Below are 256,768 nucleotides of genomic sequence, written 5' to 3'. Positions count from 1 at the left end.
ACAAACTCAACAAGGAAGTGCAATCCAGCTGGAACCGAAGGAAACACAAGGACAACAATCCTGGATGTGCCCATGCACAAAACACCTGGGAGAAGTGGGGGCTGGGGGAGGGCGAAGCCGGTGAGTTGGTGGTGGTGGTGCCCCTGTGTGCACCAGAGCTGGGGAGGAAAAATCCAAGGGTGCACGAAGGAAAAGCACTGTGGCCTGCCTTGTTTTCCCCTCGAGTTTGCTTTTGTTTCTCCCGGGGCTGTGTTTGGGGCCGTGGTGGGGAGGGAGAGGGATGGGTGTGGGCTGGCAAGGATGACAGGCAGCACTGGTGGCCCCTGGGCTCATCTGGGTGGGCAGGATTCCTGACTCAGATGGCTTTAGGGACTCTGGGGTCATGTGCAGGGAGGGAGATGTTGGAGTGAGCCCCCAGAGGGAGGGTGATTTCAGCTTCTCCCAATTTCAGAGGGCTTAGGCTTAGGCTTCAGCTCAAAGAGGGCTTAGGTTTGGAGATGGGTGTCTTTTCGTGCCCTTGTTACTTTATTTTATGGTGGTTTGGCTCAAAGATGTTTACAAGAAACACACACACAACTAGAGAAAAGTACAGATTTCCCGTGGGTATCTCAAGCACAGTCCTGCTGCTGTGGCTTCAGCCTTCAAAGCTGTCAATCCAGGAGTGACTTTCCCGACTACCCAACCCTGCCCGTGGCCAGGACACGCTCAATGTCATGCCTTCTCCTGCTTTGGCGCATGCAGAGACCCAGGGTCCCCCAAGGGCAGAGCACTTCCCACCCAGGGTCTCCCAGGATAGCTGCTGCAGCAGATGGGAGGAAGTTGGCAGGACGTGCCCCCAAGGAGTGGAGTGGAGACCAATCTAAGTATTCCTTGCAACTCGGGACCCTCCCCCGAGGGCAGTCATCTCTCAGTGCTACAAACTCCCTGGTCCCTCCCATGCAGCTAGGCAGGGTGCAGGGACCCTGGCAGGGAGCACTACCCTTGAGCCCACCTGCTGGCTCCTGGGACCTTGCCAGGAAGACCACAGTGGGGTGGTCACCTGCAGAGTTTCTCATTGTCAATGCACAATGGCTGCGCCATCCATGGGTATTAAAGGGACACTGTCAAGTACTTTTTTAAACTAGTTTTTAGGGTTTTTTAAAACTCTCTGTTGTTTGTATTATTCTCTTAAAAGCTTGAAAATAAAATTTCTTTCCCTATCATTAGTGTCCTTTTCCATATGGGAGTTTTTCCTTCCTCCCTCCAGCTGACCCTCTGTGGCATCATCTTGACTCCCCTATCTTCATCAGCTCCACCCCGAGTGTCTTCTTCCTTGCAAGAAATCAGTTCTCTCTCAGGGCCCAGAGGGGGCAGGTGTGTGTGTGTGAACCAGTGACCCTGACCTCTCGCTGGCCTCCCAGCAGATGGATTCATTCAAGTCAAAAAAGAGAACCAACTCCCAAACTCTCTTTAAGTTTCTGCCTAGGACTCCTAGAAGCAAAGACCATTAGTGCTCCAGGAAATCTGGAGAGATTTTTACCCCATCAGGTCATTTCAGAGAAGCTGAGAGAACCACAGGAAAGAGGTGTGTTAGGACCTCATTCCCCTGACAGTTTTCCACTGAAGATCAGAAAAAAGCCCCTGGCCAGGGCTCTGCAACAGGGCTTGCTTGCACATCTCACCAGGCAGCAGCCCTTCCTCCCTTCAACTTGCCTGGGTCCGCTCTGCCTCAGGCCAGCAGTCGGTCAGGCAATGTCCTCAGCGGGATGTGCACGGGCTTAGGAAGGTTCCTCCCTTAATGAAGCTCACGATCCAACAGGTCAGACAAGAAATAATAATTGGCAAGAGACCAAAGAACAGTAAAAGGAAAACATACAAGCAAGAGAAAACCATCAAAATGGTACAAGTAACTCATGTAGTGTGTGTCTACTTCTCCATGTGTTCTAGGAATGGGCCAGTTTAATTCAATATTTATGGAAAATGTCGATGTGTTAGATAGACTATCTATTTCCAAAAAAATATCAAAACGCAACAGAATATGCTTGTCACCAAAACTATAGTGGTCATCATGTCATCTTTTTTTGGTGATTCACAGGACACTTCAGAATCTTATGGCCATTTGGGGTCATTCAGAAGATGCTGTACTGAATAAGAGGTGATTGATGAGACGTTCTAATAGCATTCTGGAGTTTGTTGGGTCTTGTTTACTGCCAGGACCTACAGTAGTACCTGGCACACAGTAGGTGCTTAATAAATATTCTGAATGAGGGGCACCTGGGTGGCTCAGTCAGTTAAGCGTCCGACTCTTGATTTCAACTCAGGACATGATCTCGGGGTGGTGAGATTGAGCCCCACATTAGGCTCTATGTTCAGCAGGGAGTCTGCTTGAGCTTCTCTCTCTCTCTCCTTCTCCCTTTACCCATCCCCCCCGTTCTCTCTCTCTCAAATAAATAAATCTTAAAACATTTTTTTCTTAAAAAATTTTTAAAAAATATTCTGAATGAGTAAAACACTCCTGGAAGGATACAGGAGTACCTTCAGCATGCTGGAAACATGTCGCCTCCTTTGTCAACTCACACTCTAGCTCTCAAGATCAATCACAGAGTAGAAAAGAAATGTCATCTTTTGACTTCTCTACCCAATAGGATGGTAAATTCCCTGTGCCTTGGGAAATGGAATTTATGGGTACACAAATGAATGGATTGGGTTTTTATATTTTACATGCATCTCTGGGGAGCGAGTAGAAGTGCACCCTGACAACCAGAGACCATTGCCCCCTGCCAAATGTGCAAATCACCCTTCACGCCACCAGACAAATGTCTAGACTTCAGAGAATTCACTGCGTGTCATCCGCAAGTATGGCCCCATGCATGGGACAAGATACTAGCTAATACCTAATGCTCTCAGTATGTGCCAGGCACCAAATTAACTACTGTATATGTATCAACACGTTTCATACTCCAACAACTGATGAAGCAGATACCATTATTATCTTCATTTTACAGATGTGGATGCTGAGGCAAAGAGGTGAAGTAACTAGGCCATAATCAGATAGAATTCAATCCCAGGCAATCCACTCCACTCCACTCCTGCAGGACAACTGCCCAGCTGAGGTCATGTAGCCATACACAGCCATGCTGGGATTTATACCTCAGCAGCCTGGTGCAGTGTGTTGGGCTGTTAACCACTATGTTATACTGCCTCTCAGGAAAGTGGGAACGTGCGTGAAAGGTTTATCCTGATTTGAGGGGCATGGGAGGAAAATGAATGAGCCCAGATGCCATCTCTGGACCTGTCCCTCAAAGTCAGCGAACGTCAGCTGGAACATCCCCATCCCCCATCCTACAAGAAGGTTGATGCCCTCAGCTGGACTCTTAGTAATTTGGATCTTAAAATTTGTTGCAGTTGCTTCCTACTCCAATTTCCAGAATCTCCTGAATTCAGGGTTTCTGTTCCGTCTTACAGTGATTCCTCCACTGTAACTCTAGGTTCAACCCAGCCCAAATGGCGGGCAGGATTCCCCCTCCTTGGCTCTTCCTCCCACCCAAAATTTTACTACTTGCAGTCATGTATATGATAGCTTTACTGGGAATTTGAAGGTAACTTGAAGATTATTCATATAAAAAACCAGTAGTGAGAAACTGCTACGTGGAAGGTTCTTACGAGGTAGACATCTCCAATAGCAATCAGATACAACTATCTTCAAGGGTCTCACTGCCTAGTTACTAGACTCTAGTAAGAGGCTCCGCATTTCTAAACAAAAAAGCTTTGCTCATGAAAGAACCTGACAAGCTCACTCTTACTAACTGTAAATAAGTAACAATATTCCCTCTCCTGAGGAATTAGCATTTTTAAGAGAAGATCGTTTTTAAGCAAAAACTCTGTAAGTGGTGGGATTTCAATCCTCATCAAGCAGGTGGAGGGTTGTGTTGTGTTCTTTTAGCCAGACGGATCACAGCCACATATGTGCATTTGACACAAACACACATACAGAAGGACAGAAACACAGAAAGTGTACGACAAAGGCATTCCCTAGAAAGTGACCCTGAGTCGAGGCCTGTTGACTGAGCTAGTCTTTGGATTTCCTCAGGAGGACCGACACCCTGTTACAGGTGGAGAGGAGCAGAAGAGGAAGGTCTCTCTCAAGCCCCCTGAGATCTGGAATGTCACTTGTTTTGAGCAGCCTTTGTGTAAAGGCTGGATTTGGGATATCACCACTCTGTTCCAGCCAGTGGCCATTCCAAGGGGTGACTTGTTGAGAGGGAGGCCCTCCACACCCTCCAAGACAGGCTACTATATCCTTTCAAAAAAGAGATATAGAGGGGCGCCTGGATGGGTCAATGGGTAAAGCATCTGACTCTTGATTTCAGCTCACGTCATGATCTCAGGGTCGTGAGATCGAGTCCCATATCGGGCTCCATGCTCAGTGGGGAGTCTGCTTGAGATTCTCTCTCTCCCTCTCCCTTTGCCCCTCCCCCAGCTCTCTAAATCCATACATACATACCTACCTACCTACAATCTTTTAAAAAAAGAGAGAGATGTAGAAATTCTGGAGTTGCCACTTTCCTGAACATGCTGAGAGCCTACACCTGCCTGGTAAATCATGCTGACATTATTGTAAGACCTAGCCCCCCTTCAAAGCCTCAAGGCTGAAGTATTATCTCATGCCGTCCATCAGTCCTCAAGTCATTTTGGTGGACACCTGTTGCTTTTGTCCATCCAGTGCACAGAAATCCTCTTTCCCCCATAACATGTGGTTTTGGTAGGGCTGAACCCATAAACCCACTCCAGCCATAGCAGTGGGACTGTGACTCAGGCTTAGATACCGAAGTATCTTATTTCTTGGTCCACAGGAATTGGTTCAGAAATGGGCGCATGCCCAAAGCCAATCCAAGTCTTCCAAGGGATTTTTCCATCAGAGCTGGTGGGAGACAAGGTTTCCCTCCACTATGGTTGTTAGGAACCTGGGAGTCTGGGAAAATGAAAGACCCCACTTTCTGCCACGGGGGAAGCACATGTCTTCAGAGCAAGGTCAAGCAGAGATGCACAACACAAAAAGCAGGAGAGAGACCATCCTGACTCTCCTGGATCCATGACTGAGCCCATTCCTTCACTAGATTTCCCAGGACATTTGCCAATAAATTGGATTTTTGTTTACATTAGTCTAAGCTACATTTATGTCATTTGCAACTAAAAAAAATCGCTGAATACAAAGATTTCCATATATCCCAAGACAAAGCTTTGGCTTAAATCCATGGCACGTTGGTTGAGGGGCCAAAGGAATTGGAATGGGTTGCTTCTCTCTCCTATTGATTAGGGTCCCAAATCTTCATTATGACAGTGATTGCAACTATTATTCTCCCCTAATTGTCTTTAGGAACCTGTTCAGGGGTATCCAATGATTAAGTAAGAAGATAATATGCACAGACATGCATGCAGAGAGTGCTCTTTTAAACAGAATCTTTTAAAAATTTTGTTAAGATTGCTTTGGGGGAGACAATGAAAGGACCTAAAGAGAAAAGAAAGCAGGCCTTAATCAGAACTCTGACTTAAGGGCTTAGTAATGGGAAAGACCCAGGTATGAGGCTATAGGACAGAGCCAGGGTGCCAGGATACATAGCAGGAAGTGGGAGGCAAACCTGGGAGCAAGATCTTGACCCATTGGCCAAAGCCAAAGGGGCTCTCGTTATCCTTGGTATTTGGCCATATAGGTAGTACGGCCCCCCATTGTGCCTCCTTATTGCTAGTGCTATTATTCTTCCTGGATTAAGAACACCCTGGTTCTGCACTTTATGAATGGGAACCTACAGAAGCAGCCAGAACCAGACCAGAATCCCTTGCCTTGTGGGCAAGTAACTTAGCTTTTCCAGTCTCTGGTTCCTTATTAAAATAGAGATAATTTGTCTCTCGGGATCTTTGTAATATCGAAGATAACACATATAAAATCGGCAGTGAATAAGTTATTGCTATCATCATTTTATTGTTCAACAGAGTAATAGGAAAGTTGTACCATTACCATAATGTATAAAAAGCAAGGTTAAATCAAAGCAAATATGGGTATCTGTCACCCACACCGTGTCTCATTTCGATTTTCATTCAACTACAGGTAACAGATACCCAACTGGTGGGAGCTTAAACAATTAAAGGTTTGTTTGGTTTTTTTTTCTGTAATGAGATATGCAGAGTAGGTGGTTGCTGGCGTCGGTCCACAAGTGACCCAGGCTCGCTCTTTTTGCTCCGGCATCATTAGCATGTTTGTTTGTCACCCGTGGCTGTAACCTCACCATCCCAAGTGGGCACCTATAGCTCAAAGCAAGAAAGAAAGGAGAAGGGTGGCCCTGGTCACATCCTTCCTTCACATTGGGAAAGCAAAAGCTTTCCCAGAACCATGTTTCTACTCCTGGATGCTTCTGTGTTCGTGTGTGCACGCATGTGTGTGCGTGCGTGTGTGAGCACGCGTGTGTGCGTGTGTGTGAGCACGCGTGTGTGCGTGTGTGTGTGAGCGCGCGCGCGTGTGTGTGAGCACGTGTGTGCGTGTGTGTGTGTGTGAGCACGTGTGTGTACCGGCCAGAAATGTATCACATAGTTCCTCTTAATTGCAGGAGAAGCTGGGAAAGTGTCTTTTTCAGCTCCTGCTGTGGATTGCACCAAGGGAAAAGGGGAGGAGAAAGGATGGTGCGGAGGCTGGCCAGTGAATCTGCCCCACCCTGTGGGTAAGCAGATGAATTAGTGCGCTGCTTTGGAGGGCCATTTGGTAATATTCTATTGAATTTAAAATGCACATACCCTTCAAACCCAGGGATTCTATTTCTTTGGAATTCTCCTAGAGAGAGAGTAGCAGATGCTGCCTTCTCAAGGAGCTTGGGAAATGAGGATCAGAGTGGTATCATTGTAATAATGAAACAAATTGGAAAAAAACTAAGTGTCTATCAACACAGGAGTGATGAAGTGTGAGATACTGAAACCATGGGATACCATCCACATCAGAGAGAATGTATCCACATCAGAGAGAATGTATCCACATCAGGGAGAATGTCATAGACCTTGAAGGACTGACAGGGACAGAGCTCAAAGTCATGCTGTCAACCAGAAAATATAATCTGCAAAGTGACAGGCACAATGACCACATATGTATAGAAGAACCGAAGAAGAACTCCACCCTCATTTCAATTTAAAAATGCCGTATTCCAAAGGACTATGGAAGGGATACCACCAAGCTTATCGGAGTTATTTATTTCTGGGAGAGGATGAGGTTGGGAATGTGAAGAGCAAACTTTCCCTCTGTGTTGTTTGCATTTTAATAATAAGGATGACTTTGTGTAATACTTGTGTCATTTTTAAAACTATGGTACATATTATACAGAGTGAAATTTCGAGTAACCACTGAAAACAAAGATGAGAAGCTTTCTAGAAAACAGGTGCCCTGTCATTGGAGCAAATCCTTGCTCATCTTTCCTGAGAACTTCGCTTTGGAAGAGGAGATGCCCTGCAGGGGGGTGAGGCAGAGGATCCCAAAGGGCTTCCCAGTTTCCGTGTTTCTATGGTTCTCTGACAAGGAAAGTCTCAGAGTAAGGACGTTTGTGGTGGAGAGTTTATCTGCCAATCCAATGGAGGGCAAGGGCCGGGAGGAGGATCTCAAGTTGGATTCAGGAGGGGCCTCCCCCACCTTCGCTTTGGCAGTGGGCCTCCAGAGCAGAGGTTTTCTGGAGAAGCCTGTGCAGCAACCAGAGATGAGCTTTTGCTGCCAGAACACATTTGAGAGAAGAGCCTGCCTGGCTGAGAGCACGGAGCGCATCTAGCCAGGCGTCTGTGAGGGGGGCCTCCTGCTGGCCCAGCCCTGGCTGAACGGAGCTGTGGGCAAAGCCAGCCAGCAGGAGCAGCGGCGTTCAGGTGGCTGCTGGTGGGTTCTTTCCCTTTCTCTCCCCTGCTTCTCTTTTCCCACCTTCCAAATCTTCCCCAGGCAAGAGTTCTCAGGAAGCAGCCAGACTGCGCCTTCTAAAAACAGATGATGGTGGACAGGGCGTATGATGTCAGCACCCCGCTCCCCAGGCCCACTCCAGGCTCCAGCCCTCGGGAGCCGTGAGGCTCTGTTTGTAGGGGTCCGCCAGTCCTCTGCCCCGGAGTTGTGTCAGCTGGGCATGGTCCCTGAAGGCTGCCACTTGGCCATCCTCCCAGGCGCCAGTCCTGGCCTCAGAGCCTGCCAGATGTGACTCGGGAAAGTCACTCGAGGAGACTGACGATGTGGAGAAACTGGCGACAAAGCCGGGGAGGGCTGTTTTCTGGGCTCTAGGCAGGTGGAGGCCCCAGGGAATCAGGCAGAGAAAACCAACGCACATCAAACAAAGAGTTCTCCAGCAGCGACAACACCGAGAAGGGAAGGCACGAGTGAGGCAGGTTCTCTTTGTGGGTATTTCAACGTTTTCTTAATAAAAGTGGGAAATTCTCACAATCAAATTAACAAAATAGCCCCCCATCATAGCACCCTTCTGTGCCCGTATGCATGCAGTCTCTCTGGCTTGGAAGGCCCTTCCCCTCATACTCTTCATGCATAAATCCCGCAGGTGGCACGTGGCCCACTCGGAACGCTACTTTCTCTCGCAAGCCCTCCCTGCTGCCTCCTCCTTCTCCCCCACCCGTAAGAATCCATCGGGGGCTTCCCTGGGTTCTTATCTCATTTTGCTTGTGCCATTCTGATAACAGCAATTCCATTCTCATTTATAAAACAGTGATCTGCATGCTGATCCCATCAGCCACCCTGAGAGTGCCTTTGAAGGCAGGGATTGTGATTCATTAATCTCTCTACCTTACACACGGTCTAGGACAATGGGAACTGATCATTGAATAAAGAGATCAATCATTTATTCATTTCATAAACCTTCATGGGGCATCTGAATATAACAGGCATTGTACTAGGTGGTAATTTTAACAAGATAAATAAGACCGTGAACTCATTGGCCTCCTGGAGTCTACGGCCTGGGAGGAGAAGACAGCCATATAAACAGATCATTCGAGTGAAGGGTTATCGGTGCAATCACGAAAAGTATGCACGAGGTAGAGGCGAGGGTGTGAAGGAGAGAAGGTTCAATTCTACCCGAGCAAGGTTAGGAAAGTCTTCAAGAAAGAGGGGATGCTAACTTGGTACCTTAGTTCAGGTCCATGCAGAGAGAGCATTCGACAGTCACGGGATTCACTGGTGCAGGGAGCCGGAGAAGGTGTGAGGAAGAGCCCTCAGACCACAGTGCAGGCCTGACCCTAGCGAGAAAAGATGGATGGGGTCGAAGAGTCTCAGACTTCTGGACAGTCCCAAGAAAGGTGTGGCCAGACCAATGAGGAGTCCTTGAGCCAAAGCTGCTCGCTGGAGGAATTTCCTATCTTGTTGGATGGGGCTGCCTTCATGACCCACTGTGCCCAGCTGTTGGCTGGGAGCAGCCCATGGGACTCATGGCCTTGGCATGAACGTGGTGGCCGATCCAGCGGGGCAGCTGTGGGGGCCGCATCAGTGATGCCCCCCCCCCCCGCAGGAGATATGACTGACACATCCTCCTTTATATGTAAGTATCAGCAGGCATATAGGTGTGGATATGTGGGAGAAGACAAAAGGGAAAATGCTCCAGGATGATGGAGCCACATGAGCAAAGACCCCAAAGCATGGAACAGTGTGGCTCATTAGTGGCCTGTAAGAGTTGGGCACAAATGCGGTGTCAGCGGGCCGGGTGGCAGCAGCTCCTGCATGGGGGGTACTGCACGGGAGCAGTGGGGAGTCACTGAAGATCGGGGGTACTAGAGCAGATCGGGGCTTGCAAGGAGGCTATGGTGGCCACGTGGAGGAGAGCTCAGAGGACGCAGGCTGGATAGGAGGTGCTGGCACACCTTTGGGAGTGACATACTAAGGAGGTGGATGGGGAGAAGGAGAGGGAGAGAGGGATGAATGAACGGCAGGATGGATGAGCGAATGCAGGCAGGCAGGTGCGAGCCCTCGCTCGGTGCCTCCCCCGCGGACAGCTCCACTGTATTCGAATCCCTGCGTCCTGCTCTGTGTCGAGATGGGAACGAAGCAGCTACTAGAACTCCTTGCCACCGAATAGTTTCCATTAGGTGAAACTATGCCCTGATGTATTACCAAGGAGAAAAAGTCTCTCCCCAACATCCTGCTCTGCAGAAACACAGGAACACTTGTCCCCCCAACGCCGGCCGGTCTACGCAGGAACGAATGCGACTAGGCTCCCAGTTGGAGCGCGAACCCCCAGGAGGAGAGGCCATCCTTTCTCGCTCCGTTCATTTTCAGGGCCAGATGGTGTTTGCCTCATTGACTTTCACTGCTGATGTAGTCTTGTTTGATGGGTTTTCACAGGTTGCTACATTTCGTTTATTGCAATCCATTCTTCCACTTGCCCCACTTCTGCTCCCTGTGTCACGTTCATCATGATGGCAGGGAGACAAGAGGAGCTCTCGGCAGGTAGACACCTTTGGGGAGCGGGCCAAATCTAGTTCCCACAGCTCAGCGCCCCAGCCCCCACTCCACCCGACCCCACCTCCTGGCTCTGGCAAAACACGCTGGTGGGAGCCCTGACAATGGTAAACTCAGGTTTTTGTTTTTGTGTTTTTTTTTTTTTTAAACACTGCTGATTAAGCAATGTGGCCAGGCCACCAGTAACAGCCATGACCAGAAGGATGGTTTCCGGTCTAATCTCCTTCCTCTGACCAAGCTCTCTATTACCATCTTGTATAAAACCAAGTCTCAAAAGCAACGTCAAGGATGTTCCCCACCCAGGTGCTCCATTTGGTCCCCAGCAAGGACAGTCAACATATCCACCTGTTCACACAGGGCCCCCCTCTGGCCTCAAGTGCCTACCCCCAAATCAAGAGGCTCCATCCTCTTTCTAGTCAAACAACATCCTCTCCCACCTTTAAAATTCAGTTCCACCTTCTTCTAGAAGCCATGTTTTCAGCAGTCCCTGTTACTTACGTCCACCCTCTGTCCATTTGTGGCTAGTTGTTAACTTGATTGGATCTGAGTTCCCTTGAATATTAGGTGTTTCTGTTTATCTTTTTCACCACTCTCAGATCCTCAAGACTGGGAATGAAGGCTCCTTCCTCCTTTTGTGTCTCCAAGTGTCTGGGGAATGGCAGGTCGTCAGCACGCGATCACACGTGACTTGCAAGGCCTGGCTTCTATTTCTCCTCTAGGTCTGCTCTGAGTTCTCAGGCCAGCCCTTGACCCTGTCCCTCCATGGAAAGGCCAGCTTCTGCTCACCCACATGCCTTCTCAGGGCTGGGCTCCAATGTGTGTGACCTGTGAAGTGCTCTGAGATCTTAAGAAAAAATAGGACAGTCGGATGCCTGGGTGACTCAGTTGGCTGGGCGACTGCCTTCGGCTCAGGTCATGATCCTGGAGTCCCAGGATCGAGTCCCGCATCGGGCTCCCTGCTCAGCAGGGAGTCTGCTTCTCCCTCTGACCCTCCCCACTCTCATGCTCTCTCTCTCTCTCTCAAATAAATAAATAAATAAAATCTTAAAAAAAAAAAGAAAGAAAGAAATAGGACAGAGAGACTCATGGCCATTTTCAGAAAGTGATCAACATTGGAAAAAAAAATCTTGTCTTACATTTTTCTTCTATTTTCAGCATTCTTGTATACCCTGGTCCTTCTTATTTGGCTCTGCCACTTGCCTTTCTCAGCCCTCCTCCCTGCAAGTATTTGTGACATTATGTAAGCATATTGTTCAAAATCTCTGACTGACTAGCACATGGCTCCCTGCGCCCTGACTCTGCACTTTGGTGGCGGTGGCGGTGGTGTGTGTGCGTATGTTAGTGGAACTGAGAGAAAGAAACAATCCAGCAAATGCCAACTGGCAGCCTCTCTGGATCAATAATATTAACGATTTCAGAGACTCCCAAAGAGCTATTGCCAACTCTTTTGGCTTTTTTCAATACCATTATCACTATCACAAGGACACCCCAAGGCCCTTTTACTTGAAGACATGACAAAATGCCCCCAGTGAGAGTACTGTTGATTTTTGTCTGTAAAGGTTGCAACCTCAACACTTCTTAGAGGGGTGAGGGGTGGAAGCCAGGCTTGACCTTAATCTGGGGTCGAGGTTTCAGAGGGAGGGATGGCACGGTCTTCTGAGAGCTCCTTTTTTGGATAGCACTCATGTGACCACTTGCTCTGCCTCACCCTGAGAATTTCCACTTGCCTTTATGAACATGTGCTTAAAAAGACCTAGGGTTTCCCTGGCAAAAATGAGGTAGTGTTTAAAAGCCGAGGCTCTGGCACAGACATTCTGGTCCCAAACTCTGCTCTGCCCTTTATTGGGTGTGTGTTCTTTTCAAGGGCCTTCATTCCTTGGGGCCTTGTCCCCTGTTCCATGGGGTGTGGGAGTGGGAGGGCCTAATGATGAATGACCGCTGAGAATCCCGGCTGGTCATTCACTGTAGGGGCAGAGGGGAGCCAGAGGCAGGGCATATGGCTCAAGTGAGAAGATAAAGGCCTGAGAAATCTATGGAAGTCATTTTTTCATTCATCCATTTGGGCACACATTTCTTGAGGGCCTACTCTGGGTCAGGCCCTAGGTTCTGACTCTAGGTTCCAGACCCATGCTATCCAACAGATATTTCATGTGAGCGACATAGGAAATTCTAAACTTTCTAGTAGCCACATGAGAAAAGTAAGAGGAAACAGGTGAAATTAATTTTGACGATATGTTTTAGTTGACCCACGATATCCAAGGTATTATCATTTCAACATGTAATCAATATATAAAGTCTGAATGAGATATTCTACGTTCTCATTTTCATCCCGACCTTTGGAAATCCTGCGTGTGTCTTACTCTTATGGCACATCTCGGATGATGGCTACACAGGCTTTGACATCTGAAGACTTGCACTTGGACCCAGTGATGGCCAACATTCATTGAGTTCTCATTAGGGGAGAGACATCGGGCTAAGCACTTCCCATACATTAAATAATTGCATCCTACAACACAGCTAATAGATACTGTCTCACTGAGAATGACAAAAAAATGGAGGCCCAGAAACTAGAAGTTACTCCAAACCATATGGCTCCTGAGTGCTGAACCAAGGAACCCAGTCCATCCGAGTCCATGTACTTGGGCATCTATTTACTATCCCATTTACCGTGTCCCTTTGGGCCAGTTAGCCCATGTGAATCTGTTAACAGCATGCGGTTGCTTCTAGCTCTCAGGGCTGTTGTGAGGGATAAAAGAAGACTATTGAAGGTGGTATGCATCGCTTGCTCTCCCTCACTCAGGACACCAAGAACAGCCAAAGCCCTTTGATTCCTCCAATTTAGATTAAAACCATCCATACACTAATAGGCAGAAATCCAGCCTTTTGGGGTCCTCTTGGTCCCTGGGACTTACGGAGTTTTAAAGGACATCTTCCTGGGCCCACAGCCACCTGCCGCTATCCCTGTGTGTCCTGCAGGGCTGTGTGGAGTGCTGGGCTTTCCCCAGCAGTTGGCTCACCCTGAAGTTGGCCCGAGCTAACACCATAGGACACCACCCTCCACAGTGGGGTTTTCAAGCCACAGCTCAGAGGCAGCATGGGAACTTAAAATTTTGAACTTTTGAGCCCACATTTTAAAAATCACATTAAAAATCTTTTCACAAAAGGATCTGTACTCAGAAAACTATAGAATACTCATGAAAGAAATTGAGGAAGACACAAAGAAATGGAAAACGTTCCATGCTCATGGATTGGAAGAACAAATACTGTGAAAATGTCAATGCTACCTAGAGCAATCTACACATTTAATGCAATCCCTATCAAAATACCATCCACTTTTTTCAAAGAAATGGAACAAATAATCCTAAAATTTGTATGGAACCAGAAAAGACCTCGAATAGTCAGAGGAATGCTGAAAAAGAAAAGCAAAGCTGGTGGCATCACAATTCTAGACTTCAAGCTCTGTTACAAAGCTGTCATCATCAAGACAGTATGGTACTGGCACAAAAACAGACACATACATCAATGGAACAGAATAGAGAGCCCAGAAATGGACCCTCAACTCTATGGTCAACTGATCTTCGACAAAGCAGGAAAGAATGTCCAATGGAAAAAAGACAGTCTCTTCAACAAATGGTGCTGGGAAAATTGGACAGCCACATGCAGAAGAATGAAACTGGACCATTTCCTTATACCACACACAAAAATAGACTCAAAATGGATGAAAGACCTAAATGTGAGACAGGAGTCCATCAAAATCCTAAAGGAGAACACAGGCAGCAACCTCTTCGACCTCAGCCACAGCAACTTCTTCCTAGAAATATCACCAAAGGCAAGGGAAGCAAGGGCAAAAATGAACTACTGGGACTTCATCAAGATAAAAAGCTTTTGCACAGCAAAGGAAATAGTCAACAAAACCAAAAGACAACTGACAGAATGGGAGAAGATATTTGCAAATGACATATCAGATAAAGGGCTAGTATCCAAAATCTATAAAGAACTTATCAAACTCAACACCCAAAGAACAAATAATCCAGTCAAGAAATGGGCAGAAGACATGAACAGACATTTTTCCAAAGAAGACAACCAAATGGCCAACAGACACATGAAAAAGTGCTCAACATCACTCAGCATCAGGGAAATCCAAATCAAAACCTCAATGAGATACCACCACACACCAGTCAGAATGGCTAAAATTAACAAGTCAGGAAACAACAGATGTTGGCGGGGATGCGGAGAAAGGGGAACCCTCCTACACTGTTGGTGGGAATGCAAGCTGCTGCAGCCACTCTGGAAAACAGTATGGAAGTTCCTCAAAAAGTTGAAAATAGAGGGACGCCTGGGTGGCTCAGTCATTAAGCGTCTGCCTTCAGCTCGGGTCATGATCCCAAGGTCCTGGGATTGAGCCTCGCATCAGGCTCCCTGCTCAGCGGGAAGCTTGCTTCTCCCTCTCCCACTCCCCCTGCTTGTGTTCCCTATGACCCAGCAATTGCGTTATTGGCTATTTACCCCAAAGATACAAATGTAGTGATCCAAGGAGGTACATACACCCCAATGTTTATAGCAGCAGTGTCCACAATAGCCAAACTATGGAAAGAGCCAAGATGTCCATCAACAGATGAATGGATAAAGAAGATGTGGTGTGTATATATATATACACACACATACACACACACGTGCGCACACACAGTGGAATATTATGCAGCCATCAAAAAAGTTAAATCTTGCCATTTGCAACGACGTGGATGGAACTGGAGGGTATTATGCTAAGCAAAATAAGTCAGTCAGAGAAAGACATGTATCATATGATCTCACTGATATGAGGAATTCTTAATCTCAGGAAACAAACTGAGGGTTGCTGGAGTGGTGGGGGGATGGGAGGGATGCGGTGGCTGGGTGATGGACATTGGGGAAGGTATGTGCTATGGTGAGCACTGTGAATTGTGTAAGACTGATGAATCACAGACCTGTACCTCTGAAACAAATAATACATTACATGTTAAAAAAAAAAAAAGAAGATAGTAGGAAGGGAAAAATGAAGGGGGGGGGGAATCGGAGGGAGAGATGAACCATGAGACTATGGACTCTGAGAAACAAACTGAGGGTTCTAGAGGGGAGGGGGGTGGGGGGAGGGGTCAGCCTGGTGATGGGTATTAAGGAAGGCATGTATTGAATGGAGCACTGGGGTGTTATACGCAAACAACAAATCATGGAACACTACACCAGAAACTAATGATGTAATGTATGGTGATTAACATAATGTAATAAAATAAAATTTAAAAAAATCTTTTCACATAAAAATCTAGATTTATAGTTTCTCTCTCAAAAAAAAAAAAAAATGAGGACACTCAGTCCCTAGTCCCACTTGACTACCACTGAGTAGCAGCTGTCCCTTTTAGAAAGGGCATGTGCCACCCAGGCCACTGTCCTCACCACTCCCTACTGATTCCTGGCACGAAAGAAGATTAGAGTTTTCATTTATCATCACACGTTTGCCATTGCTTTAACTGTGGAGACCCAGCTGTCTCTGTCCATGTCTCTGCAAGCTGTGAGCTCCCTGAGGCCCGCGGCTTTACCCTCCCCCCGTTCCCCCTGCATGCCGGCACCTGCGTGGTCCCAGGGCCCCGTCCTTCAGCTGCACACACAGCCCCTCTCCTCCCCAAAGGTGCTGTGCCAGGGTAGACTCAGCCATACATCCCTGCAGAACCTGCAAAATCGAAGCTTCCTTCCAGTTCTGAAGAGCCTTTGAAATACTGAGCATTTGCTCTGTTCTCCAAAGATACCGTTTGAGTATGTGAACACCCCTCTCGGGAGGCTGACGCCAAAAGCCCAGGTGGTCCATTTCTCCTCTGCTGGGAGTTGGGAGCATCCGCGGTACCTCACTGCGTTGTCCTCCGAAGGAGATCATCCAGGGAATGTGGTGAAGGGCACAGATTTGGAAGCCGGGCCACCTAAACCTAAACTTGACTTCCAGCACTCCCTATGTGGGTGAACTTGGGACAGTGACTGGGCGTCCGTGGGCCTCACTCTCCCATAGGGGAATAGTGAAGTAGAAGGTGCTTCCATCAGTCCATCCGAGGAAGGGAGCGCTCTAGTCCTTACAACAATGCAGACCAGGTTTCTGGCAGGTCGCCCCGCTGTACCATTTTATGTGACCGGCACATGGGAGGCATAGAAAAATTGTGACTGTCGTCTCTTAGTACCATTGCCACGGAGTGCCAGCTCTGGGAAAGAGTTGCAGACGGGGTTCAGGAAGCCTGGAGGCTTGGGTCTGAGGCGCCCCAGTGCCACCGACTAGCTGAGTGACCTTAGTTAGGCGAACCCTCCGCTCTGCTCAGCCTCCTCAGCCAGGAGCGGGCGTCCTCTGCTGTCCCTGCTGGCTGTGACACTCTGTGCCCCTTCCCGGGCATCTCATACTCGAGTGGCCATGCTTGTTGTGTGTTCTGTCTGCCTTGGTCCTGTCAGAGGTGCACGGTCTTCTCCCCAAGCTAGAATTATGTCTGTAAGATTCAGGCTCTAAGTCAGGTGCTCCTTCGAATCTCAGACCTAAAATGCGCTCAGTAGGGGCGCCTGGGTGGCTCAGTTGTTAAGCGTCTGCCTTTGGCTCAGGTCATGATCCCAGGGTCCTGGGATCGAGCCCCGCATCGGGCTCTCTGCTCGGCGGGAAGCCTGCTTCTCCCTCTCCCACTCCCCCTGCTTGTGTTCCCTCCCTCGCTGTGTCTCTCTCTGTCAAATAAATAAATAAAATCTTTAAAAAAAAAAAATGCACTCAGTAGAAGCTTCTTTTTTTTTTCCCATAGTGGCAGCTTCCAGGCTGGGCACTCCACACTTCTGTATTTGTTCATTAATCCATCCTTCCATTACCTCAATAACATTAAATACTTGTCACACATAACATGGTATGGGCACTAGGGAGAATGAATAAGACAACCCAGGACATAAAACCCAGCAACTCGCCCACAGGACGTGACCCCCGAGCTCTGAGAACTGGCCCGTCAGAGCATCCTGTCACAGCCCTGCTTAGGAATACATGTCGTGGCTACCCCGTGCCACCCTAACTTCATGAGGCAGGTGGGTGCTGGGGGTATCGGAGGACCAGGCCAGCCTAGCACCATCGAAAGCACCATGCTCTCCAGATCGCTTCCTCCAGCCGGAGCCACCATCCTTGTCTGTGTTACTCTTCCTCCCTTCTTATGGGCCAGTGGATGGTCACCCAAGCATTTCCAGAGACTCTCCCTCAGCTGCCTGTGTTGTGGGCTCTGGCGTCAGGAGCCTTCTCTTCTTTTCCCAGAAGCCTGCATGGCCTCCCACTGACGGAGGCTGATAATGAATGAGTTCATTACCCCGGCTGCTGGGGCCCATGACAGCCCATCTGCTGGCATGATTAATTAAAACTCTGGCGAAGGAGGTGCCATCTCAGGGCCAGAAAGTCATTAATTGGAGCATCTTCCAGCCCGTTGTTTCTGATCGATGCCTGAAAGAGAGCAGGGTCTTCGTGGGTCAGTCCCATTGCCTTCTTCTTCTCCTTTCTGTTCCTTGCAGGGTCTCCTTCTCCAGGAGCCCACTCGAATTAAGCAGAGGCTGAGTGGTGAGGCAGATCCTCAGATTTTCCAAGTGGGGCAGGGAGGCCATTTCCTGAGAAGTGGATTTTCTCACTCCTCCCAGGAGCGGAGAGTATTGGGGTTTGAAAGAGGGTTTCACCCTCTCTTCTCTTGACCCCTGTGCTCAGGGACGTTCTCATCTCTGTCTCTCTCTGTCCCGCCAGCTACGCGGGAAGCAAGGCTGCAAGGAAAAGCCTCAGACCCAAGCAGAGCTCTTCGGCCCACAGCACCAAAAGCCTGCATTTGTGGGGATGTTGGTGCCTTCCTGGTCATAAATAACGCTGCCCCTTTGGTCCCCAACTATCTGCAATTATGGTCTGCTTCCCTCTACATCAGGATCTAGAGAAGAAGGTCAGTCTCAGACTCTGAAAAGGAACCCCACTGCCTCTGGGACAGAGGGACCATACTTCTGTTTTTTTTGTGTAGCCCACAGGTCCTGGAATATCGGATTAAGATCCAACTTGGGCTTCTGACTTGAATGAAGCCGTAGTAGGTACCAATTTGTGCCCTCACAACCTAGAGCAACCTGTTGCCTTTGGTTTATAAAAATTCTGTGTCTGTTTCTCTACCACTTCTTCCCCCACATCTGAGGCCCCAGTGCTCTCCCACTACCCTTGAAACAAAATTTATTTGGGACCTATCATTCACACCAGCGTAGAAATAGGTGATAATAGTTTATTTTTATTTTTTTACAAAGATTTTATTTATTTATTTGACAGAAAAATAGAGAGAGAGCACAAGTAGGCAAAGCAGCAGGCAGAGGGAGAGGGAGAAGCAGGCTCCCTGCTCAGCAGGGAGCCTGATGTGGGGCTCGATCCCAGGACCCTGGGATCATGACCTGAGCGGAAGGCAGATGCTTAACCGACTGAGCCACCCAGGTGCCCCTGAAAACAGCTTAAACTAGTATTTTTATTAGAAGCATCTCCATTTTAACAAGGACCAAAGCCTTGAGCTATGGGAATGAGACAGGTGTACTTTCAGAATAGGAACCAGGGAATGGAGGGAGAGAGCTTTGGACTGTTTTGAACCCCCTAGTAATGAACTTTCATTCTAGAAAACACATTAAACCAGCCCCTCTGTTTTTCTGTATTCTCAACAGTGTCCTCCCGGGGGTGAGCATTATTTCACCATAATATTACCAGGAAGAAAGGGGGGTTGCTGGGTCCCTCCTCTGGATGGCCTGTCATGTAAGCCTCACCTACTCTCAGGAACAAAGATGGCGATGTCCTAGAAATGACCTTGAATTATATACTCAGCTGCTTCCAGGAGGTGTTTGTGCTTTTTGCTACTACGAAGTGAAAAGGACGTGGCTGAGGGACAGGGGGTGGGTCGGGCTGAGAAATGAACCGCGAGTATGGTGAGGAGAGGGTGGGCAGGAAGGCAGTGTTATCCTTGTGGGACACTTGGACCCACACCAAGAGATGGCTTCAGAGCTCCAGTTTTGTCTTCCCTACAGAGTCACTGTGGGATTGTAAGGAAAAGTCCTGATCTCTCTGCATCTGGATCTTTTATGTGTCCGTTTGACTCCTTATTGAACGGAAATGGGGTGACAATCAGGGAAATGGCATGCGGTCCAAGTGCTGAATTTTAACAGGGGAGACTTGTTACTTTGTTTCAAAGCCCCAGTGGCTCCCTGAGAATGGTAGATGTGCTCAGTCTTGGATATTTGTCAGCTTTATTTACTGATATGCCTAGAACAGTGCCGGGCACACAGTAAGGACTCCATAAATATTTGTGGAAGAAATGAATAACAATCAACTAGGAAGTACCCTTCAAGCCTTCAAGTAGTCCAATGTTTTGAACTTTGTAAAGTCATGGAGTCCTATGAGCAAGCAATATCTTGCACGTCCTCCCAGTAAAGAAAGCGAAGGAGCTACTCTGGGTCAAGTGTGTGTGGGAGGAGGGGGTTCCCTCTCTCGCCTCCCATTCTGAGTTTACAGATAAGAAAGCAACAGATGGTGCGACTTGTGGAGCTAGCCCCAGACCCAGGGGCCCCTCCCCTCCTCCGGTGACCTCCCCACTACTCTGAGGCTGCCAGGCTTCCCGGGGGACGGGCCTGAGGTACCTGCCTGGCCAACACCCCTTCCCCGACTCAACTGGAACAGCCCCACCGCTATCCGTCATATATGTTAAGCTTCTGCACAGGCTTTCATTTGAGGGGAAGGATTACAATGCTTAAAAAAGAAAACCATTGCTGGGGCACCAGACGGGGAAAGAGAGTATTGAAACAGAGGTTAGTTTGGTGGGGGGGACCTCAACTTCCCTTTATTATAATAGGACCCTAAAGAAGTCAGAGCAGACATGTCCAAGGCAGGGACTACACAGGCACTCTCCCTTCTGCTTTCTTTAGGGGTTGTTGTTTTATTCTGTGCGGGGAGGAGAGTACTCTTGCCTCACTGGCCAGGATTTAATTTGGTAGGAGAAAGGGAAGAGAAAAGGAGAGGCGAGGAGGGAAGGAGACGGAGGAAGAATCCCGACCTTGTGCCCTCCAGCTCCGAGATACACAAGACCAGGGCCTCCAAGCTCCCTAGGAAGGAGCAACCAGCCAGCCTTGCAGCCAGTGTCCTTCAGGCAGGCATCTAGAGGCAAATACTGCCAAGAGTAGGAGGGAGACAGCGGGAGATGGTGCCCAAACTCGACCACGTGTGGAATCAGTTGGCGATCTTTATGCACGAGGATGCCTGGCTCCTGAATTCGGATTCAGTCAGCAGACCCACGACCTGGGCCATGGGGGTTCTAAAAGCTCCTTGGGTGGTTCTAATGTAGAGCAAAGTGTGGGACCCACCGCAGGAGGAGCAGGGATGGGCAGCCCTGCCCGCAGCTTCCCCAGTGAGCAGCCCCTGTGACTCTTAGCCCACTTCTCACGAAGTGGTGGCCATCACGCACCTCACCCTCCAGCCAAACCAAACCTGCCCGAACCTGGCCTGACCCCTGCCCCGCTCCTCCCTCTTACTAGATTCTGTTTTATTCGTGGTCCGGCTGACACGCCACCAACTCCGGAAAGTGTCCCCGCTTACCAAGACCGTCAGCACCCTTACAGCTCTTCTTGGGCCCCTCTGGCAGCCTTTCTCAGCGGCAGTTTCTGGCTCTTTGTGAACTTCTTCAGGACTTGCAATGCGCTGTCCCATTCTAACCTTCTGGAGTGCTCAGTGGTGTTTTGGAGACAGCGGGTGCTCAGTGCACAGTCACTAAACTGAATTTCAGAGACAAGGATCCTAGGACACAGGTCAGGGAGCGGGTGTGCCTGTGGACCTGCTTGTAGGGCAGCTGGAATATCAATACAGGCACCCCCTCTTGCCAGACGCAGTCCTGGGTAAGATCCCTGTGTTGCACATGATGCCCAGCAGAGCAAATGCGAAAGGACAGGGCCACAGGGCTGGGACTAGATACTGACTCCATGGTCTCCCGCACATAAGAATTCACGAGTAACAGGACCCAAAGACACATAGGCAGCAATAACGGCCAACACTTGTAGAACACTTCGGTTCACGTTCACATTTTCAATGAACACTTCACAGCTGCAGACACCTGACAGTTCAGAAGTCTGACCCCTTCCACTCACACAAGACGTACAAACATTACCTCCCCGTTGGGCGAGAACGTCAAACGCGAGTGTGCACACACACATTTTTTTTTAACATACATTGAGTGCCTTCTGTATTTCAGGTGCTGTCTAGATAGATGACAGACACAAAACACACTCCCCAAAGGCCCACTCACACATGCCTGTGTGTGTCTCACTCAACCCACCTCCTCTCTGTACCACACCACTCTCCTATAAGACATGTTTGTCCCCTGCAGACGTCATTCCCAACCTTAGTGGCTCTTATGGGTTCAATCGTGTCCCCCAGAAAAGCTAGATTGAAGTCTAACTCCCAGTACTTCAAAATGTTACCTTATTTGGAAATAGGGTTGTTGCTGGTGAAATTAAGATGAAGTCCTACTGAAGAACAGTGGGCTCCTAATCCAAGGACCGGTTCCTTATAAAAAGACGCTCTCAGAGATGAATACGGTGGCCCAGCAAGGGAATGTGTGCAAGTATGTGTGCCTGCCGGGCACAGGAATATACCTGCAGGGGTAGTGAGTGCACGTGTGTGTGGTCCCTATAAAGTCAGAACTGTTGTTGTCCCTCTTCCTTCACACACACACACACACACACACACACACACACAAACCTTTCAGCCCTGAAACTTTTGAGTGTCTTCTTGGCCTAAACTATTAATAAAAGTCATGTACTCCCCTGCCTCCCTTTGCCAGTGGGCCCATGGCAGCTTGAGAGTGGTGATTAAATCCCTATTAGGACACTAATCAAAATAGCCCATAAAAGGCATCTAACCCTGAAGCCCACAGGGTCCACAGAGCTGGAAATAGGGGAGGAAAATCTTTAAACCAAGGAGCCAAGTGACACACTGCGATGTGACCAATCTGCTGAGGTTCCAAGACTTGAAGCACGTAACACACACACACAAGCACACACATGTGCACACATCTCTGCCCATCTAGAATTCAAGCTGCCCTTTCTCTTAGGGAGCTTCCAATTCCTCGTCTTCTGCTCCAACACTGCTTGAGAGGCAGCTATTTTGTAGGAGAAAGCAGAAGGCGTGCTGGGTGATGCCCCCTGGAGCACAGAGCAAGGTAAGGACAGAGATGGAGTTGTTTCTTCGAATGTTGTCACTGATCCACGCAGGGCTGGGGTGCCCAGTAGTACAAGATCAGGGCATTTTAAAGCTAGACAGATGCTGGTGTAGAGGAGGAATATAAAATTGGAGAGGCTGGTAATGGGGAATATTTACTGTGCACTTATGTGCCAAGCGTTCGTGTGGGTCATCCTCCTTCATCCTGGCAATGCTGGAAGCTATGTGCTATTAACATAGACCCTGCCTGACGGTTGCAGAAACCAGGGCTAAGAATGGGTGAGTAACTTGGCCACAGTCTTAAGACCAGGCAATGGTCGTGGCAAGATCTGAAATATAGTCAGTCTGATGCTGGGCTCGGCTCTTATTCGTGACGTTCAGTGGAAATTAAATTCTAGGGGGAGGAGGGATGGAAAAGCAGTTGGAAACCACCGAAGGTCCAGACTCTGCAGATGCACAAAGCCCTGGATGACAAAAATGGAATTCCAGGTCTGTACGCTTTCCTGCCTCTCCAGCTCCCACGAGCGTCTGCCTCGGGCCAGTGGTCGACACGGGCAGGACAGCAGCACCCTTTCAGGGCACTCACTCACCCATGTCCAGGTGCAGGGATGGCGCAGGGCGGCGAGGGGCATGGTGGGCCTCCCCAGGAGGTCCTGGGAATGGAGATCCAGGAGAGGCCTGGTGTCACGGTGGACAGCTGCAGCTCTATCCAGAGCCCTCTGCAGAATTTCTCTCTGGCTGTGACACAGGATGTAGGGGGGTGGGTGACCAGGAGGCTGGGGAGCCTGAAAGTGACCGACACTGGCTTACTCTGTAGGGAGTGTTACTTCAATGAATGGACTTTAAATCTCAAAGCCACCAACTGCCATACATCCAGCAAAATGGAAGTCTAAAAGGGTGCGACAACTCTTAGAGCTAGTAAGTGAAGGAGCTGGGTGACAAACTTCTGGTTGGTTCACCGTTCTCTTCCCACCTTCTTTCCCGCTTTGAATAGGAACAAGAGGAGGGAAAGGCATCAAGAACTGCGGCCTTCCCGGAGATGTTCCTGAGCCACAGAATCACCCGCGGCGGCCGGTGCAAGACTTCTCGTAAGTGGAGAAAAGAAAGCCTGATTTTAAGCCGGTGTTAGCTGGTATTCCCGTTACTTCTAGCCCAAGGTTCTCCAGGCTGCTCTGTGAAGCTCACACCCACACTACGACGTCAGTGAGGGAGCAAGGGACGGGTCCTTATTCATCACTCCCAGGAAAAGATTTTGTAACATTTTAATATTGTAAAAATTGGGATACAGACTAAAATGGCCACTGTTTTTGTTTTCCCCTTTCTTTACATAATTAATGGTATTTTGGGTTTGAAGAAATATTATGGTTGAAAAGATCCCATGCAATGGACTGCTGGACCCATCAGGTTTCTGGGTCCCCAAAGATCTTGTCGCTCCCATTGCCTCTTATTTGTCCAAACTGAACGGAGAGTGGGATGGGAGGGTGAGTCTTTATTTCTGGGACGAGAGTCCATACATCTGTTTAAACAATCACAGGCCCTAGCAACCCTCCCGCTGCTTTGAGAACAAGGTCCTTTTGAAATGAAAACTTAAGCCATTTATGCCAAAATATTTATGCTGCTAGTGATAAAACTTTTTCTCCAATTGTCTTTGAGCCCATGATACATCCTTCTGGATACCTGCAGCGGTCTCCCAACTTTTGAGAGTATATTTGATGTTTGAAAACAGTGAAAGGTCACCTTTGGCCAAACCCTGTGAGTAAGGATCCAAATAATGCAGATGGTTTGCTCTAAGGGGGTGACTAAAAGGAGCACGTTGCCTCCTGAGATTACTTTGAAGAACACCAGAAGTCTAGCCCTTCTCTTCTTTCTTGAGTCCGCTATCCACTGGACAACCTGCAAGCAGTGTTCCGAGTGACAGGGATCTCCTTCCTCCCACTGCCCATGACCCGCCGTCCTCGGGCAGAGGCAGGCAGAGCTTGCTCCTAAGTGTCTCCTCTCTGTCCACTTGCGAGACCTGGAACCACAGCTATCTTGGTTTGGAATTATTATTATTTTTTAATTTTTTATTTAAATTCAATTTAGTTAACATACAGTGTATTAGTTTCAGGGGTAGAATTTAGAGATTCATCAGTGCATATAACACCCAGTCTCGTGACATCACATGCCCTCTTTAATGCCCATCACCCAGTTACCCCATCCCCCCACCCACCTCCCCTCCAGCGACCCTCAGTTTGTTCCCTTGGTTTGAGTCTCTTATAGTTTGCCTCCTTCTGTTTTTATCTTGTTTTTCCTTCCCTGCCCCTATGTTCATGTTGTTTCTTAAATCCGAATTGAGTGAAATCATATGGTATTTGTCTTTCACTGACTGATTTATATCGCTTAGCATAATACCCTCCAGTTCCATCCAAGTCATTGCAAGTGGCAAGATTTTTCTGATGGCTGAGTAATATTCCATTGTATATATAAACCACATCTTTATCCATTCAACTGTCGATGGGCATCTGGGCTCTTTCCATAGTTTAGCTATTGTGGACGTTGCTGCTATAAACATTGGGGTGCAGATGCCCCTTTTAATCACTATGTTTGTATCCTTCGGGTAAATACCTAGTAGTGCAATTGCTGAGTCGTAGAGTAGCTCTATTTTTAACTTTTTAAGGAACCTCCATACCGTTTTCCAGAATGGCTACACTGGTTTGCATTCCCACCAAGTGTAAGAGGGTTCCCCTTTCTCCGCATCTTCGCCAACATCTGTTGTTTCCTGACTTGTTAATGGTTTGAAATTATTTTTCCTCTTTTAGTAAAAAAATTTTTTTTAAAAGCCAGAAGTAGACTGGTATTTCTATGTTACTTCTCATAGATCTCATTCCGCAGCTTTCTGTCTGGTCCAAGATAGACTCTCATCCTCTCAGAAGTGAGCACATTCTGTTCCACTCATCTCATGTGGCAAACATTGTGACACAGGCCACGCGAAGTCAGAGTTGACAAAGATGGTTCTTGGGTGCTGCTGAAGCTGCAGAAATGATGGGTCACACACAGGGCAACTTCTGGTTTTTTCCAACCCCCATCAGACATTCCCACCTGGCAGCTGAAATGCCTGTGACTCCCTTTTACCCTCACCCTCTGACAATTGCCGTCAATGCAAACGGATAAGAAATGAAATATACTTTCCAACCTTGGGAAAAGTCACATATATATTCCATAAGATGGTCTAGATTTGCCAGGAATTTACCATGCTCTTCCCTCTGCCTCTGAGCAAGACTGTTTCTAATCCAAGCAGGCAGACAGCAGAGAAGGGAAGGAATCTCCTTCCTGGTTTCAGAATCCCTGGAGATCCCTCCACAGGGCATAAAAAGAGTCTTCGCACTAGAACAGACACAGCATCCTGTGAAATACACAAAAGCCACGTGGCCACATGGAATAGGTGTATGCATCTTTGATGAGGTGTAGGATCCTGCCCCTATTTCCCCCAGTTAAATAAATTCACACCGAACAGCTTGGAATGCAACTTTATGAGCAACAACAAATGTGTCACACACGCTACCCTTTTGTGCTTTCCGTGCCAAGCTGTTATGTACAGTTACTTTTAAGAACAGAGTTCATTTGTGTTCTCACTTCTGAAAGGGAGTTACAGATATTTGATTCTGGCCATAGAATCAAGGCATGAAGGCTGTATTGTTACCTGAGGAGGAGCCGGCTTCGCAGTCACCCACGTGACTGATTTCAGGTTTAAACCTTAAGGAATCCGTGTCATCCAGAGATGACTGGAACCCCCATGGTCAGCCTGTTTCACCCCTGCTTTCCCCGAAGCAGGTCAGAGTTCACAGCACATGTGCACCCCTGAAATAACCAACTCCAAACACATTAGTGAGGAGTGAGTATTTCACTGAATGGAGCGGGGAGATGGAAGATTCACTCACACCCCACACAGGACAGAACTAAGAATACAATACAAAGCACATCTGTGCTTCCTTCATCCCTGAAGTACCCCCCTTCCATGCCAGCTGGCCAATCTTCTTTCTCTTTACCCACCTCTCCCTCTAAAGCTCCCCCCTCCTTTATAACGTAATGTTCATCAAAAGAAAGGGTGGCAATTAGCCAGAACACGACCACTGCCATATCTGTGGTTCCTCAAGCTTCCCCCATGGTGTCATCCTCCTCCTATAGGTGTCTTCCCACCCTGCTGTCCCACTGTGTGCTCATGGATCCTCACACTAGCCCTGCAAGGGCTCCCGTCATTCCCAGCATGCTGAAATGGTAAGAGGGCAGAGAGAAAACCAGAGACTCACCCAAGCTAAGACAGGATACAAGACACATCCTCCAGGGCTTGTTAGAGCCCTTACCCACCTATGATGCTGCAGAGCAAAAGCAGGTGGCCTGGGAAATGTAAACTGTAAGGCTGGGAATGAGGCATGTGTCTTGGTTGCCTCTTCTCTACCCTAGGCAGCACCTGTTCCATTCCCATTACTCAAGCAGCCCCTGCAAAGTCATACATGTGAACCGCCCCCCCCTCGACTGAGAAGGTCCTGTCTTCTCCCAAGCCATCCTGCCCACAGATGAAACACAGTGACTCCGTTATTCTGTTGCTTACAGAGGTTAAGGGACTTGCTAAAGCCACAGAGCTGTCCAGTGTTACTGACATTAGGATTTAACAAACCCAGGAGTATCAAACATCCAGCACTATCGAAGCACTAGGGCAATAGGTCTCTCTAAAGAACAGAAGGAAATCGAGTCCAGAGTTAGGTTCAGATGGAAGAAAAGAGGCGTTTCCTTCCTTTCCAAGGTGACCACAGGAAGCCAACACTACCTAAACAGGGATTATAACTGCTGATCGGGTGGACTGACCTACATGGAGGTGTCAGTGTAGGCTGGAGGAAACCCCTGTCCCCACCACCCTCCTGGTACTCTCCCGCTAGAGGGAGGGCGACTTACAAATGTGACTGGCGACTGGGTCGTGTTTATTATGGGTCATTAAGTCCCTAATGGGTTATACGTACACTAACCTCCATAGGCATTTCTACCTCTGCTCCATGCTGCCAGCCAGACAAGAAAGCCGAGGCCTACTCTTTCTGAGTAGGCCCCACACAATGTTCTTGCTCTGTCCCAGGCTTGGCAGCCAGCTGGGGGCAAGACCTGGATGTAGGAAGCAGACTATAAACCGAAGCCCCAAGCAGACTATAAACCGAAGCCCCGAGCTGTTCTCCTGTGCTGTCTGCTCCTTGTACTGAATTCCAGCAGGGCATTAACAGGAAAGGAGTGTTTGGCAAGGCAGGAGGATATGGCCATTCCTTGGGCCCTGGTTTTGATACTAACTTAATATGGTCAAAATCTAGGGGGACAATATAATCTATAATCCCTATTAGGAGGCCACTTTTGAGAGTGAAAGAGGGCATTATTAATCATGCCAGGACAATAATGCCCAAGTAAACTGGACACATGGTCACCTTATCAAAACCATCAACACTTACCCTGGGTCCTAACCCCCTACCTTGATCACATAGAGACCGTAATTTTTATGTAATAACTAGAAAGAAAGCCTAAGTCCAATAGCAATAAATAATCATGAAACTTAGCACTGGTATATTCAAGGTTCTAAAAGGACTAAGACAGAAATAAAGACAGGAAGGCGGACCTACTCAAAAGTTCTGCCCATATCCCCTATTTTGTTTTCGTAATACCATAAGGCTTTATTTGTATAAAGCATTTTGCAGTTTACAAAGTACGCTCACAGGCATGTTCTTCCTTAACAAACCTGGAAGGTAGGTAATAGGTTGGGCACATTGACAAAGGCCACACAGCAGAGGCAGAACCTATTTCAGGATCTGGGCTAGCCTAGTGTCCTTCCCTACCCATGCTGTGTCCCCTCCGGGCAGCTACTCTGAATGAGCTACCAGATTGTGCTCTGGATCTAGAATACTGGGAGCAAAGGGGCCAAGGGGAGACAGTGGACCAAAGAGATAATCTGTTGCTAGAATCAAATCAGCTGCAAAGACGGTCATCACCACCGTACATATTTCAACCAGAAATATGTTTGTGTGCATTTATTTTCAAAACCATCAGGGACTACGTAAAAAAACTGCCTATTCTCAATGTGGTTTTCTAAACAATTTTCCAAGATTCTAATTTTATATGTAAATTAATTGGCAAAGAATCAAACACTAACATTTAAAAGTGGTTCTCAACGGGGGCAGCACGTACCCTTGCGGGGGCATTGGGGTTGTGACTGAGGGGCAGTGGGGAGTCCCCTCCTTTATCTCCACTTCCTCTAGAAGTCATACATGTTAGTGGCACACAAGACCAAAGGTGAGAGGGAGGACAGTCCGTGACTTCTGACTCCCATACAAACCTATCATCTGCGGGACTAACAGGCTTCTGAGGCCCAGCCGCGGCCGGCGGATGATCATGTATTACTGCTCGCTGCTCTCCCAGGTCACAGTTGGCAGAACTCCTGGGAGTTCTACAGATCTGCAAAACTCATTTCAGGGAAATGGGACCTTGGTGTATTCATCAAAAACATCATGCATGCCTTACGCACAAGAGTATGCTCTGACTGAGTCCACATAGCCCGTATACTGTGCCTACGGGACATGGATTCAGAAACTGTGTGGCTAATTTAGTCCTTTCTCTCCCTAGCATGTTGAACTCATTTCTTTCTTCAGTATTCAGACACTTTAGATAAAAGTGGGGTTAGAGAAGCACAAATAATCCCACTATGCACAACACAAATCAGAAAGTATCAGAAGATCTAAAGGACTAACTTGATTCAAAGTTTTCCCGGTTTGACAGAAGGACTGTCTCCGAGAGAGAACTTTGCAAACTGCCAAAGACGAGGGATGTGATCTTATCAGGCCATGCCCACTGAACGCATTCATACTGCTAGGATGATCTGATGAGCATAATGTAGAATTTAAAGTACAAAGCTTTCCCTCTTGATATGAAATGGTTCAGTTCTGTCCAAGTCACAAACATCCCCTGGGCTCCAACCATCCAACTAGACAGTAAGATACAGATCGCATCCTTCATGGGGGCTGCTTCAAATGGGCACCTGGATATCAAGACTAAGGTGGGGGTGCCTGGGTGGCTCAGTCAGGTAAGCAGCTCCCTTCGGCTCAGTCATGATCCCAGGATCCTGGGATTGAGCCCCGCATTGGGCTCCTTGCTCAGTAGGGAGCCTGCTTCTCCCTCTCCCTTTGCCGCTCCCCCTGCTTGTGCTGTCAAATAAATAAAATCTTTAAAAAAAAAAAAAAGATTGACTAAGGTGTGCACAGTATTGAGAGGGATGTCCTAAAGGCCCATAGTAAGCCACTCCTCTCTCAAATCAGCTGACTGAACAATGTTCTGTTGTGGAGGGCCGTCTTCAAGAAATGCATAGAGGGTCTCTAATCCCCAGCACAGCACTGAAAAATTCTTTTGCAGACAATTCATAATGGGTGGCAATCCACAGGAAGAGAGAGTCATTTATACCTTTAATATTACCTTTGCAAAATGAAGGGAAGCAGTGACTGTTTACGGGGGTGCAGAGGATATGGGAGACTGGGCACCACAGAGTTGGGGACACCAAGGAAGGAGTTAGAACTCGGGGAAAGAATGAGGTCTGGAAAAAAAAAGGGTTTTGCTGTTTTCTTATTTTAAGAAAGGAAACCTCACCCAGACAGAGAGGAAAGGAGACTAAGGTAGAAATGGAAAAGAATGGGAAATTAAGGAAGAAGTGCTTGAACACAATCACACTTTCTCTCCGTGAGACCGCTAAGTAGGCAGTAATGAAATGATAAAATCCTAACTCCTGGGGGTGAATCTCTCCATTTTGTTTTGTCTTCTTGTTTAGGGTTCGCTGATATGTCAGAGGCTGGGCCAAAAGGGCATCTTGTCTTCATGAGCGCACCAGCACTGCTCAGTACATGGGGAAGCGATGCTCCCCTCCCACCCTGCTTAAGGAAAACCACCTATACACACAGCTGACGTAATGTGGGGACTAAAAGGCTTAAGTAAAAAGACCAAGAGTCAGCCCTTAGCCATGATTTCCCAAACCCACCTTTCTGCTGGTAAGAAACTAATGCCACAGTTTGATCAGCATAGTTGTGCTTGCGTTTGGTTGCGGACTCCACCTCTGGGGGAGGACTGAGAAACTCACCAATGACATGCCATAGTTCTGCACGAGACAGCTTCATGAGGGCCACAATCCTCACCAACATACCAGCGCAGGAGGAAATCCGTTTTGCAGAAACTTCAAAGCACGTGCATAATATACTGAGATCAATGAAGACCACAAAAGAAATAATACACCAATGAGAAAATAACAGGGATTCTTTATAAACGTGTATGGGATCGAAATTATCCCTTCCACATGTATATATTCATTCCAGAGAATTAGGAGATTTACTTCCACATAGCCTACGGGGACCATCTCCAGAGCTTCCCGTTCCCCTTGAATGGCCTCCTCTGGACAGAAGTCCCAGCATGACAGAAGTGGTAACTCTCGATTCCCCACACGGCCATGACCTAGATCAAGTCCAGCTGTGAACAAGAAGGACATTTTTAGAAAGGAACCAACTCCAGACCACTGCTTCTGTGGTGGGAGCCAGTTTAACAACATGGCTCTCTTCACTTCTGGTATAGCTGGACTTGGGCACCGACTCACTGCCAACTATCGGAGGTGTTAAATACCAAGTGTCTCATTACAGCACTAAGAACTCCACAAAAAGACTGAAAGTGTTTACTGGAATCAGCTGTCACGTGTGGCTTCTAGGCAGGAAGTCTCCACACATGAAAGAGGGATACAAAGCCAAACTTACACCACGCCTCCCAGGCATCCAGACGTGGTACGAGGAGGTCCAGAAACACCCAAATGCCTATCAGCCGATTTTGTTTACATTAAGTTAATCGAGAACATTCAAGAATTAGGCTTCTGAAAGGCTGTTTTTATTTGTCAACCCACACAAATTGCATGTTGTATTGCCTATTTGGGTTGAGAGCAATTTCAGTAAATTATGACATTCTGCTACTAAAGGAATGGCCTCGCCAGCTCTTTTCAGTCCTTCACAGGAGAGGATTAAACTGAATGAACAATATAACTGAAACCTGAGAGCACAGGAATTTCCATTATGAAATTACCTATCTGATTAAATTTATAATGGCAATAAATAATAGTGGAGGGAGCTTCTGGCATATCAGCAATTAAAACTCAAATAAGAAACAAGTCTACGATCAGCAGCGTTGTGGCTGTGTTTACAGCTTGGCGATTTCAATATGGAGAACACCTGGTATATATTAAAAGCACTTACTAAATCATCCACGTCACCACCTTCTGCAAATATGGCTGCTGTGTCTTCATTTGGATTTTCTTTAGGGGCCAGAAACTGTGAACAGAAAGTCAGGGACACCACGATGACATTTTTGCCTCTTTGGATGAAAGGCACGGTCTACTAGCAGCGCCACAGGCAGATCTAAGAAGGCTTGCTTCGCAAAGTCTCACTGCAACAGCCTCAAAGAAACATCATCTGGATGCACACTCCTTCCTCTGGCCCCAGGTGAGAGGACTGATTTTGAAGTTGAAGAGCCCACATTCCCTAGTCACCATGAGAAAGTTCTTGTGAAGAGGGAGGAAACGACACGGCTCGCCAAGGCAGTGACCCCATGGATGGGCCCATGTCAGGTGCAGAGGTCAACTGATATTCCCATTTCTGCTTCCACAGGGGATATGTGTGCTCATTAGGGTTAAGAAAAGAACCAGACTCCCCAAACCGATATGTCTTCTCTCCTGAAAGGAGCATAAGAATCAAGTGTTTGAACTCAACAATTAGAATCTCATTTCTCAACTCTGCAGAGGACAAAAGGAAGACTTCCTGTAAATGACATGAAACACAAAAACGGGTGAGCTTGGGAGGCTGGGCAATTCCTTTTCTGGAAATCCTTCAGTAGTGTTAGGAAATGTCTGAAAAAGGAAGGTGGATGAGAAAGCTTCTAGTGCATGATTCTGCTCAGCATTAGTACTCTAGACCTGGAGCTTCTAAAAGATGCGCAGAAAAGCAAGGGCCTTGAGTTGAAGTCTGCAAGGATCTAGGGATGAAATTCAGACTTTAAAAGGGTACTGGGTGCCCTTGAAAATCATATGAACACTCCTGCTCTCTGTCCTGTCCCTCTACGAAATAGCAGTGGGGACTCCTTTCCTCAAGGCTCACGGTAACTGCATCTAAGAGTTAGGTTTTGTCCACCACTTATCTAACACGCGAAGGTGATCCATCTTCTGGTATCGTAACTACTTGAAATGGCAGCAGAGCCAAACCTGGAGGAATGTTTTTAAAGGGGAAGCTGGAAGGTGGGGCATCCCTCTCCCTGTCAGTATTCCTCAGGGTCCGTGTGCGCAGAGCACGCACACGCTGAGTGAGCCTTCCAGCGCCCTTCTGCTCTCCCGCGGCTGCCTCCACCCAGGATGGAAAGGTGTACTTTTCTCACTGCCTCAACATGAAAACAAGGCAAGAACTGCTTTCCCTATACATTCCTGTTATGGTACAATGGAAACCACTGAGGCCTCTGAAACCTAGGATTTACAAATAGGCTAATATATATCTCTTTGACAAACCATGAACTAAATTCACTCTCAAACATCAGGCTGTGTGCAGCAAGTTTCAGGAAGCCAGGGCTGCAGGTCCTTCCATGCCTCATGTCCAGAAACTCACGCACACAGGTTAACAAGAGGAGACAGTGGAGGCTGCATCTGCAGAACTGGAACGGTGGACGTGGCCATGACAGTTTGCTTTTGACTCAACTTCCCTCCTGGACTTTGTTTTCCCTCAGTCAAAACCACCTCACCATTCATTAACTTCAGTTTTGACTGAGAGAGTAAGGAATTTATCTTCTTCTATGGACATTTACGGATCTCTCCATAGCCCCTTGCTGACCTTAAATTGGACCATGCCCAACGCTGGGAATCAATGGTATGAGAGACAGGAAATGCTAGCGAGGGGGGGAGGGGGTATAGTCTGCAAAAGAACTGTAATGGAGCTTCTGTATCATGAATTCTATTTATTTACTTTGGCTGATTATTAATAAAGATATCTGAGGGCCAAGTATAGGTAAATTATTCACACATGTATTTGCATGTGGTGTATGGCTAAAGACTAAACTCTGCTCTAGCCCAGACTCCAAGATATCTAGGATACCCTAGATTATGATTCTAATTATTACTAAAAGTGGTTTTTACTTTGGTCTTCTCCTCTTCTACTCATTCCATGAACCCGCATGATTTTCCCTATACTAGAAATGCGCTTGGCTAAAAGGTAAGACTTACCCAGTTTGGGTGAAGAGAATTAAAAGTAGAGCCGTGTCTTCCCATAAGCCTCTGCGGGGCCACAAATGACGAGCCCCTCCGAAGACCGACAGACTCCCTGGGCTCAGCAGTTCTGCCGGCCACCACACCCTTTATCACCCTTGGTAAGAGGATGCGTGGTAGGCGCTTCCAGATCTAGGAAACCCCTACCGTTTCCTGGCACCCAGCCTCTACGAGCCCCCAGCTCCAACCCCTCTCAGCCGCACAGCCCCTTTCACAGCGTGATGGCCGGATCGGTGAGGGCAGGGCTGTGTGCACAGTGTGGCCACGCCACGTACAGTTAAGCACAAACGGCGCACCCTGGCGACCAGGCTGAGTCCTAGGAAGACAGGAGCAGCAGCAAGCACACTTGCACTGCCATCAAGGGCTACACTCGTGCAAGTGATTTTCCTGACAGATCTGCTGCATACTTGCGCGTCAGCAATGACGGCTGAGAGCTGGGCTGCCGTCCATTACCTCCCCAAAGCCCTTACACATATCACTCGTCTTCATCAGAGTTTTTAACTGCAAGTAATTTGCAGGCTGTGCAGAGTGATGGGAAGCCAGAGATACAGCAGAGAATTCAATGACTGGCCTCCTTCCTCAATGAAAGCAACAGATTCTCTGAACCCAACAGGAAGGGGCAGGCGCCAACTCTCATCTTTTCTTGTGTTCTTTCCCCTCTGCAATGCTCAGAAGTCGAGAACAAACAGGAAGGACACTGTGTGACATACTCCTCCTTCCTCAAACCACCAGGATTTACTTGGGGTTACCAAGAAAGAGTGTCCTTCCTTGGAGAGCTTTATGACATGGATGAACTATTACTTTGCAAGCACGCTGAAATACAATCCTGGCCACAAGCAGAGAAATGGAGTCAATAACGCCTGTATAGAAACTTCCAGTCTAATCCCTCCAGAAGACTAAAAACTAACAATCAGCTTGTGCTCAGACCCTTACCAATCCCCAAATTAAAATCACATGGCTTCCACTGGGCTGACTCCAACACCATCAGGTGATTCCAAAGACTCACCCATAATTCAGATGCATAAAAGCATCAGGAAGAACAAGTCTGTTTGCATGCATTTTGTCTAGAAGGACATACGTCTGAATTCAATGCCCCCGTATCTTAGATCACGCTATAAAGGCAGTATCGCACAGCAGAGAAATCCTACAACCTAACGTGGGAGAACAAAACCCTAACCTTAGCTCTGTTAGTTCCTCAGTAACCCTGGGCAAGCTGCTGGACCCTTCTATAATTAACAAAATGAGACTACTACTACTACTCACCCTATTTCATGGCGTTGTAGCGAGTCTCACACGAAATAGGGCATGCAAACTTGCTTTGTCATACTGTAAGTTGTACGTTCCAATTCCTAGGAAAATACCCAATACATGTCCACCAAGTGATACGTACAAGAATATCCATAGCATTTTTAGGGGCGCCTGGGTGGCTAAGTCAGTTAGCCATCTCACTCTTGATTTCGGCTCAGGTCATGATCTCAGGGTCATGGGATTGAGCCCTGTGTCAGGCTCTGCACTCAGCAGGGAGTCTGCTTGAGATTCTCTCTCTCTCTCTCTCCCTCTGCCCCTCCCCCTGCTCTCTTTCTTCCTCTCTCTAAAACAGATAAATAAATCTTAAAAAAAAAAAAAAGTATCCACAGCATTTTTATTCGTAATTGCTAAAGTGTGGAAAGAATCAAATGCCCATTGTCAGGAGAATGGATAAATATATTGGGGTATAATCATAAAAGAGAGCACTACATAGGTATACTAAAGAAAGAACAACTCTTAACATCATGGATGAATCAAAAGGTTAAGGACAGGCAAAAGTACTGTCCAGTGACTGGTATCAGAAGAGCAGAAACCTCAGGGGTCAGGGGTTTCTGACAGGGAAGGGCACAGGGAGGCTTCTGGACTGATGTAAATGTTCTTTAGATCTGAGTGCTGGTGCCCAGAGGTGTGAACATGTAAGACTTTATCAGGTTGCACATTTCACATCTGTGCATTTATCGTATGTATGTTTCACCTCAACAGAAATTTTAAAATTGTATATTAAAAGTATCAAGCTCTAAACAAATATGAGGTAAAATTGTGGTACTTTCCTTATTGCTTTTCTTTGAATTAGCACAGAGAACAACTCCACCAGAGATTTAAGGTGGAGAAGGAAAGTGGAAAAGAGCAAAGGAAAGTATCATGGGGTCAACGGGGAACAGTAATTAAAGAAAACTATTCTCAAGAAATGATTCTTAAACTTTATCTTGTAAGTCCTCACAAGACTTTGGAGATCTCTTTAAAGCTCACACGCAGAAAACTGGGTGCACTCTTGCAAGAGGGACCTCGAGCATCTTTCCCATATGTAGATGTGGCTGGTGGCATTCTAAGGTGGAGGCGTGGTGCCATGGTGTGACGGGGGGACTGACCTAGGTCTGCAGGGGTCTTGATTCTAGTCAGTTCTGCTAGCCATGAATTTGCCAGGAGACAGTGAGTAAGTCAACGTCACCTCTCTAGACCGAGTCTGTAAAATGACCAGACTGCTAAACTCCTATCGCCTATGAGGCTAAGGTGGAAAATCAATGTCAACAATAAAGGCCAGATTAGGCAGCTACCAGAAAAACTAGTGCTGAAAAGATACCAACCCCCACCCTCCTGAGTTCGTATCAAATGCTTAGATATAGCTCGGCCCCTTGGAATCCTGTTAGGTACAACGCTGCAAAGCCACGGGGATAAGTCCTCTTTCCCCTCTGTGCTCTTACTACAGAGTAAAAAGAATGGAGGACTGGAGATCAGTCCTAGAACAGGACTCCTGGCCAGGGACTTACTAAGAGATCTCAGCCATGTTATTTTACTTCCCGGGACCCTAAAATTCTTCATCTATAAAATAAGAGTTTGGACTAGATCAGTGTTTTTCAGGTTCTGTTCCTTAAGGTCCTGAAGGTTCTTCCGAGTCCCCTGTGCATGGGCAATCCCGACCTGCCGCACCCACTGCCTACCGACTGAGGAGCACCTCCTTTCTCTGTTTCATAGATCAGGCCTCCCTGTAAGCTTTAGTTTTAAAAATAAAAACTCCATTAGAAGATCATTAGGGGGCGCCTGGCTGGCTCAGTTGTTGAGCGTCTGCCTTCGGCTCAGGTCATGGTCCCGGGGTCCTGGGATCGAGCCCCGCATCGGGCTCCCTGCTCAGCGGGAAGCCTACTTCTCCCTCTCCCACTCCCCCTGCTTGTGTCCCCTCCCTCGCTGTGTCTCTCTCTGTTGAATAAATGAATAAAATCTTTAAAAAAAAAAAAAAAAAAGAAGATCATTAGAATTCTTTCCAGCTGAATAAAATGATATACAACTTAAGCCAATTTCCTCTGCCTTAGTTAAGGATCTGGCTTGTTTTAATTCTTCTAACCCAGGGCTTCCCAACATCATTATCAACATTTTGGGCCAGATAATTCTTGACATGGGGGCTGTCCTGTTTCCCAGCATCCCTGGCCTCTGGTTGCTAGGAGTCAGTAGCAGCCCCTCCCCCTGCAGTAAGCACCCAAATGACTCCAGACCATGGCCAAATGTCTCCTGGGGAGCAAAATCATTCCTGGTTGAGAATCACTGTTCTAACCCTAATACAGGTTAGCAAGAAGAAACGTATTTAAAAAAGAAAAAAAAAGTCTTTGATAAAGAAGATAAACTTCAAATGAAGAATCAGCCTCTCCTAACCTTCCACAAGTCCAGGTGTTTTACTGATGGTGGCCTGAGGCAAACAACCTCCCAGATGCTCCTGGAACATGCCAGGATTAGCAGCACGCCACCGGCCCACTGCAGAGCCATGTCCTGAGAAGAGTTCGAGAGACTCTACCAAACATCAAGTGCTAATGATATGTCTAACAGTAACAAACAGGAACAGAAAAAGTGAAGTCAAAGAACTGACAGGTTATAGTGACAAAAATAAATGTGAAAGAGGGATCATGTTTATGTCTAGGCTTCAAAATGAAAGGGGAGCTGTCAGTGAATTTAAAAGAAAGTGGCTATTTAAACTCACGTCGTGGAAGAACTTTCTATTTCTGTAGCAGGACTGACTTACCTAGATTTCTCAGGGTCATAAAATCTACACTTTTCAAGAATACACCAGAGAGAAATGGCTCTCCTTAAGAGATGCAAGTGTAAAGTTATGATTTAATTTTCATTTAAAATGGACATCCCTGGATAATTATTTCCTTTCAAATCATCAACATTTAATAAAAATAATTCAACAGCTTGCTAACTTTAAATAACTTACGTAAGTGCCTTAGAAGACTTGAAATGGGCTGTGAGTACTGCTCTTCAACCTCTGATTATAGTCAGGTTTCCTTAATTGATTATACGGCGAGTGACCAAACTCAACACTTCCTTTGAAGGCGATATACATACTGCAGTGCACTGTTGTCAGAAGAGACTACTATCCCTGACCGGGCTGAGGCGTGTCTCTCTCCTGGGAGCCACAAGGAGCCAGCTTCTCTGAGCCAGACTCACCCCCAGTGATTCTCCCCGTCATCCCCCACGCTCTCTTTCACACTTCTCTCCAAAAACCTACAGGTGCCATTTAAAAACATTTTTAATACAAAGGATTTCATTTTTCCCCTGGGAAACAAAATTAATGTTTTTAAACATTAAACAAAAAAAAGATGGCAAGTTCTGAGTTATCCTCAATTACAACCAGCTGAAATCAGTTCTGCTGACACTGGAACCATGCAAGGACACTGCCCCAAACCTCGTCATTAACTCAAAGTCCTCTGCAGCTGAATGAACAGACATGAAGATTCCCCATGGTTAGGCTCTGTGCCCTTAAGTTCCAAAGAAGACACCACCTTTGCATCACAGAACAAGCCCCAGATAATTTGCGAGAAGCATGTCATCCTTCTTAGATTTCTTTCCTCTCTACTATTCTGGACTCACTTAGCTATGACACCTTTGGTTAAGATGAACTATACTGCTGAGAGGAAAACTACTACCTTTTTAGATTGGTGCTCTCGTCTTCCTTCAGTAACAGTAACATGTACTCAACTCTCACCTGGATGACAGATTTTTAAAAATGCAACAATGACTGGGGCACCTGAGTGGCTCAGTCATTTAAGCACTTGCCTTCGGCTTAGGTCATGATCTTGGGGTCCTGGGATTGAGCCCCACATGAGGCTCCCTGCTCATCGGGGAGTCTGCTTCTCCCCCCTCTGTGCCTCCCCCTGCTCAAGCTCTCTCTCTCTCCAATAAATAAATACATAAAAACTTTAAAAAAAAATGAAATGCAATAATGACTAAAATTAAATGATTTGCTTTGACTTATTTGACTTGTTTAGCAAAAGCTGACTAATAAGCCCTCACGCTAAGTGATGGTTAATTTCACGTGTCCACCTGGCTTAGACCACAGTGCCCAGCTGTGGTGCTAAATACTAGTCGGGATGTTGCTGTGAAGGTATTCTGTAGATGTGATTAACATTTACAATCAGCTGACCTGAAGTAAAGATTACCCTTGGTCATACTGGTAGGCCTCATCCAATCAGCTGAAGGAATCCTGCCTCAGGACTGTAACACAGAAATCTTGCCCGAATTTCCAGCCTGCTGGCCTGCCTTACAAATTTCAGATGTGCCAGTCTCCACAATTTCATGAGCCAATTCTTTAAAATAAATAAATCTCTCCCACACACACACACACACCCATATATATAGTCTACTGGTTCTGTCTCTCTGGAGAGCACTGAGTGATACACTAGTTCCAAGGGGAAATATTATCATGCCATTGTATAAAGTCACAAACAGAAATAAAATCAAGCCGTTAAATGACATCCTGTAGAGTAATGACATTCACAGTACTGACTGTGGTGGAAGAGGTACAGACATAGTGGAGCCCCTTCTGAGACAATCCTCAGCATGTCAGTGTGTGCTTCTAAAATTCCAGGATCTCACTTCCTGAAAGCAGGGACCATGTATGTTCTTTAACAAAACGCTTTTGCCAGGCAAAGTAGCCTTAATACAAATTCTCATATATTCTAATTTCTTTCCCAAAAAATACTACTGTTTCTGCCAAATGCCTTTTTGAGTTGAAATTGTAAGGCATCTTTAAATTTGGCCTGAATTTAGCCATAAGATGAATACTTCCAGCCTTGTTCCTGCCGTTCCCTTAACAGATTCCTGTCCGCCAGCCCGTATCAAGCTCTCTGTGAGCATGTGTAGTTACGTTTTTAAATCTCCAATATTCTCCTCTGCAAGCCTGTAGCTGTTTCTGGAGGGCAGGAGTGCCGTCTTATTACCCAGCACAGTGCCTAGCAGATAGCCGAGGCTTTAGCACGAGACCGAGAGCCGCTGGGCGCTGTGCCAGCAAGCCTGGATCAGTCAGGGACTGTCACTGAAGCTCAGTGTTACCAACCATATACTCTTGAGGAACTCTATTTAATTTTAACTCTCATCACAAACGTGAGGTATAATGAAAGATCACTAAACTCAATAGCCACATATACTTGATTCATAGCTGAATCAGGCTCAAACAGGGAGACCTTGGTCTGCTTGTGTCAATACATGAGTCTTTTACTAAAAACACCTCTGGATGTGCCTTACTCTGGAATACTAAGGTTTCTCTACTTCGCTACACATTATAATCACCTGAGGGGCTTTAAGAACTGAAACCCTGCCCACAACCCCATTTTGGATTACCAGAATCTTTGGGGGAGGGGCCTTGTCATCAATACTTCTTAAATAATAGCTCCCCAGGTGACTGAAGTGTGGCCATAGTGGGAATCACTGGGCTACCTGGATTTCATAGCCTTTACCAATGTCTCGGCTACGCTTGGTATGTGCTATGGACTTCAGGAGCTCTAGAGCTAATGACACTGTGATTCCAGGTGAGTTCTAGGAACAGGGGTACAGTCTATGGAAGACTGAGGGAGTTTACAATTTCTCCTACAAAAACGCTGTAGTTGAAGGAAAAGGAATTGGCCAATTGGTCAAATAAAGAATAGGTACACTAATTTAGTTACCCTTAAAATTTAAAATTTTCAAGGAGGAATGGGCGTCAAGAAAATAATACCCATTACAATAATTCATCTAAAGATGATATTATTCCACAATACCTTTTTGGCTTCCTCAGCTGTGATGGAACTTCCAGGGGCTTCATCTTTGGTGATCAGAGTAATTCCATCTAAAAAGTAATTCAGAGTGAAATCCCAGTGCAAAGCAATCCCAATCGTACCTTCCTCCCCACCACACCTCCTCCCATCTCTGCATTAGAGATTTTTAGAACTCCACAGATGCTCTTCTCTATAAGAAATGGAAGACTGTGAAGGCACTTAACTCACACTGTTCCTTCCATCTTATATTATCCTGTTTCCTACTTAGCCTGTGTAAAATAAAAGCCACATCTCAAATGCTATCTGCTGCATGAAGTCTTCCCTGATTAAATCTCTCCTTCAGAGTTTTCAGATCACTCTGTTCATGCCTTTGAAGTTGCTGTCATCATATCTTACCTTGTGTAACTATGTGTACATATTTTTTCTCTCTTAATGGACCATACTTTTCTCAAGGGCAGGGAATGGGTTTTATTCATCTTTCTATTCCCTTCAATGTAGGCATGGCACAAGCTCAGTAAATAAATAACTGAATGACTATATACTTTGGCCCAAACCCATTAGATACCCAATATAGGAAGCTGCAGACATTCTGACTTCTAGTAATGTTACTGGCTACTGATGGAATGGCAAGAGGCCCAAGGTTGGGAGGAAACATGCTCTCACAATGGTTATGTCTATCATTTAGCACATACATCAATTTTAGCTCAGTGAGAGCAATTCAAGGATAGAAAATATACCCTTCAGTTTTCTCTTCTTCCTAAGATTTTCTTCTGCCTCAAATGGCTGATGCATGATAAACTTTCAGAAAAGCACATACATTTAACATCCATTTGTACCTAGAAATGGCACAGGTCATGTGTATTAGGATATAAACTCTCAGAAAATATGTACCTTGTGTATGTCCTGTAAGTTTCCTTTCAGCAAACAATATGCTGGAGGCAATCAATAAACACCAAAACCAATCTCCTTCATCTACTAGGTCGGCAGCAGAGACACCAGAGTGATTGGAGTAAGCCCCATTCACCACCTATTCTAATTGCTTTTGCTCCCCAGTGTAGAAGTTAAAGGGCTGAAAAATTAACTGTCAGGGAAATAGCTGCCTGAGTGATGAAAAGCTGCCCCTTAGAAGCTGGATAGATAGATATGCAACTCCTTTTTACAGAGTTTGCACAGAAAGACAGGTTGAAACTAATCTGAGGGCCCTACTTCAAGTGAAAAGTTTCACAATTTATAACATCATTGTTTTCATAAGAGGTATTTTTAATAAGTAGTATCTTATACTTGGTTCTAAAAGAAAATCAAGTCAGGTGAAAAAAAAAACAGGCAAAGGGCATGAAGGAAATCCAACATCAAGCCTAACACTGAAAGAGTGTGTGTTGCCTTCTTTCTAGGTTAAGTTTGCATTGGTCACTGTGAATAAGTGAGGGAGTGGCTTTGGTGCATGAAGACGCTGGTCTGCTGATATGGAAAGCCCAAGAACATACTCATGAAAGGTAGCAGGAGGGTAAAATGTGCGTGAGGTCAGTGACAGTGCTGTGGGTCAGGCAGGACAGAAGGGTCTAAGAATCTGAGAAAGGGGGCAGTGTTTGCCCACACAGGTCCTTCCAACAAACAGAAAGGTAACATCTTCAGGGTGCCTGGGTAGCTCAGTCGTTAAGTGTCTGCCTTCAGCTCAGGTCATGATCCCAGGGTCCTGGGATCAAGCCCCGCATCGGGCTCCCAGCTCAGCAGGAAGCCTGCTTCTCCCTCTCACACTCCCGTTGCTTGTGTTCCCTCTCTCGCTGTCTCTCTCTCTGTCAAATAAATAAAATCTTTAAAAAAAAAAAAAGGTACCATCTTGGAAATGGGTCATGCTGCACAGAGTTCAAGATAGGACTTCCATGTTTATTTATTATTTATCACTTTTTATTTATGCTCATTAAGCAAGATTTTTCCATTCACTGGATCCTGAGCATTTTCCCAAATCCACACGGAAAGTCACCAGGTTGCCACGGAACACATCATACACCATATTTTACATTTAGATTTAGAAAAAAGAGCATAAGTATTTAGAAAAAATGACAGAAGACACCTTACCCTGAACGACAATTTCCCAGAAATGATTTAACTGTTTCATTTCCACTTTCTCTCGAAGGGCTTTCAGGAAATCGTTAAATCGCTGCTCTTCTGAAAACTGGGGTGGCATGTGGGGGCAGAGCAGATACAGAAACAAGTCACTCCCGGGACAAAGGGCTACATATACGAATCCACCATTATTCATAAGAAAAATATAAAATGTCCTTCCTTTGGCAAATGGGAGATCTGGTCTGTCATTCCAAATTTCAGCTTGGTTTGCTGGGAACCAGAAAACCTTCCATCTGTGGAAGGTACACAACTGCTCAGAACCACACCGGTATTTCGGTGCTGTGCTTTTTAACCTTCAATACAGACAAAGTCAAACAAAAATAGAAGAGTTTCATGAATGCTCAATATGCCCATCACCCAGCTTCAACACCTGTCAACTCAGCCAGTCTTGCCCTGCGTATACCCCAATCTTCTCCCACAACCCTGGGACTGTTTGGAAGCAAACATCAAGCATGTTACGTCATCTATAAATATTCCTGTATGCAGTATCTAAAATCTAAAAAGAGAGGGACTTTTTAAAAAATACCAAAAAATTAGTAGTAATTCCTTAATAGGAGTAAATGGCCAGTCAGTATTTACATTTTCCCAATTATAAAACCCTTTTTCTTTTTCGTGTGTGTGTGTGTGTGTGTGTTGTACAGTTTTGCAGTTAGAAAAGGTCTCTACATTAAGAGTGGCTGATATGTCTCTAGAGTCTCTTTTGATGCTCTTCCATCTCTCCCTTGCTTTTTAAAAATTTTTTATTTTAAGAAATCAAGTGACCTGGTACTTTAAAGGACAGTTGACGACAACAGGGCACTGAAGTATAACTGGGCACTCCGTCTAGCTGGGGGCAGTGCTAAAAAAGCAACACACTTTCACTACCTTTTCCCACCTTACCAGATCCTTCTTCACCTGGGGCATCCTTAGTCTTATATTGACTCTGCCCATATTTTGTCTTTTACCTATAGGGCATTTGGATCATCTACTTCTACCCTAATTTCAACAATTTTCCCATTTTCTTAGCATTCTTTGTAAGAACCTAAACAATTCAAGAATTAATTTGTTCACTCACTCAGCCAATATTTAATAAGCACCCACATGAGAACATATACTACAACTGTGCCTACTTTAAAAATATACTTTCTAATTTAAACTTGCTCACTCTTGCCTAGAGTTTATGTATAAAAGCCTAGAAATAATTTGGAAGATTTTCACAGTGTTTTCTCAAAATTCCTAATAAAACAAACAAAAAAACCTACACAAAAAGTGGGGTGTGGTGCTGAGTAATTAATTTTCAGTGTTAATTTTTCCTGGCATTCCAGATCCCTACTCTCGTCTTCATAAAATCCTTCTCAATAATTACACCAACACATATTTTCCACCAATTTCTTTAAAATAACTTAGCTGGTCCTTTAATGAGTTGGTCACCAGAGGTTACAATGGAAATTTCCCTGGTTTCCTAAATAGGAATCATGCAGCCAGGGCTATAATGTAATAAAACACTAACTCCCAGGGACGAAGCATCCCATTCATCCCACCCATCTTCATGCTCCCTCAGAAGCGACAGTGATAGTAAAAAGACTTAGTCATTTTGGCATCTCTTGGCAAACACGGCTAGTCAGGGTGGGAACAACGGTTTCCAAAGCCTGTGCTCACTTGTGGGGTGCTGTATGTCTCCCCTGTGATGGTGGCTGACCGTTTAGGAAGAGGAAGACAGACTAGGAGAGCGTTACCTGAATGGCTTCTTCCCGGAAGACTGTGATGCAGTCCATGCTCTTCATAAAATACGGTGTTTCATTGGTATCCAGAAACTGTTCAATGTGATTTATTAGCTGACCACTTGCTAGAACATAAGACAACAAATTTATTTTCCTTGTTCTGAGTGACATTGGTTAGAGAGAGTACATGCTTTGTGTGCCTGTTAAGTATGTATTATGGTTCAGGAGCCTCATGGTCAGTATGCACAAAAGCTATTCTTCTTTGAGAGGGGGCGGATGGGAAGGGCAGGTGAGATGCAAAATGCTGATTCCGAAAGTCTGTATTTGAAAAGTTTGGGAATACTTACTGATATCTGTCAAGAAATAAAATTTAATTTCTACAGTGCTTAGAATTATAGCTAAGTGTTCCTTAGGGGACTAACACTAAATGGTTTTTTAAGAAGTTGTGGTTCCTTTTTGTTTTCCCCCCAGAATTTAGGGGCCATTTGGGTAATTCCAAACCATCTTTCCTGATATAGTCACAGAAAATAGATCCTCTAGTCCCTCCCCTAATCCTACTCATGATAAACGTCAAACAGTGCCAGACAGAGAAGAGTAATGAGCCAGGGACACCCCATCTTCTATCAATCACAGGTCAAATTAGAAAAGATCAGCCTTTGTCTTAATTTAATATAAATATCCCTTTAGAATGAGGAATCATTGCTACATATCTTCTGCCCTTGAACCTGAATATTCTCTCTGTTGCTCAGTAGTCTACAAGCCATGAACACTTAATAAACAATAACTGTCAGCAATGTCATAAATTCTACAGAAAGAGGAAATACATTATTAATGTTATTGTTTCTAAGATAGGCTGCAACTTGAGGCTGCCTAACAAACAAATATTTTTCAGTGAGGAAAAGAGAAACATAAAGTCATCAGGGAATATAAGTCACGGAGCAGATTGAAACTGACCGTTACAACTGGTATAGAACAAACCAAGGAGATATACACATTCATGGCATAAAGGCTCAGTCTTACTTGTGCCCTGAAACCACTCACTCGCTGGCTGGGAGGGCAATTTATGCTGAACGGTCAAGGTGCGGCCACAATCATGGCCTCGTCTGAGCATCGTAATAGTTATGAATGGGTACATGCACAGTACTAATGAGACTACTTTCAAGGCTTGCCTATAAAGGCTCAAGGCCACTAACTTAATCACAATGACCTGGGCACTGCTCAATGCCTTATGAAAGACATCAAATTCAGTGCCATCAACTTAGGTCCTAAGAATCCTATAGCTTATGGAAAGGATTAAAACACTGGACAAAGCAGGGTGCCTGGGTGGCTCAGTCAGTTGAGCACCCGACTCTTGATTTCAGCTCAGGCCATGGTCTCAGGGTTGTGAAATCAGCCCTATGTTGGGCTCCGCGCTCAGCAGGGAGTCTGCTTGGGATTCTCTCTCTCCCCCTGCCCCTCCCCCCACTAGCATGCGCTCTCTAAATAAATAAAATCTTTAAAAAAACCCAAAAAACTGGACAAAGTGTTTCCTAATATAATCATTTTGCAGCAAGAGAAAAATATCCCCAGTAACTATTTCGTCTCTTCCACCAACTAGGAGATTATGATCTCCATTATAATAAAGTACTTAGCAAACTTGAGGGATTAAAGAAACACTTCCTTGCAATTTCTGAAATCTTTACCAATGTATCCTGCAGCGGTGAATTAATACCCAACAATACAAAGGAGAGAAGGGATGTGTGGATGGGTCTTTTTAAACAAGGTAAATAACACAGCCCTGATTAGTAGGCAGAGTGGAAAACCAACAAGCAGCTCAAAGCAAGAGAAGCTATCTATCAGCTTGGAGCGGTGAAGTGACAGAGGGTTTGACGGCGCTCGTCCAGCACTTACAGCAGCCTGCGTGCTCAGAAGAGACCCACAGACAGTCACTCAGAATTACACATCTAGCCACAAGTAAGAGCCTTCACAGGCTATGGGTAGTAATCCCAGAGACTTAGCGTTCCTCCTTTCTTTTGAAATGAGAACCAGGGACCTTAGTGAGCTATAATGTAAATGTTTCTCTTTATGCAGTGAATATTTTCCTTACTTTGACCTAGTATGTATTTACTGTGTAACTGTTACAGGGAAGACCCTGGAGCGTGTTCTGTGGAAGACATGAAGTTGAAGATAAAGTCCTTGCCTTTGAGGAGTTTACAACCTACGAGGGGATATAACACACACACAAAAGGAATAATAGGAGGTAAATGTGAAGAGGACCATGACTGGTATGGAAATATATCAGCTGATGTGAATTTTTAAAAATCTCTGGTGACTGATTATAAGACATTTTCATTAATTAACATGGCTTTTTTGCTGGGCAATGAAAAATAGAATTTGGCCATCATAGAGCAGGAAACAGAATGAGCAAAAGTATAAAGAAGAGAGGTGGGAAAGGACAGGGTATGTCTGAAGAGAAGCAAAGGGAGTCCAGACAGGAGGAGGGGAAGGAGGAGGAAGAATCAGCTAGGGGACAGGTGGGTGGTCCAAGAAGACAACAGTCTGTGTGAGGGTCCTGAGGCAGGATGGAGCTTGGCTCCAGAGCAACTGCAGGGGAGAAGGGTTGAAGACCAAGCCTTTAAGGAACTGCAACATTTAGAGCTCATGGAGAGAAAACAGAGTTGACAAAGGAGCTCAGGAGTGTTGAGGGAGACACAAGAAAACCAGGAGGGTACGGCGCCAAAGATGCTGAGATTAAAGAGGAGAGCTGTCTGCTGTGTCCAAACTATGACATAAAGACTGCAAAAAAAAAAGAAAAAAAGAGTATAAAAAGCACAAGGGATTAGGTACTGAAGCTTAGGGAGTCCTTAAACCCGGGAGCCCATATATCAACTAAATAGAGACTGAACTGCTTTGCAAAAAACAGTTCCCTGACCCATTTTATCTTGACATATGATGGTGCGTGCACACACACACACACACGCGCACACACACACACACACACAGTTGCCATCCTACAGGCAAAAGCAGAAGTCAATAATCCATTTGTAGTAATCATACAGGAAAGAAGGGATATAAAAAAAAGGAAGCAGGAGTCTCAACATCTACTTTCTACTGAAGAATGAAGTTCTTATGTATTTGTGGGCCTATTTGGATTGAGTTTTCTTACATGTTAGACTGTCTTTTCCTCCAGGAAGTTCAGGAACACAGGGAGATAAACATATCCACACTTGCAATAAAACCAATGAATACGAAGAACCAGATTTTGCCCTTCCAGGAATCATCAGTTACATGGCCTGTGCATTTGGCCCATGATTCTGAATTCTGTCGGTCTATCCAGACTATTTTGCGGTTCACTGACTATCATGAACCATTTAACACCAGCAAATAGCTGTGATGGATGATGCTTTAATATACTGAATATCACAATGGGATGTGGACAAGACTTCCCTTCCAAAGTCTGGTGGCATTTCATGTTTTCCTGACATTTTTAATAAAAGTAAAATGCAGAAATGGCAGACAAAAATAATATTCTACTTTGGCTTGATGACGCTTTTGAAGCCCCCATCCTCCCCACCCCACATAAAGGAAATGCTGATCATCAGGGTGCTTGTCTCCGCTTCCACATCAATTATAGGGTATGGAATGGCCTGTCAGTCTTCATACTCAGTAAATCACAGTGCCAATTATAATTCACCAAAATGCTTTTCAGAATTAGTCAGAGGCTCAATAATACTCATTAGTAGCTAATATAAAAGATGGCCATTGAAAGAGCCATCCATCTTAGGCAAGGGTCGTCATTTATTTCAAGGAGTCTTCAAAATCAAAATGGTCTAAATTTTGAGGTTTTAAATATGGGCATTATATATTAGCCCAGCATCTTACATATGTATAGATTGTTGATACACAAAATCAGTCTCAATAATATTTTAGTGTTAACACTAAAAATGCAACCCAGATACAAAAGTTTTATGTATGGGGAAAATGGCAGAGTTTTTTTGTTTAATCTGAAATGTATGTTCTCCCTCTCTAGAGAAAATATTCACCACCACCCAAAATCCCAGAAAATGAATCACCTCTCTTCTTCACAGGGGCCAAAACACCCGGGGCCATGTGCTTGTCAGCTTTTTTTTTTTTTTTAATATTTTTATTTATTTATTTGAGAGAGAGAATGAGAGAGAGAGAGCATGAGAGGGGGGAGGGTCAGAGGGAGAAGCAGACTCCCTGCCGAGCAGGGAGCTGGATGTGGGACTCGATCCCGGGACTCCAGGATCATGACCTGAGCCGAAGGCAGTTGCTTAACCAACTGAGCCACCCAGGCGTCCCTGCTTGTCAGCTTCTAACTTGACATTTGTTTACTACCTCTGTTCTCTGCAAAGATGTTTCCAACAGAATGAAAGGAAGTCATTTATTGTGGGTTTTTTCCCCTTCATCGGACAGAGCCCAAAACAGCAGTAGGTTCGCTCATCCGTCACACATTATATATAAAGGGCTGTAAAACCATCTCAAATGATTTTGCTCAACCCAGGCATCATTCAGGACGTTTCCCAATTTAATCCTTCTCACTATCTCAACGCCTCCTGTGAACTGTACTTATTGAAGGGGTGCACATTTTACAGAAGTTGGCAGTTAAATTATTTTTAAATGTTAAGAACAGATTTACACAATGACAGTGGCATCTTCATAAAACAAACTTAAAAAGTGATGATATAAATTAAGCACTTAAATAAGTATATGGTCAGGTCGGTAATTAAAGGGAATAAAATAACAGTATCGGCAAACAAAACTCAAAGCAGGTAGTCCAGTCTGCCACCAATTAAATGCACATGTAAATACAATCACCATTTTAAGCCAGAAACTTACAAGAAACATTTGCCTGATAAGAAAATGAGTCTGTGTTTTGATATAGGCAACTAGAACAGAAATGGATCGCCAACAGGCTTATGGCTCTTTCCTCCAGGATAAAAACTGGTCATCGTGGGTAGAGGCTGTGTATCTACCAGCCAGGGTCCAACCAGAAGAAGAGAAATCACTCTGACAAAGGAAGTGCGATGCAGGCAACTGTTACACAGGTGCTGGAGGGCTGTAAAGCCAACTGAAAATGGTGCTGTAACCCAGAGCTTAGGAACAGCAAGAAGCCCTCAGCGCCCCTTGGCAGTGCAGGGGAACGGGGAGAAAAGAGAAGAGAGAGCTGTAACAACTAGCACTCAGGGGCCTGTCCGGTGGGATCTGAAGCCATGGAGGACTGGAGATGCTGCCTAACAGAGGGAGGAAGAAATACCCCGGCTTCTCCCTCCCTCCTTGCCTCCTACCAATTTCCCACCAGGGTCTCCTGTTGGCTGAACCCTGTAGGAAGCCAGTTGTCATGGGAGGCTGCGAAATACAACCTGCAGGGGCTGGCTCTGTCCCGTCCCCACCCTCCACCCAGATCTGGTACACACATGGGAGGGGCGAGGAGTGGGTCTAGGGGCCATTCCACACAGTGTTACTATGAACCCAGAGAGGTGGATGCCCCATTTTATGCACTGGATAGATCCTGGAGACACAAAATTAACAAAGTATTCTTTAAATAATAAAGAAAGATAAGGGGCGCCTGGGTGGCTCAGTCGTTAAGCGTCTGCCTTCGGCTCAGGTCATGATCCCGGGGTCCTGGGATCGAGCCCCACACTGGGCTCCCTGCTCAGCGGGAGGCCTGCTTCTCCCTCTCCCACTCCCCCTGCTTGTGTTCCCTCTTTCGCTGTGTCTCTCTCTGTCAAATAAATAGATAAAATCTTTAAAAATAAATAAATAAAAAAAGATAAAATGTACAGGTTTTTTTCTTTCCTTCTTTCTAGTGAGAGAGAATACAATGAAATTCAATGGAAAGTTACTGAAAAGGATCATAAGCATTTGTTTAAAGCTTTTCCTAGCCAATTTTGTATGTGTGTATATATATAAAAATTATATATAAATTAAATAAATAAATAAATATATATATGTGTGTGTATATATATATATATGGCGCCTGGGTGGCTCAGTCGGCTAAGCGTCTGCCTTCGGCTCGGGTCATGATCCCAGGATCCTGGGACTGAGTCCTGTGTTGGGCTCCCTGCTCAGTGGGGAGTCTGCTTCTCCCTCTCCCTCCACCCTTCTGCCCTCGCTCATGCTCTCTTTCTCTCATGCACTCTAATAAATAAAATCTTCAAAAATACATATATTTAAAGCGTACTTCTACAAAACCAGAATCACGTAAAAAAAAAAAAAAAAGAGAGACATAGATCTCACGTCTACTTAAAACATCTTTAGAGCTACATACATCTCCCTTCCTTCAGGTCTAACCCTGTGAAACCCAGCACACGGCGGCCACACACCTGTGTGGACCACGATGACAAACCAGAAGAACCGGAAGTGACTGAACCCTTTCACAGAAGTCAAAGGATCTTCTGAAGACTGAAGTACAAAAAAAGGTATCCTAAATATTTTCTTCTCCATGACAAAAGATATGCTGACTTATTTCTTAAATGTCCTTTCTGCTTCTATTTCCAAAAGAGGCTGGATCTAAGATCCCAGGCAGAATCTGCCCTCAATTGTTTGTGCTCCTGGTCTAGCACATCTGGTATTCCTGGTTTTAGTTTTGTGGTCTTCAACAAAATATTTTTGTTGGGGAGAAAGAAATCACCGGGTGGCAACAAAAGAAACTGAGAATTAGGAAAAAAAGATAAACTTTACAAACCTGAAAATGACGTGCAAATGTCTTATTCTGAAGCAGCTGGACTGTGAAATAGACATAGCTCTGCCCTGATCTTCCCCCTTTCAGAAGCTGTTCTGCGAGACAATTTGCCCCAGGATTCCCCACTGAGCAGAGAGAGCTGCCCGCCTCCCCTCTGAGAAGAGAACAGTCCGTGGTCCTGACGCAGAGACCAGCACAGCCACAGTATCATGCGTGACCAGTGGCACAAGAAACTGAATGAAGGCACATAAAATGCTGACCACTCAACAATACAGATACAGCCTTGGCCGTTTTATTATCATTATTTTCTTACCAATAACTAAAAAACTCAATTAAAGCCTCACCATTTAAGCTCCACAAGTTCAGTCACAGACCATTTTTTCATGCTTAACGATTTTCTCATTAAATGCAGTAATTTCTTACAAATTGCACTAATAAAAGTAAGTCCTGCTGGGTGTTCTCCCCCCCTTTTAAATGCTGCCTTTTCATTGATGTGTTAAATTAAAACCCCAGGCACAAGGAGCAGAGTAAATGCAAAGTCTTTATTGTCAGAATCCATTCCTGCAGACTCTTGAGATCTCGCTGGTTTTATTTTTGTTTTTATTTGAGCTGTGAGTCCTACTTTATAGCCACAGGACGGTCTCTTGGTCTTAGCTCACTCTAGAAAAAAGGTGATAGTGCGAGCTAATGAGAAACTATAAAAATGGCATCCAGCAAGCCGACTAGTGGTAAGCTCATTTTATGTAAGAGAACATTACAACAAATCTTCATTCTGGATGAATAATGGTTCTCATCTTAAATAACTTGAGTGTAAGACCAGGTCTGTTCCTGAGTCAGCTGAAAATTTTAAGTCTCCTGGTCAAAGGGTGGGTTCTATGGCATTCTATGGTCTTTTTATTTTTTATTAACAACATTCAATTTAACCATTAAAGACCCATTGAACATGTCCCACAAAACCTGAAGGTTATCCATGAATATTTACAGATTTACAGGGCATACAGCGGTTTGCTAAAGACCAAAGAACATCCATTTTTTTGTTTTTTGTTTTTAGTATAACTAATTTCCCCAATTCCAGGAGGGAGTGCACTTAAAGTCCAAAATTGGGACATGATGCTAACATAAGAAAGAAGCTAAAGGAAGACTTTTTCATCAAATGAAGTGACTTCTTTGGCTCCTTTGTGTAACGTATATGCCATATGCTTGGAAGTATGTGTTAGGTGTGGGGCTAGGGAGTAGAGAGAGAGGGTCTCCACAATTTTCTAACTCTAAAACTTGGTGAAGCTTCCTAAAATAAAAGTGCTATAGAAGAATTAATAACCTTACCATGTAGACATGATCCCATTCCAGATGGGCAGTAGGAGGGAGGCAGAATGCAAGATGACAGTGTTTGGTACTGTAGCAATTTTACAGTATCTGTCTAGCTTCATAGCAGAGTGGATGTCATCAACCTAATGCAGGAAGTAAGCTGAAGGAACCAAGTAGCCATAGGAACAGTGCAGCCAAGAGGAAACACTCTGGAACAGGAGACCAATCTGGCAATGGGATCCAATTAAAAGTTGGTAATTGAATGGAATTGAAATTCCTGTATCAGTTGAAGAGATACAGTGAGTGGTGAGTCAGGCTCCACAGAAAGGAGAAGCAGGCGGCCACTGCTTGAATGTGCTTTTATGGACGATGGGGGCGGGGTGGTGGCACAGTGTCCTACGATGCCCTAAGAATCTGAGTCACTCTTTTTTAATTTTATTTTATTATGTTATGTTAATCACCATACATTACATCATTAGTTTTTGATGGAATCTGAGTCACTCTTAAAAGGACATATCAAGTACCAGAAAATTTAAAACAACTATGTTTCACGTGGTAAATCTTCCTAAAAATTGATAAATAATGATGCCCTGTGTTTATATGGCATCTTTCCTTCAGATCCTTTTTTTTCTTTCATTTTTTCCCTTTTTTGATTTTGTGAAGAAAGTTGTATAATATTTCAGAGCTCAAAATATCGAGATATTATTTTTCTCCACTTCTTCGATGGGGCTAAGATTTATGAATTGATCCAAAGAACCTGAGAGTTAATTCTGCTGTAATTCAAAAATTCAAATTGTTATTATTCTCAAGCACTGCTCCCTTAAAGTCAACAATGGAAACAAAAAAATTACTTAGTCAGCAGTACTCGGCAAACATAAAAACAGATGGAGGTTATCTGTTCCAGTGATGGTGGACTAACAGCAGCCGTCTTGACAATGTATCACATTACAATAAAACTACTACTAGGCACAGGTATCCCAGGATACACTGGCTCTTAAATCACAAGCACCTCTTTAGAGCGGGATTTGGGGGTGAGAAAAAAGAATGGGCATTCTTTGTGGAAGGAACATCATGAGCAAATATACAGAGGCAGGCAAGTCAATGTTACAAGGGTATTAGCAGAAATAGCGTTTGGTCTGAGTACAGAGTTCACAGAGGGGGCCTGTAGAAGATGGGTCTGCAATGGCAGAGAGGGTTGTAGAAAGCCTTGAAATGGGGGACTAATTTCAAAGACATGGGGAGTGATTAAAAAGGGCTGACCCTTAATCAAATCTGTGCTATAAGAAGCTAAATCTGGGGGCGCCTCCCTGGCTCAGTCAATGGAGCGTGGAACTCTTGATCTCAGGGTTGTAAGTTCGTTGGGTGTAGAGATTACTTAAAATTAAAAAAAAAAAAGGGAAATCTGTACCAACATATGGGATGAACAAGAAGAACTTTGAGGATAATTAATATAGGATGCTATAACTGTCCAATGGTGAAGTAATGAAAGCTTGAATTAGGATACTTGTGTTAGGATGGAAAGGAAGAGACAGATCCAGAAAATGATGGGAAATTAGGAGAGAATTATAAATGGGTACAAAGTGGTCAGAAATGCTCATCAACAGTCAACTCAAGAAGCAAAACAACAACAGCATCAAAAAACCCTTCTTTCTGGGGAAAGTCCTATTAGCACCAGGATATCCTTAGGCTGTTGCATCACTTGGGATACTTTTCTTTGGGCTTTCCTGTCCAGCCTTTTAATGGTTCAGGTTATGCAAGGCTAGTCTACGAATTCTTCCCCAAATTGGTCACCCACCTGCATTTGCACCCATACTGCCTTGTGTCCTACTGCCTTGGATGAACTATTTGTGCATCTAAGTGACCCCTTCCACTGGTGCCCTAGACACCACACCTCTCCCCTTCTCAAAGATCTCATCCAGTCTCATGCCTTCAGAGAACATCTCTAGGTGACTTTTTCCAGATTTATATTTAGAACCTAGAGCTCTTGCCTGAAGTCCAGACCTGCATAACCAGCTTAGCATGTCTCTGTCCTCTCAGTAAAAACCAATTCCTTCCAGTCGCTCAGGCCAAAAAACAGGAGTCATCCCTGATTCGTTTCTTTTTCTCACACCCTACATTCAAATAGTCGGTAAAACCTGCCAATTCTTTTAAAGCATGTCAAGAATCTGACCTCTTCTCACTTTCTCTCACTTGCATTACTACAGTAGCCTTCTAACTCATCTGCCTACTTCAACCTTGCCCATTCTCAACATGGTGGCCAGGGCACTTTGAAAACATAAGTCAATCAGATCAACCTCTACTTAGAATTCCTCAGTGGTTTCCCATTTCACTCAGAGTAGAAGCAGGAGGTCTAGGAGGCCCTATGTGATATGTACCCCAGCTACCCCCCTGATCTCATCTCCTACTTCTTTCCTTCAGCCACAATGGCTTCCCTGATGCTCCTTAATGAAGTCAAATGCTCTGCTTCAGGAGAACATACTGCTCCCTCTGTCTGAAACGTTCTCCCCGGAGATACCCACCAGGTTCTCTCCTCCACGTTCCTCAATTCTTTGTTCAAATGATACCCCAAAAGTGAGCCTTCCTTGATCCTCTATAAAATCATAAGCCCATCTCACCCCAGCACTCACTATCCCACTATCCTGTTTTAATTTTTTCTCTAGTGCTATCATGACTTGAATACCATTCTCTGAAAATTCATGTCCTTTCCAAAACCTTAGAATATGACCTTATGTGGAAATAGGGTCCTTGCCGATGTAATCAAATTAAGATGAGGTCATAAGAATAGGCCCTAATCTGACTGGTGTCCTTATAAGAAGAGGGAAATTTAGGGCATCTGGGTGACTCAGTCAGTTAAGCGTCTGCCTTTGGCTCAGGACATGATCCTGAGGGAGTCCGGGGATTGAGCCCTGTGTCGGGCTCCCTGGTCAGTGGGGAGTCTGCTTCTCCCTCTCCCTCTGCACCTCCCCCGGCTCATGCTCTCTCTCTCTCTCCCTCCCTCATATAAATAAAATCTTAAAAAAAAAAAAAAAAGAGGGAAATTTGGACACATACTGTGAGAGAGCTCCCTGTGAAGAGGAGTAGAGACCAGAGTGGTGTGTCTACAAGCTAAGGACCACCAAGGACTGTCAGCTGTCACCACGAGCTAGGAGATGGGCATGGAACAGATTCCCCTCAGAGTCCTCATATGGAACCAACCTTCCTGAAACCTCCACTTTGGAATTCTAGTCGCCAGAACTGTGAGGAAATAAACTTCTGTAGTTTTAAGCCAGCCCCTCTGTGGTACTTTGTTACAAAACCCTTGGAAACAAACACAAGTCCTTACCACCATTTGACATTTATTTTCTTGTTTGTTTACTGTCTGTGTTTCGCTACAGTGACTAGCACATAGTAGGATGCTCCATCATTTGCTAAATGGATGAACGAATGGCCTAAACGTCACTGATTTACTGTGGGAAACAGAACGCCACAACGACCACCAGTACATGTTCGTTCAGACTCCGAGATCTCTGAGAAAACTCGAGATTGCAGGGTTAAAAATAACGCGAAAGGATCAGAGTGAAATGCCCTTGGGATGTGTGTGGTCTGTTCTAAAGTACACAACAGAAGATGTTTTGTAGATAGGCAGCCAGCTGTAAAGAGCACACTGTGCACTCCCCTCTTTGTTCCTTTATTCTGTTTTAAAGATTCTTACGTGCTTGACTAATCCTGGGTACATGGAGGAATGTGCCTTACTACGCCCCTGGTGTAAATCATTATAGATCTATATCGCTGTAAAAGGTATATAAGAGTATGGAAAATAAACCTCAGCACCTTGGGCTGTTTGCCCGGGGTCCCCTGTGCCTCGCTATACTGTCGTCTCTTTTTCTCAGTTCCTTTGCCGCCCCAGGTCCCCGACTCTCTGAGGTCGACAATTTACTCCTGCAAAACCTCTAAAGAATGGAAGAGGTCTTTTTGAATTCCTTCAATTTAAACCCACACACTGCATTTTTAGAACTGGTATCACTAAGGGGAATGGATAGTCTAGAACTTTTTTATCACCACCCTTCACGTTAGTTTTACAGAGATGGAGATGGCGAAAATAAAGCTCTATGGAAGGGGGAAATACACAGACAAAGGGAAACGGGCTGTGTAAGAGATGTGTGCGGGCACGTGTGGGGAACATACCACTTCTTTTTTTTTTTTAATGGGGACGAGGGGCAGGGGCAGAGTGAGAATCTTAAGCAGGCTCCATACCCAGGGCTCGAGCTCACAGCCCTGAAATCATGACCTCAGCCGAGATCAAGAGTCGGATGCTTAACCAACTGAGCCACCCAGGTGCCCCAAAGATACCATGTCCAATGCTGTCCTATGTGCACATAGTCATCTTTCTGTTGTCACTTACTATGACTTAGCTCCATCCCACTTTGCTGTATGCTCTTTTTTCTTCTCTTAGATCACAATGATTGAGCCCACTGGGAATTGGGCGGGTAGTGGGGGAGTATTTTCCAAAATGTATTGTCTATGGCTATAACACCAATTTACCACACCCTAAAATATTAACCATCTTGACTACAACACAGCGTTAACAGGGATTAACAGGGTTACTCCTAAGAGGAGACAGTGAGAAAGCAAGATAAAATGTGAGTTTGGGGAGGGACTGGAAGAGATGGGGACAATGAAGGAGGAGACTTCCTTTTCTTAACTTTTATGTACTACTCTATTATTATTTGATTTTTTTCCAATGAGCATGCACTTATTTTTTAATGAGGAGAAGTCTAGGGAGCAATAAACAATTGTTTCTATTTCTAGTGAGTCTTAAATGGGTAGACATTTTTCATGGGTTGGCATTTACTGATGATGAAACTCAGAATACTTCTATTTCATGATCCTTTCATTTCTTTTTTATTTTTTGCACCATCTACTTTTTTCTTTCTGTTTATTACTCATATACTTAAAGGGCTGTATTAAAAAGGACCTTCAGATTATTTGATTTTACCCACTATGCTCGGGAAAGACCACCAATGTGAACCGGATTTACTACAGGCAAATCTTATCTCTGGTTTATATATTCAACGCCTCCCTCTCATCCTGTGCATTTAAAATTTCAATGTATAAGTCTTGTTGGCTTCATTACAGTCCATCTAAGAGTAATTAGAAATGGGGACAATTACGGGATAATCCAACCTTAATTATTCCATATATTTTCTTCTCAATGTATGAGACAAATAAGGAATCAAACAAAATAAACCCATGCTTGAGAAAATGGCACAAAAGAAGAAACAAATGAAAGGAGGGAATAGTGAATCTATAAACTTTCCAAATCTATAAGCACTGACCTAAGACTTATGTACTAAAATACCTATTGTCAGGGCACGTGGGTGGCGCAGTCGACTCTTGGTTTTGTCTCAGGTCTTGATCTCAGGGTTGTGAGACTGAGTCCCAACTGGGCTCTGTGCTCAGCAGGGAGTTGGCCGGAGATTCTCTCCCCCTCTCTCTCTGCCCCTCCCTCCACTAGTGCTTTCTCTTTTTTCTCTCTCCCTCTCTAATAAATCTTTTTTAAAAAAATACCTATTTATCACTAAATTGTAAATTGACTTTCATTACTTACAACTAATCATCTCTGTGCTCCAACAAGTTCCCGAATCTACACAATTTTTCCTGTACTGAGTAAGGTGGTCATTCACTAAAGTAAATGAATTCCTCTCATGAAGCAGAGGATTATGAAACACAAACATAATCTTGTGATACATGTATCTAAGTTTAAAAAAATTTTTTTAAACTCCAATACCTGAAGACTTTTATTTAAAATACACTCTATTACCTGAATTGACGATGTTTTCTTTACTGGTACTCTGCAGAGATTCACTTGGGTCTCCAGATTTTTGTTTAGCTAGGGTTAGGCAAAAATTAATAAAGGTCTCACCAGTCCACAAGGTCTCAAGGGGAATAACTTTCAATACTCAAAACATCATGGAGAATGACTAGACAGAAAATCAACAAGGATATAGATTTGAACAAACTATCATCTAAACTGACCTGACATTTGCAGAACCTTCGACCTAATGACAGCAGAATATACATTATTTTAAAGGGCATATGGAACATTCGTCAGAACAGAGTATAGGCTAAGCCATGAAACAAGTCTCAATATATTTGGAAGGGTTGAAACCATTCAAAATATGTCTTACGACAGAATGAAGATAAAAATCAACAACATAAAGAAATTTGGGAATCTCCAGTATCTGCAAATTAAACACTCTTCTAAATAATCTAAGGGTCAAAGCAGTAATCATGAAAGAAATAAGAAAGCATTTGAACTGAATGACAATAAAAACATGATGTATCACAATTTATGGTATGCAGCTAAAGAACTGGTTAGAGGGAAATGTACAGCTTTCAATGTCTACGTTAGAAATGAGGTTTCAAATTAATAATCTAAGCTCTACTTTAAGAAACTAGAAAAAGAGGACCAAATTAAATCCAAAGTGAGAAGAAAGGGAATAATAAAGACAAGAGCAGAAATCAATGAAATAAAAACAAAATAATGGAAAATCAATAAAAGCAGAAATAAGGATCTTTAAAAGATAAGCAAAACCATAAAGCTTTACTTAGATTGACCACGAAGCAGAAATGGAAAATCCGACCAAACCTACAATATGTAAAATAACCAAGTATTTGAAAGCTTCCCACGAAGAACCCTGGCCTAGGATTCACTGGCAAATTCTATCAAATATTAAAAAGAAATAATATTAATCCTGAAGGGGAAGAAAGAATACTTCTCAACTCATTCTATAAGGCCTGTATTTCCCTGGTATCGAAGCCAAACATGCTGCAAGAAAGGAAAACTACAGAAAGGAATCCTTCATGGACATATACACAAAAATCCTAACAAAGTATCAGCAAAATGAATTCAGGAACATAAAGAGAAAGAATTATACATACATACATACATATATATATATATATATATATATATATATATATATATATATATATATATCCACTGGGATTTATCTCTGCATGCAAGGTTGGTTTAACAACTGAAAATCAATGAATATAATAACATAGCATATTAACAGAAGAATCAAACCCACATTATCATTTCTATATAGAAAATGCATCAAAAAAATGCATCTGACAAAATTAAACATGCATTTGTAATAAAAACTCTCAACCAACTAGGAATGAGAAAAGAAAATCTTCAAGTCGATAAAGGGAATCTGAGAAAAACCAGAACATCATACTAATGGTAAAAGACTAAGAGCTTTTCCCTTAATCACTCTTATCATTCTATGATTGTTGGATATTCCAGTCAGTACAATCACGAAAAAGAATTTTAAGCTATACAAATTAGAAAAGAAGAAATAAAACTGCCTTTATATACAGACAGTATCATCCTGCATGTAGAAAATTCAGAGTATAGGAGCACCTGGGTGGCTCAGTCAGTTAAGTGTCTGCCTTCAGCTCAGGTCATTATCCCAGGATCCTGGGATCGAGCCCTGTGTCGGGTTCCCTGCTTAGTGGGGAGTCTGCTTCTCCCTCTCCCTGTGCCACTCCCCTTCCTTGTGCTCTCTCTCTCTCCCTCTCTCTCTCAAATAAAATCTTAAAAAAAATTCTTAAGAAAATTCAGAGTATATAAAAACAATTAGAAGTAATAAACAAGTTTAATAAGTTTGCAGGATATAAGATCAATATACAAAAATCAATATTTATATATACTGGCAACAAACAATCCAAAAAATAACTTAAAAAAATTCTATCCACAATAGCATTAAAAAGAATAAAATACTCACAAAAATTTAACAAAAGAAGTGCAGGACTTGAATACTAAAAACGACAAACACTATGGAGAGAAAGTAAATAAAAGCCTAAATAAATGGAAAAATATCCTATGTTCATGGGTTAAAAAATTCAATATTGTTAAGATGGAACTCCTCCCTTAATTATTCTATATGCTCAATGCAATCCCTATCAACATCCCAGAGGACGTTTTTCTATAAATTGAAAACCTGAATCTAAAATTTATATGGAAATGCAAAGGACCTAGATCAGCCAAAACAATGTTAGGAAAAAACAAAATTGAAAGACATATTATAGTATTTCAAAGCTTACTATAAAGCTAAAGTAGTTAAAATAATGTATCAATGAAGAACAGACATAGGTCAATGTAAGAGAATTGAAGGGTGTAGAAATAAACTCTTAGACGTATGATCAGTTGATTTTCAACAAGATACCAAGGCAACTGGATGGGAAAAGGATGTGGTTTTTCCAATAAATGATGCTGGGACAACTGGTTACCCTCTGAAAAACAATGCATCTAGGATACTCACCCTCATAACCATTTACAAAAATCAACTCAATGGATTATAGACCGAAAACTATCAGAAGAAAATCTTTGAGACTTGGCTAGGCAAAGATTTCTTATGTAAGACTGCAAAATGATAATCCATAAAAGAAAAACTGATAATCTAGAAAATCAAAACAACGTTATACTTCAAAAGACACCACTGAAAAGATAAACCACAGACTGTAGAAAATATCTGCAAATCACATATCTGACAAAGGACCTGTATCCAGAATATATACAGAATTCTCCACATCTACATAAGACAATTAAATTAAGAAATGGGGAAGAGATTCGGATAGACATTTCACCAAAGAAAAAATATATGAATGGCCAATAACCATCTGAAAAAAGGTCAGCATCATTAGTATTTAAGGAACTGCAAATTAAAACCACATAGGGATGCCAACACATCACCACCAGAATAGCTATAATTCAAAAGACAACACAAGTGTCATCAAAGATATGGGGAAAGTGGAACTGTCATTCACTGCCAGTGAGATGTTAAACGGTAAAACTGCTTTGAAAGGAGTGTGGCTGCTTCTTAAAAAGTTAAACATAAACTTCCCAGCAATTCCACTCTCACCCAAGAAAAACAAAAAAATACAAAGACCTGTAATTTTCATAGCATTATTTATAATAGCTAAAAACTGGAAACTATCCAAATATACCCATCAATTGGTGAATGGATAAACATAATGTGGCATATCCATAAAACAGAGTATTACTCAGCAATAAGAAGAAATCAATTACTCAGGACGCCTGGGTGGCTCAATTGGTTAAGCCTCTGCCTTTGGCCTTTGGATCCTGGGATAGAGCCCCACATCAGGCTCCCTGCTCAGCGGAGAGCCTGCTTCTCCCTCTCCCTCTGCCACTGCCCCTGCTTGTGTGCTCTCTCTCTAATAAATAAAATCTTAAAAAAAAAAAAAGAAATCAATTACTGATACATGCTACAACATAAACAAACTTCAAAAACTTTATGCTAAGTAAAAGAAGCCACATGCAAAAAACTGCATAATGAGTGATTCCATTTACAGAAAAGATAAATCCATAGAAACAGATGTGGTTACTTGGGGTGGTGATAGGAAAAAAGAATGGACTACAAATGGTCAGGGGGACCTTTTTTGGGTGAGAGAAAAGTTTTTAACTGGATTACGGTGATGATCATATAACTTTATAAATTTACAAAAGATCACTGAGTTGCACATAGAATTAGTGCAGAGACTTGTGGAGATCTACCACAGACAGAAAGGATGCTTCCACTATGTTTCCACGATAGAATAACTGCTAAAGCTCAGATAGCGAATTTTATCCTCAGTGCCCCAAGGAAACACTACTGGATTCCAAGGACAAGGGAACTATCAAAAAGATCACGCTCATGAGAAATGGCTGACTCCAATGGCCTACAGTGGCTATCTTGAGTGTTTCAGTTGCATCTCATTACCACTAAAAGACACAAAGAGATAAACTACAGGATTTCAGCAGTTTAATCTGACAAAGGAAATGAAAATGGGCCTGTATCAGTCAGCTCAAGCTGTCATAACAAAACACCATGGGCTAAGGAGGCTTCAGCATGAGAAATTTATTTTCTCACAGTTCTGGAGGCCGGTGCCATTATGGTCAGGTTTTGGTGAGGGCTCTCTTCCTGGCTTGCAGTCGTCACCGTCTCACTATATTCTCAGATGGCAGAGAGAAAAGAAAGATAGGAAGAGAAAAGAGAAGAAAAAGCACAAATCTAATGTCTCTTCTTATAAGGTCACCAATCCCATGAGGGCTCCACCCTCATGATCTCATCTGAACCTTATGACCTCAAAAACAAAAAACAAAAAACAAAAAAAAAGGCTGGGACGCCTGGGTGGCTCAGTCAGTTAAGTGTCTGCCCTCAGCTCAGGTCATGATCCCAGGGTCCTGGGATCCAGCTCTGCATCAGGCTCCCTGCTCAGCGGGGGAGCCTGCTTCTCCCTCTCCCTCTGCAGCTCCCCCTGCTTGTGCTCGCTCTCTCTCTCTCTGTGAAATAAATAAAATCTTAAAAAAAAAAAAGTGAAAAAATTGTTTAAAAAAAAAAGTTAACTATTCTCCATTGTCCAAAGGCATCCATGCTGACAATATTCTCAAGCCCTACTGAAACTGTGCTCCACATCTGAACAAAACTCCCTTCCCTTTTCTAGCCTAAAAAACAAGCATGCCATTTTTTTTTTAATTTTTTTTACTGTTATGTTAATCCCCATACATTACATCATTAGTTTTAGATATAGTGTTCCATGATTCATTGTTTGTGCATAACACCCAGTGCTCCATGCAGAACGTGCCCTCCTCAATACCCATCACCAGGCTAACCCATCCTCCCAACCCCCTCCCCTCTAGAACCCTCAGTTTGTTTTTCAGAGTCCATTGTCTCTCATGGTTCTTCTCCCCCTCCGATTTCCCCCCCTTCATTCTTCCCCTCCTGCTACATTCTTCTTCTTCTTTTTTTCTTTCTTAACATATATTGCATTATTTGTTTCAGAGGTACAGATCTGAGATTCAACAGTCTTGCACAATTCACAGCAACAAGCATGCCATTTTTAAGAGTTTATGCAGACGTGCCTAACAGACAGGACTAACTGTATCAAATTATACTTGCCACTTCTTTCTGTGTCAGCATATTTTTTGCCTTGGGCTTGCAATTTGAAAGGGGAGGGCCCAAACACTTTTATTGCATTTAAGTGGGACTCCAAGCTGTTTCTAGGCTCCTCGTAACATATTTCGGCTGATTAGTGACTATTTTAACAAAAGCCTAACATCCTTTCCTAAACATCTTAATTGGTTAAGAGCTTCTGTTGTTTGCCACGAGCAGTCACTTTAAGTCATTGATTAAAGCAGTTTGCACATCAGCACAATCTGAAATCAGTTTTCTTCTTCAACCAGCTGGGCTTAGGAAGCAATCTTGAGGACAGCCCAATTCAAGGAGAACCAAGTGCAATGCCCTGCGTGACAATCATGCACCATGCAAGCAAGAGGCGCAGAATTTATAGGAGGTTGAGGGCAAGAACGGAAGTGCTGTAAGTACAACTGCTCTCTGCCTCCTAGATCGCGCTCATTAGCACGCAGCGCAAGGGTGAACTCTGACAGCAAGCTGGAGAACATACCCTTCCTGGGAAGCACCCGTCACTAATCCGAGTTCCCAGCAGAGCCGCCTGTGAGCACCTGCCTCGCGGCACTGTGGGCCCGGAGCATGACGGCACGCCGACGGGTCACTATGTTAAATGCGGCTTCAGACTAGACTGCTCTTCTGGGTGTTCTGATGCGGGGAAAGTGTTCATGTGAGTTCCACATTTTCAGCCAGAGGGAAAAATACCCTTTCCATGTCTAACATAAAAAGGGGGGGAAAAAAAACACCCACTCAGCAGGTTTAAGGCAAGCAACCTCTGCCTGACAGGAGAACAAAATGCCGAGAGTGGGAACTCTGCTGTGGCGGAGTGCATCTAGACCCCCTCTAACGCTCTCAGGAAGAAATCTTCGTGCTCACTGGGAACATACCCACAGCAAACAGCCTTTTATTTTTATGCTACCAGTTGGCTCTCTTTCTTAACAGATAGCCAGGCTACATTTTACAAGAACCATACCCTGTAATTAGACATCTTCTGATCCACAGATTGACAGGAACTTGAAAGAATTTAAAAAGCTGAGTAAGAATGGATAGAAGCCTTTTAGGAGAGTTGATGAAAACCAAAAAGACTTTCAAAGTGGTTATGTGTGTATGACGGTCTTTGCTTCCGGTGTCATGTCTTTTTTCTTTCTTCTTTTTGTCTTCATTTGAAGAATCTCATTTTAATTATTTGGTTGACTAGTTTTATTATATTAAAATGTAAACTGCAGGGCAGTGCTGTGCCATTTAATGAAATGTAGGCAATCCATGAAGAAGTTTAAGCCACAAGATCCAGTGTCCTCCACACATTTGCAGTCATCAGTGGAAAGTCAACGACTCCGGGCCTCAGTCCACCCCCAAGAAGATCCATGAGTGAGACACTCGGGGTCACGGCTACATAATTACCATGTCAAATCCTAACACACCCTTGTAGCGGGTCTCCTTTACACTTCCAAAGAAACGGATTGCTGTTTCCAACTAAGACTTCTTGTCATTGATGAATGAGACATAAAATAACCCTGACAGTCAAGTTCTGGGGTTTAATAATTTAAAACCAAACAAGTCAAAAGGGAATCCAGGGAACAAGTGGCATATTGAATAAAAAATATGAAGTATGGACTAAGCCTCTAGAACCCATAATCATGTGTTTTCTCTCTCCTGACTAGATGTGTCACTGCTGTTTTGGGAAAGGACTAAGAAAGTGTGTCACACTGCTAAAAAATGACACAACTTTTATAGGGCTGAAAATGTTTACAATTTTAGTTACTGTTTGTATTTACTATCCTTCTTTCAAGACATTCAAGATATCCGACAGAACTTATTTTTCTTAAATTTACCAGCTCTGTGTAAAACAGAAAAAGGCCATATTCTTATCTTCCTACGTTTATCTGGAAAGAGCAATGTAAGTTACATAAGCCATACCCAAGATTACATAAACAGGCCCATTCTCTCACACACACACACACACACACACACACACACACACACACACACACACACACGGGAAATCTCTCCTAGGTCTCAATTCTTGGGGATCCACGCTTCAGGGCTTGCCTCATGGCGGAGAGTCATATAATGCATGTAAGTAAGCTACTGTGCACCTGGGACAGTGTCATCCCATACAGAAATGGAACTGAAAAAAATGTCTATTTGGCTTTGATGAATGATGTAATTTTATCATGAACTGTTACCACGTTCCATCCTGTGTTGGTAAATTTTAAGAAACACCCTTTAAAACTGAAGGAATATTGTTTGATAATCAATGAGAATGAGGTAGATGGGAGAACAAAAGCAAAAAGGCTTGAGGATGAAAAGTGGTCCAAACAAAGTGAGACAAAACAGATTCAAGAAAAAAAAGAAAGGCCTCAGAGCCAGAAAATAAAGTGATCATCATCTCATCAGATGGGTATGTGCACACTCCTGCTCCCTATACTTAAATCTAATGGTAAACGTCCGTACCATTCTTGCTTAGGATGGCTCTTCTTGACAGATTTGTTTTTTAAACCAACCATGCTCCTGTGAACTCAACTGGGTGGAATGGAGCTCCACCACCCTATCCCTATTTGGAAGCCTAATACAGAACCTACAATCTTTCTTTTTTTTTTAAGTGAGATTTTTTTTTAAGATTTTATTTATTTGAAAGCGAGTGAGAGAGCATGAACAAGGGGAGGGGCAGAGGGAGAAGCAGTGAGTAGGGAGCCCTATGGGGGGGCTCAATCCCAGGACCCCGGGATCATGACCTGAGCCCAAGGCAGACGCTCAACTGACTAAGCCACCCAGGTACCCCCAGAACTTACAATCTAAGTGGCAAAACAAGGTCCAGAAAACAAAGTTACATTCCATTCTTTCTGACTCATAAGGTCCTCAGAGAACCTGTTTTTGAGACACCAGGTACATCCAAGCTACTTGACATAATATCTCATACTTAGTGGGAACATCTCAATTTAGACTTATCTTGATCACAGGAATTATTTAGAGGGTTGAAATAATGTGGCTTTTCCTCCTCCTCTAATTTGCTGTCTTTTGACCATTTTAGCATTCTTCCTAAGTAAAAGCAGGGAAGGAGCAAGGATTTTGAAATCCATGGTGTTCCTCCAACAGCTGGTGGAGGAGGGTGTTCACATAAAGGGATAACCTGGATTCAAGGAGTCTCTGAGAACGCTGTGGACTCAGGTTCTTCCAATAACCCACAATTGCAGATAACAGATATCACGGATGAAGGCACTGATGCACTTATGAATACCGTGTGAGAGAAACAAGTCTACTTTCACCACTGAGAAATGATTATTATGCATACGGCTGTGGTCAAGAATTTTTCTCTCGTAAAACTGCAGTGACAGAATGGTGGGATGGGTAGGGAGGGCGAACGAAAGGGATCAGAAAAGGAGGAGCACCTGAGAATCAAAGACAGCTTACAGAAGCATCAGCAGCCAGAAAGAACATGTTCCCTGGGTTCAGTGCCATCTCCTCTATGCCAATAAGCTTCGGACAAGAAATATCCCTCACTGAAAACCAGAAGGTAAGAAAATGTGTAGATGCCTACTGTAGACTGCTAGTGTCAAGGGGATAGGATCGCAAAACTCTAGGTATGACTGTACTATTAAGCCAGATGGAAAGAAATTATACCCATATTTTAGTTCATAATAATAGGTAAACAGGTCAATTTCTAAGGGTAAAATAATCTTACCGTCTATTACTGATCATGCTTTTGGCAACTGAATTTAAAAAGCAGATCTACTGGAGAAAAGAGAAGAGCTTCTCCCTCCTCTGCCCTAGGTACAGATCCCTGGGAGGGACAGAGGAGAGCAATACCAGAAAGGTAGCTTCAAGTTTGGAGGACAACTTTGGGCTTCAGGGAAAGTGAGTCTTCACTCACAAAGGGCCTTAGTAGAGATGCCCATGCAGAACACAGCTAGGAAAAGTAATGAACAAACAAAATTTCTGGAGCTTGAAGCAAGGAAAGGAAGGATAAAAGGGAAGCCAGGTTAGGACCATAAAACAGAATTGGTTGCTCACAGGTGGGCAGTCCCATTTCCCCACAGCCCTGCAGAAAGTCCGCCTTTGTGAGGTCGCTGCAGAGCTCTGACTGACCCAGTCCTAGACGGAGGAACAGAGGGACCCCACCATCACACCACCAGCAGCACACCAGGGCTCAGTCACATTCAACATAAAAGGACCGTCTACTCCTCAGAAGTCCTACCTACAGGCACAAGGTTGAAAATACACGACCTTATTATGTCTGAACAACAACAAACACGTGTAGGAAAGGAGGGCATTAGGAATCAGGAGAAACAGTCGGTTACGTAGAAAAATCCAGTATTTGAAAAAGACAAGGATTTGAATCCCTGTGTGATTTAGGGAGAAGTTCATCTCTCCTAGTTGTAGTTTTTCACATAAAATGGGGAGAATGCTACCTATTGTAACTTATATGCCACGTAGGGGTCACCTGCCCTTGTTACTTTCACAAGACTGCTTTGAATCCCCAATTCCATGGCCTCCGAAAACACTGTTTTCTGGAGATGTGAGCAAATTCTTAAGAATTTACTCTCTCATGGGGCCCTTCAGACTCTGGTCTCCTGTGCTCTCAGGTCCTTTCTCTGCTCTGCCTGAAGTAATTCCAGACCCAAAACTCTTTGTCTCTTCACCAGTTTCCCCAGATAGAGCTCTCAAACCAAGGAATCCAGAATTTTATTGACAGTGAATATTGGCAGTTATGAGTTGGGAACACACTGCTGAACACTGTGTCCTTATATAAATTCATTCACTCCCTCTCTTTTCTACTCAGCCCTTCCTTTCCTGAACTAGCTCCCGTTTTTCTACTTCTATGATGTCAGCAGAGTCCCTCTTCTCTGAACCCTGACTGGCTAACCACCAGGCTGGAGACAGGCTCAGCCTCTACCCTAAGCAGTTACCAAAATATTCTCCCAATTAAAAAGAAAAATTATTTTTCTCAGAAAATCCTGGCACCAACTGTTAAAGCTCTACTGTCTTCTCCACTTGCTCACATGACTGCAAGAGTGCTCTGCGGGATAACCGAGACAAAGAATATAATAGCTCAGCACATGCTATTATATACAGAATATGCTAGCACAATGACCTGAACACAGCAGACACTAGTGCCTGCCTTTACATTCGTGACCGTGCCAGATTGAGTCCCTGAAGAGACCACACCTCTACCAGCCAGAAAGACTAGTCACTTCCAAAGGGAGGACCTCTGCCTTTGGCCGAGGCAATCGACAACATATAATCAAAAGCTAAGAAGGCCTCCATCTTTCTTCAAAAACACGGTAATCATGACAGACAACGGCTGGCTGACTTGCCACAGTAATGTCTCTGCATTCTCCCAAACACAGTCACAATATGCAGCCAAGCAGAAAACAGCACAGGTAGGAATGCTATGAAAGCCTCCTTTGATCACCCCCATACATGCAGGAGAGAAATTCTGAAGTACTGTTTCCACCAAGCCTTCTGGAAAGCTGTCACTTTAATTTCAGATCTCCTTCATCTACTTAGATGTAGTTTTGTTTTGTGTTAAACTCAAGAGCTTTTCTCCTGTATGGCAATTCTTAACAGGGCAAAAAGCTCTTTCCCCACCTCAAAACACAAAACATATAGATTATCATAGTAACGAAGCTTGTCTTCCTCCAGAAATTCTCATGGGCTGGCCTTCGGTGTTCCTGCCAGCAGGACTGGTCCAGGAGACCGTATGCTCTGGGGCTCAGCTGGTCACGACTGCCTATGGGCAACAGCACAACAAGCCCAGGCGTTTTGCTAGGATTCTCAGACTCTCCACTGCAGAGGATCAAAGTAGAAACTGTAGGGTTTCCTAGACATTTAGGAGTCATTTCTCCCCCTAAAATGCCAAGAAGTTGGGAGAGAAGTTCTGTGCACACGTTCACATAAACACACGGACAGGCCTGACCCTGGATGGCAATAATGAACACAATGTTCTCATATGCACAAACCTGCAGGATTAGAACTGCCAGCCGCCTCTCCTTAAAGAGTAAAGAGGTACTTGAACACAATCAAGTGAATGAATGTTGGTCCCAAACCCTCTGTCCATTCCAGGAAACTTTAAATATTAGCCCAAGCCTAAGTGGAATTCTAGGTTATAATTCATAAAAAGAAAATGTGAGGATGTAGTCAATTTCAGAAAGATCAAATCTAGGGGCAGCAGGACGGTGTTCTGGAACTTGTATAAAGAGGCTCAAACCCTTAGGCCTAGAACAAGAATTACGGGTCACTGAAAAGAGGAAGACATGACACAAAAATGTTTTATTCCAGAGGCACCTGGGGGGGCTCAGTCATTTAAGCATCAGACTCTTGATTTCAGCTCAGGTCATGATCTCAGGGTTGTGGGTTCAAGCCCCGCATTGGGCTCTGTGCTCAGCTCAGGGTCCGTTTGTCCCTCTCCCTCTGCTCCTCCCCCCGCTTTCGTGTGCTCTCGAAAAAATATTTTTTTTAAATGTTTTATTCCAAGCTCACTCACAAGACCCCAAAGAACTTCAGTGAAGTGGAACCAAGAGCTCTAAGGTTCCGGCCTACAGTTTTCTTAACAAAAAGACCTACAAATTAGCTCTTTTCCTACTTGGGCAGACCTGTGCTGAGTTTACCCTCATGTGCTCAGTGTTGCTCTGACGAGCTCACCAGTAACACACAATCACAAAGGTCCACGAGGAAAGAAGCCTGCTGTATAAGGATACCAACAAAAGGCTACACTTCTTAATCTAGAGTATAAATCCATTACCCTAATTATCTATCTTCCCTTAAATGCAGAGGCAACAGCATAGCACTCACCTTCCTCAAAGCTGGCTTTCTTCTGCCTCACTAGAACACGGAAGTTTTCGGCAGGATTCACACTTCCGACCTAGAATGCACACACAGACAATAAACCCGCAGATCACTTCTCTTTTTGGCAGCACCCCAGCAATACGAGATGGCTTAATGTAGTAAGTGTGCTCTTATAAAATAAAACCAAAGACAAAGAGAAGGTCCTTTCTATTCATTTCCATTTCCAGGGTTATTTAAAAGCAAGCAGATTCCTGTGGCCAAAGAGCTGCCGTCTGTACTTTCACTTATCTCTCTTTATGGAAGCTGACTTCTTTCCAGAGAGGTCAGAAGTATTACAACCCAAGTCACCAGTCAGCTCAGCCAGAAGGCTTTATGTGACACAGTGCTGGTACATCCAGACACCCAACAAGTTAGGAAGGGGAGGATTCTGCAGTGTGGGGTCCGTTCAGAATATATTTGCCCCACTGCAGATGACATGAGAAATAACTGCCTGATACTTGTTTTGCTGAACTGCCCTTTTGTGGGGACTGCTGAGGTCTCTCTGGCATTGAAGTTTTGGTAGAACATACAAACATGTCCAGCTGCACATGTCCCCCCCAAAAATAAAAGCAGATATTGTGTAAAGATTTACCATAGTGCTAGGTATGAAAGTTTCAAAGATGAAACTCTGCCACACCATATGGCACTTCCTGATCATACATAAGTCTTTAATCTTCCAGTCCCAACCCAGAGGCAGCTGGGTGGCTCAGTCAGTTAAGCATCCAACTCTTGATTTTGGCTCAGGTCATGTTCTCTGGGTTGTGAGATCGAGCCCCGTGTTGGGCTCTGCACTGGACGTGGAGCCTGTTTAAGATCCTCTCTCTCCTTCTCTCTCCCTCTCACCCTCCCCGCCCCTCCCTCTCTTAAAAAAAAAGAAAAAAAAAATCTTCCAGTCCCAACCTCAACAAGCCCGAAGTATCACTCAGCTCACTGGGGAGAAGACAATGGGCTTCTATTACAGCTGGTAAACTTTGGTACAAAATGTACTGAAGTTTCCAGTTTGCTCTGGGATAGCAGTCAGAAAAGCTCTCAGAACAAATAAGGTCATGATCTTTTTTCCTTTATTATAAAAAACTGAAATAAAAATCCAAATCATTTTCAGATGTTCAGTTTTCCTGAGAGCATTCCTTTTTAAGGTTGGAAAAAAGGCATGCCCTAATGCTAACTATCCTTCCTAGTGCATTTGGCTAGTAAGGGACAATTTTTAAAATTCACTGATTCAAAATAATGCCACTTAACAGAAGATAATATATTCAAGTTCCAAAACCTTCTCATTAAATAAAGAAGATCTCAAGTGTTAAAGGGTACTTGGTTTGGGAAAATGTTAAACTTGTGAAGCCTGTTCCGAAGTTATATATTAGAAAAGAAATAGAGAAGTCATGCTCTTAAATTTTACAAATTCAGAGACTAAGACTCCTATCATCAACCTCCACTTATCCCATCGTTTTAACTAAACAGAAAGCTGCAAAGTAAAGCCAACCAAAAAATCTCTAACAAAAGTGCTACCTGAGCTATTCCATGCACTGCATATTATACCATGCTCTACGCACATGTGTCAAGGAGAGATTTCTGTAGGTAATTCCCTGACAATAAAGGAAGAAGTGTGGGAAGGATGTACATGGTTCATATATTAGAAGCACCAGAGAAAGTGAATCATTAAAGGACTAACAAAAATTGATGCATTCCCGCACTGCCCCCCACCCCAAGTCCCAACCTTCCAGGAAGGTGGGAAGCACCCCGGGAAAGTACTGCTTACACTGGTGACACTTCCTTCAGCCAGGCTGGACATGCTAAAGCAGGCCTCCCCTTCCTCAGTCTTCAGTTTTTTAGAGGTGGGACCCTCTTCATGGCTGGAAAAGAAATAAATGGATTTTTTCTCTTAAAACAGAATATACAATACAAAAACCAGACTTGGTTGACCCATGAAGTATACGTTTATTTTTCAAGTGTCAAAAATAAACAGCCGCACTTAGTGCTTGCTGATGAAAAGCCTGCCCCTGCCCCCCCCGCCCGCAGCCCCAGAATTCCCGAAGGCCTGACGGGAGCCACCCTGGCTCTGCCTCACAGCGCCAGAGAAGTCAGCAGCAGCAGCCGCAGCACAGAGCCCCCTCCAAAGATGAAACTGCAAGCAACGGTAAAGAAAACCCGGCATTTCAGGAAGAGACCCATTTACCCCTCAGATACCATCTGCTAGTTTCTGTCTCAGAATTGATAGCTATTAGCTTTCCATGGACATGGATGACCTTTGGGTCTAATACCCCATCTTCTCCATCATATATGTGAGAGCTTTATAAGCTTCTGCTCACAGCTATCAAAACTTACTAGACAATCCTTAATAAATATGCAAGACCTTGTTCTTAATAGTCCTTAAACTATAAAAAACCACTTTCAAAAAAAGCCCTTTAATTTGTTCTTTTATAAACCTAATTCTATTTTGGGCAATATGCTAACAGTCCAACAGCATCTGTGTAGTAAGGGAAAGATGATTCCAAGGAACTGTATCAAACATCTTATCTCAAGTAACATGCTGGCTTCAACAGCCTGCCTTAAAGTCAAGAGGAGGACAAAAATTAATTGCAAAGGAGAAGAAAAACAGATCCAAAGACTCTGCCCATAACCTCCCTTAAGCTGCTGAATATAGAGATAGAATTTTTCTCCCAGACAAATAATCTGGGCCAAAGCAGCGGTCAAGAAATGGCTGAATGAGAAGGGACGTTAGTAACCAAGACCAAAACTAAACGTGATGTGTTTTTGTTCAAAAGCCCAACCTTCAGAGAATGAGCCTTGAAGAAGAGGTTATCCTAAAAACAAAGAAAAATGAGGCATAAGCTGGCTTATTCAATGGTATTTCAATAAACAATCTCTTACCATGAGATAAAAGGGCTGAAGTAATTATTACAGACTCATAAACATGAATTAAAACTTTTATTACTTGACATCTTTCCATTCAACACTTGCCTTTTTCCCTTTGAGAAGGAAAGAGAAGTAGAAGACAGAAGGATAGAGACCAGGAAACATGAAAAGGGGTGAGTCATCCAGAGCTCTTCAAGCAGAATAAGAAATAACCACACAAAGCCTTGATGGCAGAAACAGAGGAAAAATGCACAAGCCCAAGGGAGCATGAAATTCCATCAGAATTGGAGTCCTTTTAAAAGAGTCACAGCCATCTCAGTGAACCTTTGTCAGTTCTTCCCAAGAGAAAGACAACGTAGTACTCCTAGATTCAAGTCTCACTTTTTCCACTGACTAACCCGGGACCCTTACGTCTTCTTAAAGGTATTGACTGGTATCTTAATTTTTGTATATGTAGAGTTTAAAGTCTAGTAAATGACTCCCCTCGCTGGTCTTCAGTTTGCTCCTCAGAAAAATACTATGATGAAAAGCACCATGAGCATATCACTACTCATCTACAGTCTTCCAAAAATGCAAATCACCTCATATAGTGCTGTTAAGAAGCATTAAACATATAAAGCACTATGCTTAGTTCTGTGAGAACACAAGGTTGAATCGCATGAAGAATTTCTTACACCCTCCAAAATATGGTTCTAGTGAAGGAAGGACAAAGAGACATATATATCAATCCTCCAGGACTGGACAGGTAAAGGTAATAAGCAGAAAGTAGTGAAAATTTGAGTATGGTTAATGTTCTCAAGACTGAACCATTTAATAGCATTATTAGGAATTTTACATATATTAAACTAATAATGTCTCTCTCTAGTGGGAAAGGGCAATGACTCTCATCCCAAAATTACCTGAAGAAGCTGAGCTCTGGAAGATAGAAATTATCCATGCAAGACCCTAGCAGACATACAAATGTCAACAGCTGCTGCATTTGGATGTCAGAATAATTTACTGTTCTTTCTCATTTTCTTATTGTCTTTTATAAATATGTATATATTTTGTAATTCATCTATTTGGCCAAACTTTTACCTAATAACTTACTATATGCTGGCCACTACACTAGGCTCTAGATTCTAAATGTACAAAAAGTAATACACAACTAACACTTTCAGGAAATTCACCAAACAAAAGAGATAAATATATAAACAAGCGATTAACAAACTACTGTGGTAAACAGCATGTCCCTGTAAGAGGATAGGCAGTAGCTGTACTGGGCTGGGGCATGAGAGGCAGGCTGGGAAGTAGTGAGAAAGGGGGATGGAAAATATAGTAGCCCCCCCCCGTCCATGGTTTTTGCTTTACAGTTTTCTGTTACCCGCGGTCAACTGCAGTCTGAAAGCAGATGATTCTCTTTATGACTTAGGGTCAGAAGGTCAACAGTAGCCTCACATTACATCACGATGCCTACGTCATTCCCTTCACCTCATCTCATCACGTAGGCATTTTATCATCTCACATCATCACAAGAAGGGTGAGTAGAGTACAAGACATTTTGAGAGAAGGACCACATTCACAGAACTTTTATCACAGTATATTATTATAACTGTTCTATTATTGTTGTTAATCTCTTACCGTGCCTAAGTTATAACTTAAACTTTATCATAGGTATGTAATGTATATATAGGAAAAACACATAGCATGGATAGGGTTCAGTACTATCCATGGTTTTAGGCATCCGCGGGGGGTCTTGAAACACATTCCCCATGGATAAGGAGCGGTGGGACTACTGTATCTAAATCATGGACACAGAAAGTGTGAGGAAAGAAAGTGGATCTCTAGGGAGCTGGATTATGAATAGGTACTTCTTTTCTTTCTGCTTATCTAGGTTTTCTCTTTTTTCTCTAGGTTTGATCTTAAGCCAATGTTAATGGAAAGCCACTAAAGCAAAGGTTTTTAATCAGGTGTCCAAGGATAGTAACAAGGAATTTGTGAACCACCTGAAATTATATGCAAAATTTAGTATGGTAGGTCATTTTCCTGGGGAGAGGGTTCACAGTTGTTGTTTTGTTTTGTTTTTTATTAACATATAATGTATTATTTGTTTCAGGGGTACAGGTCTGTGATTCATCAGTTTTACATAATACATAGCGCTCACCACAACACATACCCTCCCCAATGTCCATCACCCAGCAGCGCCCTCCCTCCCACCCCCCTCCACTCCAGCAGAGGGTTCACAGTTTTTATCAGATTATTGAAAGGGTCCATCATATGCACACACAAAGATTAAGAATCACTGCGTTGATGTGATCAGGTTTGTTTAAAAAAAAAAAAAAAATCACTCAGGTAGCAAATGCACGGTAGACTGGAAACAGGTAAGACCTGAAAGGGAAATCATTTAAGGGGTTATCTCAGTAAAGCAGGCCAAACTGAGGACTATAGAAGAGCAATGGCAGTGGGAGATGCTAATAAGAGCTAACTTTTTTTTAAACATTAACCACAGGCTAGTCACTACACCAAGCATATTTAAAATACCTCAGTTAGCTGGGTGATGGACATTGGGGAGGGTATGTGCTATGGTGAGCGCTGTGAATTGTGTAAGACTGAAGAATCACAGACCTGTATCCTTGAAACAAATAATACATTATATGTTAATAAAAAAAAAGTCAGTTAAACTTCACAACCACCTTCAGAGTTAGCTATCATTATTGACCTTTTACAAATGAACAAACCAAGGTTCAAAAGGGCCTGACCTTGTCTAAAGCACACAGTTAGTAAGGGGGTCCACAATGAATTCTGTACTCTAAGCCACTCTCCCGTAGGGCCTCTGAAAGGTACATATTTGTTACCACAAATAGCGCAGAGCAACTTGCCAATTTTAACTACCACTGAAGGGAAATGCTTCGATTTGGATCCAACTCTACTTGGCTGCAAAATCAGTGCTATTAGCCACTATACTAACCTGAAGCAAAGGAGGAGGTTTGAGGTAAAGCTAACACAACTTGGTAAACCAATCAGACATAGAAAGTAAAGGAAAGGTATCGGCTCCCTGGAAATTAGGTGTCATTCACTAAAACACAGAATAACAGCATGAAGAGGGTTTGAAGGGAGCATGGCAGGAGACAGAAGATGATGAAGTCATTTCTGGACATACTGAACTTGAGGGATCTATAGATACTTCAGATGTCCAGAGCATAGGATGGAAGCATATTAGAATAGACAGATATTCAGTAGTTTCTGAAGACCTGTACGTGAAATAATAAAAGGTCTTGAGACATGCATTGCTGAGGCAATATGGCATAATGGTTGGGAAGGCAAGCTCTGGAGTCAGACTGGGTGTAAACCCTTTCTCCAACACTTAACCCCCTGTGATCTTGGGCAAGTTTCTTAGCTTCTCGAAGCCTCAGTGTCCTCAGCTTTAAGAGGGAGTTAACAGAAGAATCTATTCCCCAGAACGGCCAAGACGGTCCACATAGGTAAGGCATGTTTACAGCGCACACACCTGTGTCCAATACATGTCAGCTCTTTCTGAGAAGGAGTCCTACAGGACAGAACATCAACACTTAAGACGGGGGGTCGGGGGGTTTGTGGGGTAACAGTACATTTTTGGACTACATTGTCAGAGGCATCTGAGAGGAAACTGCAAAGGTTTAGAAAGAAAAATCTGGAGAAGCTAAAGTTAAGGAAGATATAGGAGTCCCAAGGGGGAAAATAATTGACAATGTCAAGTGCTACAAGGAGGTCAGGAAAGGAAAGGACCGCCAGGCTGAAGGAAATTTCCCAGTTAGTGTCTTATGGAAGATGGGTTGCAGGGAAGTGGTAGGGGCTGGGAAAAGCAGCAGTGTGGACTTTTCTTCCAATAAGCCTACCTCATGGAAGGAAAGAAGATGATAACAGGCAGCAATCCAAGGGAGAAAGCTGAGGGCATGATTGTATTTTGATTTGGAGGAAAGAAATACAATCTAACGTGGAGGCAAAGGAGCTGGTCAGGAGGGAGAAGATGAAAATACAGAAAGAGGGAAGAAATTATTAGTGGACAGAGGTATCAGATGAGACAGAAGATGGCATCCCAGGACACAGGTGAAAGGACGGACTTTGGACAGGACGAGGTACCCCCTTTCCACTGAGACCCGAAAGAAGGAAGTTGGGGCTCCTGGGTGGCTCAGTCAGTTAAGCGTCTGCCTTCGGCTCAGGTCATGATCCCAGGGTCCCGGGATCGAGCCCCATACTGGGCTCCCTGCTCGGTAGGGTAGTCTGCTTCTCCCTCTCCCTCTGCCCCTTCCCCCCACTTGTACGCACACTCGCTCTCTCAAATTAATAAATAAAATCTAAAAAAAAAAGAAAAAAGGAAAGAAGTAAGTGAAGGCAGACGCAGCACAGGTATATTTTTAGAGGAAATGGGCCACAGTACTGACGCATTCCCACCTACGGGCCTCTATCATCCCTATGACACCGCTATCACCACTGAAGTCATCTCGAATATGCCAGGGACACGACAAAGATTTGGTAAGTCATTTCCTCACCAACACTGTATGCTTACTATGTGTTAGGCACTGTACTGGGTTCTAGACATGCAACAGTCATTAGTATATATTACTCAATTAACCCTCATGACAACTCCATGAGAGCTATTCCTAGTATCCCTATTTACCCAGGAGGAAACTGAGGCTTAAGGTGGATAAGCAGCTTGTGCCTAAGGTCACACTGCAGAGCAAGGGGACCAGCTCACATTGTCGGACTCTGGAGTCTGAGGTCTATACCAGTAACCAGGTGAGGTTGGTCGCTGAAGGTAAGTGGGGAGGATCTTAGGGGACTTGAAAAGAGGAGGAAAGGTTAGACTATATCTGCACAGAGACAAAAAGAAATCAAGATCACATATGAGTTAGCTGCCCAAACAAGATTAGACCTCCAATGTCCTAATTCTCGTGTTGAAGTTCCCTGTCCAAGAGACGACATTATCGTTTCAAGGGTGTGCAGCAACACTGAGGGAAGCAATACTTTTATATGGTAGGGGTAATAGAACATTTTTGGACTACATTGTCAGATGGTGCTCCTACCTTTCTGAAATGAAGAAATCACTCCTAACACTCAGGATTCAACAGGTCCAGCATGAATACTAATCTTCTCAAATATTCAATGTTTTATTGGATAATGATACTATTATTGCTTTGGGTTCTGACTCCTGCCTTCCTTTCAAATAGTTCAAACTGCTTCAGTATCTGTGATTTCGTTGTTAAAATATCTTGAGATGAGGCTGTTGTTAGATGGAGAAACTCTTGTAAAGGTAAATTAACCAAAATCAGATTGAGAATGGCGAAGCTGGAATAAAAACTGGTGATTCCCAGCTCAGGACTCTCGTCTTGGCCTGACACCTGCACAGACATGTGCCCATCCCCAGTCCTAGCCCCTCACCCCTACAATGGAACTAGGTACTGTGAATATGCAGGTGCTGAATATACACAAAAACAAAGCCAGTTGTTAGCAATTTTTCCCCAGCAGGGAGACCACCTCTAAAGCTGGTTGAAGCCTCATCATTAAAATTGAGGGGTTTAAGAACCTTGCAGAAGGGACTGAGTCATTCTTCTTAAATACAGGAACTACTCAATAAATATTTGTTAAATGAGTCATTTCTGCAGTTCTTAAAAGCCTGGAAGATTTCTGAGAAGAAAGGGTTGAGAATAGGCCTGTGAGTAGGTGTGTGTGAGCGAGATAATCCCCAGGCCCCAGGCCGATGACTTGGCAATGTCGCAAACCACTATGGAAGCAGAGCACAAGCAGCCCGCGATGCGCTCGGGCTTCCTCGAAGAGGGAGCAGGAGGAACAGAGCTGAAGGTGTAATCACTGCAGGGATCAAATCACAGAACAACAGTCTTCGGGGCCTTCATGGTGTGCTTTTTAACCAGATAATTTACATTTTAATCAACGGGAGGAGGGAAAAACAGCCCATTTCTTTCCCACAACACCAGAAGGTAATCAAGATCATGAACTGGAGCTTTAATACACAGAGAACAGCCACATGATGGTGGCAAGACCACAGCAAACCTGTCTCGGGAAGAAAGGGACTCGGAAGTGTACAGAGCTGTTCTAAAATCCTAATCCAGAGGGATACAGCAGATGAGGATAGCAGAGGGAAAGTGGATTTTTAGTGACAGTCTGCCTATGTAGAGGAAAAAGAAACGCACAGCTCTCCAGGATGTGTTAGGAATGCACATGATAGAACATACCAATCCCATGATTTTTTCCTTCCAATTCTGACAAAGCTTGGGGTATTAACCTCTAAAAAGTCACAGAACATGCAAAGCTTTCTATTCAACGTGGAAAATAATTCAATAAATTAATAATTTACAGAACCCTGTGATGGTTTCTGAAAATTATTCTGGACTCCTCCAAGGGGTATTTACAAACAATATGCTTTAGTCTGTCATAAAGATACAGGTGTGGGAAGGAAATCAAAAAAAGGAAAAAAAAATTATGGTCTAAAACTGACTCTTAGAATGTAACCTAAAGAAATGAATAGATCATTTTGATTTGGGGAGAAAAGTCACCAATAACTGAACCCACACCTGGTAAAATCAATGTTATACACCTAAATGATTCGGGATCATCAACAACTTCTTACGATTTTTGTTTTGCTTTGAATGGAAACTGACACAGACTGTGAACAGCATCTGATGAGGGAAAAAACTTATTTAGCTACCTGAAAGCTTGATTTGGTTTAAGCTTGATCACAGGAAAGCATTTTGCAGTCCTTAAACTACAAATCCCTCACTCCTGGTATACCCAAGTACATCACTGATATAGTAAGAGCACAGCTAAAGAAGGGCCAGGTTTTCATCCTTCCTCCCACTTTTCCTCCAAAAATCTCACTGCTATTCTCTGATGCCAGCCTCCCAACTGAAAAAACTTATGACCTTGAGCCCTGTCCTCTCAGTCCCAGCACCCTACTTTAAAAACAGGAAAAGTTAGTCTTAGATGTTCAAAAACTGTTTAGCCTTCCCATTAAACATAAATCACCAAGAATGTGATGCTGATCAAAACATCAACAACCCAAAAGATAGCTCTAAATTCCAGGTAGAAAAAAAAAAAAGAAAAGAAAAATAAATTCCAGGTGAATTTGTAAGGATAATAGATCTACAATGGACAGACAGGAGAAACAACTACTTTCAATGCAAGGGTCAAACATCAAAAGGTTTCTTCCTTCAACCACAGACCCATATGCAACTCTTCATTCCAGACCTCCTCTAAGACTGCCCAGTCTTACGTACTCCAACGTCAAGTACAACTACATCGAGTACTTACTTGTCTTGGAAAATGTTCTGAGCAGTCACTTGATCCTTTTTCTTGATGACTTCAGTCAGAGGGAAAACGGTCTTTATTTTAGAGAGCACAATCGGACATTTAGCTGTCACCTCAGTCGGGGGGTCCAGCATATTCAAAATATGCTGCTGAATAGGGGGCAGAGGCTCCTGGGGATGTAAAGCTCTATGTAGCAGACACTGTGGAAAAGGAAGAAGGGTTTTAAAACACAGATGTAGACATCATACCCACCACTAGACTTTTCTGATCAGAGATCCTCTGTGTTTAGTTTGCGAGGGCTATAGGATTCCTACCACCTGTAACAGGGAACAAAGAGGTGGCCTCGGAAGCACCTGGGTTAGCAGGACACCGGCAACATCTACAACCAACTGTAAACCAGATCTGAGCCCAGCAGCGCCATCAGCTGCAGGCCTCTTAGAGAAGAGGCTCATCTTACAGAAAGAGGCTGCTGCTTCTACCACCCAGACAATACGCAAGCCTCCCTAAGACACATCATTCCAGAAGCGTCTAATCCTTTTGGCTTCCCTCAGCAGACTGCTTTCTCCCTTGCATAATCTTAGACAACAGTGTGTAGCAAGTGAAAACAGGGCTCAGGTGGAGCTGCCGAGCTCAGTGAGTCCCAGGGAGAAGTCTGCGGGAGAGACAGAGTACTGATCTGTCCCAAACCCCCAGAGTGCTGAGTTTGGGCTCTTCTCCACTGGTCGATCTACTTCTGTCCATGTGCTCTCCCAGCACTCTTGTCTGGGGACCAACCTCTCGAGTGGGAGTCACCACAATCACCTTCTAATGGGGCTCCCTGAATCTATTTTCACTGTCCCGTGTAGCTGAAGCCGTCTTAAACCGAGCCCTTCCCACACCCGAAGAAGTCAAGCACACCACAGCGCCTCCCTCATCTGCCTCCCTCACTCTCCCACCCCAGCTAGGACAGGCTCTTCCTGCTTCACTCCCACACCAGTGCAGCCCAGGCTTTGGGGCCTGTTTTATCGCTCTCTCTGGCTCATAGGGCTCCCCCTAGATCTCACGGAGTTGGCCCTTTTCCATCCTTCTATTCTCTGCTCAAATACCACCTCCTCAGAGAGGCTTACCCTGACACTCTACTCCCATCCTGCCGCCCAGCTATTTCCCGTCACCCCTGTTTTATAGTTTGTAAAGCATTTGTCATATCTAAAATTATCTTATCTTATACTTTACTTGTTTATTATTTAACCTCCCCTCTTAAAACCAGAGATCTTGTTTGTCTTGTTTACTGCTAAATGTCAGGTACCAAAAACAGTGGGTGGCACATAAGAACAGCTAACAGGTACTGGCTGAAGGAATGAGGGACTCTTTCCCGGGACTCTATTTGTTGATACAAGCGTCAGGAAGCGGCACCAAGGACGGGCCAGGATCAAGGCCAGGGCTGGTCTGCACTGCTCCCATGAGTGGAAACCTGGACAAGCCATTCCATTCAGTCACCAGGACTGCTTTCCGGCTACGAAGCCAGGCTTTGGCAATGCCAGCATCTGCCCAGAAAAGTAAAAACTCTCAAAGGAATATAGGAAGGTAAACAATAGGAGGAGGACAGGGAGGTAAGCAAAATGAAACTATCAATTCACTGACCTTTTCTCTCCTTTGCTAGAGAATCATTCCAAAATTCGGTTGGAGAACAAGACTCCTACTATTCCCACCTTTAGAAGACTTAAACCTTGATAATTTTAAAGAAAAAAAAAACCAGGGAGCTGAAAAGTTCTTACAATTCAAAATACTGTTTCATATCACAAGGTATATGACTTATACCACCCCATGGACTGTTTTCCTACCCTGTAGAAAATGTAAGCTGGAAGTCTCCATTCTAAAAAACAAAAAACCTCAGCTTAAATAGTAAATATCACCTGAGTTGATGTCCTCTAGAACTTTCATGTGCTGCTCCCTCATCTCAGTACACCAAACCACACTCTTCCTTCTCCATAGTATATTCATTTGTCTCAGGGTCTCACTCCCGTTTTCCTCTTTCCTAATTACTCGAGGTTCCCTTGAGCATCAACAACATCAGCTCGTTTAATGTGAAGCAAAAGGAGAAACCAAAGTGATCCCAAACCCTACGAATCTACCCCCAACCTTCTTGTGCATAATTCTTAATTCACAGTGCTCTCCCTCAGGTCATTAAATTACCTACAAAGCTTAGAAAGCCCTCAAGATGTAAGCAGTAATCCCACACGCAACACAGCAGACTACTCTGGAAGATTCTGTGATATTCAAATGACATTTCTGGGAAAAGAACTAGGACAAACAATGGACAAATATCCTACCCAACCCCCCCCCCACTGCAAAATATTCCAGATCTTCAGTATGAATTCTAGGCAATTCTTTCAAACAGTGTCATCACCCTACAGGAGATGTTCTAAAGCATCAACCACTCATATTTTTTCAAAGGTTGCATTTTAGATAAAACTAAGCAGGATACTTATCAAATTCATTCAATCAAAAAATCTCAATTCATTCAAAAATTGAGGTTACGAGAAAGTAACACTATTTAATAGCAAAGGAGCTGAGATTACAATCTTAAACTTATTTTTATTTTAAGCAACTGTTCTTCCTTGATATGATTTTTACAATTTGAAAAAGACTAGAAAAAAAAATCCACAGGCCACATGGTTAGATTATAAGTTATCAATATGTTGATTTTACCAACACTGTATCAACGATTTAAGAGGCAGGTGTTACGGTACACTTCCCCCAAAATGTATCTTTCAGCATTTCTTTCCAAAATTAGAAGTAAATTAACCTGTTGTCAACAAATTGATGGTTAACCTCTCCGTATTTTTGCCCCCTACTCCCAGCTCATTTTCTCTCAGCTATGAAATGTTTCATTTACAAAGGAAATGTTCTTGGGCCCCACATCCTCGTTAGCTTCCCTTGTCCTCTCTCTCTTCCCCTCCGTCAGTAGAGCTTTCTCCTCCAGCCCTGGTCTACTCCACTGCTGCGAGGCCCTCAAAGTCAGCAAAGACTTCAGGACAGACCCCGAAGGCCCTGGCCATGCCCACCCTCACTCACCAGTGAGCAGCGTCTGACTTGTGGTTCTTTCCTTCTGGACAGGCTTCACTCCCTGTGTTTTCCAAGGCACCAGCTTCTCCTAGTTCTTTTGACCTCTCTGCCTTTTTTTTGGGTAGGGATGGTGGTAGTGGTAGTGGTGACAGGAACATTTCATTTTCTCTTTCTGTCTATCCCTAATTATTCACTCATACATTGGTGTTCAGGACTCTGTTCTCTTATCTTCTCCCATAACATACTATCCCCAGGGGATCTCGTTCACTGCTATCTCTACCCGAACGAAGAGGACTCTCAAGTCCTGAATTCTCTCCTGGGCTCTGTATCCCTACCTCCAACTTCCCACTGGGTGTCTGTACTGGGATAGCCAACAGATAGCTCACATTTAACACCTGCAAAAATACGCGAACTGCCTTTTCTGGCTGTTCATTCTGTATTCCCCATCGTCATTGACAGTGACCCCATCCCTCCATGCATCCAAGCTAGGATCCTGTTCTCTCCAATTTCGATTTCTCCTCAACTACATCCAGTACCTTAGGTCCTGCCTCCTCTGCCTTTACATTTTCCCTCTCCGCTCTCCCTGTCGCTGCTTTAATTCAGGACTTCACGGGGGCCACTGCAGCTTTTCTCACTGGTCTCCCCTCTGTCTCCATGCCACCATCAGAGCCCATTTCTACAGATCTGTCACCTACCTACTGATGAAACCCTGTAGGGACTTCCCACTGCCTACAGGGTAACCTCCAAGGGACTGGCGCCTCATGATCCTCCTTCTGCTTACCTTCCCTGCCACCTTTCCCATCATTTCCCCACACAGCCTAGTGCAACTAGCTGGGGGTCCCCAAATCCAGCATCCTCCTCCATGTTCCCGTGCTTCTGCACATGCTCCTACTTCTGCCTGCCATGGCCCCGTCACATCACACATCCCCTTTCTTCCTCCGTGAAGCCTCCCTTCAGTCATCCACCTGTGAGAAATCTTTTCCCCACAGTGTTTTGTACCCATCACTGTTGTACCTATTGGTTTTGCATCTCCTCTCCTCTCACTCCCCTGGGGGACAGGGGTCCTTTCAAGCAGTGAGTTATTCGATCTTTAGCTCGTGGCACAATGTTAGTATTCAATAAAGATTTGTTTTTGTTTTTGTTTTTTAAAAGTGAATTCAATTTATAAATGCCATAGTAGTAATACTTCCTTGTACAGATAAACCATATTAAAAACTCTCCCCCACAAAAGAAAGCAAGGTTGCTAAGCTGGAAAAATCAAAGCTGCCAGTGCCTGCAGCTTTGAAAGGTAACAATACCTATGCTTGTGGCTTGTTATCTACTCACCAACCCAATAGACAGGTATTGAGGCAGACGGAACCCACCCTCGACAAATCTGCCAAGTATTACAAGCTTCTGCTTTTCACCACAGTGACCAAATATTTTTGCAAGCTTCCCACACCAACTGGTCTGTTCCTCCCTTCCCTACAAATGACGAAGAGCTTCAGCTCTTGAAGTCCACTTGTCAAAAACACCAAAGAAGTTCATACAAGTCGTGTACACTTGACTACACTTGGAATACTGAAGTAGTCACTGAGTTAGCCCTTTACATGTTAAGCTTTATATTCTGACTTTAGAAGAAAAGATTTGTTTTCACTACTTAAAAGAAATGTAAGCATCAAAACAACAGGCAGTTTCTTCTGAGTAAGAGATCCTTTGAAATTACAACAGGCCCCGATATGGACTTGAGACAGCTAAAGATGCTTTGAGAAAGGAGTCAAAAGGGACAATCAGTTGTCTCTCCCTCACCTCCCCCTACACCTCCCCCACCCCTGCAAGAGTAGGCCCTCCACTCCTCTGTGGAAAAGAGCACGACTGAAAAAGTTGCTTGTGATGTCAGCTCTGTGGGGTTCACAAAGGCTGTGTCCCGCTGCCACCAACTCCATCTGGGACTGAAATATTCCTTCAGCCGATCCCTCCCGTTTTAGCACAAGTCAGCTCTCCTATCAGCCTTCCGGTTCCCTTAATCCAATCTCCACCACCTTCCAATTCCTTTGGCTCAAGATTCAGAAATACCTATTTTATAGTTTTCTGTATTTTAGTTACTCTTTAATAATTTCATACTATAACCTTTTCATCTGACCTCCATGCTACCTTTAGTTATGAAATTTTAACAGATGTGGTACTGGAACACCTCTTTTCTAATACTGTTATACAGTTCACAAAAATTCCATTTGGGTATTAAAAACAAAGCAAAGTCTCCTTCATATAAAATAGAGGAGAAAATCCTAGAAAAGGCATAAAAGAAGAATCTACTTTTTATTAAAAAACTAGCCTTTAAAAAAAAACCACTTATTTTTCCTCTAGAAAAATAATTTTAACTATTTTTCCTCCAGAAAAATAATTTTTCCTTTTAAAGATTTTTAATTTATTTGAGAGAGAGAGAGAGAACACGAGAGCTCGAGCAGGGGGAGGGTCAGAGGGAGAAGCAGAGCTTGATCCCAGGACCCTGAGATCATGACCTGAGCTGAAGGCAGACGCTTAACCGACTGAGCCACCCAGGTGCCCCGAAAAATAATTTTTCAAGTATCCTAACTTTACTTCTTTCTTTCTAACAGCTCAGAGTACTTTTATCTTTTTTAGTAGGAAGAGAAAGGTATTATTCTTCCATTAAATAAAGCAATCCTTTGTCCTCTCAGAGGACAAAGACGCTTGTTTGGGACTGGCCAATTACACTAACTTTTCACTCAGGTCTCTTTCATTAAGAAAAAAAAAAAAAAGTGGTTCATCTTTACTCTCTTACCTGAAATAATCTCTGAAATTGAGGATTTGGGATTTTGCTGGTTGGAAACAAATCTTCAATGGTGTCCTCCTTTTCATCTTTCTTTACCAAGCTCATGGAGTCAATCAGGGCATCAACAGCACTCAACTGAGCCTCTAAACCAAGGATAAAAGAGTGCACAAAGCAAAAATGATTACCTCCACTGCTCTCCACTAAAATAAATGCTTTGCATTCACAGATACAGCATTCGTGGCAGGTTATACAGTCCAGGCTTGGCCAAAAAATAGTCTCTAGTTATTCAGTCATTTAACCTGAGTCTTGGTGTTCTCTTTCATAGAAAGAGCTATTTCGAGTAGCTGGTCTCCTAGGTCCACTGGGTGAACTTCTGCAGTGTAATATCATATCAAAAGCAAAAGAGTTTGCTCCAGAGGAAGCACCACAGCCATACAAAATCCAACTTCTATACGGAGACTCAAGATATTCAGTATTCAATGACTTAGTACATTCAAAAAAATTAGTAATTAGCTAAAGGAGAAAAACATGAAAAAGAAAAAGCCAGTACCTTTGGTGATGAGGTGTAAGATTTACCAGGATTTCCTAGATCTTGTGTCAGAGTGACTTAAGAGGAAGAGTAACCTAACAGGAAGATACCAGTAGACCAGACAGAGTGGACTCCTTCCCAATCTCCCCAAGTCAGAACGAGCTCTCTCCACTCCCAGACCTCATGGCCTATATGCACACCTGTGTCCCTGTCTACCCCGCCCTGTTCAAACTGTAAGATCCTTGACAGCAGGAACATGACATCTTCATCATCTCGCTAATACCTAGCAGAAAGCAAGTGCTCCTCAGTAAAAATCTACCGACTCAACAAAAAGGGGCACAGTCCAAGGCAATGTGGATGAAAGGCAATACTTTCCAAAAACACTTCTACCTAAACCACCATGTATAACTTCCATTCTGATTCATACAGCAGCTCAGCTGTTAAAAGCTGAAGTGCTGTTTTTGGATCATTCACAGCCATTAGGCAAAGGGTGGAAAAGAGTAAGCAGTTCCTAAAAAGCCCCCTGTGCTTCTGTTCTTCCCTTTTCAAATATCTCTTTTACTACAAAAGGAAAGAGCGGAGGGATTTTTATCCTGATAAGTTCCTGTCCCATTTTTGGACTTTCCAGGGGAGGTTTCAGACACTGGCACAGCCATCACGATCTTAAACTGACTACTGCAGGGTCCACCTGGCAATAGGTAGGAGGTTGCACCTGTGTGTGTGAACATTCAGTGATTTCCATTTGCTACATCAAACTAACAACAGGCCAGATCACTCTGGCATTGCACACCTCTATGTAAATATCTACTTGGGGCATATGTCAAACAGTTTTAACGACCCATTTCCCAATGGAGAACATCCAAATAAAAATATGCAAACTCACAGAAAATAAATCAAGAGACTGAAAGATATTTGATATTTAGATCCTGGGTGAGTGATTTATGTCCATGTGATAATTTCTCAACAAAGTTCTCTTTTTTAAATGTCTACTCAATAAATGTTTGAAATTATCAAGACGTAGAGAAATAATACTGTAACACAATGGAGGCTTCTAAACATTCAAGTCCATGCCTGGCTCCACCAAGATGCGGAGGGACTCATTTCTAGAAGGTGAAGACACAAGTCCTACCGTCTATTTGATTCTTGGCTTTTCTACAGCACACTGCTCCTCAAGGATCTAACCAAAAAAAAAACAAACAGAGAACCCACTTCTGAGACTCACCTCACAACTCCCTAATCCTATAACGACACAGATTTAAACTTTCAGACTGAAACATCTACTCATTATTTTGTGTTCTTTTTGGTATATATTCTCTACATTGGCCCACTCTGATATTTTATTGCAGCTGTCTTAAACTATGAGCTCTAAGATAGGATTTGTTATCTGTGAGAATCATTCCATGCGGCACCCTGACATTTGTAGCCAGATGCATAATAAAGGTCTTTTCTCATCAAGCTCAAAGTAACTCCCAGAAACAAGGAAAAAGGAGCCCTGGAGGGTTACCTATAAACTACAAAGAAAGGACAAAGAGAGAAGTTAATCTCCAGCACTTAGTTTTCGGTTCAAAATTAGTTACATCGTATCTTATGTAGGACACTAAAGTCACAGCTTTGACACTGCACATCAATTCACTTCAGCAGAGGGCGAACTGGTTCACAACTAGAGAATGTACATCCATTTCCAATAAGCTGCTCCCTAGCTACAAGCTCTAAGTCAGAGGGGGGAAGCCAGACAGTGTTTGGAGAGTTCAGGGCAAATCTATCCCTACTACGAAAAAACCTGATGCACCACCTTCATCATCACTGTGTACGAGCACGACTGGAATCCAAGTAATTCCACCCTGTGAAGTCTCCCGGCCCCGATCAATGACTGCAGACCGGTGATTTCCCAAGGACAGTCTGTGTTTAGAGCCAATTAATGAGCAAAATGGAAATAAACTCACCTGTGGGAATGTATTTCTTATTATTTTTCAAAGATGAAAACATGTATTGTCGCAAGTCTTCCATAAACGGCAGCTGCACATATATTAAACACTAATGAGAAAGAGAGGAGGTAAAAGCAGAAACCAAATTAATGGAAAAAATATAAAGGTGGTCAAGCACCATGCAAGTGGACGCAACAGAAGTATTTCAAAAATCAGACAAGTCAAGTCTGGTACGTGGTAAGTAAATTGCTTTGATTTCTGTTATTCACTGTTTACAACTGTGAACAGTACAAAGAATATTAAACATAAAAAAAAAATACTTAAAAGAAAGACTGTCAAAGAACACCTGCGAAATGTGTGACCAATACAGCAAATGGAAAAGTCACAGTGACTGGAAGGCATATCGGGAAGTCAAGATATTTGCCTTCTCCTTTCCAGTTCTACCACAGAAAGTTCTCTGAGAAACAGGAGATGGTCAAGAATCTAAGCCTGTATTTTCAACAGGAGAACCCTAAATAAACTGAATTTTTCAACAACCACAACAAAATCATACCCTTGACCTTTATCCATAGTCTTCATTTGTAAAACTAGGGGCACTCTCTATCCCCAATAGGTTCTGCGAGGTCAAGAAGAGTGAGAACGGAGAGGTCACTGGATTGGGCAAACATAAGCTTACAGGTAACCTTCACTAATTTGATTTAATAATAAGCTCCTCACATACTTTTATAATTTACGTTCTTTCATTGCAACTGAAAGTGTGTGGTTCACAGACCAACTGCGTCAGCCTTACTTGGGAATCTGTGAGAAATGCACAGTCTCAGGCAGCGCGCCAGACCTACAGAATCTGAACCCCAAGTCATTCCCATGCACGTTCCCGGTTGAGAAGCACTGTCTGGAATAAAGGAACTGACGGGAAAAAATGAACAGTGAAAGAACTGTGGGTTTTACCTCATAGGCGTCCTTGATATAAGGAAGCGCCGCGCCAACCTGAGGATGAGCTCTTCTGTCATAGGCATATCGAACTACGGCCACCATGTCTAATTCATCCAAGGCGTGAATCAGGGAGGAGAGCGCTACCGCTGCTGCCTGGGAAGAGAGCCGCAGGATGAACACGGAGCCCGCGCATGAGCCTTCTTTCCCCACACAACTCAACACAGCCAAACCGGGAGCACGCGCGCATGGAATGCACGGGCCTACCCGCGCACGGAGCCGCGCAGCACCGCAAATGCACGGGCCCACCCGCGCACCGAGCCGCGCAGCACCGCAAATGCACGGGCCCACCCGCGCACCGAGCCGCGCAGCACCGCAAATGCACGGGCCCACCCGCGCACCGAGCCGCGCAGCACCGCAAATGCACGGGCCCACCCGCGCACCGAGCCGCGCAGCACCGCAAATGCAGTCTCCTTACGATGTTCCTAACATTTTCTTTTTTCTAGCTTACTTCACTGTAATACGGTATATAAAACATAGCAAGTGACTGTTGTTATTGGTTAGGCTTCTGGTCAGGAGTAGGCTATTCGTAATTAAGTTTTGGGAGAGTCAAAAATTATACTGGATTTTTGACTGCATGGGGTGTCAGCACCCCCAACTCTCCACCCTCCACTGTTCAAGGGTCAACCGTACTTACAAGATTGTTATCCACTTAGAAAAAGAAAGTTCTTTTGTCTTTAAGTTATACATTGTTTCTACTATGCTTACAACCTATGTTATTAGCTGGTAAAACAGCATAGCTTTATTAGCAATGCTACTAAAGAAATTTTTTATCAGCAGTTACAGATTATCAGTACAGCAAACTTCTGAGCTCTAGTGCTATAAACATTTTTATTTAGAATTTGAGTTTTGAGAAATTTTGTGCTTATAAAAATTACTCTTGGACCCTATTGTTGATAACTAGATCAAATATATAGACCGAACAGGAAAAATATTGAGTACTTGAGTACTTTTAGTGTTTCCAAAGCCTCCGTTGGAGTTACTAGTATTATAATTTGAAACTGACAATAAAATAGAAAACATTAACCTCTTTTTTCTGGATCCTTTTCATGCCAAACGTTAAAGAGGTTCTGCTAAGTCATTTCTTGGTTGTAACCAGAACCATTCGTGCCTAGTTCACAATGATTTTTGAGTCTCTTCAATATATATTGATCATGTACTGATTAATCTTTTTTTCCCATATTTTGGTCAGATAAATTCAGATGTATATAACAGAGTACCTTTTCTTAATTGAACTACACTATAATATCTACATGATTATACAGTAAAGATAAATAACTATACTGAGCCTAAAAAAAAAAGGGATTGTTATCCGCTTTATTTCTATTTCAGATTTTTTTTTTAAGTGCCCTCTCTCCACTTCAAGGCCACACTGTATACATCTGCATTTGATCACACTTACTGTAACCTCTTCTGGAACTTTACTTCATTATGTGGCTCCTCTCTCTTATCACTTTAATCTTTCTTCTCTCAATTCATACCCTCAGACTCCAAATAAACTCCAGTCTCAGCCTTCCTAAACAAAATCTTTCTTTGTCCCCCCTCTCCATAAATTACTATCTATATCTTTCCCTTCACCTCTAAATTTCATGAAATAACAGTCTTGGTGTTTTCACGGCTTACAACACAATTATTCTTCAATCTAATCCAGCTGTTGCCCTCACCTTACTTACTGAAATTACTCTGCAAAGTCACCTATGACCTCCTAATTGCCAATCCTTGGTTCCCATTCTATTTGACCTTTCAGCAGCATCTGACCACTCCTCTTTCTCTGCACTTTCTCCTTTGGCTTCAGAAACAATACTCTCCTCTGATCATTCTCCTTTGTGGGTCAGTCTTCCCCTAACTCTTCTCTTCTTCGACTAATCTTGAAATTCTGTTCTTGGCCTTTCTCTCCTCTCACTCTGAAACTCTACTTGGGAATTATTTTATCCAGTCCCCTGAGTTGATGAATCAAAAATCTGTATATTCAGCTTTAAAACTCTCCTAAGATCTAGACTTATATTGCCTACTAGCTGGTAGTATACCACAGGTATCTCAAACTGTTCATGACCAAAACTAAACTACTATCTTTCCCCCATTCTCCTCCAGTACTCCCTACCTCATGAACTCCACCTCCCAATCACCCAAACGAGAAGACCTCAAGTCTTCAGTAATGCCACCTGACTCATCCCTCGCCTTCAAGTGTTCACCAAACTTTACTAATTCTACCTCTGTGCTATCTCTCTAATCTATCTCTTCCATCAATACCTCTCCAGTTCACAGAGCTGATCATGTCATTCCCTTACGTAAGAAACTCCAATGGTTCAGGGCGCCTGGGTGTCTCAGTCAGTTAAGCATCTGACTCTTGATTTTGGCTCAGGTCCTGATCTCAGGGTCATGAGACTGAGCTCCGCATTGGGATCTTGCTCAGTTGAGATCTTGCTCAGCACAGAGTCTGCTTGTCCCTCTCCCTCCCCCTGCTCAAGTGCACGTGCCCACTCTCTCTCTGTCTTTCAAATAAATAAAAAATCTTTAGAAGAATCTCCAGTGGTTCCACTATCCCAGCCTCAGTGAGCTGACCATTATTCCTGGACAAGTCTTGTACTTTCCCTCCTCTGTAGCTTTCTGCTCTTACAATTTCCTCCTAGCTAGAATGCCCTCTCCACATCTCTGTCTCTTGAGCTTCTAACCTCTTTTCAAGGCCCAGTAAATTGATACCCTTGCCATTTTAGATTTGCTTTAGTCTCTCCCTCTCCATAACTCCCCAAACACATTGTCTGTACTTTTCTCAGTATTATAGTTAACCTTTATCCAAGTTAGCTATGTATATTTTCATTTCCTACACCAAAAACCTATGACCTCAATACTTGTCTTCAAAATCCTCTATAGGTTTAGTGGCAGATTCGTTACCTTTTTAGTTCAATTCAAGGAATATTTACTTAGTGCCTGCTCTTTGCTACACCCTGTCTTAGGCCCTGTAAGAAAACAAAGATGAGTCCCTGATCTCACTGAGCTAATACATTCTTTACTAGCAGAAGTGAGATATGTACCAAATACAGAACATGTACAGTCTAACAAATCCCACTGGAGAGACCAGAGAAGCACAATGGGAGTCTGAGGATGAGATTACTTCCAATTTGTTTGCAAATTTCTATCTGGGTGTCTTTGATAGAACCAACAGGATATTAAAGGAAGCAAGGATGGGGATGACTGTGACATTATAAACACAATGCTACACCTGCGGGAAACTCAACTAAAGCTCCATTTCCTTCCCTTCTTTATCTCCTCCTCCACACACAGTAGAAATCATATACACGTGTAGATTCTCTATACAAAAAAATAATTGCATGCTAATGATCAGAGAAAACATATTTTTAAAAGGAATTATTCACAGAATCATAGAATATTTGAGTTGAAAAACAACAGTATTCATCTAATTTAACCACCCACATGATGATGAAATTCCCTCCCCCAAGTCTGGCTAGTGCAAATAAAGACTCTGCTGGGAAACATTCAGGAATGGAGACCTGACCATCTCATAAGAAACCAATCCACCTGGAGGTAATAACCGTTGTTAAGAAAAATAATTCTTCATTTTGAACAAAACTACCACCTATTGGTAGGAAACCTAATTTAATTTCTATTCCACATGATAATTCTCTAATGTATGAAGGGGGCTATTATGTCTGATGTCCCTCCTACTTCCCTACCTACCTACAAAGTTTTCTTGGAAGTCATCACCTGACATAGTTTCCTTACTCCCCTGCCTATCTTAGAAGCTTCAATTATTAGTATTATCCTTTGACTAGGACATCAAGAATGACACCAAAGAGTAGCCCTTTGCCATTAGTGGATAATTTTTTTTTCCTTGAGTGACCTCAAAGTAACCCAATGATCTATAGGGTCTGTATGAGGTTGGGTTGGAACTTTGCGTGCACAAGGCTGCCCTTAGTTAGCAAGTCTAGATAATCACATAGGCCGTAACACAAAGCTGTCGACAAGAGCATACCAGCAATCACATGAAGTGATCAGAATTTTCTCTGTGTGAAGGAACAGTAAGTTGGAGTTAAAATTCAGTTAAAATGCTGTTAAGCTATGATGACAATATATACTACAAATGTATAATTCCCAAGAGGACTTAGGAAAAATCCATGAACGAGGATTCTCATGTAAACTAGGATTCACATAAGCCTACTATGCTCTGACTGAATCCATTCAGTACTGATGGGAAACAAAGCAATTCTCCTAAGTTAACTCTTCCAATAAAATGGCACCCCTATTCACTAGATCAACAGCCAGAGTGAGGAGAAAAAGCAGAAAAGGGGACTAAGCGGACTAGATCACTTCTACCTCCACCCTCCCCGCATCCCAAACAAGCCTTCTACATCCAGTTTACTAACTTCAAATGCAAATATACTTCTGGAACTTGGATCCCTGCTTACGTAGTCTTAAGCAGATACGAGACTGCAATATTCCAGTAAAGTTCAACATCTCCACATGACAAGTTCCAACTCGGAGACTGAACAGGAAATGTTTACAGAGAGGGCAGATGTGACTGTAGGATGCAATGGTCATGGGTTGTTAGGCAAAAACCAGCCTGAAAACTGAATCTCCTGGGGAGGTGCGAGAAGAGTACAAAGAGAGAGGGAAGGGGACAAAGACGAATTTCTAGATGAGGGAAGTGGCCCAGTAAAACACTAAAGCTTATCTCCAGGATGCTAAAGCCAGTGCTAAATGTTCAGTGCTTAATGACAATGAAAATGTCAACCTGACCCCAAGCCTCCTCAACATTAAACCAGGAGATTCCCACACCTAAATGCATTTGTTCAAATGTTTTTGTTTTTAATACGCACCTGGTCTCCAGTGGCAGGACTATGTCCTTGGGCCTTGTGCTCATGCTATGACAAATTCATTTATCACTTCTCCATTTTCAGAGTTAAAGCTCAGTGAACTTTCCCACTGTTGTTGCAAGAATTAACGTCATTTTAAACCATAAAAGCCCCAAACAACTCACTTAAAATGACAATTCAATTCTGTGGCACTACCTCAAAGGCCCACTGTCAACTCACCTCATCATCTTTTGCTGCAAAGACCTTTAGGACTTGATTTCCCATAAAATATCTCCTGTGGACCTACAAGAGTTAAGTGAGGAAAACAATTGGTTTTGACCCAAATAAGTAACACTGATAGCCGTAACGCCACAGTTACTAAGAAATTCTATTCAAAATGGTCTTAGTAAAAAAACATTCATAGGGACTAGAAACACCTTATTATTTGAGGTTCAATTCAATTAAACACAATATATATCTGAATTCCAAGTATATGTCAAACATTGTTCTGAGCACTGAAAACACAATAATGAACAGGATATAGTCTTGTCCTAAGGAGCTTAGACAAATATGAAACTGCACTGCAGTATTAGGGTACAGCACTACAAAAGCACAAGAGTGCAATATTCTAGCTCGGGGCTCCGAGAGCACATAAACAGGGCATCCAGCTTGGTCGGGGCAGGCTTGACACCTAGGTCAAGACTTAAAGGATGTACAGGAACAAAGAGAAGAGTCTCGCCCAAGTGTGCTGGGCAGAGAGACTAGTGTGAATTAAGTCTGGAATGACATAAAAACATAGTACCTTTGGGGAACTGCTTTTGGAGTAGGTGTAGTGCCCTAGTATGAGGGGAGAGGTGAAAAATTAGATTAGCAAAGATCAAATCATGAAGTGTCTTATGAACAAAGTTAAGCGGCTTAGGCTTCATCCCAAGAGCAAAGACGAGGCACGGCCAAACTGTAGAGACCAGAGTGAAGAACTCATCAGGGGGCGGGGGCCACACTGGAGGAGGGGAGACTGGTGAAACCAACAGTAAGTACTGCAAGTCCTTCTGTCCCCCTTTTAGTTCCATTACTTCTCTGGCAGGGTAGGAGAGGGGTCAAAGCAGCTCCACCGATACCTGATTAGAAATGAAGACTGCAGGGTTCCTAGCATCATAACCAACTACCTGCATCTACTGACCAAGATCAACTTCTCTCCGCTCCCTGTAATCTTGAGCCTGGAGCTTATCTGTAAGAACATGCCATGTGCTGAACAGGGCAATGCTCCTCAAGTGTTCTTCTGCCCTCCTACCTCTGAAGCCAAGAAACTGAGCACTTTCAGAATCACAGCAGCTCCAGAAGACGGAGTCTCAAAGGTGTGGGGGTTTGGCCCACATACTTCAAATGCCCTCCATCTCTACTGCCAGTCCCCATTTGAAAACTATTATTTAAAGATATATGGGAATAATCCCATATTAAAACTACAAAGTTTGCTACATTCATATAGATTTGCCCTCCTATTAGAATCTGTAATGGTTCTTGATTGATGAAAGAACAGTTAATGATATTGTTTCCTAACACACTTAAATGACTTCTCAAAGGACAACCAGACATCTGGGAGAAGTGCTGGCTAAATTCTTACCCATTCTACAATTAGGTACCCAGAACAACGACAACTTGGAGGAAGACAAATTGAAAATTTAAGAGAAGAATAATGTGCAATTTCACAATTAAAAAACAAAACAAAAACACCAAGATCAAAAAACCTATTTCATATAATAAAAATGCTCGCATCAATTCAATCCAGAAATGTTAGTTTCCCTCACTTTAAGGGAGGATGGAAAAATATGTGATCTCATTAAAGATAATTACTAGTCTACTAAAAGGTGTGTGCTTAGTTGCTATGGAAAACACCTTGCTCTTAAAAAAATATGTATGGTCTTCAGAAAGTTGAAAGTAGAGCTACCCTACAACCCAGCAATTGCACTACTGGGTATCTACCCCAAAGATACAAATGTAGTGATCCGAAGGGGCACCTGCACCTCAATGTTTATAGCAGCAATGTCCACAATAACCAAACTATGGAAAGAACCCAGATGTCCACTGACAGATGAATGGATAAAGAAGATGCGGTGTATACACACACACACACACACACACACACACACACACACACACACAATGGAATACTACTCAGCCATCAAAAAAATGAAATCTTGCCATTTACAATGTCATGGATAGAACTAGAGGGTAGTATGCTAAGCAAAATAAGTCAATCAGAGAAAGACAATTATCATATGATCTCACTTATATGTAGAATTTAAGAAACAAAACAGGATCATAGGGGAAGGGAGGGGAAATAGAACAAGAAGAAATCAGAGAGGGAGACAAACCATTAGAGACTCTTAACCACAAGAAACAAACTGGGGGTTGCTGGAGGGGAGGGGGGCGAGGGATGGGGTAACTGGGGTCATGGGCATTAAGGAGGGCACGTGATGTAATGAGCACTGGGTATCATATAAGACTAATGAATCACTGAACTCTACCTCTGAAACTAATAATATACTATATGTTAATTAAATTTAAATTAAGAATAAAATGGAAAAAAAATAAACACCTATCAGAATGGTTAAAATAAAAAAATAGCAATGGTGCCAAATGCTGACAAGCATGTGGAGAAACTGAGTCACTCACCCATTACTGGTGGGAATATAAAAGGGCACAGCCACTCTGGAAACAATTTGACAGTTTTTGAAGAAACTAGGCATTTAGTTTTCTTACAAAACTGAACAGTTTTCTTTTAAAACTAAACTATTACAAAATTTAGCAATTGTAGCCTTGGGCATTTATCCCAGAGAAATGAAGGACATTATACAAAAGCTGGTATTCAAATGTTTATAGCAGCTTCACTCATAATAGCCAAAAACTGGGAAAAACATGTCCTTCAGTGGATAACTGGTTAAAAAACAAACAAAACAAAAAAAGCTGTGGTAAACCCATACCTAGGAATATTACTCAGCAATAAAAAACAAGCTTATCGGTACACACAATAACCTGGATGAATCTCCGGAGAATTATGCTGAGTGGGAAGAGCCAGCCCCCAAATGTCACATACCGTATGATTCTGTTTATATGCCTTTCCAAAGTGACAAAATTATAGAACTGGAGAACAAAGGAGTGGTTTCCAGGGATTAAAGAGGGGATGAGGGTGTGAGAGAAGTGGGCATGGCCCTAAAAGGGCAACAGGAGAGATCCTTATGGTGATGGAATGTTCTGTATCTAAGCTGTAGCAATGTCAATATCCTGGTAGTAGGACTGCCTTATAGTGTTCAAGATGTTACCTTTGGGAGAAACTAAGTATGGGGTACACAGGATCTCTCAGTATTATTTCTTACAACTGCATGTGAATCTAATTGTCTCAAAATAGAAAGTGTTTTTTCATGTGTTCCCCCCAAATTAATTAACCAATTAATTAATTTTAAAAAGATACGTATGCATTTAAGATAATATATGAAAGCAGGGATGAAAACCAAACCAGTCAAAAAAACCAGCTTGTCCACCTGGTGGGCAAATTACAAGTGATTAATGGCATAGGCTCTTAAGTCAGAGAGACCTGGTTCAAAACCAATCTCTACTACCTTCTAGCTGTGACCTTAGACCAATTACATACTCAATTTTCGAATGTATAAAATATATTATCATGGCACCTATCCAGGAGGGTTGTAATAAGAATTAAATGGGAATTCACATAAAATGCTTACTATATTGAATTGAATATTACAATCACTCAATAAATGGTGACTATTATGATTATCTTTATTGTACCCGTCTGAGATTTTACGTAAGATAAATATAGAGCTTAAAAACAACATAAGTTGATTTAGAGAACACGTCATGACTTAAAAGTTAATTTTAAGTTAACAGAACTCTTTTAAAATGGAAAAATGTACTTTTTGTTCAGCTCACTCTTTTTTGCTTTGTCATTTAACCAAACAGGCCCCCCCATTCCCACCCTGGCACAGGTAACTTCAGTTATTTGGGTCATGAATTTCGGATCAGTTGTTTTGGATAGGTCTTTTCGAGCTAACGGGAATTAGGCATACCCACTTCCCAACAGGCCAGTTTTTACACACAGGCCTGAACGAAGGTTCTGCTTCACTGGAAAGGCTTAGGGGCACTGCCATTAACAACTGTAAGTTTTAAGTCTGTAGAACTCCCAGAGTGAATACCTTTATTTTTAAGAAATATATATTTAGTGTAATTTGTTAGAGAATTGTTAGAAACTCTCAACTTCCAAAAAGTATCTATTTTCACCATTAAAATCTTACCAACTTTCAGTAAGTACTCCCAATTTCCAGCTTAAGAAGTTTAAAAACATATCCAACAGTTTGGGCATATCATGGAAAACATCTCCCCACCCTCGCAGAATTATTCTAACACCAAAGCACACAGGGACTATATCCCAGAGCAACACGAAGAAGCTCAAATCCAGTATACTGGTTAATATTTATTTTCATTACAATTCTCACTTGAATTTCTTTAGAACCAACAAACATCGCTTTATCCCTATAGAGCCTTAGAAAAGATACGCTACAGGATACGCTTATTCATTTTCTCTGGTTGCCTACCTTAAGAACATTTAATCTAAGATCTCCAGGAATCTTTAATAACCCTTTCTAGAACAGTATATGCTATCCCATGGCCCTCAGTGAATTACTGCATTTCCCGCTATGTGTTTTATGTATCTCTGCATCGGTGTCTAAAGAAGGTATGACTTAAGGACAGGCTTCAGATCCTAGACCTCTTTGTTGGACGTTAAGAAGGGTGACCAGCATAAACCAATGATATTCTACGAGGCCTGGTGTCATTCAAAACCGAAGTAGACCTTCATTCCTCTAAAACACTCTATTATACATAACAGTTTAGAGAAAGCAACACAATAGCAAAGAACTGAATGATGTTTCTTTAAGGCTATGTGAGCTATGACCGAAAGCCAAGCTAAGAAGTGACTCTCAATGGAATATATTCTGATTCATGCTAAGACTTCTCGACTTTTCTACATCTTGGTTTCTCTATTCAAAAACTGAAGATAGTTAACACTAATCCTCAGACTACATTCAAAAAAACTAAAAGTCAAATAAATACACATTGTAAATAAAAGGACCAATCGAAAGCATACCCTCTCAAATAATAGTAAGAGAAAAGTTCATTTCTTTCGTTGACAACGAGTAAAGTAAGTGCTATACCTGAGAAGATCTACAAAATCCCAAAACGGAGAAGCACTTCCCCTCTGATTTATATTTCATGTGTTCCTCATCCACTTTAGAGAAAGGAATGATATCACTTCCATAGCGGAACCCTAGAGAACAAGAGAAGAGCATTTGTTAAGCATATGGGGCCTCATTTTCTACAAGCTGAAATTAGCCCTACACATACATTAACAATACACACGTACTCCAGATCAAGCCTCCATATACTGTTCCCTGGAATCAAATTACTGCCCCTTGTGATCAGTGGGGAAAAAGCAGCAGCAGATACACAAACAACATACACAGTATAGAGGCGATTAAAATCTAATTACATTTTTTAAGTAGCATCTTCTGCAATCTAGTTACCTTAATGATTATCTAGCCTAGAAGAAAGAATGTAGCAAATGTAATGTACCAGTTATCCTCCAAAGATAAACTATAGTTGACTAAAGTACAAGTGTGATTTGTAAACATAATAACAAGAACACATTTATTCAGAAACCTGGAGACCCACAGACAAAAATGCCCAAAGGAAATTTTCAGAATAAAATGTTCTCCAAAATGCATGCTGGAGACATACAAATGCCTAATGGGAGAAGCCAAAACTCTTATATTTAGGAACATTCAATTGATAAGTTGGCTATTTTTCTGCATTTAAACCTACTTCATTTCTGGGATTATATTATCTGTTTTTTTTCTTAATTACTTTGGTTATTCATACAAATACAGGCTCTCAGTTTCTTAAAAATAACTCCAGTCCTGTTCCAGCGCCTCTGTTCTATGGAAAGTCATGCCCTTTCAATACACAGTCTCCTGTATTTGGTGGGAAGAATGATCATCAAATTCCAAGGATTCTGGCCTTGGGTAAATGGAAAGGAAAAGCACGCGCAACTTTACTCCAAGAAACAAAGAAACTTGTACGTTTGGGGTAGATTCTGTGATCCAGTTTATCTGTTCCTGTCAATCTGTTAATGCCATGCGTTTAATTAAAAAAATATATTTGTATTTTCATATATGTCTTTTAAAAAAGCTGGTGATGAAAACAAAAACTCCAACAAAAAATTATCAGGCAGGGGCGCCTGGCTGGCTTAGTCGGCCAAGCATCTGCCTTCGGCTCAGGTCATAATCCCAGGGTCCTGGGATCGAGCCCCGCATTGAGCTCCTTGCTTGGCAGGGAGCCTGCTTCTCCCTCTGCCTCCAGCTCCCCCTGCTTGTACTCTCTCGCTCTCGCTCTCTGTCAAATAAATAAATAAAATCTTAAAAAAAAAAAATTATCAGAGAAATGTATGGCAAATGACTAAGAGTGGTAACTAAACCAAATGTTCTTCCTAACTCTTCTCTGTCATCAGACATCTTACTTGAATTTTTTAAACTCGAAAATTCTAATTGAAACTGCCTTGTTTTCTGGTTCATCTACTGAAAGGGAAAATCAATATCTAAATTTTGTACATGGCAAAAAGCACAGAATAGACTGCAACATATAACCGTATTCCTTGGCACACATATGTCTGCTAGGGCCTCTGTCTGCATATTAGGGGGCAGAGAGTGGAGGACAGGTGAAAGAAGTATGTGGGTAGCTGCACCAAGGTATAAGACAAAAAAGCTGCTTCTGTGTTCTCTGAACTCAATGTTTAACTCTTCCCTCTCCATTATTGCCCCAGCAATAAATGTCCTTTTTGCCTAAAATAAACAGAGCTGGTTTGTTTTGTTTTGTTTTGGTTTTTTTGCTTGCAACCGAAAGAACTGGCACCTTATCTCCGTCATATTAATCTTCTTAACACATAGCCTCAATGACACTCTGCTCCTCAAAACTAGAAATGGCTCCAGGTTGCTTTCAAGATTAAGCATCAACTCTTCAGCCTGTCATTCAAAGTCGTTCCTAATTCAGAACAGTCTGTAGAAACAAAGACTCTGAAGTAGGGCAGTCCTGGGTTCGAGTTCTGCCAGTTGCTAGCTGCACGACTTTGAATACGTGAATGAGTGTCTTTCAGCCTCAATTCTCTCATCTGTAAAATGGAAACAAGAGTGGGATGCTTGTTCCATGAGGCTGTTGTGATGATTAAAAGGGAAAATCCAGGTCGTCTATGGGATACTGTTCCCAAGTACTAAACTGTGTATGCCCGACACACCAGCCCAACTACCTGCTGTCACTGAGAAGCTCTCTACTTTCCTGGTCTTATGCGTTTAATCATGCTCTTCTTCCTTCAGTCATTATAGGAGGATCATATGATTAGTAACTGATGGAGCTATGATTCTAACCCAGGTCTGACTCCAAAACTCACCTTCTTGACTACACTACAATACAGAACTGAATTAAAGAATTAGTAGGGATTGCAGGATACTGATTACATTTTTTATTCGTAATCGATCAGGAGAAAGGAAGGAATTGCAACCACCAGCGCCTTAACCAGTCTCCCCCACGCCCACATACATATATACACAAACATCGAGATTTAGTGCCACAGACAAAAGGCATTTTTTTCAAGGCTTGCAAATTAAAATTATACTGGGAAGCACAAAGCCTGGCAATGAATTTATCTAAAGACTCTAGTTTCTATCTTAACCATCTTGATATCTCGTAATTTTAGCTCTTGAAAATTCAGACACTCTCAGCTAATTTGTAAGCCCTCTGGATAGAACTGCCCTCTAGACACACTACACAGATCAAATGGGTATCACACATGAAGTACAACTGTAAACATCCTAGTGAACATAAAGCCATATAATGGACACAAATGTGTATGATCCCCTAAATTACCCGAAGGTAGCACAGCTGGCAAGATTCCTAAGACCTGAAATAGGCACTCAGAAGAATAATCACCATGGAAGTAAGACGTGAACCAGAGTAAACAAAGAAACCTGCTTCAGCCACATTAATAGAAGTATTCTCTTAGCTAGTATGTTTCAAACTTTAAAATAAAACCAAGTATTAAGTCCTGTCACTGGAGGACATGTCAAACTCAGATGGAGTACCCAAGCAGATCCTGCCTCAGACGCGACAGATGAGCTCAATTTAGGACCTAGCGCCTCATGGTCCCTCCCATGGTCATGTCTCCAGAACTGAGAAAAACATCTGCCAACACTACCAGTACAAACCCGAGTCTGCCTCCCACCGCCCGGAAGCAGCTGTCTCACGGGCGCACCTTGAATAGTGTCCTCCTTCGGGACCTCGGTTTCATTGTCGTCATTTAAGCAATAAACGGTTTCTTTCTGTAGATCTTCTTTCTTGAGGGTTCTGGCGTCCACAACTGTCCACGACTTTTTAACTCTCTCCTGTATAATCTTAATTCCAAAAAGAAAGGGAAAACAAGGAAAGCCAGGATTCTAATCAACAAAAAATGAAAACCCCATATATTCTCTGCTTTATATGAAAAAATCTGTAATAATTACTCTAGCTAAACTGTTCTGTTTGCTCTTATCCACTGTGGAAATTTTCACTTATTTCATAACTCCTGCTGTGTTTCACTTTTTCCCCAAAGGTAATCCACAGATAAATATTCATATTTGTATATACACAAGCACCTTCTATACAAAACCTTCAGACTCATAAAATGGGACCACACATTTTTACTACAGTTTTCCAATAGAGAAGAAAGGGAGAGCCATCTATCAGGGGCCAGAACTCAATAAGGAAATCCAAAAAGAAAACTAGAAAAAAAGAAGAGGAGGGATGCCTGGGTGGTTCAGTCAGTTAAGCGTCTGCCTTTGGCTCAGGTCATGATCCCAGGTTCCTGGGATCAAGTCCCACATCGGGCTCCCTGCTCGGTCGGGAGTCTGTTTCTCCCTCTGCCTGCTGCTCCCCCTGCTCGTGCTCGCTCTCTCTCTCCCAACTAAATAAATAAAATCTTAAAAAAAAATTAAAAATCTCCTTTAAAAAAAAAAAAAAAAGGAGAAGACTGTATTCTATTCCAGGCTTGATGGCGGCTGAAATAAAGAAGTACCTCCAAGGTTTTCATGGATGTAGCATGTGTTTTAGAATTAAGTCCCTGTGGGGCGCCTGGGTGGCTCAGTCGTTAAGCGTCTGCCTTCGGCTCAGGTCGTGATCCCAGGGTCCTGGGATCGAGCCCCACATCGGGCTCCCTGCTCAGCAGGAAGCCTGCTTCTCCCTCTCCCACTCCCCCTGCTTGTGTTCCCTCTCTCGCTGTGTCTCTCTCTGTCAAATAAATAAATAAAATCTTTAAAAAAAAAAAAGAATTAAGTCCCTGAATATATAAATACATGTTTTTGTGTATTTTCTATATTTAAATGTTTGTATGTATTTAGTTTATTCATTTTTTTTTAAAGATTTTATTTATTTGAGAGAGAGAGAATGAGAGAGAGAGAGAGTACAAGAGGGGGGAGGGTCAGAGGGAGAAGCAGACTCCCCGCCGAGCAGGGAGCCCGATGTGGGACTCGATCCCAGGACTCCAGGATCATGACCTGAGCTGAAGGCAGTCGCTTAACCAACTGAGCCACCCAGGCGCCCTAGTTTATTCATTTAAAGAAAACAGGCAAGAAGGGTCACATGGAGGCATAGATCACAGACTCCTACTCAAACTGCAATTTCATCAAATAATTACCAAAAGCAACTTATTTTTGAAAGTGTGCTATTATGTACAAACATACATAGACTACAAAAAGCAATTTCACAGTCACAAGCCAATAGTGTTTGATAGTTCACAGACACTGTTGCCACCAGATTGTTAACTGAACTGGGTGAGACTGAGTTTTAAAAACTCTGGACTTCTTTAGTATGTATCCATATTTCTGCTATGATACTATAGTGATAGGACTTCATGCATTCCATTTTCTCTCTTTCAAAAAAGAAAAAAAAGGGAGAGGAGGGAATCAACCTGGATTACAGATGATTCTTAAAACTTTCTCTCCTAATATGCCTTTTACATAAAAAAGCTAAATAGAGATGAACAGGGAGAGCAGTTAGGCAGTAATTATGGTACTGAATAACCCACAAATGAACTGTCAGTTCCTTATATAAGCATATTTGCCTGCCTGGTGCATTGCTTTATTTTTTTTTTTTTTGAGATTTTTTTATGGGGCGCCTGGGTGGCTCAGTTGGTTGAGCATCTGCCTTTGGCTCAGGTCATGGTCTCAGGTCCTGGGATCGAGCCCCACATCGGACTCTCTGCTCGGTGGGGAGTCTGCTTCTCCCTCTCCCTCTGCCTGCCACTCTCCCTGCTTGTGCTCACTCTCTCTGTCAAATGAATAAATAAAATCTTTAAAAATATATATATATTTTATTTATTCATTTGACAGAGAGAAAGTGAGCACAAGTAGGGGGAGCAGGAGAGGGAGAAGCAGGCTCCCCGCTAAGCAGGGAGCCTGATGCAGGGCTCGATCCCAGGACCCTGGGATCATGACCTGAGCCGAAGGCAGATGCCCAACCGATTGAGCCACCCAGGCGCCCCTGGTGCACTGCTTTAAAAAATATGTGTGGGGGGCGCCTGGCTGGCTCAATTGGTAGAGCATGCAACTCTTGATCTCTGAGCTATGAGTTTGAGCCCCGTGTCTGGTGTAGAGATTACTTAAAAATAAATTTAAAAAATTTAAAATTAAAAATGTGTATGTACCACTTACCGATTTATAAGCCACGATCTTTATAAACAAACTGGAGCCAATGGTCAGTGTGCAGGACCAAGGGATGGAACGCTTCTCAATTTTCTTAAAGACACACAGTTGTCTCAGACTCTCACTTAATAAAAAAATATATAACTCTCACTTAATATATATATTTTATACATATAATGGAAAAAACATATATAAGGGAAGCAACAATTTTAAAACATTAACTTTGCTGGGTGATGCAGTTAATTTTCTAGAATGAGAAGTGAGTTGTCGTTGATCATAATGAGAGGAACAGCAAGGAACAGCAGGAAAATGACAACCACAAGTTGGGAGAGAGCCAGAATACAACTGAGTTGGCTTAGGAGAAAGAAGTTGAATTACATTACAGGTGAAAAAGAACATCTCTACCTTCCCCTACTCAATCTTTTCTTTCAACTCAGCCCGTGGTTGTTAACATTTTTTTCAAGACCAAGGACATTTTGAAGATATGATAAAAGCACAATCATAAGAGTTTGCCCACAATTTAAAGGGTTCACCAACTCCCTGAAAACCATGGACCTGGGGATAAGAACCCCTGGCTCCAGGATATCAAAGGGTAAGTACCATCCCAAAATATCACTGCTCATAATTCTATAATTTATTATTTAATTCCAATCACCTTAAATAAAAAGTACATATATGCACACAATGGAGAGCGTTAAATAAAGACTCTCCAGGGAATAAAGGAATTTAGTCCACACTTAGTCTTAAGGTAAAGCAGATAGCACACAATGGAGAGAGTTAAATAAAGACTCTCCAGGGAATAAAGGAATTTAGTCCATACTTAGTCTTAAGGTAAAGCAGATAACTAGGTTTTTTACTGGATGGAGAGGGGAAATCGGGAAGTAACAAACACAATGTAGAGTGCTACTTTATTTGAACATAAATGAAGATCAATTCTATTTTTATCTGGTCCCTAATCAAACACAACAGAGAAGATTATAGGAAACAGAATTTGTTGTAGTCACTAAGAAAGGAACCAATGACCAAACACATTCAAAGCATATATTCCAGGGACGCCTGGGTGGCTCTGTCGGTTAAACATCTGCTTTTGGCTCAGGTCATGGCCCCAGGGTCCTGGGATCAAGCCCCGCATCGGGACTCCTTGCTCAGCGGGGAGCCTGCTTCTCCCTCTGCCTACCGCTCTCCCTGCTTGTGCTCTCTCCCTCTCCCTCTCTCTGGTGAATAAATAAAATCTTAAAAAAAAAATCCAGACCATGATCAATCCCCTTGGTACAGATGAAAAATAGATCTACAAAGAGGTAAAGAGAATACCTACATTATCCAAAGTTATGGACAAAAAAGGTTTCAAAAGACTCCAATTTTCAGAAATAATCTATAACAAACAGAAGTCTATGGAAATAAATAAACAAACAAATAAATAAATAAAACAGAGTTTATTCCTTGGCTATGGACTTGTTGGGGAATGAAGGGGTCTGAACCAGATCTAACCTATCCATAGGACATCACTAGTTTGAGTCCCCTCTAAAACCACTGTGAGGTCTGAATTCAGTTCAAGGAGAAGTTCTGAAGATTAGCATCTAATACATAACATCTGAGAGCAAATGGATCATTTCCGTAGTCGACCTGAATCTCCCCAAGCAGAAGCCTAAATCAGGACAAGTATGGCTCAGTGCTGTCCAGTACAACTTTCTGCAATGATAGAAATGTTCTATTTCTAACCGTTCCTGTCCAAAAGGCTGCTGAGCACATGAAATGTGGCTAGTGTCCAAGGGACTAAATTTTTCATTTTATTTAATTTTAATGAATTTAAATTTAAATAGCCATATGTGGATAATGGCTATTGTATAAAATCAAAGTATCTTCAAATTGTGAGGACAATACACAGTAATTTGCCTCCTGGCTGTGACATAGGAAAATAAACTTTTTTAACATTAATTTGTTTGGCCTACAATTTTCATTCATGATATCATGGTGAATTTGTTAGTTTAAGACCTACATTCTCACATTAGAGCAAGCCACGTCCAAATTTGAAAGAAATAAGTTAGAAACGCGTATTTGCATATATTATAGTAAGAACACATATTATGACAAGAAACGTCACTTTACAGGATTCCTCACTGATTCCTTTTCCAACCCCTAGGGAAACTACCATTCAATTTGTAAAATTCCCATTACCTACAATTTTTCAAGGGTGTATATATTTAGAAAATCAGGATGTACGATTCGTCAGTATTTCTTGTAATATATTATAAATAAAAATTTTAAAATTGTGGTTGAGAAAAAAATTGGGGCATATGTCACTTAACTACTCAAAAATATCTTAATTGTTGAACTTCTATTTCAATGAAGAACTTTGCTCAAAACGCCTGTATTTTGTGTATTTATTGATGAACAAGAATTAAGTCATGAGCATTAAGTGGTATTATCCTGCAGAACGTGAAATTCCACAAGCCACGCTGCACAGTGCTCTCTTGCCACTTCTCCCAAGTCAGGCCCCTCACACACATACTGTCCTGGATGGTACAGACTCCTCTCGGGTTCTCTGCTCAGAATAAGTGCATGTCCAATTCCAATCAAGAATACTAACCCAGAGAGGAGAGAGTCTCTCCCATAGTCTCTAACTGAATGGTTGCAAAGGCAGTTTGCTTTATTGTTAAACGGTACTTCAGGGATTTCACATTTCTTAAATTGTTTTGCCTTTACAAAACCCACATAAAAGATGTAAATTATAAATTCTTAACATTTTGGATGTTTTGTTCTGTTCTGTCTGAACAAACTATTTTGTGACCAAAAATTTTTAAAAAGTCTTTCTATTACAGTTAAGTATACTGTCTCCTAAAACCTAAATCAGAGGATAAGAGGATACCATGTATTTCAGATCTGACACCACTTTTCATAATTAGGAATGTATTTTGTAGGTGAATGAAAAGAAAGGACCCAGGAAATGTGCCCCAAACTTGGCATAAAGAAGAAATCTACTATCTCATTTTTTACGACTTGTTAAATCTTTTGCGGTATCTATACATTTCTAAACCTCGTACACACTGTCCTAGAAATAAACCGGAAGTCTTCTTCCAACCACACAAACTTAAAAAAGGGGTTCGGGGGTTGGTGCACCATTTCTTCAATAAAAATCAGAACATTCATTGAAGAATGGCAGCTAATTCAAGAGTGGCCAATTAGGGAGCCCCCTGATCAAAAGAGAAATTTACATGGTCACGAGTGAAAGCTGCAATCAATGTTTTCACTTCTTACCTGAAGGAATAAATTTCATCTAGCCCATCTTCACCTTCTAAAGACATCATCACCTTTTTCACCATCTGAATACCTTCTTTTTGCTGCTCAGTAATTCCTTTTAGAGGAAAGGAGGGTCCATGGTGGTCTGAGCGTGAGTTACCATCTCCCCTGTCCCCGGTTCCATCCTCCTTGCCAACGGGGAAAGGCAAACTATCAGGAAAAAAATCAGCAGTATTTAAGAAGACAAACTCTGAAGCCAAAAAATAAACTGGGCTCCAATCCTGTGACTGTCGCTCCCTGGCTATGAGAAAATGGGCGTGTCGGTCATCAGAGCTTTATATTCCTCATCTGTCAAATGGCACTTATCAACCTTAGTCAATATTCTATCAGTTTCAAGTGACCAAAACCTTTTTGGCTTGGTAAAGGGGGGAACTTCAATTGGTTTATATAACCAAATAATTGAAAGTGCAGGGTTGCACATGGCTTCAGGATCACTGGACCCAGTCTCAAACACCTCAAGGACTACCTGACCCTCTCACTGTCTCGGTGTTGTCTCCATGTGCCTTCGTGCCGGCTTCACTCTGACTGGCTTCCTCCACATCGCCTGAGTGCACTCGAGCACACACTGCCCAGCTCTACTACCAAAGAGAATGGACTGAGTATTTAATACTATACTCTAGTCTCAAATTCAAACAAGCCGGGTATCAGTGGTAGCCTGGGGACTAGAAGATGTTGGCCCTCAGTCGAGTCATGAGGTTAAAGTGTAGGAAGGATTTCTTCCTAGAAAAAGGTGGGTGATATTCCAGGCAGCCAAAAAGAATAATAATAAAAAATAAAATACACTTCAATGATCCCTCAATGTTATTATGAAGATTAAATCACAGAATATGTACAAAATACTTAAAACTCAAATAATGTTACCTTTATTACTGTAGATCTAGAATTCCCATACAGACATCACTTAATTGCTGGAAATAGGGCAAACCAATTATGTTCTTGTGTTCCACTCCAGTTGTTTGAAATGAGACTAAAACTAGATTGGGATTACCAGTCACGGAGATATTCAACAATCAATATACAAATTGAAAAATCAAACAACCAAACACACTTTATGGTAATATTCTATATGGCTCTTTATAAATGCCTTCATGCAAACAACCTCATTTAATCCTATCTATTAGGTGGATAGAGATTTCTACCTCCATTTCCTAAAAAGCAACTGAAGCTACAGAGACGAACTAATCTGGCCAAGCCACACAGCCAGTGAGTGACACAGCAAAGACTGTCACCTGACTGAAGGACAAAGTCCTTTCCAAGGCAGCGTATCACCTCACTGCCCCTGAAACCCAAACAGTAGACTTTTCAGTTCACTCAACATCACCTATTGGTCACCCCTATGTGGATGGTTATTTTTAAGGTAATTTCTTTACCATTTGATTTGCTATCATTAAAATAGCACTCCCTGGGGCGCCTGGGTGGCTCAGTCAGTTAAGCATCTGCCTTCAGCTCAGGTCATGATCCCAGGGTCCCGGGATTGAGCCCCACATCGGTCTCCCCACATCGATCTCCCTGATCAGCTGAGAGCCTGCTTCTCCCTCTCTCTCTGCCTACTTGTGAGCTCTATCTCTCTGTCAAATAAATAAATAAAATCTTAAATAAATGAATGAATGAATAAATAAATAAAATAGCGCTCCCTATTTAAATGTTTTCTACGTGTACTCCACATGACAGATATGCGTGTCCTGTGTGACCTATCCGATGAAGAGCTTCCAGGGATCGGGGTATGGCACACAGGGTCTGCACCAGGCCATTGCTGTTTCCACTACAGCAACCGGGAAAAAGGGGAGAGTGACATGAAAATCAAGAGTCTGGAAGCTATCCTGGAAAAAGAAGTTACAATTAACAGTTCTTTCTACCCTGCTTTTGACCACAAAAAAGTGTATACACTTTCTCAACAGCCAAAAGAAGAAACTAAAAACAAGGTCCAAGGAATGAGCCTGCTCAGAACACAGTGCTTCTTGGGCCTGTTCCAACTGGAATGATCAATCATACCTGGGTACATCAAACAATTAAACCAGGAACTCCACTTTGTATGCTGGAGATTTATAGCACAGGAATAGAGCATATTGCCCAAGAAAAAATACAACCAGAACTAAGCAGGGACATACAATAATGCTATGTTCCTTCTTCAACACACTTTACAGTATCACTCAGACAAAAAAGCCCTTTCCAATGACATTGACAGAAGTGCAGTATGCTTCAACCATGTAAAGGCATCCTGAAATTATGAACAGGGAAGAGGAGCCAGGCAGGGCTTTTGAAGTACTGAGAAAACCTCAACTCAGTAAGAAGAGAAGTGTCACTTAAAAAGCACTTAATTTCTCTGAAGTACTATCTTAACAAGTATCAGTTTGATGGGTTATTCTGAACTACTTTTCTATAGTTCTACAGAAAGGAGATGCCCCTCAGCAGTCTTAAGAGGTACATACATGCAAGAGAGGTTCTTAATTCCCCATAGCAGCATTTCAAAGAAGCCAAAGGCTTACCACTCTGAGCTGGAGGCTTCCTGGTATAGCTCTCAGTCTGAAAAATGAGTGTCCCCAGAAGACTAATAAGTCAACATCCTATACCATCACTCTGCTTTCACCAAAAATAGGACAAGCTAAAATGGGTTTCGAATGCAGCAGGATTAGTGTGGTGAAAAAACTTTCTTGTTAGGGATAGAAGATAAAGAAAGTAAATGCCTGGGGTGGGAAGGGGGGCATTCAAGTTATTGGGGAAGGAGAGATTCTGTCTTGCAACAAATTGTGAAATATTTCGTGAACATTTTTTTTTAAGAGAGAGAGAGTGTGTGCGTGAGCGGGGGGTGGGGGATGGGGGGTGGGAGGAGGGGAGGAGCAGAGAGGGATCTTAAGCAGGCTCCAGGCTCAGCACAGAGTGCAGTGCAGGGCTAGATCTCATGACCCTGAGATCATGATCGGAGCCGAAATCAAGAGTCGGATGCTTAACCCACTGAGCCACCCAGGCACCCCTTCTGCCAACATTTTTGCCTGGATTCTGCACACTCCATTTCTAAATACACACAAGCAAATTACATTTTACATAAATGTGCATATCCTTTAGATTTGAAAAAGACTTAAAAATAAGCATTCTATGTGTTTAAAATGATTCTCACATTGACATTTCTCTCTACCCTAAAAACATCTACTGCCTGCAAAACACAGTACTCTAGAGCTGTTTAACAAAGGAAACCATCAATCTGGTAATTGTTTGGATAATGTCCTCTCTGTAGGCAGGAGATAAACTGAATATCCTCAAAAGATTCCTCAATTCTCTGAGTCCAAGAAGAGCCAACAAACGATCTGCTATTGAGCTAAACTCCTGTTTCAATGTGACTTTCGTCCCTTTATCACCAAAACTCAAGAGTTCCTGGAACAGCGGGTACTCCAGCGAACATCTGCTGAAGTCAGTCATCTGACATATTTCGACTCTAAGCACAAAGAGAAGACTCGTGGGAACCAAGCACTCTAGAAAGGGGCCCCACTGCCTGTGTTATGAGAGTATAGGACTGGTCTTCAGACATTATTCTCATGGTCTTACAAGAACTGCAGGGAGATGCCAAATTTCTTCAAGTTATGGATTATAACATCCAGCTGATCTTTGCTGAATGGGCTGCTGAGGTCAGTGAACACTTCAATATGCCTCTTCTCAAACTTCTTTCCTCTAAAAGAGAGTTATCACAGTTAGAAATCATTCTCTGAATTATTGCCCACAAACTCAAAAATACTTGGTCACTGAGCAGAAAGAGGCTAAGAAATGAATCTAGTTAACAAATCTAGATAGTTAACAAATGTGATTACATTCTAGAATCCCATGTATCATTGATGCTCAGTTAAGTTCCTACTAACATATAATCAAATATCTACAATCTACAAAACATATAATCAAAATTTTTGAGCATTATGGAAATATTAAATCCCTGATTTTCCAACTCTAACTTCAGTTAATGATGTGGTCACTGTGATTAGAAAGGATCCCTTTTCAACCTCCACTTAGGCAGAATGTAAACAAGGAACTCTCCCAGTGACTACAACATCAGCCTTGCAAGGGTTCACTTTCCAAATACCCTGGTCTGATTCCACTCACAGGGCTAGTGGCAGGATTTTACACAAATATACAGAGAAACGATAATGCAAATTTAGGCAAATTTTGTGCAAATGTTCTTCCTAACAGTCAAGGGGTGGGTGGGTGTGTATATATTCAAAGACCCACACTTTAAAGGTACAGCAATTAAATAAGTAATGAATTAGGAAGCTGTGGCCAGAGCTATGCATTTAATTTTTTAATTTTTAAAAAAATTTTTAAGTTTTTATTTTAATTCCAGTTAGTTAACATATGGTGTTATATTAGTTTCATGTATTTAATTTCAGTAAGATTAGGAACAATACAACTTAACATTTTTTCAAGTTCCTGGTAATTAACCTAAGTCAAATAGGAAGGAACTTGAAATAAGCCAAACATTTATTTCTCCCAGCAAAATTCCCATCAACTATAGCCCTTTCTCTCTTTTTTTTTTTTTAAAAACAAAAATGTATTGTCTCATGGTTTAGCCCTTTCTTTTTAAACTCAAAAAAAGAAAGGGCAAACTGGACCACTGAATTCTATCAAATGTTTCCTTAGCCACACAAACATGCGGCTCGATTACAATGAATCACACTACACACAGAATACTACGCACAGAATACATCAACATGCAATTTTTGCTGAGAGGCTCATTTCCATCTCTCCTCAGTTGAGACTTACACAGTTTCTTGTTGAATCACATCCATGCATACAATGAGTGCATCCAGGACTCGGCTAGTTAAGGGCAGAAGATACCACTAAATAGTCCCTTTATCCCAAGAACATGCAACTTTTTTCCAGTGAGGTCCACAGGGCTTGCAACTGTGGACTCTGGGCTGACTCTGTGATGATTTAAAAGTACTTGCCAAATTACCTTCTTCCAAAGTTTGTTTCACTAACATATACTCACATATGCTATATATCAAAGTATATATCAAAGGATAAATAAAATAAACTCAAAGATAATCTAACATATTCCCATTCATTGAGACAAAAATTATGATGCCATTTTACAATATCTGGAATCCATTTTTGGTGATTATAGTCTATTCTTAAAGATGAAGTGGGTTAAAATTTAGCATTTGCAACTCAGCACAGCAGCACCTCCCAGTGATCAGGGATACCATTACTGCTTAGAAAAGTAAGAGTAACCCCTTAAAATCATAGCATCTGTGGAAGAAATGAGAAATCTCAGTTTAGATGTCAGTCTGATTTTTGACACAAAAATACCCTCCGTCCAGGAAAGCACTGAGAATACTAGTGCTATATTCTACTAATATCTTCTCTATCCAAACATATCTAACCATCACGACCACCAATCCCTCTGCACATATCAATACACAAATATACTCACTAGTATCTTCCCCTTATGGTGCCTCCCAACCCCTCGGTATCACTAGTACAGAGAAAGGGCTAGTGACTGGAGGGCCCAATCCAAACTAATTAATTTCACATTAAATCCTAACATATACCACCTCAGTGTCCCCAGAGCCAAAAACATCCATATACTCAGAGCTGGGACTCTAGGGAGCCTCACCAAACTAGATTATGATTCCCCAGATTAAAGGAAATTTCTTAAAGAGTCTTCTCTGGCTGAAAAAGGATACAGTCAGCTTGTTGAGAACCTGGCTGGATTTTTCTTTCAATGTCCTCCAGCAAGTCAAAATCTGGTAGCATCAGGTGTCTGTGCACTGTGATGTTCTGATACTGATCCTTACCAGCAAGGGCATTCTCAGTGCCATCTGTACCAAAAAGGACTAATGCAATTTCATCCCTGCTCTCAGCAAACACCTAGAGAAGAACGTTAAAAGGTTAAGAATCACTGAGTACCACCCGGAAGCCATTAGATACCTAACCTTCAGGGAGTAAGACAACCATACCTCCCTATGGCATGTCCCTGGGGCCACCGTCAACAACAGAACACTGGGCTGGATGGCCCACGGGACAATGACAGACAATTCCTAGCCTCTAAGACTTTCACTGAGTATAGGTCCTATCATTCATTTCAACAGAATTTAGGGGTAGGGGAGTGGAGAGTGGTAACTGCTCTTGATGACTTCCAGCCAAATCAGACTCTAATTCTCAATGAAAACTAATTATGGATAATTTGAAATTATTTTAGTCTATCTTTCTGGAATAACTATTCAAGGTTTCAATTTTCCAGAGGATTAGAAAAATAATTGCTGGTTCATGTCCTGTATCCCAGCAATTTCACTTACATGTACATATACCGTAGAGAAATTCTTGCACATGTACTCAAAAAGACAAGGACAAGAACATTCACTTCAAGAGAGTTCACTTGGACACTGTTCGTAACAGGAGAGAAGTGGAAACTAACTACCCATCCACAGAATGCAAAAACACACTACAGAATATTTATAGAAAAAAATGCTATACCTCAATAAAAAATGAATAAATCTGTGCATGCTTATCAGTATGAATAAATCTTAAAAACATAAGGTTGAGAAAAAATAAGTTGCAGAATTATATGTACCATATAAAAACATTACACACATTTTCGAAAGCTTCATACGATACTAAATTATTTATGAATACGCTTACATCCAGAAGTATAAAATATGCATGGTAATGACTGAAAATTCTGAGGAAAAGAGGAAAGGAGAGAACTGGGAAGACATACATAGGGGGCTTCAAGTTTATCTGTAATTATATGTGTGTGTGTGTGTGTGTGTGTGTGTGTGTGTGTGTGTGTGTTTTAGATTTTATATATTTGAGAGAAAATGAATGAGAGAGAGAGTGTGTGGACGCAAGAGCAGAGAGAAGGGCAGAGGGAGAAGTAGACTCCCCGCTGAGCAGGGAGCCCAACATGGGGCTCGATCCCAGAACCCCAGGATCATGACCTAAGCCGAAGGCAGATGCTTAACTGACTGAGCCACCCAGGTGCCCTGAAACATTTCATAAGAAAATATAAAAACGAAAAACGGTATCTGACACAAAAGGCGGTCCTTTTCCCACCGACTTAACCTAAGCCTTTTCCATCAGTGGGAAGAATGCTGCAAGGGGAAAGGATGGAATTCTGTCATTCTTTATTGTTGTTTGGTCTGTTAAATTCCCAGTGTGCTAATAATTCCAGATACAATTCCCAGCTGCACCTGGGGAGAAAAAATTCTAGCTGTTGAGGTTCAAACATGTCCAGCACACTATGGGACAGCCCAGCTAGAATTCTATCTGTGTCCTGGACAAGACTTCATCTTAAGGCAAGGTAATCTTGCTCAACAATAAAACCTCAGCCAGGAGAGGGAAGGAAATTTTGAATGCAGCATGAGACTGACACCAGGTGCTGTCTCCTAGCCTTCCAGATTCAGACTCCCAAGGAAGAGGCAAAGCCAAAAAGAAAAACTGGAAGCACAGCTTCTCTTAAAAAAAAAAAAAAAAACTAGGGGCGTCTGGTTGGCTCAGTCAGTAGAGCACGCAACTCTCCATCCCGAGGTCATGAGTTCAAACCCCACATTGAGCAAGGAGCCTACTTAAAAAAAATAAATAAATAATAAAATAAAAAACAAAAAATCTATACATTTAGGCATAGCAGCATTACTTAAATACAAATAACACAAATTACTATAACTGGGAATGGGGTTAGAGGCATTCTCTTGACACATCAAGGACTCCAGGTCATTAGAATTTGTTAACATCTAGGATGATGGGGGGATGTCACAGTGCCTAGTGAAGAGGGCAGCACCCAGAAGAAACAATGGAGGTGTCCAGGAGGGGCAGCAGCTGCCAATGCATGAGGCAGAAGTTCATGGGCTTAGGAAAAGTAGCAGTCATACCAAGTAGAAGGGACAGAAATCAACAGGGGAGTCTTATTCACCCCCACCTCCCATTCCTGCCCCATGAATGTGAGCTGGTCTTAGTGACCTGCTTGGCTCCTAAGAGCAGAAATGACTTTCTGGGATTTCTAAAGCTAGGTCATAAAAAGCCACATGCAGGTCTCTTAGAATACCCACTCTTAGAACCTTCCTTCTTAGAACTAGCTGCCCTCCTGTAAGAATCCCAAGCTACATGGAAAGACCACATGTAAGGGTTCTGATGGACAGCCCCAACTGAGCTCACAGCCACCAGAAGACCTAACTTCTAGCCATGGGGGTGAGCCATCTTAGACGTCCGACTCAGTTTAGCCTTCAAGTGATTCAGCCCAGCCAACATCTGTGTGCCCCTGCACAAGCGACCACAAGAAGCCCAACTGAGCTACCCAGTCATCCCCTAAGACCAGGAGCGATGATTTAAAAAAAAAAAAAAAAAAAGTGTACTTTAAGACATTAAGTTTTGGGATAATATGTTATCAGCAAAAGGTAACTGGAATAGGCACAAAGTAGTTGAAGGACTTGTTTAAGATTACAAGGTTAGTAAAAATCATGACAGAGCAAAGATTCAAACCCAGGCCACCTGGCTCTAGAGACTGTATTGGTAAACATTTTTACATTGCCTTGTTTCTGATAAAAACTATAATTTCTACTGGAGGGGCCAAAACAAAGGAAGAAAAAAACGTCAGGCTCTAGTGGTAGTTGGACTTGCACATAAGTACATGTTAAAAAACTCCTCAGATTCCCAAAAATACCGAGGCTGGAGGCACCTGGGTGCTCAGTTCATTAAGCATCTGACTCTTGATTTTGATTCAGGTCATGATCTCAGGGTCCTGGGATCGAGCCCCCATGTTGGGCTCCATGCTCAGCATGGAGTTGGCTTGGGATTCTCTTTCCCTTTCCCACTGCCCCTGCCCCCGCTCATGTACTCTATCTCTAACAAAAATTAAAAAAAAATAAAGTACCAAAAATACTGAGGCTGGACATCATAAGCAGGCTGGTATCTTGCATTACTAAGTGGAGACAACAAGCAGTTAAAACAAGAGTTATAAGCTCAAGACCAGTCTGAAACTTACCTGTCGCTGCACAAACATGGTCATCACCTTCTTTGCTAGCTCAAATGGGGATTCTTCACCAGGAAGGGAGTTACTCATGGCAGAGCCCACATCCATACACAGTACAACAGCTGCCTAGAAATAATGTCCCAAAGAGTGAGAAAATGTTAATAATGGTCATAAAAAAAGAAAACAGGTATGGCCTATGTTTATTTCACCCACAGAACCTATACTCTAGAGGACTTAGGGAATGCAGGACATTCCCTAAGAGGGAGGGGAAGTGTTCTACTTAGAGAATGTATATAAGACATATAAATGTTTACTACAGAGAAACTTTAAATAGTCCTAATATTTTCTGAAAGATAGAAACCCAGGATAGGAGCATGCTCTAGGAAGCTGCTGTTCTTCGGCCTGAGCCCAAGAATAAACCCATGGGGAGCAAACCTGAAAACAATCTATAGGCCAGAGCTAAGTCCAGCGCAGCTGACCCCAAAATACATCAAACAAACTGCAGTTGATTTGCAGAACAACAAGCATGAGAATAGATGCTTTTTTTGTAAGGCTCTGATTTGGGGGTAGCTTGTTATGAAGAGTTTTTGTGGCAACAGGTGACTGCTACAATCTATACATACTAAAACGATATACCCCAACAATTTGAATCGGTTCGTGAACTGGGGATCTAAAATGAAGACTAAGACACCAAATCTATCCTAGTAGGGGACAAAGACACATAAACAAATAATAACGGCACAATATTCCATGACAGACATGTGCCGGGGGCACTAAGAGAGTACATGGGAGGGGCATCTACCCAAGACTGGTGGAGGGGATGGTGGAGGGGATAAATGAGGGGTAAGGAGGCAGAAAAGGCTTCTGGATGTGATCTTTGAGTGAGTCTTAAAGAACAGGAGTCAAACATGTGAATAAGGGGAGTTACAGGTAGAGGAAACCACACAGACCCCTAGTCATTAGGTAGCAATCACATACGTAGGGACTAAGGAAATAAGGGAAACAAACTAAAATAAAACAGTTACGTGCAAAGTTCTATGTTTGGCATCCAGAACTCAAAAGAATATGAGTTGGAGACCTGAACAAATAGCAACTCATGATTTCAGTGTGGATTATAATGTGTCACCAGTATGACATGGCTACAGCACTACCTTCCCCACACCTATCTCATGTTTTAGGTTGTATCAACAGTGTACTGAATTCAAGGACGGAAAACAAAGATCTAATGGTGAAAAAAGACTAGGTTAGCGATCTGGAGATCGAGATCTAGTCCCACCTTTATTACCAATTAGCTCTGCGTCCTTGGGAATGTCACTTAACCTTGCTGTTAATTCCAGGCAGGAAGCAGTTGTTGGACTAGATGAGATCCAAGGTCTTTTCCAGGTCAATGTTCTTTGGCAGTGAGTCTCACCTGTGCTTTGTACTAATCAGACCACATGTGCACATCTTATGAGAAAGACTAATTACAAGAGAACATGAAATATGCAGGTTAGAGAACGATCTACAGAACATGGGATGTGAGGAACAGCTGGAAAAAAAACTAGATATTTGAGGCAGATGAGAAGATTTAGGGGAACATGATAGTTCCTCCCAACTATTTGGCAGCTGTGTTATAAAAGGACTGGTCAGAGAGAGAGATAGAATGGATCAACAGATGGAAGTTACAGGAAGATTGGTCTGACTCCATACAAAGAAGAAAAATAACATTAAGAAGGGATCAATAAAAGAACTACTGTTTTCTGAAGCAGTGATCTCCTGACCCTAGAAGTGTCTGAAAAATCTGGGGCACCTGGGTGGCTCAGTCAGTTAAGCATTCAACTCTTGGTCTTAGCTCAGGTCTTGATCTCAGCCTCATGAGTTCAAGCCCTACATTGGGCTCCACGCCGGGCATGGAGCCTACTTTTAAAAAAAAAAAAAAGTGTTTGAAAAATCTGGATGCATTCCTATGAGAGAAGTTATAGATGATTTCTAAATTTGGTTATATCTCAGGCAACACATGGAAAAGAAAGACTTTAAGTTTTTCCCTAGTTTACAAAGCATAGAACATAATGCACCAGTATTAAGAGATTTCTGGAGTAAAGATAGCACGTTTGAAAAAAGGGTGATAATAAACTACAAAATTCCTTTGAAAACAATAAAATTTACACCCCATAGTTTCAATGCCCTGAGCATAAGAATCTTAAAAAAATTAAGAGTCCCAAAATATGTCACTCCATTTATCTAATATACCAGAAAACAGTTTTAAAACTCCATTAAACCGGGCGCCTGGGTGGCTCAGTTGGTTAAGCGACTGCCTTCGGTTCAGGTCATGATCCTGGAGTCCCTGGATCGAGTCCCGCATCGGGCTCCCTGCTCGGCAGGGAGTCTGCTTCTCCCTCTGACCCTCCCCCCTCTCATGTGCTTGCTCTCTCATTCTCTCTCTCTCAAATAAATAAATAAATAAATAAATAAATAAAAAAAACTTTAAAACTCCATTAAACCAGAAAACTCTAAGTTAGAAGATAAAGTCTTTTTGGTCCAGAAAACTTTTTTTTTTTAGTCCAGAAAACTCTAAGTTAGAGGAATAAAAGTCCTTTACTAGGAATCAAGTATCCAAAAAATGGCATCAAAGGGTTTTACAATATAGGACTTCTTTCTGGAAGCAGAAGAATGGTCTGTGTGATACTTCAAGTTCCTATCCGGCAATAGTAAGAAAACCAGGAAAGGGAAACTGAGCAGCGTAGCAACTCTTCATTTACACAAGGAAACAATACAGGTTGTTAGAATTTTGCTGCAAGTCCACCTGCCATAAACAGCTGCTCCATTAGAGCTGCAACGTTTTCAGCAGCTGACAGAGGAGGAACAAAAAAGGTAAGTGGCATCAAATGTCCATAATCGCTTTAATCAACATTCCCCAATGGGGAGTTGTGGGGACGAGGGATCAGTTGCTCAAACTCCTTTCTTGCTTATCTGTATACCAGATGCCTACTAAAGGGCCTAGCCTTTGGATGTCTGGATGAACAAATAATTCTCTGGAACACACCTCTCTCTAGTGATCATTCAGAGACAACCACCACTCTCTGCCTGTATTGAAAAAACCATTTTAAAAATTCATCATATTGTCTATTATTAATCTGGGACACTGAGGGTCATAGGTTCCTAGCAACACAGATGACTCTGAAACCAGGCAGCCTGGGCTCAAATCTGAATTCCACCTCTTAGGGACTGGGTAACCTTGGGATAATCATTTCACTTTCTTTATGCCTCAGTTTTCTCAACTGTAAACTGAGGATAATAATTCTCATCTCATGGGCTTGTTGTGAAGATTATTATCTTCATTCCACCATGAGATAGGAATAAAGCGTTTAGGTCAGCGCCTCACAAAGTAAGATTTCGATAAATGTGAAATATTAGATTATGATGGGGTTAATATGACGCTTTACATTTTAAGATACATATTTTACTGACGGTCCCTCTCTGAAGTTTTACAAATCTGTGGGTAGGTGTTTATCAAGGCGAAATTTCATTCTCCTATAGACTGTGAAAAGCCAGGCTCAAAAGCAATGGAGGAGGTGAAGGAAGTAAGGGAAGAGAAGGGTGGACTAGGGTAGTAAGAAAAGAGGCAGGCGTAGTGGGGAGAGTGGTGGGGTGAGGAGATGAAGAGGAAGTGAGAGGATGGGAGTGCTGAGGAGGCGGAGTGAAATGGGGAGTGGGCGAGGCTCAAATTCAGGTATTCGGACTCCAGATCCCCAGCGGGTCTCTGCGCATCCCTCGGGCCGGCCCTCGGGCCCCAGCCGTGGCCGCCGTGATCCCATGATTCCTGATCCGGAACCACACTCTCCGGATTCCCTGCACCCGCAAGGCCCAAACCCACGCTCCCTCTACCTTATTCCCGGACCGCGCCATGTTGCCGGTGCGCGGGTGCCACGGCAGCCTCTTCCGGGCGGGAACCCCGAGCGCCGCTAGGAAGGTCCGGGGGAGTCGGAGCCAGAGCGTCGTAAAAAGAGCCGCTTCCCACGGAGCCTGGAAGAGGCGGGGAGACGGTGCGCTGACGCTCTGAGCATGCGCAGCCCCTGCGTCCCGCCCTGGGAAGGGGTTTGTGGACGTTGAATTGGTCGGGTCTCTTGAACTGGGTTCGGAGGAATGACTTCACGGAAAGCTTCATTTCCGTTTCCTGGTGTTGAGAGTCACTCCTGCAGCGTTTTGTGTCAGAGTTGTGGACTTCGATTTCCTTGAGTATGAGTATGAATCTAGAAAGTCACTTAACTTCTCTAAAATCCTGTGTCTTTCAAAAGGGGGAGATAATGAAAGGCTTCACAGATGCGATGGCATTGGAACCAACTGCTGAAAGAACAGTTTTCCAGGCAGTGGATAGTGGGATTGATTCCTCCCTTTGCAGAGGAATGAGACATGCACAGGCCAGGAGGCATAAAACAACACCTGCTAAGGATCTCCCAATAGTTTGAAGTGTCGCTAGTTTGGAAGGAAGGAGGTGAGATTTAATTTGGAAGGCCAATCTAGGGAGATGTTCTAGAGGTGGGGGCTATCAATCAAAATGCCTGACATGCTCACAGTTGTAGAAAGTGGTTGGGGTTTTTGAATGTAGGTAGGTGAGGTCCAGAGCCCACGTCCAAGAAAGAATTCTTGAGAGGTCTTTGGTGCAAAAACGTGGATTTATTAAAAGCATAGGGACAGGACCTGTGGGCAGAAAGCTGCACTGGGATTGTGACAGGTGACTGATTATATATACTTTCAAGTTGGGAGGGGATTAGGGGTAGCATAAGTCTCTAAGGAATTTTGGAAGCAAGGTTTCCAGGACCTTGAGAGGGCTAGCTAGTGTTAGGAAAAGGTCATTTATTAGTGTTTAGTAAACCCTCAGTCCTGAGACCCTTCAGGTGTATATCGGTGCTTGGGGGATGATAGCAAACATGTATCTTGGGGGGGTAGAGATAAAGGAGGTTTCCAAAGGAATTTTTATATGTTAAAGTAGACTCACAGGATCATGGGGGGTTGGGCTAAGATTGCCTTTTGCCCCTAGCAAAGTATTAACACCAAGGGGTACCTGGGTGGTTCAGTCGGCTAAGGGTCTGCCTTCTACTCAGGTCATGATCCCAGGGTCCTGGGATCAAACCCCTCAGCGGACTCCCTGCTCAGTGGGGAGTCTGCTTCTCCCTCTGCCCCTCCCCCCGCTCATGCTCATGTGCTGTCTCTCTCTCTCTCTCTCTGAAATAAATAAAATCTTAAAAAAAAAAAAAAAGTATTAACATTGAGGCAGCTGAGTTCCTAGGGGAATATCACTCTGCCTGTTTCAAGGACTTGTTAATGGGCTGTTAAGTAGTAAGGAAATTTAATTTTTCTTTTGCCTTTGTTTCCCACATCACCCACCACCCCTTTTCAAAAGAAACTGCCCAGCTTTCTTTGAAGGAGGCAGGCCCAAGCCTAACCTTGCCCAGAAATAGCTGTTTTCTATACCAAATGGCTGACAAGCTGAGAGGTGATTGGACAAAGGGTCCTGCAATCTGCAAAATAGCTGCAAACCTCTGTCCAAACCGGGAAATCAAATCCAACCAGATACTCTCCCTCTTGAAAATGGACCCAGAAAAAGCAGAAACTAAAGCTGGAAAGATAAGGATGCCATGAGGAAGGAGGGGTCTCAAGGAAGCCAATGTTATAAATGCCCTGAAGCCATAGAGTCAGGCATTTTCAGAGTGTGCTCATAGAGCCTAGGAGGTTCTTCGTGATGAGGAGAACATGCAAAAGAAATGTAGATAAAATTAAATTTCCTTACGGTTTGCAGCCCATTGACAAATACTAGAGACAGGCAGTGACATTGCCCAAGGAACTCACAACTGCCTTTATGTTAATGCTTTGCTAGGTAAAAAGCAACCTTAGCTTGATGATAGCCAGACCTCTAAGATCCTGCAAGTCTTCTTTAACATATGAAAAATCCCTTTTAGAAACTTCCTTTGTCTTTACCCTTCCCCTCAACTTAAAAGTATATAGTCAATAGCTCCTCACAATCCCAGGGCAGCCCTGTCTGCCCACAGGTACTTTCCCCAGGGTTTAATAAAAACAGCATCTTGGGGTGCCTGGGTGGCTCAGTTGGTTAAGCATCTGCATTCAGGTCAGGTCGTGATCCCAGAGTCCTGGGATCAAGCCCCGTGTTGGGCTCCCTGCTTAGCGGGGAGTCTGCTTCTCCCTCTCCCTCTGTCTGCTGCTCGCCCTGCTTGTGCTCTCTCTGTCAAATAAATAAGTAAAATATTAAAAGAAAAAAAAAGAAATTAAAAAAAATCTTTTTTGGGGGGCAGGGGAGGAAGCAGGGGAGGGGCAGAGAGAGAGGAAGAGAATCTTAAGCAGGCTCCATGCCTAGCACAGAGCCCAACATGGGGCTTGATCTCACTACCCTGAGATCATGGCCTGAACTGAAATCAAGAGTCGGACACTTAACCGACTGAGCCACCCAGGCACCCCTAAAAACACCTTTTTGTCCCAAAAATATCTGAAGAACTCTTTCTTGACCATTCACTCCTGGCCCACATCACACCACTTCAAGCTTTCAAGTCCAAGGAGTTCTTTTAAAACTCCAATATTATTTTTTTAAAATTGTCTCTATAAAATGTAAGAGAGAATTAGTAGTAATTCACTATAGTGAAGGAAATTTGTATGTTTCATGTTGATGATAAAAAACCTCTCCAAAGGCCTGATATACAAGGGAAGCCATTTCAGATTTCTAAGTCAGTATGACTGTGATGTAGTTTTTGAACTTACATAGGTGAAGTCCGGAGCCGATGGCCAACAAAGAATTCTTGAGATGTCTTGGGTGCAAAAAAAGGTGATTTTATTAAAGCATCAGACAGGACCCTTGGGCAGAAAGAGCTGCTGCACCAGGGTTGTGAGGGGTGACAGATTATATACTTGGGAGTTGGGGGACATAAGGAAAAAGGAGGTTTTCAAAAGAACTTTGAGATGCTAAAGAAGACCTACAAGATATTGGAGGCCTTGCCATTGTCAAATTAAGGTTGTTTTTCCCTCTAGTAAAGCATTAATAGTAAGACAGTTGGGAGCTTCCTGGAGGAATGTTATACTCTGCCTATCACAAATCCTTGTCCATGGGCTGCAGGTTATGAGGAAATTTAATTTTATTACATTTCCTTCTACCTTTGTTTCCCACATCACTATGGATGGGTGGGTGATGTTAGGGCTCCAGGAAATTGAATCTATGGGTCTCTGGAAGTTAGGCTATGGATAAGAATACTTTTTTCTTGTAAATTACTAAGACAATTGTGAACTAAGGGAGACTCATGTCCTGTTAGACTGTGATCTCTATCAGTTAGCCATTTGTTTTTCCTTCCCTTAGCTTTAGGGCAGCCAGGAGTGCCCGAGGAATGCCACACACAACCCACCTGGAAGTGGGGGGGAGGGGAGGTTGTGGGGTGTCAGCTTGTGCTTTGTCCTCAGCTTGCCTTCTGCTCCCTCATCAATTGTAATAACCTTTGTTCAGACCCAAAGGCTGATTTATGGGCCACCACACATGCATTGTACATCTGCTTTGTGAATGACAAAAATTATCTTGTCCTTGAGTTATTGATCAACACTCCTATCCCTTTACAATAAAACTAGTGATACCTGCCCATATGCTAATCTATAATCTCAGTGAAAAAGGTACATAACCCTGTAAAAACTGTTCATTTTCCAGAGCACTTTCTTCCCTGTGAAGAGTGTGTTTCCCTGGCAGCTGTTCTAACCTGGGCTCGAATAAAACTCTTTCTTACTTTTAGAGATTCTGAAAGGTTTGTTCATTTTGTGTCAACCATATCAGTGTTTTTATCTTGTAGGTAGTTTCTATTTCTTTCTTTCTTTTTTTTTCCCCTCTCTCTCCTTTCTCTCTCTTCTCTCTCCCTCTCATGCACACCTCCTCCAGTACAGGTTTGTTTCCTGGGAGAAATAAAAGAGATTCTAGTACCTCTGCTTGTTTGCATCTCAGGGGGGTAGGGGGGAGGGCCAATGATGTTAACCACTAAGCTTTTGCAACACTGTAAAATGTAAGTCCTGGGTGGCCATCAAGAGCACAATGAAACTTTCAGGTCATCTAATCTTTAAAATTTAGAATCTTGTTTTATTGAATGAAAATCCTGAAGAATAAAGGTTTTATTCCCTTTTGGACTTTGAAGTGATATGAAGGTGTTGCTCAATGTCAATAGACAAGATGGCTTAGGAATAGCAGTATCGTCATAGTGGATCAGATATGGTTTACCCAGCTCAGAGTATCATGGCTGCAAAGCCATCAGAAAGCACAGTCCTCCTTGATGCTCACCATAAAGATTAGGTAACTATGAGCTAACAATGTTCATAGAGGGTACTAATTCTCTAGGTATTTGCTGACAGCAAAGATGAGATTTCTTTAGATCTCTTTGGTTAAGTCCTCCTGCCTCTAGTCTAGGTTTTTACATAACTTACTAGAGCCCGTGTGAAATGATTTCAGTTTCTTCCACTAGGTTGTGAGCCTAACTAGGCTGAAGGCCATGTCCACTTCATCTCAGTATCCCTTGGGTCCCACCCTCACCCCATCCTCCTCCATTCCACCAACGGCCACCATACCCTAGGGCCTTGGCCATCGGTTTCCCTAATCCCAGAAAAATGTGACAAATGTGGTTGCAACTTCCTCATGTAGGCTTAGGTAAATATGTGATCTGTGGAAAAGAGTCCACCTAAATGGAATCCCCATAAATTAGTGGTACGTGGAAAGAGTCAAGACATGAGGATCCATATTAAGATCTTTATACATATATAGGACAGCCATCATGCTCACCCTTTTTCTGCAAATGGTAGCATTCAAAGCAATTTTGGAGAAATTCAAAGACCATGTGAACAAAATTAATTTTATTTTATTTTTATTTTCTTTGTCTTCATTTCAATTGTTTACATTTCTGCAAAAGCACCAGAGAGCACCAAGGTTACTTTCAAAAATGCTGGGCAGAGTTTTGTTTTATGTGAAACTAATAATAGATTTTGTTGTTGTTGTTTTTAAAGGGGGTTCTTCTGAAAGTGGCGTTCACCATACTTCAAGCAAATGTCCCTGGCCTTCTGTGGGAGAGCACTACTGACCCATCTGGTTTGATTCACAGCAGTTCTTAACACAGCTTCTTCCTGAGACATGAACAAGAAATGGGCACCAGCTGTTCTTGTAAGGACCCAAACCTCCAAAATCTGCTTGATCTCTTGGGATTCGATTTCTTGACATGAGAAAGACACCCTCAGGAATAAATGTATAAAGAAAAAAAAAGTTCAGATTCTATTAATCTGGATTCATCTGGTATACACCCCCTAGTGGCCAGGAAGACACAATTTCACAGCACAGACAAGATACTGTTCCCTAAACTCCAGTGAGGTCCGAGTGAGTGAGGCTGTGAGGTCTTGCCAAACAACAGAAAGCTAACCCAGTGTTCTTTGTGCTTAGGGCTACTGATCCCTGTTGGGGGAAGTTTGCAATCCCTCCCTACACAGTCTTTAATATGTAGATTAGATTAAATATCACTACCCAATCCTGCCTTCACTACCAGGAAAAAAGTTATGCTACTAATTGTATTCAACTCTTCACTCTTCCTTTCTAAAAACCCTGAAACCACATGACATTACAGACTAATTGCAAAGTACATGAGCTGCTAATATCTATTTATAGCATATACATAGTATATGTAACTAGTATCTATGTATAAATTCTCTGTGTAACATTTGGTCCTAAATAAATAAATAAATAAATAAATAAAATTATATTAGCGGTTTGGGATCTGAATATATTTAAATAATTACCATGAAGCAGAGATTCTTTTATGCCTACCAAAATAGCCATGTTTCTCTTTTTGCTTAAATTAGCAGAACCCAAATATTTAACCTAGAATATAGCTGCCTAACCAAAAGACTACATTTCCCAGCCTCTGTTGCTTGTGAGGTCATGTGACAAAGGCCTAGCCAATGAAATACAGGACGTGTTGAGTGAGACTTCTGGGAAGTCTCCTTAAACAGGGAAGATGTGCACTTCCTCTGTTCTGCAAGAACCGTGGATGTGATGGCTGGAGATGTAGTCAGCACTGAGGTGTTGAGGATAAGGACAAAGAAGGCTATATCCTACTAATGGTAGGGGAATAAAGCCTGGGGTTTGGATGACTTCATCAGGTCCCCTGATGGTCTGCCTCTAGACTTCTTCTGTACAAGAAAGAAAGAAACTTCTATCTTGTTTAAACCACTGATATTTAGGACTTGAATTATATGCCACTAAACCAAAATCTAAGTGATACGCACAAATCTTTACATTCTGCTGCACTGTGGTAGCCCTGTCTCCTAAGTGTTTCTCTCCATCCTACTTATTATCTTTTTGGTGAACTTGGTCTCCCTTGAACCTCCTTTTTCTCCAGGTCACATTTAGTCACATCCTCCCCTGGGTTCCAGGCACCAGTAACATCTTCAAGCTCCAAAACTTACATACAACTGAGCTCCCTGTCCCAGATAAATGGTCATTTTAGGAGCGGGAATGAGAAGAATTCATCCGTGGATAGACTGTTTTGGCACAAATTGCTTTTCTGTTCCCTGCCCTCCTGGAACCGCCAAGATGGTAGAACAGAACAGTGTGGGCTAGTTTTCCAGAACTGAGAGGGATAGGGGTTTAATTTAAAGAAAGAATCTTCTGGAATTGGAAGACGATATATAGGCTCCTGGGACCAGAGAAGGACATAAGTTGTTGGACGTTTAGACAGTGGAAGTTTCTACTTCCTGGGTGGGGTCCTTGTTGGAGAGATTGCCTGAGATATTGTCAGATTCAAGCAACTCTACAATGCTGTAGGGAGAACAGTCCTCCAGACCTAGCTTGCTGCAGAGCCAGCCACAGAAGCCTTTCTCCATGTCCCGGGCAGCTTGCCACCATGCTCCCCAGGACCATGAGAGCTGGACCACTGCAGCATAGAGACCCAGGGAAGAGGCCATGGCCATGATGAGCACTGGATAGAAGAGAATGAGGCAGGGGCAACATGAGATCTTGTGCCAGAAGGTCCTCTCCTCGTTGTACACAAGGAAGATGTTGTACCAGGTGATAGTGCCATAGTAGAAAGAGACAACAAAAGAGAGGATAAAGACCACAGGCAGACAGACCAGCGTCCAGAGGACCACATGGGGCCCACGGTCTGCTCCCATTTGGCAGGCCTTTCTGTCTTCAGGGATTATCTCCCTTGATGATCCTTTAGGCTTGGTCAACTCTTGCAGCTCCTTCTCCGTCAGTGTGACATGGATGTCCACCATCTGGCCCTTTTTCTTCCCTCGTGTGATGGTCCCAGTTAATGTGACATAGCGGCTGTCCAAAGGCAAGTTCCATATCCCTGCAGGGCATCAAGGAGGTGATGTTAAGGTCAGAAGAGTGGACATTTTATCACAGTGTCATCACCTGAGCTGGAGGCTGAATACCACAGTTCCTGTTTTTATAGCACCTGGCACAGTCCCGGAGTCCATGACTCAGAGATGGAGTGGATGGATCTCCCTCAGGAAGCTGATTCCTGACATTATTAATCCCCCAGGGAACTCTTACTCCGCACATGTGGACTCTGAAAAAATTGCGAAGCAGGTTAACTTGCTTTTCAAGTTCTCTCTCCACTTTTCTGGACCTCAATCTCAACACGATCTCTGTAATATGGAGGGGTGTGAGGAACTTTGCCATAGACACCACTTTATAATCTTATTTCTAGTTTATAAGTGCATGAGTATCCATTAGTGTGTGTGAAGATTGTGCTGCGTGTGTATCCTACTGATGCGCAGTGCACACCCCTTCCCTGCTCATCCCTGTCTCTCTGCTTTCCATCTATTGCTGCATGGTGATGCTTAATCTGGACACTCAACGGCTTTGTTAGCAGCAACAGACGTTCTTATACATGCATCCTTATGCCCATTGGCATAAATTCCATGGGGTAGATACTGAGAATTTCTAGAACATAAGATATGCAGTTTGAATTTAATAAATATTGATAAATGTCCCTACAAAGCGGGTAAAACAGATTCCATTTCCACTTGAGGTATATTGACAGTACATCTATTTTCTCACATTGACGTTGTCATAATTTACCCAATTTTTGGCCAACCAACATGTAAAGGAATATTATAACTCACTGCTGTTGTTAATTTGCATGTTCCTGATTATTATAAAAGTCAACTATTAGCTTCTCTATCTTATGTGTATTAAATAATTAGCATAGTCTTAAAAATAACTAAATAATAAGCATAGTCTGCTTGTATTACTAATTTCTGTGTATAAATCAGTCTCTTCTATTACACTAGGAGTTCAGAAAGAACAGAGATCTCTTCCACATCACTGTGAAGAGAACACAGTCAATGCTTCATAAATACTGCCCATTTGTTGAATAAGACTGTAACACTGCAAAAAGAAATGTTATCAACAAGACGAAGTAGGTCAGTGAGCAAATCCCTGTCTGTCTTCTGGAGAATCCTCATTCCTTCCTGTGGCTTTAAGTAAGTGGCCCCAGAAACTTACCATCATCTGCAGGATAGTCTAGAAAATCATCCCCCTCCTCTTCTTTAGGCCGGTCTCCACCTTCAGATTCCCCGGGCTCCTCATCCAGTTTCTCATTTTCTGACCGGTATATGATGATAGATTCGGGGCGGGACTCTTTCCTCTTCTTTTTCCTGCGACCCATTGTGGATTCCCCATCCAGGGCCAAGGCAGCAGCCACAGCCTTCCTCAGAGAGCCCTGGTGGTGGGGGCTTGGGAGTTGGCCCTCGCTTTCTACTGGTGAGAGCTCTTCCATCCTGCTCCTCACGTCTAGTTATTCCTTGTGAAGAGTCTGACTTGCTTCGGCAAACTCACCATCCACACATCACAGAGCTTCTTCCTGGATGGGACTATGCAAAGATGTTCCATCACTGAGTTCCACAGGAAAGATAGGAAAGCAAAGCCATCAACGGAAAGGAAACAGGAGGACACCTGGGTGGCTCAGTCAGTTAAGCGGCTGCCTTCAGCTCAGGTCATGATCCCAGGATCCTGGGATCGAGCCCCACATCGGGCTCCTTGCTCAGCAGGGAGCCCGCTTCTCCCTCTCCTTCCGGCTCGTGCTCTCTCTCACTATCTCTGTCTCTCTCAAATAAACCAATAAAATATTTTTTAAAAAAAAGAAAGAAAGAAAGGAAATAGGATGAGATGGAAAGGGGTCTGGGAAATGATTCTCAACTTGGCCAAAGGCTTCTCCTCCCTTTACTTCTCATAATACTGTATTTTGGGAGTGCTGTGGAAATACTCTGACAAGGTTGGATTGTTGTGAATAAAATTTTATTTGTGTTGCAATAATATTTTTGTCATTTATGCAAACTTATAATATTATGCAAAACCCACCAGTTTAGCTGGGAGATATTGAGTATGAGGAAGTTGCGTGAGGAAGCTTTATAGATAAATGGGACTTAAGAACTATTCTCACTCCCATGAAACATGACAATTTGGATGGCTAGGGCCAGTACTCCAGGCATCTGGCTGTCAAGTCCTGCATTACAACCATACTCAGAAGGATGAATGAAACTTTCAGTAAGCTCCCCAAAGATGGCACAATGTCACCAATCATGTCTATCATGGTATTCTATGAATAACACGTCTCCTGGCTTCTTGTTAGCCCAAGATCCCAGAAAATTCCCGGGATCTGTCCTATCACATGTGGGGAGACCAGTGGAGAGGATGCACACTTTTCCACTCTTAAGATTCTCTCTCCTCTTTGTGTTCTCCAAGTGAAAAGAGGTGGGGAGAGAGGAGAGTCTACATAGCATCTTTTAAAGACATGATTGGCCTGTGTTTTGGGTGCATTGAACCATTAAGAGGAGAGAAATGCTTTCAGTGCTGCTACTGAGGAGAGGAAAATTAGCAAATACCCAGCTAGTCATATTTAGGCAGCTAGTTGCTCGGATACTTTCTATTTTTATTTTTTAAAAGATTTTATTTTTAAGTAATCTCTACATCCAAATGGGACTCAAACTCACAACCCTGAGATCAAGAGTCTAATGCTCCACCAGCAGAGCCTGCCAGGTACCCTGCTCATATGCTTTTTAAAACAACAACAACAACAAACAAAAACAAAAACTCAAAAGTATGTTATTATGGACAGTTTCAAACATACTAAATGGAGAACCTTTTTATTATGGAAAGAGGCAAACCTGTACAAAAGACAGAGAACAATTTTAAGGACCCCTCATTGTCCCTATTACCCAGTTTCAACAATAATCAAAATATTCATAGCCAATTTATTTAAAGGCAAATCTTAGACACCATTTCATCTATTTCAGTACGTACCTCTTCCATATAAGTAGTCTTAAAAAAAAAAAAGAGAGATAACCAGAGTATCATCATCACACCTCATTGTTTTTAAAACAATTCTTTAATATCATCAAATATCTGGTCAGTTCAAATTTCCCTGTTTGTTTAACAGTTTAAAGTCTATTTTCTGGAATTAGGATCTCAATAAGATCTATGCAATGCACACAGATCCTACCTATGCCTGTTTGTGTATGGTAGTGTTGTCCAATAGAATTTCTGCATTGTACCTCACATAATGCTAGTACAACTGAGGAAATGCTTTTTTGAAAAAAATTGAATTCTAACCAATTTTAAAATAGCCACATGTGGCTACTGACTACTCTATTGGACAGGTCTATATGCTCTCCCTCCAAATATTTTCCTTCCAGTTTCTTTGTTAAACAAAGTTGGTTATTTACCTTGCAGATTCACACAGCCTAGATTTTACTGACTGCATTCCCATAGGGTGTTCCTCGGAACCATGTATTTCCTGTAAATTGGTAGCTAAATAGGCTTGATTGGATTCATGTTGGAATGTTTTGGGTTGGTTGTTTTGGCCAGACAATGTTATAGAGGGTGTTCTGTACTTCCATCTGAAGACACCTAATGGCAACTGGGCCATTTTTTTGTGAAATTAGTAGCCATTGATAATCACTGGCTAGATTCATTAATTCATTAGGAGTTGCAAAATGGTGATATTCCAATTCTCTCATTTCTTCTTCATTTATTAGCCAGAATACTCTCATGCACTTTTAACAAACCCAGTTTTAAACTTGGTAGAGGAGGCAAGTGGCCCTGTTATTATCCATTATTATTGGAAACAATACTGGAAAAATATCTTTCTGTAATGACTGCAGTGACAGCTTCTATTAATATGAAAAATTTCTGAACTATTTACCTAATACATTCCCCATTCACAAATAACTGTATTTACAATTGCGCATCGCTAGATTCTACTCACAACCCTGCCACCCCAGGATCCTGGAGACTGGCCACTCTCCAGTGACTCCAGGTTGCCAGCTTTCTGTTACTTTTATTCTCAATTTCCAATTCCTCATTGTCTTTCAGTGGTCTCTGAGTATTTCCTTTCTTTCAATCCCACATGCATACTCTTTGATTTCTCCGTATCCCCAATAGTGAGGCTTCTCCTCTCATTTGTCTTAAATGGTCCTAATGTCCAGTGGGCTGGCCCAAGCAAGGGGGCAAAAATAAAAAAAACAAAAAATCTAACAAGGCTCTAAATGCCACTCAATTTGAAGCAAATCTCATGTCTTAAAATTATGCATCTTTGATATTATCATGTGACAGGGCCGACTCTATCATATTTCTTCAAATGCCAAAACACATTTTTCCCCCTCATCTCAGTGTTTCTAAAATTTGGATGCAACTTAAGACCAACGGAATGACTTTTCACCCCAAAGGCTGGGCTACCTTCTCAGCAAGTAGCTCTGCTCCACTACCCTTTGCCCAAGTTCTTCTTTGTCTTCTGTAGTTGTTAATTTTCTTATATGCCTCTCCACTGGATTGCAGGTACTTAGTCTCAATCACCTTTGTGTCCTGGGCACACAGACTGGAATAAAGAAGGTGTTGACTGACAGAAGTGAGTATGTCCACAGGTAGAACTGGAAGGCTATAGGAAGTCCTCACAGCCTGACTTTGCTTGGGGAGGGGAGGCTGTTTGAACAGAAGGAGCATCATTATCTTCACAATCTTATGTATGGAACTTGCTGGACTCTAAGAGCCTTTAGGTGATGTGTCTAAGAACAGAAAGATCCAGAGCATAAAGGCTTCCCAAGATAAACTGATTCAGGATACAAGGAACTCAACGATTAGAAAGATTTGAGGGATCTGAAGAGAAGCCAGAATATGGAACTCAACCATTAGAATACTGAGTTTGCCTTAATGAGTGTTTAAGTTTGCCTTAAGGGTGTCTATAAGCTCAAACAGTACTCTCCTACCAAAGTAGCCGCAGGGCAGAAGAGTAGCCATCCGGGCAGAAAGGACTGGAAGGACAGGCTGTGTGTGGCTCTCCCTAAGGTTTGAGGTTTGTTGTTAAAAACGTATGTGAATCTTGAATTATACTTTCTCAAAGTCTGTATTTAATATAAAAATGTTTTCCCTGGTGCAAATCCTCTAGTAAAAATGATACTTGGTAACTCATACCAAGATAATTCTATGATGCAGGTGACCTCTGAATGTACCACTTTATATCTACTCTAAGGTTACAAACACCCGAGCTTGAGAGTGTGAAAATAAACCAAAGAGATTTCATTTAAAATAGAGTCAGGAAACCCTGGCAGGGGAGCTCTCAGGCATCTACCACTCCTTGCAGCCTGCACAACTAGCAGAAAGAGAAAGTTAAGAATTATCTTGACAATTACCTTTTTTTTTAAGTTTTATTTATTTAAGTAATCTCTACATCCATCAGGGCCTGAACTCACAACCCCAACATCAAGAGTCTCATGCTCTACCAATTGAGCCAGCCAGGTACCCCTCTTGAAAATTATCTTAAGGCCATTTTTCACATAGGAGTTTCATCGCCTGCTTTTATGAAAAGAAAGGATGAGTCTTCCCTGCCCCAGCAACAATGCACTAACCACTGCTTGCAGCCAATGTGAACCAGCCACAGCCTCGAACTCTTTGTTCTACAATGAACTTTTGTTCAAAACAACCTTCTCCAATTTCTTCCCAAAACTTAATAAAAGCTGATCTTCCCTTTGTCTCTTTGGACTTATCTATGGTTCATCATGCATGCATGGAGTAATAATCACTGTTAATGGGCTTTTGCAAACAGAATAATCTGTGGTGTTCTAACTCTTCAGTTTTGGGTGGCCACAATGGGACAGACCGATGTTAGATAATAGGAAGAGTTTCTGGAGCCCTAGGACAGAACACAGAAAATAGGAGTCAAGAGAAGCACTGGCGTCTCTTGGGGATGTAAAGACAAACATGACTATATTGTCAGCTGATGGGGTGGTGGGAGGAACGATTCTATCTGTAAGCAAGGATGGAGATGACCCTTGGAAACCCCATTAAAATCCTTTAGAGGAAGTATTAAGTATAAAGAGTTGGTGAGCTCCTGGTAATTCACCATAGGGGTCTATTCCCTGCTTCTGGGCACAGCTATTTTTAGACAGGTACACAGCCAGTGTCTACTTACAAAATAGGTAACTGTCCCTGATTCACCTCAAAACATGATTTGAGGGGCTCCTGGGTGGCTCAGAGCCCCAATTTGGGTGTAGAGCTTACTTACAAAACAAAAACCAAACAACAACAACAATAAAACCCCCACGATTTGAGAGTACAAAATGGCCCGACAAACTTAAAGTTGGTTTGTTCAGTAGCTATGGTAAAAGATAGCCATCAGAACCAGTTTTGAACCTGTTCAATTGATCAACAACTTCCCTCAATGGAGATGTTTTGGAAACCAGCCCATTAGAGTCCATTTCTCATTTCTAAAAGTCAATCAGGTCAGTAAATTTGCCTGTCAGAAGCCAGGGGCTTCCACTGATGAGTGGGCATTCAAAAGCATATTCACACAGACAGTTGTTGATCAAACAGGTTTAAAACTGCTTCTGGTGACTACTTGTTATGGCTTTAGAACAGTCTTTTCCTAAATTTGTGGGAACTTTTTTATTCTATTTGCCATGAGGCTGAAATAAGATCAGCTGTGTCTCAGGACAAGGTGTAGTAGTTATCTATTGTCCTGTAACAAATTACCCCAAATTTAGAGGTCTAAAAAAATAACCAAGAATTATCCTACACAGTTCTGTGTCAGTAATCTGGGAGTGTCTCAGCTGGGTGGGCAGTAGTCTTCTTAGTCTGCTTCCCACCTACAGCATTTGGGGGTCCAAAGGCCTTTTTTCTTTTGGACAGTCTCTGAACTCTTTAGGTATTCTGTCAATATAATTCTCTTAAAAACTTTGTGGCTCTCCTGTGAATAATTTTTCTGGGTCAGAAAATGTGAGAGTGCCTTAGTTGGATGTTCTGTCTCAAGGTCCCTGAAGATGGCAGGGCAGCACTCATCTGAAGGCTTGGATGGGATCAGAGGATCTGCTTCCAAGATGGCACATTTGCATGGTGCTGACTCAGTTCCTCCCTCTGCAGGCCTCTCTGTGGGCTGTTTGAGTATCCTCACAACAGTGTCTGGTTTCCCTCAGAGTGAGCGATCTGGGAGCAGATATTTTCCTTGACCACTTCAACTGTACTTCTTTTTTTAAGGTTATTTATTTATTTTTTGAGTAATGTCTACACCCAACGTGGGGCCCAAACTCACAACCCCAAGATCAAGAGTCATGTGCTCTTCTGACTGAGCCAGCCAGGTGCCCCTTAACTGTACTCTTAATCCTTTATCTTCCTCATCCTTGATTTCCTCCCTTTCTAATAGCTCCAACTTCTCCCCTTTGCTGATTCCTTTTTGCCTGCAAATAAACCCAGAAGACCCTAGGTGGAAAACTAGCTTTACTTGCCACTTATTCTATCCGATGTCCTGTTTCTCTCTTTGTTTCATAACTAAGCTTCTCTATAAAATAGTATACATCCAGTCATTATCAGTTCATCCTCTCAATGTCCTGTTCCCTTAACCATCTTTTTCTCCCTTCTCCCAAACCCCTTTCTAACACACACACACAAACACACCCCACATGCACACTGGTAAGTCACGTGGAAAGATAAGGAATAGGCCAGGAAATGAGCATTTATCAAGTCTTATGTGCCAGGCTGTAAGCTAAATTTTTTATACGTTACCTCATTTGCACATCTCAACAAGCCCACTGTTAAATAAAGAAGTGACAGAACCTGGATTTAAGCCTAAATTGCATAACTTCAAAAGCCCAGAATTTTCCCTCCAAGATTAGCGGTGGCTGCAGTAGACAGCTGATGGGTTTTTGTTTTGTGTGGGTTTTTTTTTGGCTGTGGGCTTGGTTTTGTTATTGTTTGTTTGTTTGGTTTTGGTTTTTGCTGTTTCAACCTCATTCCTCTTTCCTTTGGTGACAGAGCCACTCTTTTCTGTGTGGAATAATACAGCCTTGAAAGTCACCAGTGTGACCACAGTGACGATTTTACCATTCTTATTCTCCTTATTCATACCAGAGCCCTAATTCTGCTTATTTCCAGGTCTTTCTTGAACCTTCCCTTACCTCCTTTGACTTTCTACCTTCATTCTCTTGCTACCTCTCAAATCCTCCTTTTGCCTCCTTTATTCCCTTGTCTGTCCCCTCCACCCATAATAGCCAGCACTTTTGAGACTCAATTCTCAACTGATTGCCCTCTATTCTCAATAGTACATTCTCTTCCTCCTTTTGAAATATGCAGCGTTCCTGCCTACCTCTGCAGGACACCTCTATGCCAAGAACGCCCAAATACAGATGTCAAGAATTAATGTACCATCCAGACGGATTTCCAGCAGCCTAGTGGATATTCTCCACCTAAATATCTCATCATTTCTGGCTATGCATGTTCAAACCAAACTCATCATCTTTATTTCTAGCTGACTTAACCTCTTAGTGTTACCAAGAGGACAGGGAAAGGGGGAAGGGAAAGGAGAAAGGGATGGAGAAGGAAACCCTATAACATTTATTTTGTGCCTATTCTCATAAAAGATAACATTTGCTGACTATATCATTTGTTAGTCTCTGTGTTAATTGCTTATACATGGTTTTCCCATTTCATTACATTCTAATACTTTTTTGGACAATACTAGGTGCCAAATACTGTACAGTCGTCCTAGGCACAGCAATCTTAAGAAACAAATAGTATCGGGGCACCTGGGTGGCTCAGTCATTAAACATCTGCCTTTGGCTCAGATCATGATCCCAGGGTCTTGGGATCGAGCCCCGCATCAGGCTCCCTGCTCGGCGGGAAGCCTGCTTCTCCCTCTCCCACTCCTCCTGTTTGTGTTCCCTCTCTCGTTGTCTCTCTCTGTCAAATAAATAAAATTGTAAAAAGAAACAAACAGTATCTTACAAATGAGGACATTTGGACTTAAAATTAGTAACAACTAAAACTTATTGGATGGTTACTATGTGTCAGGTGCTGTTCTAAGTGCTTTACAGTAATCATATTGTTTAATTGTCTCAGCAAACCCATGTAGTAGGTACTATTATTATTACCATCTAGAGGAGCATTTTGCTCAAGGTTACGTAGCAGTGGGGCTGGGACTTACACCCAGGTTTGCTCATTTCAAAGCCCATGTTCTATTCATGGTGCCACGCTGTGTGTCAGCATTTACCCAAGATTCTATACTTAAACCCTTAGAGTTGTCTTCAATGAATCCATTTCCCATGTTAGGGATATATTCCTATGTTCCTAATAGTAATCAATTTCTAAGTCCTGCCACTCATTCCCATGAAATCTCTTCATTAAATGTCTTCACTTGAATTTCTACTACCCCCATATGCCTCTCATACTACTTCCTCCAAGCTGGCTTCTCACCTTCCATTTCAGAATTCTTCCTCAACCATGTTAAATGGTGATTAACAAAATAAAACATCACTGTTATGTTGTCCAGTAATCATCACTATCTTGCCATGACTGACTAAACTCTATCTAAAAGGGTCTGTCTGGAGTTGAGGCTCTCCCCATTCATGCTCCTGCTAGGGTTCAGGAGCAAGTTTTCCCCTTCCCCAGAACATGACTAGTCAACACATATGAAGATGGTGATGGAACCAACATAAGTATATGTGTTGACTAGTTACGTTGGTTCCATCACCATCTTCACTCTTCTCCACCTGTTTCAAGCCTGGCCCAAGACAGACTCACTCATTCGTGTCCCCTTCTGTGACTACTCCGGCCCACCCGTCTGTCCCCACCCCAGTCCTATTGCTGCAGAAGAGTGGGGAGAATGGAATGAGTGTTCAAGTATAAAATGCCTATGATGGATTGATACTTCATAAATATTACTTTCCAATCCCTTTCTTTTGCCTTCTTCTACTCTGTATTTCAGTAGCATTTGTCATCTGTACTACGCTCTCTCAGTGCTTAATTATGCAGCATTTCACATCATCTGGTATTGAGTATGAATGGCTTCATTATTTTTCATTCATCTTCCCAGGGAGATTATACAATTTTAGAAATCAGGACCTGTCTTATTCTTCTTCACCTCCAATGGAAAGACCCTATGGCTAGACATGTAGCAGACACTCAATATGTCCTTGTTGACCTGATAGGACAGAGGGGCAGGGAGAGTGCCTAATCAGAAATAGGATATAAATGGGGGCACCTAGGTGGCTCAGTCGCTTGAGCATCTGACTCTTGATTTCAGCTCAGGTTGTGATCTCAGGGTCGTGAGATAGAGTTGCTGTTGGGCTCCTGGCTCAGCGTGGAGTCTGCTTGTTCCTCTCCCTCTGCCCCTCCCCCGGCTCGTGCGCACTCTCTCTCTCAAATAAATAAAATCTTAAAAAAAAAAAAAGGAAATAGGATATAACTGTTAAGAAAGGAAGGCTTAATTATCTTCCCCATTTTCGTGCACTTTATTATGCTGTTAATATCTGATCTGAGAAGCAGGTTCTGAACATTTCTCCTTCCTTTTAGATTCCATAAAAGAGAGAGTAAAACAAATTTCCCCCGTTTCCAAGGCTTTAATCAGTAGAGTTAAGAGAAGAGAGAGGACTTCGCTCTTCCCTCTGGAAGTTAGGCCTCGCCCACCCCCCACTTCTGCTGCCCTCTGAAAATTATTAACAAACGTGATACAGCAGCACACTAACTGCAATTAATCACTAACTCCAAGTTCTTGGTCATCCTAGGGGGAAAAATAGGTTTTATTTATTTTTTTTTTTTTTAAAGATTTTATTTATTTATTTGACAGAGAGAGACACAGCGAGAGAGGGAACACAAGCAGGGGGAGTGGGAGAGGGAGAAGCAGGCTTCCTGCGGAGCAGGGACCCCGATGCGGGGCTCGATCCCAGGACCCTGGGACCATGACCTGAGCCGAAGGCAGACGCTTAACGACTGAGCCCACCCAGGCGCCCCGAAAAATAGGTTCTAAAGAACATGCTTAGACTCTTATGCATAAAATAACTGGTTTTAAGCCACTCTTGAAGGAAATTCTCCAGATAATTCTTAAAATTCATCCACCCCTTTTTCCCACCTCTATTGCTACCATTCTTATCTAAGAGGCCTTTCTTTCTTTCTTTCTTTTCTTTCTTTCTTTCTTTCCCTTTCTTCTTTATCTCTCTCTCTCTTTTTTAAAGATTTTATTGGCCCTGAGACCATGACCTGAGCCGAAACCAAGAGTGGACGCTTAACCAGCTGAGCCACCCAGACACCCCAAGGTCATCCTTTCTTATGTGTGGTTCTAAAAAAATGCTCCTTGTCTTCTGGCTTCTACTCCTGCTGTCTTCCAATCAATTCTCCACTCAGCAGTAAGAAAGATCTTTTGAAAACATAAATAAACTCATGCCGTTTTCTGCTTAAAACCTCCAGTGACTTCTCATTGGTATAAAACAAAATCCAAACTTTTTCATGTGGCCCAAGGACCTACCTGACGTGGCCCCTCTCCATCCTGCCATGCTATACAATATACCACCTCCTTCATATATACCTCCTATGCTACAATCACACTGGCTGCCTACACATTCCTCAGGAGCACTAAATGTTTTCCCACTTGAGGCCTTAAATACTGTCTGCCTTGCCTGGTCTCCACTCCAATCTCGCTCTGTCACATGGCCATCACCTTGGTATTTCCCAAGGCTCTGTTCATTTGTCAGCTCCTCCAAAGCTTTCCTGACACCAAACCTAAAATAGGCTCCCTGCCCTGCCTTTCATGAATATCACAACAGCCTGTTTCCTGTACAAGACTTATCAACATCTGTAATTAAGTTCTATTTCTTTTTTCTTTAAGATTTTATTTATTTATTTGAGTGAGCAAGCAAGAGAGCACAAGCAGGGGGAGGAGCAGAGGGAGAGGGAGAAGCAGACTCCCTGCCCAGCAGGGAGCCCAACATGGGGGCTCGATCCGAGAACCCCAGGACCATGACCCGAGCTGAAGGCAGATGCTTCACCAATGGAGCCACCCAGGTGTCCCAAGTTCTATTTCTTATTTTGCTTCTGTATTTTCTATCTCCTCTACTCGACTGTAAGGTCTAGGAAATGGTACCATATAAGTAAGCCAACACACAGATGTTCAATAAACAAATTTTTAAGTAACTGGATTAATGATTTGGGTTGGGGGGGGAGTTTGAACTGGTAGCAATTAAAGATTAGCCTGATTTTGTCGAAGACTGAGACTGAAGAAAAGTTTAATAAAGAGACATTATGGGGTGCCTGGCTGGCTCAGTGGATGGAGTGTGTGACTCTTAATCTCAGGGCTGTAAGTTCAAGCCCCACATTGGGTGTAGAGATTACTTAAAACAATTTTTTTTTAATCTTAAAAAAAAGAGAGAGACATTAAAAAGTTCCTCTATGCTTAATAAACCCTGTTATGGTATAATTGTATCTATTTTCTCCTCCAACAATGGAGGGTTCCGCTGGTCACATGACTTCCTTCCTAAAGATAATATTTCCCAGCATCCTTTGCATCAGGTGTGATCATATGGCGCCCTGTGCCATTGATTTAAGAACAATCAGGGGTTTGGGTTTTTTTGTTTTGTTTTTTGTTTTTTTTTAATTCCCCACTCCCTCCAGAGTTGTTGTTGTTTTTTTTTTAAGATTTTATTTATTTATTCATGAGAGACACACAGAGAGAGAGGCAGGGGCAGAGGGAGAAGCAGGCTTCCCAAGGAGCAGGGAGCCCAATGCAGGACTCGATCCCAGGACCCTGGGATCACGACCAGAGCCGAAGGCAGACGCCCAACCATCTGAGCCACCCAGGTGCCCCAGAGTTGTTTTTTGTACCTTTACCCTTATGGTCACATCTCCCTCTTCCAAAGAACCTGAATTGGGGCCAGAAGGGTAGAGTATGATCATTTTCAAGTTAACTTACTACTATTACTATTACACAGTGAACTGTGCCTTGCTCCCACCTTACTGCTCTTTCAATTCTCTCATCTCTGTCTCTGTCACCCAAAGGGCCACATATCACCTGTCTGAGGTGGCCATAGTCTTCCAACAGCATTGTGGTTTACCACCACGAGATGCCCTACGCCAGCTAGGAAATAAAATGCTTACCATTTTTACCACCGAAAATCACCATTAGCCCCTCTCAGGAAGAGAGTCTCACCAGTGTAAAGGTGGAAGGGAATTTGGCTCAGGCTGATGTCAGTGATTGGAGCAATGATGGAACAGCAATTTAAAACTCCCAACCTCTAGCCAGTTGCTGTGAATTGGTTATGAGTTAGACTGCATCCTGTTCCTTCATGGTCCTGTAAGCAGCATCTCTCTTGTCACTGCTCAACCTACCTGTCCTGAAAGGCTCTCACATTGAGGCTGGTTCATCATCTAGAAGCATCTGGCTTGCCTACAGAGGAAACAGTTCCTGGTAGTGAGGGTGGTGGGTTACAAGGAACTTGAGCATCTCCATATTCTTAAGAGCTGTAAAATTGGATCTTCACTCTCTGATCTTTTGATTGTTTATAGGGAATAGGGGTGGCCCTATTCCCACTCCCGTCATACCTACATGCTAGAATAAAAACTCTACAAAGGCAAGGACAGGGGCGCCTGGGTGACTCAGTCAGTTCAGCATCTGCCTTCAGCTCAGGTCATGATCGCAGGGGCCTGGGATGGAGCTCCGCGTTGGGCTCCCTGCTCCACAGTCTGCTTCTCCGTTTCTCTCTCTCTCTGCCTCTCCCCTGTTCATGCTCGCACGCGCGCACTCTCTCTCTTGAATAAATAAATAAAATCTTAAAAAAAAAAAGGCAAGGACAGCTAACTGTACTGTCCACTGTACTGTATCCTCCACGCCTTGAACAGTACCTGGCATGTGGTGTGGATTGGTTATGTGAGCTGGTTCAGTTCCGAACTGCTCTTACTTCAAGGTGGGGGTGTGGGGGGTGGCTACATGCCTCATTGACATTCTTCTAGCACCAAGATTCAGTGAGGCTGAATGTTGAGAATCTCACAGGCCCCTGTCAGTATGAGCCAGCAGCTGTTTTGAGGCAGGAAGAAAATGAAGTTACCAGGCAGATGGGGTGGGGGAGGGGTGGGAAGCTGGGTGAGCAGCAAGAGCATCCCAGAAGATGAAGGGAGTCTGTGCTAACAGAGTATGACAGAGTGGGAGTGTGGAAGGATCATGGCCCAGGAGATGCCTTTTTCCCTGGGACAAAGGGGGCAGTGATGCAGAGTGCAGGGTAGCATTTGATTCGGCCAAAGGAACATCAATGTAGCGTGGCATGGATGCCTCCTGAAGTGATGACTCAACCAGGAACCAGAATTAAAATCTAGAAACAAGGAGCCTCTGTTGCTGTACCTCTAGGCCTTTTGGGGTTAGCAGACTTTCAAACCCTGACTGAGGCGAGAGAGGCGGGGCAAACAGCACATGCCTTTTCATTTTAACAGATCTCTCAAAGAGACCCCAACATCTATCTGAATCACAGACTCTCTCTGGACTATGAGAAAGAGCCTTGCTGACTGTTCAGACTGCAACTTCCTTGCAGCCAAGGAATGGCTCCTTGTCATCCTCAGCAGGCAAAACCGGCTTAAAGCCAGTCCAGTCACCTTTTCACTGGAGGACTGCAGAATCCCTCAGTCCCCTCAGCTGCCATACAAAGGCTACAGTAGAACCAGGCCCACACTAACCCACCCCGGCAGAGCTCTGTGAATCCATAGGTCTAGACCAGATCACAACCACATTAAATTTTATCTTTGATAAAGGTATCTTTAAAAGAAACTTAGAGTGTTCTTTGCTCTCAAGAAAGAAAGCATGGAATTTTCTGGAATAAGAAAGCCCTTAGAACTCAGTCACTATTTCTCATCCTGTTAAAAAAAATACTTTGTCACTGGACTCAAAGCTCTATCTAGCAAATGGGAAGCAGAAGGTGGAAGAGATGTCTTCCTTTCTTTAATGAGTATAGATTGGAATCTGTCATCAACAAAAATAGAAGGGCAAGTTTTCTTTCCTTTTTTTTTTTTTTTTTTAGAGAGAGAAAAAAGCACAGGAGGGTGGGGGGCGGTTAGGGGGAGAGGGAGAGAAAGAACCACAAGCAGGCTCCGTGCCCACAACCCTGAGATCATGACCTGAGCCGAAATAAAGAGTCAGATGCTTAACCGATTAAGCCACCCAGGTGCCCCAAGGCAAGTATTTCTTAAAGGAGGTCAGAGAAGGGTAAGGTGATGGAATATCAGAGAGGAGGTGATGTCTGATTCCACTTTTAACAAGACCCATTTCTAATTCACTTTGTGAATAACTAGCTGGTGGGTGGGCCCAAGAAAAGAATGAAGGCATTTATTTGCTTTTACATCATTTTAATACCTTGTAGGGGAAAATACAGTACTCTGACAGCAGACAGAAATAGCATCTTCCCTGGATTAAGACCACAGCACCACCCACATTCCCTAGATCTGCCAAATTCTTAAGCCAAGTCTCCCTAGGCCAGTCCAGGTGTAAGCTCTCTCTGGTGGGTTGACAGTATGAAGCTAGATGAACAATACCGAGGAGAATCTGAATAATAACTCACTGCTACTGGGCATCAAACTGCGGATGAGAAATCCCGCCCTCCCCCCCCCCCCCAGAATGCTTGCTTCCCTGCATAAGGAATGAACTAGAAGATAGGATCTCACACACCTACATTAGCCTTCTTGCAGGAAACACACACCCTTGGATTCATCAGTTTATGCAGCCCGGTTGAAATGGATTAGATCTTAAATCTGGTAAAGGTTACCTCTTCCCTTCATTCCTGGGTGGGGAAAGGGAGATGAGGTGGAAGTGGGCTCGAGTTTATTTTTAAAATCATTTATTATCTTGGTTCTGTGGATAACTGCAACTGCATCCCCCCCCCACCCTACCCCCCCCCACACACACACCTCAGCGCGCAGCGTCCCTTCCAGGGGCGGAAAGGATCTGGAGGCCAGATTCCCCCTCAGCTAAGCCTGCCCCTTTCCTTCCCAGCCAGAGGCGCACCGCAACTGCAGCCAGCGCATCTCCCGACGTCCGAGGCGGCGGGCGGGCGCAGCACGGCTCCCGAGCGCAGCCTCTCTTTCCCCAGATGCCCTGGAGAATTCATCTTAATTAACCATGAGAGCTTATAGCACTGAGGATTTTTGGAAATCGAGCACGCGCCCGCTTTTTGTCTGCTTCCCTTCCTCCGGTCCCCACAATGGCCTCGAAATTTAAAAACAAAAACAAAACCCCAACGAACAAGGGATCTCACCTACACATGCCGGGGACAAAGTCTGGCAGAGGACCCAGACCGAGCCAAGCAGCCGCCGCCGGGGAGCAGCCGTCTGCTGGGAGGATGGGGACCTGCCGCGGCGGGAGGGCGGGGCGACAGGGCGAGGCGGGGCGGGGCGACGGGACGGGGCGGGGCCCCGGGCGGTCACGTGGGCAGGTCCTTGGTCCCGCGCACCCCGCAGGCCGCCGAGACTCAGTGACCTCTGCGCTTCCGGGACTCAGGCCCTCGGCCGACATGGACGCTCACGGCGAGTGGAGGAGCTTTCTGGCGCCCGGCTTGCTGCAGCACAAACTGGCCATCGTCACTGGCGGGGCCACGGGTATCGGAAAAGCCATCGCGACAGAGCTCCTGCAGCTGGGTACGTGAGCAGCCCCCCTGGGTCAGGCTACCTAGATCCAGGGGTCCGCAGATCCATGGGTCACACTGGTGTGACGTGGGGTCGGGACCCGGGAGGTATTAGGCAGGGCTGGGAGACGTGGACTTGCCAAGCCAAGATTCTGTACATATGGGCGACATTGAAACCGCGGGGGAAAAGGAAGAGTTCTTTCTGAGAAATGCTGGAGACGCGTTGAAAGATGAAACCACTGTTTGTAAACTAAAGGGAAGACAGAATCAAAGATAACGTGCTCGAGGTAGGGAACAAGGAGACCTGTGGAAACATGCTATGGAATTCTTTATAGTTGTGTTTAAAATGAATCCATCCTATGTGTATTACCTAATGAGGAAACGCGGGAAGACTTCATATTTTTCTCTTTATCACTCGTTTATTTAATTATATCATCATTGCCATTTCTGGTTCTGACTTTTCTGCTCATTATGGGTTGTATTTACCTGCTCCTTTACATGACTGCTAGACATTTGAATTTTACCTTGTAGGACGCTGGTTATTTTTATATTCATTTAAATATTCTTGAGCTTTGTTCTGTGTTAATTGCATCACAGAGGTTGTTACTTCTGTTATTAAGTAACATGGAAGCAGTTTGATACTTTATATGTTAAATGTTGACCTGAATGGCCTTTCATCTAGGGCTAATTTTGCTTCACTACTGAGGCCATACGCTTCTAAGTATTTTACCCAGTGCGCCTTCAAACAAGGTTTTGCCTGGTTGGAATACTATTTCCAGTGCTATCTTGGCCTCCCTGGACTCCCAACTTCATCTCTTCCTGGGGGTGGGAAAGGGTTCCTCCTCCTCCCTGTGCTGGAATGATCACAGGGCTCATGTTGTTTGTCTCCATTCTCTGAGATCGCTGTGCCTGCCATGCTACGCCATGTCCAGTGCCTGAAAACCATCCTGCATTATACTTTGACCAGTTTTTTAGTTGTTTTTGTCTGGAGGGTAAACTCAGTTATTGATGGTCCATCTTAACCAGAGGCAAAGTCCTGATTCATCTTTTTTATGGGTACACATGAAACACTTTCTGACCTTTTTTTTTTTTTTTTTTTAATTTGGACAACCAGTGAAAGCATATTTACTTACTCTTGGACTGTTTTCTTTTCAGGGTGTAATGTGGTGATTGCATCTCGTAACTTTGATAGATTAAAATCTGTTGCAGATGAACTGAAGGCCAGCCTGCCCCCCACCAACCAGGCTCAGGTCACTCCCATAAAATGCAACATCCGCAAAGAAGAGGAGGTAATGCAAAAATGTCTGTATCATTTATTCATTCATTTTATTTGAGTGGTTCCTAAACCTGTGCTTCAGATGTTCCTATGGTGGCTGTCTTGGATGAGGTTAACTAGAAGCAGATCCTGTAAAAGAAATTCTTTTGCTAATGATTTATTGAGTGTATTACCTCCCCGGGGAGGGGACAGAAAGAAACAAGGAAGCTAAGCAAGGATGTGGCCTCAGCGAGATTACTTTTTGTGCCTTTCCCCCTTTAAGTCATTTCTTTTCTCTATTTTTTTTTAAATATTTTATTTTTAAGTAGTCAGTCATCTCTACACCCAACATGGGGCTCGAACTCACAACCCCAAGATCAAGAGTCACATGCTGTACCAACTGAACCAGACAGGTGCCCCTTTTAAGTCATTTCTTAGTGTTAATTTTAACCTGATTTCAGTTACTGTTACTGATACCATTTACTGTGACAGACTGCAAGTTCTTTCTTCTCCTACAGTAAGCTGTCAGTCCAAGTAGCAAGTTAGGTTATTAACCAGTTTACTTTTAACATTTTTCTTTAGGTGAACAATTTGGTCAAATCCACCTTAGATATTTATGGTAAGATCAATTTTTTGGTAAACAACGGAGGAGGCCAGTTCATGTCTCCTACAGAACACATTAGTGCAAAGGGATGGCATGCTGTGATTGAGACCAACCTGACAGGCACCTTCTACATGTGCAAAGCAGGCGAGTATGATCAATAACCCAAAAAGTCAAGGTTCTTTATTTAAAGATCATAGAGAATCTTTTTTTCTTTAAAGATTTTATTTATTTGACAAAGAGAGAGAGAGAGACCACATAAGCAGGGAGAGTGGGAAAGGGAGAAGCAGGCTCCCCGCTGAGCAGGGAGCCTGATGCCAGACTCCATCCCAGGACCCTGAGATCATGACCTGAGGCAGAAGCAGAGGCTTAACCGACTGAGCCACCTAGGCGCCCCTAGATCATAGAGAATCTTGAAAGAGAATTGTTAGGGGCTCAGAAACTCCATGTCAGCAGCATTTACTACCCTGATTTACTTGCATACAACACAGAAATGTAAATTGTTGCATTTCTGGATACTAATTTGACAACATTTGTAAAATATGGGTATGGTTTGATCTTATAATTTTATTTCTAGGAATTTATCATGAGAAAATTATTATGAATCTGTACAAAGATACAGCTACAAAGTTGTTCCTGAAATTAAAAAAAAAAAAAAAACTCTCACACTTAGTTTTAAAGAAATGAATCTGTTAAATCTGTTGTAAGGGCCTTTTCATTAACTTGTCAAATCTTCAGGGAGAATGCCAGACAGAGTCCACATTCTTTCTGACTAACAACTAATTAGCATGCATGCATATCATTGGATTGAAAGTTATATTTCATAGGTGGTGATATTCAACTCCTGAGGTTGAGTAACTCAAGGTTTTTGTTAAAAACTATCAAAGACATATTTATGATGAAAACCACAGAATGAGTGTAATTCCAACCCAAAGGGTCTTCACCCTAATATGGATTAGGCTTTATATTCTTAATATCTCTAAGTCAAAATCTTGCAGACATTCCCAGCTTTCAACTTTAAGTAGTAGTATAAAGCTTTATATTCGTTGTGGCTGGCTGTTTCAGTGTAGAGAGGATTGCAAAAACAGGAACTTAAATAACATAGTTTGTTTCTCCCTCACATAAAAAGTCCAGGTAGATAGGGATAACGTGGTAGTTCCATAATCATTAAGGACTGTGATGTTGTGATTTGTAATGAGTATATATTTTGGCCTGTCTCTGGTTCCTGGTTCATAGTTCCCAAGGCTCTTGGAATTTCTTGAGCAATAAGAGCAATGGGAGAATCTTTTGTTATAATATTTGGTCTCTTGTCTTAATTCCTGAAAAGGCTTCAGGGCCACACAGGTGAAATGGGTGTCTGTTATTCATAACAAGTCCTGTTCAACCACAACTGAGTTTATGTTAATGAGGTGACTTTTGGAAATCCTGTAAAGATGGGTATGGGCTAGTTGGTAGGGAACCAACCTTGGTGAGAGTTGGACCTCAGTCTTACCTACTGATTTCTGGGCAAAGGAGAGGGGGCTAAAAGTTGACTCAGTCACTGGTGCCAGTGATTTAATCAGTCAGGACTACATACTGAGGCCTCCATAAAAACATAAAAGGACAGGGTTGGTAAATCAGAACACTTTCACGTGACACCCTGCCAAGTCTCAAGCTCCACAGAGGCAGAAGCTTCTTTGTTCAGGACATTGCCCAGTGTATTGATTCATATCCCCTAACATCCTTTTTTTTTTTAAGATTTTATTTATTTGACAGAGAGAGACACAGTGAGAGAGGGAACACAAGTAGGGGGAGTGGGAGAGGGAGAAGCAGGCTTCCCGCCGAGCAGGGAGCCCAATGTGGGGCTCGATCCCAGGACTCTGGGATCATGACCTGAGCCGAAGGCAGACGCCCAGCCGACTGAGCCACCAAGGTGCCCCTCCCCAACATCTTTTATAACAAACTGTAATCTAGTGAGGAATCTAGTTTCTTGAGTTCTATGAGCCACAATAGCAAATTAAGCAAATCCAAGGAAAGGTTCATGGGAACCTCTGATTTATAGCCTGTTGGTCAGAAGCACAGGTAACAAGCTGGACTTGTGATTGGCATCTGAGACGACCTCACATATCTTGAAGAAATATTCCCATGATAGCCCTGGAAGTGTCGGGAAAAACACAAACATGACTTCAGAGTTCTTTTTTTTTTTTTTTAAGATTTTATTTATTTATTTGACAGAGAGAGACACAGCGAGAGAGAGAACGCAAGCAAGGGAGTGGGAGAGGGAGAAGCAGGCTTCCCGATGAGCAGGGAGCCCGATGTGGGGCTCGATCCCAGGACCCTGGGATCATGACCTGAGCTGAAGGCAGATGCTTAACAACTGAGCCACCCAGCACCCCTGATTTCAGAGTTCTAACATAGAGTACTATTTAACCAGAAGCAGAAAGTCTGTGTAGGGTAATTTAAATAAACTTATTTCTTTTTCTTTTTTTATAGGTTTTTCTTTTTTAGATATTTGATATGGCACATAGTTATTTATTTTCATTTCCAAACTTTTCTGGGCTATTCATGACCTTTTATTCTTTCAGATGAATTTTATATTTAGGTTTTTCCCTCAAAAATGCTGGTGGGGAATTTGATTGGAATTGTGTTCAACCTATCAATAATTTGACAATATGTTGAAATATTATCTCTGCACCATGGCACATCTTTCTATTAATGGATTCTTATTTTATATTTTTTGGCAAAGGTCTGTGGTTTTCGTCATGTAAATCTTTTTTTTTTTTTTTAAGTAGGCTCCATGCTGGTCATGGAGCCCAACACAGGGCTTGAACTCATGACCCTGAGATAAAGACCTGAGCCAAAATCAAGAGTCAGATGCTTAACTGAATGAGCCACCCAGGAGCCCCTCTCATATTTTTTTTACTAAGGTTATACCTAGATATTTTGGATGACTCCTTCTATTTTTTTTTTTTAAGATTTTGTTTGTTTATTTGAGAAAGACAGAAAGAGCACGAGCAGGGGGAGGGGCAGAAGGAGAGGGAGAAGCAGACTCCCCGCTGAGCAGGGAACCTGATGTGGGGCTTGATCCCAGGACTCTGGGATCATGACCTGAGCTGAAGGCAGATGCTTAACTGACTGAGCTACCCAGGCACCCTGACTCCTGCTTTTTTAAATGGGCTCTGTCCCCAATTATTTTCAGCTGGATTATTGTTGGTTTATGGAAGAATTATTTTTTCAAGTTGATCTTGTAGCTTTATCTAGTAATTTGTATCTTTATCTAACAGTTTTTGAAATTAGTCTTTCAGGTGTTTTAGCTATACAATCATGTTGTCTAAAAATAAATAATGCATTTCATTGAGTCAAAGATACAGTCAATGTATCTTTGGTGAAATGCACCATCATTTTATATACTACTAAGAAAGTACAAACAGTGTTATTTGTATCTTAAGAAGCCACCAACTGTAAAACATATCCCAGCTTCATGTGAAATGTGAAAATAATATGAAAGAATTGTCTTAGAGCCCCAAAATACTATATTTTATGTCTTCTTTTCTAGTGGCTTTACCTCCTTTTTCTGTTATATATATGAATTGGTAAGAAATTCACTGGAAAGCACTGGTAAGAAATTCACTGGAAAGCACTGGAAAGCATTAAGTAATACTGGGAACACGTTCTTATTTTTGTCTAAGGTTTTAATAGGAATAGGTCTTGCATTGTTCTCTGGCCTTTACATTCTAAAAATTAGATTTCTATTGAAATGAGTCTTGAGGATACATATCTGACATTGTCTTGATTTGTATGAATAGAGTTGATGGCTAAATATCAATTGGGCTTCTAGGGGCACCTGGGTGGCTCAGTCGGTTAAACGGCTGCCTTCAGCTCAGGTCATGATCCCAGGGTCCTGGGATCGAGCCCCGTATCAGGCTCCTTGCTCAGCGGAGAGCCTGCTTCTCCCTCTCCCTCTGCCTGCCTCTCTGCCTACTTGTGCTCTCTATCTCTCCATCAAATAAATAAATAAAATCTTTAAAAATAAATAAATAAATAAATAAATATCAACTGGGCTTCGAAAAGGATAAAATACTTAAAGAATGAGGGACGGCTGGGTGGCTTAGTCAGTTGAGCATCTGACTCTTGATTTCGGCTCAGGTCATGAGCTCTCATGAGATCGAGTCCTGTGTAGGGTTCTGCGCAGGGTGTGGAACCTGCTTAAGAGTCTCTCTCCCTCTCCCTCTGCCCCTCTGCCCACCCCACCCCCCACCCCCACTCCTGCTCTCTCCCCGTAAAAAAAAAAAACAATTGAAAAGAAAATACTTAAAGAATTAAGTTAACAAAAGAAGGATAAGACTTGTATCTAAAAACTACAAAATATTGCTGACAGAAATGAAAGAAGATCAAAAACTAAATGGAAAAACATTCAGTGTTTATGAATTGGAAGACTCGATATGGTTAAGATGGTAGTTCTTCCCAAATTGATATGTAGGTTCAATGCAGTCCCTGTTATTTTTGCAAAAATTGACAAGCAGATCCTAAAATACATGTGGAAGTGCAAAGGACTCAGCATAGCCAAAACAGTTTGGCAAAACAGGAAAGTTGGAGGACTTATACTTCTTGATTTCAAGACATTGTGGTACTGGCAGAAGGATGGTTGTATAGATCTTTTGGACAAATTTGAGAGTCCAGAAATAAACCCTTAGAGTTGTGGTCAAACCCTTACATTTATGATTTTGGCCAAAGGGGCCAAGGCAGTTCTATGGGGAAATGATAGTGTTTTCAGCAGATGGTGCAGGTACAATTGGATATCCACATGCAAAAAGTAAAATTGTATAACTTTTAGAAGCAAATAAAGGACAAAATCTTTATGACCTTGGCTTCAGCAAAGAGTCCTGAGATGCACCATCCAACATACCATGCACAAAGTAAAAAAATGATAAACGTGACTTCATCAAAATTAAATACTTCAAAGACAACATTTCAAAAGACAACGTTAAGAAAATGAAAAGATAAGCCACAGACTGGGAGAAATCACATATCTGATAAAGGACTTGTATCCAGAATATAAAAAGAACTCTTATAATTCAATATTAAGAAAACAAACCAATTAAAAAATGGGCAAAAGATTTGAATAGATATTTTACCAAAGAAGATATATGAGTGGCTAATAAATACATCAGAAGATTCTCAGCACCATTAGTCATTAGTCATTCGGGACATGCAAATCAAAACCTCAGTGAAATATCACTTTATACCCACTAGAATGGCTATAATAAAAAAGTCGGGCAATAATAGTATGGAGAAACTGGAACCCTCATGCTTTTCTGGTAGAAATGTAAAATAGTGGAGACACCGGAAAATAGTTTGGCAGTTTCTTAAAAAGTTAAACATGCAATTACCATATAACCCAGCAGTTCCATCCCTAAGCATCTACCCAAGAGAAATAAAAACATATGTCCAGGGGCGCCTGGGTCAGTTAAGTGTCTGACTTCAGCTCAGGTCATGATCCCAGGGTCCTGGGGTTGAGCCCTGTGTCGGGCTCCCTGGGAGTCTGCTTCTCACTGTCTTCTGACCCTCTCCCTTGCTCGTGAGCTTGTTCTCTCTCTCTCTCTCTCTCACTCTTTCTCTCTCAAATAAATATCTAAAAAAAAAAAATATGTCCACACGACAGTTTGTATTCATAATCACCCACCAGTGGAAACAATCCAAATGTTCATCTGCTGGTTAATAGATAAATGAAATATGGCATATCTATTCACTGGAATACTATTCGGCAATAAAAAGTTAACTATTGATACATGTTACCACATGGATGAACCTCACAAACATTATTCTAAGTAAAAGAAGCCAGACACAAAAGACCACATATTGTGTGATTTCATTTATATGAAATGTTCAGAAAAGGCAAATTTATATAAACGGAAAGTAGATGAGGGTTTGCATGGGGATGGCTTGGGCTGCAGATGGGCACAAAGGAACATTTTGGGGGTGATGGAGTATTCTAAAACTGGATTGTGATAGTGGTTGCATGACTGTATATTTATTAAAAATCATTAAATTGTACACATAAAGTGGATGAGTTTCATGATATGTCAATTATATTCAATCAGGCTTTTTATAAAAAGGAAATGTAAATTAAAAATTTTAAAATAGCAAGCAAGATGCTGGGACAGTGGATGAGAAGAGAGGACACTATTTCATATGATTGTCATTGGTCTGTTTCCTACAGTTTACAACTCCTGGATGAAAGAGCATGGAGGATCTATTGTCAATATTATTATCCTTACTAGAAATGGATTTCCAGGATTTGTGTAAGCATACTTAATGTATATGTATTTTTTTCCTGTGTCTTTGGGTTTGTCCTCTGAATAGGGGGAGTAGGGTGGAGAAAATCTCATAAGTCACAATCCTTAATCCTGTAATGAGTTTCGATCTCAATATTTAGCATTGCCCTTTATTTGAACTTTAAAAATGTACTTCCAAAACATTACCATGCATATTAGGCTTTCCAGATTTACCAAGAAAATAAAACAGGAGGCCCTATTAATTTTTTATTATAAGTCTGTCCCAAATATCGCATGGGGCATATTTATGCTAAAATTTTTTTATTGTTTATCTGAAATTCAAATTTAACTGAATGTCCTGTATTTTATCCAGTAACCCTAATCCAGATGTCACTAAACTGGTCATCATTGTCTGGAGAGAGCTTTTTTGTTAACGTGTGGAAATGCAGCGAATTTAGATTAATTTAGATTTGAATACTGTGAATATACCTCTTCAATTTTAGACAGAACTGCTAAATTGTTACTCCATAACGGAGTTTGACATATTTGACTCTTATTCTGATTTTGGTAAATTTTTATGTTGGAAATAGATTAAAAAAAAAAGTCAATCAGTGAACTAATTTAGCCTACTGGTTCAGTAGATTCTTCCGTAATAATCTAAATGGGCATCCACATAGAACAAAGAGAAAAACAGTGTGCCAGGAAGCTACTTGAAAACCGCACGTTTAGCTGTTAAAAAGTCTGATTTACAAAAAATTCATTTTGCTGATTTCTTTCATATCTTTTATAAGTTCTGATTCCTTCCTTTTTTTTTAACTAAAATTTTAAAAAAATTTTCCAACATAGAATATTTCTTCTTATGAAATAGACCTATCTGAGCATTATAAAAACAAAGCATGCTAGTTTTTACATATATATAAAACTGCATAAGGTACAAAGTCGAGTGCTCTATACCTTCTCATCCCAGAGATAACCTGTTAACCAAGTAAGACAGTGACCTGAATTCCTTTATTAGTAATATGTAATCTGTAATCTGCAGGGTGATATTTTGGCACTGCATGAATATCTTATTTGTCATTGTGATTTTTGCAAACATTGTTGATTCTTACCTGAATCACTTACTACATTAGGGTGAGAGGTTGTTGATTTTTCTGGTTTCATAATTGCTTCTGTATTTATTAGCTGATATTCTTCCATAAAAAGACTTCTCTGCAACAGCCATTCCTTCTTTCTCTATATATTTATTATTATCGTTATTATTATTAAATTTTTTGGTATACCACTATTATGGACTTACAGATTTCAAATTCCTCTTTTCAAACGCATGTAATAGCTCAAACTTAATAGAAATTTGTATTGTTTCTACATTTTCCATTACAAATAATTCTGCAGTGAATAACACTGTACATATTTGTTTCATATTTGCAGAGTTATATCTTCAGGGTAGATCCTGGAAGTTGGATTGCTGGGTGAAGGTGAAGGGTAAATGCATACTTTTAGGTATTTTCCAACCAGCAAAGTATGAGAGTACCTGTTCCCCAGAGCCTGACCTAAAATATGTGTTGTCAACTTCTGGACAACTCCGATGGTCAAGAAATGGTATTCTCAGTGGAGCATCTTTTGATTTGTTGAAAGGCTATCTGGATATCTTGTGTGTATGTTTGAGTCGTATTGCTGTCTTGGCACGTTTTTTCTTAATATTTTCTGAGGCTAGTCTGTTTTCCATTACATCTATGCAGGGGAGTTTGGTCTGAGCTGCTGATCTTTTGGGTCATTGTCAATAATTAAGAGGGCAGGGGCATCTGGGTGGCTCATTCGGTTAAGCGTCTGCCTTGGGCTCAGGTCATGATCCCAGGGTCTTGGGATCGAGCCCTGCATTGGGCTCCCTGCTCAGTGGAGAGCCTGCTTCTCCCTCTCCCTCTGCCTGCCGCTCTGCCTATCTGTGCTCGCTCTCTATGTCTCTGTCAAATAAATAAATAAAATCTTTAAAAAAAAATAATTATGAGGGCAAAAGATAGGTCAAAAAAGCAACTCACGTCTCCCATGGACAGACAGTTTGTAACTCAAATGCCATCAGTAGGTGAATGACTAAACACACTGTGGTATATCTATATAACAGACTACTACTTGGAAATAAGATGTAATGAATTATTATTTTTTTTTTTAATTTTTTTTTTTTTTTTTTTTAAGATTTTATTTATTTGCGAGAGAGAGAATGAGAGACAGAGAGCATGAGAGGGAGGAGGGTCAGAGGGAGAAGCAGACTCCCTGCCGAGCAGGGAGCCCGATGTGGGACTCGATCCCGGGACTCCAGGATCATGACCTGAGCCGAAGGCAGTCGCTTAACCAACTGAGCCACCAAGGCGCCCCAAGATGTAATGAATTATTAACTCATGCAACAACATGGATGAATCTCAAAATAATTATTCTAAGTGAAAGAGGCCTGATGATAAGAGTGTATATTGTATGATTTTATGTGTTTAAGTTGTAGAAGCATTAAAAACATTGGTTAGTGCTATATTCACTGAAGAGTTGTGCATCCTTCTGCCTCCTGTTTATAAATTAGAGGAAGAAAATGAAGCAATGTGACAGCCTTCAAGACAGTTTATCACTCATATCACTCATCTGTTCCTGCACAGATTGTAAGAGATTTTAAATCACATCTGATACAGAAATAAGGCCTTAGTACTTCAGGAAATTGGTCATTGAAAGAACAAATGTGAGACCTGTCATGGAAATGGTAACATATAATCTCAGTCAACTCATAGTTCAAATAAATGTCAGTCCCTCTGGGCTTTTCCTTTAGAAGAAGAGTGACTGGGACAGCACTTCATGTGACCTAGTCATCACTCCAAAGCTGGATTGTCTAGCATCTATTCTGTTCCCCACTTTCACTTCCTGGAAAGGGAGTCTTTACAAACCCCGATGGTCCATTCAGGCTTCTCATCCACCTGGACCTCCTAGGACCTTCAGAACAAAGTACTGGATAAGTTGTAAGTCTCTGTGGATTTGGGTGAACTCTTTGCTTTTTTCTTCACAAATGTCACAGTTTTTTTGTTTTTTTGGGGGGGGGTTATTATAGTTGTTGTTATTGTTTTTTATCCTCAGAGATAAGCTGGTTAGGATGTGCTGTTTTGGGATCCAGAGGAACTTCTTTCAGTTCTCGTATAACTTTCTGCAGAGCTGAATACCATGGAGGAAGACCGCATCCTTCTTTCCTTAACTGGAAAGGATGGAGAGCGGGGGCCTCAGGCTCTCACACCTGTTGCAGATGCTCTTGACCTCCACCAGCAATTTCACTTCTGACATCACACGCTTCTCTGTCACCTTCTCTGGTAGATCTTTGAGTATGGAAATGTAGTCTGAACATGCTGTTATGTTTGCATTAAGTTTCTACTGAATGTCCTTCTCTTCAACTGTGAAGCTTGAGAAAACTATGTAGGGGAGGAAAAAGAATTTTCCCTCTACCCTTCTGAGTTCTTAGTTGAGATCCCTGTAATAAAAGACAAATTAACAAGACCATAACAAACAACTTTATTCATATGTATGCATCATGTATATATGGGAAATACCCAGGGGAAAATGAGTAGCTTCCTTGAGTGGCTTAGAACTCAGACTGAACCACTATCTTAGTAAGGAAAGGGGAGGGGAGATGGAGGCCTCGTAGAGGAGAGTAAGTGATGTTTAGGAAAGATGCATGGGTCCCTTGGAAGAGTAGATGGGAGGTATGGTAGTTTGTGACAGAGTGTGTCTGGGTTGTGGTGTCAACTTCTAGTCTTTATGTTGTGACCAGAGGCAATCTTCCCTGGTAGATGAAACCCTTGGGGAGGGGATTTATGGCTATTGAGTTCCTTTTGGTGGAACCCATTCTATCTTTAGGGAGATAAAGGAGTTCAGAGAAAGCTTCTCCCTGCATTTGCTGTTTTTCAAGTGCCTATAGCTCAAAATAATATATCAAAACAGCATAATTTGGGTGGCATGTCCTGAGCTCCTACCATCATATTTTGGAGTGGCATATTCTGTTGCCCTTCATCTGCCTCTTGCTCATGTTCAACAAACTGGTTCAGATGCTGAAATTCAGTAATTTCTGTCTCTGGTTTTCCACTTCTGCCTCTCAGTTCTAGTGGCTTTCTCGGGCGGTTACCAGTTTCTGAACGTCTGCCACTTGCTTCTTCAGGGGCTCAACATAACTGCTGAGCCTTTTCCTATGATAAGAGGCAGGACCTCATGTGATGGCCCTGGTGATCAGGGCGCTGAGTGCAAGGGGACAAACACCTCTAGGTCCTCCTCACAGAAAAGGGTCAGGGCTTGATTGCGCTTCTACATAAGCATGTCTGTTCCTGCCCCTTCCTCTTGCTCCTCGTGTTGTGGAGAAGCCTGGCAATTTCCATTATCCTTCCCAGCTGAGTGTTGCTTTGGGGCCCCTCTTAGCATTGGTGGCGGTAGGCAGGGCAAGGGAACGTGTCCTGTAGATAACCCAGGACTGCTGGATGCAGTAGCAACAGAAGTTGTGGCCACATCTGATGGTGATGGGATTACTTGGGTAATTCTGACAAAATAGTTGGCTTCTGCCTGGAGTCCCACCAGGGTTGCTGCGGCCAACACTAGGACAGGGATGGGTTTTCTTCAAGAAGGTTGGGCTCTGTAGGTCTTCTATAGTGAGAAGTGGATATGACCCCAGATCTCACATACTTGGTGCCAAGGACCTTATAATTAGAAATTCTAAGCCACAGTGTATCTGTACCTTGTGCATAAGACCCCCTCTAGATGCAGACCTAACTATTTTGAACTTCCTATCTGGAAATGTATTAAAATTTACTTCAACTTTGGTGTGTCTAGAAATTCTATTGATACTATTTTTAGCCCAATATATGAATTTCTTATCCCTTATCATCTAAAATTGATTTAAAAAATAACCACACTTGTAACCCTCAAAATTACCAACTTCTTACTTTTTCTACATAATAAAAGATCTTCAAAATATTTCTCTTATGGTCATGGTGTTTTGGAGGATCTTACGTGTGCCTGTAACGTAAGATTTGTTTGACTCTCAGATAGCTGTGTTTTGGCTTTAACATTGAAGGACCCACTTCTTTCCCACTGTTCAGTCAAGGACTCCAAAAGACAGACTCAACAAGAGTATGTCTGTGGGGTTCTGACAGGTCACTGACATACCTGTCAGTTTAGTTAACGAGAGAAACATTCAGTGGAAGCTGATTGTAATTTTTATGTTTTGTCGTTTAAAGGCATAGTGGAGCTGCCAGAGCAGGGGTTTACAACCTCACCAAATCCTTAGCTGTGGAATGGGCCAGCAGTGGAATAAGGATCAACTGTGTTGCCCCTGTAGGTAACTGTTTCGTATGAAAGCTGTTGACAAATTGTGCTTTTCTGATTCCATTTGTATTGTCGATGGAGGTATTTGTTAATATGCATGCATACTAAAAAAGATTGGCTTTTAAAAATAGATAAAATTGGAAAGAAGTATGCTTTGATTTACAACTAGATTGTCAAGAAGGTTACATTAAGCCAATGATTCTCAATCTTGACAATATATTAGAATTATCGATGAAATGTTTAAAAAATATTGATATGTAAGCTTGACTCCAAACTATGGAGTCTAGGTGTTGCTATTTTTTTAAAAGCTACCCAGGAAATTCAAATGCACAGTGAAGATTGAGAACCACTGCTTTAGAGAATGAATATTTGCCAGATTATTTTGTTATTTCTCGGTGTATCATTAATGCTTCATTAGGAGAGAGAGAAAAAAACTAAGGTCTAATTCAAGTTAAAGATTGATTAGAAGTGAAGAGAAAATATCTTGGCAACATACTTGAAAGCTAGTAAAAGCTAAATAAAAGAATTCCCAAACAACTAAAATTTTAGTTTATTTATATTGGATTCAAATATTTTATCTGTGATTTCACCATAATGAAAACATTTCATTTTCTAAGTCTCATGGAACCACAGCCCAGGCTTCTGTCATAAAGCAGAGAAGCCTGGTGGAAGATAGAATAGACTCCCCTATCCTCCTTTTCCTACTAAAGTGCCCCTCTGATCTATTCATTTAATTATGTTTTTGGAAAACACATCTTTTCAGGAAAAATGTAGGGCTTGGCTGGCTATTAAGAGAGAAGAGGTCACAAAATGAGCATTCAGAGAATCCATTTGTAATCGTGGTTGAGGATATTGAGAAAAATTAATATTAGAAATGTTGACTTTTTGGGGCACCTGGGTAGCTCAGTCATTAAGCGTCTGCCTTCAGCTCAGGTCATGATCCCAGGGTCCTGGGATCGAGCCCTGCATCAGGCTCCCTGTTCAGCGGGAAGCCTGCTTCTCCCTCTCCCACTCCCTCTGCTTGTGTTCCCTCTCTCACTGTGTCTCTCTCTGTCAAATAAATAAATAAAACCTTTAAAAAAAAAAAAAAGAAATGTTGACTTTTCTAATTAAACTTAAGCCACTTACTTTTTGGCATGGGTCAATGACTGCCTTGATGTCTTCATGATTTTAAAATTTAGTTTTATGTACTTTATTTTGTTCTTTTTTTATTCTCAAACTTAGGGAGTTATTTATTCCCCAACTGCTTTTGACAACTATGGTCCTTTGGCAAAGAACTTATTTGAAAATTGCTTTAGCAGAATCCCAGCGAAGCGAATTGGAGTTCCTGAGGAGGTAATGTATATTTCTAACATTGATTCCAATTGCTTTCATTTATACTTTGGAAAATTGTAACATTTGATGTCCTTTTTACACAATCTGGTTGGCTGATAGAGATGAGCGCTCCCATTGCCACCAGCCCGTTCCCCCTGCACTTTCTGGCTCTGTGCCTTATACACTCAGAGCAGTCTTTATCCAGAACTGAATGCAGTGTGAATTAAGAACAGCATGGTTTTATTTCACTGCACTTTTCAGCTATGTTATTTTATCACATGGCCTTTGTTGGTACACAGGACCCTAAGCCAAATCAGGTGATGATGGCTATGTGAAGTTCCATACTTGATTTCTGTAAGGTGGCCAGATTTACGTATGTAGAAATCAGTAGCTTTCTTAAAGGCCAGCAATATCAGTCTTAAAATACAATGAAAAAAGGATATCTTTTCTACAATACTAATAAAAATGGAAATACCTGGCATAAATTTAGCTCTGAATGACAAGAAATTTATTCCTGAAGCACAGAAAAAAAAGAATAAGTAGAAACATGTCATATTCCTCAATGGAGAGAATCGATTTTATTAAAATCAAGTTTCCCTTTGTTTGATGACAGAGGGTAGCTACGCTTGTACTGAGCAGAGCATAACATAGAGTTGTGAGATATTATGTTGTACACTTGAAACTAATGTAGTATCGTATGTCAACTGTATTTTAATTAAAAAAATAATAAAAAATAAAAATAAATAATACCATGTTTCCCTAAACTAATGCATACATTTAATATAGTTTGGGAATTAAACACACTGGTTCTAAAGTTTGTCTAGAAAAATATTAATGCAAAATCAGCCAAAAAATGTTTTGAAAAAGAATAATTGGGGGGGGGATTTGACCTTTCCAATATCAAAATACATTATAATGCTATACTTATTTAGGATATCTGGTGCTGGCACTGAAATAGAATAAATTTAGTGGAACAGGATGCACTCCTATATCAGTACCATGTATATATGAGGAGTTTAATAGGATAAACGTAGCATTTCAAATCTGTGAGAAAAGGATTGGCCATTTAGCGTAAGTCTTATGGAAATTAGCTGCTTAATTAGAAATAAATTAGGCCTCCTATCTCATGCCACATACAAAATAATTTTCAGATATATTAAAGTGCTAAATGTAAAGGCAAAACCATAAAACTCTTAAAAGAAAATGTTTTCTAATTTCTAAACTAGCTTTCGTTGGCATTCTGATGTCTTTCCAGAAATTTACTAGGCATACCCCAAAGACCCGTATTTACCGACCTTTTTACAAATTGGGATTCTACTCTATGTGCTATTCTGCAACTTGCTATGGATATACCATGATACATTTAATTAGGCTCCACTGTTGCACATTTAGATTCCATTTATATTTTCAATATTGTGGTAATTCTGCAGTGAAATCCCTGAACACAGACATGCACTCTTGTGTCAGGGGTAACTTTCTAGAATTCTTGAAGTAAAATAGTTTTGCATATTAAGTTTTTGGAAGATACTGTTAAATCAGACATTTGATGGACCATTTTAAGCAAGGTGTTTGGATTTCTATTCTGAAAACTGAGAGGGGTTTTAAAAGATTTTAATCAAGGGGATGATATGATTAAATTTTTATTTTGGACAGAACACTCCTTTTATTTATGTGAACTATATTATCTCTCTCTTTTTTTTTTTAAAGATTTACTTATTTATTTGAAAGAGAGAGAGAGCACAAGCAGGGGAGTGGCAGGCAGAGAGAGAGGGAGAAGCAGGATCACTGAGCAGGAAGCCTGACTCGGGGCTCGATCCCAGCCTTGACCCTCATGACCTGAGCCGAAGGCAGACGCTTAATGACTGAGCCACCCAGGCGCCTCCCCCCCTTTTTAAAAGATTTTATTTATTTATTTGAAAGAGAGAGAGAGTATATTATCTCTATTTACTGTATAGAAATCAAAATTGAGAAGTTTAAGAAATAGTTATCAGTTCATTTAAAATAATAGTAAATAGTAAAATAATAGTAAAAAGGCACTACATGTTAACATAAATAATATTTTTAATGAAAAATTGCTGTGCTTTAAAAAGCAAGAGAAAACCATTTTTGCATTTGCTTTACACTTTCCTAAATCTCAAATGGATGGCTTAACAGAATACAGCTGGATGCTCACATCTGTGTCTGCATTCCATACATTGCTATATGTTGTTTTGTTTAAAGCATATGAAGAAATCCAGGTTCATGTACATGTACAGTTGGAAAAGGGAGGAGCATTTTAACAGTCTTTTTAGATAATTGGGGATATTCTTCTTTGATATTTGACAAGTGGCTGTTTCGTAAAGATAGGTTGCAATGTGGATTGATCTCAAACCATGTCAGTGAATCTGTTGTACTCTGTTACATTAAAATCCACTGGTCTAGGGCGCCTGGGTGACCCAGTTTGTTGGGGGACTGCCTTTGGCTCAGGTCATGGTCCTGGAGTCCTGAGATCGAATCCCACTTCGGGCTTCCTGCTTTGTGGGGAGTCTGCTTCTCCCTCTGACCCTTTCCCCTCTCATGCTCTGTCTCTCTCATTCTCTCTCTCTCTCAAATAAATAAATAAAATCTTAATAAAATAAAATCCACTGGTCTTTCTTGCACTTTGACTGCATCTTTCACCCACAGATGATTTTGTGACATAGTTATTGTTCTTTTGGGAAACACCGGTCCACTGAGTTATGGAAATCTTCTAGATGTTGACACACAGTCCATTATACAATATCAAAAGATCACATTTGTGAGGAGTCCAAGATGGCGAGAAATAGGAGACCTTAGTTTGTCTGGTCCCTTAGGAATTCAGCTAGATAGCTATCAAATCATTCTGAGCACCTGTGGACTCAACCAGAGATCTAAGAGAAGAATTGCTAGATCCTACAAATAGAAAAGTGACCACTTTCTGCAAGAATGACAAGATGGAAAAACTCACCCCAAAAGAGAGAATAAGAGGCAGTACTGACTGCCAAGAACCTAATCAGTATGGATATAATAAGTAAGATGTTGGGACTAGAGTTCAAAATAACGATTATACTGGCTGGCTTGAAAAAAGCATAGAAGACACTAGAGAATCCCTTTCTGGAGAAATAAGAGAACTAAAATCTAATTAAGTTGAAATAAAAAAGGCTATTTAATAAAAAATGTAGGGTCTAACTGCTAGGATAAATGAGGTAGAAGAGAGAATTAGTGATATAGAAGACAAAATAATAGAGAATAAAGAAGCAGGGGAAAAGAGAGATTAACAATTACTGGATCATGTGGGGAGAATTCGAGAGGTAAGTAATACCATAAAGCAAAACAGTATTAGAATAATTGGGATCCCAGGAGAAGAGGAAAGAGAGAAGGGGGCAGAAGGTATATTGGAGCAAATTATAGTTGAGAACTTCCTAATCTGGGGAAGGAAACAGGCATTCAAGTCCAGGAAGTGGAGGGAAGCCCCCCTCAAAATCAATAAAAATAGGTCAACAACAACATATGACAGTGAATCTTGCAAATCTCAGAGACAAAAAAAATCCTGAAAGCAGCTCAGGACAAGAGGTCCATAACCTATAAGGGTAGGAACATGAGACTAGCAGCAGACCTATCCACAGAGACCTGGCAGGCGAGAAAGGACTGGCATGATATATTCTGGGTGCTAAATGAGAAAAATATGCCTCCAAGAATATTTTATCCAGCAAGGCTGTCATTCAAAATAGAAGGAGAGATAAAAGGCTTCCAGGACAAACAGAAACTAAAAGACTTTGTGATCATTAAACCAGCCCCGTAAGAAATATTAAAGGGGATCCTTTAAGCAGAGAGAGAGCCAAAAGTAACATGGACCAGAAAGGAACAGAGTCAATATACAGAAACAGTGACTTTACAGGTAATAGAGTAGCACTAAATTCATATCTTTCCATGGTTACTCTGAATGTAAATGGGCTAAATGCCCTAATCAGAAGACACAGGGTATCCGATCGGATAAAAAAGCAAGACCTGTTCATATGATATCTGAATGGTCATTTTAGAGAGTCATTTTAGACCCAAGGACACCTCCAGATTGAAAGTGAGGGTGTGGAAAACCATTTATCATGCTAATGGACATCAAAAGAAAGCTGGGGTAGCAATCCTTATATTAGACAAATTAGATTTTAAACTAAAGACTGTAATAAAAGATGAGGAAGGACACTATATCATAATTAAAGGGTCTATCCAACAAGAAGATCTAACAATTGTAAATATTTATGCCCCTAACATGGGAGCAGCCAATTACATAAGGCAATTAATAACAAAATCAAAGAAACACATTGATAATAATACAATAATAGTAAGGGATGTTAACACTAGAACAGATCAATGAAACTAGGAGCTGGTTCTTGATAATAATACAATAATAGTAAGGGATGTTAACAGTAGAACAGATCAACGAAACTAGGAGCTGGTTCTTTGAAAGAGTTAATAAGATTGATAAACCCCTGGCCAGACTTATCAAAAAGAAAAGAGAAATGACCCAAATAAGTAAAATCATGAATGAAAGTGGAGAGATCACAACCAACACCAAAGAAATACGAACAATTATAAGAACATATGAGCAGCTACATGCCAGCAAATTAGACAATCCGGAAGAAATGGATGCATTCCTAGAGATGTATAAACTACCACAACTGAACCAGGAAGAAATAGAAAACCTGAATAGAATCATAACCAGCAAGGAAATTGAAGCAATAATAAAAAATCTCTCAACAAACAAGAGTCCAGGGCCGGATGGCTTCCCAGGGGAATTCTACCAAACATTTAAAGAAGAATTAATATACCTTCTTCTGAAGCTGTTTCAAAAATCGAAATGGAAGGAAAACTCACTTTATGAGGCCAGCATTACCTTGATCCCCAAACCAGACATAGACCTCACCAAAAAGGAGGATTACAGACCAATATCCCTGATGAACATGGATGCAAAAATTCTCACCAAAATACTAGCCAATAGGATCCAACAGTACATTAAAAGGATTATTCACCACGACCAAGTGGTATTTATTCCTGGGCTGCAAGGTTGGCTCAACATCCACAAATCAATCAGTGTGATACAATACATTAATAAAAGAAAGGACAAGAACCATATGATCCTCTCAATAGATGCAGAAAAAGCATTTGACAAAGTACAGCATCCTTTCTTGATCAAAACTCTTCAGAGTATAGGGATAGAGGGTATGTACCTCAATATCATAAAAGCCATCTATGAAAAACCCATAGCGAATATCCTTCTCAATGGGGAAAAACTGAGAGCTTTTCCCCTAAGATCAGGAACACGGCAGGGATGTCCACTATCACCACTGCTGTTCAAAATGGCACTAGAAGTCCTGGCCTCAGCAATCAGACAACAAAAAGAGATAAAATGCATCCGAATCTGTAAAGAAGTAGTCAAACTTCCACTCTTTGCAGATGACATGATACTCTATGTGGAAAACCCAAAAGACTCCACCCCAAAATTGCTAGAACTCATACAGGAATTCAGTAAAGTGGTAGGATATAAAATCAGTGCACAGAAATCAGTTGTATTTCTATACACTAACAATGAGACAGAAGAAAGAGAAATTAAGGAGTCAATCCCATTTACAATTGTACCCCAAACCATAAGATTCCCAGGAATAAACCTAACCAAAGAGGCAAAGGATCTTACTCAGAAAGCTGTAGAATACTCATGAAAGAAATTGAGGAAGACACAAAGAAATGGAAAAATGTTCCATGCTCATGGATTGGAGAACAAATATTGTTAAAAGGTCTTTGATACCTAGAGCAATCTACACATTCAATGCAATCCCTATCAAAATACCACCCACTTTTTTCAAAGAAATGGAACAAATAATCCTAAAATTTGTACGGAACCAGAAAAGACCCTGAATAGCCAGAGGAATGTTGAAAAAGAAAAACAAAGCTGGTGGCATCACAATTCCGGACTTCAAGCTCTATTACAGAGCTGTCATTATCAAGACAGTATGGTACTGGCACAAAAACAGACACATAGATCAGTGGAACAGAATAGAGAACCCAGAAATGGACCCTCGACTCTATGGTCAACTAATCTTTGACAAAGCAAGAAAGAATATCAAATGGAAAAAAGACAGTCTCTTCAACAAATGGTGCTGGGAAAATTGAGCAGTCACATGCAGAAGAATGAAACTGGACCATTTCCTTACACCATATACAAAGATAAACTCAAAATGGATGAAAGACCTAAATGTGAGACAGGAATCCATCAAAATCCTAAAGGAGAACACAGGCAGCAACCTCTTCGACCTCGGCCACAGCAACTTCTTGCTGGACGCATCTTCAAAGGCAAGAGAATAAAAGCAAAATGAACTATTGGGACTGCATTAAGATAAAAAGCTGTTGCATAGCAAAGGAAACAATTGACAAATCTAAAAGACATCTGACAGAATGGGTGAAGATATTCGCAGATGTCTTATCAGATAAAGAGCTAGTATCCAAAATCTATAAAGAACTTATCAAACTCAACACCCAAAAAACAAAAAATCCAGTCAAGAATTGGGCAGAAGACATGAACAGACATTTCTCCAAAGAAGACATAGAAATGGCTAACAGATGTGTGAAAAAATGCTCAACATCACTCATGATCCGGGAAATACAAATCAAAATCACAATGGGATAACCACCTCACACCTGTCAGAATGGCTAAAATTAACAACTCAGGAAACAACAGATGTTGGCGAGGATGTGGAGAAAGGGGAACCCTCCTACACTGTTGGTGGGAATATAAGCTGGTGCAGCCACTCTGGAAAAGAGTATGGAGGTTCCTCAAAAAGTTAAAAATAGAACTACCCTATGACCCAGCAATTGCACTAGTACGTATTTATCCAAAGGATGCAAACATAGTGATCCGAAGGGGCACATGCACCCTAATGTTTATAACAGCAATGTCCACAATAGCCAAACTATGGAAAGAGCCCAGATGTCCATTGACAGATGAATGGATAAAGAAATGTGGGGTATGTGGTATGTGTGTCTGTGTGTGTGTGTGTGTGTGTGTGTGTGTGTACACACACAATGGAATATTACTTAGCCATCAGAAAGAATGAAATCTTGCCATTTGCAACAACGTGGATGGAACTAGAGGGTATTATGCTAAGTGAAATAAGTCAGTCAGAGAAAGATAAATACATGATCTCACTCGTGGAATTTAAGAAACAAAATGGAGGATCATAGGGGAAGGGAGCGAAATACAAAACAAGACGAAATCAGAGAGGGAGACAAACCATAAGAGACTCTTAACCATTTGAAACAAACAGAGGGTTGCTGAAGGAGTGGGGTAACCAGATGATGGGTATTAAGGAGGGCACGTGATGTAATGGGCATTTGGTGTTATATTGAGACTGATGAATCAGTGACTTCTACCTCTGAAACTAATAATACACTGTATGTTAATTAATTGAATTGAAATAAAAGAATATAAAAATAAATAAATGGTCACATTTTTAATATCACCACTGATCTCTTCAGAAAAATCTTGAAATGTTAGGAAACTGTCAAGCTCATGTTGACAAGTGCAAGTTTTCCAAAATTCTGCTTTTCACTTGCAAGCTCAGATCTTTTCATTGACAACAAATACAAAAACCAAAGTTGTTTTCTTCTGAAGTGACATTCTCACTTTGTTCGTTTGTGAAAAAAAGTCTGCTAGGTACCCCGGTGTGAATAACCATAGTGTGTTAGTTGTTCTTTCAAGTAACAAATGGTAGTTCACAGAGAGAGTGACTAGTTCAGTTCACGACTCTTACTTCTGTATGAAGCAGAAAAGCTTGATGTGCAGTTCCCACTTCACATTACTAGATATTAAAAAGGATATTGTACCCAGTGGTCGAGATCAGTATGATGAGTAATTTTCGCTGCTTCATCGAGGACATTCTAAAGTGAAACAGGCTTTCCCCCCATGTGTACTTGCTGGTGAAGAAGATCGTGACCACTAGCGTAAGGACCGCTAGTTCCGTTTCATGTTCCTGCTGTGATTTGTGCTGAGGCTCCAACAGTTTTGCCCACCATTGAAATATTTCAAACAAAATTCAGCACAAAGTCACATTAATATTAGTCAGGCACAGTCTCCCTGAACAGAGCAGACTATGGCTCTTTCTCTTTTTCTGGAACAAGTGTGGTTTTAGGGGTTTGCAGACTTTTGGAGGTCATGGTTACTGGGATGAGAGGGTTCTTGTTTGGATGGCATTCAGAAAGGAGCTTATTGGGGTGAGTCTTCCTGGTGCACACGGTGAGTTGTCATTGATTGATTACACAGCCTAATACCAGTTCTGGTGGTTACTTTGGATCATCGCTCAGAACTGTCTGCTCTTCCTCAGGGATGGGGGAACTTTTCAATGATTAATTCTCTGTACTAGTGCTATCCAATAGAAATATCGTAATCATTACGTATGTAATTGTAAGCTAACCAGTAGCCACATTAAGAAAAGTAAAAAGAGATGAAATTAATACTGCTGTAGTAATTTAATATACAATAGATAATAGAAATAATTATATATATTATTAATAAGGTTTTATGCAACCCAATATATCTAAAACATCATTTTACATTCTTCTATAGGTTTTGCCTTCTCTCCATACCAAGTATTCAAAATCTCGTGTGTATTTTATACTTACAGCACGTCTCAGTTCTGACTAGCCATGTGGAAGGTGGGTAGTGTCGTATGGCTAGTGCCTCTGTTTTAGTGCAGGTCTACACTAGCTTCTAGGGACACAAGGACAGACAGAAGGCGATGCCTAGCCTTCAGGGTCTCACAGCCTCAATGAGGCATAGCCATGTAAGCGAACACTTTAAATGGGGTGAGGCAAGCTAGGCATGGACGTAAAACTTAAGGACACGCTCACTCTCGGTTGTACAAGCGCGGGGTCTGCCCCGAGAGTGAGCGCCTCCTTAAATACTGCCCCCTAAGCACCTCATTAGCCTCCCCCTAGTCTCCCTCCAGCTGGGGAGTCTCCTCAAGTAGCAGATTCTGGGGACCCAACCCCAGAGCTTAAAATTCAGAAGGTCTCCAGGAGGACCTAGGAATCTGGAGTTTCCATAAACGGACCCAAGGATTCTAATGCCAGTGTTTGGGATCTCCCTTTGAGAAACTCTGGCTGTGCCAAGAGCCTCACAGAGAGTTCCTTGATATCCAGTGAAATCATTTCTCTCTCTCTTTGTTTTTGAGAGTAGATGTTGCTGCAGTCATCAATTACCTCTGAATTTTTAGGCGGTGCGGTGGGATTCTGCAGTCCCTTCCGTAGAAAGCTCCTGTAGTCTCAGTTCCTGGCCTTGCAGCCTGCGGGACCACTGGCTGGATGCCAGCTTATTGTTCCACAGACACACTGACTACGTCAGGGACAAAAGCATAAAAGGCACATGATGGCGTGGAAAAGTGAGTTATGGTAAGCACTGAAAGTTGTGGAAGGAACTGGGTAGTTTGTGGGAAAAATCAAGCAGTGTTCGCTTTCAGCTTATTCACCATGTGTAGCTTATTTGACGCGGTGTAGGCTCCTTCACATCTTGCCACACTAGTCACATTTTTTTAATGGTGCTCAAATAGAAAAAGGCAGTTAGTTTTCTGTGTTTTGTTAGGTGATGGTGCACACAGACTGTAGAATGCATATTACAGTTGTATGTTTTGAGATGTGTTTTCTTGGGCAGGGAAGCAGCCCCAAATGGGGAGCATCTGCTTTTCTGTGTGCATGTGTGTGCTTCTGTTTCCAGATCTCCCCGCTGGTCTGCTTCCTGCTGTCCCCTGCAGCTTCCTTTATTACTGGACAGTTGGTGGATGTGGACGGGGGCCAGTCTTTGTATACGCACCTATTCGATGTTCCAGGTGAGCCCTCAAGAAATGAGCAGTCACTAACTTTATGCCTTTTCAGGTTCAAGTTTTCAAAATTTCTTTCTTTTTCTTTTTTTTTTTTTAAGATTTTATTTATTTGGGGCACCTGGGTGGCTCAGTCGTTGGGCGTCTGCCTTGGGCTCAGGTCATGATCCCGGGGTCCTGGGATCAAGCCCCGCATCTGGCTCCCTGCTCGGCGGGAAGCCTGCTTCTCCCTCCCCCACTCCCCCTGCTTGTGTTCCCTCTCTCACTGTGTCTCTCTGTCAAATAAATAAATAAAATTCTTAAAAAAAAAAAGATTTTATTTATTTATTGAGAGAGAGAAAGAGCACAAGCAGGGGGAGCAGCAGAGGAAGAGGGAGAAGCAGACTCCCCACTGAGCAGGGAGCCCGATGCGGGGCTCAATCTCAGGACCCTGGGATCATGACCTGAGCCGAAGGCAGCTGCTTAACTGACTGAGCCACCCAGGTGCCCAAGTTTACAAAATTTCTTAAGCAGTTACATAAAGGATTAGGGTTTTCTCTCACGGAACATCAAAAATGTACAAAATGTTTATATTCCTGATAGGATCTTTAAAGGAAATGTTCCCAAGGAAAATATCTAAATATTTTTTATCATAGCACATAGCTTTATATATTAAAAAAAAATTGCCTTGTGTGTATAGGTTGGTGGAAGTTTAACCTTGAAAAATATTCTTAATATAAGTATATAGTATAAAGAGGAGACAGAAAAGAGGCAAGAGGTTGCTGTATTTTTAAGATTTAATTCCTCTTTGTTCCTCTAATAAGTGGCTTGTATATCTCAGCGGAAGACTCAGACCTGTTAGGTGGGGAGGGGTGCTACGGTACTATTTTACATTATCTTTGGGATGTATATTGAGTGAAACCATATGAATTAGCTGTATTCAACCATTTTTAATATACAAAACCAGTAGTTTTATAAGGCTCAACCAAATATAGATGTTGCCCACAAATACAAAATTCAAAGGTATTTTCACTGTTGCTGAAGAGTAAGTGGCTACTAGCAAATTAAAATGTGGTTGATGTAATGCATGTGTATTTTTTTTTTTAAGATTTATTTATTTATTTCAGTGAGAGAGAGATAGAGAACATGGGAGGAGGGGCAGGCAGAGGGACAGGGAGAGAGAATCTCAAGCAGACTCTGCTGAGCATGGAGTCCGACGCAGGGCTCTATCTCACGACCCTGAGATCACACCTGAGCTGAAACCAAGAGTCAGCTGCTAAACTGACTGCACCACCCAGGCGCCCCTGCACATGTATTTCAATTTCGTATCAGGGACCTAGGTTCACCCTACTCTTTTGTGTACTAACAGTCTACTCAAGGCTTCAGACCTTCTTTGCATTAATAAATGATTAGTCTGGGACTTTAATATTATTTATTATTGCCCCCTCCCATCTATATTTCTTTACTAATAACATCAATGTGGTGATGTGCACCTGGTTAGAAAGACAGAAATGCCTACGTGTTATGCAAAACTGTTTTCAGATAGTATTTAAAGTGGCCAAGGTGGAAGGGACGCTTTCTACTTCCCTCACTGCTGGTGTTTAGGGTATTTGTCGATTCTCCTTTAGGAAGGGAAAGTAACTCCAGGCAGCTGCTTCTCCAGGCCTCCAGTGAAACAGTTCTCTTTTGTAATTCCAACACTGTTTGTTTTGTTTTTAAAGATTTTATTTATTTACTTTAGAGAAAGAGAGCAGGGGGAAGGCAGAGGGAGAGGGAGAATCCCAAGCAGACTCCCCGCTGAGCTGGATGCAGGGCTCCATCTCATGACCCTGAGAGAGAAACCAAGAATCGGATGCTTAACCGACCGAGCCACCCAAGTATCCCAAACACTGTATTTATTAGTGTAAAGATATTTTTTAAGCTTTTGGCGAAATCAGCTACAGCGATTTTTCAAGAATATACTCCCCCCCACCCCCCACCCGGGAATGCCTGGGTGGCTCAGTCATTAAGCGTCTGCCTTCGGCTCAGGTCATGAACCCAGGGTCCTGGGATCGAGTACCACATCCGGCTCCCTGCTCAGTGGAACCCTGCTTCTCCCTCTGCCTGCCGCTCCCCCTGCTTGTGTTCTCTCTCGCTCTCTCTCTCTCTGACAAATAAATAAATAAAATCTTTAAAAAAAAAACAAACAATATGTCCCCCCCTCCCCCCAAATAACGAGTGGGAATACTTACTGAGCCTTTCTGTCCTGTGTTTTCTTGAAGATTGCCAGCCCTGGAGTGACAAAGCCTGGGGTGGAAGCCCTGCTAGACCCTTACTAGCTGTGTGATCTTGGGAAAATTAATGTCTGTAGGCCTCCATTTTCTTTTCTGTAAAGTGGGGTTACTTACAGCATTTATTGAGTAAACTTAGGTTGGGAGCATTAAATTAGATAACACACATTTAAAGCCCTGTATCACATAGGATGCTTTTCGCTGCAGCTCAAACTTGCCTGAGCAAGAAAGGCATTTATTGGCCCGCATAACTGAACAGCAAGCCAGACTTGAATCATCTGTTCACTGAGCTCATTGGGGATAATTTTTTTTTCTTTTCCCTCTGTTTTTGCTTCTGCTGTGTTGGCTTTATCTTAAGATGGACTCTCCTGGTTGCAGAACAGTGGCCTGCCACCCGAAAGCCCCATGCTTCTTTGTCCCCAGCCAGCTGGGCAGAGAGAGGGGAGGGAATGACATTGTTACAGCATTTCTAGCAGAATTCTGAGACCTACTCTGTTTTGGACGAGCTGATGCGTGTGGCCGTCCTCAAGCAGTAACCAGAGCCAGAGGAATGGAGTGCACTGCTTAACTTAGCTCAGTCGGTGATCAAAGTGGGGCCGCTTCCCCAGAACCTCATGGATTCCCAAGTGCAGGTGGAGGCTCTTGGAAAGAGAGGATGAGGGACTGGATTCTGGAAAGGCAGTTACGTGTGCCTGGTACAAAGTAAGCACATGTCTTTCAGGTCATCCTGGGTCCTAGGGCAGTGTAGATGCAGCGGCCGCAGTATGCCAAGCGCGCGACGCAGGCCATCACATTTCATTTTCACAACTTCAGAAGAACAGATGTTGTTACCCCCCTGAGGAAAACAGGCTCAGGAGGAGGAACTTCTCCAAATTTGGCAAGGCTAGTATGTGTGGCAGGGCTGGGATTCAAAACCAGGATTTTCTCAAGACCTTTGCCAGTTGTCCTAATGATTTCTTTTTTCTTGCTGAAAAAAGAAAAGGGGTGAATTAGGGAAAATAAGAAGAGGGTCTGTTGGAAACTAAGAGGATGAAGGAGGTTAATAGATTTGCACCTGACATGAGGTTTTCCACTTACCAGATCATGACAACTGGCCTGATGGAGCAGGGGACCTTTCTGTTGTCAAACAGATGAAGGAGACTTTCAAGAATAAAGGCAAGCTCTGAGCTAAGGAAACTGGAGGTGTCTTTTGTCCCCAAATGCCTTAATATCTCAAGAACGCACTTTGGTACTTTCCAGGAGCTGATAATATGAATGGAATAATCACTTTCTGCCTTTTTAATGTTATCAATTATGCTTATGCAAAAACTGTTCTTGAAATAATGCGTGTTTAAGCCCCAAACAACACTAGTTAGCCTGTGATTAAAGATTTCTCTTTTAGGAATGGGGCTTAACATACTTTATGATTATGCCTTTTATTTCTGAGCAAGATAATTGGAAAATGAAATAATTTCAAATTAATAATAGAGGTATCATGATCTCCCAAAAGGTTTTAATATTTAATTGTAAAGATGGGCAATAAATCTAAATTATGGCATCATGATGATTCTTAAAACTAGAAATATATAATGATGCCTATCTTATGGTAGATATCATGCTTTTGGATCCATTAAGCTGTATGGTAACTATCAATGCATGATTTGTTTTGTTCATGAAGTTAGATTTGTATAAAGCCTCTTGATTCAAAAGAAAAATAAAGTTATGTGCAGTATTTCTTGGTAGTACTTGATTTGTGTCTTGATTTCCAATCTAAAGTATTCCCTTTTCTTCATGTTTCTCCCTTTGTATGCAAAATGAAATTTTAAAATTAAATGTTATGCAAATGTATTAGGGTCCAGTATTCTGCCTTCAGTTGATTTTTTGGGGCAATGGGATCCTGACTTCTGAAATGTCTTTTATAAATTATGTACAGTCAGTTTTTTGTCTTAATTAAACCTCTTTCAATTGACTTATTCCCTCTTGAAGTCAAGTAGATATTTTCTTTTCTTTATCAGTAATTCTCAGTGCAAAGTAAAGATCTTCCTTGACTTAAAAAGGGGTTATGTCCTGATAAACCCATTGTTAGGTGATAATAGCATTAAGTCAAAAATGCATTTAATACGCAAACAATGAATCATGGAACACTACATCAAAAACTAATGATGTGATGTATGGTGATTAACATAACATAATAAAATAAAATAAAATAAAATAAAATAAATGCATTTAATAAACCCAACTTATTGAACATCAATAGCTTAGCTTACCTAGTCTCCCTTAAACATGCCCAGAACACTTACCTTAGCCAACAGTTGGGCAAGATCATCTCACACAAAGACTACGTTATACTAAAGTGTTGAATATCTCATGTAACTTATTGAATACTGTGCTGAAAGTGAACCAGAATGGTTGTATGGGTGCAGAATGGTCGTCAGTGTATTGGTTATTTTCCCTCTTGATTGTGTGGCTGATGGGGAGCTATAGCCTTCTGCCACTACCCAGCATCACGAGAGAATATGTACTGCATATCACCAGCCCGGGATAAATTCAAAATTCGAAGTACAGTTTCTGCTGAAAGCCTGTCACTTTCGCGCTGTAGTAAAGTTGAAAAATCATGTCAAACCATCGTTAAGTTGGCAACAGCTGTATGTAATTTACCATGCTCTGGGAAGGGACCCATGAATCTGCCATTTTATCAGGCTCCCACAGTTGGGGGGGGCAGGACCAGGGTGAGGCTAACGATATGCCTGGGGAGCAGCATGAAAAGAGGAGCTCACTTTTGGATTTGCCCGAGTGCAGATTCACCCCTGAGAGGACACACACGGCTGTACGTTTTGTGTCCATGCTATTCATGTGGAAAGATCAGAAATCTTTTCCTTCTAGACAACACTTTAAAATGACCTTCTGGACATGATAATATCATAGTTGCTAAGAATTACAAGCCATGTGAGAGAGCAGGCTAACCCTAACATAGGTTGGTGAGGAAGATGGAAGAGGAGGGCTTGCTTTTCAAATTTCCTCATGCCCACGACCGCAAACAACCCCATAAATCTCCACAGTGTTGTCACGTGTTTGTTTCTACTTAAGGAATGGAGGCCACCCCACATAGCATGAGACTTAGCTACCACTCCTTGTTAGATCTTCTTGTTAGACCAATTATTGGACAGCTGACTGTCATCTGTATTTTAGAATCTTAAGTCTACTCCCGAGGACTTCTGTACATTTTGTGATAGTGTCCTGTCAATAATGTTCTCTTGCTACTACACTTAGTAAATTTTGCTGTAGACTAAATATTCCTGAATAAGTTTAATCACTCAATAATTCTGAGCCCCTATGCACTCAGCATTATGGTAGGAATTGGGTGTGCAATACTGGAAAAAAACACACGGACCTTGCCCCCACAGAGCTTACAAGAGCTCGCGCGAGAGAGCACTGGGTGTTATACTTAACTAATGAGTCACTGAGCGTGGCATCAAGAACTAATTCTGTACTATACAGTGGCTAACTGAACATAATAAAAAATAAATAACAAAAAAAAAAAGAAAAACCTTAATCAAGTCACATACAAATTTAAACCTCCCTAAGTGCTCTAAGTGCCATAAAAGGTAAGACCATGGTGCTAAAGGCATGGAACAAGAAGAAAAAGACATCTAGAGGAAAAAACAACTCTAATTATTAATCATGTTAAAAGAGTTTGTTGATAAATATGGCCCTTGTGGACGTTTCCTCTCCCCCACCCACACGCTGCTCTTCTCGTCCATGGCTTGTGTTAGTTTGGGTCCTCACTGTCTAAAAGTAGCTCTGCTCCTCCTGCTGGTCAGGGAGACTCCTTGTTTCATCAGCTCGTGCCTGAGCACAGTCAGGCCAATGGGCCCCAGACTCGGCCATAGTTCGTAGTTCAATGGGACCTTCCTGGGTCCCCCAGCAAGAGTTGTCTCCTTTGGGACCAGGACTTCCAATGCTGCAGAATCCAGAAATGGATGGAAGCACCAAGTCCCGCGGTGGAGCTTTGGAAGTGATAGTAAGTAGGACCACTCCCTCTCCCACTCATTGGTTCCCAGAAATGTTCCCAAAGCCTTGGGGGAAATGCGTCCTGACAGATGGTACTGCATCCTCTCAGAAGTTTGCTGGCACTTCAGGTGTGCACTAGTTGTTCTATTCCTCTGTGGGGCTGGCTCCTTCTAGAAGCACCGTGTGTGCAACAATCGATGGTTTCACGGTCAGGGACCCATTCTCACACCTTTTACTGGGAAGTGGGTCATCTGATTGGATGCTGTTGTGTGGGATTCCATGCCTGTGGATCAGGCTTTGTATAAGCCCCTGGAGCATGGCGGTACCTGAGTCCCTGCGAGCAGGAATGGTAAACTCTTGCCTGGAATCAGTATCTGTCACTATGAGCTATCACAGGGGGTGGGAGCAATGAGAGATTGGCTAATAGGAAGTAAGGAGAACTTTTGTAAAGAATAATGGAATCAGGGCACCTGGCTGGCTCAGTCAATAGAGCATGCAACTCTTGATCTCAGAGTGCTGAGTTCAAGCCCCACGTTGGGCATAGAGCTTACTTAAGAAAAAAATATGGGAAAAGCAGATATAAAGAGCAGCTACTAATCTCCTACTAGGGCCGAGAAGGCAATTAACTATGTTCCCCAAGGCCTAAGGGGTGCATTTCACAGCTGCCCCGTGCCTATATCGCGTGACTGTAAAACAGTTACCATCGTCCCCTTTTATTTTCAACACTATCCCAAGGCTTGGCTCAAACAGGAAAGAAAGAAAATGCAGACGAGGGGCGCCTGGCTCAGTCAGTTGAGCGTCTGACTCTTGCTTTCCACTTAGGTAGTGGTCTCGGTGGTGTGGGATCGAGCCCTTCATCGGGCTCTGTGGTCTGCAGGGAGTCTACTTGGGATTCTTTCCCCCCTCTGTCACTCTCCCCCTGCTTCTGTGCTCTTTCTCGCTCTCAAATAAATAAATAAATAAAACAAATATCTTAGAAAGAAAGAAAGAAGAAAGAAAGAAAGAAAAAGAAAAGAAAGAAAAAGAAAAAGAAAGAAAGAAAGAAAGAGAGGAAAAAGAAAGAAAGAAAGAAAGAAAGAAAGGAAAAAATGCATATGACAATTGGTTTACTGAGGGCAGTAACTTCGTGGATATGGGAGAAAGAAAAGCCAGATATGCTATAGTTAGTTTAACTAAGACCATTGAGGCAAAAGCCCTTCCAATAAATACTTCTGCCCAAAAGGCTGAATTAATAGCACTTACCCATGCTCTTCAATTGGCGAAAGGCCTAAAAATTAATATTTATACTGACCCCGTAGTGCTACATCCCATGGGGCAATTTGGAAAGAAAGGAGATTATGATGAAGCAATAACTCCCCAATCAAATATGGGCCTGTAATTATTGCTCTTCTTGAGGCTGGACACCTACCTCAGGAGGTAGCTGGGACTCACCTGAGAGGACATCAAAGGGACACGACCTTAGAATCTAAGGGAAACAATTTGGCAGACCGTGCAGCCAAGCAGGCAGCACGAAATAAACAAATATTGAGTCTTATACCAGTCTTGACTCCAGACGATGAAGGTTGTTTTTTTCTCTTTGTTCTCTGTTCACCTATCTTACTTGACAACTCCTTTCTACAATGGGCACATTATGCTGAAATACAAAACCAAACAGCTTGTTGGATATGTGGAGTTTTGCTCATTTTTATTTTTATTTTTATTTTTCTTATTATGTTATGTTAATCACCATACATTACATCATTAATTTTTTTATTTATTTATTTTTATTATTATGTTATGTTAATCACCATACATTACATCATTAGTTTTTGATGTAGTGTTCCATGATTCATTGTTTGCGTATAACACCCAGTGCTCCATACAGAACGTACCCTCTTTAATACCCATCACCAAGCTAACCCATCCCCCCACCCCCCTCCCCACTAGAACCTTCAGTTTGTTTTTCAGAGTCCATAGTCTCTCATGGTTTGTCTCCCCCTCCGATTTCCCCCCCCTTCATTTAGTTTTTGATGTAGTGTTCCATATTCATTGTTTGCGTATAATAACCAGTGCTCCATTCACTACGTGCCCTCCTTAATACCCATCACCAGGTTAACCCATCCCCCAACCCCCCTCCCCTCTAGAACCCTCAGTTTGCTTCTCAGAGTCTACAGTCTCTCATGGTTCGTCTCCCCCTCCAATTTCCCCCCCTTTTTCCATTGGACATTCTTTCCTGCTTTGTTGAAGATTAGTTGACCATAGAGTTGAGGGTCCATTTCTGGGCTCTCTATTCTGTTCCATTGATCTATGTGTCTGTTTTTGTGCCAGTACCATACTGTCTTGATGATGACAGCTTTGTAATAGAGCTGGAAGTCTGGGATTGTGATGCCACCAACTTTGCTTTTCTTTCTCAACATTCCTCTGGCTATTCGGGGTCTTTTCTGGTTACATACAAATTTTAGGATTATTTTTTCCAATTCTTTGAAAAAAGTTGATGGTATTTTGATAGGGATTGCATTAAATGTGTAGATCGCTCTAGGTAGCATTGACATCTTCACAATATTTGTTCTTCCAATCCATGAGCATGGAAAGTTTTCCATTTCTTTGTGTCTTCCTCAATTTCTTTCATGAGTATTCTATAGTTTTCTGAGTACAGATTCTTAGCTTCTTTTGTTAGATTTATTCCTAGGTATCTTATGGTTTTGGGTGCAATTGCAAATGGGATCGACTCCTTAATTTCCCTTTCTTCTGTCTTGCTGGTGGTGTAGAGAAATACAACTGATTTCTGTGCATTGATTTTATATCCTGCCGCCTTACTGAATTCCTGTATGAGTTCTAGCAGTTTTGGGGTGGAGTCTTTTGGGTTTTCCACATAAAGTATCATATCATCTGCAAAGAGTGAGAGTTTAGCTTCTTCTTTGCCCATTTGGATATCTTTTATTTCTTTTTGTTGTCTGATTGCTGTGGCTAGGACTTCTAGTACTATGTTGAATAGCAGTGGTGATAGTGGACATCCCTGCCATGTTCCTGACCTTAGGGTGAAAGCTCTCAGTTTTTCCCCATTGAGAATGATATGCGCTGTGGGTTTTTCACAGATGGTTTTTATGATATTGAGGTATGTACCCTCTATCCCTACACTGTGAAGAGTTTTAATCAAGAAAGGATGCTGTACTTTGTCAAATGCTTCTTCTGCATCTATTGAGAGGATCATATGGTTCTTGTTCTTTCTTTTATTAATGTATTGTATCACATTGATTGATTTGCTGATGTTGAAGCAACCTTGCAGCCCAGGGATAAATCCCACTTGGTCGTGGTGAATAATCCTTTTAATGTACTGTTGGATCCTATTGGCTAGTATTTTGGTGAGAATTTTTGCATCCATGTTCATCAAGGACATTGGTCTGTAATTCTCCTTTTTGTTGGGGTCTTTGTCTGGTTTTGGGATCAAGATAATGCTGGCCTCATAAAATGAGTTTGGAAGTTTTCCTCCCATTTCTACTTTTTAGAACAGTTTCAGAAGAATAGGTATTAATTCTTCTTTAAATGTTTGGTGGAATTCCCCTGGGAAGCCCTCTGGCCCTGGGCTCTTGTTTGTTGGGAGATTTTTGATGACTGCTTCAATTTCCTTAGTGGTTATGGGTCTGTTCAGGTTTTCTATTTCTTCCTGGTTCAGTTGTGGTAGTTTATACATCTCTAGGAATGCATCCATTTCTTCCAGATTGTCTAATTTGCTGGCATATAGTTGCTCATAATATCTTCTTATAATTGTTTGTATTTCTTTGGTGTTCGTTGTGATCTCTCCTCTTTCGTTCATGATTTTATTTATTTGGGTCCTTTCTCTTTTCTTTTTGATAAGTCTGGCCAGGGGTTTATCAATCTTATTAATTCTTTCAAAGAACCAGCTCCTAGTTTCGTTGATCTGTTCTACTGTTCTTTTGGTTTCTATTTCATTGATTTCTGCTCTGATCTTTATTATTTCTCTTCTCCTGCTGGGTTTAGGCTTTATTTGCTATTCTTTCTCCAGCTCTTTTAGGTGTAGGGTTAGGTTGTGTATTTGAGACCTTTCTTGTTTCTTGAGAAAGGCTTGTATTGCTATATACTTTCCTCTTAGGACTGCCTTTGCTGCATCCCAAAGATTTTGAACAGTTGTGTTTTTATTTTCATTTGTTTCCATGAATTTTTAAAATTCTTTAATTTCCTGGTTGACCCATTCGTTCTTTAGTAGGATGCTCTTTAGCCTCCATGTATTTGAGTTCTTTCCGACTTTCCTCTTGTGATTGAGTTCTAGTTTCAAAGCATTGTGGTCTGAAAATAGGCAGGGAATGATCCCAATCTTCTGGTACCAGTTGGGACCTGATTTTTGACCTAGGATGTGGTCTATTCTGGAGAATGTTCCATAGGCACTAGAGAAGAATGTGTATTCTGTTGCTTTGGGATGGAATGTTCTGAATATATCTGTGAAGTCCATTTGGTCCAGTGTGTCATTTAAAGTCTTTATTTCCTTGTTGATCTTTTGCTTAGATGATCTGTCCATTTCAGTGAGGGGCGGTGTTAAAGTCCGCTACTATTATTGTATTGTTGTCGATGTGTTTCTTTGATTTTGTTATTAATTGGCTTATATAATTGGCTGCTCCCATGTTAGGGGCATAGATATTTACAATTGTTAGATCTTCTTGTTGGATAGACCTTTTAAGTAGGATATAGTGTCCTTCCTCATCTTTTATTACAGTCTTTGGTTTAAAATCTAATTTGTCTGATATAAGGATTGCCACCCCAGCTTTCTTTTGGTGTCCATTAGCATGGTAAATGGTTTTCCACCCCCTCACTTTCAAACTGGAGGTGTCTTTGGGTCTAAAATGAGTCTCTTGCAGACAGCATATTGATGGGTCTTGTTCTTTTTTATCCAATCTGATACCCTGTGTCTTTTGATTGGGGCATTTAGCCCATTTATATTCAGGGTAACTATTAAAAGATATGAATTTAGTGCCATTGTATTGCCTGTAAGGTGACTGTTACTGTATATTGTCTCTGTTCCCTTCTGGTCTATGTTACTTTTAGGCTCTCTCTTTGCTTAGAGGACCCCTTTCAATGTTTCTTGTAGGGCTGGTTTCATGTTTGCAAATTCTTTTAGTTTTTGTTTGCCCTGGAAGTTTTTTATCTCTCCCTCTATTTTCAATGACAGCCTAGCTGGATATAGTATTCTTGGCTGCATATTTTTCTCATTTAGTGCTCTGAAGATATCATGCCAGTCCTTTCTGGCCTGCCAGGTCTCCGGAGAGGTCTGTTGCCAATCTAATGTTTCTACCATTGTAGGTTACAGACCTCTTCTCCCGAGCTGCTTTCAGGATTTTCTCTTTGTCCCTGAGACTTGTAAGTTTTACTATTAGATGTCGGGGTGTTGACCTATTTTTATTGATTTTGAGGGGGGTTCTCTGTGCCTCCTGGATTTTGATGCCTGTTTCCTTCCCCAAATTAGGGAAGTTCTCTGCTATAATTTGCTCCAGTATACCTTCTGCCCCTCTCTCTCTTTCTTCTTCTTCTGGGATCCCAATTATTCTAATATTGTTTTGTCTTATGGTATCACTTATCTCTCGAATTCTGCCCTTGTGATCCAGTAGCTGTTTATCTCTCTTTTTCTCAGCTTCTTTATTCTCCATCATTTTGTCTTCTCTATCAGTAATTCTCTCTTCTGCCTCATTTATCCTAGCAGTTAGAGTCTCCATTTTTTATTGCATCTCATTAATAACCTTTTTGATTTCGACTTGGTTAGATTTTAGTTCTTTTATTTCTCCAGAAAGGGTTTCTCTAGTATCTTCCATGGTTTTTTCAAGCCCAGTTAGTATCTTTATAATTGTCATTCTGAACTCTAGTTCCCACATCTTACTAATGTCCATATTGATTAGGTCCCTGGCAGTTGGTACTGCCTCTTGTTCTTTTTTCTGAGTTGAGTTTTTCCGTCTTGTCATTTTGTCCAGAGGAGAATAGATGAATGAGAGAACAAAATGCTTACAAGGTAACAACGACCCCAGAAAAATATACACTAAACAAATCAGAAGAGACCAAGTGGAACTTCCTCCCGTGCATTCTCCTACTGTCCCAAATGACTAGTTTCATTCTCTTCCTGTAGCAGATGTTCAAAGATTCCATCAATTTCTTGTGGTCAGGCGAGGGGTGGCCCTTTTTGCAGCCATAGGGACCTCCATCTTCGGGTGAGGACCTCTCCTCCCCAAAGGAATATTTAAATCTTCAGGTATCCAAAGGGATATTTTGAATCTTGAGGACAATGCTATTTATGATTTGTTTGGTAACCAGCACCCCCTGTCGGTTAGTGTCTGCTTCCCCCCCAAGCTGCATCACCGTCCAGCTTTCTCAGCTGTGGCTGGAGTGAGAGGCACGTCTTCCTCAGTGGGAGTCAGATGGTGGGGACCCGCATCAGAGCTGCATTCCTGGAGGTCTCCTTACTCCTCTTGAGTGACGTCCTCCCCTCGTTTTCATCTGCAGCCTCCAAACTTGCTCTTCTGGAGCTTGTCAGTTCCCTAAAAGGAAACCTCTTGAAAACCTCTTCTGATTGAGGCCACTTTGCTGAGGTTACGAACAACCTGTCTGCTTAGGGCACCCTTACACCCTATCCACCTGCTTATTTTGCCCTTTCCTGTGTGTTCCTGCAGAGGTCTTGGTGGACTCTCTCCTTCCATGAGTTATGGCTTTTAGACTCTGCTGGAGTCCAACTGCCTGATTTTGAATCCCAGCTTCTACCACTTACTCTTGTCACAGCTTTGAGACAATTGAGAGATTTGAATATGGATTGGGTATTAGCAGATATTATTCAAGAATTACTTGTCATTAGATGTGATAATAGCAGGGCAGTTACTTTTTTTAAAAAATGCCCTTCCCTATTAGGAAAGAAATGATATTTAGGACTTGCTTTTAAATACTCCAGTTTAAAGAAAAGTTGGGGAGGGGAGGGGAGCAGGTGAAATGAGATTGGAAGCATGATAATAATTGTTTAGACCAGTGACAGATACATTATACATTGGATGGTTAATTCTATTCTCTCTACCTTTGGGTAAGTTTGGAAATTCCTAAAATAAAAAATATTGCAAAATAAAAATGGTCTCATTCGTCACTTGGCTAGTGGGTAACATGGGGACGAATTAGTTGGTTATAATTAAAGGTTACTTGGGAGAAACAGGAGAGAGTTTGCACTTGACCTCCGATGGTTCATGGGGGTACATGGGTGTGGCAGAGGGAGTGAAAGGCCATGTTCCAAATGGAATATGTATTTTGTGGTACAAAGCTGTTGCCTCTTAACCTGAATTCTGCCCTGCAGTCAATTGGGCATAACCCAAGCTCCTGGCCAGCCTCCCACACTGGTTATTTAGCATTACCAGTCAGCCCTAGCACAAGCCAGTTGGGTAAACATGTAGAGTTGCAGGAAAGGGACAATAGTCCAATTATTCCAGTGACATTGATATACCTGAGTTCATATGCTTGAATGGAGAAATGATACCCAATTGGTAAATTTGGGGGAAAAAAATCAAATAAGCAAAGTGAAAACAATATTCCTTGATTTTCTTGACTATTTGGACCATTAAGCTTCTGTTTTCATCTGTACAGACGGAGTCACAAATTTAGTTAGAATTTGTAGTTTTAAGTATGACTCAACAGAATTACTTTTCTCAAATGCTAAACTTAAATAGTAAAGATTCTTTTTAAAAAAGAAATCATTTCTATGGGTAATTCAGAGTAATTATCAGTCAGAATTTCTTACCCTTTTTAATTTTAATTTAACCTTTTGAAGTAAAGGCTGTATGTACCAAAGCTGATTTTGTTAAATTTCTTCGGCTTCTTGTTTTCAGATGAATTGAAAAGACAGGACTAATCTATTTCTTGCTGAAGGAAGATTCCCATGTGAGGCATTGAGTCTGGATTTGGGGTTGGTGGGATTGACTGTGGTGGGAGGGAGAAGGAGCAACCGTTCTCTTCTATATTGTTGGGGTGGAGTTTAGGGGAATTGGGGGGGATGGATGCCTTTGTTGGATTCTAATTAGTTCTTACTATTTTATTTGGAGGAATGAAACTGAGGAGATTTCAGTGAGATACAGAAGAGAATAGTTTGTTGAACAAGCAAAGTGTGTGTGTATAGAAATGGGCTTTGTGGTTGGCTTGGGAGTTCAAATTGGAGAACAGAAATATATTGCTCACAGAGATATAGAATCAATATGTAGTAGATAACAATAGCAATAATTTATTGAGTGATTACTATATGCCAGACACTGCCAAACACTTTCCATGCATGATGTCATCTTAACCTTACAAAAACCATGTGAGGTAGGTTTCATCACTACCAGCATTTTACAGTTGGGGAAACTGGCACAAACAGGCCCAGTAACTTGTTCCAGATCTCACCTAGTGAATGGCAGAAGAGGGATTTGAGTTAAAAGTGTCTTAACTGTAGAGCCTATGACCAATACGATATCCTGAGACAGACTATCTCACCAAGACATCAAGAGATAATCTAAACATTTTTTTAATGAAACTATTCAAACACACACCAAAAGAGAATAGTATAATAATACCTTTACCCAGATTTAATAATGATCTATGTTTTTCCAAATTTGTTTATCTCCCCTACTTGATTTCTGAGTATCTTAGAATAAATTCCAAATTTCCCGTCATTTCACAGCAAGAGTTCCTTTTAATCTGATTTGAAATATGAATGTGAGCAGAAAAACATGCAGCCTTCAAAAGTGGGAGAGTGGTCATCATGGCAGTGTAGGAAAAACCCACATGGCCACCACGGCAGGGCCCACTGACCACTGGTCATAAGACACACACCCCACCCACGGGCTACACACCTTTGCTTTGCTTGGTGTGTACATACCTGTTTTGGAGGATGCATCAGACTTTCAGAACTGAATTCATTAAACCAACTGCGTTCCTTCCAAGTCCATGTCCAAAAAGGAGTCTAAAAATTTGATTTTCTGTGCAGATTTGCCTAAGAGGAAATAATGAGCTGCTCTGGTGCATTGGAATGTTGACCCACTGTGAGAGTTTTGTGTAAGTCTAGACCATGTACTTCAATTCCTGGTGAGTTCATGAGCATGACCCAGCATCCTTGAATTCTGAGAACTCTGGAGAGAGGAATAATAAGTTTGAGTTTTTATTTTTTAAAATTTATTTATCATTATTATTTTTAAATATTTCATTTATTTATTTGACACACAGAGAGAGAGAGAGAGAGCACAAGCAGGAGTGGCAGGCAGAGGGAGACAGAGAAGTAGGTACCCCACTGAGCAGAGAGCCGGGACACAGGGCTCGATCCCAGGACCCTGGGCCAAAGGCAGACGTTTAACCGACTGAGCCACCCAGGTGCCCCTAACGTAGACCTTTGTTTTATAAACATGACACACTTCAAATGTAGCTTATTTCCATTTAAAGCACTATTTTATATCTTATTTACATGAAGCTTCAGCTATTTAGTTTTGGTGCAGAAATCCAAATTCTGGTATGGAATTCAAAATGCCATGCCTCAAATTTAAAATTTTTCAATCTGAAGTAACTGAACATGGGGCACCTGGGCGGTTCAGTTGGTTAAGCATCTGCCTTTGGCTCAGGTCATGATCTCAGCGTCCTGGGATAGAGCCCTGTGTGGGACTCCCTGCTCAGCAGGGAGCCTGCTTCTCCCTCTCCCTCTGCCTGCCGCTCGCCCTGCTTGTACTCTCTCTCTCTCTCTCTAATAAAAAATAAAAAAATCTTTAAGAAAAAAAACAACGACATGTAGAAGTGGTTCTTTTATCAGAGAGGGTGGAGGAAGGGTAGTGATTTGGCTCTCAGGTGTCTAAAACAGGGATTTTTGTTAATTAGCATATTTTAAACTGACTCTTTTTTCTTTCCTTCTTTGAAGGTTCTGGTATCTTAACTGTTTCATGGCTTTTGGACTATTCTTTTTACTTCAAAGTTATATTTCTCTTGGAATTCCAGATGATGCTGGGTCATAGTGGTGGAGTGGTGGTGGGGATGTTATTTGTTTCAATATAGTTAAGTCACCTGCATTTTAGCTTTAAACAAATATATTCACATTGTTATGCTTTGTCACCAAATAGCAAACACATTAAAGGAAAATATTCAGATGCAGTTCTTCATGTTTTACCCGGAAAAGATGAATGATTTTCATCAGTTATTTTTATTTTATTTATTTATTTATTTTTAAGATTTTATTTCTAAGTAGTCTCTACACTGAAGGTGGGGCTTGAACTCACAACCCGGAGATCAAGAGTCACATGCTCCATTGATTGAGCCGGCCAGGCGCCCCTATTTCAACATACTTTTAATGGCATGTGAATCACGGTGCTCCAAACACCTTTTGAAGGAAAATACTCTTACAAACAGGAATTGTCTCCCATGTTTAAAGGAGTTGCTTATTGTTATGTATAATTATGTATAATTTTGTTCCCATTTAGTGTCTACTACTTGAATAGGGAGATTGATTTTAAAAACAAATAGTTTCACCTGACTCACCTTGTATAATATGAAGTTACCCTGAGGACAAAGTAACTATATATATATATATATATATAGGGGGAGGGGCAGAGGGAGAGGGACAGAGAGAATCTTAAGCAGGCTCCACGCCCAGTGTGGACCCTGAGATCATGACCTGAGCTGAAATCAAGTCAGATGCTTAACCGATGAAGCCACCAAGGCGCCCCAGAGTAACAATATTTTAATAACATCCAGGTACTTAGAAGTGAAGGCTTCTACAATAAAGGGTTAATTTTAATACAACGGACTGCATTCAGGGAAGAGGTCTTTTTACCATTTTTTAAAATTCAAGTGAAATTGACATATCATAAAATGAATAATTTTTAAATAAACAGTTCAGTGGCATTGAATACATTGACAATGTTGTGCACCTACCACCTCTGTCCAGTTCCCAAAAGGAAACTCCATATCCAATAAGCACTTGCTCCCCATTTCCCCTCTTCCCAGCCCTGGCAACAACCAGATGAGCTGTCTTTTTGGATTTACCTATTTTGGATACGACATGTAAATGAATGATACAATATGTGACCTCTCGTGTCTGGCTGTTTTTCACCTACCATAATGTGTTTGAAGTTCACCTACATTGTAGCTTATATTTTTAATAAATTTAATATGGATGGGATTACTTCCCCTGGTGCACAGAATTCCTTGAACCTTATTTCTAGAATGTTCCCTTCTAAGAGTAGAAGGCTTTAGGGATAATGCCTGGCAGACTTAATATGTTGTCCCACAATTAAAAAAAAAATTCTACCTATCTTATACTGAAGTCATTTGATAAAAGAATTCCTGGCATTTCCAGAGGGAGGCAATTCTGAGCTTGCAAAACAACCCATGCACGGGGACGGTGTTGGGGTTGCCAGGCAGAGGATGCTATGGTGTGCTACACAGATCCTCCCTCAGGAAGAAAGGAGTTAGGAGGCCAGCCCGCCTGGACAACCCCAACCGGAGAGAGCGGCCTCATCCAAGGTCATGTCCTCTTCCTGGGTGGCCCTCATCCAGAGTTGATTATCACAGGGGTTCAAAGGCTCAGACCTCTCCTACCAACCCAGAACAGCTTCCCCATGCAGTCCCCACAGGGCTGAAGCCCGGTCCTGCTGTCTTTTCCCGCTTCTCTCCTACAGGTGTTGATTCCATGGTGCTCCCTGCTAAACCTCCTGAGAGCTAACTCCATCTCAGAGTCTGCTTCCCCGGGGACCTAATGGATGATACCAGATTTCTTGCATGGCCACATGAGGTGTCTAAGTGGAGGGATGAGGGCCTGCTCCTTCTCTAAGCTGAGAAGCTTTGCCCTTTTGCTGCCAGATGCTTACTTGCTAAGGGTACCAGAGGTCTTCTCTTCAAGTTTAAAAATTTTTTCCTCTCTTGGTCTTCAAAGTAACCTTTTCTAGGTACCTGTGTTGGGGGGGGGCTGGGTTACAATTAGGGATTTTGCCTTTATTTGTAAGTCTCACTTTCCTATAGAAATCATTCTCCCATCTGGCCAAGATGCACGTTTTTCAGGGATATCAGTGGTGCCAGGAATCATGAAGGGGATATACTCAAATTTCAGGTTAAATTGTTATACCAGCTTTTCATATTTATTATGCATTTTCTATGGGCCAGAAACCATCATTGTTTTTTTAAAAAAGGTTTTATTTATTTATTTGAGAGAGCGAGAGAGCACAAGTGAGAGAACACAAGCAGGGAGAGGGGCAGAGGGAGAAGCAGATCCTCGCTGAGCTGGGAGCCTAATGTGGGGTTTGATCTTAGGACCCTGGGATCATGACCTGAGCCAAAGGCAGCCACTTAACCAACTGAGCCACCCAGGTGCCCTGAAACCATCATTGTTTAACATAAACTGGACAAGGATGGGTCTCCCTTGGACTAAGGAATCCTTGTGATAAATCACAAGAGCCTATGGGCAAAAAACAGGAGACCTCACCTTCTTATGGGGCACATAGGGAAGACGTGAGCGATAAGGAAGGTGGCTGTGTCAAATCCCTACCTGGGTGACAAAGGCCTTTCTGTACTGAAAACAGCCCAGACAGAGCTAATGGAGAGAAGACCCTTGTGGGGCTCAGCAAGGGAAGGTGGATTGTTGCTTACAGACTTAAGCTAGCAAACTTCACAAAGCCATTGAAAAGGCCACTCATAACCTATATTTAAAGGGGCCTCAGCTTCGGTCATGTAGAAATTAAACATCCATCAGTTTTTTTTTGAGAGTCTGACTCTCTCCTCTTCTGAGTACTGGAGCGTGGTACTGTTCAGTTCCAGAAGGGTTCACTACCACCCTCCTTCACACACAGCTCACGAAGGATGCTCTCTGGTACTGTCCTCCCTCCTTCCTGCTTCATCTTCCTTCTGGCTTCTCTCCAATCCTTGCTCCCCACACCAACTCCTGCTTTCCCCCCGTTAGTATGCAGAACAAGATCGTTCTAGCCCATTCATCAGAGGGAATTTTTACACAGCCAAAAAGGTCCATCAACATATTTCACCAAGGATGGTTCTTTTTCTGGGGAATTTTGCTTCCACCCTCCCTTTAATTTATGCCAACTTGTTTCCAAGATAGATTTGGAAGTACTTTTTATTCCAAGTAGATAAAAAACAAAGTAAATAATAAACTTGGAAAACAAAAACTCTTCAGTTTCAGCCACTTATTTAAATTACTTCCTTTATATAAGATAGTAAATCAAGCTAATAAATCAAGTATCAATAATCAGATCGAATGAAATAGAAAAACAATGATCAATCATCTGTGGCACGTGATGGTAAGAAGAGAGGACTTATTGAGCAGTTCAGCAGTGCCCTAGCAGGTTTAGAATTTGGCTAGAGCCAGTTGGAGCCTCGCATTTGAATACTGAGATGGTCCTTTGAGATCTAAGTCTATATAGGTGGTGTAGCTGTAGCAGCTTCCCATCTGTTGAGCGAAAGAAATCTTTGGAACCCATTTCAGATCCTTAGTCTATCTCCCAAGAAACTCCGATTCATTTACAATGGACAGCCACCAGGTGGCAGCATGGAGAACTATAGGAGGGGTTAAGTGAAATCTTTATGGGGAGGTTTAGCTGGTACTTTTTTTCTTAAAGATTTTATTTATTTATTTGACAGAGAGAGACACAGCGAGAGAGGGAACACAAGCAGGGGGAGTGGGAGAGGGAGAAGCAGGCTTCCCGCCGAGCAGGGAGCCCAATGTGGAGCTCGATCCCAGGACCCCGGGATCATGACCTGAGCCGAAGGCTGACGCACAGCAACTGAGCCACCCAGGCGCCCCTTAGCTGGTACTTTTGCTTGGGTACAACTTGCATGGAAAAGTTGCAGGGTTCTGGCCTGTTTATGTATCTCTGTGAGTGTTATGGAGAAATAAGTAATATAAATGAATGGAAAACTAAAAACCCACTGTGATAAATTTGGTTATCTATGAACACTCAGATTGGCGGGATCTGGGCTTAAAGTTGGAGCAAACTTTTGGGGGCCTTTCACAGCCAAGGACGGTGCTCATGTATTCTCCAATATTACAGTTACGATGAATGGCTTCTCCTGTTTTGTATCTTGGTGTCATCTTGCATGTAGCAAGTGCTTAATACATGTTTATTAAGTAGAGTTTAATCAGATTAGGAACAAGTGTGGTATAATTAATGGATCCAGGCTGATGTTTCATTTTAGTTGGCTATACTGGGGAGACTTGGCAAGCTGTAGAGCACTTCGGATTACAGGGGAGGGTCTTCCGAGGTGTGAAACAGTTTCGTCCCTGAAGATGTGAGGATTGAGACTGGGCATCTAAACAGTGTGTGTCACAGCGGGGTAGTTAACGACAGTAGAGAGAGAAATATACTTATGATGGGAACATTGTGGGAGCAGTACAGTTAGCTCGGGGAGTCTGGTTAGGATAGTTAAACATGAAAAGATGGGGGTGAAGGAAGGAAGGACACGCTGTAGGAATCAAAAGGTTGAGCGCCTTGGGGCACAGATGAATACAGAAGATTTCAGTGTCATAATTCTGAAATTTTCGTTCTGGGTAGATTTGCTCCAAGTAATAGTCTGAGGACTATTTATTTTTCACCTCTGTATTCCACAAGAGTTTTAGCACAGTGCCATGCTTATAAAGTTGGCATTCAATAAATATTTGTTAAATTGAATAATTTTAGGTGGTCACAATTAGCTGTGTAAGGGGATGGAGTCGAATCTGATGAAAGTATGTATTTTTAAAAATTTTTTATTTATTTTTATTTATTTATTTTTAAAGATTTTATGTATTTATTTGAGAGAGAGAGAGAGCGAAAGAGCACCAGCAGGGCGAGCAGCAGAGGGAGAGGGAGAAGCAGGCTCTCTGCCAAGCAGGGAGCCTGATGCGGGGCTCCATCCCAGGACTCTGGGATCATGACCTGAGCCGAAGGCAGATGCTTAACCATCCGAGCCACTCAGGCGCCCGTAAGTACGTATATTTTTTAACAACAATAATTGTAGCTGACGTTTACAGAGTGCTTCCTGTTTTCTGTGAAACTGTGCTGGGTATTATTTCACCTCGTCCCGACTGTAACCACACGGGGGCGCTGTGATGCCAGAGCCCATGCTCTTAACCACTTTGTTCATGGTTCTCAAATGTCCTATGTGCGTCAGTTTCCTGGAGTTGCTTTAACAGATACCATACACTTCGTGGGTGAAACAACAGAAATTTACTTTCTCACGGTTCTGGAAGCTGTGAGATCAAGGTGTCAGCAGGGCTGATATCATTCTGAGGCCTCACCTTGGCTTGTAGATGGTGGTCTTCTTTCTTTGTCATCACCTGGTCTTCCCTCCGTGTCTGCATCCCAATCTCTTCTTCTCATAAGGAGGCCAGTCATAATGGATTAATGACCTCATTGAACCTTAATTACCCCTTTAAAGGCTCTGTCTTTAAATACAGTCACGTTCTGAGGTACGAGAGATTAGGACTTCAACATACGAATTTTGGAGGGGGACACAGTTCAGTCTGGAACAGTGTGCCTCAGAATTCCCAAGCCTTGGAATTAGGGCCGGGACTAGGGTCTGGGAAGTGAGGGGCGTGGGGTGGAACACTGAGGACGTGCTCACTCTCAGGTCTGTTTGTACAAGTACAGGGTCTGCACCAATAGTGAGTGTCCTTTTAACTACTGTGCCATAAGCACCTCATGAACCTCCGCCTAGTACCATCCTTGCTGGGGAGCCTGGTAAAAGAGCAGAGTCCGGGGCCCCAGCCCAGAGCTTACGATTCAGAAGGTCTCCGGTAGGGCCTTGGAATCTGGAGTTTCCATAAGCATCCCCAGGGATTCTAATACAGGTGTTCAGGATCATCCCTCAGCCTCAGAGAGAGCTCCTTTACATCCAGTGCAATAATTTCTCTCTTCCTCTTTGGTCTGGGAGTAGATGTCGCTGAACTCATCAATTACCCCTCTGAATTTTTAGGGGGTGGGGTGGGATTCTGAAGTCCCTCCTGCAGAAAGTCCCTGTAGTCTGAGTTGCCGGGCATTGACCTTGAGAGGACCACAAACTGGCCCTTTTTTTGTGGGGTCCTTTCGGTCTGTTCCAGATGGCAGAAGCTCCTTGGACACACACAAGCATGTGTGAACCAGAGCATCAGCTACTACCATTACAGGGTGCAGGTTACACTGATTCTAAGTACCAAGTTGTTTCCAAGAGTCTCTACTAAACTTTGAGAGAGCCAAGATGTTTGTTGCTTGAAACTGAAGAAGGAGCAAAGACTGATTAGTAAGGTTTTCTTAGAGTCTACATTATGGGGGAGGGAAGGAAGTGAAATCGATCAGCAGACCGCACCAAATAAGAATAGTGTGACAAAAAAGAAAAAAGGAAAGTATTTTGCATTATGGAGAACCACAGAGTGATATGACTGAAGGATTCTCAGGTGGCGGATTTTTATCTGTTTCTCTTCAAGGAAGAGAAATCAAGCAAAGAAACAGACAAAAATCTCACCTGACTTAATCAAACTTCGGACTGTTGTGTATGGCCCAAAAGAGAGTTGTTCTTTCATAATTCTCTCTCGGAGCACAAACACCCCTTTTTTGTTTCTTAACCCTCTTCAGTGGGACTGTATAGGTTTAGCTCTGAAAGCAATGGAATCTGACCCTCGTTAACTTTAAGCGAAAAAAAGAAAAAGAAGTATTGATTTGACAAGTGATGGAGTAACCCACAGAATGATGGGCAAACTAAACAGCTACAACTGGATTTTGGAAAATCCAGGAACAGGCAAGCTCCAGACATCTAAATAGTAATTGCTGTTGGACCTCTTCTTTAGGATGCTGTTTTGAAAATAATACATGTCTCAACTCCAGCCATTTTCTATCTTTGGCTCCTTGTCCTTAAGATGTAAATTTCAGGAAGAGTGTCTAATCAGCCCATCTTGGTCACACACCCATCCCTCATTGGAGGTTAAGGTCTGAGGGATGGGGGTTGTACATTCATTGTCATCCCCAACCCATGGGATCGGAGTGGGGTTCTTCCTCAAAGAAAAACAGGAGGAGACTTGAGGTGTACTGCAGAGAGAGAAACAAGAGACCCAAAGGGGACCCTTGGCTGACTTTTACCTTAGTGATTTCACTCCCTGATGTGAGTTCTCCAGAGATAGAAGGCATGTTAGCTGTCCATCTTGGGTCACTTAGAGTGAGTGATGATGCTGAGGTCAGCTTGGAATACTGGCTTGTCTCAGAAGATACCTGTTTTCTATAAGGAAGACAGTGTCCTTTAGCTCTCTACTGGATACGGTTAGCTCATAAACAGGCTCTTCAGAAATCAAACATAACTTCATGCAAACTCTGGGTTCACTAAATAGCTCTTTTTCTATTTTCACACATTTCTTTAACACATTTGTTAAGTGCCTACCGTGCGTCTGCACTGTTCTAGATGCTGTCTTACAGAATTCCCTTCTGTTTATTGAGTCCCTAACCTGGATCTGCACGGTTCTAGGTGGTGGGGATATTGCAAGAACAAAACAAAGTCCTTGTTTTCATGGATGGAGCCCACATTCTAGTTCATCATTGCATCCCCAGGACCTGGCTCAATAAATATTTGTTGAATGACTATATGAATGACATCAGCTTAAACTATGTCATTGCAAGCCTCGCTTTTCTGTGGAATGCACTCATGTGCTGTTGGAGCTTAAGAATTTGATTTTCTAATCTTTCCTGCCCTACATATGCCTTTGCCTCTAACTCACAGGAGTCATCAATAAATTCTTAAAGGAGATAGTTGTTTTCAAAGCAGGTGCTAGAGTTTTTGCTGCCATGGAGAAAGCTGACAACATGGGCCCCCAGTTCTGCCTTGAAAACAAGCAGCTGATGGGTCTGTGAGTCACTATGTGCCCCAGGAGACTGCCTATTCCCCCGACATCAGGTGCCCAGGGCATCTTGGTAAATGTCAGATGTTGCTGTCTGTGGTGGGTGGTGTTGGCATCAACTCAGGCGGTAGGAACAATCTAGCATCACTCTAAAAAAAGGAAGGCTCGCTGCTCTCCCGTGAATGAGGTCTGAAACAGGAAACAGGGTCACCGAAACGTGGTCTCAGCTACCTGGAAGCTGCAGCTGGAGGGTTTGGTAACGTTGTTCTTCCTATCCAAGGTCCAATTTACTAAAAAACAGGGAAATCATGAGGGTATTTAATTTCCAGGAAGATGAGCACTACAAGAACACATATATAATAATCCTTAGGAAATTGATAAATAGAATACTCACATCAGTTAAAATGAATGAGGTAGTATTATATGTGCTAACAAGGATAGACATCCAAGACATATGATTAGGTGGAAAAAACTGGCAGATTAACATGCACCTTTTATATTAAAACAAAACACTGCCAAAAATAACGACACACACAATGATGCTAAATATACATCACAGAGGCACCCAGGTGCATGTGTGTCTGGAAAAAGGTTGGTACTGTACTCATAACAAGGTTACCCTGGAGGAGGTAGAAAATGAACAGGAGTGCGGGTCATGGCCAGAAGGCACGTAAGCTGTAATATTTAAACTTTTTTAGAGGAATGTTTCATTTTATAAGTTTTAAAACTTAAAATTAACTTTAAAAGAAAAATATTAAGAATTGTTAGAGCAGGCAAACAGTATACACGATTCTTAGTAAGTCAGGGCATGAACCTCCTGATCATGTTTGTTAAGCAGATGTGGTTCCATGGCTTTCTAGAAATATGTTGTCTGAAACAGACCACATAAAAGATGCCCACACATGGCAGAGGTAAAAAATATTGTCCTGGGTAAGCCAAGTAATATTGGAACCAACATTGGCCCAATAGGCTTATACTGGATTTGATCAATAGTGTTGAACTTTGACATTTCTAAGGAACTTTATGGTTTTCAAACTATCTCATTTGAATCTCTCAACTGTGTCTGGCTTGGTAGGGCCAGATTCATCATCTCCATTTCACAGATTAGAAAATTGAGGTTCAGAAAAATTAAGTGACTTGTCTAAGAGCAAAGCGAGTAAAGGGGCAGAGCACCTATATTTTCCAAGAGCAGAAAGCCTTCTCTCATTTATCCACTCAATAAATCCCACTCCAGTAGTTAATAGTAGCTGCTAGAACCTAGACTGCATCTTCTTGTTGACTGAGCTCACATTTGGCAGCCCTCTCTACCCACTCTCTACTTGAACCTAAGTGGATTGACTCACATTCAAAATCCAATTTTAGAACCTAGTGCATTCTCCCAAAGGGATTTTCTAGCCAGTAGGAAGTTTGCTGTCAAGAACAACACTCAGCCTCCATCCTGCCATAGTTGCAAGTGATGAATGATGCGGTGCTAGGCTTGATATCACAGCCCCGCGATGCCTGGCAGCAGCAGCTACTCTGTAATGTTGACTTTACGTCACAGGTCCTTATCCAGTCTCCCCAACTAAGTCAAAGTCAAAGGAAACCTCCTCTTACTGTTCCCATCCTTCCGTAGCCAGCCTGTCAATGAACACGCATTTGGTAAGTTCCTTCAGCTTCATAATGTAGCCAGAACAGGACACACTCACGTGTAGCAACACATTTAAAAAATTAATACACTGTCCATGAGAATTGACACTTCTGATAATAAACTCTTGCTCTTCCTCCTCACCCCTGCAAACCTGCTCCCCCCACATTCTTCTCTATCTCAATTAATGGCAAGGCAACTTTTGCAGCTTGTCAACCCGAAACCCTTAGAGTCACTCCTTTCTTTTTTCACACCCTATTTCCAATCCTTTAGCAAATTTCGTTGGCTCTACCTTCAATTTCCATCCAGAGTCCATATCAGCTCTACGGCAACCTTCCTGGTCTGTCACCTGGATCGTTAGAATGGCCTCCATTTGCATCTCCCTGAACAGCCCTTGGCACCCAGTTTCTTCTCAAGATGGCAGCTAGTGGATCCCACTGCCATCTAGATAGACCATATCACTGCCTCCACTCAAACACCTCCAACTCGGAGCTTAACTCGGAGCAAAATCCAGCATCCTTGCAAAATCCTACAAGGTACCATATTCCATCATTTCCTATTACTCTTCGTCCTGGCCTACACCTCTCCAGGGCCCCTAGAATTCTCTCTCATGCACCCTATAGTTTATTCTCTGTCCTCTGGGATTTTGCACAGTCTCACTCTTCCTGAAATGCTCTTCCCTGTGATATCATAGCTAGCTTGCTTACCTCCTTCAAGTCTTGTCTTAAATGTCACCCTATTAGGAAGCTTTCTGTGACCACCCCATTTAAAACTGCAGGCACCATCCCTCTCCCCAGCGCACACACACACACACACACACCTCCCTGGCATTTCTTGTCTCCTTCCCTGCCTTATTTATCCCCAGAGCATGCAACCTTCTAACACACTAAAGAACACACTTGTTTTGTTTGTCTAACTCTCCTCCTAGAATGTTTGCTCGAAGAGAATAGGGGTTTTTGTTTCTTTTGTTCACTGCAGTTTCCCCAGCGCCTAGTACAAGTCTGGCACATAACAGATGCTGATTAAGTATTTGTTGAATAAATCAGATTGGCAAAGATGAAAAATTAGATGGTGACTTGATTGGCGGGGGTATAGGGAAATAGATATTTTCACACGTTGCTGGTCAGAGTGCAAATTGGAATTGCCTCCTTGGAGAGCAATCTGGCAAGTTCCATTAAAATTTAAAAAGGCATCTTACTAAGACCCAGCATTTAGCTGCCAAGCATTCACTCAATAGATATACATGTCCAAACACATAGTTCAAGGATGCTCATTGGCGCATTATTTTAATGACAAAAGGCCGAATGAACTGAAATGTCAGTAGATAGGGGTCTGCTTGAATAACATATGGGAACCGGTATGACAGCTTAATAAATAACTGTTAAAATGATAGAGGAAGATATACATGTATTGCTGTGGGACGGTCCCCATGATCTCCTGAGTGGAACAAATGTGTGAGGTATGCCAGCGTTTGGGGGGGGGGGAAGAGGGGAATGTAAGTACACATGCTTACAAGTTCGTACAAGCATACATAAGTATATAAATAAGTACATAAATAACTCCGGAAAATTGCAAGAAACTAATGATAGAGGTTGCCTGTTCTGTTATTTAAGGGCTGGTGAGCTTGAAAACGACTGGAAAAATTATCGTGAATATTGTACTTAAAAAAAAAAAAAAAACCCGCTTCCGGGGGCGTCTGGCTGGCTCAGTGAGTGGAGCGTGGGACTCTTGATCTGGGTTCGAGTTTGAGCCCCATGTTGAGTGTGGAGATTACTTAAAAATAAAAAAATCTTGAAAAAAAAAACCACGCCACTTCGTACGTAATGTAACAATCCATGCTCTTCTACTAGCTTTTACTCTGTGTGGGGCTGACCTGGTAAAAAAAATCTGCCCTAAACTCTGCTTTGAAGGCACGGGAGTAGGAAGGAGGACCTTTTATTTCCTGGGGCAGTGAAGCCAATAAAACGTATGAATAGATTCAGCCTAACCTCGTGCTCCTGACTCCAGGGCTCGCCCCCTCCTTCCCCCAGCCCCGGGCCGCCCGTCGGAGGTGCCGGCTGCCTGGAGTCCCCGCTTCCTCCTGAGAGGGCAGCAGCGGAGCGTCTCGGGGACGCATGCGTCCCAACTGGCACCCGGGGAATTAAAAGAAAGGGGGGGAAGCCCCAACCAAACAGGCGCCCCAAACAAAACCCAAGTGGAGGAAAGCGCGCGGCCGCGCAGACCCGGGCCGTGCAGGCGTCTCGGCCTCGCCCGCGTCCCCGGCCGCGGCGTGATGCGCACCGACCGGCCCGCGACGCCCGGGCCGCGACTGTCCCTGCAGCTGGACGCCGGCCGGGTGGCCGCGCCCCAGCCGCGCTCGCTCGCCGCCGCGGCCGTCTGCCCGTGTGCCGGCGCCGCGGGGCACCTCGCTCCCCATGGGGCCGCGGGACTGGCTGAGGACCGTGTGCTGCTGCTGCCCGTGCCGGTGCCTGGAGGAGCCCGCCGCGCCCGAGAAGGAGCCCCTGGTCAGGTGGGTGCGCGCCCCGGGCCGCGAACTGGGCTCTCCGGGGCGGCGGCGGGCGGCGCGGAGCCGGGTACCTGTGTGCCCGTCCCAGCTGGGGAGGGGGGGGCTCGCTTCACGGTCGCACTGAGGCGCCCACTCAGCCCCTCGGCCCCTTCCTGTAGATCCTGTCCCTTGGGTGCGATTTTTGCCCGCGAGCACAAACCTCCGGAGGCGCGGGGAGACCCGGGAGACCCGGGTGGACGCCCGCGGGAAGCGCCGAGCGAAGCGCGGGAGAGAAGTTTGCGTCGGCGTCCCATCTGGAGGATTTGCTGTGCCCGACCGTGTATTTAAGAGGCGTATTTCAGTGGAACAGGGGACTGTTTCTGTTCCACCCAGGAAAAAAGTTGGATACTGTGCATTCAGTGTTATTACCAAAGAAAGACAAGTTTAGGTGACTGAGCCCAGGTGATACTTTTCACATAAAAAAATGCTTATTTTCTGTAGGGACCGCCTATTCGCTAGGATGTTGACTCATTCATTACAGGTTAAGTTAGGAAGTGTGAGGAAATGGAACGCACATTTGCAGTGCGCTTAGTGGCTCTGTTGAGGGGCCAGGTGACACAGTTTTGTCCTGGGCTGTCATTTTAAGCAATTACTTTTGTACCTTCACCGTGATGAAATGAGGGTTCCACTAGGTCATGCCTACGGGGTAGCTAGGACAGCAACACAAGATTTAAAATGAAACTGGGCACAGGACATGAGGGGAAAGTAAACAAATACTGAAGCCAGCGTTTCTTGTGAAACATGCAGCTAACATGATAAAGCTTTCGCAAGTTTTCAAAAGCATGATTTACCTTTTCTTACTCTGTCAAGTCCAAGCACTTCCCTTGACTTTTGAGGTCTCACGTAACCCCTTACTGCCTGTCCACTCTTATTTTCCAGCATATTAAATACTGTGCACTCCTTGATTTAATCAGACAGGCGTCCTTGCTGCTCTGGGAACAATCCAACTTTCTTATTCCCCCCAAGCTTGCCTTGACCTTTATCCTTCCTGCCCCCTCCAACCAGCTAAATGCTGGTTCTCAAGCCTCTCCCCACCCCAGCAGCTCTCTTTGATGACTTTGAGCTTATTCATATCTCACTACTATGATTTAGGGTTTAGAATTTACCATCTGCCCCTCACTGTTTAGTGAGCACACATGTATGTAGATATATATGTCATATCTGTTTTATATATAGAAACAATTGTACACACGATGCACAATGTTTTTGTGTGCTCTTGCTGATGGTTTCAACAAGAAACCTAGATTATTAGGTTAATATGGACAGGGAGACATCTAGTAAACTACCATTAGTCTTAAAAGAAGTGGCTAACTATCTGGAATTTCATGCTTGCTTGGACGTGCAACTTGTCAATATTCACTGTAACGAGAAATACAGTACTCATCCTCAGTGTCTTGGGTCTTTCCAATTTTCCATCCCGGATTGCTATTTGAGTTAATAGTTTTGGTTATTTAAAAATCACTCGCCACTCCCCCTTCCTTGGCCCGCCCCATCCCCTGCAACCACTTACCTGCGGTCTGCCTTCCCAGATTTGCCTCTTCTGGAAATTGCGTATAAATGGAATCGTACACAATGTGGCCTTGGCACCTGGCTTCTTTCACTCAGAATCATGTTTTTGAGTTTCATCCATGTTGTAGCATTTATCAGCACTTCATTCCTTTTTACGGCTGAATACCCTTCTTTTGTTTGGCTTTCGTACATATTATTTATCCATTCACCAGTGGATGGACATTTGGGTTCTTTCCACTTTTTGGCTGTGAACGTCTGTGTACAAGTTTTTGTGTGGACGTATGTTTTCAGTGACCTTGGGTTTATTCCTAGAAGTGGGATGCTGGGTCATACAGGAATCCTCCATTTAACTTTTTGACAAACTGCCAGACTGTTTCCCAAAGTGACTGGTTTGAAATCTTGATGTGGTGAAATCATGGGGCCAGATGGTCTTAGTTTTTATTTTATGGAGAACTTCATTCTTTATGTCTTTTTTTTTTTTTCATTTATAAAAGAAGGTTTTGTATATACACTCTGCCCCTAACCAAATTCTTTTTGGTGACGTAATGGTTTTCAAATTTTGTTTCGTGCCGCAAGGGAACAGTGCCGGGATGAGGTGTGCTTGGGCGAATGACAAAGTGTCATTTGTGTATGCGGCGGGCCTTTTCCAGCACGCACCAGGGATTCTTGTGAGTTCAAGAAAAGCAACTCTGAGTCTCATCTCCTTTGCCAATCTGATCATGCGTTTTGTGTTTTGATCTTGTTCTTTTTTTTGCCTTTTCTGGAACTTTATACCTGAAGGGAAATGCCTGTTCCTTGTCTGGTTTACGTCTGTATTTCTCTCTGTTCCGCTAGTTCTTTATTTCCCCTTTTTCTAGAAATACGCTGAGGCTTCCCCTGACTGAAAATTCATCCTGATACTGCCAAGCCCTTCAATTACCATCCTTTGCTTCCTTTTGTGTCGGGCACAAAGGTTTTGAAAGAGTTGTCAACTGTACCCCCCACCCCCACTTCCTTCTTTACCACCCATTCCCCATGAAATCTGGTTTCTTTCTTGTTTCATTTTTAAAAAATATTTATTTTTGAGGGGGGAGAGGAGCAGAGGGGGAGAGAGAGAGACAGAATCCCAAGCAGACTCCCCGCTGAGCAGGGAGCCAGACGCGCGTGGCTCCATCCCATGACCCCAAGATCACCGGCGGAGCTGAAATCAAGAGTCAGAGGCTCAACCGACTGAACCACCTGGGTGCCCCTGAAATCTGGTTTCTGGCCTCTGCTTGATTACATGAAAATTGCTGTCTTGCAAGTCACAAGAGAAAGAAATCTGATGTTCTTTTCTCAGTGTGCAAGCCATACCTCTGTGCTGACCATCCGTGCTTGCTTTCACACTTCTCTTTCCCTGGCTTGTCTGATTTTGCGTTCTCTGGTTTCTGCCTGTGATCGGTCCAGTCACGCTGGTCCCTCCCCTGGTGTCTTTGCCGATGCCATATTTGTTAGCTAGACATCTTTTTGTTTTTTTCTACTTCTTAAGCTTCTGCTCTGTTCTCCAGGCCCATTTCAGCTGCCCTTTTTTTTTTTTTTTAAGATTTTATTTATTTATTTGACAGAGAGAGACACAGCGAGAGAGGGAACATAAGCAGGGGGAGTGGGAGAAGGAGAAGCAGGCTCTCCGATGAGCAGGGAGCTCGAAGTGGGGCTCGATCCCAGGACCCCAGGATCATGACCTGAGCTGAAGGCAGATGCTTAACGACTGAGCCACCCAGGCGCCCCATCAGCTGCCACCTTTGTGAGGGAGCCTTAGAAAGTCTCCCCAAGCAGTTATGGTGTCTCTTTACTTTCTCTCTACTCCTCGGGTCTCTTCTGGTTATGACAGTTCTAAGCTGGGTGCTGCAACCCCAGCTTGACTGGAGGTTCTACTCTGGGTTGGAGGGGCTAAATCCAGCTCACCTGCCAACCCTGCTGTGCCCAGCACAGTGCTCAACATGGGGTAAGAACTGAATAGCTACTTTTTGATGGGTAATGATTACAACACTAGCTGTTCATTTGTTAATTTCCATGTGTAAATTTTTGAAAAATTTATTCAAAACAAAATGCTCTTGAGCCAACACACATACACCCACCATCCGCCATAAGAAAACAGTGATAGAATTGAAGCCCTCCACCTATCTCTCATGACTGCATCTACTTTCCTTCTTAACTTTATAGAAATGGTGCATCCTGGGTATAAGCCATTGCGTGAGTGAGGTTTCTTTGCATACCTTCTGTCATTAGTCATAAGGACTGAATGAAATAGGTGTTATTTACCTCCATTTTATAAAGGAAGAACCCAAGGCTTAGAGAGTTGAAATGAATTCAGAGTCACAGTTGGTAAGTCGGAGAGCCAGAATTTGAATCCAGGTCTGTCAGACTTCCAAGTCCGTGCCTTGCATTGTAAAAAATTCAGAAAACTACCAAATATTTTCCAGAAGTAACTTATAATACTTATGCATGAGAAACTGGTGGATATCAGTAGCCTTCACTCCTGTCTGTTTTGGCCCCTTTCTCCTTCCCTTTTTCCCTGTCCTTCATAGCTATAGTTCTTTTACCTAGAAGTGGAAGCAACCAGGCCCCGTGAAGTGAGCCCAGTGGGAGTTAGGAGACCTGAGTCCTAGTTTCAGCTATTAACTAGCTGTGGGATTTGGGGGGGGCCTCTTTACCTTCCTCAAACTTTAGTTTCTTCTTTTGCAAAATGGGCAGATCAGACTTTTTTTTTTTTTAAGATTTGTTTTAGAGAGAGAGAGAGTATGAGAGCAGGGGGAGGGGCAGAGGGAGAGGGAAGGAAAGAATCCTCAAGCAGACTCCTCGCTGAGCGCGGAGCCCCACACAGGGCTCGATCTCACGACCCTGAGATCATGACCTGAGCCGAAATCAAGTCGGACTCAACCGACTGAGCAACCCAGGTGCCCTGGGAGATCAGACTTTGATGCATGATCTTGCAGGGCTGTTCCAGGCTTGATGCAAATTGTCCTCCTCTTGCGGGCTTATGTCTGCTGAAATCATTTGACTGGGACCCCAGGGGCAGTGAGACCATCTGTGGTACAGGGAAGGAACCTGAAGGCCCAGGGCAATGCATCACAACCACTTGTCCAACTCCTTAGCTGCCCAGGGCTGTTTCACCAGCAAATAGGTGAGCAGTCATCTCTAATGCCAGGAAGCTTGAGAACAGGTCTGGAGAAAGGACATAAGACCTGACCTTCACACCAGGCTTCAGGCCCAAAGAAAGCCAGAGGTTTTGTTCAGTCTCATTGTTTTCTTCCCCTTCACTCCGATTTTAGGACAGAGTCGTCTAAGACTCATCTTTTCCATCATCTTGGAAGGTTTGAGGTTGTGCACGCCGTTCTTCTCTGTCCTGCCTGTATTCCTAAAATAAATAGTGATCAAACCACAAGGAACCAATGTGCACTGAGGACAAATGGATTGTTTTGGAAAGGCTAGATCATTGATCATTTGTAAAAGAGTGAATGACTTTTTGGCTCAAGGTTTCATGTTACTAATGAAAAGAAACATAAGGGGTGTGTATCATTAGTTTCCTAGGACTGGCACAACAAAGTACCACGAGTCTGGTAGCTTAACCCAACAGAAATGTGTGCGTTCACAGTTCTGGAAGCTCTAAGGACTCTAGGGAGAATTGCTTCTTGCAGGTTCCAACTTCTGGTGGCTACTAGTGTTCTTGGCTTCTGGCTGCCCACTTCCAGTCTTTGCCTCTGTTTCCTTCCATGTGCCTCTTCTCCTCTGTCTCAAATACCCCTCTCTTTGCTCTTGTAAGGATATCAGTCATTGGATTTAGGGTCCATCATAAATCCAGCTTGATCTCATCTCAAGATCCTTAACTTAATCACAGCTGCAAAGCCCCTATTTCTGAATAAAGTCACATTCACAGGAACCAGAGGTTGGGACTTGGACAGATCTTTTGGGGGGGACACTCTTCAACCCACTATGGGGTACTTTTGGGAAAATGTTTGAGCTCAGAGCACTGGTTTTTACTTCACTTTTATAGCATGGCTTTCTTCCATCCGTGGTAAAAGCATGCTCTTGCCATATAAAAATCCCCCCCAAGCATGAGTTGTGGCCCTTGAAATGACATGATTCTGGAAGTGCAGCTGCAGTTAGCCTTTGAGCAGAGCGATGTCCCAGTCCTCCGGCACCAGAGTCCACTGCCATATGACATCCAATAGGGACAGACCTCAGAGATCTGGAAGAGCCTATGATGCAGTGTGAAGGGAGGGCCGTGCAAATGTCACACTCTAAAGCCTATTTCACAAGGGTCACTTTGAAGTGTGTCGGGGAGTACAATTCTTACGCTCTAATTTTTACTTATTCTAATCTCTGATTTTTTATTGGCTGTCGATAACTGATAAACACCATGACCACCAACTTGTTGAAAAGCCACAGAAGACAGGGAGAGAATTACAACCGTGGCTGAGTTTTTTTTAAAGATTTTATTTCTTTATTTGACAGAGAGCACAAGTAGAGCGCAGGCAGAGGGAGAGAGAGAAGCAGACTACCTGCTGAGCAGGGAGCCCGACATGGGGCTTGATCCCAGGACCCCGGGATCATGACCTGAGCCCTGGCTGAGTTTTTATTCGTGGCTCTCTTTTAAGCCACCCAAGTGAACCATGTGATGAGCGTCCACATGGCTTTAGCTCCCTGCTCTCCTCCACGCCCCCCGCCCCCCCCCCCCCCGTCCAGCCTCCACTCCTGAGAGCAGAATTTACGTGCATATGTATCTGCGGGTGGTGCACAGAGACAGCCTTCTGTGTCTCCTTTTTCTGCAGTGCCTGGAGTTTCCAGCAGGGAAAAAGAAAATAAAATCTCAGTTTGCTCTTGAGGATTGTTTCCTGCCATTCTGAGAAGGAATTGAACAGGGCCTGCGAGTGTGGGCAACAGAATGGAATTTCCCAGACCATAAAGGAACGCTGGGTGTGCACTATGCTTGGGGGCCATTCTAAGCAGCGGAATCACCAATAAAAAGCACAAAAATGCAAAAAACGTGGCCCTAAATACACAACGAAAAGGACACTTGTCTACACTACGAGAGCCGAAACAGAAAGCAGAGCGACGTCTTGTTGGAGCTCAGCCGGGGACATGCCCCTTGAGTGCTGCAAAAGCACCCCCAGTATCGATTTGGGATGACAGATAAATTTTGGTACGTGGGTAAATGTGCAAATATGGGAATGATGAAGCTCAGCTGTAACTGTGTCTGTAATCCCCACTTGACGGTTGGAGAAACTGAGGCACAGGAGCTTGGGTAGCTTGCTCAGAGGCATACTTGGCCGAGCTGAGGTTCAAATCCTATTAGAAGGAGAAGGGGCTGCCTCGTACGCAGGGAGATGTGTAGCTAGCTTTTTATGTGATGTGTGCTAGAAATTGTGTTTGCAGTATGAGACCTGCCCCGAATTGTTATAACCCGGGGTTGAGAGCCCTCGGGCCCATTTTTCTGTATTCAGGCTGCCTGTGGGAAAGCAGGTGCCCGTGGGAAAGATGGGTGGTGGGTTTAAGACACTTGGGAGGCAATCACCACCAGCTCGAGAGGAACAATAATCCTTTACATGTGTGGAGTTTTTCATTTCACAGTGTGGACTCACATGACCTCCGAGCTGAGTAAATTGTCTTCTACCCTTGGAAGGGCTTAAAAAAAATGTTGGCTGAAGTGTTCGTGTCAGTGAGATCTCTCCGACTGGGGCCCAGATGGCCTGACTCTTTCCCCTTAGTGTGCCGCAGGGCGCACCCCCCCCATGCCCCATCTCACCCTTCCCCTCCGCCCCCCCCCCCCCCCCCCAGCTAACGCAGCTCGGCCATGACTTCCTGCAGAACTTGCAGGTACAAAGCCCAGAGCCCTGGGCCAGACAGTGATTCATAGGAAGCGCCTGGCGAGGCACAAAGGATTCCTACTGCAGGAATCGGCTCCCAGCTCGAAGAATCTATTGCAAAGCCTGGATTTTTACCTCCTTGAAAGCCAGAGGGGAGAGAGGTGTGGGTCAAGGGCACAGTTCCCAGAACGGCACTTCAGGTCCAATGAGTAGGAGGTGAATGCTTTACCAAGAAGTCAGCCACTCAAGGTTCACAGAAGGATGACTTTTAAAGGTTTTCTTCCCAGGAGACCTCCAGAGTCCTTCTTCCCCTTTTAGTGAATTGCGTGAGTCAGTCTTAGTGACATTGGAAGTTCCTGAGAAGATGAAATTTCTTTCTCTTATGCATCCTGTGATCTAGGTTTCCTGGAACTTTTTATTCTCTAGATAGCTTGAAGGGATCTTATCATTACACCTTTGTTTAAAAAGTAAATTCTGCTCCAGTGCTGGGTAAAATAAGTTTATTTTGTTAGCGATTGAAGTCCTTTTTAGTCTGGTGAATACATATTTGTTTGGTGCCAATTATATACTGTGCGCTCTGTTCTTTTGGGCCTTTTTTAGGGAATAATTTAGGTGAGACACTGTGTATCTGAAGTACCCCCCTACTGCCCAAAGGTGGTAAGAGTTTACTGAATTCCCCCCCTCACTTATTATTTTTTTCCTTAACTTTAAAAAATCCAGGTTTGTATATGTGATATCAGAAACTAAAAACACGTAAAAATAGGTACAGTATAAACAACTATAAAGTGAATATTCTTGTAACCACCATCTGGGGCAAGAGATAACTCTGGCTAGTCCTATATCTCCCACCCCTGATTGTGTCTAGATTTTTGTGATAGTCATTTCCTGGCTTTTCTTTAAAGCTTTACCATCTATGTGTGCACCTTGAACATGTATTTTAGTTTTGCTTGCTTTTAAGCTGTACCTAAATGACATCAAACTGTGTGAGATCCATCCACTTTGCTGTGCGTAGCTTAACCTGTGATTCTCAGTGCTCCGTAGGGTATCCATTTTGTTCACCCATTCTACTGTTGGTGGACTTTTGGGTGGTGTTGGCTGGTGAAATTGTTCATCCTTCAGACATACGGGCCATCCCTTGGGTCCTCAGATACACCAAGCATGCTCCTGTCTCGGGGCCTTTGCACTTCCTGCTCTACCTGTTTAGAATGTTCTTTCTCCACTTACCTGTATGGGTAACTCCCTCACTTTATCCAGGTCTCTGCTCAAAGTCATTTTATCAGAAAGTGCTTCCCTCACTACCCCTTTTAAAACAGTGCCCCCACCCCCTCACTCTGTCCCTTATTCACCATGTATTCCTTCCGACCCCTGAGCATCACCTGACGTAAGCTTATGTGCTTATTGTCTGCTTCCTCCCGTGAGACTGTGAGCCCACCTTCGTAAACTTAAACAGCTAAAAAATGTTAAGAGTTTGTCTGTGAGTCTGGAGACAGGGATTTCCAGCCTCATTTCTACCATTCAGAGCCCTATGAACTTGGGAAACAACAATTCATCACTTAGCAAATATTTATTGAGCATCTCCTCTGTGCCAGGAGCTGTTGTAAGCACTATCGCAAGTGATATATCACAATATCACCGAGCCAAGTAGGTAGTGATCCTCTCCTCCTTTTATTCTAGTGGGGGAGGACGCAGCAAACATAATAAGTAAATTGGAAGATAAATATGTGTGTAGGAAAAAGAAAAGGCAGAGCATGGGCGGGGGGTACGCTTGCCATTTTAAGTAGATTGGTCAGCTCCTCATCCAGGAGCTAATGTTTAGACAGAGATTTGAAGGAGGGGAGGGAGTGAGGCATGTGGATATCTGGGGGAAAACATTCGAGGTAGAAGGATCAGCCAGTGTGACTGGGGGGTTCAGAGGACAGCAAAGAGGCCAGAGTGGCTGGGATGTCATATGGGGCCCAATAGAACACTGAATGACTGGCTTATATTCTAGGTCAAATGGGAGCCACTGCAGGGTTTTGAGGGAGGGGCAGCATGGTCTGATTTACATAGCAAGGAGATCACTTTGGCTGTTGTGTTAGGGATAGAATTGGTGGGAGGCAACGGTGGCCAGCAGTAGGTGGAAACAGTGAGTAGAGGGATTCCTGCGCCAGGTGTAAGACAGACCCACCCTGGTTCACCAGCCCCAGACTCTGCTGGGGTGTGCTCATGCCTGCCCCTTTTATCCTTGGCTCAGGGTGGCGAGGTAGAGGTGGATATTTTCTGAACGTAGAGCCAGAAGGATTTTCTGATGGATTGGAGGTAGGGGATGAGAGAGCCAAGAGTGACGTCAGGATTTTGGCCTGAGCAGTTGAAAGGATGGAGTTTCCATGATCTGAGTGGAGGCTGCTGGTGCTTGGTTTTAACCATGGTGAGCCCGAACTGCTTATCACACATCCACAGAAATGGGAAGAAGCAGTATGTGTAGGAGTCTGGGGACACAGGTAAGTGTAGACTTAGGAACGTGCCTCACGTAGATGGTATTTGAAGCCATGAGAGGGGGTGAGGTGAGCGGGAGTGGTGCAAGCAGAATAGAGACCAAGGATTGGGTCCCATCCTCCTGAGCCCCCCTGCCCACTTCCCAGCGTTCTTGTCAGGGCCATCTTCAAGCCGGAAAGCACTGGACACGTGCACAAGACGAGATGGCACGGGGCTCTCTGTCAGCCCCGGGGACGGAAGGCAGGGAGGGCAGGGGCACAGCGGGCACCAGGGCCAGAAAAGGGGCCCCCGATCGGGGCTTTTCTTCCTTCACATTGAGGCAGGTGGTACCTCTGGCATTGAAGAGAGTCATGGACCTCGGTGGGGAAAGGCTGAGAAAAACTCTGGCATCTATGGAACTGTGTTTAGATTAGGGGTCAAGTGATGGATCAGCCGGGTGTGAGAAAGACCCAGAGTATCTGGTGGGAGGGAAGGAAGGAAAAAAGGGAGGGAGGGAATGTAGGAAGGAGGGGACAGAGAGAGAGAAAGGGAAAAAAACAAAGAGGAAGGACAGAGGGGGAAAAGGAGAGGGAGAGGATCTTGGATCCTCCTGCTCCATCACTGGGAGGCTTCCTTAGCGAGAGGAAGGAGAGGTCTGGAAGCCACGGGCTCAATAGGAGACCAGTTCTCAGTGGGGAATCAGATGAGGTGTCCTTAGGTAGTCAAGGGGGTGCCACCAAACGGCCTTCGGGGTCTGTTTTTTGAGACTTTGGTTGCTGTTTATTGGAGATTTTTAAAAAATCATTTATTTATTTATCAGAGAGAGAGAGAGAGCACGTGCACGCGAGAGAGCACACAGGGTAGGGGAAGGCAGAGGGAGAGGGAGAGAATCTCAAGCAGACTCCCAGCTGAGCACAGAGCCCCACGTGGGGCTCGATCTCGTGACCCTGAGATCATGACCTGAGCCGAAACCAAGAGTCGGACTCTGAACCAGCTGCACCACCCAGGCGGCCCTATTGGAGATTTTTATCTTTTCACTGTCTTGAGGGCTTCAGCCTTACACCACCGATCTCTGACCCACGGCCTGTCTGTGGGGAGAGCTGGGGGGGGGGGTCACTGCAGCTCCAGGGGTCAGCAGCGGTATTCTGTGGGGTAGGGAGGACTTGTTGGTAGGGAGGACTCACGGGAAGCTCTGGAAACTCTTGGTAAGCAGCCTTAGTGGCCGCCGGCTCTTTGCACCTGCATTCCCCGGGCAGGGAGTCCGGTGTTCCCAGATCTTGAGTCTCCTGGGAGCTGCAGGTGGGTTGAAAGAAAAGACTCCCAAGGGATTGGGTCTTGTGCCCCCAGGTGGGACTAGGGGTGGAATCATCCTACCTTTTGCGAGTGAAAGCTGCTTCTGCTTCTAATGTGACTTCAGAGCCACCTCTCAGATGCCCAAGCTTAATAAAATATTTATCACCAGCAGATGGTGGCCAGGGGCAAAACAGCTGCTCTCACTTTCTTTAGAACCTTTCCGAAATCATATGGGGGAGGGAGAGAAAGTCAAAGTTCCCGACTCAACACCCGCCCTTCATCCCTGCCTTTTGTCCTCCCTGGGCTTCTTGGGCTCAGACCTCAGGGCCTTTGCACTGAATTCTCTTTACACAAGCCCCAGAGTCCTTCACAGAGGTACCCGAGCTGCTTCTCCAGTCGTTTGCTTTAGGCATTTCTTTTTTTTTTTTTCCTGGTCTCTCCACCTTAAGGGTTTACAATTTTAAAATAAAGTGGATTGATGCCTGGACTGGGTGGGCGGTGCAGGATAAAAGGAACAGGGACTAGCATGCTGGAGCAAAGAATCTGGGATCAGTGAGTCGGGCGGGCTCTGACAGAACCCTCCCTCACTTTCATCTTGACCAGTATGTGGCTGACCAGATGGGCAGGCCACATTCCACGCTCAGGAGGACGGCAGGAGCCCCAGGCAAACAGCACGGGTCAGAGTCATTGCTCTCTCAGAGGCAGAAGCGCGCGATGCTCTTGCCTGTTTTATGCCATTCCCCTGGGTGTCAGTGACTAGGCAGTCTGAGGCCCGTGGGACGCCAGGGCAACACGGCTCCTAATTAGGGCAGCGTTATAGTTGTGCAGAGAGCTCTGGAGGCCCCACCTGCCTGGAGGCAGGAGCCCTTTGAACAGGCCCGGTGTTGACCTCCCTGCAGAGCTGCGTTTGGGTTTGCAGACCAAGCAGGAGAGGCTGTGTTTCACATTGGCTGGAGTCACGCATATTCCTGTGTGTGTGTGTGTGTGTGTGTGTGTGTGTGTGTGTGTGTGTGTGTTGGAGTGAAAGACAGACAGACAACGAGGGAGAGAGAGAGATTGGCTTTGAGAGGCAGGGGGACTAGCCAGGGAGGCACCTGTTGTAATCTTCTCAAAACATGCAAAGAAATTGTGGATTGCTAGCAGAAAGTGGGCTAGATTATTCAGGATCAGATGTTGTTGATCACCGATAATGGGGGTGGATACTGGCTAATTTCTCAACCTCGGCTTTGGGAAAGTTTTGAAAAGGTGGCAGGGGTGCGTTGTGGCTGAGATTTTCTTTAACAGCTCACTCGGCTACATTCAACACGTATTTTTAAAGCACCTCCTCTGTGCCTGACCCTGCCAGGCCATATGGGATGTCAAGAAGTGCAGAAAACAGTCCCTGCCTGGAGGAACTTTCCAGCCGGTGGCAGAGTCAAGACTCACACGAATGAAACAAATTCGGGGACGAGGAAGAGAGCGGTTTCAGGAAAGTACTAGGGTTTCGAGGCCTTGGAGGGAAATGTCTCATGCATCGGGAGCCCGGGTGGTGTCTCTGGGGTCTCAGGGCCGGGAGGAGCCACCCTGGGGGGAATTTGCCGGTTTGTACGGGGACCACGGCACACGTGTACTTGTTATCTGAGCCGCTCCATTTGTGGGTGTCCAGCATTTGGCTGTCCAGTCTGTGACACGTGGCTGCTTGGAGCCACCCCACTAGGGACCTCCTGCTGGGAGGACTGTCAGCTGGCTGTCAGTCCTCGACAGATGGTTAAGCAACACCAGAGTCTGGTCCGTGTCTGCAAAGGGGGGGATAGCGTTCCCTACCCTTCTGACCTCAGATGGCCCTGTCACAGGAAGCATGGGACGTGGGAGCCCTCGGACGAAGCTCTGTAGTGCAGCCGTGCTTTCTCAATAGTGTAAAATCTACTGAGGCGGACACCTCTCCGGGGTCTGCCTGCCCTTTGGAATTCCTCCTGGCCCCACCTTTGTCTTCCTTGTGGCTCCCCTGCTCTCTCCAGTCTCCCCCCCATCCCCCGTGCTGTTTCAGTCTAGCTGTTCCCGGAGGCCTTTCCTTACTCCTCAGGCCCAGGCCGGGCCTCCGATGCTACGGCTTCCAGGTGATGGAAATGCACGTGCATTTCTCCCTAGTCTAGATGGCCAGCACCATCCTCGTTCCTCAGCCCGGATCCTGACCTCCCTGTGAATGTCCCGTAGGCTCGGGGTCAACCGTGGCCTCCTCTGCGCGGTGCCAGTTGAAGGCATCCCTCTCCCTCGTCAGCTAGGCCTCTGCTCACACCTCGGGGCCGCCCGCCACCGGGCTTCAGCGTCTCGGGATGTCCGTTCCCGCCCTGTTTCCACAGCCACCCCCTTGCCCGTGCTCGCCCCAACCAGTATTTCAGACGTTTAGAATGACATATGTATTTGTTAGCAGAACTCCCCCTTCCCTGTGCCCCAAAGAAACCTTCGTTGTAACTCTAAAAATGAGATTTAAATCGAGCGGCCCTGGTGGTTGTGGCTGGTTTGTGGGCTTCTGTCTCTGTCTGCCCATCTCTTGCGGCACTCCTTCCCCGCCAACTGCCCCCTGGGCCCCTGACAGAGGACCTCAAAGATCAGGTCATGAACACCGCACCTGCCGTCTTGGCATGGCCTCCTAGGCCATGTCCTTGTTCCTTCTTCCCCCGAGTTGTTTCTATTTTTTTTTTTAAGATTTTATTTATTTGTTTGACAGAGAGAGAGAGAGAGACAGCACAAGCAGGGGAAGCAGCAGACAGAGGGAGAGGGAGAAGCAGGCTCCCCGCCGAACAGAGAGCCCAGGACCCTGGGATCATGACCCAAGCCAAAGGCAGACGCTTAACTGACTAAGTCACCCAGGTGCCACCCCCCACGCCGAGTTGTTTCTAAAACCCAGACCTGACAAGGCTCAGAATCCCCTTAACACTTGACAGTTCACAGAATAAAGCCCGAACTCCAGCACTGTCATCAGTCTGACCCCGAACGACCTTTTCTTCCTCCCATCCTTCTGTCTCCCTCGGTGCGTGCGCTGTGTGGTGCAGCCATACAGGGAGGTGTGGAATATCCCAGCCCTGTGGGCACCTCAGAGGCTCCTGCTGTTCCCTCTGCCGGGAACACCTTTCCCCTGGCTTCTCCTGGCGACAGGCTGTGCTTCCTCAGGTCTGGGCTAGATGTCGCCTCCACAAAACCTTTCTTGAACTTCCTTCTCATCACACAGGTTGTCACCCCTTCTCTGGCTCTATGACATTCTGTTTATACTTAAAAAAAATTTAATTTCACTTATCTCATTGCACTTATAGTCACAGGAAGGGCGGGGCCATGTCCTATTTGTTTTCCAGTCCCCAGAGAACCCTGGTGCCCGGATACAGCAGGCATCCATTCCATGTTCGTCGAATCAACAACTGATGGAATGAATGAATGAATTCGACATGCTTGTTAAAGCCCGTGTGGCCAGGGCACTGAGGCCTCATTTGCCTCCTCTTTTGTTGGCTCATCATTTTTTTGTTAAATTTTTTAATTTAAATTCAATTTAGTTTACGTAGAGTGTGTTACTAGTCTTGGAGGTAGAGTTTAGTGATTCATCGTTGCAAACAACACCCAGTGCTCATTACATCACGTGCCCTTCCCTCCCCAATGTCCATCACACAGTTACCCCTTCCCCGCACCCCCTCCCCTCCAGCAACCCTTAGTTTGTTTCCTATGATAAAGAGTCTCTTATGGTTTGCCTCCCACTCTGTTTTTATCTTATTTTATTTTTCCTTCCCTCCCCCTCAGTTCTTCTGTTTTGTTTCTTAAATTCCACATATAAGTGAAATCATGTGGTATTTATCTTTCTCTGACTTATTTCACTTAGGATAACGCCCTCTAGTTCCATCCACATTGTTGCAAATGGCAAGATTCCATTCTTTTTGATGGCTGAGTAATATTCCTGTGTGTGTGTGTGTGTGTGTGTGTGTGTGTGTGTACACCCCACACCTTCTTTATCCATTCATCTGTCGATGGACATCTGGGTTCTTTCCATAGTTTGGCTATTGTGGACATTGCTGCTATAAACATTGGGGTGCAGGTGCCCCTTCGGATCACTACATTTGTACTTTGGGGTAAATACCCAGTATGCTGAGTCATAGGGCAGCTCTATTTTCAACTTCTTGAGGAACCTCCATACTGTTTCCCAGAGTGGCTGCACCAGCTTGCATTCCCACCAGCAGTGTAGGAGGGTTCCCCTTTCTCCACATCCTCGCCAACATCTGTTGTTTCCTGTCTTGTTAATTTTAGCCATTCTGACTGGTGTGAGGTGGTATCTCATTGTGGTTTTGATTTCTATTTCCCTGATGGCTAGTGATGTTGAGCACTTTTTCATGTGTCTGTTGACCATTTGGATGTCTTCTTTGGAGTAGTGTCTGTTCATGTCTTCTGCCCATTTCTGACTGGATTCTTTGTTGGCTCATCATTCTGAAGAAGTGCTTTCTGCGTTTCTGCCTTTGCCATGTTGGGCCGCCTACATGACAGCCGGGCGGCTGAGAGCACTGTGGCTGAGCAGTCTGGTTCCCCAGTCGTTTCCCGATCGCTCTGATCCCTTTGTCCAGTCCCAGACCCTACATGTTGCACTGCAGCTAGAGGGATTTAAGGGTCCAGTGTCTCGGTCCTCTGTCTGAGGCAGATAGTGGCCTCCTGCTGGCCTTAGCTCTAAGATCCCCTCCCCACTTATGCTCCAGTTTTTACAGGTGGGCCCCGGCCCTCCCCAGGGCCTTTGAATGTATTGTTTCATTTGCCTGGAGCTATGTTCTTATCTTTCAACTTGAAGTTCAAGCACCCGTCTTCTTTACGATGCCTACCTGATGCTTTTCCCCGCTGGCTCTCAAGGCTCTCTGAACTCCCCCTCTATAGCACGTCTCCCAGTTTTTCACTATATAGTCATCTGGTCATTCATTAATGTGATTCCCTCCCTGGGCTCTAGTGAGTTCCAAGGATGGGGATCGTGTCTGTTTTGTTCACAATTTTACGGAGCCCTGTGATTTACACGGAGTCAGCACTTCATACATATAATAATGAAGGGAACAGCCCCGGCATGACCCTACCTGTGCAGTCCCACAGAAGCTCACCAGGGCCGGGTACAAGCAGGTCCTAAGTATGGGGCTTTGCTGCTCACCTCCTCCAGAAGCCCAAACATGGATACCACCTTGTAGAACGTAAATCCTACAACAAACACAAGAGACGGGATGACTGAACTTCTTACTCAGCATCTCACATCGCTTGCTGAAAGTATTTGGATATGCATATTTGTTTCTCCACTTTCTTGTGAGGAATTTGATAGACATTCTGTTGCCATTGTGTTCTCAGTTTATTGTGCTTCCATGAAAAATTCCTCTCTTCAGGTCAATTGTCAATTTCTTCTTTTAATCACACGAGAATTTTATCCCCCCTCTGTTGGATTTCCTTTTTTTGTTTTCACTGCTGGGATGTGTAGTGCTAAATTTCGTGTTGAATGTAGTAAAATCACCTCTACCCAGGCGTCTGCTTGCATCTGTTCTCTGCTATTTTTAAAGTGATTTTTGAAATTGTTCTATTGTGCTATGCTTAATAATTAGAGACAATTCAGACCTTGTTATTAGAAATATATATACTTATATATTACATTGTATATTATACAGTATATAAGATTTTATTTGTATTACACATTACATGCGTATGATGTATACATTACATATATTACATGTATTACCAAATGCTTATACCCCTTTTTTTAAACACCATAGTGATAGCAATCCGTATTCTTCATTTGGAGCAACTCTGGCAAGAGATGATGAAAAGAATTTGTGGAGCATGCCCCACGATGTGTCCCACACAGAGGCAGATGACGACAGAATCCTGTACAATTTGATAGTTGTTCGAAATCAGCAGGCCAAAGATTCAGAGGTAAGCAGATCTTGCTGTGTGCCGATGATAATGGCCAGTCCGAAATAGCAGTGACCCAGAAGGCCAGCTTGGAATAAAGAAAAAAGGGAAAAAGGAGATATTCGGAATGAGGGCAGGTATTTTAGCAGCCTGGGGTTGCTAATTATAGCTGGTCTTGGCCGACCTGCTGGATACACAGATAAGACTGACTTCCAGGTACGACCTCGAAGATGGAAGGATTATAGAAACAGCAAGGCTGTGTTGCTGACGACGGATCATCTTCCGCGGCTTACCCGTGCTTCTGTAATTTTTCCGGTTGCTTGGCAAGCCACAGTTAGAAGATTACGACTGACATGGAAGGGGATTTTGCGTTACAACGAATCGTGAATTAGTGGGGCCTGAATTAGTTTTATTTATTTTTTCTGCTTCTTAAATTGTGCGTGTTGATTAGATAGCAGCGTATCGTAATTTTTGTGATGAAGCATGAAATCAGTCTTTTTTTCTGGTAGTAGCAATGTTTAAAATTATTAATTTTTCAGAGCAGTTTTAGATTTATAGAGAAATAGAGCAGAAAGAACAGCCACTACCTCCAAGGTCCACGGTTTCCCCCATTATTAACATCTTGCATTGGGGCGGGGGGGGGGGGGTACATTTGTTACAGACAGTATTGATACATTTAGCTAAAGTCCAGAGGTTACATCAGGGTTCACTCTTTGTAGTGTATTGTATGGGTTTTGACAAATGGATAATGACAGGGGCTGAAAACACTCTTAATGAACTCTTATCCCCAAGTTATTGGTATGAAAACACTGGAATATTGAAAAGGACAGAACTATAGTAAGTTAAGAGAAAACAAGGGAGATCATGTTTTATTTTCTCATTATAGTACTATATATAATATATTATAATATGATGGGTATCATTTTCCAAATAATATGAACTTTTCTCAATTCTGAGTTCATCAGTGAGTTCTGAGTAGATACCTATATTAAATACAGACTTCATGTTTTACTTTGTATCTTAGAGTAATTGAGAAGAATAAGGACATTGAAAACCCCAGGCTCTGGGTCTGAAGAGAGGTACCAGAGAGCGTGTATGTGTGTTGCTGGGGGCAGGTGGCCATGGGAGGAGTCATCTTTTCCTTATCTGGGTTTCTTTATTTTTGCTAATTAATTGCTAACTATTTTTTTCCCCAAAAAACATGCGTTAGCAGGAAGTGATAACTTTTAGAAGAGCCACGTGTCCTTTTATTCTGGTGCGGCTTGGATACGTTTAGGGGGTTAGAAGCAGGTGTGGAGGTGGGGATCACGGGGTGGGGACAGGGCTGACACTTGCCTCTGGTCCTTCAGGCCCGGGGGTGGGGTGGACTGGAGAGTCTGCAGTGGCTATGGAGGAGAGTCCTGTCTTGGGTGTGGAGTGCTGATGAGGACGGCCTCTGCTAGACATCTGTCACAGGGTTTAACTCGGGCACAGCATCCCTCAAGTGGCCGGCTGTGTTCTTCACTGTCCCCGGCTTCCCGTGTCCCCGGCACAATTCCGTCCTCTGCTAGTAACACCGAAAGCACATCATCAAGCCCCTCCAGCCAAGTCCTGCCACCCTGGCTGCCCTTCTTGAGTATATGGACAGGAATGCGTGACCTTGCTTGCCCTTGATGAGAAGAGCCATCCCTTACCCTACTAAAATGGGCTGAGCCGTGAGAGTTCTTTTCTGCCGGTGAGAATAGACCTCTTCTGACCCCACCATGCCCAAAGCTGTTAACAGCAAGAGGGCCGCAATACATGGCGCACCCCCCTCTGTCTAGGGCCCCAAGTAACCGGGGAAGGGACCGGAAGGCATGTCTGGAGCTGAGACTGGCAGCTCTCTCTGGAGGAGAGTCTTCAATAGTCTTCACTGTTGAAAAGCCAGGGCAGGAGGTAACAGGAGCTACAGAGCTCTGTGGATAAGCACAGCTTCCCAAGGGGCCTGTTGCACCATTTCTGCGCTGCTTTGGGGACTGTGTGAAGGGCCGTGCAGGAGGCTTTTTCTCCTCCTTGCCTCAGAAATGGACGAGCTTCACTCTAGAGGAACTCTGTAACGGAGACGGGCAATCAAATAAATAATATGAAGATGTGACGATAATCACACGTGAAATGATTCGAAATATTTCTGCTCATGGTGCTTCCTTTTTTTAAGTGTAAAATATATATATATATATGCACATGTATATTGCATAAAATAGAGACACATTTTGTATGCAATTGCATTATAAGTGTATGTATTATTTTTTTATTATTTTTTTTAAAGTTTCCTTTTTTTTAAGTGTATGTATTATTATATGTATTATATATGTATATATAATAGGGACACCTGGATAAAAATTTTCTCATATTTTCTTCCAAAAATTTGAAACACATATAAAGCATATATTAATATATCTCTTCATTTCCCCCACATTACATACTGTTCCTCACCTTGCTTTTTTCTACTTAATGATATATTTTATTTATTTTTTTTTTAAAGATTTTATTTATTTATTTGACAGAGAGAGAGAAAGCGAGAGAGGGAACACAAGCAAGGGGAGAGGAAGAGGGAGAAGCAGGCCTCCCGCCAAGCAGGGAGCCCGATGTGGGACTCGATCCCAGGACGCTGGGATCATGACCTGAGCTGAAGGCAGACACTTAACGACCGAGCCACCCAGGCGCCCCTAATGATATATTTTAGACATAGATCCATTTCAGGATGCTCTAGATTTACCTCATTGCCTTGGGGAAGGGGTCTCTAGTATTCTCTTACCTGGATTTGCTGTCATTTATTCAACCAGTCCCTGTTAATGTTTATGTTGGTTCAGGTTTTTTGAGGCAGTGCTGCAGTGGATATCCATATATACTTGCGTGACCTTGGACAGATTTTTCAGGAATAGAATTGCTGGGTCAAAGTGCATTTAAATGCTGGAATTGCCACAGCACCTCCCTCTTGGAGGAACAGAGGAGAGAGCCCTGAGACTGCAGAACTGGGGAGCGTTGGAAGCTTATCCTGTGCTCAAGGGGAGCAGCTGCTGAGCTCCAGACAGCTGTTTGCCATGCTGAGAACATGGATCTGGAAGTGCCAGAACTTTTGATTTTTTTCCTTAATATTTATTTATTTATTTTAGACATCGAGAGACAGAGGGGGGGAGGGGCAGAGGGAGAGGTGCTTCAAGCAGACTCCACGCTGAGTGTGGAGCCCGACACGGGGCTCAATCTCACTACCCTGATATCATGACCTGAGCTGAAACCAAGAGTCGGATGCTTAAAGTCCAGAGCCATCTATGCACCCATAAAACTTTTGATTTTTAAGGGAAGCTGAAAATCCCAATTTACAGATAAAATGTCCAGATTTTTATTTTTATTTATTTATATTTTTTTAAGATTTTATTATTGGCGGGGGAGAGCACAAGCAGGGGGAGTTGGAGAGGGAGAAGCAGACTCCTCGCTGTGCAGGGAGCCCGATGCTGGGCTCAATCTCAGGACCCTGGGATCATGACCTGAGCTGAAGGCAGATGCTTAACCGACTGAGCCACCCAGGTGCCCCAGATTTTTAAATGATAACTCACATTAAAAAATGTGTCAGCTAGACAAAATATGTTTATGGGCTGCAAATATATAGGGAACATTTACAACAAGGATGACTGCTACGTATTATTATTGTTATGTTGTCTGGTATGAGTGAAAAATGAACCCACCATTGATTAAGGAGGTGGAGTTGGGAAGCCAGTGGGTTGTGTTTTAAGTTTGAAGGAGTTCCTTGTTTATTACTGTTGCTTATTTTCTTTTTCACAAAGGATGAAACCGGTACAAATGTTAATAAAACAGAGGATTTTAGTTTTGAAAGAAATTCTACCTACTGAGGTACAAGAACCCTAGATATTCTTGTATGATATAATTTAGAAGCTCAAGCAAGGTATTAAGGAAAACCAGGCATTATGGTTTTCCTTGAGTAGCAATAGCATGCTGGGGATGTCCATATTTGTAATTCCCTGAAAAATGAAAAATAATTTCAGAAGTGTGTATACTACGTCCATTCCCCTAGTAGAGGAAACACTGCGAATATTACTAAATTTGCACTGTTTCCCCAAAATGAAAAAAAAGAATCAGAAAAGCGGTATATACAGAGCAAATAATGAAGCAAAGCCTGAACTTAAAGTTACTTGCAGTGACAGAAGATGTAAAATGTGACATTATTGAAATCGAATAGGATGCACTTTCATTTGCAAAAGCTTCAAAAGCTAATTGAAAACAGACTTTCAGTAGAAGAAATAATGCATCTGAAGACCTCCAAGCAGTGGAAAATGTACTGCTCTTGTCTTCGAATGATGCTGTAAAATACTTTATGTTTGAGAAATAGTGAACAACTTCAAAATTGCACCCCTGAATCAGGATCGTTATGTTCATTCCCATTAAGCGAATTGTACTTCACATAATCCACTCTGTTCTAAGGAGCTTACAGTGGTTTATGAGATATCAACGGCTCCTAATTATTTATCTGCATGCCTAATTTTAATCATACTGAGCTATCTTGTTCTCCAAGATACCAATAATAATGAAAAGAGTGCCAGGCACTGTTCACCCACATTGCACATATTAACTATGTCTTCTTCACAACAATGCAGTGAGGGAGGCACCATTATTATTTCTTTCGGAAGCAACTTGTCCAGGGCCACACAGCTGAAAATGTGCAGCTGAGATTTGAATCTTGGCTTCGTGAATCCAGAGACATCATATATCGTGAGCGCCATGATTGAAATCTTGAGAAGAGGGATAGGTCTTGTCTGCAAGTTGATGTAGATTTCAAAATGGGTGAGCCAAGTCTGCCCAAAGCCTATTTCTGTGACTTGTTGATGCCAGGGATGAGAGCTGTGTTTGAGGTTGAGGATCGTGACCGCGTTTTAGGACGTGTTCTTTTTTTTTTTTTAAAGATTTTATTTATTTATTTGAGAGAGAGGATGAGATAGAGAGCATGGGGGGGGGAGGGTCAGAGGGAGAAGCAGACTCCCTGCTGAGCAGGGAGCCCGATGTGGGACTCGATCCCAGGACTCCAGGATCATGACCTGAGCTGAAGGCAGTCGCTTAACCAACTGAGCCACCCAGGCGCCCTAGGACGTGTTCTTGGTTGTACCATCAGCACACCTTTCCCGGCTGATGCTTTTCCATGGGGATCGCAGCCAGTCAAGGCTCCTGTCCCGGGCTTCTGTTTTATCTTGTGCCCTTTTACCCCGTCTCCGCTTTGTTTAGTGTTCCCTGACCTAGGTGATTTGATGTCCTTTCTGACGGTTCAGTAACAGTCAACATTTTTACTCTGCTAAAAAAAAATTTTTACATGTTTGTTTATGAAAATAAATGCTAAAAGTCAAATCGTTCTTCTAAACACTTCTAAGCACTTTTTTGGTTCAAAATTGGTCACATTTATTTGGTGGGATCTGTGATAGTATGCCTATTTTTAAAGCTCTTAAGTCATTACGTGCTCAGAAATGTCCGTAGTTCTCATGACCTGTGCCTGCCTCCCCGTCACTGAACAGGGCAGTATTTCTACACCAGCAGGATCCATGTGAACATCAGATGCTTGTGTGGCTGGAATGATCCCATCAAAACCACACTCTGCCGAATTCTGGGGAACCGCGAAATGGTATTATTTTTTTAAAACCATAGAGGCAAAAGCATAAAATATTCCTGGTTTATAATTTGTTGGCGCTTCCCGTGTATCAGGATTCTGCTGGGAGAGTGTTGCCAGGCATTGTAAACGGTTCGTATAAAATGTCTAAAATAGCCACAGACCTCCCCAGGGGTTGGTGGTGGTGTCTGGATGATACACTTAGCCTGGCATAGCCCTGGCACTGAAAGGAAAGAGAACACAGGAGTCGAGTGGAGTGTCTGGTGGGAGGATGTGAGGAAGCGAGAGGAGAGAGGGTTGGGTACCAGCCACGTCGCTGTGACACACGTGGAGACCAGGATAGGCCATCGGGCTCTGCGTGACAGTCTTAACAGGTCTCCACCCGTGGGCTGAGACGTGCTCTGGCAGGGCCAGCCGGCTTCTCTGTAAGTGGCTGAACATTGGCTACTTGGGAGATAGGAGTGCAAGGTTTATGCCAAGCCTGGAGTGCAGAATAGTAGGAAATGAAAGCACTTCTCTAGATAACTCTGGGGTCCCCCAAAGACCTTTTTCTTTGGGAGCCCGGAGCATCAGGATTGTGGGAGGTGGGCATTCTTTATCTTATTTTGCTAGTAAATATTTGGGTTCGCGGGCAAGAGAATAAAAATGCTTATTAGGATCTGAGAATCAAGTGGTCTTACCGTCTGTTTTCTAGGCAATAACATCGAGTATTACTCTGTGTGCTAACCAGCACACTCTCCAGGCAAAGGCTGAATCCTCACAGCAACCCCGGGAAGGAGGCATTCTGACACTTAAGATTAGAGACTGAGTCGTCTGTACAAGGTGCTGGAGGGAATGAATGGGAGGTTGGGATCCCAGCTCAGTCTGGCTGACCCAGAAGCCGGTGTGGAGACACTGCTCCGCTCTCTCTAGTGAGCTTAGAAAAGCCTCAGTGGAATCCTTCTGGTCAAAGATAAACTTACCAAAGGGAAGCTGACTTCCTGCCTCGAGTAGCCGCTCCCGTCTCTGTAATGTCGGCATGACACACCCCGTAGCAGCTGAATCACAGAGTGGCTTTGGTGTTTGTTTAGTGTCAACATCTGTGTTGGCCACTGCATGTGACATCCTCCAGACGCTGCTGCTTTGGGGCTTTTTAACACCCCAGGCACCATCCCGGTTCGAAGACCCATTGGACCACACCAGGAGACATTCTGTTTGTGATATTCCTTTCTGTTCTTGCCCACCCGCCCTTTAAAAAAAAAAAAAAATATATATATATATATATTTATATAAACATATATTTATATATATAAATATATATATTATATATATATTAAAAATATATATATTTATATAAATAATATATTTATATATATAAAAGCATTTCTGGAAAGCAGCATTAAGATACTGTTTCTTACGAGGTAGGTAGCACATCAAAGCTCTATGTAAGGCAGCAGAGTTGAAACGATAAATATTAGAAAACTTGATGTAGATGGGGAAGTCATTAGATACTCGGTAGGGTGTGAGGTGGTAGAAAGCATGGGCTTTGGAATTAGACAGATTTAGGGATAAGAGTTATACTCTTCCCATGTTTTAGCCAGATGACACTGAATAGTTATTTAACCTCAGGGTTGTCACTGTCCAGTTTGGGACACAGTCACAGGGCTTAACTAAGAGGAAAAGGAGGTGCTGATATCAAGTATGCCAGGCCGAAGATATAAATCGGGGCTGCCCTAGACAAGCTGGGACATAGGATCACCTTTCTTTTTTTGATTGTAAAATGTACATAACTTAAAATGTACCATTTTAACCATTTTTAAAAAGATTTATTTCATTATTTGAGAGAGAGAGAAAGTGAGCCCAGGGGGAGGTGCAGAGGAGAGGGAGAGAGAGAATCTTAAGCAGACTCTCCGCTGAGCGTGGAGCCCAATGCAGGGCTCAATCCCACGACTCCGAGATCACAACCTGAGCTGAAACCAAGAGGCACATGCTCAACTGACTGTGCCACCCAGGTGCCCCCATTTTAACCATTTTTAAGTGTCCGTTCAGTGGTATAAGTACATTCACATCGATGAGCAACCATCACCACCATGCATCTTCTGGACTTTTTTATCTTCCCACACTAAACTCCCTATGCATTAAACAATATTACTGCTTATACCTCCCTCCCAGCCCCTGGTAACTACCATTCTACTTTCTGTCTCTATGAACTTGACTACTTTAGGTACCTGGTATTAGTGGAATTGTACAAGATTTGACTCAATGTCGGCTTTGGTTTTTGCTAAAACAAGTGAGATCATCAGAGACGCCTGCCTGTCATCTGGTCACGGCACCTTCTGCGTGTATTACCTGGCTCTCACCACAGTCTTTTGATGTAGACAGACTATTTGTTAAAAAGAGAGAGACCCAGAGAGCTTCAGTGACTTTAAGTGATTGTGTCCAAGCAGAAATGGGTTTCTGACTCAGCGTTCTGTACCCTGGACTACACAGTGGAGAAGGAAGGCCATCAGGTTCTGAGAATTTAGGGCAGACAGTGGAATGATTTTCTATGTCCTTTTTTATTTTATTTTATTTTATTTATGTATCTATTTATTTATTAAAGATTTATTTGAGAAAGCGAGAGAGATAACTCAGGTTAGTGCATGCATGTAACCACACACCAGGAGGTGGAGGGGCAGAGGACGAGGGAGAAGGAGAGAAGCAGACTCCCCCGTGAGCACGGAGCCCTATGCTGGCTGATCCCACCACCCTGAGACCATGACCTGAGCGGAAACCAAGACGCTCAACCGACTGAGCCACCCAGGCACCCCTGTCCTTTATTTAAATGTAAACAGGAATAAACGGGTGTTCAAATAAACCTGAGACCATGACCTGAGCGGAAACCAGACGCTCAACCGACTGAGCCACCCAGGCACCCCTGTCCTTTATTTAAATGTGAACAGGAATAAACGGGTGTTCAAATAAACCAATAGCCATAGAACTTTGTAGAACATACATTGTCCAACTTATTTCTCTCTTAAGGCAACTCCAATCTGTGATTCTTTTTTCAAAGTCTAGGCTATTCTCATATACAAGAGTTGTTTCAACAAAAGCTCAAATTCTGCCTGGTGTGTTGATTTATTGGTTAATTTTGTTAAAAATGATGTGTCTAGTGTTAAATCAAACAGGTTTGATTTGGAATTATAGTGTTGTTAGTTACTCATATGCCTGAAAGGCTAATTTTTTTTTTTTTTTTTGAGAGAGAGAGAATGAGCATAGTGCATGCACGAGCAGAAGGTTTGGAAGGGCAGAGGGAGAGAGAATCTCAAGAAGATCCCTGCTGAGAGGCGCCTGGGTGGCTCAGTCATTAAGCGTCTGCCTTCGGCTCAGATCATGATCCCAGGGTCCTGGGATCGAGCCCCGCATCGGGCTCCCTGCTCCCCGGGAAGCCTGCTTCTCCCTCTCCCACTCCCCCTGCTTGTGTTCCCTCTCTCGCTGTGTCTCTCTGTGTCAAATAAATAAAATCTTAAAAAAAAAAAGATCCCTGCTGAGTGGGGAGCCTGACACGGGGCTTGATCTCATGACCCTGAGATCATGGGACCTGAGCTAAAATCAAGATTCGGTGGCTCAGTCGTTAAGCGTCTGCCTTCGGCTCAGGTCATGATCCCAGGGTCCTGGGATCGAGCCCCGCATCGGGCTCCCTGCTCTGCGGGAAGCCTGTTTCTCCCTCTCCCACTCCCCCTGCTTGTGATCCTGCTCTCGCTGTGTCTCTCTCAGTCAAGTAAATAAATAAAATCTTTAAAAAAAAAAAAAAAAGATTCGGATGCTCAACTGACTGAGCCACCTAGGCGCCCCAGGCTAATATTTTTTAGTCTTTTTTTTTTTAAGAGTCAACAATGTAGGAAAATTATTTTCTGTTCTTCCTAGATCCCTCACCTCTCAACTCAGTATGAGAACTAACTGGTTGATACTTCATTAGGTTCGTTTCTCCTTTCATCATAAAAAGGACCCACTTCTAGTTTCACAACTATTCGTAGGCCAGCGTGATGGGTGTGTATGTGAGAGAGGCTGGTCGGTTGTTCATGCAAAGCTCACAGGCTTGCCGGACCATGGGTGGTGTCACTTCTGCCCAAAATCTGGTGATCAGCTTTGCAAGGTCTTTGAACTTGAATTTTTCAGGGCATCTAGAACTATATGAACATCGAGAGTGTATTAGCCAGAGTTCTTTGGAAAAAGAAACAACAGAAACTATCTGTCTCTCTTTCTCTCTATCTATCCACCTATCCACCCAATCCACCTATCTATTTATCTAACTATTGAGAGATATTTATTTTAAGGAACTGGCTCACAGTTGTGAAGGCTTGGTAAATCCAAGATCTGATAAGGGAGGCTGGTAGACTGGAGACTCGGAAGAGTTGCAGTTTAAGTCCAAAGGTAATCTGCTGGCAGAATTCCTTCTTGCATGGAGATTACTCTTTGTTCTATTAAAGCCTTCAAGTGATTGGTTAGGGTCTATCCATATTATGGAGGGTAATCTGCTTTACTGAGAGTATGCCACTTAAAATATTAATCTCATCCCCAAAATACCTTCACAGAAACATCCAGAATAATGTTTGACCAACTATCTAGGTACTGTGGCCCAGGCAAGTTGACATATAAAATTAACCATCCCAGGGGGTTTTACTAACAGTAACCAAATTCACAAGAGACTGTTGTATAAACCTAAATGCATATAACCATTTAGGTGGGCCATACACCTGAGTGGTCCCAGCAGTCTCTGCCCTATAATAAAATCCGTAAGGGAAATCAGTGCCCAGACTAGAGGGTAGCTTGGTGAAAATGAATCAGATAGTGAGAACGATGGCAAGGGATATTTATGGAGCTGTGTACCGGGTGCTGCTCTAAGTACATTACATATCCTGTGTTAACTACCCTTGTCCTCCAGATGTGATCATGGTAACCTGGTGCTTTCACCTCCAGTATTAAATTATTCATGTCATTTGGTTAGGACGCCATGCCCCTTGATGATAGTAGATAGATATTTCTTTCTTTTTTTTTTTTTTTTTAAGATTTTATTTATTTACTTGACAGAGAGAGAGACAACGAGAGAGGGAACACAGCAGGGGGAGTGGGAGAGGGAGAAGCAGGCTTCCTGCTGAGCAGGGAGCCCGATGCGGGGCTCGATCCCAGGACCCTGGGATCATGACCTGACCTGAAGGCAGACGCTTAACGACTGAGCCACTCAGGTGCCCCTAGATAGATATTTCTGAACACCACCCCCAGATGAACAGTAGCCTCAGGCACTGGACTCAGGCATGGATTTGGGAGGGCAGACAGAACGTAGAATCAAGAGAAATCTAGAATAATGTGATATCTCCAGACACTGTCATCCAAATGAAGCACACAGATTATTGCAAATAGAATCTAAGGTCCTGCCAAGGCCCAACGAGCCCTGCCGTCCCATTTTCTGCCATGAGACTCTTGACTATGTTCTCATCACGTAATGATATCTCTACTGCCCATCCGTAGCTACACTTCTGCGATTGGAGTCTAACTCATTTTCTTGCTTTCTTATTTAATATCTAAAACTGCCTTTAGGGCACAGAAACCGATGAGGCTGTTGAGCTTGGAGGAGTCTCTGCCCAAACAGACTGTGGCAGCTTTCAGGAAAGACCTGCATTTTTCTCTTGGCGGAGACACAAGTGAGCCCACAGGAAGTGGTTGCCCCAGAATGGAATCCCTTGTGATCGAAATAGCGCCTCTGCTTCCTTATTTGTCATTTTGGCTCCGTTCACCAGTTTGCGATTCTTTTTAAGGTGCAGTAGCCTCAATATTGAATCTGAATTAAATCAATTTCCGCAGCAGTTTTGCTGCTGGCAGTCCGTCCTACGGATATTCTCACGTCGTTAAACAAAGATCTATGTGCTTCGCCACGTTGTTTTGAAAAGTAAAAACCTGGAAATAAAATAATCCAATGAAAGTACTGGGTACAAATTCGTGAGGTAGGGTTTATAGGTACTGACTTCGAAAGGGAGTTATGATGTTGCTAAGGGGGGAGGTATCATGTCATCCCCCTTGTAGAAAAGCTAATGCTAATAGACAGCAGTAGAGTTTCTTTTCTTTTTTTTTTTTAAAGATTTTATTTATTTATTTGACAGAGAGAGACACAGCGAGAGAGGAAACACAAGCAGGGGGAGTGGGAGAGGGAGAAGCAGGCCTCCCGCCGAGCAGGGAGCCCGATGCGGGGCTCGATCCCAGGACCCTGGGATCACGACCCGAGCCGAAGGCAGACGTTCAACGACTGAGCCACCCAGGCGCCCCAGCAGTAGAGTTTCTGGAAGGTTAACCTATCGGCTTATTAGTCATGATGACCTCTGGGGAGCAGAAGTGGGCGCAGGGAAGAAGACTTTTGTCCTCCTTTAACTTCCCGGTCTCGGTACTGTTTGAAAACAATTTTAGATCATATGCCTGTATCACTTCATGGATGCATACTGCATGTAAAATCATTATTTCACAGCACACGTTATGGTGTGACGGTTTCCCTGGGTCTTTCCAAACATTTTGGTTTGTTGTAGGGAGGGTGTGCTGCGGGAAGGGGAAGGGTGGGGCGGGTGCCCAGAGAATGAGAGTTTAGGAGGAGCTGGAGCAAACGCTGAGGAATCCTGCCAAAACGGCCTGGGGCAGACCGTGCCCGGAGCCATCAGTCAGTATTTATCTTTTCAAGGTTGTCAGGTCCTTCTGCTAAATCAGGCTCTTTCTCTGGAGCTCCTTTCCTCTCCAGCTGCACTTGGTAATTAACAGGGCTTTATTTTTGGCTTCTTTACCCCCTGCTCCCCCCTCCACCACCCCTGCCCCTTCCTTTGGTTGGGTTTGCTCATCTCAGAATAATGGAAAATGGCTCTTAACTGCACCCTGCCTGTGTGGGTCCTGGCTGCTGACATGCCGGGCCGTCCCGTCAGGATGTGCTCAGCTCGGGAAGTCTCAGCAAGACTTCTGAAGAGCTTTCCTGAGGAGCCACTTGGCTTGCTTTCTGGTTTTGATTGAACTCATAGGGAAAATGGAGTTCTGGTGGGGGCCGGATCTGCTGCTTCTCAGACTTAAAATCCCCAAAGTATTCTAGAAGGACACTTCATATAAAACCACCTTTCCATTTGGGTGCCCCAGCCTGGCTACCTAGTTACACACAATCACGTGATTTCCAGGGCGGGAGTGAGCTGTGCCATCGGATGGTTTTGCAAGAGAAGAGGCAGGCCACGTGGCTCAGGTACACAAATTGGGTACACCCTCTTGAACTATTTGTCATGTTTCATGACAAACTAGTTGAGGTAAAGCCGTGCCCAAGCTCTTACGCCACGTTGTTGTTGTTTTTTTTTTTTATTTTTTTAAAGATTTTATTTATTTATTCATGAGAGACAGAGAGAGAAGCAGAGGCAGAGAGAGAAGCAGGCTCCCCGCGGAGCAGGGAGCCTGATGCGGGACTCGATCCCAGGACCCTGGGATCATGACCTGAGCCGAAGGCAGACGCTTAACCGACTGAGCCACCCAGGTGTCCCACGCCACGTTGTTGTTATTGTTAAAGAACTTGGAGCAGATTTCAATAGACCCGAGTCAAAATTAACCTCGTCCCTTCTTCCGTAAATAATGTTTTGTGGTCGGAGGCCACAGGCATCTGGGAAATGTGCTTTGGGGCCACAGGTTGCCAGTCCTAGCTGTGGAATCAAGTTTTTCAACCAAGAACCAGAAGATCAGGTGCTCTTGCTGCTTAACCAGGCCCGGATTTTGAGCAAGTGATGAGGGAGGAGTGTAGCAGGAGTAAGTCTTTTCGAAGCACAGCCAGAATATTTTTGTTCAGTTGTAGAGCTGAATGCACTCCAGTCTGTTTGAGATGATTTGCTGATTTTCTTTTCTTTTCTTTTTTCTTGTTCTTTTCTTTTCCTTTCCTTTCTTTTTTTTTTTTTTTTTTGCCAGCTTTGGTGAATTTAGCAGAAGATATTGAAACCAAGTACAAGTGGTGGTGGTAAAAATCCACTGCAATTGGATTACTAAACACAGGCCATGCTTCACTGCTGGGACCTTTTACCCAGGAGCCCTGGGCTCTTTCCCAGGCTGTCACTGACAATCTGGGGGACTCTGAGGGAGCTAGAAGTAGAAATGGCAACAGCTTGTAAGAAGAGAGAGAGACCTTCAGACCACGGACTGCCCAAGCATGGTTCTTTCAACCCAAGCATGGCAATGTGCAAAAATTAATTCTAAGATGCCCTCTGTCATCTTATACCACGCATACTGTTACCTTTCTAAAGTTAGCGAAGTTCCCGTATTTTTTTCTAATGGGAAGTCACTGTAGTGCCTACTCTGAAGCTCTGATCCCTTTGTCTCTCCAGGCCGAAGTTTGGAGGGAATGGGTAATGTGTCGGGATGAAGTGGGGTGTATTTGTGATCAGCAGGAGGGGCAGCCTTCATGTGCCAAACCCTTCCCTGCCCTCTGGGCCCTTCTTCACTTCCAGAGGCCCCTCCAGGGATCACCTCGTGTCACCCTCTGGCTGTGCCCCCTGGCATTGGCTCCTCACCAGGCCTGGCTCTCCCCAGCTGAGTATCCCAATCCTAACATTTTTTCCTTCTTTCTCTCTACCCAGTTAAACATCCATTTATTCTGTGTAGGCTCTGCTCAGCCAGAAGTTAAAGAGAAGCGGGTATTAGGAGAAAACCAGAGGACTTCAGTGAAGTGTGTGAATGATTTCAAAGAGGAACTTGGGCATTTGAGAAACGATCTCCCGTCTAGCTGGCAGATCCTGGGCTGATGTGGAAACACTGACTGCCCCTCATACCACTCATTCCACCTGCTCCGCCCTAGATTTGAAAGGTTTTTTCTTCTCTTCTTTCCCCTGCTTCCAATCCCCTCTGACTCTGGTTCCAGCCACCGAAAGCCTAGAGCAGGGCTATGCCAAATAACCAGGAAGGGAAGCAAGCAAACCTCTGCAGGGTTCATCCACCTTTTATTCCTTTGGCTTGCTCTGAATATTCTCCAGGCTGTCTGTGCTTGTTGTTGTGTAAATGTCTCAGCTAGAGAGAGAGAGAGAGAGAGAGGATAGAGAGGATAGAGAGGGAGGAATGGGCTCAGGCCCAGACGTATCCAGGCCTGTGATGGCCAAGTGTTTAAAAATGCAGCATTTTATGGATACCTTAGTCTTCATCTTAACATTTTAATCCACGACATAGTATTTATCTTTTTACTTGTTTTATTTATTTATTTATTTATTTTTATTTATTTTTAAAGATTTTATTTCTTTATTAGAGAGAGAGACAGGCAGAGGCTGAGGGAGAAGCAGGCTCCCCGCTGAGCAGGGAGCCCGATGAGGGACTCGATCCCAGGACTCTGGGATCATGACCTGAGCCCAAGGCAGACGCTTAACTGGCTGAGCCACCCAGGCACCCCAATCTTTTTATCTGTTTTAAAGTGACATTTAATAGACAGCACCTTGGGTCCATAGAAACTAGAGAGAGTACATACTGAATGGACATGTTTCGGAGGGATGATTTTCTACCGAACTCCTGCCTCCAAGAGTGGAGAGCAGTTGACATTCAAAATCATGGCAAATGTCCCTTCTTATAAGGACACCAGTCATATTGGATTAGGGCCCACCCTAATAACTTCATTTTTAACTTGGTTACCTCTCTAAAGACACCATCTCCAAATTGGGTCACAGTCTGAGGTATTGGGGGTTAGGACTCCAATATAGGGAATTTGGGGGTGTGTGCAGTTCAACCCGTAACGGTAGGTAGACCATTGATAGGATTATAAATAGTTGTTTCTTTTGGTGGACAGATGTAGACCCTGTGGGCATAGCAGTAAACAAAGGGCCTGCCCTCAGAGGCAGAAGGAAGACTGACGACAGATACATACAAAGTAGGTTGTGATGACAGCACTTTAAAGAAGAAAAATAAGACAATCTGAGGGGACAGAAAGCAACTCCGGGCTGGGGAGTGGAGGCCTGAAGGAGGTGAGGGAGTGAGCTTCGTGGAGGATATTTCAGGCGGAGGGAATGGTGGAGGCACGAAGGCTCCATGCAGGAAGGAGTGTGGTACGTGCCGGGGACAGTGAGGCCTGTGTGGCCGCAGCAGGGGGAGGCAGGGAAGGGGCTCTGCAGTGTGGCACTGGGAAGCCAGCAAGGACCAGAGCAGGAATGCCCACTGGCCCATGGCGGGGGACGGGGGGGCTTGAATTTTGTTCTAAGAGGAAGGGGAGGCACTTCCTATCTAAACAAGTAAAACATGCTTATTTATTTGTCCCTGTGCAAGGTCTGTTCCTTCCCTCTGGCCCCTGTCATTCCCATTCTGGGAAGCTCCTATTCCTTGGGAGGCCTGAGCAGGCCTGGCCTTAAACCTTGTGAGAGGATTCTCCATGAATCTCTTTTTCTTTTCTTTTCTTTTTTTTTTTTTTTTAAGATTTTTATTGATTTATGTGAGAGAGAGAGAGAGAGACAGAGACAGAGAGAGCAGGGGCAGGGGGAGGGGCAGAAGGGGAGGGAGAGGGACAAACAGACTTCCCACTGAGCAGGGAGCGTGGAGCCAGATGCTGGGCTCCCTCCCAGAACCTTGGGATGTTGACCTGAGCTGAAGGCAGATGCTTAACTGACTGAGCCAGCCCGGCGCCCCTCCATGAGCTCTTGATCCCTGCACATGCTGTGAGCAGAGGCACTGCCTGGCTTTTGTCCTGCACTGTCTTTTCAAGGGTGTTAACTTAGTGCACAGCCCTGGGAGGTGTAGGTAATTCTGCCTCCAGAACAAAGGGCGGGCAGGCAGGCCGACTGTTCATTATAAAAGATTCAGGTTCCCTAGGTTCAGAGTACCCTCCCTGGGATGCAGCCGACTGCACCTGCGCAGATCATCTGACCCCGCCCCCTTCCCCTTACTGCTTTGGAATTGGAGCTTAGAGCACTGCCGTAAAAAGTACTGACCCCCGATTGCTGGGTCTTTTGTCTCTTCCCAGGAGTCTCGCATTTTTTGCCATGTCTCATGCCACGCATGAAACTATGGCAGGAGAACTTGTTACCTTGTAAGGGAGTCAAATCTCAGATGCCTCACAATTCTTGACACCCTTAGAATAGCTTCGGTGTTGGCATCATGACTGAGACCTTGACCTTGAGCCAATGCTTTGGCATCTGTTTGTGGTTTTTCAGTTTCTTTTTAAAATAAAGTTGGAACTGGGGTGCCTGGGTGGCTCAGTCCTTAAGCATCTGCCTTTAGCTCAGGTCATGACCCCGGGGTCCTGGGATCGAGCCCCGCATCGGGCTCCCTGCTCCGCGGGAAGCCTGCTTCTCCCTCTCCCACTCCCCCTGCTTGTGTTCCCTCTCTCACTGTGTCTCTCTCTGTCAAATAAATAAATAAAAATCTTTAAAAAAAAAATAAAGTTGGAATTCTTCCAGCACCCCTCCCCCCCATGAAATCTACCAGGAAACTGACAAAATTAAAACTGCTCTGATGGAAGGTTTCCCATCTCCAGAGCCCCCTGCCCCTGCCCATATATCTTTGGAAAAGTCACTCAACATGATTTCAAAAACACTGTGTTGAGCTACTAAAAAGCCCCTTTAAAACTCAAATCTGATATCTGGGAGCAATAATACATTAATTCTTATCAGAGACCGATTATGTATGTCTTAGCAAAAGTTAATTTACATGCCATTAATATCATTAATAGGTCAGCACAAATGACCTTTTCAAAGGAATGGGATCCAGGATTAAGATTCCAGGATATGGAGGGGGAGGTTGGGAGGGAGGGGTACTGCCATGCTTGGCCCTGGGCATCAGGCCAGGACTAAATAGAGGAGAGAGCGCTAGAAGCTAGAGGCACAGAGAGGATAGCAGGTGATAAGTAAAATCACATCTGACCTGCCCATCAGGACACTCACTCCACCGTTCCTCTGTGTCAAAAGGTCCTTTCTTCTTTACTTGGTCTTTACTTGGTTTCTTTGATCCTTATGATCCCTTCCAGGTGCCCCAGGAGCTTTGAGGGCAACCAGGCAGAGGGAGAGAGGCGCCCTTACTTTCACATATGTTTCATATTGGGGTTCTCTCTGAGATATCATTTGGAAAAAAGACTCTCCTGCCAAAACAAGCTTATGAGCTCATCTGCTTGACCCAGAGCTCTGGCAGGGTGTTAAAAAGGAAAGGTTGTTAGAAAGGAAAGCAGGTGCTTATTTCATAGAGCACGAGCGGGGATGTGGTGCTATAGAAAGGGTTCCTGGGGTTCAGGCCGAACGCTACTACTAGCTCCTGACTATACTGCTGATTTGCTGTGTGACCTTTGGCAAGCCACTCAACCTGTCTGGGCTTGTTGCTTTCATCTGACGGAGGTAGGTATGGAGGACAGGATCTCAAAGTCCTCATATATAAAGGCCTGTGAATTAGGGAGCAGTGATGCGGCTTTTAACCCAAGAAATATTAAGAGTTGCCCCTGGGCACCTGCACTGTAAGGAGCTAGACTTCACTCATGTCCTCTGAGTGAGATACATGCACTGTGCTTGGAATGGGGCTTGGACAGTTCCGAGAATAAAACCGGTAGATTTGATTCCGCCATGCCACCTTTTCCTCCACATTCCAGAAAAATCGTGGCTCACAGGCCAAATCCAGGTTGGTTTGTTTTGTTTTTCCAAATCCAGTTTTATCGGAACACAAACATGCCCGTTTGCATATTGTCTTTGGCTGCTTTAGTGCTTTAGTCACAAAGCTGAGTAGTTGTGGCAGAGACCCTATGTCTTCTAAATCCTTAAACATTTACTATCTGTCTTGAGGCCATCCACGCTTGGCCTTTGATTTGCCGCTCAGTAGACTTTGCTTGAATGATTGCGTGGATTTTTCATACCAAGAGGATATATAACCAACTCCTTTGAGGAAGGCGTCCTGTGACTCCCCCCACCCCTGCCTCACTTTGTGATCCTTTTGAAGAAGAGATCCTCTTTAGAAACCGAGGGACTCTTCTGGCCTTTTCGTTTTTTGGGTGCGAAACATTTCTCATTTACTGATGATTTTTTTTCTTTTGGAAATGACTACACAATTATCTATTACGTGAGATTAGTCAAAAATTTTAAAAATACACTGTAATTTCCAAACATGTTGAATGTGCGGTGGACTCATGCCACACCACGGTTTTCCCCTCCCATTCTGGGATTTCCAGTGCACAGGAGTCGTGGTAGGGGCTTTGTTTGAGTTAATAAAAGCCTGCCATGTTGATGAAGAAGCAAGCAGATGCTGACCAGGCAAAGGTCTTGAAAACTGGAAATGGCTGCCTAATTCAGGATTCACGAGGCAGCCTCCTAATTGGCTTGGCAAAGGGTCATCCGTGTGTCTCTAATAGCCAGTAAAGGCTGGGATAATTATAAACAGAAGTGTTAACCAGTGAGTTTCCAGGCAATTACGGGACTGCTTCTGCCTAAGTGATTATTTTGCCTCGAGGCTGTGGCCTTACATCATGCTTGAGGCTTGGTCGGCATAACCCCCAAACGCTCAAGTGGGGGAGCCAGCACCTCTGGAGGCTCAGTTGAAGGTTGGAGGGGAGTAAGAGGTAGGCAGTGAATGAGATACTGGAACTGTAAGGAAAAAAGTTTTATAAGGCTTGGATTTAAATAATAACTCCTAGCTGTTAATGGAAATGTGTTGTCATTGACAGGTGACGCAGGCCGCAGGCAGCTTTTGCCTCTTGTGAAAGGGTCAACGTGACTTGGGTTGTGTTCACAGGGTTGTAATATACTGGAGATGTGTGTGGTGCGACCAGGGCAGTGGTTTGGTGTGCAGCTCCGTGTCTTAAAAAGGGTGTCAATAACTTAGAGAAGGTCTAGAGTGGACAATGAAAATAAGGAGAAATTAGAACGTAGGAGTCAAGGGATGGGGGGGAGGGGTGGAGTGAGCAAAACACAGATCGTCAAATCAGAGTCCCGTGGATCATAGATCCTACCCAGCTAGCATCAAGTTGTGCTAATACTTTCAAAGACACAGGCAATCAAGAGGCTCAGCTGAAGCAGGGAGAGGTTTGGAACATTGAGAATGTCACCCTAGGATGCCCTTCCCCCCGCGGGACATGCACCTCTGACTCAGAACACTAGATCAGTCTAAATGAAGTTCTCCAGGTTACCTCACATTGTGAAAAGCATTTGAATTGTGAAAGGGCTTCATCTGGGATCCCTTCATTATTTTGTAGCGTATGTGACATTCTCCAGGGAGGCACACCCCAAAGATGTTGGGTGTCTTGAGTGCAAGGAATGCTTTGGCCAGAGACATCATGCTAAGGGCATCTGTAAACAAGGTTTCTTCCTCCTAGCAGATGTCATTGCTCTAGTTACCAGGATATTTGGTTGATAAGGAAATTAGATTGGGTCACCTGCCGGGGTCACCAGTCTTCTTTATTTTTTTAAGATTTATTTATTTATTTTAGAGAGAGAGAAAGAGAGAGAGAGAGTGGGGGGAAAGGCAGAAGGAGAGGGAGAGAAGCAGACTCCCCACTGAGTCCAGACCCAATGTGGGGCTTGATCCCATGACCCTGAGATCGTGACGGGAACTGAAACCAAGAGTTGGATGCCCAACCAACTGAGCCACCCAGGCTCCCCTTCTTTTCTTTTTCTTGGGGGGCTTACTCCTCCCCCAAACACACAGACACACACACACACACACACACACACACACAAATGAGTGAATGGGTCACAGGCCAGTTGCCTTAACTCCTTCGTCCTAGGGGGCAAAGATGAAAAAGACTGATAAGATTCAGTGCCAGGCAGAAATAAACAAGCTGACAGCTTTCAAATACAGAAAGGACAATTATTAGTAGGGTCCCTGGTGATAAGGTATGCAGGAAGAATAATTACAAGAAGTTACCACTACATGGGTGCCTGGACGGCTCAGTCGATAAGCATCCAACTCTTGATCTCAGCCCAGGTCTTGATCTCAGGGTTGTGAGTTCAAGCCCCATGTCGGGTTCCATGCTGAGCGCGGAGCCTACTTAAAAAAAAAAAAGTTACCACTTACAATAAGCAGTGTTTGGGTTGAAAAAAATGAGAAACTTTTGGATTTAGGGGGTTGTTAGTTTAAAAAAGCAAATTATAACTTCTGATTTCTCTCCTCCTTTTCTTCCTCTCCCTTGTGTTTCTACCTGGCTCTCTTGGATGCCCACCATCTCCAGATAATCTCAGCTCTACTGGGGCTCCTTCCTCACACCTAACTTTGTCCTTGCTCTGCCTGCCTGCTTTCTGTCCCCTTCCTCCTCTTTAAAGCTGGCAGAGATCTTGGAATGCAGAGTAAACGCTCCACAGAGACACCAGGGTTTTCAACTAAATACTGAGGGCACGCGTATACACGCGCAGGAACTTGCAGATTTACCCACAGGATTTTCAATTTAACAGAATTAATCGAAGTCATATGAGCTGAGTAGGCTCTGTGAGTTGCCATCCAGAACATAGTAAATACTTCTCTAAGTAAATTCAAATGATAATAGTACTTATAACTAGACTTTTTCATCTTTGAGGTAAGTAGACATTAGGTTGGGTTAACAAAGGAAGCTGTAAAAATAATCCTTCTTAGGTATTTTAAAGTTTCTATTCTGATTATAAAAGAAGTACATAACCATTGTGGAGAATTTGGAAAGTATAGGAGAAAAAAAATCGTATATATATATATATATATATATATATATATATATATATACATATACACACACACACACACACACACACCCTGAGATGAATATTAGTGTACTATTTTACTGCATTTTTCTTCTGTTATTTTTTTAAAAGATTTTGTTTATTTATTTGACAGAGAGAGACACAGCGAGAGAGGGAACACAAGCAGGGGGAGTGGGAGAGGGAGAAGCAGGCTTCCCGCGGAGCAGGGAGCCCGGATGCGGGGCTCGATCCCAGGACCCTGGGATCATGACCTGAGCCGAAGGCAGACGCTTAACGACTGAGCCACCCAGGCGCCCCACTTCTGTTATTTTTGAGACATTGTGTGTATATATATATACACACACATATATATGCACACACACATATGGAATTTATACTGTAAACACATATACATATGTACTATATATATTTATATAATTGTCTCAAATATATATATATTATCATAAATAAATAAATATTCTGCCTTCACACTGATGACTAATGTATCTTAGGTCTTTTTTCTTCACTTTTTTGCATTTCCAATTTGTGCTTTAATGAATATTCTTTGCATTCACATCTTTTGTATTTGAGATTATTTCCTTAAGATAGATTCTTGTAACTAGAATTCTTGGATTAAATATTTTACCCATTTTTATATATTTTGAAACACACTGCCAAAAAGTTTTCACCCTCTGTGAAAAAAATAAAACGATGCCAATTTTATAACTCTCAGTTGTAAGGAAGGAGCCCCTTTCCTCACCCAACTGCCCAGCTTCAGGCATTCCCATTGTTGTTTCCCATAGATAATTTGGCTAGATAGCAGCAACACCAAATTCATTGTTTTCTTGAGAATTCTTGAAGAGCGGGTGTTACCCTTCTGTGAATTCTCTCTTGACCTCTCTTGTTCATAAGTGTGATTTTTCTATGTTAACCCCTTGCTATTGTTTGTATCAAACACTTTCCCCAACATGTTACTTACCTTTGTATTATTATTTTCTTTCCTTGTTGTAGAAAAGTTTTGAGGTGGGGCACCTGGGTGGCTCAGTTGGTTAAGTGTCTGCCTTCCGCTCTGGTCATGATCCCGGGGTCCTGGGATCGAGCCCCGAGTCGGGCTCCCTGCTGCTCACTCTGCCCCTCCCCCTGCTTGTGTTCTCTCTCGTGCACCTTCCCTCTCAAATAAATCAATACAATTTAAAAGAAAAGTTTTGGGTTTTTATTCAGTCAAGATATACTTTTCTGTTGTCGTGAAGGTCTTTTAGAAGTAATGGGACATTTGCCTAGGTATAGGTATCATGTACTTGAGATTATGGGTGTGAAAGCACTCTTATAAACTGAAAGACACACTAGCAATAAAAGGAGCAGGGACTCATTAACCCCCATAATTTTGCCACATTTTGAAATTAAACCATTGGGTATAGTATTATCTAGATCAGCACTGTCCGATAAAAATATACCGCAAGCCACCCAAGCAATTTTAAATTTTCTCCTAGCCACATTAAAAAAGTCAAGATAAATAGGTGAAATTGAATTTCATAATATCTTTTCTTTAACCCAGTATATTCAGAATATTATCATTTCAACATAAAATCGCTATAAATCTCCTAATGAGGCATTTTACATTCTTTTCGTTTCTTTTCACTTTGGTACAAGGTCTTCAAAATCCCGTGTGTCTTTTATACTGAGAGTGCTTCTGCATTCAGACCTGCCGCGTGTGGCTGCTGGGCATGGAACTGGACAGCACGGGGCTGGGTGCTGAAGGATAGCTGGGTCTTAGGGGGCTTCTAGATTCTGGATTCAAACAGCCCAGCCTTAAATCTAAACTCGCCTCAGTACTTGGGGGCAACAGCCTTCCTCGCGGGTACATGAATGGGTCATTTCTATCTTGCCAGAAACTGAAGTCCCCCTTTCCTGTCCATGAACAGGAATATAGTCTTCTTATTCTTTGCTTTTGGTGACAGCAACGAATTGTCCTTCCCCCGCAGTGACCTGAGCAGCAGGACTTTGAGCTGGTTTCCAGCTAGTTGATTAGGAATAACAATGTCACATGCAGCCTCCAAGCCCCTGTTCTTCCCACTGGCAGCATTCGCCAAATCACATCCTGAGTCCGGCCCTTCTCCTACCTCTGAGGCCGGGAGTGGGCTGGAACCCCCCAAATTAGACAAAACTGACTTGAAATCTCATTGCTCAGAAGCCCCGTTCGTTCCATGGCCTTGCTGGCAGACATTGGCAGCAGGAGCCGTGAGCCATCCTTTGACTTAATCTGGTTAAAACCAGATAAAGAATTAGGTCAGGGGCCTCTGGCTGCGAAGCAGTCTGCTTCCAGAACCCTGGCAGAGCTGGGGAATGAAAATAAACAAGGAGAGCTGGAAAGGCTTTGCTTGGCATTTACGTCTGACTTGTTCTAGGTCAACATTCTAGCTTTAGTTCTAGGTCAAGACACATGAGCATTGCAAAGGACAGTGGGACTGCTTTAGCAAGCAGGGTAAGGGTGTACCTCTCCAGGGCACCCCAGGCAGTAATTCCAGGATGGTATTAGGGGTTTGAGACTCCGAGTTGTATGTAGAGTCAAACTGCCCAAACTGCCAGACCTTCGAAAAGTTTCACTTTACTATCTTTTAAGTCTCAGAGCGTCTGGGGGTGGAGCCTTAGGGCCTGGTTGTCAGCCCAGCAGGCTGGTCCTAGACCTGGGGGGATCGTGAACCCCACTAGGCCCACCTTTCCCTGATTCAGAAGAAGGGCAAGTGGATAGTTCTGGAAGGTCCATAGGGAGGAGACCCAGATGCAGGTCTGTAGCCCAGAAGTTTATTCTTATGTCACTGAAGAGGTGGGTCTGATCAAACTTGGAGAGAGAGAACTGCATCCGAGTCTGATCTACCCTGCCGAAAAGGCTCATTTCCATAGACCCTAGCCACCAACAGACGCTCCAGATGGATGGGCTGTCCAGGCAGAAAAGATAAAGCCAACCCTTGTTTGGGAGCAGCTGGAGGGCCCTCTGAGCCCCGGAGCCCCCAAGGACCTAAGTGCCAGGTCTCTGGGCCCTCCTTGGGCACCACTCCTCACTCCCCACTCCCCCAAGGTCCATCTCTCTGTTGTTTATCCCTTAGTACGCCGAGTTTCTCTGCTCTGTCATTTGATCCTGTGCCATTTGGGCCGAGGGGGAGGCAGAGGGCTAATGAGCGGCCAGGCTGTGTAGGAATAGTGAAATACAATCCTGTCTTTCCCACTTACACACCCTATCTGGCGGATGGAGAAAATAGGCTTTTATAGCCCTGAAAGAGGATGCCCCTCCTGGGTCCGTGGCCTTGACACCATTCAGAACCAGCTGTGTTTAAAGGAAGCTCCTCTGCGTAATGGACCGTGGCCTCCTTTCCTGGCCTGCTCTCCCCAGCCTGCCCCTGGCACTGGCATCTGGTCTCTCCTCTGGCTGCTGAGCCGTGAGGAGTGAGTCGACGAGGGGTAGCTGGAGAACAGAGGAGGGGGCCTGTCCCTATTCTGGACCCGAGTGGCTGTGCCAGAAGGCGCTTTTGGAATGTCCCTGCACGTTATGTTCCATTTCTCTCCTTGTGTCCCAGTTTCCACACTGGTGACAAGGAAGGACAGCATAGTGGGCTAAATTTGGGCCTAATTGAGGGGCAGCTTAGGATACCAGGAGGAGCATGGGTTATGGAGTCAGACAGACTTGCGTTTAAATTCTAGGTTCTCCTCCTAATAACTGTGAGATCCCGGCTGGGTTATTTAAACTGTCAGGGCCTCACTTCACACGTCTCTAGAAAGGGCTCCATGAAACGGTCGCGCTGGATTTTATGCCTGGGACGGCACCTGCCACACAGGGTGGCCTCAACATCTCTTATTATTTAAAGACACAAACACGAAAAGAACTTTCGAAATATCAAATGCTTGATCAGGCACAGAGTGCAAGAGGGGAATGGATTATTTTGTTTAATTTCACCTTTCTCAAATTCATCATTTCCCCAAAATATGGAAATCAAAATATCTTGATGGTACAAACCAGCCTTGTCCACGAAAGGCACGGATTAGAGCCCAAGTAACTCTTTCTGATAAGATTTAGTGCCGGTTTCTAGATCAAAACAGGCACTGAATCACTGGCAGAATGCAGCCTTTATGTGATTTGTCATATTTCTTTGAATTCAGCGAACCCACTGGGGCACCCCTGTGTACAGAGGATTGTGTAAGACATGGTGAACCCAGGTTCTTGTACCCAAGGATCCTACAATCTAGTAGCGAAGGGGACATTACAAATACCTTTTTACCAATGTCTATACAGTAAATAGCTCTACAACAGTTTTCATAAAGGAGCTGAGGAATTTCAAAAGAAAAAGCAATTATTTTCAATTGGTAAGAAAGGTGAAGATCTCTGTAGGTGGTGGCCTTTGAACTGAGCCTTGAAGAGTGAATAGGATTTAGATGGCTCTCGAATGAGGAGGTGAGTGAACGTGGTCAAAGGCACACAGGTTCAAGGCGCACTGGAGAACAGACCGGTGGTCCCGTGCGGCGGGGGCACACGTGTGTAGGGGGGACATGGTCGATCGAGACTGGATGGTCGGAGCATGGAGAGCCTGCTTGGAATTGCAGCTTTATTCAGTAAGTGCTGGGGCACCACCCAAATCTGACCCAGAAATATACCCGACCTCACCTTCAGGAAGACAGCTTAGGGGTTGGGAGACCTTAGCTTCTGGAAGGAAGTGGAAGGACCAGTTTTGGCTGCTGCTCAGGCCAGGTAAGGCTGGGGCGCTGGGAATAGTGTGGCAGAGGGCAAATTGGCAGGAGCAGATGACTGGTCTGGATTGGGGCGTGTAGGACTGAGGGGAGCGGGCAGCGGGGAACAAAGCTGGGAGCGTGGGAGGGCGGTTGCTGGCTCGGGGGAGGCTGGCAGGGAGTCTTGTTGGTTCTGTAGAGTGGCCTGTCCCCCCACGTGGAGACAGACAGAGGAAAGGGGCCTGTGGAGACCCTCAGTGGAGGCGTGGGGTCGGGAGGAGATTAGGAGTGACTGACAGAGAAGTAGTGACCACAGGAACTGAGGTGTTGGGGGGATCATCTGGGCAGATGGTGATGGGACGGCCCAAGGCAGAACCTTGGGCAGGGTATCGGGAGAGGAAGAGACAAAGGAAGAAAGGCCAAAGACAGGGAGCGGGGGAGGGAGGTCAGCTGGAGGATGCCCTGCAGAGGCAGCAGATCCTGACTCTCACACCCGCTGCTGGTCACTCCGAGGGGCGGGGGAATAGTGGACCTTTCTGTGCCTTCCCTCCTTTTCCCACAGAAACCCAGAGAGGCATGTTAGAAGGGGCCGGCCGTCAGCAATCCATGCTTTAGGTTAGGGCGAGGGCCGCCCCTGACTGGGCGCGAGTGAGACGAGAAGGTGGGGAAGGCAACCTAGCGCTTGCTGTGGGTAACAGCTCCAAAGGGGGCCGCCTGCCAGGGACTGGCGAATTTGGGGGGGGGGTGAGGAAGTGAGAGCAGCAGGTGGAAGCCCCCCAGGGAAGCCAGTGGGCAGAGGGGCCTGGAGAGTGGGCTAGAGCTTGAGGCAGCCACAGGGCTGGAGGGGCAGGGCACCATGGCTGCTTGCGTCAGGGAGTGACTCAGTTGTCCTTTTAAGAAGAATGAGCTGATTCCTTCCCGAATCCTTTTTCTTGGACGTGGTACATGAGGTCAAGCTTTTGGGTGTCCGCTGAAAGCCGCCCACTGGTGAGGTCTGGGAGGAGGAAGCCAGCCATGTGGGTGAGTGCCCTGGCCGGCTGTGGCGGTCCCGCGCTCTGGGGAGGACATGGCTGGGGTTCTGCGTTAGGCATCCTGGTAACAGTGTGGCGGAAGAGGGCTGCAGGCTCCCCAGGGACTTTTGCAAGGGAAGGGGGGTTAATGTGGCTGGCTTCCTTTCAGAATGAGAGGTGGGGCAGCAAGGGAAAGGAGCAGAGGAAGGACCTCAGGTAAGTCTAGGAAACCCAGGGTTTTTTTTTTACCCAGTCCTGGAGCTTGAAGCAGTTTCAGAAAAGTATGGGGAGTTTCATGGCTCTCCGTTGCAGACAAGTGTAGTTCAGGCCAAAATACTGACTTTTTCTCCTTGGTCCTCAGAATCTCAGACCTTTGCCGGTTGGGCCACCCCTCACTACCCACCACCCTGCGCCTTGGAGGGAATGGTTTTGCCTGTGTCGCTCTGCTCACAGAGGACGTGGGGAGGAGGTGGACAGGAGGGAGTGTGCGGAAGAAAGGGTTGGGACGAGTGGGAGGGGGTCGAGGTCCTTTCTACCTGCTCTGAACTGAAGTCCCCAAAGGAAGGACTCAAGCGCAACTTCCCAGCAAGCCAGGCCTTGAGAAGGATGTTGTTGGGTTTGGTAGCATTCTGGGCTAGAGCCTGGGAATACTTGGTCTCTAGAAAAGTTCTCTCCCAAGACTTCAGTTGTGTTTTCTTGGTTCCTCCTCGGGCACAGCTGCTGTGGCTTCAGGTTTGTTTCTTCTCCAGTCAGCTGTCCTTTGCTCTTCCTCCACTTCCTTTCCTCCCTTCCCACCTGCCGACACGTCCCCTCCCTTTCTGTTTTAGAAGGTGGTGGAGAGTGGCAAAGTGCATCGGCCCCACAGCCACGCTGCTGGGATGCGAAGTCCCAGGTCTCACTTACTAGTGTGCACTTGGGCAAGTTGTCTCAGTTTTCTCATTCTCGAGATGTGATAATAATATCCATCTCCCAGAGTAACACACGTTATAGGAATTACCTGAGTAAATACATGTAAAGGGCTTAGAGCAGTGCCTGGGAAGAAGTAAGTGCTCTATACATATTATCTCTATCTCTCTATCTACCTCTCTATCTCTACTTTTTTGTAAATGCCTTGAGATTCTTTTAGATTTTGTCAGTTGATACAGGAAAAATATATTATATTGAAAGAGCCTATAGAAATTACGTTTCTGGGGCGCCTGGGTGTCTCAGTCGGTTAAGCGTCTGCCTTCAGCTCAGATCATGATCCCAGGGTCCTGGGATCGAGCCCTGAATTGGGCTTCCTGCTCAGCCGGGGGTCTGCTTCTCCCTCTCCCGCTCCCCCTGCTTCTGCTGTCTCACTCTCACTCTGTCAAATAAACAAATAAAAAAAGAAATTACATTTTTAGAAATTTAAAGTTATATATATTTGACCCATGAACAACATGGGTTTGAACTGCACGGGTCCACTTATACAAGGAATTTTATTTTGATAAAAACAGTATAGTACTGTAAGTGCATTGGCCCTATTTTCTTTTTTCTTTTCCTTATTATTTTAATAATATTTTCTCTATCTTACTTTATTATAAGAATACAGTATATAATACACATAATATGCAAAATACATGTAAATTGTGTATGTTAATGGTAAGACTTCCGGTCAACAGGAGGCTATTAGTAGTTTTTGTTTTTTTTTTTTAAGATCTTATTTATTTGAGAGAGACAGAGATAGCGACAGAGGGCATGAGGGGGGAGGAGAGGGAGAAGCCGACTCCCCGCTTAGCAGGGAGCCCAACTTGGGGCTCGATCCCAGGACCCTGGGATCATGACCTGAGCCAAAGGCAGATGCTTAACCAACTGAGCCACCCAGGTGCCCAGTAGTTCAGGGAAACAAAAGTTATTCATGGACTTTTGACTTCATAGGAGGTCAGCACCCCTCACTCCCAAGCTGTACAGAGGTCAACGGTGGTATAGTTCCTGTAGAAATGACCCCTTTGAGGTCCAGTGACGAAGGACTCACTATCTTACAAAGACTTCATTCTGAAAAGAAACTTCCTTCTTCCACTGATCTTCCTTCTTGGGGCTTTTCTACCTGTTAGTCTTAGTCCTGCATTTTGAGGGTATATAGAGAAGAGAAAAGAAGAGGATCCTTCCTCCACATAGCAGCTGTTGAGGCTTGAAGAATGCCATCACGTACCCCCAAAGCCCTGTGGTTTGCAGATCCATCAGCCAGGCCGCCACGACATGGCTTCCAAGCACCTCATCTCGTCTTGGTCCCTCTCTTGGCTGTACCACTGTTGGACAGGATGCCTCTTTAGGCAGCCCCCCACTCCCTCGTGGTTCTGTGTAGAGTGCATCTCTATGCTCATGATTAATGCAGTATAATATACATTTATTTTGGGGGCTACCTTTAGGGCAGGCTCCACGTGCTATTTATTTTGGGAAGCCCAGACTTGTGCTTGGCACAAAGCAAGTGCCGGAGAAATGCAGACTGAATGCCCCATTTTGGGTCGATTTGGAGCTTTTGGTTGATTCAAACCCTAGACCTGTCTTTGATGTGAACTGCTATGCAAGTGGGTCCCTGCATCGGCTGCTTTGGCTGTGTTCTGCTGTTTCAGCCTAACAGTAGGATATATCTCCATTTATTCCTAATAAATTTCAATGTATAGGTTTTATTTCATAGGCTTTATTTGTTGCATATTTTCAACTCTTGTTTCTCTCCTGCCATATATCAGCTACCTCTCCTACCTCTGTGGCCTTGGATTTCACAAAGTCAATGATAAAAATGATGACGAGGCCCCCACACTGAGCCCTGTCCTGCATTACTGAAAACCTTCCTCCAGACTGACATCAACAGTTTTGAGTACCCTTCAGTAGTTGCAAAACTACCCTCGTCTGCATTATCCATCTCACATTTCTCTGTGAGAAGCAAACATGAGAGAATCTGTTAGCAGATGTGCCCCCACATATTACGTCTCTCTCTGACTTACCGGATATTTCCCACCACATACGAAATGAAGGAAAACTGGACTAGAGATGCAGGCCATACGATTTTTTCTATCCTTTAGAGAATCTCTCTTCGTCGTAAATAGAAAGTAGTATGAGATGATATAAACTGGCAAAAATTGAAAGAAAGAGATAGCAGTTAACAGTGTTCAAAGGATTCACTTTACCAAGAAGCTGTCATTTTCAAGTAAAAGTATTGGGGTCCCATTCACTGTGCCATACCCTGATGTAGATGTTTAACTTCCGTACAAGGCAATGTTGTTATAGCCAATGTGTCAGTGTTGAGTTGAAGTGGAAATTCCCGAGGGGAAATCTATGGCGCAGGACACATGTGAGTCCTTAATCATTTTTGACGGTGATGCTAGAAAGAATGATGGGGAAGCAAAAGGTCTTAAGGCATTTTTTAGTTTTAAGGCACATTTAGGAAAATATTGTAATTTTTTAGGGGACATTTTCTATAAAACAAATATATATACATTTTTTAAAGATTTTTATTTTTTTTAAAGATTTTATTTATTTGAGAGAGAGGGCGAGCATGAGTGGGGGGAGGGACAGAGGGAGAGAGAGAAAAGGACAAGCAGACTCCCCACTGAGTGCAAAGCCCGACGAGGGGCTCAATCCCAGGAACCCTGAGATCGTGATTTGAGCCGAACTCAGACGCTTAACTGACTGAGCCACTCCGGCGCCCCTTTAAAGATTTTATTTTTAAGTAATCTCTATACCTAATGTGGGGCTCAGACATAGAACCTTGAGATTAAGACTTGCATGCTCTACCAACTGAGCCCACCAGGCACCCCCAAATATATATGTTTATTATAATTTTGTGTCTGTCTACACCAAATGGTAAAAAAGTCAAGTTAAAGAAGGATCTGGAACTTTATATTCTGATACAGAATGATTGCTAAAATATATTAAGTGAAAAGTACAGGATATAGTATGCCAGCATTTATGGGGAAAAAAAATGCAAGGATGCGGGAGAACTTGGTGACATTTCTTATTTGTAGAAGGGGCACTGATGGCTGGGGGACAGGGCCTTTATTACTTTTTGGATTGTGGATCATATGAATGTATTACCTAACTTACATAAACAAGCCATAGATATGCAAGAAAAAGGAAGCTGTGTTGGGGTAGCAGCAATAACTAGTCACTCTTTTCTGTTTCCTTTTTTAAATTAAGGGTATGTAGACTTTGGAAGTAGATTTGAATTCTGGCTTGACTGCTACTGGAAGTTGAGCATGAGGGAAGTAACATAACTTATGCAAAATTTGGGAAAGGCTCTTCTTGCCAATCAAATACAATAAAGACCATTTCTTAAAGTTCAGTTTGTGACTGTCTGATCTTGGGATATGGAATGAAGATGACGATGAAGCAGATTTAAGCCTGGGTATGAGCATCTTCTTCTCCTGAAGATGATTTTTGACCATCCAAGAAAGACAAAAACCAAGATATGCTAATGCTTGGGTTTCAGATGGTGAATAGGTTTTGACTCAAAGTTATTATGGATCAAAAGTTAACTTTGAACTGATCATTAGATCCAGACAGAAAGATTAACATATGTTTGTAAGTAAGGGAATTGAGTGGTTAAGTCAATGGTAGCTGGACCCCTCTCCATCAGATCAATGATGGAGATATAAGCTACATCCTCTCCCCTCTTATAAGAACAGTCTTGCCCAAGTGAGAAGCTCTGCTCTGATGGACAGAATTCAGGGGAGGCACCATAAAGCATTCCTTAGACCCAGAAAAGGACTGCTATTATATTTGTGTCATTGACTAAGTCACTTCTGGGACAGAAAGATCGAGCCATTAACACTGCATTCTCTGTAAGCCATAACCTCGCTCAGCTAAATAGGTCTATATGCTGAACGTTGTCCCCCAGGAGCAAGAGGTAGGAAAACATGAGACTAATATTTTGTGCGGTAGTTATAGTTTCCTTTTTGTTCATGTACTCGGTGAACGCACTTTGTAACATGAATCTTTCGGATGCAAGGACCAGAGAAAGAACTCCAGTTGTCTAAACCTACGTGGAATTGTCTTGGATAACAGAGAGTTCCAGAAGTAGGACTGACTTCAGATGAGATAGGATCCTGAGGCCCAGATGTCCTTAGGCTCTCTCTCTCTCTCTGATTCTTTCACCTTTGTCCTCCTCTGAGAGTTGACTTCTTCCTTAGGCTGACTCTTCTCAGGGTAGTCACAGTGATGGAGCAGTTCTAGTTAGTTCTAGGTTTCTTACCCTCTCACTACATTGTCCAGGGGAAGGGAGAACATCTCTCCTGGTCACTCTTGAAAGCCTCACAGATTTAGCTGCATCTCCTTCGATGAGCTGGGTTAGGTGCCCGTTACTGCCCCAGTGGGAGTATGCTGACTGATGTAAGGTATTGGATTTCAAACCTGGCACCCCTTCAAAGGATTCTGATTTCATCAGCCTGGGAGATGGATCTCGTGCATTGGTATTTTAAAAATGCTCCCTGGATGATTCTAATATACAGCCAAAGTTGAATGCACTACTGAGGAATAAGGTAAGAAAAAGAAGATGGGAAAGCAAACTTTTCATTTTCATTTTAGACCCTTCTGTTCTTTTAGGTTTTTTACTTCCATGTGATTATATTATTTTTATAACTAAAAATAAGTTGATCACTTTTGAAGTTGTTCCTAAGAGTTTAAGATGACTTAAAATATATATAGCCTCTTGTTAGAGTACATTTCTCTATATGCATACATCACCTTTTTTAGCAAGAAATGTCAAGTACTTTTAAACTGTCCCATTCATCCACAACCTCACAGTAATAGAGTCCTTTGTTCTCCTGTCTTCTTGTTGCCTCAGCCTTCTTATCTGGCCCGAATCTGGTGGTCCAACAGAGAGGAGAAGCACCTCAAGAATATGCTCTACGTGCCCTCAGTAACATACTTTCAATCACATGGCTTTCACTTGGACTCGGCTCTCAAGTACCTTATGCAACCAATTCTTTCTTCCTTCCTTTCTTTCGGGGGGGGGGAGGGGCAGAGGGAGAGGGATAAAGAGAATCTCAAGCAGACTCCCTGCTGAGCATGGAGCCCCATGTGGGGCTCCCTCTCACGACCCTGAGATCATGACCTGAACCAAAATCAAGAATTGGAGGCTTAACTGACTGAGCCACACAGCCCCCCCCGCATTATTTCTTTTATTACACCTTTGCTAATTGACTTATTGTCAAAGTTTCAGGCCACTGTATCAAGACGAGCACAATGTATTACAACAGGATTTAGCAAAAGACAAACAAAAGATAATTCTAGAAAATAAGACCAACTTTTGATGTCTAGTGGGTTTGAATTTCAACTCACTTGTGAAGAGTAATTGGTCTTTGTTATTTTTTTTTTAATTATTTATTTATTTTAGAGAGGGGGGAGGGAGAGAGAGAATCCCAAGTAGATTCTGGGCAGAGCACATAGCCCAGTGTGGGGCTCAATCCCAGGACCCCGAGATCACGACCTGAGCTGAAACCAAGAGCGGGACACTCAAATGACTGATCCACCCAGGCACCCCTGGTCTCTGTTATTTTAAAATTATTTGTCTAAAAACAAAGTGTGACGACTTAAAAATTGTAGGGCACCACAAGACTTGCTTTTCTCTAGTATCAGGGAATAGGTGAGTTAGTTTGTTTAGCTGTGAGTAAGATTTTGTACATCACCGTTTCTCATTTGTTGCATTCAGATTCTGTTCTTTGGGGTCATATTAAAGACAAATTCAAATTCCCTCATCATTTATTTTATCAAAAGCCAATTCTTAGTTAAAACCCTACCCATGCTTCTACTGGTTTTAGAGCTTTACATTTTGCGCAAAACTTCCAGATACTTTCATATGTGATGATTATCCATGACCATTCTGTCAAAAGACGACAGTAATAATCCAGATATATGAAGCACATGGTTTCATCCCGTTAATCTTAACAAGCACTTCCCGTGCACAAGTCAGTTGATGCATCATGTGGGGATCCGTCTGTAGCAGATTTTTCCATGTCATAGTGTCGCTTCTCCATCAAGCGCTTTTATTAGAATAACAGATACTGAAAGAGAACGAATTTGTAGGACACGCAGTGTTGGAATTTAAGAATAGCAAAATAGCTGATAGGTGGGCAGCAAGAAGAGAAAAGTTAAAAAAAAGTCTGAAGCTTGGATGGCTCAGTGAGGCTGGGGCTCTGAAAGGATAGGATTTGGCTACTTTGAGCTGAGGGAACAAGTTCTGGGGCATCAGCCAGAACTGGCCATCAGCCAGTCAGAAGAAGCCAAGAAAGCGTCTCAGAGACCTTGAATCACAAGTTAATGAAGCCATCTAGTGGTTTGTTACATAATTTAAGGTTGTGTGAAGACAGAAGGCAAAACTCCTCTGCGGATTTTTTGATTGTGTGGGTTTCTTGAATCAAGTGTTTCTAAAAGCCCGATCACTTTCCATTTAAGGAGGACCCGTTTCATTGAGAATCAGCGCCACGCTGCTCTGTGTAATATTTTATTTATTTACAATCTTCTTTTTAGCAAAAAGGACCGAAGCAACTCACATGAAAAGACAGTGAGAGAGCACAAGACAGAAGATGAGAAGAGAAAAAGCATGATAAAGACATAAAAAGTAGCTTGAAATTTTGGTCATTCAAAAATGCTTATGAAATCCTATCAATTTTCTGTGAAAGGACTCTGTATTTTCATTTGGTGGAAACTGATCAGTTACAAATAATGTCCAGAATGATGAAACAATTTTCAGGAAAAGTAAAACCATATCTGATGCTAAGAGCTGAGCACTTTTTCTTCTGGAGGTCCTCCCAAATGAGATACTTCCCTCAATCTTCATGATAGAAACCATCCTGAGTCTTGGAAGATTGTTTCTTAATCGTGTCTACCCTGACTTGGAGGAGAATGTGCATCAAGCGCCCCTTTCAGGGCTTGCATGAGCACACGTGATCCTCAGAATAAGCCTCTGAGGTCAGTAGTACTTGTGTCCCCATGCTGCACAAGAGGCCATGAGACACAGTTATGAACTTGCCCAAAGCCAGGCTGTTAAGAAATAATGGAGCCCAGACCCAGACCCGGGGCCCAGACCCGGGACCCAGACCCGGGCGGTATGGTTCTAGCAGCTGTGTTCTTTTCCAAGATGCTATGCCCTGAATGGCCAGTGTGGTACATACAATAAGGCCCATCCAATGAGAACAACAATACTTGAGGTTTCCCCCCAACTTACACACTCTGTAGGGGATTATATATATCACGCACTTTAACACAGTGCTCAAGATGAGGGCAGGGTTGCATATTTCCAAGATGAGTCCTTTAACTCTGCTTTCTTCTAGGGCACAGGCTTTATCCCTGACCCCAGTCACCACACACTCGTGCCCACACATGTACACACGTCTTAGGTTCAAAAACCGAAAAAAGAAAAAAAAAAGAACAACCCACAGAAGACCAGGAAACAGTACTCAAATTCCCCACTTTCTGACTTCTAAAAAATGGCTGAAATCCTATGCCCTTTTGATGGCCTATCCTTAGATACAAGACCTAAAACGCAGTTGTAACAAAACCCCCTTTATTTTGCTGGTGTTTTGTTTTCAGAGTGGAATCTATAATTATTTGTGAATGGCAGCTAAATTGGTTTCTCTTAGCCAGTCATGAAAGTTGATTAGCAATGAGCAAGGCCAGCCTCGACAGGAGCTATAGGGAAATAGTGTCATCATTGAAAGAAATGCGGTTAGAGAAGTCAGAGTATCACATACTTGGGTCTTAAATTGAGCATTAAGAATAGTTGTGTGGTTAATGTTTTTGCTGAAAGGAAAAGGTATTCTCCATAAAATGACTGTTCTGTATAGATAAGGCTTCTTAACGATAAATGTCCATGACATTTAAAAGAAACACTTAGCTTAATAAAGATGCTTTTTTTTTTTAAAAAAAAGATTTTGTTTATTTATTTGACAGAGAGAGAGACACAGCAAGAGAGGGAACACAAGCAGGGGGAGTTGGGGAGGGAGAAGCAGGCTTCCCGCCGAGCAGGGAGCCCGACTTGGAGCTCGATCCCAGGACCCCGAGATCATGACCTGAGCCGAAGGCAGACGCTTAATGACTGAGCCACCCAGGTGCCCCAGCTTAATAAAGATTCTAACGCTCCTGAAAGATTCAAGTTCTGTTTGGGGACCAATGTGATGGCCTACTGCCCATAAGATTGAAATTTTCAAAATGATAGCTTTTTAATAGTTCTGAAGAATGCCTGAAAGATTCGCCCTATCATGGAACAGAAGTGAAAGAGAGTGATGATGAGATATGGTGAAGAAAATGTTGCCTGGGAATCCAGAAACTTGGGATTCCCAGGTCTACTTCACTCTGATAATAAAGGAAGAAGAAATAAATTCTTGGTGTGTGTCGTTTTTCTCATGGACTTTGGACTCAGACCTGGATTCAAATACCAATTCTGGTACCAATTAGCTGCATGGTATTGGATTCCCCAGTTAACGTCTTTGGGCCTCGGTTTCTCAAGGGATAAAATGGCTTTGGTCATACATGGGTCTTATTAGGGGCTCACTGCGTGCGGGTGTTGTGCTCGTATATACTTTTAATCTTTATAACGGTCTGGAATGAAGTCGTCACTGTTATCCCCACTTTACAGGTAAGAGCACTGAGACTGAGACCAGGAATGGGGAGAGTTTAACGAATGCCCCGAAACTGGTAGCCGACGGATTCCTATGGACTCCTTCTCACCCGTGCCCTCCTCTCTTTCCAGAAAGGTTTTGAAGCCTGGTGAAGAGGAGACCCACATGTTTCACTTAGCTTCCGTTTGGGAATTAGGTAGCAGTGGAGGCCGAGGGGTAAAAATAAAGCTGCATTTTCATTTTCCTACAGGAGTGGCAAAAACTCAACTACGATATCTACACCCTGCGGCAGATTCGGAGGGAAGTGAGAAATAGATGGAAACGCATTTTAGAGGATTTAGGTGAGTCTGAAAGTGATCATGGAATGGTGCAAATCACCGGTGGTGATCATTCTTCCCTCTCTTCTGCGTGCGTTGTGTAAAAGGCACGTCGGCGGCTGACTGATGGGAGCTGCTGCGTACTAATTACGGCCCCAAGCCTGTCCTCCTTGTATCCTCCAGCATAAACATCTGATATTTCTGTTACCACCAGCCCGTGTCTTGAAGACATATTTTGCTATGTGCTACTCCATCTGTCCTCAGTGTGGAGTATCCCAGGGCAGGGGAAGCAGGTGGGCACTACCACGGAATGTTTTTGGCAGTGTACTTCATGGATTGAATTAGATGAGCGTGATTGGCCAGTTAGGAGCCGCTGTCTAAGAAGAGGCAGGTTGGAAGAAATACTGTTTGTAAGAGAGACAGTGAAACTCGGTGTAGACTCTCGGAAGGAATAAAAGGTAGGGAAGCTTCCAAGTTGGGACATAACCTGTGGCATCAGAGCGGATATTGGGGATTGGTTTTTCTTAAGTCGGCTAGGGTCGTGGTGCAGTAAACATGTCCCCTCATGTTATAAAATGACCTCGTTTTAGTATTTAAAACATGAACATATCGAGTTTGAAGTCCTCCATCCTTCTGCCTTGAAAGAGAACAGGACACCTTGGCATCATACCTTTTCACATGGGGTGAACCCAGTTGCTATCGCCAGCCTCCATTGCTTTAGTTGGGATACAGTGAGATGGGATGGACCCCTGCCCTCTTTACTCACCATTATTGTGACCTAATTGTCTCCTTTTATAATGTGAGTTACCCTAGGCAGGTGTAAATCTCTGAGTCTTTCATATTTTGGGGTGAGTAATTTTAACCAGACAATTGCCTCGGGGAAGGGAATCTGGGCTTGGAGATGTAGAAGCCTGGAGACAACCACTTTGCGGGTCCCAAACTGCAAAGGCAGGTAGGGGAAGAGTAAGGAGTGGGAGGAGGATTTCAGTGCCAAAAAAAAAAAGTTGGGGGGCAGCAAGCTGTCAGTGGATGAGGATCTGAGGCTTAACTTGGAAGGGAAGTTAACGAAGAAAATTAAATGAGAAGAAATCTCAAAAGAGCTTTAATTAAAGACCCTACCAGTCACACTGACCTGGGAGGGAGCCTATGGAATGGTGCCTTGGCTCCTGATGTTTGTTTGGAGTCCACATCTGGGTGCCTTCTTAATCCCCTGTAGGACAGCCATTTCCTGTGACTACTGTATTTACGTGAGGGGTAAAGTTTTTGTCCCCGTAGGTTTTCAAAAGGAAGCCGACTCTTTGTTGTCAGTGACAAAACTCAGCACCATCAGTGATTCTAAAAACACAAGGAAAGCTCGGGAGATATTGTTAAAACTGGCTGAAGAAACCAATATTTTTCCAACAAGCTGGGAGCTCTCGGAGAGATACCTCTTTGTCGTGGTAAGTGGATGTATTTTTTTTTTTTAGGATTTTATTTATTTATTAGAGACAGAGCATGAGCAGGGGAGGAGCAGAGCCAGAAGGAGATAGAGGGAGAAGCAGACTCCCCGCTGAGCAAGGAGCCCAATGTGGGGCTCAAACTCAGGACCCCGGGATCATGACCTGAGCCGAAGGCAGACACCTAACCGACTGAGCCACCCAGGCGCCCCAGTGGATATATTTTTTTACATGCCCTCATTTTGCTTTAAATTTTTCTTTTCTGTTATTCCAAATACTCATCATTCCCGCACCACCAGCAACATCACAGCTTGAGGTGGTATCTTATACACTGGTTTCCAGGGGCCGGCAGCATCAGAACCACCTGAAGGGCTTTAAATATTCAGATTTCTGGATTGCACTCAGCCCTATTGAGGCTCGGATTGTGGCTCAAGAATCTGTACTTTTCAGCCACTTCTGCTCTGTGGTCAGATTTTTGAACCATTTGTAGGTCAAAGAGATGTGAGAAACATTGTTTATATAACCTAAGATTAAAAAAGCATTTGAAGGGGCTCTAAGAGTGTGGAACGTTTCTTGGATAATGTACGCAAAGGGTTAAGGGGCATCTCTAAATTTGTTGAGAAAAATTGAAGAAATGTTTTACTTGCTCGTGATTATTTCTAGGGCGGGTATTGTTATTGGATTGGTTTTCCCATCGACGTGGTTGAGTTCCCATCTTGACATTTGTACGTTTAAATCTTTGGCAGGATCGTCTCATTGCTCTTGATGCAGCAGAAGAGTTCTTTAAAATTGCCAGCCGAACTTACCCCAAGAAGCCTGGAGTCTCAAGCCTACCAGATGGCCAGAAAGAACTGCACTACCTTCCATTTCCAAGTCCGTAAAGGAGAGTCGAGGAGGCAGAATTGGGATTCCCCTCTACTGGTACTCAACAGCCAACCCAAGTTGGACAAATGCATATAGAAGACAGTAAGCAAGTGGAGGGTTAGCTAAGTGAAAAATGATTCTAAATCCTATAAAAAACTAAGGGTTTGGAATATTTGGTCTTCAAGAGGATGTTACTGTAAGGAGTATTCAGGTTGCGTTGAGATACACTGGTGATCTTGTATCAGGGAGTTGGCCGGTGGGATCTTTCCTCCTGGCTGATTATATTTCAAGAACCCACTGTCCCCACTTTGGTTTTGGTTGTGCAATAAGCCTATTGGGAGAATGGGATGTTCTAGGTAAGAAAACAGTAAGATTGATAGAGCTATCATTGAACCCAAATATGGATTACTTACTTTTAAATAATCGTTATATAATATAGGCTAATGCCAAAATAATACCAGGCATTATATGACCTTTCTTTGATTTGGAAGATCCTTCAGAACCTTGCAGGTGTCAGAGGCATCATCTTGAGTATAAGTCATGATTATTCAGAGGTTCCGATGTAGCAGATAATAGAAATATCTAACAGTGCTGCCCAGAAGGGACTTCCAAATAGATCGATCCCAGGCAGAACTCCTTGCAGCGCCATGTCAAAAAGCTCCATCTTCAGTGGTAGGACTTGCATCTTAAATTCTCAACATTATCAATACCTGGTTACCTCATTTTGACGTCTCATCCATTTCTAGACCACAAGCCCTTGCTATGTTATCTGGGATAGCATCTATCAACTGAAACGTTTGACCTCCACTTCTTTCTCTTCTCTTTAATCTGCTACTCGCTTTAGTGGCTGAGAGTCGCCCCTGCCCAGCGACCCGCAGTGCAGACTTGCAGCTCTGCGTGTGCGGGCGGTGTTGCAAGGAAGGTCATTGCTGGACTCTCTTCCCGTTCGGAGGAGGATTTTCAAGATGGAGCAATGCTGCCAATACGGCTTGCTTCTCTCTCCACAGACTGCGAAGTCCAGCCTCGGAAGTTACTTGCCACTTAAGCAAGGAGCTTGCAGGAAATAAATCATGGTTCACATTATTGAATAGACTTTCAGAAGCTGTCAGATGTATGGGTAGATTGCTGAGAACACTGGCAATATTTTTACTCCTACAGACTTTGCTCTTCTGAGTTCAGGTAAAAGGTAACTTGTCTTTAGTTTGTCCAGGGGATTGTGACTTGAAAACTTGCTGACCGGCTCTTTTGATAGTGTACACAAGGTTTGAAATATTTCTTAGAGGAGATACATGTTCTCCATTTCTTAATGCGTTGCAGACCAATTTAACTGACATGTTTCAGGAAGATTCTTTCTAGTATAGTAAGTAAGTTAAAAGTTTTATTTTTTATATTTAACGCTTAACCTCTCTCTCATGTTGTTTAAAATTAGCCTGCAGACAATTTCCCTCACTTCTGTAGGCTCTTGCGAGATAAATGTACAAAAAGTGAAACAAATAAAAACAAAACATACAAAAAATAAACAATAAATCTTTGAAATCATATTGTTTTCATGTTTGTCCTTGGAATTCGTGTCTTGTCTTTCTGCTTTTTTTTGATGAGATTGTTTGCGTCTTTGTAGAATAAATTGTAAACATTGTCTTTATTTTTGGTAATGTTTGAGTAAGGATAAGAATATCTCTGTGATTATAAGAAACATGGAAATATCCAGGAATTTTTCCTTGCAGGGAATTAAAAAGTTTCTCTATTTACTTTTCAGTTGGATGTGTGTGATATTTCCAAGAAATAAGAAGGAAGAGGTCATTCTTTCCATAATCCCTTTAAAGTAAAGGGTAAAGAAGCTGATAGGCAAATGGGTTTAAGGACCTCCCACTTGTCTTAAAGCCATTCAAAGGGCAGATCTGTGCTCAAGTCCAGGGGACACCGCAGTACATGACAGGCTCAAGGGTGACTGCAGGGACCACTCCATAACTCACACAGTGTTCAGCAGGACCTGGATCCACAGATGTG

The 256,768-nt window shown here is 43.2% G+C and overlaps 4 protein-coding genes and 1 long non-coding RNA gene across 15 annotated transcripts; 3 read left to right on the top strand and 2 right to left on the bottom strand.

Annotated features, from left to right (window-relative positions):
- Positions 1-30,962: 30,962 nt before the first annotated feature.
- XRCC5 (X-ray repair cross complementing 5) lies at positions 30,963-121,973 on the bottom strand. 4 transcript variants are annotated; one of them, XM_036085310.2, is made up of 21 exons: positions 121,760-121,958; positions 117,908-118,021; positions 114,615-114,798; positions 113,689-113,737; positions 112,486-112,608; positions 108,904-109,095; positions 105,658-105,772; positions 103,227-103,365; positions 100,081-100,193; positions 95,096-95,158; positions 90,003-90,140; positions 89,073-89,163; positions 86,610-86,743; positions 80,786-80,982; positions 72,405-72,498; positions 70,616-70,685; positions 44,894-45,003; positions 43,131-43,227; positions 41,058-41,125; positions 31,958-32,032; positions 30,963-31,190 (listed from the first exon to the last, which is right to left on the bottom strand). In XM_036085310.2, exons 1-21 carry the CDS (start codon positions 121,778-121,780, stop codon positions 31,176-31,178), a joined length of 2,202 nt encoding a protein of 733 aa, XP_035941203.2. In that variant the 5' UTR covers positions 121,781-121,958; the 3' UTR covers positions 30,963-31,175. The 4 variants fall into 4 exon arrangements, 3 of the variants coding, with proteins under 3 accessions (XP_035941203.2, XP_077927419.1, XP_077927418.1); XM_078071293.1 differs by lacking the exons at positions 30,963-31,190; positions 31,958-32,032 and adding an exon at positions 32,039-32,433 and having other exon boundaries at positions 121,760-121,953; XR_004915133.2 differs by lacking the exons at positions 30,963-31,190; positions 31,958-32,032 and having other exon boundaries at positions 41,073-41,125; positions 43,131-43,411; positions 121,760-121,971.
- Positions 121,974-122,116: 143 nt separating this feature from the next.
- On the top strand, positions 122,117-127,157 carry LOC118531350 (uncharacterized). The gene is made up of 2 exons (XR_004915134.1): positions 122,117-122,366; positions 126,905-127,157. It is a non-coding gene; the product is annotated as an uncharacterized LOC118531350 (long non-coding RNA).
- Positions 126,753-145,556, bottom strand: TMEM169 (transmembrane protein 169). Of its 5 annotated transcripts, XM_036085318.2 has the most exons (4): positions 145,445-145,537; positions 144,859-144,970; positions 130,404-130,771; positions 126,753-129,240 (listed from the first exon to the last, which is right to left on the bottom strand). In XM_036085318.2, the coding sequence occupies exons 3-4, from the start codon at positions 130,675-130,677 to the stop codon at positions 128,618-128,620; spliced, it is 897 nt and encodes a 298-aa protein (XP_035941211.1). In that variant the 5' UTR covers positions 130,678-130,771; positions 144,859-144,970; positions 145,445-145,537; the 3' UTR covers positions 126,753-128,617. The 5 variants fall into 5 exon arrangements, with proteins under 5 accessions (XP_035941211.1, XP_035941206.1, XP_035941207.1 ...); XM_036085313.2 differs by lacking the exon at positions 144,859-144,970 and having other exon boundaries at positions 130,404-130,792; positions 145,445-145,556; XM_036085314.2 differs by lacking the exon at positions 144,859-144,970 and having other exon boundaries at positions 145,445-145,550.
- Positions 145,557-145,591: 35 nt separating this feature from the next.
- Positions 145,592-174,388, top strand: PECR (peroxisomal trans-2-enoyl-CoA reductase). The gene is made up of 8 exons (XM_036085322.2): positions 145,592-145,823; positions 146,966-147,099; positions 147,648-147,813; positions 153,866-153,947; positions 159,167-159,263; positions 160,479-160,589; positions 170,326-170,437; positions 173,758-174,388. Exons 1-8 carry the CDS (start codon positions 145,700-145,702, stop codon positions 173,841-173,843), a joined length of 912 nt encoding a protein of 303 aa, XP_035941215.2. The 5' UTR covers positions 145,592-145,699; the 3' UTR covers positions 173,844-174,388.
- Positions 174,389-198,147: 23,759 nt separating this feature from the next.
- On the top strand, positions 198,148-256,300 carry MREG (melanoregulin). Of its 4 annotated transcripts, none has more exons than XM_036085291.2 (6): positions 198,148-198,609; positions 215,474-215,633; positions 252,395-252,485; positions 253,737-253,900; positions 254,644-254,818; positions 255,606-256,300. In XM_036085291.2, exons 1-5 carry the CDS (start codon positions 198,515-198,517, stop codon positions 254,776-254,778), a joined length of 645 nt encoding a protein of 214 aa, XP_035941184.1. In that variant the 5' UTR covers positions 198,148-198,514; the 3' UTR covers positions 254,779-254,818; positions 255,606-256,300. The 4 variants fall into 4 exon arrangements, 3 of the variants coding, with proteins under 3 accessions (XP_035941184.1, XP_035941179.1, XP_035941185.1); XR_004915124.2 differs by having other exon boundaries at positions 198,149-198,609; positions 254,644-254,863; XM_036085286.2 differs by having other exon boundaries at positions 198,149-198,609; positions 254,644-256,300.
- Positions 256,301-256,768: the final 468 nt, after the last annotated feature.

Source organism: Halichoerus grypus, chromosome 4 (genome assembly GCF_964656455.1).
Source record: "Halichoerus grypus chromosome 4, mHalGry1.hap1.1, whole genome shotgun sequence".
In the NCBI taxonomy this organism is placed as follows: domain Eukaryota; kingdom Metazoa; phylum Chordata; class Mammalia; order Carnivora; family Phocidae; genus Halichoerus; species Halichoerus grypus.
The sequence above is the reverse complement of the archived record's forward strand: the minus strand, read 5'-3'. Positions and strand labels throughout refer to the sequence as shown.

Bases quoted from the DNA above. Each gene is read 5' to 3' on its own strand.
- XRCC5 (XM_078071293.1), bottom strand. From the start codon at position 121,780: ATGGCGCGGTCCGGGAATAAG. The intron at 114,799-117,907 runs GTAAGTTTCAGA...GTTCTTCTCTAG, and splicing joins CCATGTTTGTGCAGCGACAG to GTGTTTGCTGAGAGCAGGGA. The intron at 103,366-105,657 runs GTAAGTGGTACA...TTTGGAATTAAG, and splicing joins AGATCGTGGCTTATAAATCG to ATTATACAGGAGAGAGTTAA.
- TMEM169 (XM_036085313.2), bottom strand. From the start codon at position 130,677: ATGGAAGAGCTCTCACCAGTAGAAAGCGAGGGCCAACTCCCAAGCCCC. The intron at 129,241-130,403 runs GTAAGTTTCTGG...GATGCCCTGCAG, and splicing joins AGACTATCCTGCAGATGATG to GGATATGGAACTTGCCTTTG.
- PECR (XM_036085322.2), top strand. From the start codon at position 145,700: ATGGACGCTCACGGCGAGTGGAGGAGCTTTCTGGCGCCCGGCTTGCTG. The intron at 153,948-159,166 runs GTAAGCATACTT...TGTCGTTTAAAG, and splicing joins AATGGATTTCCAGGATTTGT to GCATAGTGGAGCTGCCAGAG. The intron at 160,590-170,325 runs GTAATGTATATT...TTCTGTTTCCAG, and splicing joins GAATTGGAGTTCCTGAGGAG to ATCTCCCCGCTGGTCTGCTT.
- MREG (XM_036085291.2), top strand. From the start codon at position 198,515: ATGGGGCCGCGGGACTGGCTGAGGACCGTGTGCTGCTGCTGCCCGTGC. The intron at 198,610-215,473 runs GTGGGTGCGCGC...TAAACACCATAG, and splicing joins GAGAAGGAGCCCCTGGTCAG to TGATAGCAATCCGTATTCTT. The intron at 252,486-253,736 runs GTGAGTCTGAAA...TTGTCCCCGTAG, and splicing joins ACGCATTTTAGAGGATTTAG to GTTTTCAAAAGGAAGCCGAC.